The sequence below is a fragment of the Sminthopsis crassicaudata genome, chromosome 3 (assembly GCF_048593235.1).
Source record: "Sminthopsis crassicaudata isolate SCR6 chromosome 3, ASM4859323v1, whole genome shotgun sequence".
Classification (NCBI taxonomy): domain Eukaryota; kingdom Metazoa; phylum Chordata; class Mammalia; order Dasyuromorphia; family Dasyuridae; genus Sminthopsis; species Sminthopsis crassicaudata.
This window is the reverse complement of record NC_133619.1, coordinates 500,543,536-500,831,893: the sequence shown is the minus strand read 5'-3', so window position 1 is coordinate 500,831,893 and position 288,358 is coordinate 500,543,536. Positions and strand designations below refer to the sequence as shown.

The following is a 288,358-nucleotide window of genomic DNA, read 5'->3' as shown; positions in this document are numbered from 1 at the left end:
AAAAAGACAAGGTAAGACAACATTTATTAAGTGATTATTTCGTAACAGACATAGTTTTAAGTGCTGGGGATAAATACAAATTAAAAAAAAATCTTGCCATCAAGGAGTAGAGACAGTGACATTACCTGGCATGGAAGCATGGTGTTGAAGTTTGGAAAGATATAAAGTGCAAGGAGAATGAAGGCTAGCTAAACTGGGACCCTCTCCAAAATTGAGGCCTCAGGAGAATGGGATTGACAAAGTAAAGGGAGGAGGTCTAGGGCATGGAGGGAGATAACAGGATGAGATTTGAGATAAAATGTGATGTTGAAGTCCAGAATTTCAGAAGCCTAGTTGAAAGGGAGCATAGGATTGCTACAAAAATCCCAATATTAAAAGAAAAAAGGCATCCTGATTACATGAAATGAAAAGGCTTTTAGTTGAACAAAACTAATTGACTACCAATTTGGGGAAAACAACTTTGTATTAAGTATTTCTCAGGGTCTGATATTTAAGGCATATAGGAAGTTAAAAATATGCAAAACCAAGAGCCATTCTCCAGTGGATAAGTAGTCAAAAGATATGAATAAGCATTTCTCAATATAAGAATGAGCAACCATTAAGAAATATATTAAAGATATTAAAAGGACTGATTAAATTAAAGATAATTAAGTGATAAATGCAAAACAATTCTGAAATTTAACTTTACAGTCTGAAAATTGGCAAAATTGACAAAAAAAGGGTTTATTCAATAGTGGAGAAAGCTAAAGAAAGATAAAAACACTAATGTATTTATAACAGAGCAGTAGAATCACTGGTCCAATCATCCTTAGAAATAACCTAGAAATGTGTTTTTTAAAAAGTGATTAAAATGCCTTTACTCTTTGACCCAGAGATTCCACAGCTATGCATATGCCCCAAAACATATGCCAGGTAAATGATAGAAAGGTCCTATATGTTTAAAATATATACAGTCACACTTTTTATGGTAACAGTGAACTTGGAAAAAAAAGTATATGCCTATTCTTTGAAAAATGGATAAGCAAATTGTGGTAAATAAATATAATGGAATATTATTGTACCATATGAAATAATATTTATAAAAGGTTTAGAGAAGAATTGACTTATATGAGCTGATGCATAGTGAAGTAAATAGAACCAGGAAAACAATATATACAATAAATACAACAATGTAACAATAACAATTAAATGAAACTGAATGTTATATCATCTTATCAACCAAACTTGTTCCCAAAGAAGAACTGAAAAAAGCTAACTTGTTCTGTGCAGAGATGGTGAACTACGGGTTTAGAATACTTCATATTGTGTTAGATGCAATGAATGTGGTTTGATTTTATTGGATTGCTTTTTTGTTTGTTTGTTTCTTTTAAAAATCTGTTATATGATTCCACATGTATAAACTATATTAGATTGCTTACCATCTCAGAGAGGGGGAGGATGGATAGAATTTGGAACACAAAACTTTTTTTAAAAAGTCTAAAAATTGTTTTAACATGTAATTGAATAAAATATATTATATTTTAATGAGACAAAAATTAAAATATTTCATATAAGGAATGATTTGCTGAGTAGAGGAGAAATAGGAATATATTTAGAAATAAAGATGAAGTAAAAACAAAGAGCCAGTTAAAAATGTTTCAGGAAGAAGATTGGGATTATTATGTAACAATGATAACATAATTATTATTACATGATAAAAATTCCCAGAGGCAATTCAGACCATTTTTCTCTGCTCTTGTTCAATTCTACAGGCAGTTAATAGTCCTCCTGAAGTGCTGCATATGGTATCTTAAATCAGTGGTCTCTAAAATGGAGGCCAGATTCCCCCTGGGAGATATCAATGTCATTCCTAGAGAGACCATGGTCTGACCCCAAAGGGTGTATGATCACCCAATCTAAGGGCAAGAAGACTAGTTGCATCTGACCCTCAGTCTGACAGCCAATTATATGGAACTTATCTTCAACACAACCAAATTTATCCTTATCTTCCATAATTTCCCATTCTATTTCCCTCCCTCTGCTGTTCAAACTCCTAGCCTCTCTTCTTTTATCCTCAGGACAGTTATAAGCTAGGTTAAAATTAGTTTATATAGTTATAGCCATAACTATAAACACATAAGGTACTATTGGGAAAATTCTGTACCACCCACTGACCCTCAGGTCACCTTATTATTACAGCCAGTACCCCTTGCTAAGTGCGCGTTAAGTTAAGGACAATAACTGATGAGATACTGATGAGATAGAGTCCTTCCTCCCCACCTTTCCCCTTTCATTTTAGATGGATTTCAATCATGTCTGACTTCATAACCTCATTGAGGACAAAGATACTGGCAATGGTTTGCTATTTCCTTTCCCAGTTCATTTTACAGATGAGAAGCTAAAGCAAAAAAAAAAAAAAAAAAAAAAGTACATTAAAAAAAAGCATAAATTAAAAAATAGGCTTTCTTCATTGAGTTGTTTTTCTTGTGTAGATAGTAAAGCTGAATTCTTCTGAATAATTATAGATCTCATGGAGGTTATTAATATAGCATAATGTCTATAAATGACCCACCATCTACCCTTCTGTTTCATTTGTATGCTGTTGGACATCTTTAGTGACAGAGGCAAACACCTTTGGTGGACATATGTTTTTAAATCCAACTTAAATGCTACTTCCTAAAAACTTTCCCAGATATCCCTAAGGTTGATAATAACTTCCCTCTCTGCTGAATTTCACGCCTTGTAACGCTCTAATAAGTGTACTGTGTAATAGTTATCTATGGATGTTCCATATCTCTGCACTAGACTGCAAACCCCATATGGTAGAAAATGTGTTTTATCCAGACTTCTTCCCGTACAGTGTTCTACACATAGCCGTTTTCATTTATTTATTTATTTTTGCTGAGGCAATTGGGGTTAAGTGACTTGCCCAGGGTCACACAGCTACACATAGTAGAGGTTGAATCAAACTGGACTGCCCAACAAAGCCTCTGTCTCCACCATTGGTGACTGCTCTTTCTGAAAGTTCCCCAATAGCTTCCGAATTTATATCTCCACTGCTTTCAGCCTGTGGCCTAATAGTGTTTGTGTAGAAGTTGGGAAGACATAATGAGAGGCTCATGTTCCTCCAGCTGGGGTTTGTTTGGGCTCTGGCGGGGAGCTCAGAGGAGGGTGTTGAGGGCAGGCCCCAGGAGGGAGGGAGAAAGATCCAGGGGAATTATCAGAGGCCAGCAGTAACAATTCAGATGACATCTCTCCAAAGTGTGTCTTTGTTCCAAATTTGTAGCACTCAGAGTCGGAAGTTTCCACCACTATAAATGACTCTAGTTTATACACAAATGATTGCATTTCCCTACTACTGTTTGCTACATAGGGAGCCCCAGCATCCTCCCAGATTCACTTACTTGGCGCAAGTGCTGAGATTTAAGCCCCTGTCGGCCAGACTGGAAAAGAAGTGGCAGCAAGAGCTAGAAAGGAGGGAAGCCCAAACTCCTGGTTCTATTGCTTAGCTCTATGTCTCTCTTGCTAGAGCATTCTGGGCCAGGTTTCCCCATAATTCCCATTCTCCTCCCACTCTCAACCAAACCAAACAAACTAAAGAAAAAAAATGGGAGGGGGAATACTAATGAAGTCAGCATGGTTTGGGTCCTTTGCACTTGACAGACATAGGAAATGGTGTTTGCTCTCCTCCAGACCAGTACATCTGAATCTTGAGCCTGTTTTCCCAGCTCCCCTCCTCTACTCTCCCAAGCTCCAGGATGTCCTGGAGAAAGATCTTCTCCTAGTTGCTAAGAGGTGGAATCATGAATATCCAAGATATTCATGGACAAGAGGAAGACAGCTTCTGGCTGGATTTCTAAACAGGAAAGAAGCAGAATCTAGCAAAAGACCACACTGTCCCTATTTTTGCTGTCACGCCAACAATGGTATCCAATCCTGGCACTGTAACTGCTAGAGATTTAGCATCTGGCTGAAAATGGTTCTCAGGAGGAGGGTAAAAAATTGGGGTTCTTGTTGTCCTCTGGAACATGAGAAACATCAGCAACAAGTCCTTGCTCTGGGAGCTGGACATCCCAATAAAAGACTCTGGGGATTGTGACTATTCTTCAATGTCCCCATTTCTAATACATATACATTTTAAGACATGGGGAGCTAGAATAAATAATTTTCTAAGGAATAACTAGAGGACATGCTAAGCAGAGATTCCTAAGGAAGGAAACCCTAGGAAGGGGAAATCATGCTGGGCTGTTAGACTGGCCTAAGTTGGACTGGGCTGGACTTGTCTGGGTTGGGCAAAGCCTGGCCACATGGACTGATCATCTAACACTGTCATCCATTTCAGCTTTGGCTCAGAAATGAGAGAAGACTTCATCCTGGCTCAGTCTGGACTCCCCATGGAGCCTCTTCCATGGGTGGGGAAGAAAGAGATGGAAAGTCTGTAGAAAGCACGTGCAAATCTTAGCCCTGGGGAGGGGTGGGAGAGAAGAGCAATTCATGAGAATGGCATGTTTTGCCTTCCAGGGAGTGGGATATTTATAGCACTTTTCAGGCCCTAATAAATTACAAGCCCACATGCCCATCCCAAGCACCTGGCAGGTGTGCAAAATTACTGCTGGCCTTCCTGGGTAATGGCCTTTTACACACGCACACACACACACACACACACATGCATCAGGCACACAAACATGCTTGACAATAATTTATACAAATGTGCATACATACATATGTTATTATGCTTATACATACACTCAAGTGCACATACCCAGATAAGCACAGGTACACATCAGTACTCACATACCTATACACTCTGTGTTCTTACTAGTGGACTTAGACAGTGAAGTTAGAGCTAGAACAGATTTTTTTCCAATAGATGTAGACTCAGGCCTAGAGATATAAAGGCACTTGCCCTTGTCATAAGCTTCTAATTAGTCAATAAGTATTTATTGCACACCTACAATGTATCAGATAGTCAAGATACAAAGACAAAAATAAAAATGTTGCTGATCTTAAGGAGTTTATATTCTATTAAAGGAAACAAATTATACACAGAAAAATAAATGTTACATATATGCAAATAATAATGGAAGGAAGCCTGGTATGGATGTGAGGAGGGGTAATGGATCAAAAAAGGCTGAGGTTCTCTCTTGTGCTGAATTCTGAGTCACTGTTTTCTAAATAGACATCCCATTAGCATGTCAAAGTCAATCTATCCAAAATGGAACTTAAATTCTTTTCCCTAAAATCCATCCAAGGGCACTACCATCTTTCCTTGGTTTGCAACCCCAAAGTCATCTTCATATTCTTCAATCTTCATCATCCCATATAATCAATCAATTGCCAAGTTCTATCACTTCTAAACAAGATCTCTTGTGTGTCTCCTCTTTTTTTTCCACTCACATGGCCACCATGCTAGTCCAGGTTCTTGTCACCTTTATAAATTATCACAATACCCTCTTCTTAAAAAATTTAATGTTTTATTTGTTACATTCTGAAGTTCTGAACTGTTGCCCTCCTTTCCTCCCCAACCCACATGAGAGAAAGCCACCATTTCACACAAATACACACACACACACACACACACACACACACACACACTATATAAAACCATAATATGCATACTTCTATTTATCAATTTATTCTCATGTAACATTCTCTTTTCAAATTATTTTTAATTTTTGAGGTAATTGGGAGTAAGGGACTTGCCTAGGATTCACACAACTAATAAATATCTGAGGCTGAATTTGAACTTAGAGCCACCTGTCTCTAGAATGGGTATTTTATCCATTGTGTCATCTAGCTGCCTCCATATAGTAGTCTCTTAAGTAGTATCCCTACCAACACTCACCACTCTCTTATCTCATTTTCCACGTGGTTGCTAAAGTGATATTCTTTTTTTTTTTTTTTACAGCATTTGAATTTTATTTAAATTTTCAGTTCCAAATTCTCTTTCCTTTTTCACGCATTATCCAACAAAGAAAGCAAGTACTATGATACTTATCATACAAATGGTCATACAAAACATATTTCTGCATAAGCCATATTCCAGAGGTATGGAAGAGAGGAGACAGAAAATAATTAAAAATAAAGGAAGTCAAAAGTATGCTTTAAAATATGAACTGTGAATCAATCCGTTTTCCATCTGCAGGAGGACAGCATATTTCATCACAAGTCCTTTGGAGTTGTAGTATTCCACTGTATTAATCAGTGACTAAGTCTTTCAGTTATCATTACAATATTGTTTCTACTGAATATGTTATCTTCCTAATGAGTTAATTCATTCATATTCAGTTATGGTTGTTAACTGTGTACTGAACTCATTCTAATTCTATTCCCTTCTATTTCACCTTTTTAAAATTTAACCTGTCACAAAGTGATATTCTTAAAGAATAATTTTGAATGGGTCATTCCCTTGGTCAATAAATTTCACAGGCTCCCTAATGTCTCTTGCTGTTTGGTTTTTAAAGCTCTTTACAAACTGGCCTTTCTAACCTTCCAACTTACTGCTCCCCTTCATGCAAAATATGAGCCAGCCAAACTATCTTTCTTTCTTTTCTCTCACATGGTGTTCAATCTCCAGCTTCAGTGCTTTTGCACTATGTCTGCTAACCCTACAATACACTTCCTACTCACCTAACCTTTTGAAATCTTCATTTTCTTCCAAGTTCAATTTAAGGATCACTTCCTACATACATGAGATCTTTCCTATTCTTCCCAACTGCTAATTTCCCCCCATCCCACATACACATACACAAATCAGAGCTATTTTGTATATAAGTGGAAATGTTATTTTCCCAATTGAATGTAAACTCTTTCTGGACAGGAACAGTTTCATTTTTGTCTTTGGATTTCTGGTATCAAACACAATCCCTAGTACAGAGTAGGAACTTAATATATGCTATTGTTTGATTGAATAATAAATTGGAGGTAGCACCTGAGCAGAGCTTTGAAAAAAACTTGGGATTATAAGAAGGGAAAGAGAAAAAAGAAAGCATTCCAGGCATGAGAGATAAGCAAAAGTGCTGGACAGACATAGCAATGGAATATCCTGATTGAAAAGCAAAAGGTCAAGTTGGCTAGCATGTAGAGTTTATGTAATAAGTCTAGAAAGGTAAACTGGAGATAAATGGTGAAAGGCTTTAGATAACAAACTGTAGTTTATGTGTTAATTTAAAAATAATGAGGATCCATTGTTACAGTTTGAGCAGTGGAAATGACATGGTCAGAATTCTACCTTAGAAAAATTAGCTTGGCCGCTCTGTATAGAATGGATTAGAGAAGGGGAAAAAATGGAATTAGGGAAAACAATTAGAAGGCTTTGCTAATTGTCCAAATGAAAATTGATGAAGACTTGACCCCAGAGAAGGGACAGCTGCAATAATGATAGGTTCTGGATTTGAATGCCAAATTTTTACTGTTTACTAGCTGCATTATCTTGGGCAAATTATTTTCCTCTTTAAACCTCAATTTCCTCATTTGTAAAATGAAGAGTTTGGTCTAGAAAAGTATTGTTTCATCTCTAAATCCTCTAAATCTAGTGGCAGAAAAGGACTAGGTCCCGAATCACCTCACTTAGTTCACACTGCTGCTTTCTAAATACCTGAAAACAAGTACACAGAAACTTGAACAAGTCATCCCTGAATATACTTTGATTTCTAGTTCTTCTGGCAGGTGCTAAGACTGTGGAGACTCAGTGAATCTATTAGAGGACTCATTAGCCAATTATTTCTAACCCTCTTCCTTGGAAACTGATGGACAGATGACAAAGAGAGAGAGAAAGAAGGAGAGGGAGAAAGAAGAGAGAAACAGTGAAAGAGAAGAAAGAAGGAAGAAGGAAGAAGGAAGAAGGAAGAAGGAAGAAGGAAGAAGGAAGAAGGAAGAAGGAAGAAGAAGAAGAAGAAGAAGGGAGGGGAGGGGAAGGGAAAGGAGGGGAGGGGAGGGGAGAGGAGAGGATGGGAGGGGAGGGGAGGGGAGAGGAGAGGAGGGGAGAAGAGAAGGAGGGAGAAAGAGGGAGGGAAGGAGAGAGGGAGAGAGGGAAGGAGAGAGGGAGAGAGGGAAAGAGAGAGAGAGCAAGACCCAATTTGTGCTCTCAGAACACATGGTTCTCCTCTTATCACTCAGCTACCTCTACTTAAGGCCAGGAGCTCTGGATCTTGTTTATGTTACAAATATTCAATTAAATATCCCTGGAGGTTCCAGTAATTGGGTCTTAAAGGGGAAGTTCTCACAGAGAAAGCTTTGCCCCAGAAAGGGAAAGATATAGAGAGACAAAGATAGAGACAGAGACATGGGGAAATCCATAGGAACAGCAAACGTGAACACAGGACAGGAGGAGAAAGAGGAACAGAGATTAAAAGACACATGGGACAGAAGTCAGTTCACATACTCAGAGAAATAGTGAAGTCTCTAATTTACCTGTAACAACCTGGAAATATTTCTCCAGCACCCATGGCCCAGCTAATTCTAACTTCCTTTGAATCCCTCTGAGGGAAAAAGAATTTTCAGGGAGCAGAGTTGCTGTATTTGGCATAAGGCTTCATGCCTACTTGTTTCCCCATCTCAGTATTCACTAACTCTCAGCAGCACAGTTTCCATGAACCTCTAGTATTGTATTCCTTCTTCTTGCCCTGTTGGCAAAATTATGTCCCTAAGAAAAAAACAACAACAAAAAAAACCTCTTTTTTTTTTTTTTTAAACATCTATTGATAAACAGCTATCTTATTTGTCCTAGTAAACAGGACTGTTCTTTCCATTATACACATGGAGAAAATGAGGTCCAGGAAAAGGAAGTGGCTGGCCACAAGTTACAAAAAAAGAATAAGGAAGGCCAAAGCTTTTTTCTGAAGGAAAAGTTTTGTCCTGATTTCTCCTGATTTTACTTCTAAATTCATTTCTAACTTTCTAGTGCAGAAGTAACATGTATTCTATGAATCACATCTCTTGAGTAGAACCACACCAGATTAAAACATAGTTTCTTTCTGATTTTAATGTGTTGATGTATTGATCTTTTTTTTTTTTTTTTGCAAAGCAATTGGGGTTAAGTGATGATGTATTAATAAACAAGGAAGGAAGGAAGGGAGGGAGGGAGGAAAGAAGGAAAGAAGGGAAGAGGAAGAAAGGAAGAGAGAAAAAATAAAAAAAAGAAAGAGAAAGAGAAAAAAAAAGAAAAAAAGAAAGAAGAGAGGGAGGGAGGGAGGGAAGAAGGAAGAATATACACGTGTGATTTTCTATGTCATTGTGCTACTCCTGGGATCCTTATGTACCTTGAAGTCTTTACTACTATTGAGTTTGATATTACTGTATTAGTGTACTATAACATAGGCCTGAGAGACTCCAGGATTGTATTCTCAGAAGAATCAGAACTAAATCAACCCACAGTATGGTGCATACACATGATTTCTATCACATCTGTGCTAATTTTCCATTCAATCATAAAACTGTAGAATTTAAAATTGAAAAAGACTTTAGAATTCTCTCCCCCAACCCTGACCTCTCATTTTATAGCTGAGGAAATTGAACCCCCAGAAGGCTCAGAAGACTTGCCAAGCTCCTACAGGTAAGAAAGAGAAGAAGCAGGCTTCAAACCCCATTCCTCTGAGGCTCTTTCCACAATGCTGGGTTGCTATTGTTACAGTGTAGGCTCGTGTCCTGGGATAGGGGTGGAGGGGTCCACGGGAAGCAGTTTTCAAACCTGGGGCTTTCTGGGGCTAACTATCTATACAACATGATGTCACCCCTTTTCTCAAGGGCCTCATATTGCCTTCCACCATGGCCTGAGGAAAGAGAAGGGGGTATCTAGGACCTTGGAGAAATGAGCTCCTTGTTGCTAAGGGACAAACAACTCTGAGTCCCCTTCAAGGTCCTAGAGAGAGCTGAGACATCTCTTTAATCTGCTCCACCTTCAGAAGGCCAGATGGAGTGGGAGCTGAGCAGAGCAGGGGAGGCCTTGAGGGAGCTCCCAGCTGGCTCTCCTAATTGCAAATTCTAAACCCTCTTGACAGACTGTCCTCTCTCCTTCCAGTCCAGTGCTAACTACATCAGACACCTCCGGACTCATGACCTCCACACAAATGAGGACAGAGTTGACTGGAAAAGGAAATGAGGATAAGGAAACAGGGGCATCACCATGAGACTTTGAAGAAAACTGAACAGAAATTCTTGAAACTAGTGAGGAAGTCATCAGCCTGAGATGGCCCTAAAGAGACCCCCTGTGTTGCTCACAAACATAGATGGACCCCAGCTGCTAGGACCCCATAATGCTTGGTGGGAGAAAACCTTAGTCAGGTTTCAGTTGAATTTCCCAAGAGGTTTCCTCCTTGGCCATAGCCTGTTGGCACGGACCCATGGTCATCCAGCCTCCCATTCATTAATCACCAGGTTTCTCCTAAATAAGGATGGACTGTGAGTTCTTTTGTCTGTGCTAAATTTAGAATCAATAACAGTTTTCAGAACCCGTGGGAGAAGCCAGGGATGCCATCCAGGTTGAGTACAGAAGAGATATTCATCCCAAGCAGGTCCAGAGTCTTGGGGTACACAAGGCACAAGCTGCCCCACCAGAGCCAGAAAACAATGTGTGAAGTACGTCTGTGATGAAAAGAGACAGACTGGGAGACGGTCCCTGTGGCAGATAGCCCAGACGGCCAGTTCTGGGCCAGAAGCTTCCAAGAGTGTCTGGCCTCTGGATTTATGAGGCTCTTCTTCCCATAAGAGCCTCTAAGGCTGAAGTACTCTGATGAAGATGAGTATAGAGAGCCAAAACACTCAACTGTTTCTTAAGAGCCACTATTCTTTTCCATCTCAGAGCAGGGCTCCCAGCTTCTTTAGTGACAGACCAGGAGGAGGGATATAGGAGAGTTAGGAAAGGGAAATATTTTCTAGTTCTTATTCTCCAGAACCCTTGACTGGTTAGATTAAGAGTGAACACAGGTAGCCCTGTATTTTGTTAGGTCGATGGCAGCTAGCTAAATGATACCGTGTGCTGAATCTAAAGCCAGGATGACTAGAGTTCAAATGTGACCTCAGACACAAAAGGTATAACCCTATGGAAGTCACATGACTGCTGTCTGCCTCAGTTTCCTTATCTATAAAATGGGGATATTGATAGCTATTATTTTCTATGGTTGTTCTGAAGACAAGATGAGATCACATTTGTAAAGTACTTTATAAATGCTAGCTATGTTATTTTTATTTACAGACTAGCTATATAGTTAGACAATTATTATTGTCACAGCATCCAACTCAGAGCAAGAAAAATCACTACTAGAGACCTCAAAGTCTCACACTATGAATCCTCCTCTCCTCATCTATAAAATGAGGAGTTTGGATTAAACCTCTAAAGTCCCTTCCAGCTCCATCTGTGATCCAACAATTCCTACATTTCTTCCATTCTCAGCAAACAAGTGCTGGGAATTCCCCTCCCCCCAATATCTCTCTTCACTTCCCCCAGCCAAGAAATTCATTGTTCCTTTGGCTTAATATGCAAATTTAAATATTAACCAAGATCTTTGAGGGAATAGAGGTTAGGTCTCCCCTCCTCTGTCTGACTATTCCTTCTCAGGATAATTGTCCTAGTACTAGGTCTCTGGACTCAATTGGCTTATTGAAAATAGAATACACTTTAACCCCAGTTTTCATTTTGAACCTTCCATTTTATACAGTAAGATGGTCTGGCAGAAAAGCACTGGACTAAATGTGAGAAGTTCAGATCCTTGTCTGAAGTGTGTCACATTGTGATCACGGACAAGTCAGCTCATCTTTTAGGGCTTCTCTGTCCTCATCTATAAAATCAGAGGGCTAGATGATTTCAAGGGTCTCTTCTGTTCCAAAATTCTAGGATATCTCTGGATCTCTCTGTCTCTCTCCTTCTTTCCATTGCCACCCCCTCACCTCTGACTCTCTCTCTGTTCTTCTCTGTCTCTTCCCTTGCCTCCCTCTGTTCCTTCTCTCTTTCTTCCTCTTCCTCTATAGGAATTATATATGGACATAGATAAAGATTTTCTATATTTATCCCACTCCCACCCCCACCACACATACTTATAAGTTATATAGAGAAGTAGTATTGCTAGAGACAGGAAACTGCATAGAATGTGAGACTCAAAAGATTAATGACCTTTGAGATCATTGATTCTAACTCCTCACTTTGCAGATGAAGAAACTGGGACCTAGAGAAGTAGATGAGTTGTCCAATGACTATTACCAGTTAATGGCAATGCTGTGATTAGAACTCTGTATTTTTTTCTGCCTCATCATCAGCCCATAACAATGCTTCTCCATGACCAGGTCCTTCATCTTGGTGAACAAAACATCCCTCTATTTAACCCTGACTTCAAGAAACTCACAATCCTTGATATTACTTTGCTGCCCTTGGCTGTTATTTAGCACAGAATGTGACGTCTTTTTATCAGAACTCATGAGAGAATCCTAGACTCTAAAAACTCTTCAGAGGTCATCTAGTCCACTTTCCTGCCTCCAATCATTATCATGTTTAAGACATCTTAAATACAATAACAAAGCTAGCAGAAACAAAGGATATGCACGGAATGGTGGGAGGATGGGGATAGGGAGCTGAGAGGTGAGGATGTATATGTGATGTCTTGTGCATTAATATGCAAGTGGCTATCTAGCCGCTGTGAGCTAGGATTTATTTCATGTTGAATTTTCACTATGGCTTTATTGGGACAAAGAAAAAAAGGAACAATAAAAAACCAAAGCTGTCTTGAGGTATAAATTCTTCTACTCCTGCCTTCCAACACATGTTCCCTCTCTTTTCACTCATAAATATATATACAGCACACACACACACACACACACACACACACACACACACACACACACACACACACACACCAGGGATTCTGCTCCAACTGGACCCAAAGTATATTAGCTCTATTCCCTCCACATCTTCCAGAAGCAGCCAAACCCAATAGCAATATGAAGATGGAAAACTGGGATGGGAGGGAAGAAGGGATGGTACTGAAAGTTGCTTCTATTCCAGTCAAGACTCCAACACTTTTAATTCTGCTAATGATACCCAGCTGGGAGCAATCAGGAAATGGCTAAAATTAGCTGGTTTAATTTGAATGAGGGAAGGGGAATAGTTTTGGATTGGGGCATGGCCACTGACAGCCCAGCATGGAGAAAATGTCATCCTGAGTATCCTCAGCACAGCTAGAGAAACAGCTGGCATTTCTAGCATGAGTGAGAACTTCCAGGACAAACTGGAGATCTGTGGGACTCAAAAGAATTAGTCACAAATGAGAGCATGTAATGGTCATTAATCCAAATAGCAGCTAGGTTTCTAGTCAGAGACCATGGGATGTCATACAAAAACCAATACCCAGAGCCTGGCTGTAGGAAATTGGATTATTGGGTTCTCTTTCTACTATTCTGGTAACTTCTGTTTTTGTTTCTTTGTTCCTCAGTTTCTGACTAGTTTTCATTATCTCTGTGAAACTCTCCATGAATATTCCAGCCCACACTGATCTCTTGCTCCTCTAAACTGCTATATTATCCATATTTAACATTCACCTTTCTCTTCTCTTGATATTTGATGATGTTTCTCCTGGCCACTTGAAAAATGTATTTATCATTGCAATTCTTAAACTTAACCAGTATATGTATTAGATGATGAAGCATGGGGGTAATTTGTGGATTCTATCAATCAATGTTATATTGTCTATCTGTAAAAGTTCTGGATAGTTTTCTTGTATTATTTCCTAATGATATTTAAGTTTTTTAATTTCTCGTGTTCTTCTGGTAATGCTATGGTCCTTAAATTATATCTGTGCATCATATATTTGAGGACAATTGCTTTTACTTTAATGTGTTGTCTTTTGCTTTTCTTCTGTCACAGTTACCTCCTCTTAAGAATTTTTGTGTTCCAAACTTGTTTCTTTCTCTTGTTTAGATTCTCCGTCATGGATTCAATCTTTTTTAGTCTTCTAATTCTGTTTTTAAATTTTCATTGAGAGCTTTAATTTCTAACATCATAATTATTCTTTTTTTTTCTTTTATAAATTTTATTTTCCTTTTGAGCTATTCTGGAGTTTCTTTTTCTGTTCCATACTTTCTGGGAATCTTTCATCAAGCACTATTGGAAAACTTTCCTTCAAGTGATATTTTCTAAGAGGGCTTTGCATTCGGTTAGGATTTTGCATTTTCTTTTAGTTTTTATTCATTTTTCCTTTCTTTGAAGTATCTTTTTATTGATTTATATGCTTGTGCAATGGGATTTTGTTGAGATTATTTTTCTCTTGACATCTTTGGTGATGCAGCCTTTTTCTGACCTCCTTTCCTTTGATGGTAAGCAGATCCCCAGGGCTGGACTGCAAGGATGCCTCAGCCTCTTTTGGACAGGGAAATAGAATTCACCAGCTTGAATTCCTGCTCTCAGTAACCTAGGAGGCGGTCCAAAGCTAGTTTTAGCTGAATTTTAGTCCCTTTTCCTTTAGGTTTGATATAGTCATTTCTGCTGGCACCAGAGACCCTTCTTTGCCCTTTCCCTTCACAGAGTTGGACATGATCAGCATCTGTGGTTTTTTGGAAGGTGGAAGGGGATGATGTGTTTGGGTAATGTCATTGCACTATCCAGGGTCCGTACATAGAGACAGGGATCTAAACATGAGGAGCCTTCAAGTTTTCTTGCTGGTTTGTGAAGGCTGGTGGGGAAAGAATTTTGAGAGAAACCTCTAACTAAATTCTCTGGTGTCAATTCATACCCTGTGGGTGATTCTATGTACTCTATCTATGGATTTAGCTATAATGATTCTACAGCTGGTAAATAATTTCTTTTGGGAGGTATTGAAGGTTTCAAGAGATTTGTAGAAAGTAACTAATCTTACAATTTGTTGAGGTAATCCTTGGCACCTAATTTTCTATAACAATAGTTGCAACAATCCACATTTCAATGCAGATAATGAAACTAAGATATAGTGAGATGGAGTGATTTTTTTAAAAGTCACAAGGTCACATGATTAGTAAGCATTTGAACCATGAATCTCTATATTTATGTCCTAGCTCCCCAACTAGACTGTAACTCCTTGAAGGCAGGGAATATGGCTTATGCCTCTTTATATCTTTGCTAGAATCATGGATTTTGCTCATGTCTCTCCTACCCTCTGTTGACTACCCCCTTCCTCTTGCTTGCAATAGATTTTCAAAGTATTTATTGATGACTTGTTGATTGCTTTAAATGCTGCATAAAAATAAAAATCTCTTAGTGGATGGTAATTTTGTTTCCTATCTCCATAAGAATGTGAGAAAAGAGTGAAATTATAACAAAAAAAGTTTAGTTTCCAGGAGAGGAACTTCTTTAAGTTTTTGGAGGTCTAAGTATTCTTTTTTTGTGTTCTGAGATCCTCTAGTAAAAAGTGAGAGGGAGGATGACCCTAGAAGTGGTGAGGAACAAGGGAGATAGGAATTCCCTAGAGATGATTACTTAATGTTTTAGACATAAATATTTCCATCCCTGTTCCAGAGGGCCCCTCCAAGCCTGGGGCTGGAGTGCCTGTTGGCCAGAGCTCTAATTTTTCCATCAGAACTTTCTGAGCCTGGAATACTGAATCCATCTCAAGCTTTTTCCAAAGCCAAGCAGTTTACTGCTAGCAAAAAACGTGACTTCCTCTTTCTTCCCATAAAGATGCAGAAGGCGTGTTAGACATCAAAAGCCTCTTAAAAAACAACATTTTGATGACTTAAGAGTAAATGAATGAAAACCATACGGCTTAGATTTCCTTTATGATACACAAGGGCTCTTTCTGGACTCACTCTCCATCACTGCCAAGCTAATGATGAGAATGGAAATTGCCCAATTCTCACATCATCCACAGATGGTCCCTCAAATTTGGAAATTTCTCATGTGGGAGAGAAATAAACCTGCCAACCAGAGCAAGGAAATGGAGGTTAACAAGGTAGATAGGAACCTGAGCATAGGAGTGAGAGACACTTTTTAACATTACCTTTTGTCAACCGTGTATATTTTTGATGCCAGGAAATTCTACTCTCCATGGCAAAGTACTCTTTATTTTGTGATTATTTAAGCTGTATGTCTAACAGTGAAAGCTCAAAACTTTCTTGTCTGGTGGGCATATAGTAGATAGAGGTTCACAATTACCTTATCCTAATTTAGTTGACTGCCAGATTGTTAGATCTTTTCCTTATTCCTGGGGCTCACCCTTCTTGATGATAGGAAACACTTGTCCTGGTGATATAGTGCAAAGAGCTCTGAAGGCCCCTATTCTTTTTTTAATTGATTAATTAATGTAACACACATTGCTTTATGAATCATGTTGGGAGAGAAAAATCAGAGCAAAAGGAAAAACCATGGGAGAGATTAAAAAAAAGTAGTGAGCATAGCACGCGTTGATTTACATTCAGTCTCCTTAGATCTTTTTCTGGATGCAGATGGCATTTTCTGTCCAAAGACTATTGGGATTGCTTTGAATCACTGAACCATTGAGAAGGACCAAGTCTTTCATAGTTGATCATCTCATATTCTTGCTGTTATTGTGTACAGTGTATTCCTGGTTCTGTTTGTTTCACTCAGCATCAGTTCATGTAAATCTTTCCAGACTTTTAAGAAAAGAAAAGGAAAGGAAAAAATCAGCTTGTTCATCATTTTTATAGAACAATATATTCCATTACCTTCATATTCCATAATTTAGTTCCCAATTGATGGGTATCCACTCATTTTCCTACTCTTTGCTATTACAAAAAGAGATGCTACAAACATTTTTGCACATGTGGGTCCTTTTCCCTCATTTATGATTTATTTGGGATATAGAATCAATAATGGCACTGCTAGGTCAATGCACAATTTTGTAGCCCTGTGGGCACAGTTCCAGAGTACTCTCCAGAATGGTTGGATCAATTCACAACTCCAACAGTGCATTAGTGTCCCAGTCTTCCCATATCCCCTTCAATATTTATCATTATCTTTTCCTGTCACCTTAGCCAATCAGAGAGGTGTGAGGTGGTATCTTAGAGTTGTTTTAATTTGCATTTCTCTAATCAATAGTGATTTAGAGCATTTTTTCATTTGGCTTTATGAAATATATGGCTTTATATGGCTTTAATTTCATCATCTGAAAATTGTTCATATCCTTTGACCATTTATCAATTGGGGAATGACTTGTATTCTTATAAATTTGACAGTTTTTATATATTTTAGAGATGAAACCTTTATCAAAAATACTAGCTATAAACATTTTTTCCCAACTTTGTACTTTCCTTTTAATCTTCTGTTGGTTTTGTTTGTACAAAAACTTTTTAATGTAATCAAAGTTGTCCATTTTACCTTTCATAATGTTCTCTTGTTCTTCTTTGGTCATAAATTCCTCCCTTCGAAAGAGACTTGTATGTGCCAAAATGTTTGTGGCAGCTCTTTTTGTAGTGGCTAGAAACTGGAAAATGAATGGATGCCCATCAACTGGAGAATGGTTGGGTAAATTATGGTACATGAATGTTATGGAATATTATTGTTCTGTAAGAAATGACCAGCAGGACGAATACAGAGAAGTTTGAAGAGACTTACATGAACTGATGCTGAGTGAAATGAACAGAACCAGGAGACCACTATACACTTCAACAACGATACTGTATGAAGATATATATTCAGATTGAAGTGAATATCTTCAACATAAAGAAGATCTAATTCACTTCCAGTTGATCAATGATGGACAGAAACAGCTACACCCAGAGAAGGAACACTGGGAATTGAGTGTAAAATGTTTGCACTATTGTCTTTCTATTCAGGTTATTTATACCTTCAGAATCCAATTCTTACCGTGCAACAAGAAATTTGGTTTTACACACATATATTGTATCTAGGTTATACTGTAACACATGTCATCTAGGGGAGGGAGTAGAGGGAGGGAGGGGAAAATTTGGAAAAATGAATACAAGGGATAATGTAAAAAAAAATTACCCATTCATGTGTACTGTCAAAAAATATATAATTATAAAATTAATAAAATAAAATAAAATAAAATTTAAAAAAATAAATAAATTCCTCTCTTCTCCAAAGATCTGATAGGTAAATTATCCCTTGCTCTCCATTTTATCATCCTTTATGCTCAAATCTTGTATCCATTTTGACCTTATTTTGATGTGGGGTGTGAGATGTAGATCTATGCCAAATTTCTGACATAATATTTTCCAGTTTTCACAACAATTTTTGTCAAATACTGAATTCTTACTCCAGAAGCTGGAGTTTGGGGGTTTATCAAATATTAAATTGCTATAGGCCTTGATTATTGTGCCATGTGTATCTAATCTATTCCACTATCTACCACTCAATTTCTTAGGCAGTATGAAATATTTTTTATGATTGCTGCTTTATAATATAGTTTTAGGTTTGCTACTGCTAAGCTACCATCCTTTGTATTTTTTCATCAATTCCCTTGATATTCTTGACCTTGTGTTCTTCCAGATAAATTTTGTTATTATTCTTTCTAGTTTTATAAAACAATTTTTTGGCAGTTTAATTGGTATGGCACTGAACAAGTAGCCCAATTTAGACAGAACTTTCATTTTTATCATATTAGCTCAGCCTAGCCATGAACCATTGATATTTTTTCCAATTGTTTAGATCTGGCTTTATTTGTATAAGAAGTGTTTTATAATTGTGTTCATATAGTTCTTGGGTTTGTTTTAGCTGGCAGACTACAGAGGATTTTATTTTGTCTACAGTAATTTTAAATGCAATTTCTCTTTCTATTTCTTGCTGATGCGCTTTGTCAGTAATATATAGAAATGCTAATGATGTTGTATAGGTTTATTTTATATCCTGCAACTTTGCTAAATTTGGATTATTTTCTAGGATTCTCTAAGTATATATATATCATCGTATCATCTGCAAAGAGCAATAGTTTTATTTCCTCATTGCCTATTCTAATTCCTTTAATTTCTCTTTCTTTTCTTATTGTTAAGGCCAGCATTTCTGGTACAATGTTGAATAATAGTGGTGACAATGGGCATCCTTGTTTCACTCCTGATCTTATTGGGTGAAGACCCCTATTCTTGACTCTGATAGTTATTGTCTATGAAATCATAGGTAAGTCATTTCTCCATTCTCAGACTCATCTTTTTCTCATTATTTTTAATAATTCACAATTATTAAATAAGTGAGTTGGACTAAAGAATATCTAAGGTTCCTTCCAGCTCAAAATTTCTATGATCATATAATCTTCCATCTAACCATTTCCTATATATTGTACCTATTTTTTCTGCTAGGAAACTGATACATAAAGGGGTCAAACTTTCAATAAGCTAGAAAAAGAATCCAGACACTATATCCTGACCCCTTGTCCTTTCAGGAATAAGGGTCTATAGATGAAGAAAGCTTGTAGTGGTCTCCTAACTGATATCCCTACCTCAAGGCATTCCTCCTCCAATCCATCTTTCACCTAAAATGCATAGATTATGAATAGGTCAATTCCTTACTCAATAAACTTCAGGACTTCAACTCATCATTACTTCTAGAATGAAATATAAACACTTGTTTGGCTTTTAGAGCTTTTCACAATCTGGTTACCATTTTCCTTTCCAGTTTCCATATTCATTACTCCTATTCCTGTACTTTGTGGTATAGCCAAATTGGCTTTCTTGCTGACTCTCACATAGGGAACTCTTTCTATCTCCATTTGTTTTCAGTGGCATCCTCTACACTTGAAATGCTCTCTCTTTAACCCATAAAATCTTACTCCCTTCTTTTGAGACTGAACTCAAACACTATCTTGTATGTGAAGTCTTAACTGATCCCACCTCTTCTTTAATTCCCTCCCTAAACTGTCATATTTATTTTATATTTATTCTGTACGTTCTTCTTTGTGCAATTGTGGAATTGATTCAATAAATCAGTAAGTATCTCCCTAAAGTAAATGATAAATGATTGCCTTGACACCTTAATGAAATGACCTGAGTTCAAATTTGACTTCAGACACTTAACACTAGCTGTGTGACCCTGGGCAAGTCACTTAATCCCAATTGCCTCAGGGGAAAAAATTAAGCCAAGAGGCTAGTATTGTATTCTAGAGGCAAATTGCATTCTAGAGGCAATAGGTAATGACTGAAGATTCTTAAATATGAGAAATAGATTCATATGATCTTACAGTCTGCTAACACTCTCAAGTCATAGGGAAGAGTATGCCCCTAGGTTGGGAGAATGTGTTCTTGCTATATCTTCTCAGCAAATATCCTTTTGTAAGATATAGTTAATGTTTTTTTAATTAAAGCTTTTATTTTCAAAACACATGCATATATAATTTTCAATATTCACCCTTGAAAGACCTTGTATTTCAAATTTTCTCTCCATTACCCCATCCCTTCCCTTAAATGTCAAGTAATCCAATATATGTTAAACATGTGCAATTCTTCTAAACATATTTTCATAATTATCATGCTATACAAGAAAAATCAGAGCAGAAAGAAAAAATGAGAAAGAAAACATAATGCAAGCAAACCACAACAAAAAGAGTGAAAATCATGTGCAAAAATGTTTGTGTTGGCCTTTTTTGTAGTGGCTAGAAACTGGAAACTAAGTGGATGCTCATTAATTGGAGAGTGGCTGAGTCAATTGTGGTATATGAATGTTATGGAATATTATTATTCTGTAAGAAATGACCAACAGGATGATTTCAGAGAGACCTTGAGAGACTTAAATGAACTGATGCTAAGTGAAATAAGCAGAACCAGGACATCATTATACATGGCAATAACAAGATTATACAATGATCAATTCTTATGGATGTGGCTCTCTTCAATAATGAGATGATTCAAACCAGTTCCAATTGTTCAGTATGAAGAGAATCAGCTACACCCAGCGAAAGAACTCTGGGAAATGAGTGTGGACCACAACATAGTATTTTCACTCCTTCTGTTATTGTTTGCATTGTTTTACTTCTCAGTTTTTTCTTTCCTTCTTGATCTGATTTTTCTTGTGCAGCAAGACAACTGTATAAATTGTATACATATATTGGATTTAACATATACTTTAACATATTTAACATGTATTGGAATCTCTGCCATCTAGGGGAGGGGATAGAGGGAAGGAAGGGAAAAGTTGGAACAGAAGGTTTTGCAAGGGTTAATGTTGAAAAATTACCCATTCATCTATCTTGTAAATAAAAAGCTATAATAATAATAATTTAAAAACAAATAAAAGGAGTGAAAATACTATGTTGTGATCCACACTCAGTCTCCACAGTCCTCTCTCTGGGTGCAGATGGCTCTCTCCATTACAAGACCATTGGAATTGGCCTGAATCACCTTGCTGTCTAAAAGAGCCATGTCTATTAGAATTGCATCATATAATCTTGCTGTTGCTGTACACATGTTCTTCTGGTTCTACTCACTTCTCTGAAACCATCCTAGTGAAGATCTAGTTAATGTTAATTGTGTGTTAATGACATTGAGAAGATATCAATTGGTCAAAAGAATGCTGGACCTTAGTCATTGGTTGGATGATATCAAAGAAATAAATGGTTGATTGATATTGAGAAAAACACACTGGAATGGGATTTTGAATTTGTGGGATTAGAAGAACAATGATGCTCCTCAGGGGTATTGTTAGAAACCAGAGGGGGAGCTATAATGAGATAAGCCCTGGGGATATTACTTGATAGTGTATGTTTGGTTGGGAGAGTAAGTTCAAAACTTAGTGTGAAGTTTTTGTTCTGTTTTTTTAAGTCATTATCCATTTCTTCTTTCTGGATTGAAGTCTGTAGTATACTTTATCACTAAACTACTTCTATTCCTTTCTTCGTTAATTCTAACCCAAATGTTTTCAATGTTTATTCCTATATAATGCTGTTATTTATTTTATTTTTAATTATATTTATATATAATATAAACATATTATATTTATTTATAATATAAACATATTATATTTATTTATTTAAAAAAATAAAATATATTCATTTAGAATAAATATACCTTTCTATGCCTAAACATTCCAGGCATGAGTCATGTCCAATCAGTTCCCAGGGATACTTATTAAGTTAAATCTACTGCTTGCATTAGGATCTTTAGTACATCTCATTTATCACCCATACTTTCTTCACCTGAGTATATATACATTCTGGAGGAATGAGGTTGGTTTCATGCTGACTTGAAAATTATTAATATTATACTTCTATTAAACCTATTGCTTTCTTTAATTAGCAGATATATATGTAAGCAGTCTTTTCCCCTTTTCCTCCATTTTTAGTTTGAAGTTTTCTCAATCAGAGTTACAAACAAATATATGTTTACTAATTCTTATTATATATATTCTATTTCTGTCCAAAAGCCCTTCATTTCAAAATTGTTTTTTAAGTACTGGCCTATTAACTGTTCCATATACTCAATGTTTCATTTACCTTTCATGCCTATAAATACTCTCTCCTCACCTCTGTGCCTTAGAATCCTTGGTTTTCTTCCAGACTCAGCTCAAATATTCTTTCTTTACACCATTCCAAGAACTTAACTGGCAGTAAATGAATCCAAATCCCTTTCTTAAACACTATTATCTAATCAGCTTCACAAATATAATCTCTTACGAATCCCCCATCTTCAGTAAGCCGCAAAGATCCACATTTATATATGTGAATATACAAGTATGTATTGCATAATTCCGCCCATTATTCTGTGGGTAGTACCCTGAAAGACAGCCCTGTTAGCATGCTGCACTATTGCTAACTAACATCATCACTGTTACTTGAGTCTTCATTGGCTGAGTGATAGCTGAGTGCTGTATACATATATAACTCAGAGGAGACATCAGACGGTTGAAGAGGAAAACACAAATTTGGGGGCTACCAGGGCCCCCAGAATAACATAAATGGGGGGAGCTGGCCCCTAATGTGTCTCGACTTTTAGAGCTAGTAAAATACAGACTACTAAAGCAAACTCCTTTTGGTGAGATCATTTTCTCTCTTTGGCGGAGCTAAGATTTTATCTCATTCCCTTTGGAAGAGTTTCTTCACTTTTATGTTTGTTTGTTTTTTGGCTTATTCTAATCTGTGTTACTTTCCAGACTTCAATTACTGTTTATTTTGATAAAGAAGCTTATGAGATATTCATGATGATCTTTTGTTTAACTTCCGTGGGAGTAAACTAAATCGGTGATAGGAAACCTAGTATTATCCAACCCTAGAGAGTAATCAGGAAAAAGGGTATTGTTCCTTTCAAAGAGTATAGTGCCTCAGCCCTTTTTTGTAGTGACAAGAAACTGGAAACTGAGTGAATGTCCATCAGTTGGGGAATAGCTGAATAAGTTATGGTATGTGTATAGAGTTTTATCGTTCTATAAGAAATGACCAGTAGGATGATTTCAGAGAGGTCTGAAGAGACCTACATGAATTGATGCTGAATAAAATGAGCAGAACCAGGAGATCGTTGTACACAGCAACAGCAGGATTATACAATGATCAATTCTGATGGACGGGCTTTTCTCAACCATGAGATGATTCAAACCAGTTCCAATTGTTCAGTAATGAAAAGAGCCAGCTACACCCAGTAAGAACTAAGTATGGATCACAACATAGCATTTTTCCCCCTTTTTGATTTGATTTTTCTTGTTCAGCAAGATAATTGTATATATGTGTGCATATATTGGATTTAACATATATATATATATATAGATATATAATTTTTTTTTTACCATTTAAAACATATTGTATTACTTGCCAACTAGAGGAGGGGATGGGAGGAAGAGGGGGAAATTGGAACACAAAATTTTGTAAGGGTTAATGTTGAAAAATTATTCAAGCACATGTTTTGAAAATTAAAAAGCTATAATTAAGAAAAGTATAATGTCTCTAAGAGTATAGCCCCCTACTAATGTTTGAGATATAGTGGGGGAGATTCTAATCCAATATCCCTTTTGGAGATAGGACAGGAAAGAAATAAGTGTTTTTGCTCCCACAAAGGCAGAAATTATGGTCTCCTTTGGAGATAGATAGGCCAGATCTAAGAATAGATACCATGTCCTTGCCATTCATGAGCTAAGCCATCTTAATATGAACCAGCAATCTCATATATCCTCTATATGTATACTTGTGTGTGTTATATGTGTATTATGTAGGCAGGCATTATTTGTGTAACACATATATCTGGCTCAACATTCCTCAGTATTTGGCAGAACTGGCAGAATGGTGGAGTTGCCTATCACCACAATTTCTCACTAATAATGAAAGGCCTTTCTCCTAGTGAGATATATTGTTAGTTCCAGCCTTTCCTCTCCCACCATCACTCAGTAAATTTTTTATTGAAGTTCTATTCAGTCCAGATTTATCAACAAGTCAAGATTCTGGTATCTGTTTTTCTACTGATATCAAGATATATTCTTTGCTTCTTTAATGAGTTCAGTGTTGGCTCACAGTATTTCTCTCCAACTCAACTCTTGTCTTCATAGTAGGGGACTTTTAATATACTTATTGATACTCTATCAAGTGTTCTAATTTACTAATTCTTCAATCTACTCAAATCTCCTGACCAACTCCTTCAATACATCTTAATTACACACAGAGATAATCATATCCTTGGTCTTGCTATTGCTCACTTCTGTATTCATAAACTACAAAAATTATTTGTTCACAATCTTTTCTCATTCCAGCATTCCCTTTGACTTATGATTCCTAAATCTGCTCTCCGTCTTCTCCATGACCTTTAGTCTCTCCATCTCTCAGTTCTGTGCCATGTCATCACACCTACATTGCTATAATCTCTTTCCCTACCTATCTTGACCTTTTAGTGAATTAGTTCAACTCTATGTTATCCTCTCTCAAATCCCCTCCCCTTGTCCTATCACTGATCTTACCTTGCCAAACTCCAGTCTTAGATTGCTCCCACATCTGCTGCCTCCATTCTTGTTCACGTGTTTCTGATTGGAGTTTGAGAAAATCATAAACTGAACTGACTTTGTCTATTATAAATTTATATTATCTAATTTCAAGTGGACCTCAACTTCAGCAAGATGATGCTTTTATGCCTCCCTAACTGATTTGTTCTCTGACTCACCATAAGGTCTATTCTTAACCTTAGTCTCCCTCCTCTAGCTTTCCATAGCACCCCCTCCATCTACCCTCTCATCTAAGGATCTTACTTATATTTAACTAAAATAATGAGAGCCTTTCGACAAGAGCTCCCATTTCTCTTCCCCTCTTCATCTCACCTCATACCAATGTCATTTTCCAAGCTCTCCTTCACCTGTCTCAGATGAAGAAGTGGCCCTTCTTCTTGCCAAATGATCCCATTCCATCCCATATTCTCCAGTTTTATCATCGCTACTATCTCACTAATCTTCCTATTACTTGACTGTTTCCCTGCTACCTACAGAAATCCCCAGGGCTCCCCATCCATAAAACCTCTCACTTGATCTAACTGTCCCCTCTAGCTATGATAGCAGATCTGTCCTCCCCATGTACACCAGATACCTTTATGTTCTTTCTTCTTACTTCATTTCAAATCCTCTGCAATATAGCTTCTAACTTTATCATTCAACTATTCAACTGAAACTCTTCTCTACAAACCCACCAATGATCTCTTAATTTCCAAATTAATTGGCCTTTTCTCAATCCTCATCATTCTTAAATTCTATGTAGCCTTTGACATTGTCAGTCATCTCCTTGATGGTTTCTCTTCTTTAACTCCTATGATACTGCTCTCTTGTAATCCACCTACCTGCCTAACTATTCCTGCCTGGTCTCTTGACTTTTCCACCTCACCTCCATACAAGCAACTTATCTTTTGAGGTGCCTCCATACCTGTAGCCCTCCTACCAACTGGTGAGTTCCTGTTCAGGACCATCATTTCATAAACTTACTTCTTTTCCAATTCCACCCTTTCTCTCTGGATATTTCTACTTTGTCCCTTCAGGGTACTCTTCTCCCTCTCTTTTCCAGGGGTCCTATTATTCTCCCCCCATATCCCATTAGGATGTAAGATCCTTGAATCAGTCAGTCAGTAAATATTTTATATATTAATAATAAGCTATGATATTTTAGTGAGTTCAAATCTGGTCTCAGGCTGTGTGACCCTGGACAAGTTATTTAGTGCTGTTTGCCTCAGTTTGCTCATCTGTAAAATCTTTGCCCAGAAAACCTCCAATGGGTTTAGTCAGCCACAAATGAAAACGACTGAACAACAGTAACAACTATATTTCAAGCACTTATGCTAAGTGCTGGGGATACAAAGAAAGACAAAATACAGCTCTTGTTCTAAATGAGCTCACAATCTGATGAAACATGAAAATTGCCATGTACAAATTGCTATATTTAGGATAAGTGGAAAATAATCTCAGAGGAAAGGCACTAAAACTAAGAAGGAAAAATAGAAGTATAAAAGATAAAGGCTTAGATGAAGATCCAGTTGAGGAGACTGAGAAGCATTATTTTTTCCTATCTTCTATGCCAATCTGAGAGGTGTGAAGTGGTACCTCAGAGATGTCTTAAAATGCATTTCTATAATCAAGAGTAATTTAGAGAAGTTTTTTTCATGACTAGAAATGGCTTTAATTTCTTTGTCTGAAAATTGCCTATTCAGATCCCTTAACTATTTACCAGTTGGAGAATGGCTTGTATTCTTATAAATTTGAGACAATTACCCATATATTTTAGAAATGAGACCTTTATCAGAAACCTTGAATATAAAAATTTTCCCCATTTTCTATTTCCCTTCTAATCTTGTCTGCATTGGTTTTGTTTGCTTATTTTTATCAGGGCAATAGGTGTTAAATGACTTGACTAGGGTCACAGAACTAGTGAATGTTAAGTGTCTAAGGCCAGGTTTGAACTCAGGACCTCCTGACATCAAAGCTGGCTCTCTATCCACTATACCATTTAGTTCCCCTATTGGTTTTGTTTGTACAAAACTTTTAAAATTTAATATAATTAAAATTAGGCATTTTGTATTTCTTAATATTTTCTAATTCTTTTTAATTAATACATTCCTTCCTCATCCAGAGATCTGAGAGACAGACTATCCCTTGTACTCCTAATTTGCTTATAATATCATTCTTTATGTCTAAATCATGAACCCATTTCAACTTTATCTTGGTATAGAGTGTTAGGTATTGGTCAATGTCTAGTTTCTGCCATACATTTTCTAATTTTTCCAGAAAGAATGAGTTCTTATCCCAGAAGCTAGAGTCTTTGGGCTTATCAAACACTAGATTACTATAGTTATTGACTATTGTGTCTTATGAACCTAACCTAATCCACTAATCCACTGTTCTATTTCTCAGCCAGTACCACATGGTTTTGATGACCGCTGCTTTATAATATAGTTTTAGATCTATATGCCAAGTATTATGCTAAGCATTTTACAAATATTTTATTTGATCTTAGTGACAGCTTTGTGACATAGGTGCTATTCTTATTCCAGTTTTGCAGTTAAGTAAACTGAGGCAGAATTTATGTGACTTGCCCAAGGTCACACCTGTAATAAGTATCTAAGGCTAGATTTGAAATCAGATATTCCTGAGTCCACACCTATCACTCTATTCACTAAACCACTGGCTTATTTATTTATTTATTGTGAAGTATGTGGCAAGGCCCTCAGCTCTGCAAGTTGTGGTGGGAAGGGAAGCCATCAGAAGTTTGGGGGAGGATGAAAAGATTTGGAAAAAGTGCTGCAGAGAATGGGATAGCCAATTAAAGAGGTATAAAATGATTGCCTTGCCACAGTGAGAGCCCAGCTGAGATCATATAACATAAATCTGTAGTAGACTTAGTCATCATGATATCCTCAATTTTTCCATCTGCTTTTAGCAGCATGTTAATAAGAGTGGAGGTGGTAGATAATGGGAATAGTGCAAGGCTGAGGCTTGGACAAAACATGTCTTTGTTAGAATAAAGGGGCAAAGAACTCAAGAGAAGTTGTGTAGAGTGGAATGGTTCACCAAGGAGTTAAGATGAGGGAGTGGGGAGGGGAGGCTGGCCTGGGAAATAACTGAAGGGTGGAGGGACTGAAACCCATCACTAATATGAGAATAGGCTTTGGGGTTGCAAGGCAGAGATAGAGATGCAATGACAACATGTTGTGATCAGAGAAAGACATTTCAGAGGTCATGAATATGAGAGTGGTGCATTTGTGGGCAGAGACACGAACCATGATTGTCTTTGTATGTAATTGTGGTAGAATGAAGGAGTAAATTATGGGAAATGAGTGAGTTGAGGAACTGGGAGATGAGGGTGTTTTAGGGAATATCAAGATATATATTGAAGTCTCCTAGGGTAAAGGAGAGAAGTTCTATGAGGCAGCTGCTCCATGTAACTATATTTATTTTTATGATAAGACTTCTAAATGTATGTCTTGATTGCTCAATTCACTAATAGCTAAAGGTTTTTCAAAGTAAGAAAATATGTTTTTATAACAAAAAGTATAATAGTGTCCAAAAAAGTGGAGGAATATAGAGCTAGGAAGTCAGTCTTATCCTGAGAATTGTTCACATCCAGTTACTACTGAAAAATACCACATACCACATCACCTCCTTAGTCATTTATGGTCCCCACCCCACTCCTATATATATATATATATATATATATATACTTCTTCTCTGAGTCACTCTAGCTACTAGGTTCCCTGGAAGTATACAGGGAGTTCCCCAAATCATAGGGTCAGGTTGACCCACTTTAACATTTCCTAGAGATGGCTTTTCCTGAGATCTTTACACAATAGTGTACCATTACACCATGAAGCTCTGAGCTATGTGACACAGGAAAACTTTCCTCCCTCTTGTCTTTTCTCCACCAGCACCTTTTATTCCTCCATGTTATGGAGAGGTCTTGGATTAGTGGTCTAGTGCTCTCAGTTAGAGATTCCTGAGACATAAGATGCTTTGACTAAACAGAATCTGAATGTCCTCAGTATAAATGGATCAAAAACATGCAAATCAAATCTCTCAAAAAATATGTTGCAGACAACATATGTTGAGGTAAGTTGTGAGGAAAGTGCTCTGGGAACAAATACATATCAACTGAGAACACTGGAAATGTTGGAGAAATAGCATGCTTATATGGAACTTTATAATTACAAAGTACTTTTATATTCATATTATTTTATCTTCCCATCAGTCTTATGAGATGATATAAATATTATTCCTATTATACCAATAAGGCAACTGAGATTCAGAGATTTTATGTGATTTTAACAAGATTATAAAACTAAATCAAAAGTCAAGACACAATCCAAATCTTCTGGCTACATATTCAGTGTTACTTCAATGATACAACCTGCTTCTTCAACTAAAACTGAATCTCAGTAAGATTTACTCCTCCTACCTTTTCTCTTTTGTACTTTCTTCTGTTCTCAGTTCTCCTCAAACCCCATCTCTATTTGGCCACTGGCACCTGTACCCAGGCTCTATTCCCAGCCCACACTTGGCCCACTCAATTATGATTATCTTTGCCAATATATGTTCCTTACTTTCCAATTGAAAAATCACCTCTTCCATCAAGCCTTGTACTCAGCTCTGGTAACTCCATTAAAGACCATTTCCAAAACTTGTGAATGCCTTATTCATTTGCAAGTCTAATTGGAAATCCCAAGACATTTTCTCATAAAAATAGTTTCTTACATGACAGCATCAGAAAATTTAGAACTGAAAGAAACTTAGAGGCCATCTAATATAATACTCTCAATTTATAACCCAATAATCACTAAGTGCCTACTAGTACCAGGAATTTAATAAGCTCTTCTTTACAGATCAGGAAACTGAGGCCCAGAAGTGTTTGGTGTCTTGCCTAAGGGTATACAGAAACAGGAGTGGTAGAATCAGAATCTGAAATGAGGTGTTAAAATTCTGAAGGGTGGTTGTACTGCCCCGTCAGCCCATGACAATCTGTTTAACCCATAGCTTAGTTGGAAAGCTGTTGTTACCTGAGAAGGGGCTCCCCACTATATGGCCACAGGGGCTATTTGTGAATATGGAAGGCTTCTATACCCAGTATTTATTTTGTACATAGGCTAACCTTATAAGTCAAGCTCTTGAATGGACTGCCAGCACACCATCTTTCCTTAGCACTCCATAGATGGTCACAGCAGATTAATTTGACTGTCTTTAGGTTTCTTCTGCAAATAATTCTAGGTCACCTTTGTGTGTAGAACACAAAGACAAATACTCTGTCTCACCTAGTAAATTTGGAGCTCCTTGAAGGCAGGAACCAAATCTCTAGTTTCCCTTAAATCTTTCCCTGATGTCTAGAATGGTCTATACTATTATTCCTTTCTTTATCATCATTAGCAGCAGAAGTAAAAGTAATAATAATAATAGCTTATGTTTTACAGTTGCAAAGCCCTTTTGAATTTCATTTTTACATCCCAGTAAAATGGTATTTTAGTCATTTAGTCATGTCTGACTCTTTGTGATCCCATCTGGGGTTTTCCTGGCAAAGATGATGGAATGGTTTAGCATTTCCTGCTCATGTTACAGATAAGGAAACTGAGGCAAACAGAATAACATAACAGACAGCACTTAAATAGTGCTTTAAGATTTTCAAAATTCTTTCCATAGGTTAGCTCATTTGATTCTCAGAACCACCCTGGGAGGTAAGATGCTATTATTATTCACATTTTACTAATAAGGAAACTGAGGTAAATGGAAATTAAGTGATTTGCCCAGAATCACACAGTTCAGAAGTGACTGAGCAGGATGCTTATCTGGGAACAATATAAAAAGTGCCAGTAATAAGAATTAGATTTGGGATTTTATTGGTAGAAGGAACTTCCAAGTGAAAAAGCTTTTACAAAAGCTGTTTGGTCTCTTCTTTGCAACTTTATAGTCTGGGAAGGTTGCACCGATCACACAGTCAGTATGTAGCAGAGACAGAGGAATATACAATGTAGTTACAAGAAGGAGAAGAGCGTTAACAACTATGGAGAATCTCAGGAAAGGTTTCACCTGAACTTTGCCAGGAGAGAAATGAGGGATTCTCAGAAGCAGAGGTGAGGAAGAAAAGTAGAGATAGGAAATAAAATATGGGGATGTCATATATAGGCAACCACAAGAAGGTCACTTTGATTTAACAATAATAAGACATATGAATAATTATATCCTAATTAATTGTACATATATTAGGCTTCTCTCCTCATCTAGATTGTTCAATTTTCTGAGCTTTCATAAGCTAGTTTTGGCCTAAATTGTTTTATTTCATTTCTTCACAACATTCCCTAGACATCTCCAGTCCTGCCATGGTGCATGTACCCTCCCTGCCTCTCCAGTTCTCCAATATATAATTTCTCCCATTTAGAATATAAGCTCCTTAAGGACAATCATTGTCTTGCTTTTATTTGTATCTACAGGACTTAGTACAGTATCTGGAGCATAGTATCTGTTGAAGACTTTAGCTTAAAAAGGTCAAGCTTTTCATCCAGGCTATTTCCAGTCATCCTGATTTATATATGGCCATTGGACCCAGATGGCTCTGGAGGAGAAAGTAAGGCAGGTGACATTGCATAACCCTCTCTCATTTAAATTCAATTCACTTGCATGTCATGGCATCCCCTCCCTGATGTCATGGCCCTCTCCAAGAACTCTGTCTCTCTCTCTGTCTCTCTCTTTCTTTTTTCTCCTACCTACCTGTAATCTTTGGCCCAAAGGTACATTTGCATAAGACAATTCTCACTAGTGGAGATTGATTAATCAGTGCTCCAAAGTACATGAGAGTTAAATTTGGTGAACGTTGGAGAGAAGAAACAAACTGGACTTCTAGCTTTCAACTTTGAGAGAAGAAATGTAGTTCCAACCACCATTCAACCTGAAGGGAGAGAAGTAAGCTGGGAATAGAGACGTGATGAAAATGCCAGTTCCTTTACATGCTTGCAGCATTTTCTTAGTCTTTCTTTTGAGGTACTTGAAGAGAGTCTGGAAGAGCATGATTTCTCTCTCTTTCTAAGATGGAAACTGAAAGACCCAAATTTCTCTTCTTTCAAGTTTTTACCAACTTTGCCTTTCTTGAGGGTGTGGAGGATTGGATAATCCATCTCCACCAGTGAAAAGAGAAAGTGATTCCTACCGTGTTTCCCCGATAATAAGACCTATCCTGAAAATAAGACACCCACATACTCTTTAATATTCCGCTAAAATAAGCCCTCCCCCGAAAATAAGCCCTATCGAACTTACTATGAAAACGGTCATCATGGTGATCCCCTGCGCTATATGCTGCATAGCGGTACCTTCAGTAAGCAGCGCTGCCCTCCCCTCCCGGGTGAAACGCATGTCGCGCTCCGAGCTGCATCCAATCAGAGCTGCAGCAGTGAGCGCGTCATCCTCTTCTTCCCTGGTGATTTGCTTGCTGGCGCAAGACATCCAGGCTGGAATTCAGGGTATGGATACTTATGAAGATGTTGTTGAAGAAGATGACATGATCATTATTGAATAAAGGTAAAAAAATTTTTGTTCACATTTACCTGTTTATTAAAATTGCTGTCAATGTTCATTAAAATAAGCCCTCCCCTGAAAATAAGCCCTCTGGTGTTTTTTAGTCCCAAAAAAATAATAAGACAGTGTCTTATTATCGGGGAAACACGGTATATCTATGGGCTTTGAGACTCAGTCCTGTGCTGGGCTAATAATCTTTGTAGTTCCCTGCAAAGATCAGCTCAGGCAAGCTGAATCCTGGTTGTTACATAGTTTAAACAAAAACATCACTACTTTAATACAAGGTATCCCAGATAGCTCAAGTATCCCAAGTATCCTCATGGTATCTTTTAAATTAAAGTAAAACTAATGGGAATTAATAGTATATGCAGCAGACATGGAATGATACATCACCTAAGAGGATACTACAATGACTCTTCTCTTTAGGTTAAAGGGAGGGTGACATTACATGTTTTCTGTCTCAAAGTTGGTAGCCAGAAAACTAGAAAATCTCTTTTCTCTTTAGTCCTGGTCAATTTAATCTCTCATGTAAGCTTAAAATATTGGTTAATCAATCTTCACTAATGAAGATAGTCCCATACAATTAACCCTTTGAGCTAAGGGTTGCATATATATATATATATATATATATATATATATATATATATATATATATATATATATGTTAGGCTGGGGAGAGGGAGAGAAATCAATGCAATTAAATAGTATTGTGTTATAAGAAATTATAAATAAAAAGAATACAAGGAAATGTTTGCATATTCCTCTCTGATTGGTTTCAAATTCCATGGAACAAGATGCCCCTCCAGTTCATCATTCTAATGTCATCACCATGCTATTAACTCAAGGCTTAGATAACAGCTCCCTTAGCTTCCTCTCCCTTCTAATTGGAGCTTTGGAGAATGAACTGCCTTCCCTAATAGAGGGCAGAACTTGGATTTCCCCTCTACTCCACTTTGTATCTGCAGCTCTGTCTGGTTTTCTCCCCACCCAACAAGATGCCTACCCTCATTTCTAGCTTCTTTGAGGGTATAAATTAGCTTTCTTTTTCATATATATATATATATATATATATATATATATATATATATATATATATATATATATATATATATATATATATACATGTATATTTCTTATGTATAGCTCTTAGCAGAGTTCCTGGCACTTAGTAGACATTAATTAATGTTTGCTGAATTGAATTATTGAATATGAAGTGATACCTGGTGAAGAAAGTAGAATAGATATAAATGAATGAAAAAAAAACAATATGCACTTATTATCTGTCAAATTCTGTGCTAAGCACTCAGGACTGAAACTCAAAAGCAAATAATTTCTAGCCTAAAAAAAGCTTACATTCTAATTGAAAGAGAAGACACAGAAAAAAAAATGGTAGACAAGGAAAGATGATTTGGTCTGGTTAATCATCAAGGTAAGCACTAAAACAATTACAGTTTTAGGAGGAAGGGATGGGAAAATGGAGGGGATTATGGGTCCCTTCAACAAGACAAAGGAGGAATGGACTAGAAGGAAGAAGACATGGGATGGTCCAGTGAGTAGGATAGTTTTTTCCTGCTATGGTCTTTGGAGGTGGAGGGTGGAGAAGTGAGGACCAAGTATAATATACACTGATAATATACACTGATCTTGTAGCTGTTCAGTTGTGTCCAATCCCAATTGGGGCTTTCTTGGTAAAGATATTAGAGTGGTGGACTATTTCCTTCTCCAGGTCATTTTACAGATGAGGAAACTGAGGCAAATAGGCTAAACGACTTGCCTAGGATCACACAACTCGTAACTATTTGAGACACATAAAGATAAGTCACTCTATCCACTATGACGACTTTTGTTGTTATTGTTGGAGCAGGGGGGGGGGTGCAAGATATACAACTTCCCTGTCAAGCAGTGACTACAACTATATAAATAACAAGGTCAACAACAAAGGAATAACAAAATACACACAGAAAAGAGATCAGACAGGGATAGAGAAGCAATTAAGATGTCCGTGCTATTATTTAGTTAAATTAATATACATAAAAAAAGGAAACCAAATAGTTTGGAGTTTTTGTACACAGTCTCATTTTTATTGTTTACTCTTTTGGATATTTATTTTTGTGGATGATTACTAAGTTTATGACTGTTAAGATTACTACTAAAATGAAGCAAAATAAAAATGAGGATTTAGACTAACATCTTTAAGGTCTCACATTCTAGGTCCAGGTAAGGTTGTCATTCTCATTTGTTAGAGGCAAATTTTCTGGAAGAACTAGTTGCTTCTGGCTCAGGCGAGAGCTGGGGCTGGGCTCATCAGGATGACTGAAAAAAAAAAAAAAGCCTTTTCTGTGCCCAGTATGCAGGAAACAAAATCTTATACTGAGGATTTGCTGGAGCAGGATCACACAAGAAACCATGTTCCCCACAAATCAGTGCCTGAGTAAGGCGCCTCTGTCTGCAGTACAAGCCAGGCTTTACTCCCATCTCAGCCTCTTCATGCATCAGAAGAATCAGACTCCTGGATGGGGCTACCTGGACAGGGGCTTCAGAGTGCACTTGGAACAGAACCCTATTTCTTCTGAATGGCAGACGTTTTCATGTCTGTTCTGGATCCCTGGCCGTACCATGAAGCCAAGGACAAGTGACGGGAATGTGGCTCCACTTATCACAATGGGGGTGAATTCGGGTTTTACAGTTTCTCCCAACTCATCTACCCCCCCAAGTGAGTTTGAGCTCAGAGATTAAAACATCATTCCCTCACAGGAAATGAAGAGTTGTTGCCAAGACCTCCGGCTGAGAAAATATGAACAAGATGCCTCGTGATAGTTCTTGGGGCCTCAAGGGAGGGAGGGAGAGAGCAAAGACAGGCCTCTGTCCCTGGCACTCCTGTATTTGTGCCTCTCACCTAGCTGTACCCTGACACAGATGGAAACAAGAAATGCCCTATTCAAGGGTGGCAAGGTGGCATGGTGGGGTGGAAAGGCAAGTCTATTCCATGTATCCCACTTTAGGAGCCTCAGTTTCCTTATCTATAAAAACGAGAGGGTGGTGCTGGGTGTTCACTAAGCTTTCTCTTCGCTAAGTCTAGGATTTTAAGTCTTGGAGAAGCTAGCAGAAATCATAAGAGAACTGGAGTGTGTCCAGCCTAATGGTCTTTACAAGGAGAATACAAGAACTCCATCCCTGGCATATAATACGTGCTTAATAAATGTTTATTTTTATTTATTAAACAAATACCCCTCTTCAATCATCCCTTTCTAGGGCATCAATATCATTATGATTGTAGTTTCAGATGCAGATCCTAGTCACTGCCCTCTTAGAATCCAGGAAGATGGGGTCATAAATTTAGCACTGGAAAGGTCCTTAGAGGTCTCTCATTTTTCATATGAGTTCACTGGTAGAACTGAGGTTACTGACTTCCCATGTGTCCTAGCAAAGCATGAATATGTTACTGCAACACTATGAGGCAATGTGATATCATGGCCTTATACTGGAGGAGAATAAGTTGTATTGCCCTTGGGGCAGTAGAGAGCATGCCCAAAAGGAGACAATTTTAGTCCCTCTTAGCACCAAGCCTCTGTATTCTGAGCTTCAGTGTGCCAGTGGTATCCAGAATTGGACAGGCCATGTTTCCTTTTTTTTTTTTTTAATTTGACAGGTATTTATTTTTGTATATTTACAGTATACAAGGTACTGTGCTAAGAAGTGGGAAATATAAAGAGGCAAAAACAAGCAGTTCCTGTCTTCAAGGAGCTTATATTATAATAGAGGAGATGATATGCAAATAAATAGGTGCAAAATTCTCTATAGATAGAAAGGCTCTTCAAAAACTCCTTTTCACAGGTAATATATTAATTTCATCAAGCCTTAGTATGCAACAAGGTTTCTTCAAAAAGTACAATCAAAATAAAGTGGAGGAACAGATGGTTCAGATTATAATGTTAGGCCAAAGACAGTGAGCTGAATACCTGTAGCATGGACAAGGTTCTGCTTGTGCCTCATTTCCCATTTTCCTGGGATAAGCCTCCAGGATGGTTGTAAAGGAATGTTCAGTTCAGGCCCCAGGGATTATTTCTCCAAATTATTTTTCCTTCATGACTAGAGTATGAGAACTATAAGAGATAGCGGACCTCTGTGCAATGGAGACAATGAGGGCCTCACTAGTCCTAAAACCCGAAGGGCAGATGGCCCTTATCCACTGGTCATTCTCCATACCATGTTGGGCAAATTCCCAGCTCCTGTTTCCATTATTCCCATGATTCAGGCAGTCCATTGAGATGAAAACCTGCTCTTTGTCTTGCTTCTTCTTCATACTTTGATTCCTATCTAACTCTGTCTGAACCTTCCTTATTTCATTTCTTTCTTTGCACTCTCATTCTTCTGTTGACTCTGAATGAAAAATTCATTCAAATGCTAAGAAATTCTCCTTTATTCAAGATCTCATCTTTTTTACATTATTTTCATTTTGTACTAACAGAGACTTGGCTCTTCCTGGAAGATCCTACATCTCTGGCCACAATTTCCAAGATTTTCTTGCTAAAACTTTCTTCTATTCCCTCTGAGGCTTAGGCCACAAGAAGAAGGAGGAGAAGCAAATTCTTTTCTCTTTATTCAGACTTCCAGACTTCTCCTTTGCCACCATAACTCAGCAAACTTTCCTCCTGCAAGATTTATGCCAGCCATCTTTATCACCAGATCAAAAGTCTTAACATTATCTACAGGATACTTACTTCTTTCTGTTTCATTGATCTACGTTTGTATTTAGCATCTAGTGACAAATAGTTTTGATTATTACTGCTTTATAATATAGTTCAAAATCAGAAAGTATCATTTCCTTTCCTTTTCTACTTTTTTTTTCATGATTTAGCTTACTTTACATATTTCCAAATCTTTTCTGTTGTCATTTTGCCTATCTTTATAAAATAATTCCTTGGGAGTTTAACTGATATGGCCCTATAGTTATGAATTATTTTTCATATTATTGCCATTTTATCATATTGGCATGGCCCCATTGAAAGCAATAAATATCCTTCCATAAATATTCTCTATTTTTACAAAGTGTATTTTGTAATTTTTTTCTAAAAGTCTTGAATGTCATGGTAGATTAATTCCCAAATACTTTAAGCATTTTGTAGTTATTTTGAATAGAATTTCCCTTTCAATTATTTCCTCCTGGTTTCCATTAAAGGATTCAGATCGTAAGATCTTAGGATTTTGAATGAGAAGAAATCTTAAAAATAACCTAGCTTACCATTCTAATTCTGTAGCTCAGGAAACTCAGGCCCAGACAATTAACTTGACTTGTCTAATGAATAGGATTGATTGGATGAAATATTTCTCAGTATTGTCACATGATCCCTGTTCCCAGAACTTTGGGACCTTGAGAGGTCATTTGTTCTCTGGGGGAATGGACTTTGAACCTGGAGATGCAGAAAGTTTCAGGAAGTGACATGACCTGCGGGAGGCAGCCAGCATTAGTGACCATTGGTCAAGGATGGTTACGTCCCATTAATCTATCTAATGGGAAGGCTCGAGTCTTTTGCTTTTAAACCCTGGACAAGTCAGAAGTAGGTCAGGTTCTAGGTGCACATGGTGGGAGTTGGGACAGCTCCCAGGTGTGTCTGGGCCTTTCCCTGCAGGGATTAAAGAAATGCTTTCTCTTTGTACCTGATAATGCCTCTGATTAGTTCATTGGATTGGGAAGGGGGTCTTGCACCTGACCTGTCCCACACACTAAGGTCACACAAGTAGTAAGTGGTCAGATCAGACCACTTTGAACTTGTCTTCTGTGACTTCAATTTCAGCCCTCTTTCCACATATATCACATTGTTATTATTATTTATAGAAATGCTGATTATTTTTGTGGACTTATTTTCTACATCACTATATTCATTAGGCTATCAATTTTGTCAACTAGATTGTTAGTTCTCTAGTGCTTTTTACACATACCATAATATCTTCTGTATTTAGGATAACTTGCCTCTGATTTTTTTCTGAAGGAGATGATGAAGAGATGTGGACTAGATTAGAATACAGCTAAGTTGATTTGTGTTTTGAAGAATAGTTGATAGTCCAAAGCTAATCTGACAGAAGGTCTCTAATGGAACACTCGTGCTTAGCCAGGTGCTATTTAATATGTTTATCAATGAGTTTTTTTAAAAGCATAGATCATATGCAATCAAATCAGATGGCACATAGTTCAAAGGGATGGCTAATATGGTGGATGACAGAGTCAGGATTCAAAAAGATCATGGCAGGCTAGAGCATTAGATTCAATCTAATAAGATTAGTAATAATAAGGGATAATTATAAAGTCTCAGATTTGGAAAAAAAATCAGTTTCACTTTAGTTATCTGGAAGGTAACCTAACATGATAAACTCAGGACTTAGGTGAATATACCTACAAAATACTCTTTATAGATGTAAAGAAACATAATCAGAGAGATATCCATTGTTCATAGTTGGGTCACATAAAAATATTAGGAGTTATGATACTCTCTAAATTAGTTTACATATATAGTACCATAACAATAAAGGTATCAAATCTTCATAAAAAATATTTCTGGTATCCAGAATATATGACACTGATACAAAGAACAAGAATCATTGGTCTTCACATATAAATGGGCAAACATTAGGAACAAGAACTTTATTTTTTGTTTGTGTTTTCTTTATGAAATATTTTGCATTCTTATTTTGTTTTTACACCGTCTTTATTTCTAAGACTATCATTCCTTTTCCTCTCCAAACCCAAGGAAACTAATCCCCGTAACAAAGAAGAAAAAAAGAGCATAAAATAGTTCTGCAAAACTAACCAACAAATCAACTGTCTGGGCAGCATATGCCGTGTTCCACACCCATAGTCCCCCACCTCCACAAATAAAAGAGGGAAGAGCAGAGCCTCCTTTCTTTTGTGATGCCAAGTTTGGTCATCAGAATAATAAATTGTTTTGTTTTGTTTTGTTTTTGTTCTTTCCACTAGCATTGTTGTTGTCATTGTGTATAGAATTTTCCTGGTTCTATTTATTTCACTTTTCTTCAGCTTCTCCAAATAATAAAGAAAAAATTGCTATTTCTTTCTTCACAGTAATATTTCATGACATTTATTTGCCACAGTTTGTTTAGCTATTCTTTGTTTGATAGCCGCCTTTGTTATTCTATGCTTTGTTTCCTGTTCTTTGCTACCATAAAGTGTTTTTAGGGAAATTTTGGCGCATATGGGACTTGACTTCACTAATGGAAATGCCTAGCATTAACTCCTAATTGCTTTACAAAACAGACTTGTTCTCAGTTCCACCAACAGGGTATTAGTGGTCAGGCTGCAAAAGAAGAAAAAAAATGATTGACAACTATATGAAAAAATATTCCAAATAAAAGAAATACAAATTAAAACTGATGCTTAATCTCAAATTCATCAGCTTAGAAACATTTTTAAAATTATTAAAATCACAAATGCTGAAGGGTAAAGGGAGACAGATACATAAATACATTATTGGTAGAATTGTGAACTGGTTAAATTATTCTGGAATGAAACTATAAAAGGCACTATTGTACCTACCTTAGCCCCAATGGTGCTGCTGCTGCTACTACTACTACTACTACACACATGATATAATATAGTTTCTAGGGGAAACAGCAATAATTTTAAGATTCCCTGACCTTAGATTCCCTTCTATTCTTTTTTTTATTTTTTTATTCATTTTTCCAAATTATCCCCTCCCTCCCTCCACTCCCTCCCCCCGATGACAGGTAATCCCATACATTTTACATGTGTTACAGTATAACCTAGATACAATATATGTGTGTGAATACCATTTTCTTGTTGCACATTAATTATTAGCTTCCGAAGGTATAAGTAACCTGGGTAGATAGACAGTAGTGCTAACAATTTACATTCACTTCCCAGTGTTCCTTCTCTGGGTGTAGTTATTTCTGTCCATCATTGATCAACTGGAAGTGAGTTGGATCTTCTTTATGTTGAAGATTTCCACTTCCATCAGAATACATCCTCATACAGTATTGTTGTTGAAGTGTATAGTGATCTTCTGGTTCTGCTCATTTCACTCAGCATCAGTTGATGTAAGTCTCTCCAAGCCTCTCTGTATTCCTCCTGCTGGTCATTTCTTACAGAGCAATAATATTCCATAACCTTCATATACCATAATTTATCCAACCATTCTCCAATTGATGGACATCCATTCATCTTCCAGTTTCTAGCCACTACAAAAAGAGCTGCCACAAACATTTTGGCACATACAGGTCCCTTTCCGCTCTTTAGTATTTCTTTGGATTCCCTTCTATTCTAACAATCTGTCAGTGATTCTAAATCTTCTGGCTTTGGAGTCTGTGATCCTGAGGCCTTCTGATCTAAGAGCTATTGTGATTCTGATACTATTGCTCTAACAATCTGTCAATGATTTCAAGTCTTCTGGCCTTAGAATAATCCTACAGACATTACTGTCTGTTGGTCAGTGATAACCAAATTTTTGAGACCACTCCTTGGTTCTACGCCTAGGCCATAAAATATGTATATCTATAACATGAAGAATTAGGTAAAATGTGTTTCCTTGCTTCAGGTTCCTTGCTAAATTCTCTTGGAATTTAAACCTCTACAACTGGTATTACAATTACAATAAACTTTGTCTGCAAATTCTTTTGAGACACCTCTGGGGACTGGTCTGTGACCCCAACCTTTTGGGATCCCTTCCCAACCTCAACACACACACACACACACACACATACACACACACACTGGAGATATATCCAACAGAAAGAAATGTCTCAAATATACACATATTTATAGCAGAAACAACTAGAAACAAAATTCCAACAATTGGTTAATGGTCAGCTGTGAAATATAAACATAATCTAATATTATTGCATCATAAGAAATAACTATATGAAGAATTTAGAAAAACTTGGAAAGTCCTATATAAACTGATACAGAGCAAAGTAAACAGAACCAAAAGCAAAATTTGCATAATGGCTACAACAGTATTAAAGGAAAACATTTAAATTCATTAGAACTGTGATCAATGCTGTGACCAATCTTGACTTCAGAGGAAAGTGAAACTTACTTCTTTTTCTTGCTAGAGAGGTGGTAGAATAGAGATGATGTATAAGGCATACCTTGTTAGAAATAGTAAATATGTTGTTTTCTTTAATTCTGATATTTTGTTATGAGGGAATATTCTGTAGGAAAGTGACACTGATTTTTTATTCTTAAGACTGAAGGAAGGAAAGGAGGGAGGCAGGGAAGGAAGGAGGGAAAGAGAGAAAAGAATGGAAGGAAGGAAGGAAGGAAGGAAGGAAGGAAGGAAGGAAGGAAGGAAGGAAGGAAGGAAGGAAGGAAGGAAGGAAGGAAGGAAGGAAGGAAGGAAGGAAGGAAGGAAGGAAGGAAGGAAGGAAGGAAGGAAGAAAGAAAAGAAAAAGGGCAAGAAGTGAGGAAAGAGGAAAGGAAGGAGGGAGAGAGAGAAAGAAGGGAAAGAAGGAAGGAAGGGAGAGATGAAGGGAGGGTAGGAGGAAGAGAGGGAGGGAGGAAGAAAGGGAGGGAAGGAGGGAGGGAAAAAGGAAGGGAGGGAGGGAGGGAGGGAGTAAAGAAGGAAAAAGGAAAGAAAAAAAAAGACAAAACTTAGGAGGGAGCCTAGCAAAACAAAGAGCAAAGGCTTAGAAATCCTGGCATTTGGCAGTCCCAGAAACTATTCTCTCTGAAATCTCAGGGAATTGTTTCTTTCCAGAAGAGAGTAAGAGAGGCAATCAGAGTCTGAAATGACCTTGAAGGTCATCTAATTCAACCTATACTTAAACAGGAATTCCCTGGACAACATCTCTGACAAGCGGTCATTCAGATTCCATTTGAAGATATCCAGGGATGGAGACTCCCACTGCCTCCTGACACAATATTTGTCTAGGGAAGAACACATCCATGCTCCCTGAGGCATTGAGGGTGAGTTACTTAAGAAGGCTTTACAGAAGCATGTGACCCTCTAAGACTGAAACAAGGTCTCCCGGAAAATCTCACTTAAAAAAAAGAAAGAAAGAAAGAAAGAAAGAAATGCTGCTCTTCCTGCTCTATTCTGGGCTGAAGTAAGGGAGGGCTTCCACCCACCCTGTTGTGGGCTGGAATCCATCTCCAGTTCTGTTTATTTAATATTCACTCAGCTGTACAGAGTTAGGTTAGCCACAGCTTACACAAAGCAGCCACCGTGACCACGGCGTGAAGCCCCATGGGGGCTCTAAGCAGCTTTCCTTACTCCTGGACCCCCTACTCATCTTCTTCCTTCCTCCCAATATGCATCCTTCCGAATTGGTCAGCGTTGGGCTGCTGAGCAGAGGTGATTACCTGCATTAGTCCCAAACAATGACATAGAATAAGAATTTGACGATCTCTGTTCTGTTCAGTTTGCTTTCCCTGTGCCTTTGTGTTTCCATAACTACAGTCTGATGGGGTGATCAATAAAAAGATCATCTCTCTGTAAATGGGCAGATTTAACTCAAGCCATACTAAATAGATAGGAATTCTGAACTGTCCTATTCTGAAACCTCCCTCAAATGTCTGAGTCTTCACAGTCACAAAATACTTCTAATTTAATCACACATTCTTCCTTTCCTGCTTTGCTTTTGTCCAACTTTCACACTGTGTTCTCAGTGGGAATAGGGAATTTATATCTTTCCTTTGAGGTTTACAAAGCTTTCCTTTAATTAATTCATTTGACCCTCATAACAATCCTGAGAGGAAGATTGTGTGGCTATTCTCACTCCCATTTTACAGATGAGAAAAACAAGGCCCAGAAAGGTTAAATTATTTGTCCACAGTCACACAGCTGATCAATTTTGTGGGCTGGTTTTGATCCTTTTTTTCCTTCTTCCTTTTTTTCTTCTCTCTATCCCTTCTCTGCCCCCTCTACAAATTCTCCCCATCTCCTTTAGCTGTGATGCCAAACTTGGCAGGCTGAAGGAGGGCCAAGAAGGAAGGCAAAATTACTGAGGATGACTTGAATGAAATTTAGGAAATGTTTAGTAAAATAAGTAAAAAACCAATACAACATAATGTGCATTTGTGGGTTTCTAAGTCAATATGAAGCCCACAGAAATCCATTTCTATTTGCGTCTGACACTGCTGATGTACAATAATGACCTCAGGACTGGTTAGAATGGCCTGGAATGGGAAATTTATTTTCTTTTTTTGGCTCCTATGTATTATATGTTTGTAATTAATGCCGACCACTACATATGATTTATAAAATGTTTCTAGATCTGGGAAAAGTCAGGTCAGCATTTAGCAGATAATCTTTTCAATTGCCAAGGCCTTGTGTCCTTAGAATCCCAAACATCCTAAATCTTTGCACTATGTAAATTTAGTTACTCCTCTCTAATACATGCATACACATTTCCCTTCATCCCTTGCCCTTGGTCCTGGGTCCTCCTCCCTCTTTTTTCCTCTAGCTAAGGAAGAAACCTGGGTCCCTCTGTCTCCCAGGCCATGGAAATCCAGCCTTCCTGGATGCTCCTCTTCCTCTTCTCAGCGGAATACATCCCAATGTCAGTTCCACTCTCTTGTGGCTGTGGTAGGTCTTTCCTGAAAGAACTGGCTGCCAGTAAAGCTCCCCGATGAAAGGCAAGATGGACAGGAGGGGTCAGGGTTCACACAGGCTGCTCCGCCTTCTGTTTCATTTACAAGTGACAGTCACCTCATTAAACTCAGTTTCTCCCTCTCCAGTCAGCACACCCCACACATCTCTGCTACCCTTCCTCCTCCTCTCTGCAGCCTTGAACCCCAACTTCACCCAAGATACTTGGTGAACTGATGTTTGGAAGAGGCTGCAGAAACCTCACCTACTTTGCTAATGGTCCTTCCTCAGAGCCAAGGGGAAGAGCCTGCTTCTTATATGAACATCTTTAGATGTTATAGATGTTTAGACCCTTCCAAAGGGTCACCTTGGAGACTAGACCTTTGTTCCCTTAATGTCATCACTGCTCAGAACATTTCTGGAGTGCCTCTTCTACAGATGTCTTCCCAAGCAACTCAGGATAGGAAAAGCAGTCATTTTACATTCATTTAAAATGACATTTTAGGGGCAACTAAATGGCACAATGGATAGAGCACCAGCCCTGAAGTCAGGAGGACCTAAGTTCAAATCTGACCTCAGACACTTAACACTTCCTAGCTGTGTGACCCTGGGCAAGTCACTTAACCCCAATTGCCTCAGCAAAAAATAAAATAAAATGACATTTTAGTAGTCTTTAAAGGGATATAGGTAGCTAAGTAGCTCAGTGGATAGATCACTGGACTCAGGATCAGGAAGAACAGAATTCAAATAGGACTTCAGAGACTAGCTGGGTGACCCTGGGCAACTCACTTAATCCTGAGTGTCTCAGTTTCAATTAGCTAGAGAAGAAAATGGAAAACCATATTTTGCCAAGTATTTCTGCCAAGAAAACCCCAAAATGATCATGAAGGGTTGGGCCTGACTGAAAAATGACTGAACAATAACAATAGGGATATGGTTCAGACTTAAGCTTGTCACTTGTATATGAGACTTCTAAATGAGGTAACTCCCCCTCCCAGTACAGCTTAGCATCTTCTGTGCCTTAGAGTTGCCTAGCAAGCCCTGGGAAGTGACTGGTCTTGTACCCAATCAGTAAGTGTCAAAGGTGGGAACTGAACTCAGTTCTTTCTAGCTCTAAGGTCAACTTCCTATTCACTAGGCCACACTGTCTCTTAGACTCTTCATTAGAAGAGGTCATAGTCATTTGAGAATTCTGTTTTCTTCTAGGCCCCATTAAGAGCCACCACTTAGGAAAAGCCTTTTCTGATTCAATGAATTGTTAGTATTCTCTCCTTCCACACATGGACTTAAATTTATTTCTGTGTATATGTTGCATACCCAACTAGAATGCTAGGAATACACACACACACACACACACACACACACACACACACACACACACACACACACACACATCCTTGCATTCCTATTACCCAGCATAGTATTCCACACATGGTGTTTAAGGAATATTTGTTGCACTGAACTGAGTTATAACTCAGTTTTGACATGTTCTCTCAGTGTATTCTCCAGCTTGGTCACCAATATTAATCAACAGAAAGTGATTCCAATGCCCCAAAGGTGAAGATTTGTTGCTACAGAGGATATGCAAGATTTTCAAAAGAATGAGCAATAATCTCTGAGGATAATTTCAGGAGAGGAGCATAAAATATGTTTTGTACAATAGCAATAGTCTGGTTGTAATCACTTCCTAAGGGGAGTGTGTGAAGGGAATAATAGTCACTTGGATATTTAAATTCTGGTGTAGTTTTTTAAAAATAGATACTTGGGGAAGCTAGGTGGTGCAATGGGTAGAACACTAGCCCTGGAGTCAGAAGGAACCTGAATTCAAATCTGGTCTCAGACACTTAACACTTCCTAGATGTGTGACCCTGAGCAAGTCACTTAACCCCAATTGCCTCAGGGGAAAAAAGATAACATTCTACTGTCCCTCTTATTAATAAATGACCCTTGGGGAAGGAATGTAACAGTGAATGGTGTAAATCAAAATATTTATAGTATTTTAGAGTTCTAAGCAATTTCAGATCATTCAATCCAATCATATTATTTTACAGATTTGGAAACTGAGATGCAGAGAGAATCTGACTGTGTTCATCATCAAGTTTTTTTTTTATTCTAAATCCAATTCCCTTTCCCCTATATTATACTTCCTTTCCTCAAAATTAGCCCACTACTCCCATAGACATTTAAACAGAATTCATTCTTCTCCCATGCTAGAGACCTTCTTGTTATCCTTGACTTCTCAACTGCACTTAATTTTCCTCCTATTCTTATGCTTCTGGACTTCAAAACCATGATTCCTCTTGTCCTGTCTTACTTTAGAACTTCCTTCAGTTCTTGGGGCTTTCTCAACCTGAAATTGCCTTCCATCTCCACGTTCACTCACTTCAGCTTGATTCCTCTTCTCCCATTAGCAACCTCATGTTGTAGGGAGGACAAGAATAGTCTGCTTCCATTCCCCTTCTGACTCTATTCCTGACTTTCTCTAGACTTCAAAACCAGACCCTGCCTTTGTTCATTCCCTCTCCTGGCCTTCTTGCCAGACTATCACAATATTCTTTTGGTTGATCTCTCTTGCCCACAAGACTCTCTCCACTTCACTCCATTCTCCACTCAGCTGGCAAAGCAACTTTCCTAAAAACAGATCTGTGTAGGTCATCCCTCTACTCGATAAATTTCAGTAGCTCTCTATTACCTCCAGGATCAAAAATGGCTTTTAAAGCCCTTCATCCTTGGCCCCTTTGTACATTTCCAGTCTTCTTACACTTTACCTTCCTCTAAATGCTATATGATCTAATGACACTTATCTACTTGTTCTTTGAACAGAACACTCTATCTCCCATCTCTTATCTTCATTGGCTGTCTCCAGTCCTTAGAAGCTCTACCTCATTCCTGCCACATTCTGTCTTAATCTAAACTTGCCATCTTCCCTTACTTCCTTCAAGACCTAACTGGAATTGCACCTTTAGCAAGAGGCCTTTACTAGGCCCTCCACTTAAGTGCCTTCTCTCTAAGATTGTGATTGGCTCAGAGTGAATGTAAATAGCAATTGTTTCTGTTTTGGACAGAAATCCTGAAGGTCTTCCTCTATTAAAATGTGAATTCCTTTAAGGGAGGGATCATGTTTTTGTCTTTCTTTGTGTCGCTAAGGCTTAGCTCGGTACTTGGCCGTAATAAGCACTTAGTAAATGCTTCCTGATGGTGATGGAGATATAGACAATGGACAGATCTGATCCATTCACAAAGGTTTCAGGTATTTCTACTGAGACCAGGTGTCTTGTTGTTCTCCATGGCTTTCCATTATTGCCCTCTATTGCCATTATTGCCTCCCTTATCTGGGAAGAATCTAGAGATTTCCCAGGTTAGGACTAGCCCATGTTGCCTTACTTCTTCACAACTCTATCTGGGCCTACTAGGAAAGAATTGAGGTTAGCATGGTGTAGTAGAGAGTACAAATTTGCAGTCAGAGGCCCTGCGTTCAAATCCAGATTTTACTATTCACTGACAATGTGGCTTGGATAAGTAATATAAGTGTACCTCAGTTTTCTCAATTAGAAATTGTAAAATAAAGTTAAGTAGATAGTATTTGAAGTGCCTTTCAGTTTTAAATTCTATGATCCTTAAAAATGAAAAAGGACTCACATGCGTGAAAATGTTTGTAGCAGCCCTTTTTACAATAGCAAGTTACTGGAAACTGAGTGGATGTCATCCGTTAGGGAATGGCTAAATGAGTTATAGTATATGAATATAATGGAATCTTATTGTTCTATAAAATATGAACAACAGGCTGATTTCAGAAAGGCCTGGAGAGACTTACATGAACTGATGTTAAGTGAAGTAAATAGAACCAAGAGAACACTGTACACAGCAACAACAAGATTACATTATGAGATGATTAATTGGGATTAACAATTCCAATAGACCTGGAGAGAACCATCTGAAACCAGAGAGAGGACTTGGGGACTGAATGTAGAGCACAACATAGTATTTTCATTTGTTGTTGTTTGCATGCTTTTTTTTTCTTTTTCATTTTTCTCCCTTTTGATCTGATTTTTCTTGTGCAGTATGATAAATGTGGAAATATGTTTAGAAGAATTGCAAATGTATAACCTATATTAGATTACTTTCTGTCTAGGAGACAGGAAAAGGTAGGGAGAAAAATTTGGAACACAAGGTTTTGCCAGAGTGAATGTTGAAAACTATCTTTGCATGTATTTTCAAAAATAAAAAGCTGTTATAAAAATTATATGATTCTATGAAAGGTAGTGAGCTGGTGACTCTTTTTCCCTGGATATATTAAGGTATAGTAGGTTTAGGAGAAATACTGCTCTGACCCTCATACTGGAGTTTCCTCAGAATCTCTTGGATTTGTATTGGGTATTGCTGCTAAGGTTTCACTCACTTAGAATGAGTTTTTCCTGGCTCCAGGAGGGAAGACCAAGATCATGATGAAGGAGCTGCCACCCAGAGGAAAGATAGGGGATCACCACAGAGTGAAGAGAAAGAATGAAGGACACCCAGAGACACAGCTATAAAACCAGATATATACAAAGGGAAAAAGAGAGGGGAAAAAAAGAGAGACACACATACAAGAGGGGGGTGGTGGAATAAATCTCTAGTCTTCATCCCAGGATGAGGTATAGAAAGTATTAAAGAATGAAGGATGTGATGATTATAATCACATACTGGTCAGAGTAGACGTGATACCTTAGATGATAATAAATTAGTATTTTCATAATTTAATTCAACATCCATTAATTTTACAACCATTTATGCTTACTATGAGCAAGAAATGCTAACCACTGATGATACAAAGACAAAAACAAGACTCCATATGCTCAAGGAGCTTATATTTATTTAACTTGAGGTTGCAGGAGAGTAGAGATACATAAAGATAATTAAATAAAAATTCATACAAAATAATTCTAGGAGATAAGATGAACATTAGATAGGGCATTCTAGGTGTGAAGGATAGCCTGAACAAGACACAAGGGCTGAAAATACACTGCCAAGAATGGGAATAACTTATTCCAGGCCAATCTGGCTAGAACACAGAACATATGAAGGAGAGTAATATATAATAAGCTTTAGCTGCTATTAGGTACCAACCGTATGTACAATATCAAGAGAGGTGGCAAATTTAGATAAGTCAAAGTTCCTATATTCATTGAGTTCTCAGTCTATTAGGTGATAAAAATCCTGACAGAAATAACTTAATAACATTCACAATCTATGGAAACATGGAACACAGTTTGCATGCATTTTCTCCCCACCTTCTATTTTCAGACAGAGAAAAGTTCATTGGACATTTGTTGAGGCAATTATAGATTTTTCCTGTTAGTAGCTGAGGTTTTCACCCTGTCCTCTGTCAAGTGATCAGAGAGAGTTTTTTTGTTTGTTTTGTTTTGTTTTTGTTTTTCCAATATGAGCTAGAAAAAGTAACAAATATAAAGTATGATGATGTGTCAAGAACTTGAATAAAGATAATGTAGTCAGGAGCCAGATGAGTTTCAGACTAGGAGTACATAGATTAGCAAGGGAAGTAGATAATCCTCTAGACATAGTACCTAACAGTACTTTCCAGCTGTAGAAAAAAAGAGCCTGCTGAATTCTGATTTTGGAAGAACACAAGCCCCAAACTACTCTTGAGAGCTGGTGGATAAGCAGAAAGCCATTCTACTTATCTGGAAATCTTACTGATTCTGTTTTAGTTGTCTTAGTATTAATTACTAGCTCAATTTAACATTTACTGTTTCAATGCTATCCTTTGTGATAATAGGTAATCCTTTGCATTGTGAGTTACAGAAAAATAGCCCTAGTTAAGGTTAAAAATCCCCAGGTTTCTGACTAGGTGGGACAAATGCAACAATGATAAATTACCAATAAAAATTCCCCATGATTCAAAACCTAGTCTGTGCATGTCCAGAGAGGCAGAAGCTACAGACAATTCACTCATTAGAGAATTATAAACTAAATATTATGTGAGATCCAAGGGTAAAAAGTTGTTTAGTGATAAAAGCCCAATGGTGAAGGTAACATTTGAGTTGGTCTTAAAGATTGGATGGAAATTCAATAGGCAGAATACAGTCCGGGCACAAGCATAATGTGACCAAACACATAAGAAAGTATAAGCCATGTTTTTTAGTATGGTTTGGCAAAAGAATAGTATGTGTGTGGAGGAGAGTAATATGAGATTAAGGCAGGTAAGGTAAGATGGAATCAGCTGACTAAAGGCTGTAAATTCTACACAGAAAAAGTCTGAAGTGTACTTCTAGGTAAGATGGGATTCATAGGTAATTGGAAATCAGTAAAGATTTTTGAGAGGGGAGTGGTATAATTAGATCTTTGCATAAGAAAGATTATCCTGTTAGTGATATGAATTGGGAAGAGATGGTAGAGGGAAGACTCATTAGTAAGTCCCTATAATAATCTAGGACAATTGGTAATCAGATGGAAGCAGTGGGAATTAAGAAGAGGGTACAAATTTAGGAGTTATTGCATAGATGGAATAGATAGAACATGGCAATGTTTAAATGATGAGGAAAAAGAAAGAATCAAAAATAATCCCAAGGTTCCAATCATTAAAAGTCTTTAAGAGAAGACCAGGTGGTCAGCCTTAGGGATGTTGCAGAGATGATTCTCCTTCAGGTATAGGTTGCACCAAATGACCTCTGAGATCCTTTCTAATGGTAAGATCCTATAGTTATATAAGTGGAAAGAGTAAGAGAAGGGAAGAGGTGCAGAGAGAGATAGCTGCATTCTTTTGTTGCTTCATTTAGTTTTCTGATGTCAAAAGTAATGAATAGGAATAAAGCCAAAGAAGAAAAATATTAGTATATATACTACATATTATATATATGGAAGAGATATTTGCATCAAAGCCTGATATGCAAAGTATAGATTGTCCCATAATTTTTAGTGAAGATGTAAGTTATTCACTAAAACTTTTGGAACAATTTGTGTATTGAAAATTGGTACAAATATTTAATACCATGAGCCAATCTCCAATAGATAAAGAGTCAAAGAATATGAAGAGTTTTTAAAAGAATTTGAAACTATAAATGGCAACATAAAAATCTGCTCCAAACCAATATGTCAAACTCCAAGAGAAATAGGGGCTACTAAACTGTATACAAGTATCCCTGTGGTAATATATTGATGTACAACACCCCCCCACACACACATATATATTAACATTATCAATATTTTGTTAAAGATTTCCCATTTTAATCTGGCTCTGGTAGGATTTGAGATTATAATGGGCAGTATGTTTCATATCTTTGCTCCAAACCACTAAGAATATAAGAAATACAAATTAAAACACCTCTGAAGTTTTCTTTATCTTATGCAAATGGATAAATGGAATGATAAAACATTAAAAATAAACATTAGATGAACTATCAGAGGAGAGAAACACTGATATTGGTGGAAATGTGTAATGTTCCAGCTATTTGAGTAGTATAGAATTTTAATTTTGAAAGGGTAGAAATGGCAGAATAGGAGCAGTAACTTACCTGAACTCTCTTTTCAATTCCCCTCCAAACAACTTTAAAATAATGCCTCAAATTGAATTCTGGACCAACAGAGCCAACAAAAGATCAGAATAAGACAATTTTCCAGCTCAAGACAACTTAGGGTTAGGAGCCTGGCAGGAGATATCTGTGAAAATCCAGAGCACAGTGTAGGCTTTGTTCCAGGATTGCCAGCAGTAAAATCTTGGAGTCAGTTCAATGGTGGGAGCAGCAGCTTTGGGAGGTCTCAGCCCATAGTCACACAAATGATCAGAAATTAGATTACAGAGCATCCTTTGCTGGCACTGAGTGCAAAACCCTTCTGCATTGCTTGTACACTGGCATTTACAACTGCAAGAGTATGGGAACCTTGGCTTCCTTTAAGTCCTAAGTGAAATCCTACTTTCTACTAGAAGCCTCACCTAATCACTTTTAATTTTAGCACCATCTCTCTGTTAATTATTTCTTATTTATCTTATATATAGCTTGCTTTGTATATGTTTGTTTGTACATTGTCTCACTCAGTAGACTGTAAGCTCCTAGAGGGCAGGGAACGTTTTTTGCCTTTATCTATAGCCCTACTTCTTAGCTTAGTGCCAGGATTATGGTAGGGACTTAATAAATGTCTCCTGATTGAACACTATTGAGTTTTATCTTATTCTCTTTCACTTAATTACCTAGGCTATCAGTACCTTTCAAAATATATGTTATCATTCTCCATATTTGTATCATTGACAAATTTGATAAGAATGCTATTTATGCCTTTCTCCAAACAACACAGGGTCTCACTGCTAAACATGTTACCCAAGTAACATGTTTCTCTGTTCAAAGATAGAAACAGAAGTCCAGTATACCAAAATTGTCATACACCCCATTTTGTGGTAACAGATAACTCAAAAGCAAGGGGGAACCCACTAATTAATTAACAGCTGAAAAGTATAGTATACAAATGCAATGAAATACAGTAAAGGGAAAATGTGGAATTCTGAAAAACAGTAATATATGCATGAATGGATGCAGAGGAATATAAACAGATCCAAGAGAACATATATACACTAACTAAAACAATATAAATGGGGAGAAAATCACTGAAAAGAAGTTAAATCTTGAGATGATTTGACTGGGATGAAAAATCAATAAAGAACATTGAAAAGAAAAATGGAGGTATCTCTTTCCTTTTATATCAAAGAGGCAGAGGACTATCAGGGCAGATGGGATAACTACTGGATATTTTTTGTTTGTTTTATTTTGTCACAAAGAATGATTCAGTAAAAGAAAGTTTGGAATTAATGTTATATAAATAAAAAATTTAATAAAACATTTTTTATTAAAGCTTTTTATTTTTCAAAATATATGTGTGGACAATTCTTCAACATTAGCCCTTGAAAAACCTTTTGTTCCAATTTCCCCTCCTTTCCCCCACACCCTCCCCTAGATGGAAATTATTCCAATACATGCTAAACATGATAGAAATATATATTAAATCAAATATACAGATACATATTTATTTATTTATTTTTATTTTATTTTTTTAAAAATTAATTTTATAATTATAAAAATTTTTGTTGACAGTACATATGCATGAGTAATTTTTTTGTAACATTATCCCTTGTATTCATTTTTCCAAATTTTCCCCTCCCTCTCTCTACTCCTTCCCCTAGATGACAGGCAACAATTACATGTGTTACAGTATAACCTAGACACAATTTATGTGTGTAAATCCAATTTTCTTGTTGCACATTAAGAATTGGATTCCAAAGGTATAAGTAACCTGGGTAGATAGACAGTAGTGCTAACAATTTACATTCACTTCCCAGTGTTCCTTCTCTGGGTGTAGTTGTTTCTGTCCATCATTAATCAACTGGAAGTAAGTTGGATCTTCTCTATGTTGAAGATATTTACTTCCATCAGAATACATCCTCATACAGTATCATTGTTGAAGTGTATAATGATCTCCTGGTTCTGCTCGTTTCACTCAGCATCAGTTGATGTAAGTCTCTCCAAACCTCTCTGTATTCATCCTGTTGGTCATTTCTTACAGAGCAATAATATTCCATAACCTTTATATACCGTAATTTACCTAACCATTCTCCAATTGATGGACATCCATTCATCTTCCAGTTTCTAGCCACTATGAAAAGAGCTGCCACAAACATTTTGGCACATACAGGTCCCTTTCCCCTCTTTAGTATTTCTTTGGGATATAAGCCCAGTAGTAGCAATGCTGGATCAAAGGGTATGCACAGTTTGATAATTTTTTGGGCATAATTCCAGATTGCTCTCCAGAATGATCAGATTCTTTCACAACTCCCACCAACAATGCATCAGTGTCCCAGTTTTCCTACATCCCCTCCAACATCCATCATTATTTGTTCCTGTCATCTTAGCCAATCTGACAGGTGTGTAGTGGTATCTCAGAGTTGTCTTAATTTGCATTTCTCTGATCAATAGTGATTTGGAATACTCTTTCATATGAGTGGATATAGTTTCAATTTCATCATCTGAGAATTGTCTGTTCATATCCTTTGACCATTTATCAATTGGAGAATGATTTTATTTCTTATAAATCAGGGTCAGTTCTCTATATATTTTGGAAATGAGGCCTTTATCAGAACCTTTAACTGTAAAAATATTTTCCCAATTTGTTACTTCACTTCTAATCTTGTTTGCATTAGTTTTGTCTGTACAGAAACTTTTTAGTTTGATGTAATCAAAATCTTCTATTTTGTGATCAATAATGGTCTCTAGTTCTCCTCTGGCCATAAATTCCTTCTTCCTCCACAGGTCTAAGAGGTAGACTAACGGACACATATTTATGCAATTATCATGCCGCACAAGAAAAATCAAATCAAACCAGTAAAGAGAGAGACAGAAGCAAAACAAAATGCAAGCAGAACAAAAAGAGTGAGAATGGTATGTTGTGTTCCACACTCTGTTCCCATGGTTTTTTCTCTGGATGTAGATGGCTCTCTTCATCACTGAACTGGAACTGGTTTGAATCATTTCATTGTTGAAGAGAGCCACGTCCATCAGAATTGATCATTTGCATCTTGTTGCTGTGTATAATAGTCTCCTAGTTTTTCTCATTTCACTTCGCATCACTTCATGTAAGTCTCTCCAGGCCTTTCTGAAATCATCCTCCTGATTTTTTCTTACAGAACAATAATATTCCATAACATTCATATACCACAATTTACTCAGCCATTCTCCAATTGATGGGCATCCACTCAGTTTCCAGTTTCTGGCCACTACAAAAAGGGCTGCCACAAACATTTTTGCACATACAGGTCCCTTTTCTTCCTTTAAAATCTCTTTGGGATATAAGCTCAATAGAAACACTACTGGATCAAAGGGTATGCACAGTTTGGTACATTTTTGAGCATAGTTCCAAATTGCTCTACAGAATGGTTGAATCTGTCCACAATTCCACCAACAATGCATCAGTGTCCCAGTTTTCCCACATCCCCTCCAACATTCGTCATTATCTTTTCCTGTCATTTTATCCAATCTGACAGGTGTGTAGTGGTATCTCAGAGTTGTTTAATTTGCATTTCTCTGATCAATAATGATTTGGAGCACCTTTTCATATGATATGACTAGAAATAGTTTCAATTTCTTCATCTGAAAATTATTTGCTCATATCCTTTGACCATTTATCAATTGGAGAAGGGCTTGAATTCTTATAAATTTGAGTCAATTCTCTATATATTTTAGAAATGAGGCCTTTATCAGAACCTTGAATGTAAGAATGTTTTCCCAGTCAATAAAACATTTTTTAAAATAAAGAAATGAGCAGACAACTTCAAATCCCAAAAGAAATCATTAGAGACTTTAAAAAATATACTACTAATCACATGTTGATATTGTTCATAAATTGATGTTCTTTCCACAACACTGAAAAGGTGATTTGACCTTGCAAAGTGGGGGCTATCTCTTCTTGGTTAATAATCTCTTGGAAGGTACTCAACTGAGATTTCTGCACAGCTGTTCCAGGACATCAGTTTGTTTGCTTCTAGACATTCAAACATTTGTGGATAAACTGAGATTTAAAACCAAGTATCACTCAGGCTGGTGAATTACTTTGGGTAAATGGCTGCCTGGGGCCATTATGGAACAAAATTAATATATTCTTCCTGGAGATTTTTACCTCTGTTAATATATCACACTTTTGAAATATTTTTAATAAGAGTAGCTTCATTGGTTAATTAGGTAAACTTTCTATAATTGGCCTGGTTAGACAATGTGGAAGATAACATTTGAAGGTTATAGTTGAATATAATATTTGAAGATTATAAGCATAGCTGCACTAAGTATGTGTGATAAACAATAGATAATAATACATCCATTGAATTTATCTATTCAAGAACCAGAAGATCGCTGTACACTTCAATGTTGTATGAAGATGTATTCTGATGGAAGTGGATTTCTTCAACATAAAGAAGATCCAACTCACTTCCAGTTGATCAATGATGGACAAAAACAACTAGACCCAGAGAAGGAACACTGGGAAGTGAATGTAAATTGTTAGCACTACTGTCTATCTACCCAGGTTACTTATACCTTCGGAATCCAATACTTAACGTGCAACAAGAAAATTGGATTTACACACATATATTGTATCTAGGTTATATTGTAACACATGTAAAATGTATGGGATTGCCTGTCATCTAGGGGAGGGAGTAGAGGGAGGGAGGGGATAATTTGGAAAAATGAATACAAGGGATAATGTTTAAAAAAAATTACTCATGCATATATACTGTCAAAAAATTATAAATAAATAAAATTTTTTTAAAAGTATCTATTCAATATGAGGCAGATTGAGAAAAGTTTGAGTTTTCAAAACTCAACAGAATATAAAGTGTTTTCTGGAGAGTAGGGACAATGACTCATTCATCTTTTTATTTCTCATAGAACTTAGCACAATAGGTTTGTTCATAGAAAGCTCTTAGTGAAAGATTGTTGGAAAAAATGCATTAATTTTTTTTTACACGTAAACTATTTGACACATCATATCCCAGCCCAGTCACCTTAATTTAAATCTGGCCTCAGACATTTACTAGATATGTGACACCTGAGTGATTTAACCCTTGGTTTCCTCATCTGTAAAATAAGCTGGAGAAATATTTGGCACTCCAGTATCTTTGCCAAGAAAATCTGAAATAAGGTTACAAAGAGTCACAAGATTGAAAAATGAATAAACAACAAAAATACGTTAACTGACCCTTAATTAAATTTACAGTATAATTCCAATTTGGCTATTATATTTTTGGATATAATGTACAGTTGTAATTGCTTTTGCCATTATTTAACTTAACATTTTTTTCAACAATTTTCACTAGTGATTTGGTCTATAGTTCTTTCTCTGCTTCATCTATTCCTTGTCTATAAAGCCAATGTGATCACTCTCATTTCTTGCTATTTTTTCACAATCTTTTGTGATTTGAACAGGTAGTTTTTGATGTGGGAATTATTTCCTCTTGGCTGCTATCAAGTTTACAATTTTGACACTGAAGCTGTATAATTTGGCAACTAAATTTCTAGACTCAAATTCAGGATTCTCTATCAGATTCAGCAAATTTTATCAAATTACATTCTTTATGTTTTTAATATTTGTTGGCAATTCTCTTGTATGATTTCCTGGAAGAAGGCATTCAACATCTGTAACTAGAGAGAGGACAGTGGGAACTGAATGTGGACCACAACATAGTATTTTGACTCTTTTTGTTGTTATTTGCTTGCATTTTTTTTTCTTTCTCATTTTTTCCTTTTGATCTGATTTTTCTTGTACAGCATGATATTTGTAGAAATATGTACAGAGGAATTCTACATATTTAACATATATTGGATCACTTGCCTTCTAGAGGAGGGGATAGGGGAAGGAAGGGAAAAAATTAGAACACAAGATTTTGTAAGAGTGAATGTAAAAAATTATCCATGTATATATTTTGAAAATAAAAAGCTTTAATTATAAAAAAAAGAACATTGTCCACTGGAAAACAGAAAATTCCTAATGCATGTGCCAAGTGCTGCACAGGATTCAACCAGGAGTTGGGAGGCTGGGGGCAAATCCAATCTGATATGAGAGGGCAAAAATTGAGAGACTATTTAGGTGCAAGGTATAGAAAATTGCCAAATTTCTGGGTATTTGGTATCAGATAAAGAGCAAGCCTGCCCCACACATGCAGCTATGTGTAAATATGCAGATTAATGTTTTTGATTAAATATGGATGTGGTGCATTTGTGGGTGATGACAAGCTCAAGGGTATAACCATCTCTGTGTGTGGTAGGTGGGGGTGAAAGAATAGAATAGATCATGGGAAATGAGTAGATTGAGGGAATGGGTGGTTAAGGTGTTTGAGGGAGAGTCAATAAAGTATGCTGAATTATATTCTAGTGTTAGGGCAGGAGTTGGGAGAGGAGAAAAATTTTGATCATGTATCAAACTCATAGAGTCATGTTGGTAGACAACAGATCAAATTTTGATTAGTTAACAGATTTGAATAGCAGAAACCCTTAAGGAGGAAGGATTTTTGAGTGAGGAAGGTAAAGGAAGAACCTGGAAGTGGTGATGAGGAGCAAAGAGCATTCTAACTCTCTTCCCTTGACTGGTGAGCCAAGGGGAATGAGTAATATGATCGGATGCAAGAATCTTCCTCTGACCTCATGCCTTGTGACTTCCATTTTTTTGCTGGTACAGTATGTCCCTTGAAGGAAGGTAGCAAGGGAGTTTTTATTTACCATAAAACAACTTCCATCTATGCCAGCAAAAGTTAACCTATTCTTTCTGCTGCCAATTTGACCTCTCAACTAGGATGCAGAGTATCTCTGTACAAAGGGGAGCGACCTTCCCTTTAATCTCAAGCCTTCCATCTCCTGTTCCCTTGAGGGAAGAGGGAAAGTTAATGTTAAATAGGACTTCTTTCTTTTGCCTTGCAGTTCTGATTTCTATCCCCTGCAGAGCCCTTTCCTGCCTAATCGCTACCCTTCTGAGGGAAGAGGAATATTAAAATGGGAGCTCCCATTTGACTGTGTGCCTCCCTTCTCATACCACAATTGCCTGCAGCCCAGTGATCTCCTTTTGGAAAGAGGAGTTACGTCTTCCACTCACTACAGTGACTTCAAAGGCCATTTAATTAAACCCTAATATGACCAAAATTCCCTCTAGAGTATCCCCAAAATAGTGGGGATATTGTTCAATCTCTCTATTCAACTGCCTGCAATAAGTGAGAGCCTGAGACTACCTTAAGGAGATTATTCCATTTTTGTACAGCTCTACTTGTTAGGAAGTTTTTCCTGATATCAAGTCTAAATTTGCCTCTCTTAAATGTCCACTTAATAGTTACTGATTGGTTGAGTGTCCTTGAGAAGAGTTTGCACTACACCCAATGTAGGGAAAACCTGTTTGTTGCTTCCTAAGGTCCAGAAGGCTACTGGAGCCAAAACAAAAATAAAAACAAAAACAAACAAATAAACAAACAAACAAAAAAAAACCCCAAAACATTTCAGAGCTTTGAATCCCTATTGAGGAATTATAATTCCAGAAAAATAAAGCCTTTCTTCTCCACTTGGGTCAAGTGTCTGAAGCCACTATCGGGGCTGAGGGTTCCAGGCTGCCTTCTAGAGAGTCCTTAGGGGCTCCAGGGAAAGGGGGTGAGAGGGGGCTGCTCTTTGGGAAAATAATGAGGCAATTAAAGGAGTCAAAGAACAGTTCCAGATGTGCCGTTTTACTGCTGAGATAATGCCCATATAATGCTAATAAATATGCACTTTGGGGAGAGAGGTGGAACACAGCTGCTGCAGCTGTCAGGCTTCTGCTATTACCCGGCTTCTGCTATTACCCAGCTTCATGGTTTTGAAGTCAGCTGGGTTGGACTCAATGAAGTCAGTTCAATGGCCCAGCCTTGGGTTCACCGCCTTTGTCAGGCAACATCCTGGAGCAGAGATCTTTGATGGAGAAAGTCTCCATGATATCTTAAGGCAGCAGTGAGGAATGAGGAAATGCTTTCAGGGTTTGGACTTTCTGGGACCTTCCCCACCAACACTGTCCAGAGAGGGTAGGCTCCCCCTGCAAGTTCCCTAGTGAAAGCCACCTGGTTCACCCCATCCATGGGAATGGCTCCTGCCAGCTGGACTGAATTCCTTTGTGGTCCCTGGCATATTAGACTGAGAAACTGACCTCCTGGCACACAGTGCCTGAGCTGGCATTATACCAGAGGGGGCTTTCAGATGAACGGGCAAGGACAGAGAGGCACTGGGCCAGAACCCCTGGCACTTACTTCCATCTATTTAGTTCCAAGGGTCCTCAAAGCACCATCTTGCCCTACCCCGTCCTGTTGTCAGGGAAGAGACACAAATGACCATAGTCAATCAATAGCAAGAAGAGAACTCAGGCGTCCTGCTTCTCATGAGGAGCCTCCCCATCAAGACTAATCTCCCTGTCCTGGCTCTCTCACTCTAAGCTGCTCTTCTTTCATTCTCCCAAGGAGCCCCCAGCTCCCCTCTTATCTGGCATCTCTCCCAGGTGTCCTGAGCTGCTAGGTCTCTCCAAGATTGCTAGGCCTGATAGCAGCACTGACAGCTCTTGTCACAGGCCCTGGGGGCCTTATTAGTGCTGGGAGAGGCGAGGACAACTTAATTCAGCTCTCCAGACACCGAGCTGCCTGCAGCTGCTGGTGGGGGAGGGGGGAGAGGAGGGGGACAGAGCAGGGCCAAAGCAGAAAGCTGGCCTGAAGCTCTGACCGGGCAGGGCAGAGAGGTGGTCTGAGGAGTCCCCACCTGCCTCCTCCCCCACTCTCTTTCAGCCTGCCCTTCAGAGACAAAGACGGCAGTGTTTCTCGCTCCCACTCTCCCACAATCCCAATCCCCTCTCTCAACTGTTCTTCCAACGCTGACCTCTCCATTCCCCCTCAACTCCCCTTCCCCTAAGCCAGAAAACAGGCCTGATGGCAGCTAAATTGCCCTGGGATGAGTGATGCCAGGCAGTGATGGGACTTACTTGGAAGGAGGAGGAGGAAGAAAGGGAACTCCTGATGAGATCTCCCTAATACCTCCTTGGGACAGGGATAGGAACACAGGACCAGCGGTTCTCCTTTAGCCCCATGATCCCGTCCTGCGGGCAGCAGACCTAACATTTCTCCCAGACAGATACTCTCAAACTAGGAAAATAAGTCCAGCAACTCCCCTTCCCCATTTACCCCCATGAAGTTGTAGGATGAAGAGAGTAGCAAGATTGTAAGTATTGGATTTAGAAAGAGAAAGGAAGGAAACAACCAATTATGAAGCACCTACTATGTGCCAGATATTATACTAAGCATTTTGCATTTAATTTGATCCTCATAATAACCCAGGGGGTTATCTTTACAGCTGGAAACTTGAGGCAGAGATTGTGACTTGCTCAGGGTCTCCTGTCTGAAGCCATATTTGAACTCAGATACTTCTGACTGTACTCCTGGCTGCCCAGAGATCCTAGGTTTGAATCCTAGCTCTGAATTTGGAGCTATACCCAAGCGCTATCAAATTGTGCATAACCTTTGACCCAGCAGTATCTCTACTGGACCTGTATCCCCAAAAGGTCATAAAAAAGGGGAAAAAACCCACATTGGAAAAATGTTCATAGTACCCCTTTTTGTAGTGGCAAAGAACTGAAAACTAAGTGGATGGCCATCAATTGGAGAATGGCTGAATAAATTGTGGTACATGAGTGTTATGGAATACTATTGTTCTGTAAGAGATGACCAGCAGGAGGATTTCAGAGAGATCTGGAAAGACTTATATGAACTGATGCTGAGTAAAGTGAGTAGGACCAAGAGATCATTGCACACAGCAACAAGATTGTGTGATGATCAACTCTGATGGGCATGGCTCTCTTCAACAATGAGGTAATTCCAACAGACTTGAAATGGAAAATGCCAGTCATATCCTGAGAGAGAACTGTGGAGACTGAGTGTAGATTGAAAAATAGTATTTTCACCTTTTTGTTTGTTTGCTTTCTCTTTCTCATGTTTTTTTTTCCTTTTTGGTCTGATGTACATGACAAATATGGAAGCATGATTAAAAGAACTGTTCATGTTTAACCTATATCAGATTGCTTGTTATCTTGAAGAAAAGGGAGGGAAGGGAAGAAGGGAGAAAAATTTGGAACATTAAGTTTTATAGAAATGTATGTTGAAAACTATCTTTATATGTATTTAAAAATAAAATACTATTGGGGAAAAGTTCACTTAAAAAAGTAATATGCAAACTCTAAAAAAAAAAAAGAGAGAGAGAGAAATGCTCTGTCATTTATTTATTACTTGTGTAACATTTGCCAAGTCCTGTCTCTTTAAACCTCAGTTTTCCCATTTGTAAAATAAGAAGTGTTATTTCCTGCTTTCTAGAGCCCCCAGGTTGGGGTGGTAAAATATACCATTGCTTTCTAGTGTCCCCATGCCGGGGTGATTAAAAAAATATATATATAATAATACATATTATTATATTAATAATAACTATTAATTTATTGATATTAAGTTATAATAGAATAAATATAACATATAATATATAATTTATATAATTTTCATATGTGGTATATATAATATGTAAATTATATATAAATAATAAATATAATTTATAAATATTTTAAATATATTATATATATAATACATAAAAATATAGTGGAGAAGTGATGAGGCATGGTAGAAATATGGAGTTCATTTATTCCTAGTTCTTTCCTCTTTTCATACCCTCATACCCTTCTATAACAAAAATAACACTGGGCATGCGCCCATACTGAACACGTGGGCCCACATAAACAACTTGCTATCGCATGTAGTTTGCCACTTGGTATCACTCTTGCACCTGGCATCACTCTGTTTCAATCACAACACAGGTTGTCACCGCCCCCTGACTTCTCAGGAAGGCCCAGAGCCCATAGGGGAGATGGGGAGCTGAACCAGACACTGTCAGCAGGTTCCCTCTGGGCTGAAGGGCCTTATACTCACCCAGAGTTCCCACCGTTTGTGACCCTCTACAGAGAGGCTGTATTAAATGGCTTCTAAAGTCCCTTCTAAGTCTAAATCTTAGACTGTTAGAACAGTAACCAACCCATTAATTCCTATCTTTTTTCTTTTCCTTCCCTGAAATCTTGATCAAAATTTAGCTCCCCTAAAAAAGACTGCACAAAGGAGATATTTTGAAGGGAGGTTTGCATTGTCTCCTGAATCCTTACTACCACCAGCTGAAAAACCACTGTAGCTGAATGACAGAACTCTCCACCCTACTCCCAGAGGAACTCTGTGGGCAAGAAAAATGAGAGATTACCTATATTAGCTCCTCAACCTCAACCTTCTGGCCCCTTCAGAGATCTTTTAAGTTGAAGCTGAGACCTTGATCTCAGGTTGCCTATCTGTGAAATGAAGAGAATTTTTCACTCCTTTCTCTTCCTCTACCTTTCCCAACCATAGTGTCTTGTCCCAGGAGCATCACTCAAGACAGAACTTCCACCCAGCACTGGATCCAAAGAAGGGAACAAAGGTTCAGGGAAAATTATTCTGGCTCCTTTTCTGAGCTACAGGATACCTGGAACAAAAGGCATCTGAGCTATGTACCAGAAGCTCTCTCCCCCCTTCTCTTTTCCAAGGTAGGACTTTAGGGCCCTAACCAGCTCTCTGACACTCTGTCCTTCTTTGTACTTTTGCTTAACATCTCAGAGTAAGGAGGGTGAAGGGGAGGGGGGAAGAGAAACACATGGGAAGAAGAGAGGGAAGGTAGGCACATGCAGGGCAAACCTGGTTTATAACTCCAGAAGAAAACTAAGAAAACTCTTCTGGAAAATTCTGTAATTCTAGACAGGAAAAAGGCCAGACTCGGGCTAGGCTGAGCTGAGCTGGCAGGAGTTCAGGCCCTGGATGCAGAGAGGCCCCGGTGTATGAAGGGGAAGAATGCAGAATACTCGGGATGCCAGCAGAGAAGGCATCTCACAGGGGCTCCCTCCAGCAAGGGGTTCTCAGGCTGACTTTCCCTTATTCTCAATCCTTCTTTCTTCTCCCTTGGTCTCAGTTTTCTCCCACTACACTGAATCTCTGTGTAGGGTGTTAAATAAGTGCATAATCATTAGAAAAAATCAACTGAAAAATAAGGAAAAATTATCTTTGAGCCTCTTTTCATCACTCCACCCCAACCCCCCCACCTCTATTGGTCACCAGTTTCTCTGCTCCCCAAACCTCCCCTCCCTTTCCCACGCCAGTTCTAACTGTTGTCAAAACTAAGTTCAGGGCAGTGATCGCTGGAAAGAAAAGGTGATAGGGGGAAAAATGTCTGGAAATAGGTTGGAGCTACTAGTCAAAGAGTAAGGCTGGTGTGTTTGGAGAGGCCCAGAGGCTGGGGCTAAGGGAAAAACTGGCCAGAGAAGACAGGAAGATAAAAGGGGTGAGGAAGACAAAGTGGCGTCTCCCCCATCAGAGGCCTGAGATGGAAGAGGAGATTGTCTCCAGAACCCGCTCCCTTTGGCCCCAGTATCCTGCTCCTTTCCTGACCCCTGCTGTTCAGATCAAAGTGGGGACCCTTCCCCTTGCTCCACCCCTTAAATTGAAAAAGGGTTACCACTCCTAGGGCCTCAGTGACTGCTGATGGACAGATGGTAATAGCTTCCTGACTGCTGAAAGGTGGTTCGGGCACTGGTTCAATATAACCTCCTTTCCTACAATCCCCAGCACTTTAACTCCATTCCCACTAAGTTCCAGGGCAGGAATATCAATATCTACTATAGACTGCCTTGTTCTTGTATTCTCATGGATTTTCTAAAAAAGGAGTTCTTAACTGGGGCGGGAATCCATGGAATAGATCACTGAATTCAAAAGGGAAAAAAAGTGACTTTGTTTTCACTAACCTCTAAATGAAATTAACCATTTACTTTAACTATAAATGTAGATAATAAAACTTTATTCTAAGAAGGGGTGCACAGACTTTACCACATTACCTAACAAGGTCCATGACTTGGAAAAGGTCAAAAAGCTCTGCTTTGGGGAGAGTTCTGACAGGTTAGGGTTTGGGAAACCATGAGGAATGGTCCCATAGGACCATATTGTTTCTTTTCTTTAGGCTACTTTCCTTAATATCTACACATGCTTTTTTCCCTCTTCCCTTGGGCAGAGCCATCCTCTCAAACTTCAAAGTTTAGCTTCTTCATCTGTAAAACAGTTAACATTTGTACTTACTACCTACTCAACAAAGTTATTGTGAGGAGAAAGTGATTTGTAAACCTTAAATAGTTATATAAACATGACTTTTTATTGTTTTTCTGGGCCTGATTATGGAGTTTAAATTAATGGGAAAGAGAGGCAAATGGAGGAAGAAGGAAAATAGTTTAAGCATTTCCTCCCTCAGTCTCAGAAATGGAATGACGGAATCAAATCAACAGCACTGATGGGATATCCATGTGTAAGGAATGGTCTAAATATTGCAGGAAGAAAAATAAGCATGTAGTATTCTCTTGTCTTCAATAAATAACAGACCAACTAAAGGACTCAGAGGTTAGAACTAGGGTAGGGAAAAGGGAAGAAAGAAGAAAATATAGTCACTACTATTACAAAAAATTATAGTATTTGAGAGTTGGAAGGGACTTTTCTACCTTAAACATGAATCTCCTATACATCATCACCAACAAGTGATCAAGCTTCTGTTTGAATAACTCCAGTAAGGAGATACATGGCTCTAATTGTTGGGAATTTTTCTTCTGTGTTAAGTCAAAATCTATCTCCCTAAAACTTTTATCAAATAGTTCTAATTTTGCCCTTTGTGCACTCATAGAACAAATCTAATCTTTTTCTGATAATTAAATACAGTAAGCAAATGTCTGTTAAGATCTCTCTCTTTCCTTTTAAATTTCATGCCTCTTCTCTTCCCTAAACACATTTAGTTGCTTCTAAGATGGCATGAACTGTAGCTGTTTTACTATCTTGGTTGCACTTTCAGTGATACCATATAGTAGGTGGATATCAATGTTTTTCCTGAAATATGGAACCCAGATGAACATAACATTCCAGATGTGGTCTGGAAGGCACACATATAAATTCATTTTCACAACATGTAACCATAGAAACAACTACCATGCAGAATTCTTTTTCTCTCTTTCAATCCATGTGTATAAAAAACTTTCTCTATATATGTATACATCCACATGTAAGAATCCAACATTTTATGAAATAGAAATGTTTTTGAAAAGTCATGTAAATTGAAGTTTTAAAGACTGAATCATATTTTAAATGTATTTTTGGATAGTCTCTTCTAAAATGTAAATTGTTATCCTTTAATTATATGACTTTGGATTTTCTGATTCAGGGTTTTCTAAAACAGAACACATATGCACACATAAATACTAAGCAAGTGAATTGCTGAAGAAAAGGGTGCCATGCATTATAAAGAAAAAGAGACTGTGCAAGAAGGAAGCTAGGAGAACAGGAAAAATTGGAGTACAGTACAGTGAAGTCAGTAAAGACCATAGAATCATAAGGGAATAAAGAAGCAATTAGCATTTATTTATTTTTAATGCTTCAGTCTTTTTTAAAAATTAATTTATTTTTGACACACATTGCTTTATGAATCATGTTGGGAGAGAACAGACAGAGCAAAATGGAAAAACCATGGGAGAGAAGAAAAAAAAAAAAACAGAAAAAAGAAGTGAACATAACATGTGTTGATTAACATTCACTCTCTTTTGTTCTTTTTCTGGATATAGATGCAATTTTCTTTCCATAATCTATTGGCATTGCTTTAAATCACTGAACTACTGAGAACAGTCTTTCATAGTTGATCATTGCACATTTTTGCTATTATTGTGTACAATGTATTTCTGCTTGTTTCACAATAACTATTTATTAAGCACCTATTATGTACCAGTTAATGTACATAACTCTTTTATAAATCTTAATTGATCCTCACAACAATTCTGTGAGAATTATCATCCCCATTTTACAGTTGAAGAAATTGAGGCAAACAGAAGTTAAGTATTAGCCTAGAGTCACAAACGTACTAAGTATCTGAAGCCAGACTTTAACTCAGGTCTTCACTCCAGACCTAAAACTCTATCCACTAAAACACAGCTGGTAATCAAAATATCACAGACTTAATGGTGGAAGGGACCTTTAGGACCCAACTGACTAATCTTAAACATGAGAACACCTTAGGTTAACTGACTTGATCAGGGACACACAGTTAATAAGACTTCAAAAGTAACTTTTGAATTGCGTTTAAAGGAGACAGGCTCTAAAAAGGAGAGGGAAAGCTGTTCCAAGATAGTCATGTATGGAAGAAAGTGGGTAAGTTGGAGGGATAGGAAGCAAATAGTGAGCAAAATTTACCTGGTTAAACCAAACTGAATGGAACTGGACCATATGGGGAGAAAAGACCTGAGAGCTGGAAGATTCTTTTTTTTCCACTCTTTTAAATACTAAACAAAAGCAATGGGAAGCCTTGACTGAAACTTGATCTGAATCTTGCCTCAGACCCAGTAGCATCTATAATTATCCCATTTCTAGATCATTCTCCTATATTCTGGAGTTGTCTGTGATGGTCTGAGGCTGTAGGCCTAGAGATACTCCCAAAATATCAGACATAACAAGGGTGAAGACCAGAGTGGTCCTCAAACCTATGACTTCAGCCTTCCTCTTTCTGCAGAGAACGTAAAAACCTCCTTAGCCCTGCCCCCAACAGTTAAGGCAACTGAGACTGTGAGGCTGGAAATGCTGGGATGTCTGGTGATTAAGAATAGCAGAGCCAAGACCCTGGTCTGGGATACAAGATGCTTGCCACCTCTTAATTAGCTCAGCAAGCAAAAGGAGACAGCATGGAGTACTACTGCCCTCTGGTGACTACCTCAAAGCTTACATCTGGCTTCACACAGTCCACCAACCACATTCACTGTACAAATATATGTGCTTGATGGACTCCTTAATATAGGATTAACAAAGTAGGCACCATTCATGCTTAAATACCAAGAGCACCAATATTGGGGAAAGAATGATGGAGAAAGGGTGTACTAATTATCTGTACTATTCCTTTGCAACTTGTCATTCACCTTATGATGTTTATTCTCATGTTATTATTGAACTCTTATACCAAAGACATGAAGTATCTGAGATGTAAAAGACAGTGGAAGCTATAATTCACTTAGGGGTAGGAAAGGGCAGGCAGAAGGTCCAGCATAAATATGAAATTATACATGTGTAGGGCATGAATAGTTACTGCTGTGCAGGCATATAGAGGCATGTGTGTAATGACCTTATGGATGACACTGTATAAATATATGTATGACACTATATATATATATATATATATATATATATATATATATATATATGACACTGTATAAATATATATGTGTGTGCATGACACATGTCTGACATTAAATCATGGAATGTTAGAGCTGAAGAGGACCTAAAAAATCATCTTATTCTATGCATTTAACTTAGAAATGAAGAAACTTGAGGTCAGAAAGATTAAAAATCTTGCAATTGAACGACAGAGGTAGGACTAGAAAATGCTATCTGTTGAGTCTCCTTCCATTGTTCTCTTCTCACAACACATGCAAACAATAAAGGGTAGACAAATCACACTTCATCTTCCAGGTAATTGAAGTCCTCACCTAAAAGTTTTCATCATTCTTCAAGTTCTAACCAAAGCCACCAAGGTGTCCATCATACAAAAGATCTCAAACCAAATGGGGGCATGACCTCAAACCCAATTTACTAGAACTCACTAATTTTTTGTTTGTTTGTTTGTTTGGTTTTTTTCCCTAGTAAATTTATTTTTAATGCACATTGCTTTATGAATCGTGTTGGGAGAGAAAAATCAAAGCAAAAGGGAAAAACCATGGGAGAGAAAAAAAATCCCAGAAAACATAAGGGAACACAGCAAGTGTTAACATTCAGTCTTCTTAGTTCTTTTTCTGGATACAGATGGCATTTTCTGTCCAAAGTCTTTTGGGGTTGCCTTGAATCACTGAACCACTGAAAAGAATCGAGCTTTTCATAGCTGATATTCTTGCTCTTATTGTGTACAATTCATCCTGTTCTGCTTGTTTCACTCAGCATCAATTCATGTAAATCTTTTCAAAATCAGCTTGTTCATCATTTTTTATTCACTAATTTATTTCTGCATAATTTGGGAGCTGGGTTGACACAGTGAGTCCCTTTGTTGGTAGGCCTCTATTTTCTTAGGTCAGTACCCTCGCTAGAAAATCTCATGTTCTCTAAGGCTACTCTTTTATCTTTGATGAGGGTTTTTTTTTTTTTTTCCTGCTCCTAACCTAAAGGATTATAGGATCAAGAGAAGATTTGAGAGATGATTTGGTTCAACCCCTCATTTTACAGATAAAGATACTGAAACCCAACCAGGTGCATCAACTTGAGCATCTATGACAAAGTAAAGAGTGGGGGGAGAGAAGAGAGGGAGTCAGGGATGACCTGTAAATGAAGGCAATTTCAAAATAGAAATTCCATCTAAATAAATAATAAAGCTCCCATATAGACCATTGTGAAGAACACTATTCATCTGGACTTCTAAGTTTGGGTTATGTTGACATCATTATATAATTCTATATTGAAAACCTTTAATTTTTTTAAGGATGAGACTGTATTAGCATGAGTACTCCATTTACTGATACAGAATTCAACTCCACCAAAGTTTTAGTAGTCAGTTTTTGTGAATTGCTGGAGCTAAAACAAACAAACAAACAAAAAAAAAAACCTGGTGGAAAATGTCCTATAATTAGCTTCTCTACATTTAGTATTTGAGTTCTCAGAGGAATGGCCTAGAGCCCACCACAGGGACTATACCTGAAACCATTCCCCTAGGGAAGACTTGTCAGATCTTGATCAAGAATCAGTGACCTCCATACTACACTGGGACACCAAGGTAAGTCCATTCTTTTCAAATAGCCAAATTTAGAAGTTAAGAGCATCAGGTCTGATACTTACTTAGTGACCAAGTGGATAAAAAGTGGCCTTAAGAGTCAGGAACTCCTAAAATAAAATCCTGCCTCAGATACTAAAATGTGTGACACTAGAAAAGTCATTTCCCTTCATCTTAGTTTCAGTTTCCTCATCTGTAAAATGGGAATAAAAATAGCACCTGCCTCACAGGCTGATTGTAAGGATCAAAGAGGTACATGTATAAAGTACTTGAAAGATTTAAAGTGCTATCTAGCTTTTATTATTTAATCTCTTGAACCTCAATTTCCTCACCTGTAAAATGAGATTAATATCTCAATATAGTAACTCTATAGTTGTGAGAATCAAATGAGATCACGTACATAAAACATTCTGCAAACTCTAAAGTTTTATGTAAACATTATTGTTATGTTATGACTACCAGTTTCCCAAGTGCTTCAATCACATATCTCCCTGATTTAGGATTTTTCTTCCCTCATTTCCCTATTATATTAGATCAATCTAACTCCATTTCATTTACTGTTTTTAATAATGCTTTTTCCTTTTCTCAAAGGATGTCTATTTTTGTATCTCCAGCTCTCACAATGCAGTACTTTTATTCAGAAGAATGCAGATTTTATTTAAGATACCCCAAATATGGTCGGGAATTAAGCAAATGTGAAAGCTTATTCATAAAACTAAAGCCATTTTCCATACAGGAGACGAACAACTCTGAACAATTATATACTATGGTAATGGACACCATAGAAACCGTGAAGAAGAGGGCTCAGAAAGATGTTTGTGTTAGCGGCACACAGGGAGCATGTAACAGCTGCACTGGGGGGGTCCTTTCCTCCCATTAAGCTACCACTTCTTTAGCCCTTGATTCAGTCAAAAGTAATTTGAGGTATATCTGGCTACAAGAAATAAGCTGACTCTAGCTAGGACTGAATGAACAAAAAAACCAACAGAATCTGCATTCCTGAAGGAGCACAAGATGGCTGTTTTCTTTCTTCAGACATAAAGGGGGAATCTGGCTTCAAATCAGATCCAATCAAGAAAAAAAAAAAAGAAATAGAAATACCTACATAACTACAGATTTGCAAAGGCACAGTGAAGATTGGGCACAAACAGCAATACTACTTTAGCACTGAATAGTTAAGTTCTTTTATATCTATTAACTCATTTGAAACATTCTACCACTGCTTCTTGAATTCCTTTTCCCTTTCCCCTTTCCCCTTGCTTCATTTTTCCTTAACAAAATATCCGATATTGCCCCTTTTCCTGAGTCCTGTAGCTCATAATTGCTATTGAAATAGTTCTCTGTCTCTAGCCCTCTTTCACCCTCATTAAGAATTCCTTTATTTTTCAGTGTGTATGGAAAGCCCAAAGTAGCAGACTGTTTGAAGAATGTTAAAGAGAAGTTTACAAGAAGAGGAGAGTGACTAATCCCTTGAAGAAGATCCCTAATAGTTCATGCAATCAAACAATCCCTATAGGATGAGTGAGCAATCTCAGCTCGGCTGCAAATTTTGAGAAGCATTATAGAAGCCATTCCTGCATTTCCTTTCACTTCCTCTTTATGGAAGGAATTCAAAATAGTACAGCAAATACCAAAAACAAACAGTAGGGCTTTAAGAAGATAGGCTTTGAATTGGAACAGTCCAGATGATCAGAGAGGGAAGGACATAGAACTCAAAGCCTGAAAAACAGCAAGGATGAGGGTGCCAGAAGAAAAGACCATGATGCTCATATTTAAAGCCTTAAATGGCATACCCTCATAGACATCAAGGTAACCTGGAAATCTGGTAAGGATGAGTTCCTTACTGTAGAAATAGAGAAGTCTAATACTCCTAAGAGGTCCTGGTACATAAGGGAAACAATTGAGAAGCCATATGAATACTGTTTGCCCAGCACAGCAGACACAGGCTACGCCATGATGGGCATTCAAGCATAAGAACTTACCTGATTAGAAGCACATAGTTTAAATAAGAATTTTATTATAGGGAGAATATAGCTCTTGTTCTTGTTTCTGTCTTTGGGGATTACCTGCATTTAATTCTTCCCACTTACACCTGTCTTCAGAGCTTGGCTGGGTTCTTCCATTCCAATAAAATGAGAGGGTAATGCAGACCCTCAAAACAAGCATCTCCACATTGTCCTGACCTTAAGCTTTGTTTTACATAAGAGAATCTGAAACAACTGAGATTCTTCAACCCATATATAATGTCTCTTGTACATTCAGATGCTGAATTCTATTCCACAGAGAGCCAACTTAGCAAGCTCCTCAAACTTCAAAGTCAAAGTACCTAGAAAATGATGAAGACTTCTTTCAGAGTCATCTTTTGAACCCTCTTGCTTTGAAGAATACTGACTCCAAGGGAACAAAGCCAATGGGGCCAATGAAAAAATGGTCCAGTTTTTCTATACTGGAATCTCTTTAGTACCTTAATTTAATTTCAGTCTTTCTCTGGGATTTCCAGTCCTAGACGTGATAAAGAACGCACAAAGAAGTGGGGCAGCTTGCAAACCAAGTTAAGTTCCTGCTTCTCAGACCCCAGAGGAGGTAGGATCAGCTGCTGGGCATGCAGATGGAGAGGAAGGTAACGGGTCTTTTCCTTTTCCAAACCCAGTTTCTTCAGGATGCCAGAAGATAGCTTCTGTAAAAGGGAAAGAGAGTACTTTTAAAAGGGTGGAGAAGGGGCAGCTAGGTGGCACAGTAGATAGAGCACCAGCCCTGAAGTCAGGAAGATCTAAGTTCAAATCTGGCCTCAGACACTTATTGTGGAATGCACAACCCATGAAAATGCCAGAAAGCAGACCAGCTGTTCTTACATGCTCAGAGACCATGAAAAGTGACAGAAAGAAAGACAAACAGATACCGGTATTCTTACAAACTGAAGTTCTCTCCAGAGGAGAATGGAGAGAGACTTGAGTGATTTATTATCATTAATAGTACCCTTAAATGCTTTCTAACCACAATATTGCTAAGGAAACACAAATGAAAACAAAAAGTAGATAAATCAGTCAGTGTATGAAAAGACTGTGAGAAAGTTGTGTTCAAGAAGGAACTTTAGCATTCTCAGATAAAATGTCTTTCCTCCTTTCTATGCAGGTGCCTTAATTCTGCTCTCATGAGAACTCAGTATTCCTGAAGCTTCCCGGCCTCTGCCAGCCAATGAGCAGTCTGGAATTAGGGTTTGTGCCAGGTCAGAATAACACGAATTACTGCAAAGTGAGTGCAGATTGAGCAGGCCAGAAAGCCTGGAAAAGTACAGCTTAAAAATAGCAAGCTATACACAGACTTGGTGATTACATCACCAAGGCAGGTGTGATTACCTGGGAGGTCACAACTTAACACTTTCTGACTGTGTGACCCTGGTCAAGTCACTTAACCCAAACTGACTCAGGGAGAAAAAAAGGGTGGAAGAAACACATCCTCAAGTAGCTGGAAGGGCCTGAGAATCTCTGCTTTGAAGACATCACTCCTAAAAATCTTCATAGGAGACAGAGCAGTTGTTTAGACCTCTTTCTTCCAAACACCTGGGATGTGATTAGATACCATTTTGAGATCCTTATATCCAGAAGTCATAACTCTGGGTGAACTCATTTGCTACCAGGTTGGCTATGAAACTTTCAGAAAGTATGGGTTTTATTAGGCCTACTGAAGCCCTTGATTCTTTGCCAGTAGTGAAAAAGGTTACTGTTAACTTTAAGAAACCCGAAATTAAAGCTGAGAATGAATGAAACAGAAAGGCTTTCCTGATTAAACCTATGCAAGCTCTTCCTTGTCCTGACCCACTTTGTCCTGCCTATGGATTTTTATCACACAGACAATACACTTCTGCTATCTGAACATCTAATTCTTCTGGGTTTAAGGTACTTAAAAGCTGTGATTGCCTGATGTACATTCCCCAAATGTCCAGTCCAATATTAAATACCAAAAAGGAATGTGATAACTCTTTGCTAACTAACTTGTTCTGGGGGTTTTGATATCCAAAGAAGAATCTCTTTCCCTTTCTGTGATGCATTAGGGACCTCTTACCTGGGGTGCCAACTTGTTCCAGTCAGAGTATTTGTGATCCCCAAGAACTGGACACCCCAATCCAAAGGCTAGGTGGACTCGAAGTTGATGCTTCACCCCTGAATAATTGTGGAAAAAGAAAACCAGCAGATTAAAAAAAAAAATCCATCTCATTCAAAACACTGGTGTATGTATTCTACCTTCTTACTAAAAATTGAAAACCTCTGGGGATAGTGTCTCAATTACCTTGCATCTCCCCCAAAGTCTAGGACTATGCACTGCAATTAGAAGTACTTATTAAATGTTTATTGAATCACATTGAATCACTCTGGATCACAAAGAAATGACACAGACTATTCAGAATACTTTCAAAGTCATGCCTATTAAGACTATCACAATGAATGTCCTATAAAGGGCCTAAAAAGCTTTGATCAGTTACAACTGCATCAAGACGTTTTGAAAAATTCTATTCTAGCAAATATGCTAACTCATTCCAGGGCAATTCCTCACCTGTGATGGGCTGTAGCTCTAAGAAGGCACAGGACAAAGTACTGCTTAGCACCTGGTACTGGGTCACAGCAACATGAGCATGCCGGTTTGGACGGATCTTTACGGTTTTCCCATTCTCTGTGCGGTAGCTGGGGGCCAATGTCATCTGAAGCCAGAGGAAATCAAGAGTTATCTTCAAAGAAATAAGCTGAAAAGAATACTGTGCACAGAAAAATCCTACCTACCTTATGGTGTTGCTGCTGGCCTTGTACCTCCTTCTCAATGAGAGGGATATCTATCACCCCTGCTGAATGCATGGGGACCCCCACACAGATGGCCCTGAGGGGATAGGACACAAGTATTACACAACCCTAGCAGAAATGGGGGGAGAGAGAAGAGTAGCCTACAGTGTAGGTATATATAGTTATATAACATAATTGTAAGTTTACCCGCTGTATCTGTATTTTCTTTAGGGTGCCTAGCACAAAGCCAATCTCAATTGGCTATTTAATATCCTTTTTTTTTTTAAATGAGGAAGATAACAACAGAAAGATAAGAGGGACTAATTCCACATTCCTTATCAGAAATAAAACAAAAAAAAGACTGTTTCCACATAGTACCCTCTCCTAACTATAAGGGAATAAAGTTTCCCTCTCATCAGCTTGCCCTTCTTTGTTAAGTTTAGGCTTCCTTCCAAAAAAAGAGTATTCTATCAGCTAGGTGTTCCTCAGAACAAAGGATTCAGAGAATAGCATGTGGTTTTTCACTCCCACTGTCCCATTCCAAGGAATCCATTGCTTAATATGGATGGCAGGCAGACCAAGAACCACCATCTTTTTTATCTGTGTTTTCCAAAGGGGAGGTTCCTCTAGGAAAGAGCTTCTTAAGAGAGGGTCCACAGATAGGTTTCAGAAGATTCTGTGAATTTGGATGGGAAAAAAATATATATCTTCATTCTCACTAATTTCTTTAGAAGTTCCTTCAATTACTTAAAAGGATAATTCTACAAAGTCGTACCATAGGCATCAGCAGACTGCCAAAGACATACAAAAAGGTCAAGACCCTCTGCTCAAGGGCAGTGACTAAGAACTTCTATCTAGCTGTATGGACTGCTGCAAAACACAGTCTTGACAAACTTCTTAAAACCCTGTTTGGTAAAGGGAAGGAATTCATTCACTTCAAACTATTACCAGCTGAGGCAGCTAGATGGCGCAGTGGAGAGAGCACCAGCCCTGGTTTCAGGGGGACTGGAGTTTAAATCCAGCCTCAGACATTTAACATTTACTACCTGTGTGATACTGCACAAGTCACTTAACCACAACTGCCTCACCAAAAACAAAAACAAACTATTCAGTTGCATTTTTCATGATAGCAAAAAACTGAAGAAAAACTGGGGGCCCACTATTTGGAAAATGTATGAACTGTGATTATATATAAATGTGATGGAATATTGTTGCAGGATAAAAAATTATTTGAATTGAATATGAAGAATTCAGGGAAATTTGGGGAAAGATATTCAATATTATATATTTTACTATATGTAACTTCAAACCAGTTTTCCCAAAATGAAGTGATATATAATTAAGTATATAATCATGAAGCATAATAATCACAATAATGTAAAAGAAAACACTAAAAGACACAAAAAGAGAGACCAATGCTTAAGTCAACTTTAACCCCAAAATACAGTTCCCTCCTGTTGTTAACGAAGTAGTACTATATTATAGTTATAAAAGGAAGTTAGAAGTCATATGCTATCAGAATCAGAAGAGTTCTTAGGGGAAACAGGGAAAAAGAAAGCAGACTATTGGGAATTGATGGTGATGGACATATATAAGCTCCTTGAGGGGAGAAGAACATGATATATCTTTTTGTCCTGAAATGTCTTGCATATATTAGGTACTCAATAAACATTTGTTGAGTAAATGGACAAAAACTCCTCCATCTAAGTTTACTGTCCTAATGTTGCTCCTACCAGTACTTCTTTGCCACCTGCCGAGTTTTAAACAACTCTTGGACTTGGTGAGCCATTTCCTTATCCCGAGCCAATACCATCACCCCTGTTGTCTCCTTGTCCAAGCGATGGCAGAGGTGCAATGGCTCTGCTTTGTTGCCATATAACATCTTGGCCAAAATAGGCAGGATGTCGGTGATACAGCTCTTGACTCCTGGGCCACCTATGAAGAGGGCAGAACAAAAAGGACTGAATAACCAAAAAGAAATATTCTACTAGAAGATAACACCATTTCTTGGAAGGAAAAAAAAGAACTTTTTCCCATAGTTGTCAAGGAACTCTAGTAGGAACAAGTAAAATTCTCTTCACTCTGAAAAGTTACCTGTGGGCTCTTATGTCAGGGTTTTTAATTGGGGGTTGAGTGGGCAAAGAGGAGAAAAAGAGGGTGTCCATGTTCAAGGAGCCTGAAGATCTGAAAATTCTGCTTGAAAAATGAAAAATCATTTTGCTCTCTGTTCGAGGCTGGCCTACTATTTTCTAGCTTTAAGCTTTCATGTATGCTATTGCCATAGTTCATCCAAACTTTAAAGGTACTCCTCAGTTTTTAAAATTGTACTCAAGACAGCCTCTTAAGTCCTAGATAATCTCAACCTAGTTACTCAATTTAGTCTCATGTGTTCAACTATCAGTTCTAAGCAGACAACTCCCAGCCTCAGTCTCTTTTTCCAGAATATTAGCACCTCATCTGGAAGTACAACAGGCACCTCAAATTCAACAGGCCCCAAACAGAAATGATTTGTTCCCCACTCTCTCTCCAATTCTACTTCTCTTCTAAATTCTCAATATTAAGGTTCTAACATTCTTCCAAACACTCAATTATGCAACATCAAAATGATCTTTAGTTTTTCCCTCTTCCTTATATCCATTAAGCTACTGTAGCTTATCAAATCTAATTCTACAATATATCAGTCAGTAAACAAGTTCTATGTATCAAGCATCATTCTTAAGCACTAAAAAGAGGCCAAAAATCCCTGCCCTCAAGGAATTCACAAATTGATAGGAAAAACTAGAAACAAACAAATATGAAAAAATAAGTGCATGTAGGATAAATAGGAAATTATTAACACAGGAAAAGCATTAGAATTAAAAGGTATTTTCCTAGAGAAGATGTGATTTAAATTGGAACTTGAAGTAAGCTAGGAGGCAGAGATGAGAAGGGAGAATCTTACTGACATGGATGACAACCAGAGAAAATGCAAGGACCTGAGAGGGAGAGGACCTTGTTGTGTAACAGTTAGGCCTGAGTCAATGGAAGAGTAAGGTATGAGAAAAATGAAAATAGAGGAATTAGGTTGTAAAGGTTTCTGAATGTCAAAGGACTTTGCAATTGATCCTGGAGGTGATAGGGAGCCTCTAGAGTTTATTGAGTAGTTTATTGAGTAGTTTATTAAGTATTGCTTAATCTGTACTTCACTTCCATGACTGAATGGAAGACTCTCGAAGCAGGCAGAAACAACTGCACCAGTTCAGCCATGATGTGATGAGGGCCTGCGCCATGGTCTTAGCAGTGTCAGAGGAGAGAAGTGGGACATATTTGAGAGATGTTGCAAAGGTGAAATCGAGAGTGGATTTGGGGAGGAGGAGGGGGAATGAGAGATAGTAAGAAGCTCAGAATGACAACTAGGCTTTGAGCCTGGGGAAGGGAGGATGGTGTTGCCCTCACTTAATAGGGAAATTTGGAAGGGGAGAGTATTTAGGAGGAAAGATAATGAGTTAAATTATGGACATGTTGAACTTAAAATGTCTACTGGACATCCAGTTCAAGATATTTGAAAGGGAGTTGGAGATGTAAGACCTCTAGAGATCAGCAGAAGCTTAAAGCAGGATAGACAGATTTGACAATCATTAGTATAGAGAATCATTAAATCCATAGGAGCTGAGGAGATCACTACAAAAAGTAAAAAAGAGGGATTCCTATCCCTCTGTCCAGGACAGAGCTCTGCATGACTTGGTTAGAGCGTGTGAAATGGATAAGCATCCAGCAAAAGAGAATGAGAAGGCAAGTTCTGAGAGGGAGGAGAACCAATAGAGAGTTGTGTCTCAAAAATGTAGAAAGAAGATCAAGAGAAGAGGATGATCCATATATCAACCACAAAAAGGTCAGAAAGCATGAGAATAGAGAAGAGGTTGTGGGTTGGCCAGTTATCAGATGGTTCTTATGTTTATAAATTTGGTTGCGTTCCCTATATATTTAAGAAATAAGAAAACTTGCAGTAAAAAAATGTTTTTCTTTAGATTTTTGCTGCATTAGTTTTGTTTATGCAAAAGTTTTTAAATTACTGTTACCAAAATTATCCATTTAATTCCCATGATCCTTCCTATGTCTTGTTTGTTCATTAAACAATTCCCTTCTCCAGAGATTTGACAGGTACAATTTCCCATGCTCCTCTAATTTGCTTATGATATCACCCTTCATGTCTAAATCATGGACAATTATCCCTTCCACATCACATATATCAAGGATCGGCAAAAGAAATTAAATGAGAATTTGGGGGATTTTTGTGTAAGTCATATGCAAAGGCTAACAGATGACACAAAAGACAATGAAAAATTCCAAATTTTACAATAAGTTATTGTAAACACCCTATAAAAGAAAAGAAAATTCAGATTTCTTCTCTGGTAGGGCCAAAAAATTTTACATGGATTTTTCAGATCTCTCAGATCTCAGGGGCACTGTGCCCTTAACTCCTCTGACTTGAAAAGGCTAACTATCCATTTTGACCTTATTTTGTTATACAGTGTGAGATGTTGTTCCAGTCTCTGTCAAACTGCTTTCCAGATTTCCCAGCAAATTTTCTCAAAAAGTGAGTTCTTATCCCAAAAACTAGGGTCTTTGGATTTATCAAACACTAAATTACCATTTGGTAATTTACCAGAGTGCCTTATGTATCTAATCTATTCCATTGACCCACCATTCTATTTCTTAGCCAGTACCAGATTGTTTTGATGATTACTGCTTTGTAGGCCACCTTCCTTCATAAGGACAGGGACACTATCTCAAGTTTAAGGCTTTTTCACACTTGATGTTTTTGGAGCAAGTTTTGGGGATTTGGAAGATTTTAGTGCATCCAAGGCAGTGTCATCTGGGAAAAAGTGTGATCACTGTTTTCTTGTTCCTTGCCCAGGAAGGGCTCTTGATCCCTTGAGATTGCAATCAATATTGCTCCTCAGAATCCCTGATCCTTTGGGCTCAGAGGTGATTCTGTGTGTTAGTCTTTGATCCATTCTGACCAACATTGACACCTTTCCTCAAGGCTCCTCCTCCCTCTTGATTGAAAGTGTTCCTCTCCACCTTTGAACTATGACTAGAAGTGGGTACAGCCCAAACAATACCTTTGTCTAGTGTTAGCATGGAGTCTCCTGTAATCTCTTGTTGACTAGTTGTTAGGTACCCTAATTATCTCTGATTTGAGAATTCCTTAAGTTCTATCACTACCACTAGTCCCATCACTAGCATTCATCCACATCTCCTTTAGGCCACCTTCATCCCCATGTCACAGATATCTCTTTCTGACTTCCTAAGTTGTCTTGAGTTGGAAAAATATTTTACTTTCATTGGTACAGCCACTCTAGAATTCAACTTGAGGAGTTACTTTAAAATTGTTTCAACAGGGATGTTGGAAAAGGTCAACTGTGTGCTCCCTCTATTCTGCCACCTAGGCTTTATCCCTTTTTATTGTTTCTAAATTCCTTTCCACCTATAAAAATTATAGACATCTCTTCCATAATGCCTTTTCTGTTCCTTCTATCTGAATGTGTCAGTATTCTCTCACTCAAATTTTGTCAAAAAAACATGTTATGTGTAGTATTTCCTAGCCCAGCAGAATATAATCTTATCAAGCCATTTTCCAATTGATAAGTGGTCAAAGGATATGAACAATTTTCAGATGAAGAAATTGAAACTATTTCTAATCATATGAAAAGATATTCCAAACCATTATTGATCATAGAAATGCAAATTAAGACAACTCTGAGATCCCATTACACACCTCTCAGACTGGCTAAGATGACAGGAAAAGATAACGACAAATGTTGGAGAGAGTGTGGGAAAACTGGGACACTGATACATTGTTGGTAGAATTGTGAATGCATCCAACCATTTTGGAGAGCAATTTGGAACTATGTTCAAAAAGTTATCAAAGTGGGCATACTTTTTGATCCAGCAGTGTTACTATGGGCCAAAGAGATATTAAAGAAGGGAAAGGGACCCCCACATGCAAGAATGTTTGTGGCAGCCCTCTTTGTAGTGGCCAGAAAGTGGAAACTGAGTGAATGCCCACCAATTGGAGAATGGCTGAATAAATTGAGGTATATGAATGTTATGGAATATTATTGTTCTGTAAGAAACAACCAGCAGGATGATTTCAGAAAGGCCTGGAGAGACTTACATGAACTGATGCTAAGTGAAATGAGCAGAACCAGGAGATCCATTATACACAGCAACAAGACTATATGATGATCAATTCTGATGGATGTGGCTCTCTTCAACAATGAGATGATTTAAACCGGTTCCAACTGTTTAGTGATTAAGAGAGCCATCTACATCCATAGAGAGGACTGTGGGAACTGAGTATGGACCACAACATAGCATGACCCCAACATAGCATTCTCACTCTCTCGGTTGTTATTTGCTTTCATTTTGTTTTCTTTCTCAGATTTTTTTTTTCCTTCTTGATCCAATTTTTCTTGTGCAGCAAGATAACTGTATAAATATGAATATGTACATATTGTATTTAACATATATTTTAACATATTTAACATGTATTGGACTACCTGCCATCTAGGGGAAAGAGTTGGGGAAGGAGGGAAGAATTTGGAATAGAAGGTTTTACAAGGGTCAATGTTGGAAAATTACTCATGAATACGTTTTGTAAATATAAAGCTTTAATAATAAAAAAAGAATATAATCTTCTTGTGTGTATATACTGTGTCATTTTTCTATTTTTGTACCCTCAACACCTAACACAGAGCCTTGTATATAGCTGGTCCATCAACAATTCAATTCAATTCATCTTTTCTTTCTCTTATCCTTACCATGCACAGGGAGACCATATGGCTTGTTAATGACAACAATGTTCTTGTCTTCATGTAGGATCCCTCTCTTCAGTGCCTTAGATAACACATTGGGATGGACATTCTGCAACTGCCTAGTGTACCGTTTCAACTCTTGTACTCTCCTCTGAATAGGGTCTTTAGGCACCTGTAAGAGAAAAAAGGTATGAATCATAATGGCCTTAACAGTCTATACCATGACTTTGGGAACTGGGAATGGGATATATATCCAATAATTAGAAAATGGCTAAATAAATTAAATATTTAGATATTAGGTAGGTAAATAAAAGTAAATGGATATAATTGTACCATGAGAAATGATAAATACTAAAAAATACAACTAAATATAGAAAGATACTAACAAATAACAATTTGTTAGTATCTTTCTATATTTAGTTGTATGATGTATGAAAGAAGGAAATTGCATCTAAGTGAAAGGTTGGTTCATAGGGTTTTCTTGAAGAAGCAAATAAAAGAGTGAGTCATGGTGTTTTATCACATACCTCAGGGTAACAAGAAACATTTCATGAGGCATTTGGTCACCTTGTACTGCAGTACATATAAGTATCTGCAAGAAGACAATCATGAGAATAACTGTGTAATCTATGACTTAACATCAATTGAGGACAATGACATACAAAAATTCTCAAAAGAATGAAAAAGCATATTAAGCACTTAATATATATAAAGCATATAAACTACAAAGACAGTCCCTGTTCTCAAAGAGTTCACATTCTAATATATGGAGTAATAAAATATATATAAATGCTTTTAGCTGCAAGTCAGATAGAAAGGCTTGGTGGTCTTTAAGGTACAATAAAAAAGCAAATGATAATGTATCTTCTTTTATATTAGTTGCATTGATTAAACCATTTTTCCTTCTAATGTTGAAACATTTGACAGTTGCAAGGACTCTTTTCTTCACTTTTATGTCTAGGGATTGTTCCCTGATATAATGGCTGTAGAAGCTAAGCAGAAAACAGAGCTGGCAATACTGGAGGCATTGCTATTCCAAGAGCTTCAGGTTTACCTGCCTGTTGATAGGAATTTGCAGGTAGCTGGTATTGGGACATCTCTTTTCTTCCTTCTGTAATGGCTGTGAAGGCCAGGCCAGAAAAAGGACCAGTATTCTGAAGTACACTGCTATTCCTGAGCCTCTCAGGCTCAGAGTTCTGGGCTTTCTCTCCCAGAGTCAAGGAGAAAAGGTACCTGAGATCATGATAGTAATCTGCCATGTCTAAAACATGCCATCTCTTATCTCTAAGATTTCCTTGCTGCTAGGTTGGATTCTCTGTCCTGTCAGTGGCAGAAGGTCTTGGTATTAGTGAGGATGACAAATCTCTTCTCCATAAGGTATATCCGGGGCATGGTGGCTCTTGAATTTAACTACCTGCCTATGACAATGAATGATGGAGGAAATAGCAGGCCCCTTCTCCATAAAGGCTACACACATCTGTAAGTAAATATAAAGCAAGAAATAAAGACTCTTTCTCTCCATACATACATACACATATACATAAATGGGGGCAGAGAGGGAATCAGAGTAGGCATCACACAGGAAGTAACATTTAAGCTTTAAAAAGCCCACAAATTAAATCAGTCAGCCAGCCAAAAAGCATTTACTCGGTCCTTACTGAGAGCCACACACTGTGTTAAAAACTAGGGAGACAAGAAAAGACATGGCCCCTGTCTCAATTAGTTCACATACTAATGAGTGAGATAAAATGTAAATAATTATGTGCATAGAAGATATATACAGTATAAATAGAAGGTAATCTCACAGAGAGGGCACTAGCAATGGGGGATTGGGAAAAGCCTTTCGCAGAAGACAGAATTTGAACTAAGTTCAAGAGGACTAAGAAAGCTAGGAGGTAAAAGGGAAAGTATACCCAGCATGGGGACTATCAGAGAAAAGTCATGGAGATAGAAGAAGGGTAGCAAGAGGACCAGTGTAGCTAGATTATAGACTACATGGAAAGAAGTGAGATGTAAGAAGGCTGGAAAGTGGATAGAGCCAGTATGAAGAGCTTTAAAAGCCCAACAACACAATTTACATTTGACCCTGAAAGTAAACATGGAGCTACCAGAACTTAGCTAAATAAGGAGCTGACACGTCAGACTTGTGTTTTAGAAAATTTACTTTGTTAACTGAGTGGAGGATGGATTAGAGTGTAGGAAGAAACTTGAGGCAGGGAGAACAACTCATAGGCTACTGGAATAGTTTAGGTTTAAGGGGATGAAGGCCTGTATAAGGTGAAGTTATGGGAGTGGAAAGATTGGCATATATACAAGAGATATGAAAGTAGAAATGACAAGATTTAGCAACAAATTGCTGGGATAAATATGAATGAGGAATTGATGAACAGATTATGAGTTTGGGTGACTGGGAGAACAATGGTTTCCCCAACTGTAATGAGAAAGTAGAAAATGGAGAGAATGTTTTGAATATATTTTGGATATGCTGAGTTTGAGACACTTATAGGACATCCTGTTTAAGATGTCCAAAGGAAGCTAGTGAGATGGGACTAGAGCTCAGAAGAGAGACTAAGGCTAAATACATAAATCTGAGAATTATCCATATAAAAAGGATAACTGAACCCAGGGAAACTCATGAGTACCAAATGGAAATAATAAAGAGGAAGAAGAGAAAAGAGTCTTTGCAGAATTCCAGTAGGCATAATCTGGAAAAAGAACCACCAAAGAAGATTAAGAAAGAGCAATCAGATGATACCAAAAGAAGAGAATACTGTCAAATAAAAACCCAGAGAGGGAAGAATATTCAGGGGAAGAGGGTTATCAACAGTGTTAAAGACTCAGAAAACTCAAAATGTAGAAGAATTGAGAAAAGGACCATTAAAGTTGGCAATTGAGATATTATTGGTATGGGAGTGTGGTGGCACATGGGAGGCTGAGGCTGGTCAATTATTTGAGTTCGAGTTCTGAACTTTAGAAAAACAAAAGCTGACTGTATATCTACACTGAGTCCTGTACCATTATAGTAAGTTCCTAAATACAAGGAGCCAAAGACTTCTGAAGAGGCAAACTGGCTCAGAATGAAAATAGTGGGTCAAAGCTGTGCTGATCAGCAGTGAGATCAGGTCCTTGAGTGGCCAGCCATGACACTTGCAATGGAGGCAAGATAGGGAGACCTAGTCAAACATTTAAAAAGATAAGTATGAAACGCAATTGAATACAGTCAAAAGCCAAAACAGAGGAAGAAAAGAAGTAGAAGCATCTATGATAGACAACTTTAAATTTAGCCAAGAAGGGACTAGATATGAATGGTCAGATGAAATGAAGATTTTTTTTTTAAAGACACAGGAAACTTGAGTGTGTTGTAGGCAGAGGAGAAGGTGCCCATAGATTAGGGGAAAAAATGGAAGATTAAAGAAAAAGAGGATCTGGAAAAGGTGGGCAATTTACTGGAGAAAATTGGAGTGGTTGGGATCAAGGGTCTATGTGGAGAGATTTGCCTTGGCAATGTCCACCTGAATCAGGAGTGAAAGAGAAGGAATAGGAGATGTTTGAAATGCATAAGAGAAGCAGAGAGAGAATTGTTAATGAACGGCCTCACTTTGGGGAAGGTAAATTATAACTCTAACAGAGGAGGGATATTCATGTTGGGCTTGAAAAAGGATGAAAAGGTTTTCATACGAATGGGAACAACCATTGTTGGTTGAATGGAACAATAAATTGGTTAGAGAGGTTTAAGAGTATTGCCTTGCTGCAGCGAAGAGTCAGGTGAGTTTATGAAATTTAATTTTAGGGGGCCCAGACCTCATAGCTTCATTACTCTTCTCTAGCCCCATTCAGCAGCATGTGAACAGGAGCAAAGGTGGATGATGGCAGTAACCTATGGTTGAAGTTTTATCAGTTTATTTCTGGCAACAGAAAAGCTAGCTAACGGGTTACTGTCGGGAAACTTTGAAGAACGCTCTTAAGCATCTTGAGTTGTTCTGCTGTGAAGGATTTAGAGGAAGAAATGGGGGCCATCATCTTGGGTCTATGAAAGATGGCCAAATGATCATCCTTTTATTAATAACCTGCTGGTCTTATTAATAAGATGATCAAATTACAAAGAAACTACATCTCTCAAGCTTTTTAAACGTCACAGTTACGGTGACCAGGAAGAGACTTTTAGAGAAAAAGAGACAGGTTGGACATAATGTCTGTCAGGAAATATACTATTCTTATTCAAAAGCTCATGGTGAAATTTCTTCATTTAGAGAAAGGCTCTTCCCTGAGGAACTCTTAAGTTGAGATTTTGGCTTTCCTCAAGCTAAAACTTTTAATTCTAATCTTCAGGGGGAAAAAAAAATAAGTTCCTTGTAAAATAAAAAGAAACGAAGGAGCCACAGGTGTCACGGCACTAGTCTACGCCAAGGCGAGACCAAGCCCCAAGTACAGAAAGCGGGAACTGCCGCCAGCGCCCACTTCCCGGACCCCAAGGGTCACGGTCCCCCCCCTCCCGCCCCCGTCAGGGCCGCGCACTGCCTCCTGGGAGTGGTAGTCTTGGCGCCCTCACCTCCCTCTCCTTCGATTTCAGTTCTTCCTTCTTGGCTCTCAGCTTCTCCGCCAGCTGCTGAGCACTCAAAGGCCGAGCTGCGGCACTAGTAGAACACAAGCACTGGGTCACGAGGGCGAAATGCCGCCCAGAAATGCGGCCGGTATTCCGGGCCGAGAAGCTCATCACACTCCTCGCGGGCGCCGCCATTTTGCCTGTCATGGGGGAGGGAGAGAAGCCTACCGTAGGCGGGGTGAGGACGGTACGAAGGTGTGAAGGGGAGGCTCCATAGGATCACGTGGAAAAGAGTAAGGGGGGGGTGGAGCCGATCGAGTGGCCGGTCTGTCACGTGGGGCCGCCCGGCGCTCAGTGCGGCTGCGCGGGCCGGTAGCAGCAGCTGGAGAACGGTGGCGGCGGTAGACTGACTGGCGGACTGAGGCGACTGGGTGAGTAGGTTTTGGGACTGGCACGGGAAGTGCGCCGGAGGCCGCCTCAGGCATCGCTCGCGGTCCTCGGCCCCGGGGTCCACATCCCCTCTGAGACTTCCTCGCCATTACTTGTCGAGGGACCGTCCCACCTAAAGCCATCTCCCCACCCCCGCTCCCTCCCTGGCGACCCTTGCCAACGTTCCTCGGGGACCCCTTGTCCTGCGAGGGCGGCAGCCCACGGACCCAAGGGGAACTGAACCTCCCGGAGTCGAACCCCACCCCCACCCTCGAGCTCTGGGATGCTCCCAAACTCCCCGTGTCTTTGTCTGTAACTGGGGCTGCCGGGGGATGCCCTCCAGCACACCTGAGGGCCCTTTGGCCAGCCCTGCCTTCCTTCCCAGGTCCTCCTAGGAGCTCGTTACTTGGACTTTTTCTCCTTCTCCACCCCACAGTCAAACAGGGTAAACATCAACTGGTTCTGTCCTCTATGTTAGTTACCTCCAGATTCTCAGCCCCCTCCACAAGAAAGTAGAGTACTCCTGGTAGTCGCGCAAAGTATCGTCACCTAAATAAAATCATACCGGGCGTAGATCCCGGGATGGATGGTCTAGTCCAACTCCCCTCTTCCCCTCCCCCCTCAGTTAAGCTGAGACCCTGAAAAGGTGAGTAACTGGTTATAGATGTAGGTCTGTTGGAAAAGTTCTTTTTCCACGACCAAATATTATCAAAATCAGTTCAGTTTGTTCCATTTCCTTTTGGAAAAAGGCAGATTGAAAAGTTTAGGAAGCTAAAGAGTTTTTTTTTTTTTTTCTTTCTTTCTTGTTTCTTGCCTTCAATAAAAGGAAGACTTAATTCCCCTGGGAGATGTCCATACATGTTGACAGAAACTGAGTAGGTAGGTTGGAAGCCATGGCTAAGCCCCCCTGAGAATGTTTACCACAGTTCGTAGCGCAGAAAAGGGACTTAGTACATGTTTATTGGTTGATTGACATTAGATTTCTTTTCATGTGTTGATTAGTTTTGTAGAACATTTTTTTCTTAAAAAAATATTTACAAGGGATGAATGGAGAGGAAGACTACTGTGGGAAAGGTAGATTACGTAGAAACAAAAGATAACAAAACTTTAACTTAAAGTAAAAGGTACCGCCTCATTAATGGAGAAACAACTTGGTGTAATAGAAATAAAGCACCAATCTCTGATCAAGATTTAGATTAGTCTTAATCCAGTTACTTCGCATAGTTATTGTGTACTAGTTATGTAATCTCTCCAAACCTCAGTTTCCTTATTTGTAAAATAGGATAATAAAACAGATGAAGTGGTTTGAGAATCCACCAGACCTTGTAGTCAAAAGACTTGGGTTCAAGTCAGCCAAGGTGATCCTGGGCCAGTCATTTTAATCCCTCACTGTTATATGCACCTCTTAAGTCAAGTTGCAAAACTCTTGCTAATCTGCTTTGGTAGTGAGAATTTCCTCCCAGTAGTTCCCCATACCAATGACATCACAATTCCAGTGCAAATAAAAATAAAAATCATTTCCTTTACCTGCCTTGTAAGATTTAAAGAGCAATGTTCAACAATAAAGTGCTTGATAAATGGAACTATTTCTGAGGCTTCTAGATTGAAGGGAAAAAATGGGAGTTAGTACTTTGACAAAAGTTGAAAACAAGAACTTCTTTGGGAAGGAAAAATGAAAATTTGGGACATAGAATCATAGAATTTATAATTGAAAGGAACCTTAAAGATCAACCGTTCCAACCCTTTGATTTTACTCTTGAAGAAAATGACGCCTGGAGATATTTTCTAAGACCACTAAGATAATTATAGAACTGGAATTACAATCTCCTGACTCTGGTCAAATATGTTGTTAGGTTGGGATTAAGTGAGGAGCTTTCAAGTGTAAATATTTAGACAGTTGGATTTATGGAACTAGAATGCAGATTGTTTCTTATTGAAGATGGAGATTTGGGAATAGTTAGCCTGGAATTGACAGATAAAATAATATGAATGGATGAGTTCTGTTAGATAAGAGGTCCTTGGCCAAGGATAGATCCTGAATTTAAATAGATCATTGGAAGAGGAATTGGGGAGGAAAAGCTAGGGTCTTTTTTTTTTTTTTTTTTTTTTTTTTTTTTTTTTTTTTTTTTGCCTTAAAAGTAATGGGATATATTACTTTGATATATCAAGAACAAGTAGGCTTTTGCCCATGTATGACCTCTTGGAAGAGATAGATAAAGTGGGAGGTGAAAGTATACTACAGGAGAACATGGTAAGTAAGAAAGAACAATGAGAAAAAGATGTGGAATACCAGAGATAGATAGGTCTTGATCTAGTCAGAGAAATAAAATTTAAATATTGTCTTTCTCTTCTTTCCTCTCATTAACTCATTTATCTAACCCTTTCTAGTAGGCCAAATAAATACTATATATCAAAATGTTTCAGATGTCAATAGATGATAGATTTAAAACTGAAAAGTCCTCCTTCCCCCTTATTTTATAAATGAGGAAATCAGAATTTAGAATGACTTGCCCCTAATCACATAGAAAGTAATAAAAGGAAGAACTTAAATTCATACAAAGTCCCAATATTCAAAAGATGTTGTTCTTTTTAGTATACACCATTATTTCCCTGAGATCCGACTAACATTTTCCTTGGGAATGTTTACTTTAAAAAAAAAAAAGTTCTGACATCTTAGATTTCTTGAGTACTTCTTGACTGGGTGGAAAAAGTAGTAAATAATGGGAAGAAGAAAAGACATAGATATAATCTATAAGATAGTAGTTGTTAATATACACAGATAGTTTGACTTTTGGGGAAAGGAAAAAGGAAATGAGGAGAGACAAATACCAGTTTCCTCCCCTTTTTTTGTTCCAGCAAATTCTGAAATTGTGAAAAAGTTGGGAAATGTGGTTAACTAAGAAATTATTCCATTTACTGACATTGTCCAGTCTTGGATTCCAGAATAGCAATGTATGATCTCTTATTTGAGAAAGACAAAACTCAATTGCCTATAATTTGCTTTCTGGGCAGTGGTGGAGGTGGGGGTTGATAAGTTTTGGAACTATAGCAGCATTAGCAACTGGAGCTTTGGAATTGAAATTTATAATATTAGATTGGTATTTCAAAATTATTTTCATTGTGAAGTGATGGTTTTCCTTATTAAGTCCCTTTTCATCTTAATTCATCTCTGTGCCAGACTTGAAATGTCTGGCAGATACTGACCTTTTTAAGCCAGAAATATAAAAGTTCAATTTATATTTCATTTTTAGGTCTCAGAGAATTTGTGCTTAAGCTTCAGGCTGGGGTGTCCCAGAAGGAACAAGACTCAATTCATTCTGGAGTAAGAACTCTTAGGTCCTTTTGATTTTAAATTTTGCAATTTAAAGTGCCTTACTAGTAAATTTGTTAGCAGCATATTAGTTCTGCCCCTTTACTTGAAGACAAATGGTTTGGGGTATGTACTTGAGTTCAATAGTAAAGAATTAATATAAGAGGGCAGCTAGTTGGTGTGAATAAAGTACCAGCCCTGAAGTCAGGAGGACCTGAGTTCAAATTTGACCTCAAGACACTGCCTAGCAGTGTGATCCTAAGCAAGTCACTTAACCCCAATTGCCTCAGCAAAATAATTATATAATTCATGCCAAAAAATTGGTAGTGTTTTTTTTTTACTTATTTCTGAGCTTTCTCTTTTAAACATTGTTGTTATTTTTCCTTTTCTCCATTATTTGCCTTTTAACTGTTGGACTTTATTATTTTCTACCTTTTTTGCCTAATACATAAAAAAAGGCTACTAACTTTTTAGGCACTTTTTTTTCTAATCAGCTTTCTCACATAAAACCAATAAGTCATTAGTAAAACCAAACTCTCATAATAATGGCATATTAGTACCATAAGTGGTATAGATAATACATTACTGTTGTAGCATGACTTATTACACAGATAGACATATCATGTTAAATATGACCTTCAGAATATAACTACAAAAATAAAAGTTTAATAGTTTATAACAGTATTTTCCAGTTCATGCCAGAATGAAGTGGTCTCCTTAGTGTGTCACAAACATCTGGTCCAATCCAACAAGCATTTATTAAATTCCTACTTTATACCAGATAATATATGTTTTGGTTATCTGGGTAGTGGTTAGACTAAAACTGTTGTGAAGGGACTATGCCTGGCTCAGAAGAGGGGAATAGGAATTGTTAGGGGATTGTAGAGTAGGTAGATTTAATTATATGGGAAACAAGGCCCACATTTGGTTATCATGGCAAAACCAGGATGTCACCTATTTTACCATCTTTGGGAGGTGAAGTTGAGGCTCCTACTTTGAGAGCCACTTTTCTAAGAGGGGGAGATAAAGAATATATTCTCTATGTCAGGGATTGCCTTACAGAGATATGGAGATCTGTAGAGAAAGTGTGTCAAGTTCAAGAAACGGCAGCAAATAGGACAGTTTGGCAGGAAAGTGGCATATATGAGAGAGCAGTGTTCCAAAAGCCTGAAAAGGTAAGTTTGAGTTAAGACGAAAGGATTTTAAATGCTAACCTGAAGAGTTTGTATTTTATCCTGGAAACAGTAAGAAGCCTCTGGAGATTTTGGAGCTGAGGAGAGACTTTTAGTCAAGACTTGTGTTTTAGAAGGATTATTTTGGCATTTTGTGGAGGATGGATTTGAAAATGGAGAGACTGGAAACTGGAAAGTCCAGTTAGAAAATTGTTGTGTATCAGTCCATGTAGGAACTGATGAGGATTGATTTAAAGCATTGATGCTTATGTCAATATGTGTTTGAAGATTAATTTGCTTGTTTATCCAAGCAAAGATTTCTGTACCTTCTTATCTTATGCTATTTCCAAATATAAAAGACCTTCAACATTCCTTGAAACAGGGGCTATAGTATTTATCTTTTATTTATATAAAGCAGCTTCAAGGGACCTTTTTTTTTTTTTTTTTTTTTTTTTTAAACATTCAACTCTTTTCCTCTATCCTTAGCATACTTACTAACTCATTAGAGAATCCTAGATGATTAGCTAGTTACACAGGATCTAGAGTTCTAGGAAAAGAGTAGTATGATTGTAAACTGTTAAAGTACTCCCCAAATAAAATAGCACAACTATCTCTGAATCTAATCACATGCTGGCAAAGCTTGATAACTTCCCTCTATATATAATATTTGTTTAATTAAATAATGTCTGAGTAGTTTTAAAATTATAATTTGGGACACTGATACCATGGAAAAATTAGTGCATCCGACTAGGGGAATCCCAGCTCTGATGTTTGCTACCTCTTTGACTTAGGGCAAATCATTAATATTTTTAGACCTCAGTTTTCTCCTCTGTAAAATGAGAGATTAGAATAGATGGCTTCTGAGGTCCCTTCTAGTTTTGCCCTGTCATTCTGTGATCTGTATATTTTTAGTTATAATTATGAGAGGAGGCATACCTGCAATTTCCTTGAGATTCAGGGCAGCTATGAATGTAGAAGCATCCTCTAGCAGATCTGCAACTTCAGTCTAAGAGGGAGAGAGGGCAGACGCAAGAAAAGTGAAAGGGGGGTGGTTAAGTGGGTGTGGAATTAAGTGACTTGTCCCAAGTCATACAGCTAGTAAGAAAAAGTCAGAATCTGGCGCTCAAACCGACATCTGTTACTCTACCCTGTCATTCACTTTTCAGTTAAAATAATATTAAATAGCTTCTTACTGAAATATTTTTTACTTTTGTTTGCTTATGTAATCTTAGGCTATTTTTGCTAATGTTTTAATTTGTGGATTATTTAAACTCAACATCCCCTTTTTCCTCCTTAATCTTCAAGAGCAGAAATTCCTAACTTGGGGTCCTTGGACTTTAAAAATATTTTGATAATTGTGTTTTTAATACAGTTGGTTTCTGTAATGTCCAGGCTAGCTTTCTGGAGGTCTTCCAGGAAGGTCTTGGTCTCAGCTGGATAGACACCATGAGAATGGTCAAGAATAAAGTCTAGATTCTTTATTCTGGCCCAATCTTCAGCTTAGTGCAGGAGGCATGAGAGTTACCACCAGGCTTGTCAAAGATAGAATGTCTATCTTCCAGTCCTTCTTAGCCCTTATAATAGATACCTTATTGTAATTACATCATTACAGCATACTGATTATGTATGAACTTAGAGAACCATCACATCACCACACTAAGTACTAAATATATATGTAAACTAGAAAACCATTGTCTCATCAATTCCACTGAGGTAACATCTTGTTTCAAGTATACTTCTCCAAGAGTTCTGGCTCTCTCTACAGGTTACCTTTGTTAACATTCTAGGTGTAGTTGATAAATTGATGGCTGTGGAGTCAGAAAGACAGGAGTTCAAATCCTGCTTCAGATAATTACTGGCCCAATCTTCAGCTTAGTGCAGGAGGCATGAGAGTTACCACCAGGCTTGTCAAAGATAGAATGTCTATCTTCCAGTCCTTCTTAGCCCTTATAATAGATACCTTATTGTAATTACATCATTACAGCATACTGATTATGTATGAACTTAGAGAACCATCACATCACCACACTAAGTACTAAATATATATGTAAACTAGAAAACCATTGTCTCATCAATTCCACTGAGGTAACATCTTGTTTCAAGTATACTTCTCCAAGAGTTCTGGCTCTCTCTACAGGTTACCTTTGTTAACATTCTAGGTGTAGTTGATAAATTGATGGCTGTGGAGTCAGAAAGACAGGAGTTCAAATCCTGCTTCAGATAATTACTGTGTGACCAATTATCTAATTATTCCATTGCCTTTGCTCTCTGGTCTGCCTTTTTTTTTCCTACTGTAGGACATAGTTATCAGTTAAACTATAAATTTTTTTCTGCCCTCTTAAAGCTTTGTCATGTTTTTTTCACTACTCATGCCTTGCCAAACTCCAAGCCTGGATTACTTCTACCATATACTTTTCCTACTTCTGTTCAAGTGCTGCTGAATACCTCTGAAGGAAATCACACAACTGGGCTGACAATAATGATGACAAAAGAAGGAAATTAAAGGCATACAGATAGATAAAAGCTGAGACAAAACTTTCTGTTTCCTAATGACATAATGATCTACTTAGTAAATCCTAGGGAATCAGGAAACTGATTGACATAATTAATAGCTTCAGCAGAAATTTAGTCTATAAAGTAAATCCACAGAAACAACAGCATTTTTACATAATAATTAGTCCTTGAACCAAAAATAGAAGTGGAAGTCTCATTCAAAATAACTACAAAAAGCATAATATATTTGAGACTTTACTTAAGCTCACTTAATATGTGTATATATATTGGGTTACAAAATGCTATCTAAATTTTAAAAATAACTTAGCCAGAACAGTCAGTGCTCATACCTAGGTTGTCTCAATATAATTAAAATAACAATTCCACCAAAATTAACTTATAGATTTAATTTTATACTAATTAAAAAATCAGGTTATCTAATTCAAACTGCCCCTTTCTGTTGCATGGCAGGCCTCTTATTCTCTCAACTAATTGGTTTTATCCCATCCCACATAGCAGCTGTTCCAATCTTTCTCCTCTTCAAAACTCCCATACCACCTCCTCCCTCTTTGTAGAAAACTTGAATTTTCTCAATATGGGTTATCTCTTATGAGCTCTTTTTTCTCCTCTGTTCCCTAATTTAGTCTTACCTTGCTTCCTCTACATGGTGCTAAAGTCTCTGTTGAAGTAGTAGTTCTTGTTGCCAAGACTAGTCTTTCTACTTCTGCCTTTCACTCCCAGTAATCCCTTCCATCTTTTCCAGGAATTGGCCCATTCAAATAGCCTCCCATTTCTGTCATCTCTTTTTCATATTCACTGACTCCTTCCCTGCTTCCTACAAACATACTCAGGAGTCCCAAGTCATGACCCCTGCTAAAAAATAATTTCACTTGAATGAGAATGAGTAATTAAATAGCGATAGGTGAATGTAACAATATTGCTGTGCCATGAGAAACCATGGATATGAGGAATTCAGAGAATTTGGGAGTCCTTATGTAAACAGAACCAAAAAACATGATATATACAGTGACTACAGCAGCATCATAAATGGAAAGAACAATGTGATGGTGTCGATTGAAATAACACTGATAGGGGGGCAGCTAGGTGGCACAGTGGTGGATAGAGCACCAGCCTTGAATTCAGGAGGACCCGATTTCAAATCTGGTCTCAGACACTTAACACTTCCTAGCTGTGGGACCCTGGGCAAGTCACTTTACCCCAGCCTCAGGGAAAAAAGAAAAAAAAAAAAAAAAAAAGACCAAACTTGGTCATGGAGAAAAGATGAGAAAATGCACTATGTCTTGTCATTAGCAAGGTAGACTATGTGTGTGGAGTTCTACAATCTGCTGCCAAACACAGTCCTTGTATTGGTTGATTTTGTTCAACTGTTTTGTTTTTGTTGCTTTTTGTTTGTTTTAAGATGGACTTCCAGGCTAGCTAGGAAAGGGGAAAAGAAATGTATTGGAAGATGCTACAAAAGCAATCGACAATCAATAACATTATTATGAAGGAGAAAATTTCACATGACCCTTATGCCCTGTTAAGCTGCTCCGTGTTAACATCTCTTTTTTCACTGCCAGTGTTCTAGAAAAAGCTCTCTACATTTTATAAGGTGCTTCTTCTAGGAGGCAACTAAATGGTATAGGTGGATAAAATGCTGGGTCTGGAATCAGTAAGACACAATCCAATTCTGCCTCAAATACTTGCTACCTGTGTGAATTTAATAAGTCTCTTGACCACTCAAAGTTTCAAGTTCCTCATCTATAAAATGGAAATGGAAATAATATCTACTTCACAGGTGTGTTGTAAGGATCAAATGAGGTAATATTGATGAAACCATTAGCAAAACTTAAAATATTATATAAATGCTAGATGCTGTTATCATTATTATTATTCATTGTTTTCTCTTCTTTACATCTTTCTAACTTAGCAATCAATCCTTTGCCATCTGTTTTCTGATATTGAAACCTTTCTCTAAGGTTACCACTAATTTCTAAATCAGGGACTTCTTGACCTCTCTTTAGTTTTTAACATTATTGGCCACTGCTTCTTTCTACATACTTTTTTCTCCTTTGACTTTTATGATATTGTCTTGGGTTTATTGGAGTTTTTCCCCAACCTTTTGATTTTTTTCTATTGTCTTTTATTGGATCATTATCCATCTCTTGTTCCCTCACCATAGGTGTTCTCCATTGCTTTATTTTGGGTCCTCTTCTCTTTGCTCTTGATACCTTCTCTGGTCTCATCATCTCCCATGGATTATCATCTCTATGCAGATGATCCCTAAATCTATTTATCTATGTATCTATATCTACTCACAAGCACAGGCACATCCTAATCTGTATCACCCACACCCATTGCTTTGCCTTCTTACTGGTGGATATTTGTACTGGATGCCCCATCAGTTCTATATCTACATCATCTTCTTTTCCTCTCAATTTGTCCCTCTTCTAAATTTATTTGTTGCTGTTGAAGACACCACTAGTTTTCCAATCACTGTAGTGTTAGCCTTGTTTTTTTCTTTTACCTGCGTTCATTAAATTGTCAAAATTCGTGATATTATGGAGAAAATATCCCTCCCTTCTCTTCATTCACACCACCCCTACCCTAAGCCATGTCCTAATCATCCCTTGACTGAAATAATAACAATAATTATTTTTATAGCAGCTAGCATTTATATAGCATCTTTAAGATTTGCAAAGAACTATATGAATATCTTATTTTACTCTCACAACAATCCTATTACACCTACTTTACAAATGAAATTGAGGCTCAGGGAGGTTAAGAGACTTGCCAGGGCTCTTCTATACAATTTTATTTTGATAAATCTTATACTAATTTTTGCTAATAGTTTTTAGTGATATGCCCACCATATTTCTCTTTATCGCCCTTTCAGTATGGGACTTAGGATTCTTCAGAGATTATAAAATTCCATCATTCATAACCATATGGAATTACTAAAAGAATATTGGTATTTAAAAATGACTTTTTATTTCACTGAGAAGCTGGAACCATTGCAATTACTGTGCAATTTCCCAGATGCAATCCAACCTATTATTTCTCCTATTCACTTATAAGCCCAGTTCACCATTTGTCTATAGCATTTCTCCAAGATATATGTATTGATGAACTAGTTTTATCAAGAAACAGCATAACACAGTCATTAGCTAGACTTTCAGCCAAATTTTCACTTGGAGTTTACTTCATATATTTCCTAGTTATGTTTCCATGGACAGGTCACTTAACTTCTGAGTCTTTTTTTCCTTGCTTTGCTTTTCAGGGTTAGCTTTGTATACCTTAAAGCACTATATAATGTGTTATTAATTCCATATTGTATTATGACATAGGCAGTTTTTATCTAATTGGTTTTTCCTATATAAGTAATTAGAATAGACTCTTGATTATAGTACTTATATTCTTAGACACTATAGTGTTCCAAGGTTTGATGTAAGCAAATTTATTTTTGACTTTTTTTTTTTTATTATGCTTTGTTGAGCCAGAGAATCAAAGGACAAAGTTCTCTTGTTTCATGTATCAAGTAATCTTTTATGATCTTGACTTAAACTTGCGAAACACCTTAAACAGCAAACCTTTAAGGCTGTATGTTGCTCTGCCAAATATTTTTTTAATAGCCAGTAAAAAAAAAAAAAAAAGCATAATGCAATTTTTATATTCTTTGTGCTTCTTAAGTATACAGTATAAAGATAAAATCTATTGTAAAATTTCATTTGCAAAACCCTTTCTATTCCCTTGTCATATTTTTATCAGGCTTACTCTCTATATGTCAGTTATTCTTGTGAATAATTGGCAGCTAGATAGAGTAGTGGATAGAGAATTGTATCTAGAGTCAGAAAGACTTGTGTTCAGATCCTGAGCTTGAGATACTGATATCCTAAACCTGAGATACTGATGTCCTGGGGCAGTCCCTTAACCACTGTCTGCCTCAATTTTCTTCATCTATAAAATAATAACATCTATCTTCCAAGGCTGTTGTGAAGATAAAATGAGATAATGTCTATAAAGTGCTTAGCACTGGTTAAATAAGATATAAATGTTAACTCTTATCTCCATCATTATCATGAAGATTTCACATAAAAGAAAAAAGCATAGGAATCTGTGATTTATTGAAATTCCTGATTGACTTTTTTTAAAAAGCAATATGAATTGGGTGTTTTTTCCCCCTAGTGGTTTCATATCTTTTTTTCTTTTTCAGTTAATCTTAAGAGTCACTACTTCAATCTCTTTAAAATTGTTACTTCCTATTGTATATTCTAATCTAGGCCATCTTCTGCTATAATCCTGTTCTCTTTATTGGTGTCTACTTCTTCACGCAGCATACCACTGTCATCGATAAATAAAAATTTGTAGAAATATGATCAAACTTTTCCATTTTTTAAAAAGTGTGTGTGTGTGTGAAAAAGACAGAGAGAGAGAGAGAGAGAGAGAGAGAGAGAGAGAGAGAGAGAGTGAGTGTGTGTGTGTGTGTGTGTGTGTGTGTGTGTGTGTGTGTGTGTGTGTGTGTTGCGTGTTTCCTTAAATATCCTCAGGATTATATAGCTAACTTGTTTTTACCTCTATCACTTTTTGATATTTTATAAGAGGGTGCTGTTCACTTTCCTTCATCCTGAAAAAGATTTTGCAAATATGTTTTTAGTTTAAACTATTGTTAATTTAGTTAAAACTTCTTTAAGAAATGGTAAAAAGTTTAGTTAATGTTTTTTTTTTCTTTATCCATTTTATATTTTTTTGTATCAATAGCTTGTTTAAAAAAGTCAGAATACATTTTCATGGCTTGTGCTTCTCATTTATTCTAATTTGATACTGATGTTTATTATTCAAACAAGTTGATTATCTGACAGTTAACAACTGATCAGTAATCAGTATACGCATCAATAATCAGTTTCCTGTCTTAAGATAGTCATCTTTATTTTTTTGTGATACCATTTGGTATTTCCCAAGTCTTGAAGAAAGTATTAATGATGTATAGATTTTTGCCTTCTTTGTATTTTTATATAGCTTTAACCTCTTCTGTCTTTTAATATTTTCCTGGTCTGGGACGTATTTTCCAACTTTTTTTTTGCTCCTCTCCCTATGCTTAATATTTGTATTAAAGTCAAGTATTAAAATATATGTTAGGAAACTTAAAAGTTTTTGTACAGAAAAAAGTGCACCAAGATAAATTAAAAAGTGATTGATTGGGATGGGAGGATTTGTGGAATTTTTCATTGACTTCCTGATAAAGATCTGATATCCAATATGTATAGGGAATTAATACAAATATAAAAGTTTAAGAACTGTTTCCCAGGAATTAAGTACTCAAAGTCTGTGAATAGAAAATTCTCAGATTTGCCAACTACTAATAGTTACATGAAATACTGCCCCTAAATCATTGATAATAAAAAAAGTCAGGCCTCAGAGTTATTTTGGCTTACCTCATATCTAGCAAATTGGCACAGATGACAAGAGGTGGAAACAATACCTTTAGGGGATACATTGTTGGAAGAACTGTGAATTGTTCTAACCACCATTGGAAAGGATTTGGAGTCATGCTAAAGATATGATTAAAATGCCCATATACTTTGACCCAGATATGCCACAGCTTGGAGTATACCTCCAAGGAGGCCAGAAGTAATAATAAAAGACCCACATACACCAAAATATTCAGAGCAGTATTTTTTTGTGATGGCAAAACAATTAGTAAAAGAAAGTATCCATTATTGGAGAAGAGCTAAATAAATTACGGTATTGGGTTCTATTGTGCTGTAAGAAATGACAAAGACATCGGGGGGATGGAGGGGGGGTAATTTGGAAAAATGAATACAAAAATTAAAAAAAAAAAAAAAAAAGAAATGACAAAGAATTTAGAAAATTTATATAACTATGTAGACTTGTAAAAAAAATGCATAATTATTACAACTATGTAAGAAGAAAGAACAACCGCAAAAATAATCCCTAAAACTGAATGCTAAAAATAATTATGACTAAGTTGTCCCTTGAGAAAAGATGAAAAAATGCATATTCCTCCTTTCTTCTCAAGAGTTGTTAATACAATGTGGAAAATTGCATATACTTTCAGATTCAGTTGTATTGGCTAATGCCACTGAATTCCTCTCCCCCTTCCCCATCCTTTTAAAAAAAATTTTTCTTATAAGGAATAAGTCACAGAGTTTAGGAGAGGCTCTATTTGAAAGTGAGGTGCTGGAAAAACAAGCAGTTGAAATTTAAAATTTATTTTTAAAGTATATGTTATTGGATCACTTGCCATCAAGGGGAGGGGGAAGAGAGGAGAAAAAAATTAGAACACAAGGTTTTTGTAAGGGTGAATGTTGAAAATTATCCGTGTGTGTGTGTATGTGTGTGAAATAAAAAGCTTTAATTGAAAAAAATTAAAACTATATGTTAATTTAATTTGGATTATTTTACCTAGGTTTTCATGCAGCAGATGTAGGAGCATATTGCTACTGTTCTTTATATAATCATCTTTTTGTTTATACTCATCATGAAAATGTGTTGTTTTGTTTTTGGTTATTGAACTATGTTATATCTATTCTGCTGGCATTGCTAATTTAATTAAATCCCCTCTATAAAACTATTAGGAATTTCAAAAAAAACCATATCTATTTCCTTTCTATGTGACTGATCCTTATGAATTGAAGAACTATTATTTAGAGTAATAAATAAGCAATGCTTTTCCAATCAATCTTTTTATTAATAAACAAAAATAATGTCTTATATCCTTACTGTACTAAGCATACTCATTGAACAAAAACATTCCATTGATGTGTGTGTGTGTGTGTTTTTTAATGGGCAGAATCGAGAAAGAGCTATCAATTTGTCAATCCTTTCCGTGTCCGGGCCGGGTGAGGTTTCCCATGTTGACTGTATGACTTTAGGACTTTTTTCCTTCTTCTCTGCCACTATCACTGCTAAATCAAAAAGGGCCACAAAGGACCAAGGAAAATTTATTTTTCTTTCTTTCTTGGATTGCCATGTTCAAAAGAATTCATCACCATATGGCCAATTTTACTGGTACTGTACTTCTATGATGATTAGTTATATTGAGCCTCAGGAAACAGACTAGGTCTAATAGTCAAAAACTTAAGTTCTTCTGACACAGCTTACAAAGATCCAGAGTAACCTCCATATCATTATTGGAGGAAGACTTTGTGGAGAATTTTTATTATTACAAATTATAATACATGATAGATATTTATAACAAGAACACTACGGAAATAATTTCAGTTTAGTCACCAGCACTGGTTTTTGAGAGTGAATTGGTAGAGAAATTTTTGAAGAAACACATACACCAAAATATTAAGAGCAATATTTTTTTGTGGTGGCAAAAAAGTAGTAAAAGAAAGTATCCATTATTGAAAAACAACTAAATAAATTATGGTTTGGGGTTCTATTCTGATAATGACCTTTTTTTTTTTTTTTTGGGGGGGGGCTGAGGCAATTGGGGTTAAGTGACTTGCCTAGGGTCACACAGCTAGGCAGTGTTAAGCGTCTGAGGCCAGATTTGATGAGTTTTTTTTTTAAATTGTATTTTTATTTTTTCCAATTACATGTAGAAATAGTGTTCAACATTTATTGTTTATAAGATTTTGAGTTCCAAAGTTTTCTCCTTCCCATCCCCTACCTCCAACATGGCAAAGCAATCTAATACAAGTTATATATGTGCTATCGTGTTAAACGTAATTCCATATTTAATCATATTGTGAAAGAAGAAATAGAACAAAAGAGGAAAACTGATGGGGTGGGGACCAAAATAGCAAGAAAAGTGAAAAGAATATGCTTTGATCTGCATTCAGACTTCATATCATTCTCACTTTGGATTTGGATAACATGATTTCCATTGTGATTTTGGAATTACCTTGAAATTGTATTGCTTAGAAGAATCAAGTCAGTCATAATTGATCATCATACAATTGCTGTACAATGTTCTCCTGATTCTACTCACTTCACTTAGCATCAGTTATGTAACTCTTTCCAAGCTTTTCTGAAATCTATCTGCACATAATTTCTAATTGCACAATAGTATTCCATTACATTCATATACCATAGCTTGTTCACCCATTCCCCAATTGATGGGCATTCCTTTAATTTCCAGTTCTTTGCCACCACAAAAAAGCTGCTATCTGAATAAGCCAATCTGAAAAGTGTGAAATATGGTACCTCAGAGTTTGTCTTAATTTACATTTTTCTAATCAATAGTGATTTAGAGCATTTTTTCAAAAAATATGACTAGAAATGGCTTTAATTGCTTCATTTGAAAATTGTTCATATCCTTTCATCATTTATCAATCGGGGAATGGCATGTATTATAAATTTGAGTTAATTCTCTACATATTTTAGAAATAAGGCCTTTATCAGAAACAATGACTAAAAATTTCCCCCCAACTTTTTGTTTCCCTTCTAATCTTAGCTACGATAGGTTTCGTTTGTGCAAAAAGTTTTTAATGTAATACAATCAAAATTATCCGTTTTGCATTTTATAATGTTCTCTAGTTCTTTGGCCATAAATTCCTCCCTTTTCCACAAATCTGAGAGGTAGACTATCCCTTGTTCTAATTTGTTTATAGTGTCATCCTTTATGTCTAAATCATGAACCCATTATAATCTTATTTTGGGGATAGGCTGTTTAGATGTTGGTTAATTTCTGCCATACTGTTTTCCAGTTTTCCCAGAAATTTTTGTCAAATAATGAGTTCTTATGCCAGAAGCTGGGAGTCTTTGGCTTTATAAAATACAAGATTACTATAGTCAATGACTATTGTGTCTTATGAATATAACCTATTCCACTGATCCAGTACTCCATTTCTTAGCTAGTACCAAATGGTTTTAATGACCACTGCTTTATAATATAGTTTTAGATCTGGTATAACTAGGCCACCTTCCTTTGCATTTTTTTTTTTCATTAATTCCCTTGAAATTCTTGACCTTTTGTATTTTCAGATACATTTTGTTTTTATTTTTTTCTACTCTGTAAAGTAATTTTTATACCCAGTTGAATATGTAAAGTGGCATGGCACTGAATGAATAGACTAATTTTGATAGAATTGCCATTTTTATTATATTAGCTCGCCCTCTCCATAAGCAATTGGTATTCTTCCAATTGTTTAGATCTGAGCTTATTTGTGTGAAAAGTGTTTTGTAATTGTGTTCATATAGTTCCTGACTTGTCTTAGCAGGTAGACTCCCAGATATTTTATTTACAGTTATTTTAAATGGAATTTCTCTTGCTGCTGGGCTTTGTTAACATGGAAATATCAATGATTTATGTAGGTTTATTTTATGTCCTACAACTTTGCTAAAACTGTTAATTGTTTCTAGTAGTTTTTAGATTGTTTCTCTAGGATTCTCTAGATATGCCATCTATTATCTGCAAAGAATATTAATTTTGTTTCCTTATTACCTATTCTTATTCCTTCGATTTTGTTTTTCTTATTGCTAAAGCTAACATTTCTAGTACAGTATTAACTAATAGTGGTGATAATAGGCAATCTTGTTTTACCCTGATCTTACTGGGAATGCTTTTGGCTTATCCCCATTCCATATATGGTTTTAGATAGATGTTACTTATCATTTTAAGAAAAACTTCATTTATTCCTATGATCATCAATATAAATTTTCTTCACAAAAACCTCCCAAGATATCTTGGGAGTTTATGGGTTAGATTTTTTTTTTCTCTCCCCTACTTTTTTATTCTAGCGTTTAAAAAAATTCAGGGCAATTGACTCTTTTATCCTGTGTAGTTTCATTTATGATTTCTTGAAATATAGCACTGGAAAGAATTGGGTTCTGATAAAGCCCATTAGGATTCAAATAGAGCTGCTTGAACATGCCTTAAACCCAAATCATTCTGGCTCACTGGCCCAGAGTATGTCCCAGTTCATGCCTCACCTGGTCCTTGTTTGAGTTTTAAATAACTCAGAATGAAAGTAAATGATAATTGTTTTTGTGTTGGTCAGAAATCTTGAGGGTCTTCCCTCCCCAATTTTTTTTTTTTAAACTAAGTAAAAGAGGCCATTTTTTTGTCTCATTTCTTACCTAGCATTAATCACTACTTGGATATGGTCTCTGTCACATTGAGACCTGTTAAAGATCTTAGCTTAAAAAGGCGAAGGTCTCCCACTGCAAACAATACTACTTCCATCAACCAGATCTGTTTCTTGCCACTGGATTGCAGATGGCTATAGAGGTGAAAGCAAAGTTAGTGACTTTTCATAGGACTCCCTCATTAAATCCAGTTCACTTGCAAATCAAAACATCACCTTTGTGATGTCTGTAATTTGTCCTCTTTGAGAATGAAGGACAAACAACAAAGTAACTATATTTCCCTTCATTCTGTTTTTTTCCCTTTTATACTTTTTTTTTTCTATCTCCTTTAACTCTTGTCATTCCTCACCAGTGTTTTGCTTCCACCTCCCTCAGTCTGTCTGTTTTCTTGAAGCACTCCTCTTCCTTTCCATATTTATTTCCCTTCCCTTCCTACTTTTATGTAGGGTAAGATAGATTTCTATACCCAACTGAATGTGTATCATTTAGTCCCTTTTTGAACCAAATCCAATGAGAGTAAAGTTCAAAACAATGCTTACCCTCTCCCTTCATTCCCTATACTGTAATGGGTCTTTCATTTACCTCATTCTGCTTGCCTCCCTTCCTCTTCTCCCAATATGATTTCTTTTTTTTCACTCCTTAATTTTCTTTACATATCATCACATTAATGTCAGCTCACACCTTCAATCTATATATAGTACTCCTGGCTGCCCCAATATACTTACGCTGGATTGTGCTTCCCTTTTATCCAGTTGAGACAGACCTTTCTTAAAGTACTTCTAAGTTATCTAGTGTTATGATTCTTACAAGGTACTAAGGCCATGGAATTGATAGAGACAATAATTATCTAATTTAACAGTTCAATATGATTGATCTGATCCTACAAGATGTTATGGGCCAGAACTTGAAACAAGGTACTAAGTGGAATGGAGGAGACAATGGTTAAATCTAATTTAGCATTGATTTAATTCTACAACAAATAATAGTTTCCTGATGATGTAATGATTGGAGTATACTCAGTGCACAGCATATAAGCAAGAAGCTCTCAGGTCCAGATACAGAAACCCACAAGCCCATTCTCTCGGAGGCAGAGTCAGATTCATTCCATTTTCCACCTTTGTGCTGGCTTGAAGGGTTTGGATTCAGAGGGAGCTAGAGGCAGAAGCTGGAAGAGACAAAGGACTAACAGCAAGAGCTCTGGGGACCAAGGAGAGAGATAAGCCTCTAAGAAAGCTAACCTAGCTATTTTGAAGAAGACAATAAAGGATCTGGACTTTAACTCTTGGCTGCATTCAGGGTGATTATTCTGAACTGAAAAGAAAGTTGCCTCCAGAAATCTGCTCCTAGAGAACAGTATATTTTAAAGAAGAATATCACAATCTAGGGCTGGAAAATTGTTTCATTCCTATCTTTTTTGTGGGTTCTGTGGCTCCAGAATTCCTTTAGAGGTTTGATTTAACACTCTTCTAAGAAAAATTTACGTGTTCTAAGAAAAAACTGCTTTAAGTGCAACAATGTTTGTAGCAGCTGTTTTTGTGGTGGCAAAGAATTGGAAAATTAGTGGATGCTTATCAATTGAGGAGTGACTGAATAAGTTATATTATATGAAAATAAAGGAATATTATTGTTCTATAAGAAATGATGAACAGGCTGATTTTAGAAAAGTCTGGAAAGATTTATATGAACTGATGCTAAGTGAGGAAAGCGAACCAGGAAAACATTGTACACAGCAGCAAGATTATGTGATGATCAACTATGATAGACTTGGTTCTTTTCAGCAATCTGTGATCTAAGCCAGTTCCAATAAACTTTGAATGGAAAATGTTATCTGCATCCAGAAAGAGAACTATGGAGCCTGAATGTAGGTAAAGCATACAATTTTCACCATTTTTTCCTTCTATTTTTTTTTCCTCATGGTTTTTCTCTTTTCTGATTTTCTTCTCCTAACATGATTCATATGGAAATATATTTAAAAATGATTGTACCTATATAACATAAAAATTTTAACAAAAATAAAGAGAAAATTTTTTAAAAAGAAATCTGCTTTGATCACTTTTCCTTATGTTCCTTGGAAGTGAGACCCTAATAATAAAACTTGCTGTTTTTTCCCCCAGTTACATGTTAATCTTCTAAACTATCATCCATTTCAAAAAGCCTGCTAAAAACATTTTTGCATATGTATTTGTAGCAGCCTTTTTTGTAATGACAAGGAACTAGAAATTGGGTGGATACTCATTAGTTTGTGAATATCTGAATAAGTTATGGTATATTAATGGAATGGAATGTTATTATTGTTCTATGACAAAATACGAATAGGCTGATTTCACAAAAATCTGAAAAGATTTACGTTAAATGATACTAAATGAAGTGAGCAGAACCAAGAGAACATTGTACACAGTAATAAGATTATGAGATGATCAATTGTGATGGGCTTGACTCTTTTCAACATTGAGGTGATTCTAAATAGTTTCAATAGACTTGTGATGAAAAGAGTCATCGGCATCCAGAGAGAACTATGGATCAAAGCATAGTATTTTTACCTTTCTGTTGTTGTTGTTTGCTTGCTTTTTTCTTTCTCATGTTTTTTCCCCTTTTGATCTGATTTTTCTTGCACAGCATGACAAATATAGAAATATGTTAAGAAGACTTGCACATGGTTAGCCTATATCAGATTGCTTGCCATCTAGGGGAGAAGGAGGGGGAGAGGGGGAAAAACTTGGAACACAAGGCTTTGAAAAAGTAAATGTTTAATTAAAAAATAAATAAGCAACCTTCCACATCTCTAATGTTGATCTTTAGTTCTTCAGAGTGGTGTCCTTTCATTGTCATTCAGCAGTATTGATAAAATGTTAGTATTGAAAACATTAGCCTTTGCTTTTAGGGAAAGTTTGGGCTTAATAAAAGCTTTCTCTTCCTTCTGTTCAGTTTTGGGCCTAGCTTATTCTCCATCATACTGTCTTTCAAAAATGTATTTTTTTTTCCCCCTAACATTATAGCAGCACTACCAGGGAACATTTTGGGCGTCACTTAAATGAAAAATCAAAATGTTATAGTTCAGAGATCGGGTTAACAGTGATATTCTCAGACAGATTGAGAATACAGTATTATGAAATTGAAACTATATCCACTCATATGAAAGAGTGTTCCAAATCACTACTGATCAGAGAAATGCAGATTAAGACAACTCTGAGAAACCACTAAAGACCTGTTAGATTGGCTAAGCTGACAGGAAAAGATAATGATGAATGTTGGAGGAGATGTGGGAAAACTGGGACACTGATGCATTGTTGGTGGAGTTGTGAAAGAATCCAACCATTCTGGAGAGCAATTTGGAACTATGCCCAAAAAGTTATCAAATTTTGCATATCCTTTGATCCAACAGTGCTGCTACTGGGCTTATATCCCAAAGCAATACTAAAGGTGGGAAAGGGACCTGTATGTGCCAAAATGTTTGTGGCAACTCTTTTTGTAGTGGCTAGAAACTGGAAAATGAATGGATGTCCATAAATTGGAGAATGGTTGGGTAAATTATGGTATATGAATGTTATGGAATATTATTGCTCTGTAAGAAATGACCACCAGGAGGAATACAGAGAGGTTTGGAGAGACTTACATCAACTGATGCTGAGTGAAATGAACAGAACCAGGAGATCACTATACACTTCAACAACGATACTGTATGAAGATATATATTCAGATTGAAGTGGATATCTTCAACATAAAGAAGATCTAATTCACTTCTAGTTGATCAATGATGGACAGAAACAGCTATACCTAGAGAAGGAACACTGGGAATTGAATGTAATCTGTTTGCACTACTTGTCTTTCTACCCAGGTTATTTATACCTTCCGAATCCAATTCTGACTGTGCAATAAGAAAATTGGATTTGCACATATATATTGTATCTAAGTTATTCTGTAACACATTTAATATGTATGGGATTGACTGTCATCTAGGGGAGAGAGTAGAGGGAGGGAGGGGAAAATTTGGAAAAATGAATAGAAGGGATAATGATGTAAAAAAACAAAATTACTCATGCATATGTACTGTCAAAAAATATATAATTATAAAATTAATTTAAAAAAAAAGAGAGAATACAGTATTATATGGATGTCATACCTACAATCCAGACTTCTGGAACATCTCCTAGCAACCTTTTCAATCTAAAAGATTATATCAGCTTTGGAATTCCTGCTCTTACAGGTCCCATAGCCCTTCAAATTGATTAGATGGCTTTTAGAACCTCCCTTTAAGGAGAGTATTCAGGATTACTATCTCCTTATCCTACCAGACTATATCTGGACTTCTTTATCATACCCCTGGTGAAAAATATTTCTCTTTATCCATACTTCTCTTATTCTCCACATACTACTTTTTATCCTTCAACCTACCTCCCCTCCATGTGTAGCTTCTTCAGTTAGAATGTAAGTTCATTGAAAATAGGACACACAGAAAAAATCCAACCATTCTGGAGAGCAATCTGAAATTATGCCCAAAAAGTTATCAAAATGTGCATACCCTTTGACCCAGCAGTGGTACTACTGGACTTACATCCCAAGGAAATACTAAAGAAGGGAAAGGGACCTGTATGTGCCAAAATGTTTGTGGCAGCCCCTTTTTGTAGTGGCTAGAAACTGGAAAATGAATGGAAGTCCATGAATTGGAGAATGGTTGGGTAAATTATGGTATATGAATGTTATGGAATATTATTGTTCTGTAAGAAATGACCAGCAGGAGGAATACAGAGAGGCTTGGAGAGACTTGCATCAACTGATGTTGAGTGAAACGAGCAGAACTAGGAGATCATTATACACTTCAACAATGATACTGTATGAGGATGTATTCTGATGGAAGTGTGTAGCGAGCTGTCGTCTCCAGAAGCTGCCGGATCGCTCTCTGGGAAGAGATCTGCTGTGTCAACTCAAATCTCTCGGACAGATTCTTCTTCCTGTAGAGAACCGTTGTCTTCAGGCAGTTGCCGTTAACTCTTGTCCAGAGAAGTGACTTCCCTTCCTGCAGAGAGCCCCGTCAAGCCTGATGTAGTGCAGAGACTTTTCCTATCTCTGGAGTGATGTCCTCTTTTATCCTCCCAGAGAATGGGCGTGGGATAATGCAAGGGCTTCTGGGAAGAACCACTTCAACCAATGAGCTTGCTCCTCCCAAGCACGCAAGCTCTTCCTTAGAAATTCATAAGTCAAACTACCAGGAAAGGCCGGAACTAGAGAATTGTTAAGTACCGACTTAGCACTTAGTAAGAACCTAATATCTCATTATCTCATTAGCACTTAGTAAGAACCTAATAGAAGTGGATATCTTCAACATAGAGAAGAGCTAATCCAATTCTGATGGACAGAATCAGCTACATCCAGAAAAGGAACACTGGGAAATGAGTGTAAACTCTGAGCTTTTTTTTTGTTTTGTTTTTCTTCCCAGATTATTTTTACCTTCTGAATACAATTCTTCCTTTGCAACAACAACAACAAAATTCGGTTCTGCACATATATGTTGTAACTAGGATATACTATAAGATATTTAATATGTATGGGAATGCCTGCCATCTAGGGGAGGGAGTGGAGGGAAGGAGGGGAAAAATTCAGAACAGAAGGGAGTACAAGGGATAATGTTGTTAAAAAAAAAAAAAAAAAAAAAATTACCTATGCATATGTACTGTCAAAAAAATCTTATAATTTTAAAAATTAATTTAAAAATAGCTAAAAAAAATAAAGAAAAAAAGAAAGAAAATAGGACACACAAAAGACAAACAACCTCTTTGAGTATAGCTGCCCCACTGGAGATCCAATTGGAACTAACCAGTTGGGCAACACAGCTTCTTTTCTTCTCTCTTTCCTTCCATCCTTTTTTCTTCTTTCCTTTCTCCCTTTTTTCCTCCTCCTCCTTCCTCTCCCCCTCTCTTCCTTTTTTTTCCTTTCCCTTATCTCTGTCCACATTGAGTATCATATTCTCACCTGCAGGTAGCTTGATGAAAGGAATATAAATTAGTTTTTTTTGAATCACCACGAAATCACCCAAGATATCTTGGGGTTTACTAGCTGGATTTGTTTCTTGAGGACCATGCCTTAAACCCAGTTATTCTTGTCTCATAATTATTGACCAAGGAGAGATCCCAGGCCAAGCTTCAGTTTGGTCATTGTTTGGGCCCTGATTGACTAAGTGAATATAAATAGCAATTATTTCTGTGTTGGCCTTAAACCCTGAAAGAGAAACACTCCGAGATTGATTTATTTTTTTTTTTAACTAGGTAAAAAAGGTCATTTTTTGCCTCTGTTTTTACCCTGCATGGGTTGCCTCAGTCAGATTGACACCTGTTACTGACACCTTGCTTAAAAAGGCCAAGTTCTGCCACTGTATCTAGATGGCTCTTGAGGAGAAGATGGGTCTTCTGGATTCAGAGGATTTTAGTTGGACTTTGAAGGAAGTATTAGAAGGCAGTAGGCTTGATGAGGAAAGTGATCACGCCTTCTCTGACTTCTCAGGAAGGGAGGTGAAAAACACCAAAGGGAAGTGGGGAATAAATCAGATATTGTTAATGGGTTTCTGGGCTGAAGGGTCTTACTAGAAACAGGTATACACAAATCCATCAGTATGGGAGGTATTACACAAGCACATAGCAATAACGCACTGGCTACTAGTGATGACACTTTCCACAGCCGGTGCAGGCTCAATGTGGTGTAACAACAAACAATATAAATCAACATGGTGGTGTAAAAGACTTCCAGAAGTTATAGAAGGAGGATGTGTAAATAACAATCACACATATACCTCCTTCAGCAGCTAAGACATAGTCCAAAACCAATCTATTGTCCATTACTTAATGTGTGAGGGAATCCAATGATTCCTGAGGGTTTTGAAGTCCTGCATCAGTCTCATTAACAATTTTTGATGCCCATGAGTCAATTGCCATAACTGCCATACTCTTTCAGTGATGGACACAGTCAGTGACAGAACCACCCAATGTTTCTTGGATCTTCTCCTTCGTTTCAAGGGTCTGCTCCATCTCTCTCAGATGAACATCAAGCGATTATAGCTCATTGGCACCCATCTGATTCCTTCTTCATCTGTGGAGATACAAGCAAACCCTCTCCTCCAAGCAGTTAACCTATCTGGTCCCTTCCATTCACCACCTTCTGGATCTCTCCACATTATCTAAAGATAGTGGGGCTGCTTGTACTGGATACTGCCCTTCCAGTGGGTTATAAAACCTGTCTGCTGGAGCCAGTGCATCTTTTATCAAAAATCAAGAAGTAATTGTATAAAGAGCTAAATTTAAAAATTCTCTAGGGTTACCGCTGGCTCCCCCTTTCTTTTGTTTTTGGAGGAGTGTCTTGATGTCTCTGTTTCTCCTCTCTACTATTGCCTATCCTTGGGGGGTTAAAGGGTGCCAGTGGTGTGGAAAACCTTATACTGTGCACAAAAGTGTGCAAAATGTTTAGAAGTATATGCAGGTCCATTATCTGTTTTTATTGCTTGTGGCACACCTGTGGCAACCTTGTTAGCACCTTGAGTACCTTAGAATCAGCCAGAGTCAGGATAAGCAAAAGTATTTATTCTTGGTCTTTAGCAGTAGAAATGAAGAGAGTGGATGTGGAGGATCTCTGCAACCTTACCTCATGATCTCTCTCGCAGAAGTGACCCTAGCTAGTCTCCCTGCACCTCCTAGTCCCTCCCACAATTCTTTGTATACACCAAACGATTGGGCCAGCACAGGATAGTGGGAAGGCCATTTTCTAAGCATATTCTTACAGAGTATTGTCCAATCAGCAATTAGCCTCAAGTGCTCGATTGTCCAACCCCGTGCATTGACTCAAGAATTTCAGCCCTTCACATCTCCCGCTTTCTTTTGTTTTAGAACACAGGTGGTCACACCATCCCTGACTTCTCAGGGAGGTGAGAACCTCAAAAAGGAGGTGATCGCGTCCTCCCTGACATCTCAGGAAAGGAGGTGAAAGCACTAAAAAGGAGATTATCACACCCTCCCTGACATCTCAGGAAGGGAGATGAAAAGCACCAAAGGGTTTCTGGGCTGAAGGGTCTTATTAGAAACAGATATGCACAAACCCATCAGCATGGGAGGTATTACACAAGCACATAGCAATAACGTACAGGCTATTAGTGATGACTCTCCCCATAGCCAGGACAGGCTCAATGTGGTGTAACAAACATGAATTGTACATGCAAGTAGTGATATAACAAACAATATAAATCAACGTGGTCTTGTAAAAGATTTCCAGAAGTCCTAGAAGGAGGGTATGTAAACAACAGTCACACATAAGCCTTCTTCAGCAGCCAAGAGATACTCTAAAACCAATCTATTGTCCATTGCTTCATGTGTCAGAGAATCCAATGATCCCCGCAAGTTTTTGAAGTCCTGCAACAGTGCTTTTATGTATTAGGGAATCCAATGATTCCTGCAGATTTTGAAGTCCTGCAACAGTTTTATTATTTCTCAGAAAATGCAATGATTCCTGAGGGTTTTCAAGTCCTACAGCAGTCTTATCATGTCTCAGAGAATGCAGTGATTCCTGAGGGTTTAGAAGTCCTACAACAGTCTTATCATGTCTCAGAGAATCCAATGACTCCTGAGGGCTTTGAAGTTCTACAACAATCTTTTCATGTCTCAGGGATTCCAATGATTCCTGAGGGTTTTGAAGTCCAACAATTTTTGGTGTCCCTAAATCAAACACCATAATTGCCATACTCTTTCAGTGATGGGCACACAACGGAACCACCCGATGTTTCTTGGGTCTTCTCCTTTGTTTCAAGGGTCTTCTCCATCTGTAGAGATACAAACAAACCTTTTCCCCCAAGCAGTTAACCTATCTGGTCCCTTCCATTCACCACTTTCTGGGTCTCCACATCACCTGGCAATTATCTAAAGACAATGGAGCTGCTTGCACTGGACACTGCCTTTCTGGTGCGTTATAAAACCTGTCTGCTGGAGCCAGTGCATCTTTGTCAAAAATCCAGAAGTTAATAGTATAAAGAGCTAGATTTAGAAGTTCTCTAGGGTTCTCTGTGGCTCCCCCTTTCTTTTGTTTTTGGAGGAGCATCTTAATGTCTCTTTCTCCTCTTTACTGTCCTTGAGGATTAAAAGGTATGCCAGTGGTGTGTAAAATCTTATACTATGAACAAAAGTGTGCAAAATGTTTAGAAGTATATGCAGGTCCATTTTCTGTTTTTATTGCTTGTGGCACACCCATAATGGCAAATGCTTGTATAAGGAATTCAGTGACCACTCTGGTAGTCTCTTTTGCTGCTAGTATTGCAAAAGTGAATCCTGAAAAAGTGTCTACCACAACGTGAATAAAAGACAGACCAAAAGTTTTATAATGGGTCATATCCATTTGCCAAATTTCATTAGGTCTCAAACCACGAGGGTTCTTCCCTGGAGAGAGTGTAGGAGCGTGGAAAGGAAGGCAAGCTGTACAGGCTTTTACTGTGCTCTTAGCTTCTTCTCTTGTTATTCCAAATTGTAAACGTAAAGCTCGAGCAGCCTGATGATATTTAAAATGAGATTCTTGGGCTTCTTGAAATAAAGGAGTATTGGCCAACATGGTTTGAAGGCTATCTGCCTTTGAATTACCATCAAAAATAGAATCTGGAAGTCCACTATGTTGAGTGGACATACAAGATATAAATCTTACCTGTATGCTTTCTCACCTGCTTTTGAAGTTCCTTAAAGAGCTGATATATATTAGAGGCTACAAATTTTATTTGGGCTGTGGCACTTCTTTATACCACACCTACTGAATAGGCCGAATCAGATATATATTTATATCTCCTGGATAATAAGTAAGAGTTAGAATGATTGCATACAATTCATTCTGCTGAGTGAACTGAAAAGGAGTTTGGACTACAATTAAGTCACGAGAGTATACAGTGCAAATATTATGTCTGATTGCATTTGTAAAGATAGTTGGTCATTGTAAGAGAAACTTTAGAAATCTTCAAGAATCCATCGCCAATTATGTAATAGTCTGGTTATTTTTAATGAAGACTCGTGTGTAAAATTTGGAGCTGTGGCTAATAAAATTTACCACTCTGGGATGGTTTCACAGCATACACTAATTTGTGCATTGGTATAAAGGTGTATATCTTGTTAGGTCTTATCCCAAATAATTGTACTACTCGTTTAATGTCTTTTAATAAAATTCTAGCCACAAGCACTGGGTAAGGATAAAGGCTTTGTTCTGGTTGTGCTGAGGAGTTTACCCACTCTATCACACTATCTTCTTGATGAAGGACTGCTGTGGGTGCCTCTTTTGTAGCAAAAATTGATATTTCCAAGGGTTATTCAACCACATTGGATAAAACCAGTTTGACTTTTCTCAAAGCCTCTTGAGCTTCTTTTGTAAGCTGATGTGGTGAGTTTAAAGCACTCTCTCCCCTTAAAAATGTCATATAATGGTTGCAATTGATAGGTAGTCAAGCCTAACACTGGACGCATCCATTGGATATCTCCTTTCAATTTCTGAAAGTAATTTAAGGTGTTTAGCTTCTCTGTTCTTAAGGAAAGTTTTTGTACTGTAAGTACCATAGGGTATACTTCATATTCTAAATATTGAAAAGGAGCATGTCTTTGAAAATTTTCTGGAGCTATATGCAATTTGTAGTTCCTTAGTGTTTCTATGGTCATTTGTAGACATGCTTCTAATATTTGCTCCTCAGGTGCACATCCCAAAATATCATCCATGTAATGTAATAACATAACATTTGGAAATGTTTTTCTTACTGGAGTAAGAGCAGCAGCAACATACATTTGATACATAGTAGGGCTGTTTTTCATTCCCTGTGGCAAAACTGTCCATTCATATCTTTTATAAGGCTCAGCTAAGTTAACGCTGGGCACTGAAAAGGCAAATCTTTTCATATCCTCCTTATCTAAAGGGATAGAACAGAAACAATTCTTAATATCTATAATCCAAAGAGGCCATTCTCTCAGCAATTGAGTAGGAGATGGCAGTCCAGGTTGAAGAGTTCCCATAGTTTTCATCTGTTCATTGACTTTTCTTAAATCAGTCAACATTCTCCACTTTCAAATCTGGGTAGTAGACATTCATCATCCTCTTAATTTTATGGAATTAAACAAGTCAAACTCCTTTGAGTGAATACAGATCTTTTCTAGGAAGCTCTGCAGCATTTTAGACTTTGATATAATCGAGGTAATATCCAGGAACACATTCCTGCCTTATCCATGTCCAAAAAACTGTCTCACTGTGCATCCTGAGTCCTGATACTTCTCTTTCAGAAGGAGGATAACGTTTGATCATGAGTTCTCTGGAATTGTGGTTGAACATTGATTGCAGTTAATCATAGCTTAAGTTTTTCAAAGTTGTTTATCTTTACAATATTGTTATAAGGTATCCTTTAATAAATTGCTTGCTAATTTTATATCATGAGTAGAATTCTTTCTAGAGAGAGAATAAATTAAATCTTTTTTTAGAGGAAGAAGGAAAATAATTGTTTAATATTAAGAAGAGTTAGGGAACAATTATAAAACCCTAAAAAGAAAACTCAGTACCAAAGAACTAAATTTAGCTTTATTTTCTGGAAACCTAATATCTCTGTGAGATATATAATATATAAAACTTGAATGGGGTTTAGCTAAGCTACCTTCATTTTAGTGCATTGGACTTTAAAGTATCAGAGCTACATAAAAACCTGACATTTGATTTAGTTGATATCTCATCTTTTAGAAGAGAAAAACTAAGGCCAGAGGACAAAGTAATCAATTAAAATTAAAGTAGTAGTAGAGCTAGGACAAGAATCTATCCATTATGGATGTTTTATACGTGTGTGTGTGTGTGTGTGTGTGTGTGTGTGTGTGTGTGTGTGTGTGAATTAAGTGTAATTCTTGGTCATAATTGTGTTTCTGTTATCCTGTGATTCAATGGGACTTATTTTCCATGATGTCACTTTAAAGGTCAGGGATGTGAAGGAACATCATCTTAAATAAACCACTTCTAAGAGTGGTTTGGAAAGAAGGTAAACCTTTTTTGTATCATTAAATGCTGAGGTGCATTGTCTAATTAAATGCTGAAGTTCACCATAGTTTTTGTGCTTTTTGAAGGGTCAATGAAATTTCTCTTGATGAAGTAATATATTTTCTTAGTAAAATATTCCTAGATTTTGTATATAGAAATTCTATAAGTCTTTTGATTGGTCATTTCTTTCTTGGGATCATAGCATAGGTCTGAAATTAAAAGTGCTCTACTTCAGCCTCCTTTTACATAAGAGGAAACTGAAGCCTAAATGATTTAAGTGACCTGTCCAAGGATGCATAAAATGCCCATTAGGATTGAACCCACATCTCTTGGCTTAAGTCAGCTGTTTCTCCTGTATCTCTCATATAGGTTTATCTGGGCAAAGTAACAGTGGGTATAATAGTTGACATTTTAAGAAGAATATGATAGAATGCTTAGTATTCCTTCTTTAGTATCAGTTCTTATTACTTCTGCCAATGTAGACATTTATGGTAGAAGTATCACTTCAAGAATAAGGACTACTTGTTCTGTAGCTCATTAATATTAATCTTAGGAAGAAGATTGAAAAATAGATGTTTATACTTAACTGTTTGTTTTTTGCTTTAGTTGAAAAAGAGGAAATTTAAGAGAGCAAAGAAAAGACGCCTCTTCAAGAAAAAGTAAGAGAATTGGTTATTGGGAGGATTTAAATATAATTTGGATAAAAAAATATTACCTATGTTAATACCAGGACCCTTTTTTATATGACTGCAGAGAGGATACAACTATCATCTGATAATTTATCCATTCTTATTATATCATTTAAAAGTCAAAATTAAAGATTGAGAAATCCTTCTGCATGTGCTCTTCAAATAAGCTTAGAGAGTTGTACAAGAAGTACCTGTACTGGAAAAAATATTTTGTTGGGTTTTGGCATATATGTAGACAAGGTTAGGTATTGGACTTCTAAAAAAACTTCCTCTCCTAATGCAATTTGGCACCTTCTTTACTACTGCAGAGTTCCCCAGATCACTGAGAGCTTAAATTATTTGCCTAGGGTTACATAGCTAGTATGTGGTAGAGATGGTTCACCAACTCAGGTCTTCCCAACTCCAAGGCTGGCTTTTTACACTAATGTATTCACAGATATATCTGATTATATCTTTATCTAGTTCTCATTCTCCCCCAGTCTTCTGGAAATTTTTTTGTTTTAAACAATAAGTAAAAGTTATCGGTAAAATTTTATTCTCAAGATTGATGTTCTTTGTCTTTTTGAAAAATTTGATTTAATTTTTTGGTCACTTTTTAAGATTTGAGTTCTTTCTCCACCCTACACTAGAGAGAGGCACCATATATATATATATAAAATCATACTGTGTGTAATTATATTTATCACTTTGTTCTTTCGACCATAGGCAATTTGTAGATTTGAGTATTTATAATACTCTGTATAACTTAGTTGTTACTATATACAACATTATTTTGGTTCTGCTCATTTCATTCTTCATTATTTCATACAAGTCTTTCCGTGTTTTTCTAAATATTCTTATCGTTCTTAACAGCACAGTAGTAGTCTGTCACAATCATGTAGCACAATTTCTTTACCCATTCCCCTCAATTTCTGATTCTTTAGTATCACAAAGACAGTTGCTATAAATATTTTAGAACATATAAATTCTTTTTTTCTCCCCTCTCTATTGCCTTAGGTAACTGACATAATGGTGGTATTGCTGGATCAAAGAATACAAAATAATTTTATAACTCTTAGGACATATTTCCAGATTGCTCTCCAAAAGATTTTAATCAGTTCATAATTCTACCCTCCATGTATTAGAGACCCTATTTTTCCACATCACTCCTTAAAATTAGGTACTTTCCCCTTCTGTCATTTTAGCAAATCAGATAGGCATGAGATGATATCTGAAAGTTGTTTTAATTTGCATTTCTCTAATTGATAATGATTTACAACATTTTTTCATATGGCTATATTTTGCATTGGCTTCATCAAAAACTGCTGTTTATATCCTTTGATCATTTGACAAAGTGGCCTATTTGAGATATAAGACTTTCATCTAAGAAATTGTCTATGTATCTTTTCCCTCAATTTTCACCTATGAACAATTTTTCTCCCATTATTTAAGTCTGAATTTATTTATTTAAAAAGTGTTTTATAATTATATTCATATAGTTTCTGTGTTTGTCTTGACAGGCTTGTCTCCAAATATATTATGCTGTCTGTGATTATTTTAAATGGGGTATCTCTTACTCTGACTTCTTACAGCAATATATAGAAATGTTGATGATTCATATAGGTTTATTTTATATCCTGTTATTTTGCTAAAAAATTATTACTTGTTTCAACTAGCTTTTCAGTGGAATCTCCAAGATTTCCCAAGCATATCATCCTATCATCCTCCAAAAAGAGATGATTTTATTACCTCATTGCCCATTCTGATTTTTTTCAATTTCTTTTTCTTATTATTGGAGCATTTCTAATACAATATTGTATAATATTGATGTTGATAGGCATCCCTGTTTTACTTTCTTCTTCTTTTTTTTTTTTGATCTTTTTTTATTATAGCTTTTTATTTACAAGATATATGCATGGGTAATTTTTCAGCATTGACAATTACAAAACTGGAGATTCTTTAAAAAAAAAAAATCACCAGCTGTTTCTGAAGCTCATCTGGTTCAAGGATCTCCAACTAGTCAAAAAATGCCTTCTATTATTTGTATTGCTTTAGATATGTAAAACTCTGCCCCTTTTTTATACATATGGTACCTGAAGGAGACAGGTAATTTGCCAGGGACTTCATATGGAAAATCAGAGTGAACAAAAGTATCTGTTGGTTATAGTTTCATCAAGGATTGCTGTTTACTCCTGACCAAAATTATATATTTTTTTGCAATACCTGCTCAGCCAGATAGTAGCCTGAATCTGACCAGGTGAATCCCCACCACCACCACACTTTTTTTTTTTTTTTTTGCTGAGACAATTGGGGCTAAGTGACTTGCCCAGGGTCACACAGCTAAGAAGTTTTAAGTATTTAATGGTAGATTTGAACTTAGGTCCTCCTGACTTCAGGACTGATGCTCTATTTTTTTTTTTTTAATAACATTATCCCTTGTATTCATTTTTCCAAATTTTCCCCTTCCTCCCTCTATTCCCTCCCCTAGATGACAGGTAATCCCATACATTTTACATGTGTTACACTATAACTTGGATACAATATATGTGTGTAAATCCAATTTTCCGAAGGTATAAGTAACCTGGATAGAAAGACAGTATTGCTAATGGTTTACATTCAATTCCCAGTGTTCTGGGTGTAGTTGTTTCTGTCCATCATTGATGGACTGGAAGTGAGTTGGATCTTCTTTATGTTGAAGATATCCACTTCCATCAGAATATATCTTCATACAGTATTGTTGTTGAAGTGTATGGTGGTCTTCTGGTTCTGCTCATTTTACTCAGCATCAGTTCATGTAAGTCTCTCCAAACCTCTCTGTATTCATCCTGCTGGTCATTTCTTACAGAGCAATAATATTCCATAACCTTTATATACCATAATTTACCCAACCATTCTCCAATTGATGGACATCCATTCGTTTTCCAGTTTCTAGCCACTACGAAAAGAGCTGCCACAAACATTTTGGCACATACAGGTCCCTTTCCCCTCTTTAGTATTTCTTTGGGATATAAGCCCAGTAGTATCAATGCTGGATCAAAGGGTATGCACATTTGATAACTTTTTGGGCATAGTTTCAAATTGCTCTCCGGAACGGCCGGATTCTTTCACAACTCCACCAACAATGCATCAGTGTCCCAGTTTTCCCATATCTCCTCCAACATCCATCATTATTTGTTCCTGTCATCTTAGCCAATCTGACAGGTGTGTGGTGGTATCTCAAAATTGTCTTAATTTGCATTTCTCTGATCAGTATGAGTGGATATAGTTTCAATTTCATTATCTGAGAATTGTCTGCTCATATCCTTTGACCATTTATCAATTGGAGAATGGTTTGATTTCTTATAAATTAGGGTCAGTTCTCTATATAATTTGGAAATGAGGCCTTTATCAGAACCTTTAACTGTAAAAATATTTTCCCAATTTGTTACTTCCCTTCTAATCTTGTTTGCATTAGTTTTGTTTGTACAGAAACTTTTTAGTTTGATGTAATCAAAAATCTTCTATTTTATGATCAATAATGATCTCTGGTTCTCTTCTGGTCATAAATTCCTTCCTCCTCCACAGGTCTGAGAGGTAGATTATCCTCTGTTCCTCTAATCTATTTATGGTCTCATTCTTTATGCCTAAATCATGGACCCATTTTGATCTGATCTTGGTATATGGTGTTAAGTGTGGATCCATATATAATTTCTGCCATACTAATTTCCAGTTTTCCCAACAGTTTTTTTCAAATAATGAATTTTTATTCCAAATGTTGGTATCTTTGACTTTGTCAAACACTAGATTGCTATGGTTGTACCCTTTTTTGTCCTTTGTATCTAATCTATTCCACTGATCAACTGGTCTATTTCTTAGCCAATACCAAATGGTTTTGGTGACTGCTGCTATATAATATAGCTTTAAATCAGGTGTACCTAGACCACCTTCATCTGACTTTTTTTTTCATTAATTCCCTTGAAATCCTCGACCTTTTATTCTTCCATATGAATTTTGTTGTTATTTTTTCTAGGTCATTAAAATAGTTTCTTGGGAGTCTGATTGGTATAGCACTAAATAGATAGATTAGTTTGGGGAGTATTGTCATTATTATATTCGCTCAGCTTATCCACGAGCACTGAATGTCTTTCCAATTATTTAAATCTGACTTTATTTTTGTGGCAAGTGTTTTGTAATTTTGCTCATATAATTCCTGACTTTTCTTTGGTAGATGGATTCCCACATATTTTATACTCTTGACATTTGTTTTGAATGGAATTTCTCTTTGTATCTCTTGCTGTTGGATTTTGTTGGTGATGTATAAAAATGCTGAGGACTTATGTGGATTTATTTTGTATCCTGCGACTTTGCTAAAATTCTGAATTATTTCTAATAGCTTTTTAGCAGAGTCTTTGGGGTTCTCTAAGTATACCATCATGTCATCTGCGAAAAGTGACAATTTGATTTCCTCATTACCTACTCTTATTCCTATAATCTCTTTCTCGACTCTTATTGCCAAGGCTAGCATTTCTAATACAATATTGAATAGTAATGGTGATAGTGGGCAACCTTGTTTCACTCCTGATCTTACTGGGAAAAGTTCCAATTTATCTCCATTACATATGATGCTTATTGATGGTCTTAAATATATGCTCCTGACTATTTTAAGCAATAGTCCATTTATTCCTATACTCTCGAGTGTTTTTAGTAGGAATAGATGTTGGATTTTATCAAATGCTTTTTCTGCATCTATTGAGATGATCATATGATTTTTATTAATTTGATTATTAATATGGTCAATTATATTCATAGTTTTCCTAATATTAAACCAGCCCTGCATTCCTGATGTAAATCCTACTTGATCATAGTGTATTATCCTGGGAATGATTTTCTGAAGTCTTTTTGCTAATCTCTTATTTAAGATTTTAGCATCAATATTCATTAAGGAAATTGGTCTATAGTTTTCTTTCTCAGTTTTCAATCTACCTGGTTTAGGTATCAGTACCATGTCTGTGTCATAAAAGGAGTTTGGCAGGACTCCTTCATCCTATTTTTCAAATAGTTTATATAACATTGGGGCTAGTTATTCTTTAAATGTTTGGTAGAATTCACATGTAAATCCATCTGGTCCTGGGGGTTTTTTCCTGGGGAGTTGATTAATAGCTTGTTCTATTTCTTTTTCTGAAATGAGACTAAGCAATTTTTCTCCTCCTCTGTTAATCTGGGAAGCCTATATTTTTGGAGGTAGTCATCCATTTCACTTAAGTTATCAAATTTATTGGCATAAAGTTGGGCAAAGTTAACTCATTATTTCTCTAATTTCTTCTTAATTGGTGAAAAGATTCCCCTTTTCATTTGTAAGACTAACAATTTGAGTTTCCTCTTTCCTTTTTCTGATCAGATTTACTAAAGGTTTATCTATTTTATTGTCTTTTTCATAAAACCAACTCTTGGTTTTATATATTGATTCAATAGTTTTTTTACTTTCAATATTATTGATTTCTCTTTTTAATTTTATTATTTCAAGTTTAGTTTTTGGTTGGGGGTTTTTAATTTGGTCTTTTTCTAGCTTTTTAAGTTGCAGGCCCAATACATTAATTTTCTCTTTCTCTATTTTGTTTAAATAAGCCTCTAAAGATATAAAATTTCCCCTTATTACCGCTTTAGCTGCATCCCACAAATTTTGGTATGATGTCTCATCATTGTCATTATCTTGGGTGAAATTATTGTTTCTATAATTTGCTGTTTCACCCAGTCATTCTTTAAGATGAGATTATTCAGTTTCCAATTATTTTTTGGTCTGTTTACCTCTAACTTCTTATTGAATGTAGTTTACTATTTCTGCCTTCCTGCATTTAATTTTGAGATCTTTATGTCCTAATATATGATCAATTTTTGTATAGGTTCCATGAACTGCTGAGAAGAAAGTATACTCCTTTCTATCACCATTCAGTTTTCTCCAAAGGTCTATCATACCTAGTTTTTCTAATGTTCTATTTACTTTTTAAATTTCTTTCTTATTTGTTTTGTGGTTTGATTTATCTATTTCTGAGAGTGCAAGCTTGAGATCTCCTACTATTATAGTTTTGCTGTGTATTTCTTCTTGCAACTTTCTTAACTTTTCCTTTAGCAAGTTAGATGCTATACCACTTGATGCATATATGTTTAGTATTGATATGGCTTCATTGTCTATGCTACCTTTTATAGTTTCCTTCCTCATCTCTTTTAATTAGATCAATTTTTGCTTTTGCTTCATCTGAGATAAGGATGGCAACCCCTGCTTTTTTGGCATAATAGATTCTGCTCCAACCTTTTACCTTTACTCTGTATGTATCTCCCTGCTTTGTGTGTTTCCTGTAAACAACATATTGTAGGGTTCTGACTTTTGATCCAGTCTGCTATCCGCCTCCCTTTAATGGGAGAGTTCATCCCATTCACATTTACAGTTAAAATTACTAATTCTGTATTTCCTGCCATCATATTATCCCCTGATTATGCTTTTTTTAATCCCTTGACCCCCCTGAACCCTTTCCCCAATATTTAATTTATAGACCCCACTTGTGATGTGCAGCCCTCCCTTTTTAGTATCCCTCCCCCCTCCTTTTAAGTCTCTTCCCCTTTCTTGTACCCTTCCCTTATTCCCCTTTTCCTTTTCCCATTTCCTCTCTCCCCTTTTAATGAGGTGAGAGAATTCTCTGAAAAACAAATATGTCAATTATTTACTCTTTGAGCCTATTCTGATGAGAGTAAGATTCACACAATATTTCTCCCCCTCTCTAAATTCCCTCAGATGTGGTAGATTTTCTATGCCTCTTCCTGGGATGTAGTTTCCCTCTTTTTATCTCTCCTTCCCCTTTTTCTTTCCTACTTCCCTTTTTTTTATATTATATCAGTAAAATCAAATTATCCATGCGGACTGTCTGTATTTCCACAACAGAAATACAGTTCTCAAGAGTTCTTTTCATCTTTTTCTGCTTCTCTTCAGTCTTGTGGATGTAGATCAAATTTTTTGTTTGTCTGTTTTTTTTCTTAGAAACAAATGGAATTCCTCTGTTCTTTAAATGACCATCTTCTTCCATGGAAGAAAATGTTAAACTTAGCTGGGTAGTTTATTCTTGGTTGCAAGAATATCAGGTTCCAGGCCCTTCGATCCTTTAATGTGGAGGCAGCCAGATCTTGCGTGACCCTTATTGTGGCACCTTGATATTTGAATTGTTTTTTTCCTAACTGTTTGTAGTATTTTTTCCTTAGTTTGGTCGTTCTGCAGCTTAGCCACAATGTCCCGTGGAGTTCTTTTTTTTTAGCGTCTTTTTCAGAAGGTGTTTCATGAATTCTTTCAATGCCTATTTTCCCTTCTGTTTCTATTATCTCTGGACAGTTCTCTTTGATTATTTCCTGTAAAATAGAATCTAGGCTCTTTTTTTGATCATAGTTTTCAGGAAGTCCAATGATCCTCAGATTATCTCTCCTAGATCTATTTTCCAGGTCTATAGATTTTCCCAGTAAGTATTTGACATTATTCTCCAGCTTTTCATTTTATTTTTTTGTTTGTTTGTTTTGTCTGACTGATTCTTGGTTTCTCAATGAATCATTCATTTCTATTTATTCAATCCTGATTTTTAACGAGTTATTTTCTAAACATTTTTTAGGGGTTTTTTTGTATGTGCCCAATTGAGTTTTTAAATGAATTATTTTGCTGTTGGATTTTTTTCCATTTCACTAATTTTTTTTTTTTTTTTTAGTGAGTTATTTTCTTTTTCCAATTCAGAAATCCTACTTTCCTGTGATTTTTTTTAACCTTTTCTAATTCACAAATTTTGTTTCCCTGCACCTCCTATGAATTCTTTATTTTTTCCAACTCAAATTTCAAGACATTGTTATTCTCTATCATAGCTTCTCTTTCCTTTCCCCATTTTTCTTAAAACTCTCTTAACTTTTTAATAGTCTCTTCTAGGAGAGAGTTATGTGATGGAGGGCAGGTATCATTCCCCTTTAGGATGTTATCTGGTGACTATCTGCTGTTAGCTTCCTCGGGATTGGATACCCTCTCTTTCTCTGTGTAGAAGGTGTCAATCGTTTTCTTCAGCTTCTTACTCATTGTTAAAAATCTGTTGGGGTTTCCCCTTGGGGTAAGAAGTTTATTTATTTACCAGCTTCCTTCCAGACCGGATGGATGCAGTGAGTACTGTGCCTGAGCTAAGAGAGAGCTCTGGGAGAGAGTTCCCCTCCCCCTTTCCCGGAAATGACTCAGAGGTGGTTAGCACCGCTGCAGCTTCTAGGAGTGCCCAATGAAGGACCCCTCTGTGTGGCCTAGTGACTGAGGTTTAAGGCTGAACAGTGTAAAAGCGTCACCAACCCCAGTCAATGCCTCCCTTGGGGCCGTGGATATTAGCAGCTGACGTGAAAAGCCGCTGTGCTCAAACCGGAAGTGTCTGCCTGGAAACCTCGGTCCCTACTTCAAAGGTTCCGCTTCTCTGGGAGTTCTGCTTCCCTGGGAATTATGCTGCTGCTAGGATTCCACTGCCTCAGGCTGAGCCCCACACTATGTGGATTAGAGGCTGCCTCTGGCTGTGTCCCCGCTGTTCAGGCTCTCAACTACTCCAAGGAGTAGCCCCAGGCTTCAGCAGAAGGTGGCTGTACTGAGATCTGTTGGTCATTTCTGGATTGGGGTAGATTTAGGATCTGGCTTTATATTTTAAAGTGGCTTGATTTCTCTTCTGAACTGCTGTTTTATAAGCAGAGAAGAGCTAACAGCCTATCCCAGATTCCTCTATCTCAGTGGCTTCTCTGATCCCAGATTTCTCCCCAGCCCGATCGTCTTTTTTTTTCCTCCCCTCGGAACCTGCCTTTTCTGTTGAAATTCCAGATTCTTTTCAACTGGTAAGTTGTGCTTCTAATCCTTGTGGTTTTTATCAGTCTAGCGTTATTTTTGAGGCTGATTTAACTAATTGGTATTGAGGGAAGAAGGGAGCTTACAAATTCGAGTGTATCTTCTCCACCATCTTGGCTCCGCCCCCCCCCTTATACTTTCAAGCTTATTGGGAAGGCTCCTGATTACAAATACTGCTTGCCAACAGTTTTCGGTAGATGCTTCTTATCATTTTAATGAAACATTCATTTATACCTGTCCTTTCAAGTGTTTTTAATAGAAATGAATGTTGTCTTTTGTCAAAAGCTTTTTCTGCATCCACTGACATGATATTTTTGTTATTTTTATTATTGACATAATTAATTACATTGATAATTTTCCTCATGTAAAACTATCCATGCATTCCTGGCATAAATACCAATTGGTAACAATTATAATCTTTGCAGCATATTGTTATACTAGTAAGTATTTTCTTTAGGATTTTTGCATCCATATTCATTAGCAAAATTAGTCTATAATTTTCAGTTTTTGGTCTTCTTGGTTTAAGTAATGGCATCATATTTATTTCATAAAAAGAGTTTGGTAGGACTTTTTCTTTGCCCATTATTGTAAATAATTTAATATTGGAATTTGTTGATCTTTAAAAGTTTAGTAAAATTTACTTTTAACTCTATCTGGTTAACTCCATCTAGAAAGCTCATTGATGGCCTAAACACTTTTCTCCCCTAAAATAGGTTTATTTAGATATTCTATTTCCTCTTCTGTTCATCTAGGCAGTTTATTTTTTTCTAAGTATTCTTCCATTTCACTTTAAATGGTTAAATTTATTGTCATATAATTGAGCAAAATAATTCCTAATAATTGCTTTGATTTCATCTTCATTATTCACATTATTCACACTTTTCAGGGGTTTTTTTGTTTATTTTATACTAAGGATTTGGCTTTCTTTAAAAAAATAAATCATATTAACCAGTAATTTATCAATTTAATGGGTTTTCCCCCATAAAACTATTTCCTACTTTTTATTTAGTAACTTAATGACTTTCTTATGTACAGTTTTATAAATTTCACCTTTAATTTTTTAGGATTTCCAATTTGGTGTTAAATTGGGTATTTTTAATTTGATCTTTTTCTAATTTTTTAAAATTGCATGCCCATTTCATTGGTCTGTTTTTTCTTGATGTAAGCATTTAAAGATATACATTTTCTTCTGACTACTGCTTTTGCATTGCATAGGTTTTGGTATGTTGTCTCATTTTTGCCATTCTCTCTTTTTAAAAAATTTTGGTAGTATTTTATTTTTCCAAATACATGCAAAGATAGGGGGCAGCTAGTTGGTATAGTGGATCTAGCATCAGCTCTGAAGTAAAGAGGACCTGAGTTCAAATATGGCCTCAAACACTTTCGCTTATTGGCTGTGTTACCTTAGGCAAGTAAGTCACTTAACCCCCATTGCCTCAGGAAAAACAAAAATAAAAAATACTTACAGTTTTCAGCATTCACCTTTGCAAAGCCTCCTGCTCCAAATTTTTCTCCTCCTCTCCCCACTCTCCCTCCTCCCCAAGATAGCAAGCAATCTGATATAGGTTATATATCTTCTCTTTAATAAAATTATTTGTTATTTCTGTGATTTGTTCTTTAACCCATTCATTGTTTTAAGATTAAGTTGTTTAGTCCTGCTAATTATTAATTTGTGCTTCTATGATCCTTTATTAAATATAATTTTATGCATTAAAATCTGAGCAAGATGCATTTAATATCTCTGCTTTCCTATATTTAACTACAAATTTTTTATGCCTTAACATATTTTTGAGTGAAGATACTAATGCCACTGAATAAAGGTATAGTCTTTTTTATTCTCATTCAGTTTTCTCAAGATGTCTTATCATATCTAACTTAAGTAAAATTCTGTTCATCTCCTTTTTTGATTGTTTTTATTAGATTTATCTATTTCTGAGAAAGAGAGGTTGAAGTTTCCCTCTGTCAAAATTTTGCTGTTTTTCAGAGCAAAACTGTCACCACAAGAAGTCCAAAAACTGCAAGAAAATTATAGACCAATTTTGCTAATTCATTTAGCTTTTCTTTTAAAAGTTTGGATGCCATGGTATTTGGTGCGTATGATTTTAGCACTGATATCAATTCATTGATTCTGGTATCTTTTATCATAATGTAGTTTTCCTGTTTATATTTTTTAATTAAATCTATTTTAGCTTTACTTTTGAGATCATGATTACTACCCCTGCCTTTTTTTTTTTTTTTGCATCAGATGAAACATGATAAATTCTTTTCCAGCCCTTTATTTTTTCTGTGTATGTTTCTTGTTTTTAAATGTGTTTTATGTAAACCATGTATTGTCAGATTGTTTTTTCATCCATTCTGCTATCCATTTGCATTGAAAATTATAATTGCCAAGTTATGTGTTTCCCTCCATCCTATTTTTCCTCATTTTCATCCTCTCTTTTTTTTGCCCTATCCTTCCTCAGATGTGCATCCCTCTCTTAACCTTTCTCCTTGCCTTCTATTCCTTAATCTGTCCATTCTTATAAGATTTCCTGTTATCCTCTCCCCTTATCCTTCTATTTGTACACTCTTCTAAGAGTATCTTACTTATCCTATCCCCTCATCTTCCTATTTCTCCATTAAGTTGAGAAGATTTTTATACCCTTCTTTAAAATGTATGTTATTTCCTTTTTCTTATTTCCTTCCAGTTCTGATAAAAATAAAGTTTCTCTGCTGCCTATCTTCCACCCACTTATGCCCTCCACTGTTAATAATTCTTCCATTCATGCCTCATTGAATGATATAATTGCTCCATTTTACTTGTCCTTATACATTTTTAATTTTTAGGATCATCCCATTATGCTCAACTCAACCCCAAGCCTTCTATTTATATATGCTTTTTCATCAAACTACCCTAGTAATAGCATTCTTAAGTTACAGATAACGGTTTTTCCCACATACCAAATGAAGAGTTTGACCTTATTAAATCCCTTATAATTGGTCTTCCATATTTTTCTTTTATGTTTCTCCTGATCCATGTAGGTTAAATGTTCCATTCAATTTTGGCTTTTCTTCACCAATACCTCAAAGTCCTTTGATTCTTTATTTTTTTTTTAATGTATTAGTTGCTAAATCTTATATTATCCTGATTGTAGTTTCATAGTATTTCTGTCTAGTTGCTTCTGATATTTTCTTCTTGATCTGGAAGTTATAGTTATAAGTAAAGTTATAAGTTAGTTATAAATAAAGGGAAAAAAAAACTTAGCTATAACTTCCCATAAGTTTTCATCTTGGGATCTCTTTCAGTTGGTGATTGATGGATTTTTCTATATTACTGTTTTATTTTCTTGTTCTAAAACCTCAGGGCAATTTTCCTTAATAATTTTTTGAAGTATAGTATCATGACTTTTTAAAAAATCATAGCTTTTAGGTAATCCAACAAATTCTTATATTGTTTTTTCTCAATCTTCTTTCCAAGCCAGTTGTTTTTCTAATGTTTCATGTTCTCTTTTATTTTTTCATTCTTTTGGTTTTATTTTATTTATTATTTCTTGGTGTTTTATGAAGGCATTAGCTTTTCCTTACCCAATTCTAATTTTTAAGGAATTATTTTCTTCCATAAGTTTTTGGATTTCATTTTCCAGTTGAGTGATTTTTTTTTCATAAATTTCTTGTATTAATCTTAATTTTTCCTCAACCTCTCTTATTTGATTTTTAAAGTTTTTTAAGCTCTTCCAAAAATTCTTTTTGGCCTTGTGACCATTTTACAATTTTGTTTGAAGATGAATTAGCTATTTAAGCTTCATTGTCATTTTCTGAGTTTGAACCCAGATTTTCTCTATCACCATAGTAATTGTCTATGATTGGGTTCTTTCCCTTTTGCTTGTTTTTAGTGGCTAGGTTTTTGGCTCCTTAGTGTTAGGTTCTAGCTCTAGTCTCAAAGTATAGGGAATAATGTCTCAAGCTTCAAGGTTTTTTGCTTTTGCTTTCTGAGATCTATCTGGGAATTTGACCCTATTAGGTAATCAAGGCCCCCAGCAGCATCGACCCAACCATGGTTCCCAGCAACACTTGTCACCACAAATGCTCCTTATGCAGTTCTTCCTTCAGCTACAAGCTTTAGCTCACCCTTCTGCCCTAAATAATTGTGCTGTCCCGCCAGTAACCACTGCCAGCAGGACTTGAACAAACACAATCATCAGAGTACTCCTACAAGGCCACAGCCTAGAACTGTGTCTGGTCATACTTCTAGGCCCCCAGTTCAACACCAACAGAGGACCCTGCAATGTTCCCCATCTGGCCCCCACAATATTCGTGGGGTGGAAAGTTCCTGAAAGTAAGGATGTTTCCCAACACAGGTGATCTCAGGATTTATTATTTGTTGCTTTGGTAGTATCTGTCCTAAGTATCTGCACTTCAGTCATACTAGACTACCATCCCACAAGTCTTCTTAATGGCCTTCTAAGTTGTCTTAGATTGGAGAGCTGCTTTGCCCCAACTCTTTATTTCTGCCTCTCAAGTTCAATTTGAAGCATTACTTTAAATTATTTGTGAGACATGTAAAATGTATGGGATTACCTGTCATCAGGGGGAGGGAGTGGAGGGAGGGAGGGGATAATTTGGAAAAATGAATTAAAAAAAAAAAAAGAAATTATTTGTGAGAGAATTTGGAAGAGCCAAGTAGTTCTTCTATCCCTGAATCTTTTCTTGATATTCCTTGATACAAAGAAGTCCTCTACTTTTTGATTCCCTCACATTTTGACCATTGACTTTCTTTCATCTTATATCTTTTCTCAGAATTAATATATCTTCATAAAAATAACACTGGCTATTCTTCATGTCTGCAGTGCTCTCCTTCCCAGTTTCTGGCTTCTGGTTTCCTTCAAGTCCCAATTAAGATACTATCTTTTATAGGAAGCTTTTTCCAATCCCTCTTTATTCTAGTACTTTTCCTGTTATTTATTTGCTGTTTATCCTTTATGTTACTTGTTTGTATATATTTATTTGCTTGTTATCTTCCCCTTCAGATTGTGAACTTCTTGAGGATAAGGACTTTGCTTTTCTTTGTATCCCTACTGCTTAGCATAGCACTTGTTATATAAAAAGTTCTTAATAAATGTTTATTAACTGATTGGATGAAATTTGAATTGTGAAAGCAGAATTTGTTAAATGCACAGCATTTAGAATAGAATAGAAAAACCTGAATCCACAGTGGCAAATTTCACACCTCCTTCCCCCCCCCCCAAAAAAAAATTAGCTGTTTGAGAATGCAAATACACAGAAGTGATGGGCAGTCTGGAAGAAGAAAAGTAAAAAAACAAAACAAACAAAAAAAAAACACTAACTTTAAAATAAAACACAGACGTCATGCAAGCAAAACATTTTCTTTCTCAGACAGGTTGGATAAAGACAACTTAAGTATTATTGTCTTTCAGAGGATTGCAAGTCAAAAAATGTCAGAAACAGAAATGAAGATGAAATGACAAGAAATACTGTAAAGAAGGCAGGCACCAATAAGATAGATTACAGGGGGAAATGAAGGAAACAAGAAGATAACACTAAAATATTAATAAGACATTTGTTTCTAAAAGTATACAAGGAGACAAGGGTAAAAGCAGACATCAAATAGAATTGATGATAGAAGAGATGAATGAAAAATCACAGACTAAACTTCAAGATACCCTTTTCACAGGTGAATCAGTGTTTTTTAGGATTAAACTACAGAATGAAAGTACACATAAAAGGTGGGAAGGATAAAATTAGAGGTAAATATGTGATGTACCCTAATCAAGACAATAGATAACAGTGAAAGAAAAATAACTTGTGTTTTTCAGGAAGAAAAAGTAGGGATTGAAGTTGCAATATCTCAGTTCATTGGTAGAAGGTGTGTGTGTGGAGGTGGGGGGGGGGTAATCCCACTGAAGAATGTTTCCACAAAGGAAAAAAAATATCCTATAATGGGAGATGAGTACCTCATAATGTATAAAATCCTTAGGGATTTGATGCTTAGAGACATTTCTGTGTATTAGAAAATGTCATGTTCCATGAATGACATCCTATCTCTGGAGAAAGAATGTCTAAGGTCAGCTAATATCCAAAAGGGTAAGAAATTCCAGAGAGAATTTTTTCATGGTAGATGGAGCAAGAAAATTATAGGGAAGACCAAGGATTGTAATTATCTACACAGACATAAGAAAATTTCTACCATGATGGAAATATTTTTGTGTCCTTGTCCTGTAAGGATGAGGCACAGTAGCAAAAAAGGGACCAGAGACAAGATCTACAAGTCAGTAACATAGATCCTTTAGAAGAGAAATCTCAAAATAGGTATCATAGAAGCTTAAAGTCTTAAGAAATTCAGAGGATAGAGAAGGAATTTTTAAAAAGCATAAGGGCCATGAATCAAAGGATAAAAATCTAGAATAGGTAGAAGGGAAAGAGAAATGATGAAAACAAAGAGGAAAATAAATTTTTTAAAGTAAAAAAAAGCAAAAATTGAAATGCAAAGCTAATAAAAACAAGTTGGAAGGGAGGAAATAAAGGGGGTTTTACTTGACTGCTTAACTTCATCTTTCAAATTTAAAAAAAAACATGAAAAAAATAAAGTAAAAAATAGTATGATTTGATCTACATTTGCACTCTACCAATTCTTTGGCAATAGCTACTAGCATTTTTCTTCATGAGTACTTTGAAATTATTTTGCATCATTGAACTGCTGAGAATAGCTAAGTTACTAACAATTGATCATTATACAATGTTGCTGTTTCTATGGTCCAGTGTTTTCCACCTTCTGCTCACTTTACTTTGATCAGCCTGTTAATCATAATATTTCACTACAACCCTATGCCACAACTTGTTCAGCCATTTCCTAATTGATGGCATTCCATTAATTTTCAAATCTTTGCCACTACAGAGCTGCTAAAATATTTTTGTACAAATAGATCCTCCTTCCCCTAACTTGTTTTAAATCTCTTTAGGATATAGACCTAGTAGTGGGGCATTAGTGAATCAATATGTGTGTGTGTGTGTGTGTGTGTGTGTGTGTGTGTGTGTGTGTGTGTGTGTGTGTATAATAGTATAAAATATACATCGTCAGGTATAATTATAAATTAAAAATTTTTGCTTATTTTTCTTTTTCACAAGGAAAAGTTCAAACTGACCCAAGGTTGAGAAATGATTTATATAAAGGCAAACGATATCAATTAAAGGTTTTTTGTTAAAAGTCTGCTTCCTTAGCAACATATTTTATTTTTAGGAAATACCCTCTCAGAAGAAATGTAGGAGGGAAAGCATTGACAAAGAGGGAAGTGATCACTTTTTCTCAAAATAAAATCACCAACTCCTATCCCAAGTCATATTTGAATTTGGGTACTTGATACTTTTTTTTAGAAACAAGCAATGCCTGTGGGCATGGTTTTTTAGTTTATCTTTTTAATTTGTAATTCACATTTACAAACTATTTGCTCTCTGACAGAAGGCAGATACAGTATTTTTACACCAATGAAAGAAGGACTAATGACTATAGTGTTTTATTTATATAAAAATTTTATATAAAAATCCTAAAGATTTGGTTGAGCAAGGGTCATACTCCTAAGCTTTTGGTTCCTTACAATAGTTTGTAAGGACAGAAAATCCTTTTTTCTTTAGATCATTTTTTTTCCTCATTTTGATCAGATTTTTCCAATCTTTGCTGAAGCAGTACCAGAAACGAGTAGAATCCTTCCCTGGCCTTTGCTTTTTTAGAGACTATTTTGAAACATCATTTTAGGAAACTAGAGTATGACACAGAATCGAACATGAATGAGGACCCTGATAAGAATAGAAAAGTTGAAGATGATTAGAAATAGGTGGGGATTATTCCAAGGCAAAAAAAAAAAAAAAAAAAAAAAAAAAAAAGAAGAAGAAGAAGAAGAAGAAGTTAAAATATTTGTGTCTTTTTATTTAGAAATACTTCTTAATGTGGTTGGGTTGGGAGATGAGGCATGGAAAAGTGAAACAGACTATTTTAACACAGGTACCTATTGTGAAAAATCAAATTCTTTAGTCACTAGAATAGAATGTTCCCTACAATTGACTAGTTATAAAAAAATTTGCTGAGTCCTGAGAGTATGTAGCACTTTATTCTAGTTGTCCTCTCATAGTTAAAGTCAAATGGCTGAAATAAGTCCAAAAGCCTCAATTAAACAGGAGCATGATAGCATTTTAATCTCATTCTAAATCAGAAGGTAGCCATTTTTTTTAACTTGATGCTTAATTCCTATCACAGTATTTATCCAGATCAAACAACTTCTAATTTATTATTTTTAGTATACCCTTTTTTGGAAATGTGCCCTTTGTTCATATATTTCCTAAAGCAGGAAAAATGTCACCATTGTGCATTTCTTTCCCTATTTGAATTATTCTGCTCTCAAAAAAAACCCAATAACAAACTTATCTTGTGTTTTATATAAAAAAGGAATTAAACCTTTTAAATATAATAACTACTTGTTTAGTTGAAAATATAAATATAGCATAAATAGGTTAAATAGGTAAAATTAAAGACTTAATTTTTAGAAAAGTAGGCTAATTGTAGTACTTGCCAGATTCTGTTATTCTTGAATTGAGCCCATTGTTAAAGCCATTTTACACGTGTGATCTATATCAGTAGTGTCAAACTCAAATAGGAATGGATGTTTTCAGGCAAACATATTGATTTAGACAGTGTCAAATTAATGTTATCTTTACTGTACCATATTTTTATTTAGTTAAACATTTCCCAATTACATTTTAACGTGATTTAGGTTATGCCTGGAGTTTGACACCTCTGATCTTTGTATATGTACATAATCACAGTTTAGATAAGCTGCTATCAAAACACAATTTGGGATTGTAAAACTAAGAACTGCCACAGAACCACAAGTTTTTAAATCTGTATTATCCCCAGCTTGCAGGTGAAATGTAATTTCATCTGCACACATAACTTAACCTTTCCTTTCTTATCTCATTTCTGAATTTATTAATATGTTTTTCCTGGAAGACTCTCCTTAATTTCTTTCTTTTTCTCAGCTCTCAGATATTTGAGTTTCATTTCCTACTAAGCAGATGAATTTCAAAATACCAAAACACAAACTTGTGTAACAACTGAGATCTTTAAAAAGAAAATTAAAATATGTAAATGAGGTTGCTATTCTTTTTCTCAAGGTTCACCAAATGTCTGACTTATTTATGATCTTGTATTGTCCTTTGAATGATTTCTCAGTGATTTAGCAGTAATTGGAAATACAGCTATAGATAAATAGTTTTTTTTTTTAAGTTTTTATTTGTATTTTCTGTTTCTTACCTCATTATAGCATCCCATGTACTTTTTCCCACTGTCCTGATCCCAAACAGCCGTCCATGTGAGAAATAGATCCATAACTGTTCGATACATTAAAAACTTAAAAAACACGTGTAATATGTAACTTCTGTGGACCTCTCACGACTCCCTTCGAGTTCCACTTGAGCTTTGTAATTTTGTTACATTGTTTAATTTACATTGTTTTAGTTATTGTGTATATTGTTTTCTTGGCTGTACTTAATTTATTCTACATCAGTTCATGTGGATCTTTCCACATTTCTCTATATTCATCACACATCATTTCTCATAGCCCAGTAATATTCCGTTATATTCATGTATAACAATTTGTTTTGCATGTGCATCTGTTTTGTTTCTAATTTTAATCACCAAATTTCTGTCTATCACAAAAGTGATGCTGTACATATTTTGGAGTATATGAGGATTGTTTTTTCTTACTTTCCTTGAAGTACAAACCCAGTAGTAGAATCTCAGGTTCAAAGAGAATAGACATTTTAGTCATTTTATTTGTATACTTCCAAATTGCTTTGCAAAATGATGGTGCCATTTTATATCTCACCAACAATGTATTAAAGTTCCTGTCTTCCCACAAATTCTCTAACAATGGCTATTTTTTCTTTATCATTTTTGCCAGTTTGTAAGGTATGCAGTGAAACCTCAGCATTGGTCTTGATTTGGATTTCTCTTTATTAGTAGTAATATGGAGCATTTTTCATTTTGCAGTTTATCTTTTGAGAACTATTTTTAATATGCCTATATCTATTGGAAATGGCTATTAATCTAGCTAGCTAGCTATTGTTTATATATATTAGATACCAAACCCTTATCAGAGAAATCTGACATAAAGATTTTTTTTCCTCTCATTCAACAACTTCCCTTTTTTTCCTACATGCATAAATGAAGCTCTCCAGTTTCAAGTAGTCAAAGTTATCTGTTTCATCTATCTCTTGTTTGTTTCAGAATATCTCTTAAGAGATGTGGGAAAACTGGGACACTTATACATTGTTGGTGGAGTTGTGAACTGATCCAACTATTCTGGAGAGCAATTTGGAACTATGCCCAAGGGTTTAATAACCCTTTCTTTTTTTTTTTTTTCCCCCCCTGAGGCTGGGGTTAAGTGACTTGCCCAAGATCACATAGTTAGGAAGTGTTAAGTGTATGAGACCAGATTTGAACTCAGGTCCTCCTGAATTCAAGGTTGGTGCTCTATCCACTGCGCCACTGGAGCTGCCCCCAATAACCCTTTGATATTCTTTGATTCAGCAGTGTCTCTACTGGCTCTATATCTTAAAGAGATCTTTAAAAAAGTGAAAAGGAGGAGCCGGGGGCGGAGCCAAGATGGCGGAGAAGAACACACGACTCAGTGAACGTCCTCACTCCCTCACAACCAATTAGATAAATTAAGTCTCAGAATTAGCTCAGGACTGATAGATACCACAAGGACTGGAAGCACGACTTACCAGCTGAAGAGAAAAAAAGTGAAAAGGACTCACATGTGCAAAAATGTTTGTAGCAGTTCTTTTGTAGTGGCAAGGAACTGGAAATTAAGTGAATGCCTCTCAATTGGGGAATGGTTGAATAAGTTATGGTATATAAATGTAAAGGGCTAGAACTGAGCAAATGCGCTTGGATAATGGAGCACGTGAGACTAATTGCCAATTGGACAATTCTCTATTAACATGTTTGAAGGTTGACCCTCCCCAATTATTCTGTGCTGGCTTGATTGGTGGGACAAAGAAGAGGAAGTGGCTTGTGTGGGTGGAGTAGGAGGAGGAAATTGAGGCATTCTTTTGGCGGTGGAGAGAGAGGAAGGTGGTGTGGAGATTACGAGATCTAATCCCCTGACAGTGACCTCAAAAGACCAAGAATAAAGACTTTTGATTAGCCTGACTCTGGCTGATTTCTGGGAAGACAGAGTTCCAGCATATAAATTTATGGTATATAATATGGTATATGGTTATGGTATATATATATTATTGTTCTATAAGAAATGATGAGCATGCTGATTTCAGAAAAGTCTGGAAAGACATGAACTGATGCTGAGTAAAATGAGTATAACTAAGAGAACATTGTACACAGCATCAAGAAAATTAGTTTATGAGATGATTAACTATGATGGACTTGGCTTTTTTCAACAATGGAGTGATTCAAGGCAATTCCAATAGACTTGTGATGGACAGAGCCATCCGCATCCAGAGAGAAAATTATGTAAACTGAATGTACATGAAAGCCAGATTATTTTTACCTTTTTTGTTGTTTTGTTTTGTTTTTTCTTTTTCATGGTTTCTTTTTTCCCTTTTGATTTAAAGGGATAATATGCAAGAATCTTGCATATTATGACAAATAAAGAAGTATGTTTAGAAGACATAATAGCCTAATTTCTGCCAGACTGCCATGCAGTTTTCCCAGTAGTTTTTTGTTTTTTTTTTATCAGATAAGGACTTTTTTTTTTTCCCCCTAGGTAATTTGTTTTCCACTCTCTATCAAAAAATAGGTTGTTGAGTTCTTGGTTTTTTCTTAAATCTTTGGTCTGTTTTCAATAGTCTGTCTACACTCTTATCAATATCAGATGATTTTGATGACTGCCTCTTCATAACATAGTTTGAAGTTATAGAAGTGCTATTCTCCCTGCCTTACTTTTCACCATTTCCCATAATACTGTAGATCTTCTGTTTTTTTTCCAAATGAATGTTGTTATTTTCTTATCAAACTCTGTGAAGTTTTTTCTTGGTAATTTGATTGATTATGGCATTAAAAGTATATATGAATTTTGGAAGCAATGTCATTTTCATTTCATCAGCATAGCTTAACCATAAGCACTGAGTATTCCTTTAGCTTAAGTTATCCTTTTTTTTCCCCTTTAATTCTTTAAATAGCACTTCATAATTGAATCTGTGATAGTGTTTTGTGTATTTTGGGAGACTAATTTATTTGGATGGGATTTCATTTTCTATTTATTTTTGTGTTTTGTTATTATATAGAAATGATATCCAATTACAAAAACAAAGTCTCTCAAAGGCAAAATCAAATATAGCACTAGGAATGCTGATAATTATTCCCAGTGAAATCCTAAACATAATTTTCTTGATCTACTTTTAAGTTTTTCAGGAATAATTGCAATATTGTTTAAGGTAAACCCTTTATTTTTAAAAAAATATTTTCCCCCATTTATATTTAAAACAACTTTTTTTGCATTTGTTTAAAAAACTTTGAGTTTAGATTCTCTCCCTTATTCCCACCCTAGCCTCATTAAGAAAGCATATGTGAAGTTAGGCAAAGCATTTTTATATAAAAGTCATATTGTGAAAGAAAACAGATTTCCCACACACACACCACCAAAACAAATCCCTCAAAAAAAATGAAGTTTTAAAAGTATGCTTCAATTTGTATTCAGACACAATCAGTTCTTTCTAAGGATACGGATAGGATTTTTTCATCAAAAGTCCTATCAATTTTCAGATAAGCTGTGAATTGTATTGCTGAAAAAAGCAGTCATTCACAGCTGATTATCCCAGAATATTGTTATTATTTGTATATGGTACATTTGTACATTTTGCTTGAATTCATGGCAGACTTTCCAGGTTTTTCTGAGAGCATCCTGCTCATTATTTCCCTTACTACAATAATATTCCATCATAATGTCATGCTACAATTTATTCAGCCATTCCCCAATTGAAGGACATCCCCTTAGTTTCCTTTTTTTTTTTTTTTTTTTCTTCTTTTTTGCCCGGAGAAGATAACCATACATACAGGTCCTTTTTCTTTAAAAAAAAAAAAAAAAAAAAAAAAAAATCTCTTAGGATTTATGCCTAATAATGGTCTTGTTAAGTCAAAGGATATACATGATTTTGTAGCCCTTTGGATATAGATCTTATTTTTTATAAATTTGACTCAGTTCCCTGTGTATTTGAGAAATGAGGCTTTATTAAAGGAACTTGCTTCAAAATTCTTTTTACAATTACTAACTATCCCCGCCCCCCCCCATTTATCTCTTTTCTCTCTCCTTTTATCCTGCCTGCTCTTAAAAAATGTTTTGCTACTTTCTACTCTCTCCCCCATTGTGTCCTCTCTTCAGTCATCCTTTCCCCTTTCCCTTAGCCCCTTCTACTTTCCTGCAGGGTAAGATAGATTTCTATACCCATATTAAGTTTATGTAATTTCTTCTTTGAGCCAATTCTAATGAGAATAAGTTTCACTCTCTCTGTTCTCTCCCTCTTTGCCTCTTCCCCTCCACTGTAAAAGCTTTTTCTTGCCTCTTTTGTGGCAGATAACACACATTACTTTATTTCCTTTCTGAAAATAGAAACACAAAGAAATAAAATATGATTTAATCTTAGGTGCCACTAAAGAATAAATTTCAGATTTATTCAGTAAGCTAAAGGAAAGATGTTCTGTCTGAACATCTGGGATAGAGTTGGTGTGTGTGTGTGTGTGTGTGTGTGTGTGTGTGTGTGTGTGTGTGTGTGTGTGTGTGTGTGTGTGTAGAAACTAAGGAGATACCCATCAAGTGGTGACCAAACACACATTTTGCTAAAAGTATGTAATGGAACTCTTTTGTTCCCTAAGGAAAAGAATAGTTTCAGAAAAACCTGAGATAATTTGTACGCCGTGATGGAGAGTGAAATAAGCAGAATCAGGAAAATAACATTATAAATAAAGACAGATTTGAAAGATGAAAGAATGCTGGTGAATGTAATGAATATACATGATTCCAGAAGACTGCAGATGAAGTGCTATGCCCCTCCTAATGGAAAGATGATAGGATATAAGATAAATAATGACATGCTTTATTGAGACTACCAATGTAGGAATTTGTTTTACAAATTTGTTACCTGTGGTTTTTTTTTTTTCTTTCCCCCTCCTCCCTAGAGGTCAGGGATGAGAGAGGCCAAGTGTGCTAGTACATACCAGTACATCTTGCTTCTAAGGAAGCTGAAACTGGTGGTTCACTTGAGTTTGGTACTTTTGAACTGCAATAGATTAAATAACTACACAAAATCCAGTACTAATATAGTCAGTTTTCCAGTGGTGAAGGAGTAGGAGGACACTAGGCTACCTAAGGAAAGGCAAACCTACTGACATTGGAAATGAAACAGATCAAAACTTCTGTCCTAATCAGCAGTAGTATCGAGCCCTATGAGTGGTTGCTGTGTTTCCAATCTTGGCAAAAGAAACATAATCAAAACAAACAAACAAAAAAAAAACTTCAAAAATACACACACATACACACACACACACACACACACAGTGGGCAGAGTGGAGGTGGGAAGAAGAGAAGATAGATACAGTGATGATTAAAGGAATATGGCAGGGATAAATGCAAGTGATTATCATCAAGAGGAAAAAAATAATTCATCCAGCCTTTCTAAGTGATTGACCACCATAATAAAATGTTCTTAACATTGAATTTTGTATGACATAAGTAGAAAGCATTGTGTAGAATTAATCCAAAAACATCAGCCCTGACATTCACATCTAGATATGCATAAAAGAACCAAAATAATAATAATAGTGTGTCATTTTTCAAGATTCTAAGTTTTTTAAAAATAACTTGGGAACCAACAACATACTTTAAAATAGCAAAATGCTAGTATCTGTTTAAAAGAATTGAGGTCAATGACTGCCAAGCCTTTTTAAAGTAATATGTGGACAGCAAACTCAATCTGGTTTCAGGTGAAACTAATAAAACATTTTTACAGTGTTTTAAAGGGAGAAAAAAATTTAAATTTACAAATCTTCATGACTTAAATGAGGAGGTGGAGAATCCCAAGCATGAGGAACTGCCAGTAAAGATGCCCATAGTTAGGAGATGGAGTATCATGTAGCAGCAAGGAAGCCTATAGAGACTATGGAGAAGACTGGGAAGCAGCCAGGTTATGAATTTCTTTTCTTTTTTTTAAAGCTTTTTTATTTTTGAAACATATGCACAGATAGTTTTTTAACATTGATCTTTGTATAGCCTATGAATTTCAGATTTTCCCTCCTTTGCCCTACCCCCTCCCCTAGATGGCAAGCAATGTTAAATCCAATATGTATAAAATATATTTATATGATTCTCTTGTTGCACAAGAAAAATCAGATCAAAAAGAAAAGAAAATGTGTAAGAAAACAAAATGCAAGCAAACATCAAAAAGAATAAAATGTTATGTTGTAACCCACATTCACTTCCCACAGTCCTCTCTCTGGGTCTCCATGTCTCTCTTCATCACAAGATCATTGGAACTGGCATTAGTCATCTCATTGTTAGAAAAAGTCACCTTCATCAGAATTGATTGTCATATAATATTGATGTTGCCATGTACAGTGATCTCCTGGTTCTGCTCATTTCATTTATGAAGGTCTTTAAAAGCCAAAGAGATATTTGATCCTGAATGTAATAGGGAATCACTGAACTTAATTGAACAGGGAAAGGATAGCATGATCATCTCTTGGACTTTAGGAACATCAGTTTGACACTTGATGGCAGAGGCTATTTTTATGTCCTCAGTACTGATCATGATATCTTGTACTTAGTAGTTACATAGTAAATATTGATTGAATGTAGTTGTGACCAATACAAAAATTGATCATCTTAGATAATCTTCCACAGATGTCCCTTTTTGTATATAAGCAGAGTGGTCTTCAAATGATCTTCTGTCACCAGACCCTCTCTCTATCTCCTGATTCTTTTTTGAATACCTTCAAATATGCCTAAGTCTTCCCCAGTAGAGAACACTTGAAACAAGGTGTTAACTCAATGGAATTGATGAGATTATGGTTCTCTAGTTTACATATACTTAGTACTTAGTATGGTGATGTAATGATTCTCTAGTTCATACATATTCAGTATGCTGTAATGATGTAATTGTACTAAGGTATATAAGGGCTGAGAAGGACTGGAAATGAGGCATTCCATTTTTGACCAGCCTCCTGGTGGCTGTCCTGCCTTTATCATTTTTCTACTAAGATCAAAGACTGAGGCTGAATCCGAGGTCCTCCAGAAAGTTAGCCCAAACATTACATTCCCTCCTCAAAAAAACTTCACTGTACCTTCTCATTCATTCAAGCTACCATTAAGCTTTCTGTCTTTATTCTTGTCTTTTCATCTCCCTGAATTGAAACTATTCTTTCCAAAGTTACCAGTGATATCCTTATTGCTAGATATGAAGATCTTTTTCCCAGGCCTCAACCTTCTTGACCTTTCTGCTGCAATTGACATTGCTGACCAACCTCTCCTGACTACTCTTTTCTATTATTTTTATCATCTTACTCTATTCTGTTCTTGTCTCTTCTATCTGATTAATTTTCAAACTGGCTCATCATCCATTTAATACATCTTAGTTGTAGGTATACCTCCCAGGTTTAACCCATGCCTTCTCTTCGCCTGCTTTCTTTCTTAGGGACTTCCTCAGTTTCCATGGTTTAATTATCATCTCTATGCAGGTGACTCTCAAAGAGAGGACATAGGTAGCTAGATCAATATCTGGCCCTGGACTCTCTCCTGAGCTTCAGTCCCTATCACCTACTGTGTGTAGCACATTTTAAATTGAGTGTCCTAGAGACATTACAAATCCAACATGTCCAAAATGAACTCATTTTTCCCTGCAAAAATTCTTTCCTTTCCAGATTTGTTTGTGAGGGTGCTATAAATCATTCTCAGGTCTCAGTTCATGACCTATGCCGGTTGCCCTATTTTACTGTTTTCTATCTCCCTATCTCTCACAACTAATCTTTCCACTCATGTAGATACTACCCTAATTCAGACAATTATTACTTTTCACCTAGATTATTGCAACAGCATCTTTTAATTGTTCTTTCTTGCCTTAATTCTCTCTTGCTGCACAAGAAAAATCAGATCAAAAAGGAAAGTAAATGAGTAAGAAAACAAAATGTAAAGGAACAACAAAAAGAGTGAGAATGTTATGTTGTGATCCACATTCAGTTTCTACAGTCCTCTCTCTGGGTGTAGATGTCTTCCTCACAAGATCTTTGGAACTGGTATCAGTCATCTTGTTGGAAAGAGTCAGGTTTGTCAGAATTGATCATTGTATGATATTGATAATGCTGTGTACAATGATCTGGTTCTGCTCATTTCACTTAGCATCAGTTCATGTAAGTCTCTCTGAAATCATCTTCCTGATCATTTCTTATAGAAAAATAATATTCCATAACATTCATATACCACAATTTATTCAACCATTTTCCAATTGATGGGCATCCACTCAGTTTCCAGTTTCTTGCTACTATAAAAAGGGCTGCCACATTTTTGCACATGTGGGTCCCTTTCCTTCCTTTAAGATCTTTTTGGGATATAGGTTGCCTTACTTTTCTCAACACACTAGTCTCTTATATCTATAGCCAAAGTAATTTTCCGAAACATAAATTTCATCTTGTGATTCCCCTACCTATTTAATGGCTTCCTGTTGATTCTAGGTGAAAAGTAATGAGAGGCTAAATTAGGGTAATACCTATATGAATTTAACTTTTCAAGCCATTTGCAATCTGGTCACAACCTCTTTTCCAAGCTCATTGGACATAATCCTCCTATATTCAGAAGTCAGATCATATTGGCCTTTTCTTTGCTTATGACACTTCGCCTCATATCACTTTGACTTTGCACTGACTGTTTCTCATACATGGAATACATGCCTACCTTTCCTCTACTTCATAATCTCTCTACTTTTAAAATACAATTGAAGCTGCAGTAGTGATACACTAGAAATCCTTTTTACACCAGAAAATACTTTGTCATTGCATGTGTTTGGCCTGCTTGGGTTGCTTGTTGTCTGGAATAAGGGATGAAGTGTAGGTGAAGAGAAGGGACAAAGGTTTGGGATGCAAGGTTTTGCAGAAATGGGTGTTGGAGTCTATTTTTACATATATTTTGGAAATAGGGGGCTATTAAAAATGAATAAATAAGTACTTTTTCTCAGCTCCTGGCATTTTTTTCCCTCTCCTCCCCCCATGTATAGAATTCTCTCCTTCCTCTACTCTTAATTACTGACCTTCTAGGTTTATTTTAACTTCTAATTAAAAACCCTAACTGCTCTTAATTCCAGTATCCTTCCATCTGTTGATTATTTCCTATTTATCCTATATATACCTAGCATGTATATATTTGCATCATCTTCCCCATTAGACTGTAAGCTGCTTGAGGGCAGGAACTATCTTTGTCTTTTTGTTTCCCCAGCTCTACACATTGCCTGGCACAAAGTAAGCATTTAATGCTTTTTGAATTGGTGCAAAATTAAGTAAGTTGAGCCAAGGATGTGTGTGTGTGTGTGTGTGTGTGTGTGTGTGTGTGTGTGTGTGTGTGTGTGTGTGTGTGTGACTTCTTTGTCCTTCCCTAAAAAACTATAGTTTATCATATGAAATGGTTTTTAGAGAAGGGGAGGAATATATGGAATAATAATCTAAGAAACTGAAAACATCAGTAAAAAAGGTGGTTGGTTTTTTTATTTTTTAAATATACAGCTGAAGCATAGCTTTTTCATGAAGCCTTTCCTTATCCCCACCAACTCCTAGTGAGTACTTTCCTTCCCAAACTACTTTATACTCAACTAATTTGTTAATCACTTTTTATCTGTACAATATATAGTTTTTATATGCATTGTTGTCTACTTGCAAATATGAGTGGTCTCATTCTTTGTACTTGTATCCCTAGGATCTAGCACAGTGCTTGGCATATAATAGTAGGTGGTAGTAGATGGTTAATAAAAGTATTGATTGTTCATTGGACCTATTAATTTGTACTTCACTACTTTCAAAAACACATAAGCATAAAATAATGTTTTTTCAAAGATTAACAATAATATAATGTTCTCAAAAATAGGAAAAGGGATAGATTATCTATATTTTTTATATTTCAGCTAAAATACTGTTCCCACTGTGTAGTTTTCAATCCCTAAAATATTAGCAACTTGTCCAAGTTGTTATTTTAACCAAGTTTAACCAAGTTAAAATATCTTAATATATCTAAATTTTTCTTCTTTGCTAATGTTCATATATTTTTTTTTCTACTTGATTAGGAATTTGTTTCTGAAATCTGTCCTTAACAACATCTGTATAGTATATTGTAGAGGAAGAGAGAAAGCACACGAAACTGACTCAATGTTCAGTCTTTTTTTTTTTTTTCCCTTAAAGGAAATTTATTCCAAGGTCTATATAAGGTCAGGTGACTGTTCATCAACTGGGTAATTGCTTAGAAGTAACTAATTTGTATATTGTGCCTACATTAACCATTCTATTCCTTATCTACTAGTTTCTTTTATTGTCAGATGACCTGATTGGGGTCTTTACAACTATAACCCCAACCTCCCAGGAAAACTGGGTTTAAGAACTTAAAATGACCCAGAAATCCCAAAACCCCTTTTGCATTCTTTAAAAGACCCTTGTCTCCTTCCCTCCTGCATAATATTAGGAGCAGAAATCTTTTGCAATACTTCTGTCTCCTTGCCCCCTGTTTTTGTTATATCTCCTTAAAAACACATTTTGCAAATGTGTCAGAAAAGGAAGCAGATTAATGTTTTTTGCTGCTTTCTTTAGATCCTATAAAAGGCCCTTGGTCTTTTTGTTAGGGGCCACATGCTTTGGTTGTAAATCCCTTGTGGCCAAAGTCAATTTTAATAAATTGTCCAATTAAAAATTAATATTTCAGGGGCAGCTAGGTGGCTCAGTGATAGAGCACCAGCCCTGAAGTCAGGAGGATCTGAGTTCAAACGTGGACTCAGACACTTAACACTTCCTAGCTGTGTGACCTTGGGTAAATCACTTAACCCCAATTGCCTCCACACACAAAAGATTAATATTTCTCAATTCATCTCTATATCTTGGTGCACAATATTAGCATATTCAGAAAATCTTAATCTTGATAAAATGTTGAATGTTTGTGGATCTGACCATTTATTTGTCAGAATTTAGGTAGACTCTCAAGTAACAAAGACAAATTGTCATCAGACTCAAAAATTTTATAGTTTCAAGGAAGTCTATTATTTTCAATAAATTTGTGGTATAATTTATGAATTTTTTCATTTGACGCAATTTGGTTCAGAAAAGATCTGACCTAATCTATTTTGGTCCCATAAAAGGAAGAAATAAAGAGTACAAAGAGGAGAAACAAGCAGGAAGAAAAGGAAAAAAAGCTGAGAAATTACCATCCAGAGAAGTTTTAGCATAAAAAACCTTCAAAACAGTAAAACTTATGGAATCTGATGTATGTTTGTCCCTGGATTTCTCAGTGGTATACTTTTGGGTTAATCTGATCCTTAATGTCTTAGTTTCTATGTTTAATCTATTTTAGAAACTGGATGGCTTCTACAGGGAGCCAACCCTCTGATATAGACGATATTTTTGGATTCTTCAGTGATGGAGCACCCCCCACCAAAAAACCAAGGTAAGGAAGAGAATAGAATCTCATGAATAGAGGTAATAATTATTGTTGTCTGATGCAGAGGAACAGCCTGTTCCATGTTCCATCTATTTGGCATATTGGGTTTTTCATAGAGCTTGTTTTGTCAAAAACTATCAAAGCAAAAATGATTCCTCAAAACTTGAGTTTTGTTTTGTTTTGTTTTGTTTTAAGGTCTATGTTTTGCATAAGCAGGTAAAGAGAGAAGGGAGATATTGGCAGTAATAGTTGATTTTTTACCCCAGTACTACACTTCTCAAGACTAAAAGCAATATGCTTTCTTTCTTGATATTTCACTAAATCAAGGAGATGGCAATAGAGGCAGGGAGAGTAAAGAAAGCTCATTTTTGTCCTCCAAATAATAAGTGATGGTATCCTCAAAACAAGGCTGTTGAGGGGTGAAATGCCCTACCAGCATTGAGGTCCGGCCCGTATGGCAGGTTTTACAGATTCCGCAGTCCCAGTCTCCACGTAAGGTTTTGGCAAAAATGGGTTTAATTTTCACTGAGCAGTTCTCAATGGATTCCTTATTAGATGGTAGCAGTTATTTGGGATACAGAGTTCAATTTTATTTAGTTTTCTGTGACCCAGGACTAGGGATGATTTCCAGATAAATTGAAGGAATAATTTCCAGGTCAATAATGGGTGGTGATCTCCAAATGAGTTGAAGATGGGGATTATTTTAGGAGTTTCCCGGAGGCCAAATAAAAGAATGAGGAGGAGCCTTCTGGAGATTCAGAGTTTTTTGACCCAGGCTCCCCCACAAAGATCAGGGGACCACAGAGTCTTTATTACATTAAAGTGATGAAGGGGGACCCCAAAACTCTCTATCTGAAACTCCTTCAAGGAGAAAGTTCAATGCTAGCCTGTTATACTTTTGGATCTGATTCTGTCATCCACTATCTTAGCTGTCCTATCCATGTTTTCGTCATCTGCAGATTTGATGAGCATACCTTCTATGCCTTTATTCAACTCATTATCATTAGTAAAATGTTAAAACAATCACAGATTTCTGTGATGTTCTACTAGAGATCTTTTGTCATATTTAAATCCATCTGATTGTACTATTATATTATTATTATTATATTGTACTATTATACTAATCCAGGGGTGGGAAGCCATTTTTCTTTTTCTTTTTTTTTTTTAATTTAATTTTTTTTTTTATTCATTTTTCCAAATTATCCCCTCCCTCCCTCCACTCCTTCCCCCTGATGACAGGTAATCCCATACATTTTACATGTGTTACAATATAACCTAGATGCAATATATGTGTGTAAATACCATTTTCTTGTTGCACATTAATTATTAGCTTCCGAAGGTATAAGTAACCTGGGTAGATAGACAGTAATGCTAACAATTTACATTCACTTGCCAGTGTTCCTTCTCTGGGTGTAGTTATTTCTGTCCATCATTGATCAACTGGAGGTGAGTTGGATCTTCTTTATGTTGAAGATTTCCACTTCCATCAGAATACATCCTCATACAGTATTGTTGTTGAAGTGTATAGTGATCTTCTGGTTCTGCTCTTTTCACTCAGCATCAGTTGATGTAAGTCTCTCCAAACCTCTCTGTATTCCTCCTGGTGGTCATTTCTTACAGAGCAATAATATTCCATAACCTTCATATACCATAATTTACCCAACCATTCTCCAATTGATGGACATCCATTCAACTTCCAGTTTCTAGCTACAACAAAAAGAGCTGCCACAAACATTTTGGCACATACAGGTCCCTTTCCACTCTTTAGTATTTCTTTGGGATATAATCCTAATAACAGCAATGCTGGGTCAAAGGGTATGCACAGTTTGATAACTTTTGGGGCATAGTTCCAAATTGCTCTCCAGAATGGAAGCCATTTTTCTTTAAGAGCCATTTGGATATTTATAATATTCACAACTATATACATTGTCAATTTATAGAACTCAAGTTGGTGGGAGCTTACTCTACCTAGCTTTTAGTTCATTATTGCCTGTGCCTGCTTTAACAAATAATTTTGTGGGCCTTATCAGCCCTGCAGTATGCATGTTCCCCACCCTTGGTCTAATCCATATCTCTCTATCTTCTTCACAAGAATATTTCAACATAGTTTTTATAAATAATTTAAAATTTAGGTAAACTATATAGTTTAATAATTCTATCAAAAAGGAAATGAAGTTAGTCTGGCATGACTTGGTCTTGATAAAACCATAGTGGTCCTTTATCATTATCACTTCCCTTCCAAGTTTTTACCAACCATTTCAGTGACTTTCCAGGAATTGAAGTCAAGTTCAGTGAGTGACCTTTAGTTGGTAGATTATTTTTTTTCTTCCTTTTTTTGAAAATTAAGCCAATGTTTGCCCTTCTCTAATTATGTTGTGCCTCTCCTGATTTTTGTGATCTTTCATTTATCACTCACAATGGCTCAGTAATCATCTCTGCCAGTTCTTTTAAGACTAGAGGATGTAACTACATAGAATTCCCAATACCTCTATTTTTGTCCACCTGCATTTTTTATTTCCTTCACAGATTAATTGTGCGTTATTTCAAAGACCGATTCTTTTTATACAGCAAAATAATTGTTTGGACATGTATACATATATTGTATTTAATTTATACTTTAACATATGTAACATGTATTGGTCAACCTGCCATCTGGGGGAGGGGGTGGGGGGAAGAAGGGGAAAAATTGGAACAAAAGGCTTGGCATTTGTCAATGCTGTAAAATTACCCATGCATATATCTTGTAAATAAAAAGCTATAATAATTTTTAAAAAAAAACCCAGAGGATGTAGTTCATCCACGACAAGTGACTTTGCACTCATCAGAGCAGCTAGTAAAGTATGTCTTTGTTTTTAGGTATCACCTCCCTAATAGAAATGTTTTATTTTGTCATTTCCAATGCAAAAATCATCTTAGAAGAGATATACTCAGTAGATTTGCAATCTCATCAGTTCAGGAGTACCTTCTGGTATTGATGGGGAGGATCCCTGATACTGTCTCTCTTTGATTTGTAAAGGGGGGGGGGGGAGAGTGGCACATGAGGTAGAAACTTCTTGAAGGAGAGATTTTCCTTGAATCCTTCCCTCTGCAAAAGGAAATCAAAGACAAGTAGTTTCATTCTGTTATCCCGGAAGTTCACCCTCCATTGATAATACTCACTACTGATCACATTCTTTATTGATTTGGGAGATTAGTCCAGGAACACTCATTAAAATTTCTGTTAAATTCGGGAAGCTCTCTCTCTGATTTCAACTCAAACTGCCCCCAGTCTCTAGCCAACTAGGCTTAACTCCTTGCAGAGAAGCCAAAGCAGGAATCATGCCAGGCCAAAGGACATCCCTTGACATAGCTGCCTTTGAGGACCCTCTGCCCACTGAAAAGACATTCTCTTTTCAGCATTAATCCCTCTTTATCTCTCTCACCTATTTCCCTAATAGCACCACACCCCTCTTTACTTCTCTGTTGGGATTTCTCTGCTAGGAACTTTCTCTCTGCCAAGATTCCTCTGCTAAACCTTTTCTTCTCTGTCGGGACTTTGCATTAAGGAAGTCAGCTTCCTAGCAAAAGCTAACTTCCCAGTGTCAATAAGCTTCTTTTGCCAATCTAACTTTTCAAGTTGGAAAATTCTTTTATAAAGGATTTGCGGGCCAACCAGAGTGGGTTCCCACAACTCTGCCCTGCACCAAACCTCATCAGTATCAGGTTCCCTGTTAGAAATTTTGTTTATCATTTCCAGCATAAAAGATCCTTCTTCTATGAAAAGAAAAAAGAATAAAAGTTGAGCAGTTCTACCTATCAATTATCATTACCTTATCTACCCCCAGCAAAGGTTCTGTCTCTTCTTTGATCCTCCTTTCTCTCCCAGTAGAGCTTAAGCTTTTATTATAAGTCTAAACTTACTCCAGTTGGGTTGTTATTTATTTATGCTATTTATCTTCTGTTAGCAGGCATTAAACATTTTTTATAAGATTTTGAGTTACAAATTTTTTCTCTTCTCCCATTACCCCATGGCAAATAATCTGATATGGAATATACATGTATAATTATGTAAACATATTTCTATATTAGTTATGTTGTGAAAGAAAGAACAGAACAAAAAGGGAAAGCAAGGGGAGAAAAAGAAAACAAAACAAAACAAAATAGTATGCTTCAATCTACATTCAGACTCTATACTTTTCTTGCTCTTATTTTCTATCATGACTCTTGGAACTATCTTGGATCATTGTATTGCTGGGAAGAGTTAAGTCTATTATAGTTGATCATCATACAGTGTTGCTGTTTTCCTGGTTCTGCTTACTTCATTCAGCATCAATTCATGTAAGTGTTTCCAGGCTTTTTTGAAATCATCATTTCTTATTCCATCACATTCATATATCACAACTTGCTCAAACATTCCCGAAATTGATGAATGTTCTCTCAATTTCCAGTTCTTTGCTACCAGAAAAAGACTTGTTAAAAATATTTTATGCATGTTGGTTCTTTGTGATCTCTGGCATACAGACATAGTAGTGTTATTGCTGGATGAAAGGATTTTCACAGCATGATTGCCCTTTGGACATAGCTCCAAATTGCTCTCAGAATGATTGCATCAGTTCACAACTCTACCAACAGTGAATTAGTGTCCCAATTTTCCCCATTTACATTTCTTTAATCAATAGTGCTGTAGAGCATTTTTTCATATGACTATAGATGGCTTTAATTTCTTCTGAAAATTGCCTATTCGTATCCTTTGTCATTTATCAATTGGGGAATGTCTTGTATTTTTAGAAATTTTACTCAGTTCTCTATTCAAGAAATTAGACCTTTGTCATAAATAATCCCATCTTTATGCTTTCCTCCTAATCTTGGCTGTAAAAACTTTTTAATTAATTAATATAAAAAATTATCCATTCCATCCTTTGGTCATAAATTCTATCTTTCTCCATGGATCTGGCAAGTAAGCTCTCCTACTTTGCTTATGGTACCACTCTTCATGTTTAAATCATGTACCATTTTGATCTTTTCTGTGCCTCGTTGCTGCTGTACTGTTTTCCATTTTCCCCAGCACTTTTTGTCAAGTGTAGTGAGTTCTTATCCCTGAAGCTGAAATCTTTGGGTTTAACAAATAATAGATTACTACTGTACTCATTTACTGCTATATCTTATAGACCAAGTCTATTCCACTGATCCACCACTCTGTTTCTTGGTCAGTACCAAATGGTTTTGATGATTGCTATTTTATAATATAGTTTTAGATCTGGTATAGCTAGGCCACCTTCCTTCCCCCCCCCCCCCACATTAATTCCCTTGATATTCTTCACCTTTTATTCTTCCAGATGAATTCTGTTATTTTTTTTTCTAGCTCTATAAAATAATCCTTTGGTTTCTTTAAAAATCCAAGTTGGTTAGTGAATTTTCTTCTTGTTCGAATTAATATCCCTAGATAAATCCCCTGTTTCCTCTACGTTAGAATTGTTTCTCTTTGTCTTCAGAATTTAATTTTCAAGCATCCCCCTACTCTCCTATGCTGACTTCCTTTAAATCATTTCAGTCCATGGGAACCTACCTTCCTTCCTTTGAATCTCAATAAAATTTGCTTTCCCAATATATGGAGTACATGTCAGACTATGTCTGGCTTTCCTCTCCTCTGTCACAAAATTGAGAAAAAATGATCTCTTCCCATGCCCCAGGATTCTCATCCTTTCAACCCCAGAATCATACTTTGGTGAGAATAAGATCCAAAATAGAATTTCCTTTTATTACTTCCTCCAACTTCTGAAAGGCAACATAACTACTAAGGTAAGTCAAGGAGTTATTAGTAGCTTTGCTTTTGGCAGAGAGAAAGCAACAGCAGATATCTGGATGTAATTGAAGTTCCTCATCACTACTTTGTTATACCTTTGTGCCAGAATTGTGATGTTTCCAAATCATTTCATCTAATTTAGATATTCTGTGATGTACAGGATATACAGGACAATTTTGTCATTCATGTGACAAAGTTATTTTTTGTTTATTATTCTTTTAACCACCTCAAAATTTCTGCATCTTATTTCCTGTTCTGTGTTCCTGGATTTCCTCATGTGAGTATACTTTGTTAATATACCCTAACCCACCTCTGTTTTGATTTATCTTCTTTTGAATAAGGTATATCCATGAAGAGGCATAGACTATATCATCATGCTTTATATTCCTTCAACTGTAACTCTGAAATCAAATATACCCCTTTGCATTAGGAACTCAGTTTCTCCTATTTGTTGCTTTATCTTTAGATATTTATAGACATATACTTGAGACCATGGGTTTAATTGATTCCCTTCTTGGATCATATTTTCTCTGAACCTTTAGATTTCTTATTTATTATTCTTATTTTGTAGCTATTCTTTATAATATCTAACCTAGAGAATATACATAAGCAATCTTCTCCTTCCCTGCCTTTTTTTTTTTTTTTTTTTAAGTTTAAAGCCATTTTCACTAGATTTGTATGATACTTAGAAAATACATTATTCCCAACTTTTGTTAGGTTTATTTCTTCTCTGATCAGGAATCTCTGCAAGCCCTATATTGTAAGCTGTGATTCAGAAACCTAAATCCCAAAACCAGAAATCCTAAATATCACCTTAGAATTGCCAGCTATTTACTTTCTGACTTTAATTTTTGTCTCCTGCATACTTGTATCTTCAATGGAGCAGTAATGATACACAACTTGTGCTACGTGGTCTTGTTTCTTTCCCAAAATTTTATAATCATTGGCAGTACATTTATTCTGAAAGTATCATTTGTGACAACATGAATCACCAAAAGTTGAGATTTAGATCGATGCTTTGAGAGTTTTTTTGTTATATCTTGGATACATGCCCCAAAAAGACCACAAACATTTTTATTGTTATCAAGATAACAAATATTTGTTCCAGGACCCCTGATTAGAAGCTTGTCAAGTACTATTACTTTTTTCCTCTGATTCTTTCTGAATCATCTCTCATCTGATAGCTTCTCTGGCTCTTTTATATCATTTTTGGTAATACAAGCAATTTCTTTCTCTTCAGAACATCCAGCTCCTTCTTCTGAAAGACAATCTCAAATCTCTTTTTAAGCTTTAATTGTACTGTCCTTTTCATTCCCTTTCTCCTCTGTGTAACCATTTCTATTTTCTCATTTTGATAGAAGTCAAGTCTTCCTTCTTCTACCTCAAATCTGTTCTTTCCCACTGAAGTTTTACTTCCGTTTCCTTTACTCTCCCTCACAATTTGCAATATAGAGAGGTATTCAAGTCCATTTACCTTCTCTTACAGAAAGATCAATCAACATTTGGAACACATAACAGTTATTTAACAGAGATACAAACACTTATAATTGCACAAGTCCTTTTACTCTCTATAATGGTTGAGATTTCTATTTGTTTTGAATCTTCTCGAAGGTATTTACTCCCTCAATCTTAAACATGTAATTAAAACATTTACATTCATTTATCACTTCTTAATAACTTGACAATCAGTCAGATTCCTTATATCAACAATTTTCTTTTGTTGTTGTTAATTATTATTATTACTTTATTTTATTTATTTGTTTCACTGAGGCAGTTGGGGTTAAGTTACTTGTCCAGTGTCACACAGCTAGGAAGTGTTAAGTGTCTGAGACCAGATTTGAATTCAGGCCCTCCTGACTTCAGGGCTAGTGCTCTATCTACTGTGCCACCTCGCTGCCCCCCATATCAACAATTTTCAAGGCCATATCCACCTCCCTTCAGCCTTCTACTAATCTCTGATTGGTTTCAGCAGTTTGCCCCACCTCATCCACCAATCCAAGAATGGGACAAGACTGACTTCACAACAGAAATATCAAAAGTCACTAATCTACTTTATCAATTAATTAGCTTAATCCTTTGATCCACTACCTTGTCTTCTCTATTGTTGTCATTCAGTCCTGTCTGACTCTTCATGACCCCATTTGGGCTTTTCTTGGCAAAGATACTAGCATGGTTTGCTTTTTCTTTCTCTAACTCATTTTACAGTTGTAGAAACTGAGGCAAACAGGGTTAAGTGACTTGTCCAGAGTCACAAAGCTAGTAAGAACTGAGGCCAAATTTTAATTCATGTCTTCCTTACTCTAGGCCTACCCTTTCATTGACTGCATTATCTAGCTGCTTTGTCTTTGCCAAATACTTTATCCTCATCATTCTTGAGCCTGCCTCTTCAGGTTCTACTCTGTAATCTTCCTTGCTTTTTCTTAATTGTCTTTAAATATAGTTCTGTTATAATCTAGAATCTCTATTCATGAGCTTGGATATTGTTCTTCCGATTTTCCTTAATTTCTCCAAATATTCTCATTCTCAAATTCAACCATTGACCTGCTTTACATCTCTCTACATCATCTACAAATTTTTCTTATAATTATTCAACTTACATCCTTTATCCTTAACTCTAAAATTAAATTATCAGTCTATATCACACTATTCTTCCATCACTCTTTGTCTAGTGTGGGATAGTAGATAGAACTAAACTAGGAGTCAAAAAATCCTTTTTCTGATACTTATTAGCTCTTTGACTATAGGCAAAATACTTAAACTTACTATATTTTCTCATCTGTAAGAGAGGATTGTTGAGATGATTCAGTCCAGTTCCAATGATTTTATGATGATGAGAGCCACCATCTACTCCCAGAGAGAGGACTGTGGGAATTGAGGATGGACCACAACATAGCATTTTCACTCTTTGTTGTGGTTTGCTTGAATTTTATTTTTTTTCTCATTTTCTTTCCTTTTTGATCTGACTTTTTTTTTCTAAGGCATTTGGGGTTAAGTGTCTTGCCCAGGGTCACACATATAAAAAATGTTAAGTGTTTGGGGCCAGATTTGAACTCAGGTGCTCCTGACTTCAGGGTTGTTGCTCTCTCCACTTCGCCACCTAGCCACCCTAGATCTGATTTTTCTTATGCAGCAAAATAATTCTATAAATATGTATGCCTATATTGGATTTAACATATATATTTTTGCCATGTTTAACATATGTTGGATTACTTGGCATCTAGGAGAGGGGAGTAGGGAGAAAGGGGGGAAAATTGGAACATAAGGTTTTTCAAGGGTCACTGTTGAAAAATTATCCTTGCGTATGTTTTGAAAATAAAAGACCAATTTTAAAAAAAGAAAAAAAGTATTGTTGTATAGCACATATTCTTTGAGATGATGTGTGGGTCCTCAATTCTTTCAGAAACTTAGTAACTCCCACTTCTTCCCAGCCCCCATTTCAGATTCCATAAACACACTGAAGGCAAATTTATTCACATCTTTATCCTAAAATTAGTTTTTTTTTCTTCAAGATTCATGTAACATATGTGGGTTAAAATCCCCATGACTTTATCATCCTGATTTCTAAATTTAAAAAAAAAAAAAAAAAAAAAAAAAAGGTCACAAGTTTGGATTTTTTCTCGAGTTACTTTTTTTTGTTTGTTAAATCATATCTACCTATACCATCCTACAAGAACTAAAATTTTGGGATCTTTCCTGTCCCTTTTGTTTTGTCTGAAGAATGAATGATTATAAAAGAAAGAAAGAGTCATCTTCAAGATCACTTTTGATTCCTAAAGCTGGTTCTTTTCTTGCTTTGTTTTTTAGCATAGACTTTCCTGATAGGAAAGTCTCATGTACTTTGGAGGGAAATGTTTTAAAAATGCTTAGTGTCTGTATTTGTGTCATCTTTAGTTGTATGAAAGTTGTACTCTCAGTATATTATTTTTTCTGTCTGACCAAGATCCTTCCAATCTAACAAAAATGTATTAGGTAATTAACATAAAGGTACTGGTAGTGCTCTGTGACCAGAAACAAATCATTTACTCTCACTGAACCATCATCAACTGTAAAATGAGAATAATACAGCTTGTAGTGTTTCTATCTTGACTTTCAGGAGGATCAAATAAGATAAAATACATAGAGTGCTTTGTAACCCTAAAGAAGTATAAGCCCAATATGGGTATGCAGCATGTACAGTAATACTAGAATGCGAGGTAGAATGTAATAAGGACAAAAGAGAGAGTCAGACAAAATTCCTTAAGAAAATTTGAGGAGAGGGAGATCACTTTCACTTTGAGGATAGATGGGGGTTAGGAGAGACCTCAGAGAGATATGACTTGAGATTAAAAGCTAAGAATTTCATCATGCAGAGATATTAAAGGTTTTGAGTGAACTGTTATAACATCCTGATTATTAAGTAGAATATTCTGAAAGCAGATAAAACTAAAGATAATTTTACTAGTACTCCAGTTTGGCATGAAGGGAAATCATGTACGTTCAACTAAAATAAGTAAATTGGAGCCAGAGTGAGGATGACTTGAAGTGCCTAAAGATTTTGTATTTTATTCTTTGCTCAAAAACTCTTGAGAGTTTTTGCATAGAGGAGTAACACTCTCAGGCCAGTGCTTTAGGAAAATAAATTCTCAAATATTCTTCTTTCTGCAGGAAACTGCTTCCAAGTTTAAAATCCAAGAAGCCTCGGGAACTTGTGCTTGTGATTGGAACAGGCATCAGTGCTGCTGTTGCACCTCAGGTTCCAGCTCTGAAATCATGGAAGGGATTAATTCAGGCCCTGCTAGATGCTGCTATTGATTTTGATCTTCTTGAAGATGAAGAGAGCAAAAAGTTTCAGAAATGTCTCCATGAAGACAAGAACCTCGTCCATGTTGCCCATGACCTTATACAGAAACTGTCTCCTGTGAGTGTCCCTGTTTGGGCATTCTGCATTTCTCAAAACCCTTAGTGGTACTCTTACTATAGAGCAAAGAGACAAAAAGCTTAATCACATCTGTAGCCATTTGATTCTTAAAGATAACAAGAAGCTAAAATATTCAGGCGAATCTAATTAGATGAACTTAACAGGAATATTGCATTTGAATAATAATTAACTTTAGAAGTACAATGTGTAGGAGATACGATAATTTGTGTGAAAATTATCTGGTGGTTTTAAGTAAATTATGAGCTCAGTATGAGTTTGTAATAACCCAGCCAAATTAACTCATGGAATCTTAGGTTTCATTAATAACCATAATGTAAAATTAGAGAGTTCTGATGTAATCTGCTTTTTTTCCAGAACATTTCTGGGCCCCAAATTTTAGGAAAGTGTTTGATGAATTGGAGGTTGTGCAAAAGGAAATATGACTGAAATGGTCAAGAAAATCAAGAAAAGAATTGGAGATGTTTAGCTTCAGGAGATATTGGATTCTATTCACTGGAGGTCTTCAAGCAAAGAATGGATTGACTATTTTTTGTAGAGGGGATTCTTGCTGAAGTATTATTTGGATTAGATGGCTTTTAGGGGCCTTTCTAACTGAGGTTCTGAGACTATTTTATAAAGTTACGATATAATGAAATTTCTTTGATATAGTTTATTTTGATTCCATTTTGGTTTGTTTAATCTCTTTTCTTTTTTTCCCTTTTTTTTTTTTTTTTATGTTCAAGAATTTTTTATTTCACCTCAGCATTAGATTCTTTTTCTAAAAGTCCATATCTTCTGGCAAGCCAGGCCAGGGGCTTGGCCTTCTCAGTTATGATCTTTGCTTAGGATGAAATTTTTCCTTAATGTTAGTTAGCTTCACTCAGTAAACCCAAGATATCTCTGAATATCTCAGACATACAAAGTTGCTTCCTAACTTAGACATGTTCATTTTGAAGTTGATGTTCAGTCACACTTCTGATGTGACAGAATTAGTGATATATGAGTAATATCACTCTGCTCATACTGGGAGCATACTCTTAGAGATCCCAGGGTAATAGCTGTATAGATGATCTCTGTTGACACATTGCTTTACTGACCTTATGGCATTGGCTGTGTTACTCTGCTCATCCCTTAGATTTATCTGAATGTTGATCTGCTATTTGCTGGGTAATAGTTGCTCCCTGGTTCTTGATTTATTTCTTCAAGTCCACAAACACTCTTCAGTTTCAGTCAGGTAGGACATAGTAATTAAAATCTTTTCCTGATAAAGGCAGGTTATAATTTTTTAGGTATTCTCAACATACCCAGTTAACATAAGTTTGGCAGAATGACCCTGAACGCTTTCTAGGTTTTTCTGGCTGGAGATTCAAATCATCTGCTGGTTTGCTTAGTCTTGAGAATGTGTGGTCTTTTTTTATACAAAAATCATTCTATTCATATCAATATAGTGAATGCTTTGGCTTTTTTCAGTAGTAGTGATGATTTGTATTGATTTTTCCACACTCTTAATACAAGTTGTATACCTGTTTCACCCAAACCAAAATCTTTTTAGGAAGTTGTAATATAAATAGAGAGATTCTCACCAGATGGGGAAGAACCATATTTTCTCACAAATTTAGAGATAATATGATTTGCCTTTTTTTGTATTATTTTGGCTATTGCTAAGTTGACTAACTCCAGAAATGAGTCAGGGATTCCCCTTATCCAATTTTGCTAAAAATCAGGATTCATGTGGAAGTAGGGAATATCTGGTAGAAGCAAAAGATATTTTTTTTCCACTTTGTCAAATGCATTTATAAATCAGAAAATACAGTCTCTTCTCTTTGAAAAATTAATTGCCAGTGAAAACTTTTTTAAAAAATCCTCTTATAGAAAGGTTTTATTAATTTTTTAAGTTTAACCTAAAAGAGGGATACTTTTGGACCTTTTAAACTTATATATTTTATTCATCTTTTTAAAAAATGAAGATAGCCCTTCTGGGGAGGGAAGGGAGAAACATTTGGAGTTAAGTGAATTGCCCACACATACACAACTAGTAAAAAAAATGTTAAGTTTCTGAGTCCAAATATGAATTCAGGTCTTCCTGATAACTTTAGCCAGTGCACTCTCCACTCCCCCTTCTAACTTCCCCAAAATAAGGATAGTCTTTACTAGCATTGATGATATAAAGACTAAGGTTTATAAAGAATCCATCAGCTAGAATTTATTTAATGCTTTACTCTGTGCGAAGCACTGTTCTAAATTCAGGTTACAAAGAAAAAAAAAAGGTAGTTCCTGCTATCAGGGAGCATGCATCTAATAAGGAAACAATCTCAAGCAACTGTATGTGCAAGATATGTGCAGGATAAAGATAACTTGCAGTGGGAAAGTGCAAGCATTAAAGGAGATTGAAAAAAGTTTTGTGGAGAAGGTAGGACTTTATCTAAGACTTGAAGGAAATCAGAAGCAGAGCTAAAGAATGAGGAACTTCTAGGCATGTGGGACAAACACTAAAAACTATTAGAGTGATGGAATGTCATCTTCAAGTAAACAACTAAGACACTAATGTCCCTGAATCACCAAGTACATGGGGTAGTGCATGATTTAAGAAGGCTGGAAAGATAGAAAAGGGGATATATTATGAAGAATTTTATAAGCCAAACAGAGAATTGTATATTTTATCCTGGAGGCTCTAGTGAGCTATTGAAATTGATTGAATGAGGGAGTGAGGGGCACTTTTAAAAGATCATTTTGGCACATGATAGACTGAAATGAAGAAACCTGAGGCATTAAGACCAACCTGTAGAGTACTACAGTAGTCCTGGTGTGAGATTATGAGGGCTCACATGGTGGTGTAACAGAAATAAGTATTAAAAAAAAAAAAAAAAAAAAAGAAGGGGATAATAGAAAAGATGTTAAACATGATAGGATTTGGCAACTATTTGGGTATGGTGAGTGAAAGCTTTTAGAGCAATATACTATTAATTTAAAATGTAACTGGTTGGATCAGGGAAGGCATACTTTAGGTTAAGATTCACAGTTCATTTTTATCACAATATTGTCTTAGCTATAATACTCCCATTAATATCATAGAATATGAATTGAAAGAGACCACAAAAGTCATGTAGACCAATTTATTCCTGAACAGAAATCTCTATGATATCCAAGACAACTGGTCATCCAACTTTTGCTTGACGGCCTACTATTTGTGGGAAAACCCACTGTTTCCCAGGGTAGTACATTATACTTTCAGATAGCTCTCCCTGGTGGATTAGGTTGCTTGGAGATATAGTGCTCTGACTCTTGTAATCATTTTAAGCTTATTAAAGTGCCTTTTTGGCAACATTAAACTATGACTGGATGGGCACATTGAGTTTGTTCTGCTTGAATAAAGAGAGAAACTTATTTCTAAAAATCAATATCAGGATATTCAGTCCACATTTCTGAGAAAATATGTCCAATTAAAGCCAATAACCCCTTGCACAGAGTGAATAAGGACTTCTGGATTGCCTTTATATAAATCTTATATAAATTGTTAGCCTAGATAGAAAGGGGGAGATTTTGGGGCAGTTTTTGTTTTGAACAGTGACTAGTAGACTATAAATGAGAGAATACAAGTTTAAAAGAAATGTAAAATTGAGTTTAGTGTGACATATTAAATGAATGAGAAAAAAATTTTTTTAAGAAAGTTGTGTGGGAGTTTGGTATTTCCGTTTCTTTGACCATTTAAACATCTGTGTTTGTGTTCCTAAATCCTCTCTTATAAATGCCATTGGTGGAAAATTAAATCGGTTCCAGTGTCACCAGCTTTAAGGGAGAAAAACATTTGTTTGATTCTAAGAAATCATTCCAGCTTATGAAAAAAAGTCACTCTGCTTTCCATATGTATTCATACTCACAGAAATCAAAGAAAATTTGGACTATAATAATTAGTTGTGAATGAATGAATTAAATATAATTCATTTCCAGTTTTTAGCTTTTACCTTCTTTTTCTTAGAATCAAGAATAGTTCTACCGCCTCTGATGTCTTACTTGATTACTCCTAGGGTACTATCACCTTTTAAAAGGGTAATAAAACAAGATAGCATAAAGTGAATCAGCAGTGTCTATATGAGTCCAAATAAGACTCTGTCTGTAAAATTTAACAAGGAAGTATTTGTTTTAGAACAAAAATGTTTTGTATGTTTTTAAGGGTCATTTACATGCTTGTCTGATAAAGTTAGATGATAGCCTTTCTAAATACTTTTTGTCTGCTGTTGTTGAGATTGTTCTTTCTGATTAGAGAATATGAAAAGACATTGTTTCCTCTTAGCTATCTGTGTGTCCAACTTCAGGGTCACAAAAATATCTGTATTTTGTTACTATATGCAATGAACAAGAATTTAAAATTTGATATACATAACTAGCAGTGGAAGAATATATTAACTGGAGCTTCATTTAGCTCTGGGAAGTCTTGACCATATAGTAAAGACTGATGGCAAAATGGGATAGTAAATAAGGAAATTTCATAGCTGCATGTTACCAGCTGAACATGTGATCTTTGACAATATTTCACTTCTTTGCTATAGCTTATCTACAAGTCACTATTCCTTTTCATAGAGAATAATGATTTGGTTTGGATTTTTAATTGTGAAGATCCAGTTAGGCAAATTAGGCAAATAAAAATTTCCTTTTGAATCTACTGAGTGTGTAACACCATTAAAACTGATCTCATTTTGAGAATTTCGGTATCAAGAAAACATGAAGAAGTCTTGAAATTTTTCTGAGGAAAGACTGAAGAAGCTAAATGTTAATCACCCATCTACCTAGTTCAGAGACATGAAGTTTTAAGCAGAAAAGTTTGAGATCATTAGGAAATAATTCTTGGCTCTCAACATATTAAATAATAAAATGCTACTGGAATGGGATGTACAAATGATTCATTTGTTTTAGGGTATCATCTCCCCCCCACATACACACACATACATTCTGATAGTTCCATTTTCCTTGCCTTCTCCATTTAGTAAATAATTAAGTTCCTCCAAAAGTGTACAAATTATTGCAATGCATTGGGAAAGGTTGAAAGACACAATTTCTGCCATAAGGGGTTTATAGTGGGAGTGATTATAAATATGTACCCAGAAAATTAGAATTGGAGGGAAATAGACTATTAATACATGACAGGTACAGCAATATGAAAGTAACTTTTTAAAACAATGTTTGCAATAACATTTCTCTGGTTAATCATGATCATCATATATTTATTCCAGATGGATTAGATAAAGTTACTGTTTTGCTAAACATTATTTTCATACTTAGGGAAGTACATAACTATTTAGAATTAAGAATTAGTGATATTATTATTTAAATTATAGGCTGGTAGCCAGATGCTTTATTTACCAAGAATTTATATAATTTTAGCTACATTTTAGTGTTTCAAAACCCTGTCTTAAAGCATGAGTTTATATATTGTTGCCCTTTTACAAGATTGTAAGTTTCTTGAGGGAGGAACTCTCATGTTCATTGTTATATTTCTCATAGCCTCTAATACAGTTATGTTATATGTACTACTTACAGATATTTATCAAATAACAAATTCAGTTCAGACACTTATCAGGTACAGATTGTGCTATACACTATGCTAAGCACTAACAGATAAAAAAAGTTTAAATAAGATATGGTTTTTATGGATTTTCAAGTTTAGGGTGCTCTAGTTAACAGTACAAGTATAAAAAATGCTTTGGGCAGTATAAGTAAGGGAAGATAGCATTATTGACTGAGGAGATCAGAAGTACAAAAAAGTGGCAGTGGAGTTCTCAGGGCTGTAAAAGGTAAGAATTAAGTTGGAGAGTGGACAGGTATCTAGGCATCAAGAGCAATGACAAGGAAGTTAAGAAAATACAAGAAATATATTGGGAGATAGTAAGTAGTATGATTTGGCTAGAATCTAGTTTATGAATGGCTATAGTATTGTGTCATATTATTTGAAAATTAGAAGGGACTTGAGCAAATATCTAGTCAAACTCTTTTTAAATGAAAAAAAAAAAAAAAAAAAAAAGAAACCATTCTTAACTATCCAATATTTGGTTATCTACCTCTTCTTAAAGATGTTCAAGGAAGGGAAACCCACCACCTTGGAAGTTTGAAAAACTATGATGCCACCAGATTGTGAAAGGTCTTGAATGTTGAAGTTAGGTCAAATTAATTCCCACTTAATGAGAACATATTTAAGAGTTTTTGAGCAAAGCAGTAAAATGACTAAATAAATCTGTGTAAAACAGAATCTCATATTTAGAGCTAGGAAGGATCTTAGATGTCATCTAAGTCTAGTTTTTTCTTTTACATTTGAGGAAATGGAGGCCCGTAAAGATTATCTAATTTGCTCAAGTTATGAATAGTAGAGCAAGGAACCAAAACAGAGTCCTGACTGCTACTCTTCAAGTCCAGCACCTGCTATGTCCTGGATAGTATACTAAGCACTGGGGTTACAAAGAAAAGTTAGGCTTCCTGCTCTCAAAGAGAACACAATCTAATAGGGAGACCGCATTCAAATTACTATTTAAAGACAAGCTCTGTACAGAATAAATTGGAAATAATTGCCAGATGGGGAGTCACTGGAATTAAGCAGGATTGGAAAAGCCTTACTATAGAAAGTAAGATTTTAGTTGAAATTTTAAAGGAAGGCAAAGATTAGAAGGAAAAGCATTCTGTGCATAGAGGACAGCCAGTGAAAATGCCCAGAATTGGAAGATGGGGGGTGATCTTGCCCAAGAAACAGCAAGAATGCCAGTATCACTGAATTAAAGAGAACATAACAAGATGTGAAGTATAAGCAGAACGTAGGGAAGTCTTGGTATGACAAGGTGGTTTCTCAGGAAAAACTAGATTCACTAGACCATGCAGACTCTGTGACCCTGGCAAGTTATTTTACCTCAGTGTCCCAGGTACCTCTCTCAGATAGTAAGCTATAGAACAAGTGCTAATTTGCATTGGTAGAAGTTCTTCCCTGGCTTCAGGAGTTCCTGCATCAAATAACTTGATAAAGGAATTTTCATAGGGAAAAACCAGTGTTTCAAATTGAGGAGACTGGGTGACTGACATTGCCACTGACAAGATAGCAAAGTATAAAAAAGACCACTAGATTTGGGGAAAAGAGAATAAATTTAGTTTTGGACATTGTGAGTTTGGGGATCAACTATTCTTGCAAAGATTTAGATTTAATGTAAAGAAAAAACTTCATTACAAGGCTCTCCAAAAGTAAAATGACTTGCCTTTACAGATAATTGATCCCTTCCTTATTAAAAGTTTTCAGGCAAAGGATGGATGGCCAGCTGTCATTATAATAATAATATTGTAGGTGGACTTTCTGTTGGAGATAAAGATAAAGACTTGCCTTCAAGGCTCTTCCAGTTCCAATTACGTGAGATGCTATTGAGACAATGTCCTTTAAACATTTGAAGTTGTGGTTCTGGAGCAGTGGAGAGAACTGGAGATGTTGCTGTGAGAATCATCTGTATATGTGGCTCTTTAGATAGAGTGCCAGGTCTGGAGATAGGAAGATTCATCTTCATAAGTTCAAATCCAGCCTTACATACCTATTAGCTGAGTGACCTTGGGCAACTGTTTGCCTCAGTTTTCTTATATTTAAAATGAACAAGAGAGGGAAATGGCAAACCACTAGTATCTTTGTCAACAAAATTCCAAATAGGTCACAAAGAGTCAGACATGACTGAAAGAACTGAACAATAAAATTGTTGAAGCAGTAGTGTTGAAGAAACATACTAAGATTGGAAGTAGGAAGAAAAAGAACCAAAGATAAAGCGAAATATATAAAAGTTAGAAAGTACTATAACTAAGCAGCAAAAAAGAGAATAGGGATGTCAAGAGGCCAAGATGAAGAGGAAAATCATTACAGGCATGGGAGCCAGCCAAAACATACAAAGCACAGAGAACAGAATTGAAGTATCTTTGGCAAAGAACAACCAAGTAGGTGAGTTTCACTGTACCATGCATGGAGTACGGGAGGGCAGTTGGAAAAGGCCAGATTGTGAAGAGCCTTAAGGGCCAGGAAGTTTTGTTTTTTATCTTAGAGGTTATGAGGAGCTTTGGACCTAAAGCCAGGGGGTAACATCATCAGACCTACCTTTTAGGGTTCTTTACTTTGGCAGTTGAGTAAAAAATGGACTGGAGTATATAGAGATTAGAGAAAAGGAAACTAAAGATACAGCCACAGTCCAAGTGAGAGATAGGGGCCTGATTTTATGTGCCATGTAAGTGGAGAGAAGGAACTGTACAGAAGAGATATTGTAAAGAGAAATAATGAGATTTGGCAACTAAATGGGTATGTGGAGTGAAAATAAGGAATCAAGAGGGAAGCTGGACTTCCCAACGCCGCAGGTTGGGAGTTCAAAAGAGCATCTAGGTAGTGTAGTAGATTACCAGATTGGGAGTTGTGAAGATCTAAATTCACATCCAGAACAGACACTTTATAATTGTGTGACCTTAGCAAATCACTTAACTTCGCACATAATATTACCTATCAACAAGGTTGTTAGAATAAAATAATAGCATATGTAAAACAGTTTGTTAAACCTTAAAGTACTATATAAATGCTAATTTTCATTATCATTATTGTTATTACTATAAGAATATGAGAAAGAAGGATAACCAAGTTTTGGAAATGTTGAGATACCTATGGGATAATTATAGTAGTTCATGTAGTTGGTAATAAATGACTGGAGTTTAGCAAAGAAGACATTAGGTAAGACCGGATATATTGATCTAGGAAACATCAGTGGTTTAAAAATGATTATTGAACCCACAGGATCTGATGAGATCGCCAGTAGAGATCGTAAAAAGAGAAAAGGGCCCAGGACAAAGCCTTGGGGGCTATCCACACTTAGGGAATGAGAGAAGGGAACAAGCAATTATTAAGAACTTACCAGACATTGTGCTAAGTACTTTTCAAATTTTATCTCATTTCCCTGGGGTCATACAGCTAGTGTCTGGGGCCACATTTGACCCAGACTCCAGACCTGGCACTCTATCCATTGCACTACCTATCAGCCACAGGAAATCTTGGTGTGGTTGCTGAGATCTCAGATTCTTCATTTGTAAAGATTGTAAAGATGATTTGAGGAAACAAATGGGTTAATATGTAAAGTACTTTGTCAATACTTTATAACATTAGTTGTTGTTGTTGTTAAAAGCTTAGGAGTTTTTAATTGAGGATAAGAAAAGGATCAAAGAAGTAGGGCTGCTGCTGGTATGGAAGAATGATAACAACTGAACTAAGAGAAAGCAGAATTGTTTAAAATTGTTTAAATTTTATTTTGCTTCTTTGCTCTGCCAAGCAAAATTATCCCTGGACTGGAAAAATACAAAACAAATATAGTTAATGTGGAGCATCCTTCTGGTATTAAAATACATGGCAAACATGATTACTAAACCACCATTGGTGAGGTTTGGAAGATGATAAAAAATAGGAAAGGTACAGCAGAATTGATAAAGGGCAAATAATTGTGTGCCAATTTTTCAAAAAACGAGAATAATAAAGTCCACAAACAATTTGTTTTTATTTAGTCATTTTCTATCATGTCCAGCTATTCATTGCCCTATTTTGGGTTTTCTTGGCAAAGATATTGGAGTGTTTTGCCATTTTCTTCTATGGCTCATTTTATAAATCAAGAAACTGAGTCAAACAGGGTTAAGTGACTTGTCTAAGATCATAGAACTTGTAAGTGTCTGAGGCCAGATTTGAACTGAGTCTCCAGGGGCCAGGTACTCTATCCATTGCACCATTTAGTTGCCTCAAAACTCCACATATATTAAAGGGATCATTAATAGCTCTCTAGAAAAGGAAGTAGCAAATACAGCTTCATTAAGAACAAATTGGGGCAGCTAGATGGAGCAATGGATACAGCACACCAACCCTGAAGTGAGGAGGATCTGAGTTCAAATCCAGCCTCAGATACTTAATACTTACTATGGGACCCTGGGCAAGTCACTTAACCCCAATTACCTTAAGGTGGGAGGAAGAAAAGATTAATCTTTTAAAAAAAAATTTTTAAGAAGGATTACTAAACTAATAGATAAGGGGAATACTATAAATATAGTTTACTATGTAATACTACTACAAAGTATTTTCTTGATGTATCTCATGCTATTTCTCAAAGAAGGGTGGAGAAATATAAACTAGAAAAAAAGTATAGTGAAGTAGATATAGACTTGGTTGAATGGCTAGTTACAAGCAGTAATTATTAATACTTAGATTTTAGTTTCAAAGGAGGTTTCCAGTAAAAGATCCCATGAATGTTTACTTTGCCTTATGCTTAACATATTTTATCAATGTTTTGGACCAAAAGATAGATGTAAAAATAATAAAATTTTCAAATCATGCCAACTTAATATAGATAATGCACTGGATGAGAAAATCCAGGTTTGAAAATTATCTTGATAGGTTAAAATATTGAGTGAATCCAATAAGATGAAATTCTAATAGGATTAAATGCAGATTTTTTTTTTTTAAATTTCTGGCTCAAAAAATCAGCTTAATTTGTAGGGGGACAAACGGCTAGAAAGCATTTTGTCCAAAAAGATCTAGGGATCTTGGTCTCCAGTTACAAGCTCACTATGGTAACAGTCTGTTCTGGCAGCCAAGATAACAAATGGAATCTGGCTCTACATTCAGAAAAACATGGAATCTGGGAATAAAGGTCCTATTATCTTCTGAGCACTCCATTTTAGAAAGGACTTTAATAAGCTGAAAAGCATTCACAAGAGGACAAATAAGACAATGAAGAACCTTGACTTGATGTCACATGAGGTGACAAAGCAAAGTTTGATTAAGAACTTGCCAGTTACATTATAGAGTGTGTCTTTTTTTAGGTATGCCTTAGACTAGATAGTCTCTTAAAACCTTTCCAACTCTGAAATTCTTTGATCATTTAGATAATTAAAGTGAAAAGTCTTATATACAAATAACAAAAATTCTTTAGATAAATATTGCAATGGTAACAGGTGATTTGGCAACATAGATTTGATCTGTTATCCATTATTTCTTAAATCCTTCTCCAGCGTACCAGCAATGTCCGTTCTACATTTTTCAAAGACTGTTTATATGAAGTATTTGATGACTTGGAGTCAAAAATGGAAGATTCAGGAAAACAACTGCTGCAGTCAGTCCTCCACCTGATGGAGAATGGAGCCTTGGTATTAACCACAAACTTTGATAATCTCCTAGAACTCTATGCTGCAGACCAAGGAAAACAACTTGAATCTCTTGACCTTACTGATGAGAAAAAGGTAAAGAATAAAAAATAAAGTACTATTACATGGGGCAAATGATTATTTCTTTTTAAAAAAAAAAATTAGTATTTTATTTTCTCCAGTTACATGTAAAAACAATTTTTAGCATTTGGTTTTTAAAACTCTTGAGTTCCAAATTTTCCTTCTTCCTTCTCATCCCAATACATTCCAATAATTGTCATGTTGTAAAAGAAAATATAGATCAAAAAAAATCCTCAAAAGAAAAATGATATTTTAATATTCTTTATAAGTTTGTGCTATGATTCACTATGATAACTTGGTTTTTCTCAGTAGTTCAATGATCCAAGGCAGCCCCAATAAACTTGGGATGAAAAACATCCTCTGCATTCAGAGAGAGAATTATGGAGATTTGATGTAAGTCAGTACATGCTGTGTTCACTTTTTTTTCTTTCCTGTTTTTTTTTCTCTTGTGAATTTTCCTTTTTGTTCTGATTTTTCTCTCCCAACATGACTCATAAATAAGAAATAAAATGAAAGTACATATATGACACACATATACACACACAATGCTAATTTTTTTTTACATGTAACTGGGAAAAAATTTCTTTTTTTTTTTTTTAAATCATGCTTCAATCCATATTCATACACCATCAGTTCTTTCTCTGGATATGGACAGTACTCTCCACCATAAATCCTTCAGAACTGTCTTGGACCATTGCATTGCTGAAATTAGCCTAGTCATTCACACACATTCATCTTACGGTATTGCTGTTACTTTGTACATAGACATTTCACTTTGCTTTAGCTCATGTAAGTCTTTCCATTTTTTTTGAGAGCATTCTTCTCATCATTTCTTATAGCATGATAGTATTCCATCATAATCACATATCATAATTTGTTCAACTATTTTCCAGTTGGTGGGCATCCCCTCAACTTTCACTTTGCAGTAGATTATTTCTTGATAACTGACTAGTACTACTATTTTCTCAATAATGTATTCAATTAGCGCTTCTGCAGAGATGAAGAGATAGCATCTGGACATCCCATTCTGAATATTACAATAAGTTCTTTTTAATTGAAATAGGATGTTTAATCATTCAGTATTTAAAATGTTAGGTGAGCATGACATCATATTAAAATTAGCTCCAAGTATTTAACTCCAGAAAAATACTTATCAAGTACCTATCTGTTTAGTTTACTATACTAGGATCTGCAGGTACAAAGAAATATATGAAAACTACCTTATTATTCCTCAAGACATATTATTTAATATTTATAATCATTTAACCCTCCACAAAGATGTCATATCCCATTGTGACTTATATGGAACCCTGGCTTTTCAAAGACTATGGCAATGGAGTATAATTTCTTATAAGTCCTACAAAGTAAAAAGGCTTTGAGTTTTGATCCAGCAGTCCAATGTGTTGAGCTTCAGCCCCACCAAATTTTGAAGAGGAATAACCTTTCACTAATTTGGCTGTAGAGTGAATTTTTTTTATGTCATAACTTACAAAGATAATTCACTGAATAGTTGCCTCCCCTCAGGGGAGGAAATGTTCATATTGACAAGATGGTAAATCTTTGAAAATTAAAAAAATTGAATAACAGTAAGTCAGAAAAATATAAGCATATAAAGTTGTATAAATATGCATAAATAGAAAGACAACTAAAAGAGTGACATTATAGAATCTTAGAGTTGAAAGGGACTTTGAAGTCTTAATACATACTTAGTTAGAAATGCTTTCTATAACATATCCAACAGGGGGTCATCTAGCCTTTAAATTATCACGTGAATCACATGTCATAAGGTAGAATTCATAATAATATTCTGGGTAACACCCAAAAAGCTTTCTAAATATAATCTCCTACCTTCTGGTAGGATAACACCTAAATTAGCCTCTAGAATTTAATTACTAAGACAGGGTATGGAACCATGGTTTTTTTATGAAGTTTTGAAAATAAGAGTATTATCATAGATATTTTTGTGAACTCAGAAAGCTTAATTGGATGAGTTTCTGAGAACCTATTCATCCCACTATGCACTTTTATTACTTTACTTCCTTATTTTGCTTTCCTAAGGAACCTGTCAGTAACCATTTATTAAATGCTTATTATGTACCCTATATTTTGTTAAGTGATAGCAATACAAATCTAATTTAGTAATTACACTAATATGTCAAAATTAGGGAGGGGATTGAAAAGTCTCTTCAATGACCTTGCTCCATCAGTTATTTCCTTTTTCTGTTATCTTATGTTATCAAAAATAAAATTTTATACCTTCAAATATAAACAAAACGAAGCCCCAAAGCCATCATTTCCTTGACTCATATATGTATATCTCAGTACCTCTTTTTATTAGATGAAACTGAAAAAGGAAAAGGTTTAGAAAGAGAATAGAACAGCTATTGATTTAATTGTCCCTAATCCTCACCCCAACCCCAACTCCACCCAAAAAACAATTTCAGTCTTCCCCTGTCAACTGGTATCTTCTCATTTGTCTGCAGACTATTGATATAATCACTGGAGGGCTTTTATGGCAGCTAAAAACAAAGAAGACAAATTAAGAATGGCTTTTGCTGATTATATACTATAGTTGTAACTATAGATATAACATCATTTTGTAGTTCATTGATGTAGTCAATGAATTTTTTAAAAAAGAAAAGCTACGTTGAAGAAGTACTGATGCCAGAGATCTTGAAAAGTGAGATGGATTGAGATTCTAAAGAGGCAAAGAGAGTTCGTGGATTGGGGTTGAGGGGAGAGAATCCCAATACAAAAGAACAATGGCAAGACATAGCATATTTAGTTTTGGGAATAGCTAATATTCCAGTTTGGAAAATAAATTATGTTAAAGGGATTAATTTATAATAAAGATAAAAGAGTGAATTAGACATTTTAAACAGCTTTAAATTACAGACTGAAGAGTTTGTACTTTTATCAAAAGGTACTAGGGAGACACTGAATAATATTTAGCAAGCAAGTGACATGAGGTGTCAGTCAGGCCTTAAGGAGATTATTTTGCCAGCCGTATGGAAGGTAGATTAGAGAGCAGAGAGACTAAAAATAGAGAGACAAATTAGGAACCTATTAGAATAGTTGTAGCGAGAATCATTAAGGGCTCAAGATGGGTTAGCAGCAGCTAGGTGACAAGAATGGGACAGAGTAGAAGAGAGATCGTGGAAGCAGAACTGACAAGACTTAACATCTGATTGGATATGGAGAACAAAAGAAGATAAATCAAAGATGATGCCAAGGTCACACACTTGGGTGACTAGGAAGCATTATATTGGTGTGTTTAATAGATAACATGAAGTTTAGAGGAAAAGATGATTAATCACATTTGGACATGATGAGTTTGAAATGCTTACCAAATCTCCCAAGTAGAGATAAGCCAGCAGATAGGAACGTGAGACTGGTTTAAAAGAGAAAAATTAATATTGAATGAGCAGAGAGATAGATTTGGGAGTTTAGACATATATCATTGAATCCATTTGAATTAATAAGAACAAGGAAAAGAGTGTAAGAGAATACACATGGGGGCAACCATATTTAAAGAGAATAATTATTACTATTAAGTATTAAAGAGAATAAATTGATAATCCAGTCAAAGAAATTTAGGAAAAGAATCAGAAAAGGAAATTACTGGAATCCAAGGAAAGAGGAGATGGAAAACAGTGTCAGAAGTTACAAAGTAGTCAAGGATAATGAGGACTGAAGGGAAGCCATTAGATTTATCATCCAAGAGACGAGAGAGCAGATTCCTGTGTTGTGTGAAAAATATTAAAGGTACTCAGAAAGTAGAGACATAATTAAAAGTGTCTTGCTAGAAATTTGGCAATAGAAAAATAGTGAAATCACTGGAGGGGACTTCAGAGTCAAGTGAAAATTTTTTGCATTTAGGGAACACATCAATAGATGTGGATAGGGTAAGATTTGTTATTTGTATGGGGGTTGAGGGAAAGAAAAATGAAGACTAGCTGTCAGAGGAAACAAGAAGTGTTAGCTTTGGCAAGAAGAATCACCTTTTCTTCAAAGATGAGTAAAAGAGGAAAATACATGAGTAAAAGAGAATATTACTTCATTATAGAGGGCCTCAGTTTTTCTCTAAGAAGCAAGATAATTTTAGCCATCATTGCTATATCAATTGGTTTTATTTAACTGTTTTTATTTTTTATTTTTTTTACAAAAGAGAATTTTGTTTGAGAGAGACATATTTTGGAGTAGCAAATGTGTAATAAAATATATATGTGTGTGTATATATATATATTTTTTTTAATTTTTAATAAAATAGGAGGCATTGCCATCTGCTAATTAACAGGGATTCAAGGTGGCTTTAGGAGTTCAAGAAGAGAGGAGACATTTACTGCAACTAACATAATAGAGAATCAAACAAAAAAGAATAAAAACATTTCTATGAACTTGTGAGGACCCTATTGAAATTAGCTAATGTGAATTTGTAGTTGATCCTTAGTTCAATACTGTTAAATATAATTTCTTTCAGTATCATTCAGCAACAAAAGAGTAGGAAAAATTTGGATAGTGAGGAAGCAGAGAAGCAGGGATTGAGGTAGTGAAGGCTAATAGAGAACTTGACCTTTTTTTGGGGGGGGGGGAATGTTGAAAAGATTTTAACACTAATTTTATCTTAGGTCTTGGGCAAATCACTTAAATCCCATATTAACTCTTTGCTTAATTGCATAATAAACACATGTGAAAATATTTTAAGGTCTGAAAGAAAAGAACCCTGAAGGCATGAGATCATAGACCTAGAAAGGAAAGGGACTTAGGAAATTATTTTGTTCAGCTCCTTTATTTTACAGATATTGAAACTTTGTCCCAAAGGTTGTGACTTGCCCCAAATAACTATGCAGTAAATGTTAGGACTGGAATTTGGATACAGATTTTATGACTCCACTGCTGCACTGTCAGTGACCATTGCTATTAATGCAAATTTTTTCTTCTAGCCCAATTATGCGATTTATCTATAGTAGTCCTCAAAAGAAATCACACAATCTCTATCTAAATATTTCCATTTAAAAGGAACTCAGTATCTTAGTACTTTAATACCCGTTCTTCCATTCCATTTTTGGATGACTTTAATTGTTCTTATATTGGCTGAAATTTATCTTCTTATAAATTCCATATAATACTTTTTGACCCAGATAATAATAAGTCTAATCCTTTTTCCATATGACTATCCCCCAAATATTTGGAGATATTTCGTCTCCTTTAACCTTCTCTTGTGTGAGTTAAATATGCAGTTCTTTCAACTTACCTTTATATGATATTTTGTGTACTCACTCCCCCAAACTCTGCCACCCTGGTAACCCTCCTCTAGATATGTTCTTTTTATGTCTCTGCTAAGACAGGCTACACATAATTGGACCCACTGTGCCTCTTATGGTCCAGACAGATTAGGCAATTGTAATCACTACCTTCATCCTGGCCCCTATTCGAAGAATGAGGTTATTCTTTTGATTATTGGCACATTATGTTACTAACTCATCTTGAGCTTTTAGTCAGCTAGATTCACTAAGTCTTTTTCCACATTAACTGCTTTCTGTCCATATTTCCTATATATTTTACTAATGCAATTGATTTCTTAAAAACTTAGGTAAGCATTTTAAATATAAATATAAATGGTTCCTATATTTGCTTGTGACATCTGCAATATTCCTGAAAACAATGCTGTAAAAGTTCAGTTTGTTTTGAATTAGTTTAGATAAGTACTTATTTGAAATTAAAACCTTGAAAGGTGTAACTTATTCTTAGGGCTAAGATCATAAGAATTTTTTTTAGATCCATAGATAACCTTCAAGATTATCTTGTCCAGAGATGTCAAACATGCAGGCCATATGCAGCCCACAACACTCCACAGTGCAGCCCAAACAAGATGAAAATATAGTTCCTATCTGATTTTAATGTGTTAAGGTATTTATATGTACATATATTCATATGTGGTTTTCTACATCAATATGTGGCCCATAGGAACCCATATGTATCTTTATGAATCCCCATTTCCATTTCATTTTGACACCAGTATTTTGATCCAACCTTATCATTTTACAGATTGGTAAGCTGAGACTCAAGGGAGTGAAATGACTTGACCAATCATACACTTAGTAAGTGGCAAAACCCAGATTTAAACCTAGGTCTCTTGTCTCCACATTCATTATTCCATATATCAGATTTATTGGAATATAGACAAACAGGGAGATGTAAAACAGAAATTTCAGGGACCTACATTGTTGTCTTTAGAGATCTGGGAGAATGCCAATATGTGGAAGCTGAGCCTTAAAAAACAATCTCTCACCCATTTATGACCTCTCTACAAATGCTGGGCTTTACCCATACCTGCTAAGCTCTATTTATGTTGAATAGGTCCTGGAATGGGCTCAGGAGAAGAGAAAGCTGAGTGTGTTACACATCCATGGAGTTTATACCAACCCTAGTGGAATTGTACTTCATCCAGCTGGCTATCAGAATGTACTACGTAATACTGAAGTCATGGTGAGTGCTTAGGGTCCTGCTTAGCATGTTGGGAACTGTTTTCTGAGAAACGTCTCTGAATATGAGTCACAGGTTTTAGAAGAGGGAGTGTTATTTCCTTTGGAAATAGGAGAATGTTGGAAGGTCAAACATTCCTCTTCTGTTCTTAACAGCTGGTGGTGTCAGCCTTGTCCTGGGAAACTTAAAGCTTCTCCTGGGATACCAAATTATAAGGCTTTTCCCAGCTTCATTTTGGAGACAAATAATTTAAGATCCAAGTAGACTTTTGTACTTGATTGCCATCTACTGGTCATTTATCTGTACAAAATATATTATTAAATATTATCATCAATAGGAGCATATTCTTTGAGGAATTTTTTGGTTAATAATGATGGGATTTTATGGGGCCATCAACACATTTTTACTGTACTCTTATGGAGATTATTGGAAGACTTTTTACCCCACATTTGGGAAATGACTTAACAGAAATAGGGAGTGTACTCTCTAGATTTAGTTTTTCTTCCACCTGAAACTAACCTTTTCTGATATAAGACTTATAAACTTGACCCCATTAGCCATTTTCTGGATTCATGATCAGCTCTATTCTCTAACTTAAGTCATGGACATTAGATACATAAGAAATAATAGTGTGTATTCTCCAACCTTAAGACTGGAATTAAGTGACTCTAGGATTGGAAAGATTTAAAATTATAACATGTTTGTTTTTCTTGTATTTATTAAAATCAAATTTTCCAAAAGGTAGTATTTGTATGCTCTTCCTAGATAAGTCTTTAATTCTGTTACTGGTTCTGTCATAATTTGTGGAGAATGACTAGTGGGAAATTAGAGTTATTTCTCCTTTTCCGTATCTCATTTTCTTTTTATGTATATTGACTGAGGATTTTTTTTTATTATTTATTTAGTAGCTTTGGGAAGGAGTGGGGTAAGATTTTCTTTTAGCCAATTAGGAGCAAGTAAGCCTAATGACATAATTTTTTAATTATCATTTCAGAATGAATGGGGAGTTTGTAAGTCAAAAAAAGGTTAGAAATCATCAAGAAAATTTGAATTGGAATGCAGACTTCTTAAAAAGACTAACAAGTTCAGAGTTTCATATGTATTTCTGTATATATCTGAATGTATGTCAGATAAATTCGTAAGAAAAATAACAACTTATCACATCTGCTCGTGATTTCTCTTCTCTAGACTAAATATCTCCAGTTTATCAGTGTTCTTCTCATAATATAACATCAAAAACTGAACACAAGATGTAAGGTATAATTTAAAGCAGAAGAAAACAGGGCTTTTAACTCCTAGCATACCATTCTATTAATGTAGCTCAGGTTACAATAGGTTTTTGAGTTGACATATCATATTGTTGATTTCATTGAACATATGGTCCACTGAAATTTTTGAGATCTTTTTTTTTTTTTTTTAAATATAGCAACTGGTGTCTATAATTTTCCCATCTTACCAGCATCAAATGAGATAACTTCTATGAAGCACTTTGCACATTTCAAGGCATAATATAGTTATTTTTAAAATTCACTGATATTCGTAGAGTGGTCACATCTATGATGGTCTGGAGACTTGAATTTTTCAAAAATAGGTAATACTTTCTTACTTTCCCTTAACTCAGCTCCAATACTGTTTCCCATCAATACTAATTGTATTCTGTATTTTCCTGACCAAAGATTTTTAGCAGAGAAAACAGATGCAAAAAATAGTTGATTAGCCCCTCCTTTGTTATCGTTCAGTATCATTCCATGTGTCATGATCAGCAATCATATCCTCCCATTCAACTTTCAAAAACAAATTGTTGTCTTTAGTTGTCCTTACTAGTCTCAGTTTATTATGCAATTCAGCATTCCTGAAACTATTTTTTCAGCTTAATGCCATACTTTACCATTTGTCCTCTATTATCTGCCCTTGATTCCATCTTTTATACATTTTTTTAAAATTATAAATTATTTGAGAAGTTCCTAGCACTTTTTTATTATTGTCTTTGTATACAACTCCTTTCTTTCTTATTAAAATTGTTTTTTTGTCTTCAGAATTTCATTTCTGAACTGATTTCCCCTTTAGAATTCCATGAGCCTATCCTGTCTCTGAACGTTCAGAATCTATTTTCCTAAAATCCAGAATACATGTCAAACTCTGTATGTCCACTTCTCTTCTATTACAAAGGCTGGACAGATAGTCACTTCCTTCCAAATTCCCTTCTGTCACATTCATACTAACAACCAGCTTATTTCTTCAGTGTAGGTGAGGGTCAATTACAAAATAGATTTTATTTCTTTTGAATCATGTAATCAAAATCTGAAAATTTTAAAGTAAATCAAGATATTATTAGCTGCTTTGAAGGATTTGGCAGGTATTTAGTTAATTGTGAAGTGTTCATGACTACTATTGCATGCCGTCCATGACAGTGATCTCTTTTCTAAATTACTTATCTGTACCCTTTTTCCTCCCAAGTAGTTCTGGATCTAATTTGATCCCACTGACCTTCTCCTAAATGTTCTTTGCCCATGTTCTCTTCCTTCTGATTCCTGGATTTTCCTCACATGAGAAAGTTTTCTTAATTTACATTGCTACTCAATCCCCACTCCCTTTTACCTATTCTATTCATTTTGAATAAGATATGCACTTCCAGGACTACAATCTAGATTTGGTTCTTATTCTACCAAATCTGAATCTCCTATTTGAGTCAAATTTTTCATCTTTGAATTAGCTCTCTAGTTCCCCCTGCTAGACATCCCTATTTTATATATTTGTATATAGTACTTTTCACACCACAATTATATTACTGGCTCCTTTCTTAGGTATTTTTTGCCTATATTTAGTGCTATTCATCTTCTTATAGCTTCTCTGTGATTCAGCTTGTTATTTATAAGTAACCCATTTTCTTCTCTTTTCTATTCCAGTTTATAGCCATTTTGAATCAGGTTCACTATACTCATGGCAAATACATTCTTACCAGTACTTGTTAGGTGTATTCTGACCCTGACCAGGAGTACAGTATTTGAAAAATCCTTATCTTATTCTCAGATACTATCTTCTTAACCAGCTGTTTAGTTTCCCAAAATATCTAATTTACCTTTTTAATGCATTTATTATTTGAGGATCTCTGTGTTCACAGCCCTAGAATATAAAGTAAAAGAAACCTAGTGCTAGACAAACCCTAGAAAGATAGGGGAAAGTCAGTTGGGAAAAAAGCCTTATACTAACAAAAAAAAAAAAAAAAAAAAAATCTGAATAACCAGGAGGTAAAGATCTTTTCACAGAAAACCAATCATTCTCTTTAGTTTTATGAGGTTTTATGTCTGGTCTTATTTAATAAACTATGTTTTTTCATCAGTCTGAATACATGGGTCACAGGTTGTTTTTAGTATGAGATGTTTTCTCAGCTATCATCAGACACTCATTGATATATCTGTCTTTCTTCTAGAGAGAAATTCAGAAACTCTATGAAAACAAGTCATTCCTTTTCTTGGGTTGTGGCTGGACTGTAGATGACACCACCTTCCAGGCCCTTTTCTTAGAGGCTGTCAAGCACAAATCTGACCTAGAACATTTCATGCTGGTTCGGAGGGGAGATGTAGATGAGTTCAAAAAACTTCGGGAAAACATGCTAGACAAAGGGATCAAGGTGATCTCCTATGGAAATGAATATGCTGATCTTCCTGAATATTTCAAGCGTTTAACCTGTGAGATCTCAACCAGGGGCAGAACAGGTAAGAAGCATTTAAGACTGAGGACTCAGACAGTGGAACTGGACAGGATCCCACAAGCTTTTAAATTAGGATTACTGCAGTATGTAGAGACTGTGGTAATATAGCCAAACTTCCAGGTTGTTGGAGCTACCCTCAATATGAGATTAAAATGTCCCTTTGGATATATTGTTATTTTGAAAGAATCAATAATGGCTAATATGTATGGTTTTTGTTGTCATGAGACATTTTTAATCCAAGGTCCAGAATCCAGAGAATAGAAACTTTGGAATGTTTTAAAATTGAGTTAGGGATAAGATGTTCACATACAGATGCAACTCATTTGAGAGGTTTGAAAAATGCAAGAGGATCTTGATTTTTACAATAAGCATGCGTCTAAAAAGCTGTGTATAAATTGAGTGCTTGTAAATCAAATCATTTAAAATGTCCTGGTGTAATTGGCAAGAGTTTTTAGTAGTAAGAATTTTTTTGACTAATCTTTATGAAAAATCTAGATTTTTACAAATCAGATTATTTAAAGTACAGGGTAATCTTACACTGAGAAAGGATGATCCATGAATTTTGTTATCATAACTGTGCTTTGGTATAAAGTGATGAAGTACAACACTTTTCAAGAAATACACCTATAACTGACTTATAAAGTTATTGGTGTAGTGGCTAGAGTAGTAGGCCTGGAGTCAGAAAAACCTAAATTCAAATATAACTTCAAACAATTACTAGTTATTGGACAAGTCACTTAATCTTTCTCATTTGTAAAGTGGGAATGATAAAAGCACTTGCTTCTCAGAGTTGTGAGGATCAAATGAAATAATATTGTAAAATATTTAATACAGTCCCTTGCATGTAGTAGATGCTTTAAAAAGCTTGTTTCCTTCTTTGTACCTATAAGATATTACAAAAAACTTACCGACACATTGAAGGACTAGATCTAGTGAGACAGGCTGTTATAGTGGAATGAGCTCTGGATTGGGAATCAGGAGACCTGATGTATTGACTAGAAAAGCCTGTGAAAATAGGCAAAGTCACTTCATTTTTCTAGGGCTCACATTTCTTTATCTTTAAAAAGAGAAAACTAAAGTAGATAGTCTCTCAGGTGCTTTGAATTCTGTATGGTTTTAGCTTAAATAAAATCAAGCTTTTAATTTTACATTACGCACTGTTGCTTCTCAAATTTTTCCCATAGTTTAAACTATCTTAACCAAAAAGTGGTTGGAGTTGGAAGGAATGTAAGGGATTATGTAGTCCAACTTGTACCAAAGTAGAAACTCATCTGCAAAATCTCCACAGATAGCCATCCAAGACTTCCATTGATAAGAGTATTCAGTATCACTATTTCCCAAATTACAGCCTATACTTCTTTGAGGTAGCATGCATTATTAGGAAATACTATACAGAACCAAAATCTGCCCCTTTGAAACTTCCACATATTAATTGCTTCTTTCTAACCATGTACTCTACCAAAGCAAAACTTTTCCTCTTGATCCCTCTTTCTAATAACAGGCTTTCACATATTTGAATGCAGTATCATGGCACCCTAGGTTTTTTCTTCTCTAGGCTTAACATTCCCCAATTCCTTTAGCAGATTGTCCTCCTGGATATGTTGCAGTTGATCAAAATTCTCCCTAAAATGTGACACTTAGATACAGGAGGAAATCTAAGCAATATACAAACAAAAGGTATCAATTAAAATCTATTTTTAAGTAATTAGATATAATTACAAATTTAGGAAAGGTTTTTTTAATGTGATAAACTGAAACCACTATTTTTTTTTAATTATTTTACTTTTTTTTCTAGTTTATTTCTTTTTTTTTTAATTTTATAATTATAACTTTTTTTTGACAGTACATATGCATAGGTAATTTTTTTTACAACATTATCCCTTGTATTCCCTTCTGTTCCAAATTTTTCCCCTCCTTCCCTCCATCCCCTCCCCTAGATGGCAGGCATTCCCATAACATATTAAATATCTTATAGTATATCCTAGGTACAATATATATGTGCAGAACCAAATGTTGTTGTTGTTGTTGTTGTTATTGCAAAGGAAGAATTATATTCGGAAGGTAAAAATAATCTGGGAAGAAAAACAAACAAAAAAAAATGCTCACAGTTTATACTCATTTCCCAGTGTTCCTTTTCTGGGTGTAGCTGACTCTGTCCATCATTGATCAATTGAAATTGGATTAGCTCTTCTCTATGTTGAAGATATCCACTTCCGTCAGAATACATCCTCATACAGTATCATTGTTGAAGTGTATAATGATCTCCTGGTTCTGCTCGTTTCACTGAGCATCAGTTGATGTAAGTCTCTCCAAGCCTCTCTGTATTCATCCTGTTGGTCATTTCTTACAGAACAATAATATTCCATAACATTCATATACCATAACTTATCAACCATTCTCCAATTGATGGACATCCATTCATTTTCCAGTTTCTAGCCACCACAAAAAGGGCTACCACAAACATTTTGGCACATACAGGTTCCTTTCCCTTCTTTAGTATTTCCTTGGAATATAAGCCCAGTAGTAGCACTGCTGGGTCAAAAGGTATGCACAGTTTGATAACTTTTTGGGCATAATTCCAGATTGCTCTCCAGAATGGTTGGATTCTTTCACAACTCCACCAACAATGTATCAGTGTCCCAGTTTGTCCACATCCCCTCCAACATTCATTATTATTTGTTCCTCTCATCTTAGCCAATCTGACAGTATGTAGTGGTATCTCAGAGTTGTCTTAATTTGCATTTCTCTGATCAGTAGTGATTTGGAACATTCTTTCATATAAGTGGAAATAGTTTTAATTTCATCATCTGAAAATTGTTCATATCCTTTGACCATTTATCAATTGGAGAATGGCTTGATGAAACCACTATTTCTAATGTGTGGTTTGACAAGGACAAAGTATATTCATCTCTTTCATTTTTGACTTTGCTTCTATTAAGCAAATTCATTTCATTTCCATTTATTTCATTGATTTATTTCAATTGAACAAGCATTTTTTTTAATGCATCAACTTGCTTACCACTAAAGTCACTAATACACTTAATAAAACAGTCCCTATCAACAGAGAGCTTATAGTTTACTGAGGTTCATATACATAAATAAGAAAATACAAGATAATAGGTGGAAAGAGAACACAAAGACCTGAGGGTATTTTTCTGGGTATCTTAGTTAAATGTTGAATGTAAAGACTTGAGAGAATTCTTAAATGATATGGACACAAAATAAAGCTAAAAAGGTAGCTAACAGCCAGCTAGACCATCCATGTCTGAGAAATCTGGTGAATGATATGGTCAGACCTATGCCTTAAGAAAATTATGTTATCATCCAAATGAAGGCTGGATTAGAGAAAGGAGAACCTGGAAGAGCAACAATTTAAGAGGCTATTACAATATCCCAGATAAGAGGTAATATTCTCTTTGAGAATGTATGATGATCTAGCAAAGAAGACAAAGTCATAGAAGAAAGAGAAGAGTACCAGAAGCCAGTAGTCACTGACTTTCAGGGAGAATAGTTTCAATTGCATAATAGGATTGGAAACCATATTTTAAGTAAATGAGAAATTAATTGAATGAGAGAAAGAAGCATCAAGATGACTTGCTAGGAGTTTAGTTGTGAAAGTGAGAAGATATGTAGAATGATAGCCTTATCATCCTCAAATTAAATGAAGGTAGGTTTCTCTGTCTTTGGTTTTTTTTGTTGTTGCTTTTTTTAAGGATGAGGAAGACATATTTGTAGGCCTGGAAAAGAAGCAGTAGATGAGATAAGATTGAAAATGAGAGAGAAGACACTGAGGTACTGTGGAAAGAATATTGATTTTTAAGTCAATGGACCCTGGTCATTCAGTCACACAGGCCTAAACCCCTACTACATGCTTAATTATTGTGCTGAGTGCTGGAAATTTTTAAAAAATAGTTCATATTCTCAAGGAACTTAGTCTAATGTTGAAAATAACTTCATAAATAATTATGTACAGATATAGGGGATGGCCAGCAATGGAGAGTCTTGTGCAAAGAATGAAAGGAGGGGCAGTATCATTGGATTATAGAGTGAGTGGAATTTCAGTTATAAATTTGGAAGTAGAAAGTAAATAGTAAATTAAATATGAAAAAAAATTTAATGGGGTACAGTGGAAAGAACTATGGATTTGGAGTTAGTAGAACTAGGTTCACTTTTGTCATTAGTGTGACCTTGAGCAAAACATAACCTCTCTGGGATTTAATTTCCTTATCTCTAAAATTATGAGAGGTGGACCATGTAAGGTTCCAAGGTTTCTTCCAACTCTAAACCTGCAATTATGTAAACAAAGGGACTAATTCCTCAAAAAGATAGGATCATATGTACAAAATAGGGGATGACATTGGCAAATGTCACCTGTTCCTTGGTAACTACAGCAAAGGAAAGAATGAGGGTCCAGAGAGGGAAAGTTTTCAGGTATAGATTTAGGAGAAGCCTATATTTTTCATAATGATTAAGTTAAGCATGATTTGTGCTGAGAGGAAAATAGATAGGGATGATAGAAATGAAGATCAAAGAAGATTTGGAATAGCTGCTGCAAGAAATGTTAGTTTTCTTTTTTCTTTTTTTTGGGGGGGGAGTGGGGGCTGCTTTACCCATGTTGAGCTTGTAGTCATCTAAAATTCTTAAGTGCTTTTCACAGGAACTTCATTCTAACTAATATCTCTTATTCTATATTTGTAAAGTTGATGGGTTTTTTTAACTACTAGGCTCTGTACTAGGTGCTAGGAATACAGAGACAAAATGAAACATACTCACAAGGAGCTTATATTTCATAGGAAACAAATATTGTATATATGAAAAAATACAGAAAGGTAGAGTCAAGATGGCACAGTAGCAAGAAAAAATATAGCAAGCTCCCCCAAAATGACTTCATACATTTACAAGATACACTAGACTGAATGAAATTGGGAAATTAAAGAAAAAAATAACAGCCAGTTTTCCAACACAGGTTGGAATGAGGAGATAGACCTAGAAGTCTATTAACACTGGGGAAAGGGTTTGGACAGGAACAGAGCATTCTAGTGCCTAGAGACTGTACCCAAACACAGCAACTCATGCAAGGAGGGGGAACTGTTCCTATTTGACAACTGCCAGTCATTATTACCCAGTTCTTGCTCATAGATGCAGGGTACAGACTGAGGAAGAGATCTGCACCCAAGAGTGCATTTCCAGGATTAGGAGTAACTGAATTTTTTTTTTTTTTTTAAATCACCAGCACTTAGCACAATAATTAAGCATGTAGTAGAGGCTTAATAAATGCCTGTATGACTGAATGACCAGGGTCCACTGACTTTAAAGCCAATATTCTTTCTATAGTACCTCAGTGTCTTCTCTCTCATTTTCAATCTTTCCTCATCTACTGTTTCTTTTCCAGGCCTCTAAATATGGCTTCCTCATTCTTGAAAAAAACAACAAAAACCAAAGACAGAGAAACCCACCTTTATTTAATTTGAGGATGATAAGGCTATCATTCTATGATATCTTCTCACTTTCACAGCTAAACTCCTAGCACAAACCCTGAAAAAGAGAATGACTTCAAAACATCTGCATGCCTTAAGAGAAAAACATTATTTGTGCACCAATTCAAATAGAATTCCTGGAAGAGAAAAAGTATTTTCAAAATTAAAAAAAATAATAAAAAACTTATTTTATAAATGAAATTAGCTAGAGGAAGAAAATTAAAAAAGGAATTCTTTATTGAGTAGACAGTTGGGAAGAATGAAGTTTGGCATAAGAGGTACAAATCTCTGAAAATTGGAATGAACCAAATAAAGATAATGACTTCTTGTGGCAATAAGAAATATTAAAACTAAATCGAAAGACTGAAAAGTAGGAAAAAATATTAGAAATTTCATAGAAAAAAATATTGATCTGGAAAACAGATAAAACAGAAAATAATTTCAAGAATTGTTAGATTGCCTGAAAGCCATGACCCCCCCCAAAAAAAAAAAGAGCTTAAACATCCTTTTTAAAAGGATCATAAGATAAAACTTTTCAAGTCTCTTGCAATCAGAGGTCAGTGTGTAGGTATAAGTTGACATAAAAGTCAATCTTTTAAAAAAAAATGAGGGGTGAAGAAAAGGATTCTATTGGGAGAATAGTAAAGGGAAGGCAGCATAGTATAAATCATATTACATGAAGAGGCATGAAAGAAAGAAAGGAGAGCAGGGTTTGCATTGCTTGAATCTTATTCTCATCAGATTTGGCTCAAAGGGAACATACACACTTAGTTGGGTATAGGAAATTATCTTACCCTATAGGGAAGTAGAAGGGATAAAGGAAAAGAAAAAGGTTAGAAGCTGATAGAAGGAATGGCAGAAGTAGGAGGGAAAGGAGTAAAAAAGGGTGATTGATAATTGAGGAAGGTGGGGGATCAGAAGACTATATTTTGATTTAGCAACAATGGGCAGGAGATATCACCATGTTTGGTACAAAAAGACCTACCCAAATTGACTACTCAGAGATCACTCATAGAAAGCAGAATTATTTATTAGAATCTCGAGAAGCAGACCCCATCCTAGTCTGTGAGCCAAATTCACAGCAGAAGAGAGCCACTCCCTTGAAAATGTTCACAGCTTTATATATTTCAAAGAACCTCCAAAATTCCACCCTCTATATGTTGTTGATTGGTCATATGAGTCTGTATTGCCCTATTTGGTCAGTGGAATGCAGCTGACAAGGTGATATACAGCCTCTTCAGTCAGGTATATGTTTTTAATCCCTTCTTTGGAAAATAGAATGTAGCCTAAGCCTTCTCTAAATCACGTGACTGGAGCCTATAGGCCTGATCTACTTTAGCTAACAGTCTTTGATCAATATGTGCTTAATCTGTAAGTTTTTCACCTTTCCACACAGCCATGTTTTAGTTTGGTTTTTATAAGGTTTCCAGATTTGTTGCCTATATGTTTCCATTCAATATTTATGCTTTGAGGTAGAGAAACAGTCATGGAGTGGATATGTGGGATCTGGACTCAAGTCTAGACTCTGATAACTATGTGATCAAAGGTGAGTCACTAAACCTCTTTCAGCCGCAAGTTTTCTCCTCTACAAAATGGACATTATCAATACATGCATATTTCCCATACATGTCTTTTGTAAAATTAAGACTTCATAAACCTAAAGCCTTATATTAATGCCCAGGCAATTCTCTAAGACAGTAGATTCAGTCTGGATTGGTAAAAGTACTATACCAGGAGTGACCAATAAAAAAGTACCCATCTCAGGAGGCTTTTGTGAGGCTCAAAGTGATGTGGGTTAAGATTCTAATTCCCAGCCTCATGAATCCCAATGGGAGATATCCAGGCTTTCCCAGCCCCTACCGGATCTGAGCTAACTTGGGCTGTCCCAGTCCCCACTCTAATGATCTGCTCAGGTTTCCCCAACCCCCACCCCCAGCACAAACAGTTCCTTATCTAAAAAAACCCACTGAATTCTATTCAAATTTTAACCCTGGCTGAAACCAGCCAAGAGCCTATCTGGGACTCCACGCACGGGCCCCTTTCAAGATTACCAAAAGCCTCCCATTATAAAAAGAGGGAAACTGGAGCCCACTCTTAGCAGGAACCCCAAACATGGCATCCTTATGCCGGCCATGTCAAGGGTTCCTGTCCGCCCAGTGCCAGCCCTGGCCCTAGTGTCTTTCTACCTTTTACCTTATTTCCAAACCCTAAAATAAACTTATTTTGTTAATCTAGGTTTTTGGGTCTGTAAATTCCTTTACAGAGAACTTCTGTGCCACTACTAGACCTCATTTAACTCTGTATCCCTGCACTGAATCCAAAGGGGTTGCAGGAGAGCTCTATTTGACTCCCTGTACCCCGAACCTGCCACTAGACCTTAACCCTAATTTCATTCAGGTACCCCTTACCTAATTCTCATCAAAAAGAACATTTCTAATTTTAATGTGCTATATGAAATCAGGTTTATGGATAGGTTTTTCTTTTAAAAATTTGGGCCACAGCTTTTCTCTGCAAGAGTACCCATATCTATTCAACAGACATACTAATCAGCAGTCAGAGAGGAGGGCCCTTGAAAAATTCCTATATTCCTTACTCTTTAGCACATTAATAAAGATCAAATTAGCTAATTATGGAAGGCAGGCTGAGCCTAGTTATAGGAGAGGAGGCTTATGAAACAAGAAGACATTGTAAGAGAAAGGCTTAGCAGCTTGAAAATGGTAGAGGTGTGAGGATTGCCACATGCAAAGTAGAAAAATACTGTCTTCCTTTTTGGTCATCAACTCTTTAATTTCTATGTATTCTTTAATACTAAATACTAATACATTTCCTCCAGAAAGCCTTTATTGATCTTCCTATTAGTAACACCACTTTCCCAACAAACCTTTTATACCCTTGTTTTGTAAATTTCAATCTGTCAACCTTTAAGTGCCTATTTTGTCCCAGACACTCTGCTAGGCACTAGAAATTTAATATAAAGAATGAAACATTCAAAAGAATTTACATTATGATAAAGGAAACAAGTACATATGTAAATTATGCAGTCTTTTGGTCATGTCAGACTCTGTAGCCCCATTTGAGGTTTTCTTCGCAAAGATACTGAGGTGATTTGCCATTTACTTTTCCAGATCATTTTACAGATGAGGAAATGATGAAAATGGTTGATTGGTTGGTTGGTTGTTCTTCATTATCAAAGAGGACCAAAATGACATCACTATATTTAGAGTTCAATTAGTGTGACTGTGACCGATCAGATGAATACAAGTTTTGCCACAGGTCAGACACAAAATAATCCATATGAACATTTGGGATAGCTTCTAATTTTGTGCATCTCATGTTTCTTTGGGTCTAATTCAGTTGTTTTGCTCATAGAGCACAGCACCTTCTCTGATAAGGGCATATCATGCTGGATGGTCCTGTGCCAGTGTCTCATGTCATATAGTTGATTCTAAAGATTTTTTAAGAGATACCTTGAGAATGTCCTTGTATCACTTTTTCTGACCACCTTGTGAGTGCTTGCCCTGTGTGTGAATACTCCATAAAATAATTTTTTTTTTTTTTTTTTTTTTTTGTAATCCTACATTTGGAATTCAAACAATGTGACCAGAGATGGGCTCAATACTTCCATAGTGTTCTCAACAGACTATCATAGATCAGTGCTGAAGATGCTGATCATTTACCTCAAGTTAAAATCAATCACTCCCTAGCCAAAGTTCCAATCTAAGAATAGGTTTTGAATGCCATTAGGCTACTTTTGTGTGATAAGGCACTGGGTGCTAATTCCATTCCAGCCGACATTTACAAAATGGGAGGTCCATTGCTCATACAAAAGCTGACTGAAATTTTCCAGGTGCAAATAGTAACTTGCCAAGGGTTAATAGCTAGTAAATGTGAGGCCAGATTTGAACTCAGGAAGATGAATCTACTGCATCACCTAGCTGCCCAAACATATTAATTCTAATAAGAAAAGCATGAATATAATAAATACAAGATTGTTGAGCAGGTAGAAAGCATACCATGTGTGGGATCAGGAAAGACTTTATCTAAAAGATGTTGAAAGTGAAGAAGGAATCTATTCCAGGCTTGACTGCAGTGTACAAAAATGGTAATATCAAATAAAACTGGGATTAAGGGTTGGGCCTAGGTTATAAAGAGTTTTAAAGGATAAACAGAGTTTCTGTTTTATCCTTCAGGCAGTTGTTATAGAAGAGAAACATGGTCAGAGCTCCATTTAAGGAAAAGTATTTTGGCAGCAACACACTGTGAATTGAAGAGGAAAGAGACTTGAGGCAGGTTTAGGAGACCATTGCAATAACTTACATCTGAACTGAGGTAGTGGCCATGTGAATAGAGGGAAAGAATAAAATGCAAAAATAATGTTGGATGTTAAAACTAATTTGTTATGCGTGGTAAGGTCAAAGGCAAGGAGAGTGCCTAGGTTGCAAACCTAAGAGACTGGAATAATGGTGATGGCTTTGACAGAAATAGGGAAGATTGGAATTAATACACTTAACCAATATTGTGTACTGAAGCTTATCTCTAGTAGACTATAAACTCCATAAGGGCAAGGCAAGTTTTTTTTATAAACTGCCAGTTTCTTTCCCTCATTAATATTCTTCATGAGTCACTGTAGGTAGAAATCAGAGGACAAGCCTCTAGGAAACAGGCCAAAACTACCTTTTCTGAATCTGGAACATGTCTGGTGGTACGAAGCGTCTTGCTCTGTAAGGGCTTGCTGACTGATGGGTTGTGTCTGTGAGCAAAATTTTATTCAATTAGTTGCAATAAATAAAAATTGCTTTCTCCATTCCTTCCCCTCAAAGAAATATCAAGTCTCGAAATTAACCATCTATGTTTTACTGTGATGCTGTTAAGTGTCTGAATACACTTGGGCCATGTTCTCTTGTGAAAAATGGCCAATTACTTGAGGTTTGATTTTTTTTTTTTTTTTTTTCCTCATTTCAGAGTCCTTTAGAAATTGACTGATATGTTGAAAATTTCACAACTACTAATTTACCCTAATCTAACTATTCCAGAAAGCTGTTGCAGGGGTACAAAGTAATGTGCTGAAAAGATTGAAATTTGTTCTGAGAAAGGAATGTAAAAACAGCAAGCTATATGCCAGATTCCGATTCAGATGCTGTGCTTATTGCATTCCTTCTTAATTCAACACAAGTTAGGAAGGCTTTCCTAGGCACAGCCTTTTTGGTAGTGGAAGCAAAGGCTAGTCAAAGAATAATTTGCCATTTAGGCTAACTACATTGTTTACTACAAGTTTACTAGAGATCAATATAAATTCTTACACTTGACTTTGAAAAATTCACTTCACAAGTTCAAGATGGAGTAGTCATGACTAGACAAAATCTGGCAACATTTGGCAGATTTTAGAATATAAGGTCATTGAGTCAGTCAATGTAATGTGGCATCCATAAAGTTAATGCTATCTTAGACTTAATTAAGAGGAACATAACATCAACCAGTACTCTACATTAGCTCTACCCCACTTAGATTGTTATATTCAGCTTTGGACATCCCATTTTAGAAAGGAGATTGATCAGCCACTGAATGACTAAGAGGATAACTAGATTATTTGAATAGATGTGAGTTTATGTAATATGAGGATCAATTGATGATATTTAGCACAGAAAAGAAAAATCCAGGACATGAAAGCTGCCCTTGGAGGTATTTGACTGCATGATCCCAGAGGACAGAACTAGGAACAATAAGTAGACACTGCAAATAAAAATTTAGGCCTCCTTGATAGAAGGAAAAAACTTTCTTACTATTGGAACTATCCATTTTTCAGATATGGGTTGGACTTGATAGCTCTGTGATCCATTCCAATTCCAGAATTTTGTGATTTCTATCTAGAAGTTTCATGCACAGTATATACATAGCAAGCAAGTTTAGAGAAGAGCTACTTCAACTTTTTCCACCTATAACTCCCTTTTGTCCTAATAAATTTTTACATGACCCCAAATATATAGATATACAAGGTATATAAAATATATATAAAAATCAAACATTTTCTAATCATAAGTCATAATTTTGCAATTTCCACATTCTGGTGGAACCCAGTGGGTCAAATCCACATTTGTAGGGGCTTGATTTTTTTAGGTAGAGGTAAAGTTGGGGTAATCCGACAGTAATGAGAATTATAAATGTAGCTAAGACAGTTAATTAAGAGTGTTAGGATAAGGTTAATTATTTTTCTCTGGTTTTACCTAGAACTTAATGATTAGAAATCAGTAGTACTAATTATACTATTTTTCCTAATTTGTAACATATATGTATTTTTCTGAGGTTTCAAAAGAGAAACAGATTTAATGGGGGGGGAGACACCCAAATAGATATTTTCTTAAGTTGCTGACCCCCATGTTATAAAATCACTTTATAATCCATTGTACCTCATAAAGTCCCTTGCTTGGGTTCCATTCCAATCCCTGGTTAAATTTGCTTGCCTGAATTTTGCAAACCTGGGCACAGAAACCTGTGGGAAGAACACTAACCTTTCAGCTGCAGTGCTAGTTCTCATTTGTGGATTTGTGCTACCTTGCAAACAAATTTTATGTTTAAAAACTGGGCAGTTTGAACCTTCTTATCTTTCAAAGATAACAGATCTTTATAACAGAGATTTTATAACAAATGGAAGATAGCCATTTGCCTATTCTCCTAGATAGTATTTCTAACCTTGTGTCAATGGACTCTCTTGATGATATGTTGAAATTCTTTCTCAGAATAATTTTTTAAAATAATTTTATCCATAGACCTCTGGGAGGGTTCCTGGGTTTAAGAACCCAGGGATATAGTTGATACTTTTACTCTAGGACCCCACTATTGATTTGGGACTCCTTAATTGCTTACCACATTCTCAAATCCACTGGATGTTAATCTACATATATTACAAATTTGTTTTTCTAAAATCTTAACCGTGGCTACAACTATTAACCTGATTCCTTTGTTTGACAGGGATGGCAAGAGAAGGTCAGCTAAATGGTTCATCTGCAGCACACAATGAAATAAGAGGTACAAATTATTTTCTCTTCTGCATAGATTCTGAAGTTAGCAGACTAACACTGTGCTTCCACCTGTAAGAGGAAGTATTTTTGGGGCTTAGTAAATACTTCAAAAGGGTGACAACGCATTAAGGATCTGCCTGCTTTATTAAATTAAAATAAATTTAAAATTAAAGATCTTCATGCAGGTCACAAAGATATCTCAAAACAAACTGATAATTTTATGTCTATGTTAAAATGTTATGATTCCTCTGATATAATTTAGTTAGCTAAAATTCAAAATCTCTCCAGCTATAATGGTATACCTATCTTTTTTCAGAAGCAACATTTTAGCATTATTTACCTTCTTCTCTCTCCCCCCACAGGATGTAGTACATGAGGGGCTAAAAAAAAAAAAAAAAAAAACAACCAACACAATTAGAGCAAAAGCCACAGCTCTCAGGCCCCATCACAGACAGTGTTTAACAAGCAATCTTACAAGAATCCAACAGCTCCCAGAAAATAACAAAACGCAGAAGAGATTGAAGGTTCAGGGGAAAAACTGAAAAGGAGCCTACCTTGTTCCTTTTGTGTTTGGTTCCTGCTGGCCTTGGTTATCCTGCTGCCTGTTCCATTTCCAAGAATACCTTGAGTGACCACTGGGCCCTTCATGGGTTGGACATGCTTGTGTCCACTGAACAGATCAATGTGATACCTCTCCTGGTTGTGGTAGCATCTCTGCATGAAGGACTTTGGGATCTAGATGCCATGGAGCTACCATGGTCCCTGCTGCAGTTTTGTACTCTGTACTTTGGTTTTTTCAATTAAGCTTAATTGCTTTTTTTAAACATGACTTGAAGCTCTAGTTTTCTAGACCTTTTACAATGTACAGTATTTTGCATATCTGAGCTGTAATAAAAAGCCTGTTCATTTACTTTCTCAGATCCTAGCTTTAATTATAGGGTCACCTTACACACTTCAAGTGGAGCATCTTACCCTAAGTCATCAATAATAGGATTTACAGTCATTTCCCACAAAGACCTCCCCCACAAACAGCACCTGGTTTCTTTCAGTAGAAGGGGTTTATAATTTTTAAGCAATCAGCAATCCAATACTTTCCGGAGTAGAAAATGGTTATTATGAGGACTTGACAATCAAATTTGCCTTTCAAATATAGGTTTGGGAGTTGTTTTCGATCTACAGCATTTGACAACATAAAAAGCATTCCTTCCCAAGGTTAATGGCATTACTGTGTCACAGCTGCTTACTTTCACCATATATCTAGAGAAGCTTCAAAAGCTTCCATTCTTATCAGTATCGAGTGGAAAATCAGGTGATACTGTTTCTTTTTCAAAAGACCAATATTACTAACATTCCAATGTCAAGATTTATAGCTAATGTAAAACCCAAAATTTGACGCTCATACACTACCATTGCAAACAGGAAAAGCAGCATTATTTATGAAATTTATTTTCTTTATATAAATTACGTATTTCTCTGGGCAGACAGCCTTTACCTTATTGCACTAACAGCACATCTGCAATACCGAGCTACAAGACAAATCTTAACGAGAATTTGTATTCTTCAACGTAGCACTTTGTATACCAGGCACTCTGGAGAGGATAGGGGTAAGGAAGCTGCCAGCCTCCCTTAACAGGATCTGCTAGGAAGGGTAAAGAATGGAAAGAGGGGGAACAGGTCTGCCTTTCCAGTAGGACTTCCAGGAAGGGCAACATGCAAAGCTCACAAATGAACTCTAGGGAAGGGCTGGGAGGGTGTGTTAGAAGGCCAACAAGCCTAATGCACAATGCAGCTTCACCCCCTTTGGGAAGTTTAGCTCTGAAGGAAGCAGGGATTTATCTCTGCCTCTTCACTTGTAACAGGTCACCTTGGCCTAGTTGGATGAGCTACAGTTGTCAGAATTAGCAGCAATTAAGAGTATGTCATACACTGACTGAGGTGGATTCTATCTTGTGCCACAAGCACATAAAGAGGGAACGAAAGCCATGTATGTCTCAGTGATTAGTGCCAAATCAAGACCCAGAGCTGCTTTGGTAGAAGTCCCAAATCAAACTTGAATCTGAAGCTGCTTGTAGGCACAGAGGACCCTCAGACCACACTCACAGTGTGGACAAATAGAAAGCTCTGGTGTCAGGGTCTTCCGGCCATTGGTCAAAGCTGTAATGAGACAGTACAATATAGGCAGAGTGAAGGGGACCCCTGAGTTGGGTGGGGAAGGATCACAGGGCTGCACTGAGGGTCAGTGGGCAGTGATTGAAACATGATTGGGCCCTCCTTGCAGATGGAGAATCTAGGATGGGTGGGGAGGCTGGCCGGGACAAGGTTCTGGGAAAATTGCAAGCCCCTGGAGCTCCCTTTATTCTGTGTTTGCAATACATTCATGACAAGCAGATCTCATACTCCAAAGAACATTCTGGACACAGGGGTGGAAAGGGTAGAGGAAAAGCAGTGATTTGGTATGGAGTGCTGCACCAAGTTAGGCTTTCATGAGAGCAGCCACCACAGCCTTGGCATTGAGGCTACGCAGGTCACTGTAGGTCTGGCCAGTTCCAACAAAGACAATGGGTTTGCTTGTGATGTATGTCATAGAAATGGCAGCACCCACCTGCAACAGGAAAAGGAAACCGTTTCTCCAGTCAGTTCCAGCCTATTTCTTCTCATGCACTAACAAGATGTGGAGTTCAAGACTACAAAAGTTTACTGGCCTTATGGCCTCCAATTTCTTTATATATTGCAAAGGATTCCTGATCTAAAGATTTATTTTGTTCTATGTTCACCACCCTTTAGCCTTTTTTACCTTGTCATCAATGGTATCAAATTTGGTGAGAACAATGCCATCAATGAGCCGGGGTGTTTGAGCCATAGAGTGATCAGCCAGAGCTTTGTTGAATTTTACCTACAAGAGAGAAAAGATAATATTAAGAGCCATACCATGAAAATTATAGGAAAGAAATAACAAAAAGGCCCTTACCAGCTGGTCTACAGCTTCATTTCCCACCAAGGCCTCCCCAACAAACAGCACCAGGTCAGGTGTGTTGACAGCAATGAGTTTGGCCAGAGCAGTCATCAAGGGTGCATTGTCTTGCATTCGCCCAGCTGTATCCACCAAGACTACATCAAAAGCCTGATTCCTAGCTGCAGAGAGAGAGAACACTTGTCATGTCAAATGGATATAGGGATAGGGAAAGGTGACTGCAAGGTTTGGATATCCTCACTTTTCAACTTTGGCCTTTTGTCAATTGTATCAGGTTTTTTTTTTTTTTAAAGCTTGTCCATTTTCTTTCTCAAGTCCCAAGTTCTAATTACAAATATAAGAGAAAACAGGCAAAGGAATTTTGTCTCAGGTTAGGCTACCATCCGCCTTGGAAAAACAAAACCTGGTGTGAAACTAGGAAAAGAGCCAGAGAAAAGCCCTCAGTTCCATCCTACCCTCCTGCCCCTAATAACTGTACCAAAAGAAATGGCCTCCATGGCAATGCCAGCAGCATCTTTGCCATATCCCTTCTCAAACAGATGCACCATGGTTCGGCCACCATGGTTCTCTGGAGGGTGCAGAGCACTAAGACGCCGTGTGTGGGTGCGCAGCTGCTCCACCGCCCCTGCCCGAAATGTGTCACAGGCAGCAATGAGGACACTGAAGTTATTCTCCAATAACCAGAAGGAGATCTGAAGGAGAAAAGAAGATCTTGTGGGCCTAGGTTGGGAGCATATAAGACAGGTATAGGAAATACAGATAATGGAAGCTTAAAATAGGACAGGAAAGCCAAGGGCAAACAGCAGCTGAGGAACATCCCTTACCTTGGCAAGATTTGTGGATTTGCCCACTCCATTGACCCCACAGAAAGTAACAACATAAGGACGTTGACGGCGCTGAGCATCCATGATATCTCGGAGCATGTCCACACGCCTCTGTGGCTGCAAGATCTGTACCAATGACTCCTGTAGTGCTTGCTTTACTGTCGAAGTCACAGCTGGAAGCAGGAGAAGGAAAAGAGGTAGGAACGAAGACATGGCACTCAAGTACGAGAACCCTGCAATACTGATGTCACCAGCCCTTGTCAGTACTTGGGCAAACACAATCTTGTATTGCTGTTACCTCTCCCATTTTCTCCTGACCCCAAGCTAAGTATCTTCCAATTCCACCTCAACATATCTTCTATGACAAATGCTAAAGAATGAGAACACTAAACAGAAGACTGACAGACAATGTTTAAGATAGGATGATACTTACTGCTAAATGTGCCCATCACCTTCCCCTCCAACTTGTTGGCGACAGACTCACAGAGCTGGAGAGCGATGTCTGCAGCCACATTTTTAGCTGAGGGCACAGAGAGCAGGGCAGGTATACATAAGAACAATATCAGCAGTATTTGTTATGGCTCTCAACAGTGAAGTGGCCAGGGAGGTCTCCGTCCCTTAAGCTTATAGGATACTATGGCAGAAGTTAATGGACCCAGCTCCCCAAGAATCGCCACTCTCACAAATACAGCCCTTCCCTAGCTCCTTGAGTCTCACCAATTAGGTGGTCACGCATCTTGTCCAGCACAGATTCCATGTCTTCACGACTTAAGCTCTTAGAGCCAACCAAGCCTTTCAGCATCCCAAACATGCCGCCCAGGGCTCCCTTTGTAGCACTGGAGAGAGAAGAAACTATTAAGTACCCCACTAATCCAAAACATGAGCTCCCAACATCTGACACTATTTCTATTCATGATCTTCTAACCTTCTCCATGGCATATTTGGCTCCTACCATAAATCACCCTCTACCTGGGTTTGGCTGAGTTCTGAGTGACTCCCTCATCATCTGAGCTGCTGCAGTCTAGGTCTTGTAACTGTCCCCCTGCCTGAGTTCCTCGGATCTGTAGATTGTAAAGGAAAGATAAAAAGGAAAGGGCATAATTAGTGACAGCAAGATTGAGACATTGACCCAAGATTCCTTAAACCAAGAACCAGGATTATTAATGACCTTAGTTCTAGGGTTCTAGATCAATAGTTTTCAATATGTAGTCTGGGATCCCTAAGCCTTTTCACGGTGTCCACAAGGTCAAAATTATTTTAATACTAATTTCTTTTATGGTAAATATCAACAGATAAATCACATGAGCAAAAAAGACCTCAAGAAAAAGTTTGAAAGGCATAGAATAGTTTCTATACATTCCTTTATTTTAAAGGTTTACAAAAACCTACTACATTCTTACAATCATCTAAAAGAGGACCTTGAAGCCTTTGTCGTCATTCAGTCATTTGAGTGGTGTCCAATTTTTTCTGACCCTATTTGGAGTTTTCTTGACAAAGTTATCAGAGTGCCATTTTGTTCTCCAACACATTTTAAAGATGGAGAAACTGAGATAAACAGTGACATGATCAAGGTCCCACAGTAAGTATTTGAATATGGAGAAGATCAGTCTGTCTGACTCCAGGTCTGGTATTCTATGCACTATGCCACCCAGCTGCCCTTGAAATTGTACAGCATAGTCCCATTCCTATTCCTACTTTAATCTGCTGGCAATGAAATCCTGTCTTCCTACTCCCTCCTCTTCCTATACCTACAACCACCATCTTCCTCTTACCAGGTTGATGTCTTCTTGCAATGTGGTTTCAGGGGTTCCATTGGTGGTAGGGGGGCTATAGTCCAAGACTTCATTGGCACGGCCACTCAGTCCCCATACCCGAGGTGCCTTTTTGCCTTTCTCCTTTGGTGCATCCGACTTTGAGGACTTGCTAACAAGGGGTTGGTGTTGGCAGGAAAAATAAATAGGTGAAAAAAGGATTAATTCTGCCTACACATTCAGAAAATAGTTCCAAGTCTTTTCTCCCAACAAAGTATAGCTAAATCATGACCACTGGGTGGGGTATGAAAGTAAGGAGGAAAAGGTGAGTTACCTAGATTTATCAGCACCTCTTCCATGCTTCTGCATAAATTCCTCCCGCTTCTTTCGCATCAGTTCTTCTTTGGACAGTTCCACCCCATCCCCAGAGCTAACTGGGACATCAGGCTTTCCTGTAGGGGCCCCTTTGCTGGCAGGTGAGGCGGCTTCAGGACCTGGAGAGAGAGAGAGACTGCTGACCTTGGGAGTCAGAAAGACTTGAGGTCACATCCTACCTCTGAAACTAGCTGTATGACCATAAGCAACTCAACCTCTCTGAGCCTCAGTTCCCTCCTCTATAGGGATCGAATGTTATGAAATTCAATGACTATGTAAAGCACTTTACCTTCAAAACAAAACAAAAAACTCTTAAGTACTATTAATTGCTATATAAAACTTAAAGCCCCAGCCAAGCTTAATTTGGGGGAAAAGACTTATTCCCACAGGAACAAGACACTTAGAAAAGTAAAAGGAGTGGGAATGACTTGAGTCCCTGGGGCTGCGGAGCAGGAATGAGAGGTAATGATGAGAGCCATCAGGTAACTGCTAAGGAGGTGTCCAAGAACTTGAACAAGCATTTGAACATACCAGTCCCTAAATTGGTTCTTTCTCAAAAGCTCAATACTTCCAACCACTTGTGAATCCCAACCTCACCCTCTTTCTTAGCCCCTTTATTTTTCTTGTTGCTTTTAGCTTTCTCCTTAGGCTTCTCCCCCCCGCGGAACTCAATCATGGACTTCACAGTTTTCTTGGCCTTTTCAGAATCTTCAAATTTTTTCATGGCAGTGGGAGCACGGATCTTACTGCTCTCCTCTGCTTCCCTGCAGGTTGAAAAAGGATAATGGTTATTTTTTTCTAGCCACACAAAAAGGCATAAAGGAAATCCATGGGCAAGACTGAATAATTCAGAATTTCCAGGATGCAGAGATGTGTGATTGTCACACAGACTGAAATCTTCCTGCATAGTCGGTCTTCAAGGGTGGTTGCAGTAAAAATGTGCTCCTCTTGTTATCCCCCACACTGCCCATAATTCTGCCCCTGTGGTGTTCCATTCAGTTGTGCCAGGGGTGGCAAGGTGCCCCCTTACCGGAGGAGCCGCATGAAGTCACTGTGGAAGTCAAAGGTGCCATTTAGTAGACTCAGGGCATTGTGCTGTTGGATTTCCGTGCGGTACTTGTCTCGGAACAGCCGGTGCACATCATCTATCAATTTGTCCACGTACGTTAGCGTTAAGATCTTCTGAAAACCAACCTGTCTCAGGGGAGGGAGAGGAGAGAGAGCACAAAGATGTATTTATAGTCCCAATTGCCAAGGAGGAAACCAAGTGAATAATGGATGGCCCCGGAGCTTCCCCTGACACTGGGCAGATTTACCCGGCTGGGCCAGAGGAGCTTCCTTCTCCATCCCTCTCATCCCCTCCCAATCAATTCACTCCCCCACGCGTCCTAGGCCCGCTTACCACAAACACCAGCTCAAACTGGTTGTCCAGCTTATATTTGAGTGTGAGCGCTTCATGGTTAAAGGAGTTGTTGCCTCCCCGCTCCTGGAGAGAGAGGACCCAGAGGTGAGGTTAGCCGGACGCAAGCCCGACGGAAGGCCTTCGGGCTGGAGGGAGGAGAAAGCCTGCAGCCCGCTTCAGGAGCTCGGGAAGCGCTCGGTGCCGCCCTCCCGGCAGCGGCAGCTGGCGGCAGGGGGGATGGAAGGGAAGGGAAGAGCAGGCCTCGGAGGGATAGGTGAGACACGTACACACGGCTGAAGAAAGGGGCAGCACACACACACAACGCGGGCGGACGGAGCCGGAGGGAATCGGGACAGGCCCGGGGGGGGGGGGGGGGGGGCGGGGAAGGAGGAGAGCTGGGACGCTTGGCGTTTCCCGAGGAGGACGCTCAGGGCAGTGTCCCCGGGGGCTATGCTCCGGGAAAAGAAGAAGGGGCCGGGGCGCGCTGGGGCCGGCACCTGCAGCAGCACGGAGCGGATCAGCGCGTTGACGGGCCCGGTGCACGAGTCGCTCACGCCCTGGAAGCACCAGAGCACAAGCCCGCCTTTGGAAAAGATGGTGAAGAAGTCGAGCATGGCGACGGCGGGATGGGGAGGGGAGGGGAGCGGGCCGCAGCCGGGGGAACTCGGGCCGCGATCGCCGCCGCTTCCTGCTGCGCCAGGCGCGGGACACGTCACACCAGAAGCCCCGGAAGCCTGACAGCCGCACTTCCGCTTCAGATCTCCAGGGTTTTTTCTTCTCCCCTCCCCCCACCCCGTCTCGTATGGCTGACGCACACTGAGGCTGTCCAATGAGTACTGCTGAGGGAGGAGCCAGAGTTGGTTGGAGGTTGAGTGGCGGTTCTAGCCAATTACATAGAGAGAGCAGTGTCCTGCAGAAAGCCAATGAGGATTGACCGCGGGCGGCACGGAGCGATGACGCCGAGGTGTCAGTGAGCGGAGCCACGTCCTGCGCATCGGGGTGCAATGCTCCGCCGGGCGCTGCAAGTGGGGTTCTCCCGTGGACTGCTGACCCGCAGTCTGCGCACGCGCAGTGGAGGCCCCTTTCACGGTAAAGTAGGGAGAAGTGGGGTCCCGAGGTGTGAGCCCCGCCCAGTCCGGGAGTTGTAAAGCTAGGAACGCTGAGGGCCTCGACCGGCCCCCCCGCTCCTCTCCAGGCAGAGCCCCTCTCCCCGGAGGGGGCAAAGGGTGCCCATTCTCGGAGACCGAATCTGAAGGGGTGGAGGGAACCTGCCCCTGCCCACGTGCGCCTAGCACTCAGTTTACCCATCTGAGTGAGGGAACATTCCTCAAGAATTAGGGGAAACCTGAGAGGGAGACGATGAGCTCTGGAACCTCTTCTCCAGATTCTCTGATGAAGCGCCCCTGCGCCTAGAACGCTGCACTTACTGTGTGCCGGCACTGCTAAGCCAGTCCTCACAATCCTGGCAGGTGGGGACTGTTATCCCCATTTTACAGCTGGGGATACTGAGGCAGGTGGCGCTTAAAGGACACGCCCAGGGTAATTAACACAGCTAGTAAGCGCCCTGACTGACTTTGAAAACGGGCGTCCTGACCAGGGCTCGCCACTCTATCACTGCGAGTCAGCTGAGAGATTGTTGGGACCCGGAGAGTAGGCAGAGAAAAGGAGGAGCAAGGCAGGCCCTGGATGGAGTTAGCGCTCCTGCAGCTTGCCGCTCCCGTGACACCGGCGCAGGGCTGCGGTCACACGGCCGGCTCCCAACCTACTGCGGGGTCCGAGAGAGACCCTCCTCAGAAGGATGGTTCTTACGGAAGTGTGAGAACTGCATGATTTCAGTTCGATTTCAGTAAAACTAAAGACTTTTTCTGTTCAAGTTCGCAGACGCCTTTGAACTCTCTGGGCCCTAGATTAAGGAACCGCCTCCCCCCCCACCCCACCCCCCGAAGAGAGCACATAGCAGTGCAAGATACAAATGTTTTTTATGTAATTGTAAGAACTGCGTGATTTCAGTAAAACTAAAGACTTTTTTCTGTTCAACTTCGCAGACACCTTTGAACTCTCGGTGGAACTCTGGGCCCTAGATTAAGAACCCCCCTCCCCCCCAAGAAGAGAGCACATAGCAGAGCATGATTCACATCAGCTCTGAGGCCCGTCCTGAGGTCCGCTGGGTCGCACAGCCAGGTTGAGGAGATCCTTTAATCCAAATTGATTAGCTTGGACTTTATTCTTTAGACCTTGGATTCTTTGATTGCTCAAGTAGGCCAGTGAAAGGATAACAGGTTTAGAATCATAGAATGTCATCAAGAAAGGGACTTTGTCTTCTGCTCTAACTCCCCTTTCACATTTCCCCCTCTGATTTATGAAGAAACTGACCCAGAGCAGTTTAATAACTTGCCAAATTCCCCAAATCACAATAAAGCAGGAAGAGAAGAGGTGGAATTGAGGGGGAAAGCCAGTCTGGTCTAAGTCAGCTGTCACTGCCAGGGTGAGAAAAGAGAATACCGCCAGTATTTCTCGGTGACCACAGTCTCTCCCTACAGACAGAGATGGGAAATGGGCAGAGTTTAAGAAGAAACTTCAGGTGGTCTGGCCTGGCGGGTCCTGGGAACCATTTACTGACACGAGCCACCTGCCCCCAGAACGTGCAGATGTGGTGATTGTAGGGGGTGGTGTGATCGGTTGGTCTGTGGCCTATTGGCTGAAGCGGCTGGAGGGACGAAAAAATGCTCTCAGGGTCCTAGTGGTGGAACAAGACCCTACGGTGAGGACTGGATGGGCAAAAAGGGTACAGGGCGGCTGAATTGTGCACCACCTGGGAGGGAGTTGTAGAAAGAGGGGAAAATGTTCCTCATGCTAACTAGGTCAAAAATGCATGGAATTGTTGTTTGTACCCAGCTGCCTTGGAACTAGTTATCCTGGGCCTCCTACCCAGGGAGGCAGCTAACAGTAATTCAAGTGCTTTATGAAGATGGCTGTCCCACATCCCATTTCCAAAAATGAGTTTTCTCAGCTCTGGCCCTCAATTCAAGTTGTGGCTAAGGCAACCTCTTGTTTTCTGGAATATTCCAGCATCTCCTCCCTTCCCTTAGACAAATCTTTTCATGCCAATTTGGACATGTCTTTCCCTTTGCCTAGTCTCTTCAGTAACTCCCATTACTCAATGCATTAAATATCTTTGTTTAAATCATGTATTTTTAACTTAATATGAAATTAATATCATTAATATAATTTTCTTTGTAACCATTTGCATTTTTAAAATGAAATATAGTACCTATAATGTACCAACCTTTCCATATTCCCTTTAAACTTCTCAAGTATTTTATGAAAATTCATCCCACTTCAGTTTTCCTCTTATTAGATAACTCTTCTAGTTGTATTTTTTTATTATTCCTTAAAGGTTTTTCAAGATTTCTCATCTTTGTCAATATATATATTTCATCATGGCATTACATATGGCATATATATTACATGTTACAATTTGATCATTTCCCTTTTGAATATTTAAGTTGCTTCCAGTTTTCTGCAATTTAAAATAATGTTACTTTTAAAATCTGAACAAATACTTTTTTTTTTCTTTTTTGAAAACAGTAAAGGTAAATTCCCAACAACAAAATTGAGTAAAGGGGTGTGATTATTTTAAAACCTTTGCTTTGTTCTACCATTGCTTTCCAAAAAAGACTACCAGTTGGCAATTCCACCAGAAAAGCATTAGACTTCAAACTTTCACCTTGAACTCCTCACTACTCTCAACCCTCTTTACTCAAACTGACCTTCCTTTTTCTGTACACTGGCTGATTTGAATTGATTTGTGCATTGATATATAAGATTCCTTTATTGATTTGCTTTCACATTTATCCATTTTGAGGGCATGACTCTCCTACTCAAACTGATAACTTTCAAGTACAGCTTTCTACTTGTGATATTTATCCCGCTGTTAATTCCACTGGTTGATTAAACTCTACCCTGTCTTGTGTCTTGCAGTACTCAAGGGCCTCCACTGGGCTTTCCATAGGAGGCATTCGGCAGCAGTTCTCGCTTCCTCAGAACATCCAGCTCTCGCTCTTCTCCATTGAATTTCTCCGTAACATCAATGTATATGAGGGCTTGGGGGAAAAGTGGGGAAGTAATTGGACCATTAGCCAAGGAGGAGAAGGGGCCTAGCCACCTAATGAAAGCAAAATTTATATTTAGAGTCGGGAGTGTTAGGATTACTAAGTGATTACTAAGTGAGCTTCTGGAGACGACAGCTCGTTACACGGGAGATTTGATTTCTTTCTTCCCAGTAATGGTGACTGGGAGGCTTCTAGGTTTAGAACTTGCCAAGGTCACTGATGGGAAACCAGAGGACCCCCGTCTAATCCTTCTAACAACCTCCCTGTCATTGTAATTACCTATCTACTATGGAGCATAATGGCTGTCATCCCACCCATATTATTTATATCCCACAGGAATACCTTGCTGTTCCTGATGAGCCTTCCCTAGATCTCCAGTTTAATCCTTCAGGTTATCTTTTACTGGCTTCAGAAGAAAAGGCTCCAGTGATGGAGCACAATGTGAAAATACAGAGGTGGGTACCTTGCTGGGACGTACGTGATCAGTTCCTTCCAGAGATCTCTCCATGCCCTATACCCAACCTCTTCTAAGTCATTTAGTTTAGCCATTTCTGAGACTTCCCCAATCCCACACGTAGAGACTGCTTCCTATTAAGAGTGTCACAAAAGTAGAGCCAATCCTATCTCATGCAAAGAAAACAGATGGATCCTCCATATAAATATTTACTTTTTTCTTAAATTTTCCTCCTTCCATTTTTCTCAGGCAAGAAGGAGCCAAAGTTTGTCTGCTGTCCCCCAAACAACTCAAAAACAAATTTCCCTGGATCAACACAGAAGGCATAGCCTTGGCATCTTATGGTGAGACTTCACAAAGGAAAAAAGAAGGGGCTATACTTACCTAAAGAACAGGATTTGAGTGAGAACTCTCAGGTGTAACTCTCAGGTGTTAGTCTCTATCCATATATATAATCAATCTGCATTTCATCTGTCTTTTACTTTTGTCCACTTGGATAGGTTAAGGCATTCCCTTCTCACTGTCTTCCCTATCCAGGTCTGGAGAATGAGGGCTGGTTTGATCCATGGTGCCTGCTTCAGGGACTACGCCGAAAGGCTCTGTCGATGGGGGTATATCATAGCCATGGGAAGGTCATAGGTAAGTTTCATACCTTGCCCTTGTACTTTTCACCAACCAAAATCTGAATGGAGGTTTTCATTTTTATCTCTAGGCTAAGCACGGTAGGCAATAATCCTAGGTACCCTCCCTCTTGCTCTAGCCAATGGTCAGACTCTTCTATAGCCTAGCTTCTCTTTGAGGATCTTAGTTCTCTTCAAGTTGTATTTAGTCCCGTTCTTCCTAATTGCATGATCTCAGATTTCCCCAATAGCTGTAACAAGCCCTGGCTTTCATCCTACTTCTGGACTGTCTCTTCTTATGGGGCTGGCCTAGATTCCTCTTCAGCTTCCTTCCCTGGGACACAAAAGGTCATTTTCTCTCTCTTCTCCAGATTTAGTTTCTTCCGTAAGGTCTATGGTGACTTCCAGTGGAGAACAAGTTGACCTTAAAAGGATTTATGAGGTCCATGTAAGTAAGTACTAGTAGCTATGAACAGTCATTATCCTTAATTTAACCTTCCTTTCTCACAACCATCTCATATCTTTGCCTACTTCTATGGAAATTAGCCTTTTACCTATTGGCCATGATGCAAAAGTCAAGGATTCAGAAAGGAATGAAACTTTCATGGTTCCTGGTGCTAGGCAAAAACTGCCTCCTCCCCTATTAAGATCATCCCTCATCCCCCTGATACCTATAGGTGAAGGTGGACAACAGCCTGGAGTACCAACCTGTGGAGTGTGCTATAGTGATCAATGCTGCTGGGGCCTGGTCTGGGCAAGTAGCAGAGCTAGCTGGTATTGGCATTGGATGTCCAGGCACTTTGCAAGGCACCAGACTTCCTGTGGAACCAAGAAAAAGGTGACAGGGTTCTGGGTAGTTGTGGGAGGAAGAGAGCCAAAGATTGCAAATTGGAGAAGGGGTCCCATGCTCCCCTGACTCTGTTCTCTCTGCAATATGACAGATATGTGTATGTTTGGCATTGCCCACAGGGGCCTGGCTTGGAGGCCCCATTACTTACAGATATCACTGGAAGCTATTTCAGACGAGAAGGATTAGGTGGCTACTACTTAGGTGGCTGTAGCCCCATGGAGGTAAGCTGGGGGTTCCAAATGAAATCTTTGGTGGGGCAAGAGGAAGAAATTGCATAATAAATTTTTGTGGCTATCAGTTAGCCAATTATTCAGAGATTTTCTGTGGTGTGCCCAGCACAGTTGTGTTTCTTTGAAGTTTAAAATTGAGAAAAAGAGAGCTGGCTATCTCCAAAAAGGGAATCAGTTTCACCTACTAAGCCTAAAGTGTGATCTGTGGGGCAGAAGACATCCTGTTTCCTTTCTTAACACCCCAAAGCCTATACCCTGGTTTCACCTTAGGAAGAAGAACCAGATACTCAAGATCTAGAAGTAGATCATGACTTCTTTCAGGAAAAGGTATGGCCCTGTCTGGCCCAGAGGATTCCAGCTTTCAATTCCCTGAAGGTAATTGATATCCAGAATTCTTTGTTAAGGGAGAAAGGAAATAGCTTTGGTACCTATAGGGGCTTTCTAAACCTACTTCTGTCACCAGTAAGATAATCTTAAGAGTACTCCTGGTCGTTTATTCCATGAGAGAACTGGGGCTGAGAGATGGGTAATGTCTGCCCATTATAAATGTGCATTATATAGTACATACATTATATAGGACATTAAGTACAGGGGGTCAGAATATTAAAATATTTTCTTTAACTCCATGCAGGTCCGGAGCTCCTGGGCTGGCTTCTATGATTATAACACATTTGACCAGAATGGCATAGTAGGCCCCCATCCACTGGTCTCCAACATGTACTTTGCCACAGGCTTCAGTGGCCATGGGCTACAACATGCCCCTGGTGTGGGACGGGCTGTGGCAGAAATACTGCTGAACGGAAATTTCGACACTATCGATCTGAACCTATTTTCCTTCAACCGATTCTATCAGGGTGAAAAGGTCTTGGAGGACAATATCATTTAAGCTTGTAAGTATCACTTTGCTAATTAGGCCCCACTCCTCACCCATATCTGCAGTCCTTTCCTGTGTCCACAGCCTTCTTCCTGTATTATGCCATTATGGCCATGCCAGAGGCTTCTTTGCCCAGGTAGGAATAAGGTTGTTTTTGGCCAGATCTGACCTAAGTGTTATATGTCCCCTGTTTGTTATCTTCCTTTAGGTCTGTCTACCTCTTTGTCCAAGGGGAAGAAGCTACTGATAGAAATATGCTCAGAAAGTCAAAGCCAGCATGCAAGTCTTATAATACCCAAGCCTTCTGCCTTGCTGCCTCTGAGCTGTGCTATCCAAGCACTGGGAGGAAACAGGCAACTGAGGCTGGTTCTCGGGACTTCTTCCGGATCATAGTTGGAGCTCACTCCTAACAGAAAATCAACTGGTCACAGTACATCAAAAGTGCTGAAAGGTCTGGTGTCAGGTCTTTACTTGGTACCTGTCCAAAGAGGTTCTCAACGACACAGCAGTCAAGGTCTGGGCATTTTGGGCTAGTCTCTACCCAAACCTGTTGCCATTACTTTATCCTATTCGTCAGTCAATTAACTCCTACCCCACCAACACACTGTATCCTCTTCTTTAAAGCCAAGTTTAGATCCTTTGATAACTACCAGCTGTACCTGACTTTTCAGGGCATGGAAAACGGAGCTTTTCCTCAAGACTATTCTTGTGTCATAGTTCCTGACTCCTGATCCAGTCATCATTGCTATGGTTGCTAACTAGGAACCCATAGTCCTTAGAAAATGGTGTGAGGAAAGCAAGCAGGGAGCAATTGGAGAGCAAGAATGAGTTAAATTTCCCACCCATTGACCATAGCTCAATATTTAGATATGAATTACTTTTCGGGGGAAAACCCTAATTGTAAAGTCCAATTTTTAATCTAGTGAATATGTGCCAAGTTTTTGTCTAGTAAAAATTGTTGTATGGTAAATTCTGTGCATTTCTTTTAAAAATGCTTAAATTAGGAGGTGATTTGATTTATGGGAGGCTCTACTGATTCACCTCATTCACTCTTCCTCTCAGAGAAGCTACTCATTTGGTATATAGAAAAGGAACTGAATCTAAAATCAGAAGACCTGGATTCAAAGCTCTACTTTTCAATAATTGTGTTCCCCTCAGACAAGTCATTTAATCTTTAGAAGTTTGTTTTCTCATCTGAAAGGCAGTGGATAGTGGAAAGAACACTGGACTTGGAGCTAGCAAGGATCTGACTCTGACATGAATTATGTGCTATTAGGAAGGAATAAGAAAGGAATAAAGCATTTATATAGTATGTATCTTGTGCACTGTACTACTGAGCACTTTATACATATCTCATTTGATCATCACAACAACCTTGTCAAGTAGATGTTATAATCTCCAGCTCACAATTGAGGAAACTGAGGCAGACAAATTAAAAGTATCTTGCCCAGAGTCACAACACTAGTGATCTTTAGGGCTGCAAGCTCAACACTACATTAACTGTGCCACCATCTGCCTTTGGGCAAATTATATAACTTCTCTGAGCCTCAGCTGCTTCATCTATAAAATGAACATAATACTTGTAATACCTACTGTAGTACTGTAAAGAAAATTCTTTACAAACAAACCTTAAAAGTCAGGACCAGAAAAGCCATAACTCACTCAAGTATTTAATTAAGTTCTTATTACTTACTGGAAGGCAGCAAGATGATGCAATGGATAGAGTATGGGATCTAAAATCAGGAAGGTGTCCAGGAGTTTAAAACTGGCCCCAGTCTGAGCAAGTCACTTCACACTATCTCAGTTTCCTCATCTATAAAATGAGCTGGAGAAAAAAAATGGCAAACCATTATTGTATTTTTGCCAAGAAAATCCCAAATGGGGTCATAGTTTAAAAGGACTGAATGATAAATTATATACCAAGCATTGAGCCCATGCTAGGTTCTGGGTTTGGGGTTTTTTGGGGTGATAGACGACACATATTAAAAATTTAAATGCAAACTCTATACCATGGGACTTCTGGGATTGTGGAGAATGATTCCCAGAACTGGTTATGGGGATATCAACTGAACTTTGAAGGAAGTTATAGATTCTATGAGAAAAGTGAGGGAGGAGAGCATTTCAGGCATGGGGGGGTAAGCAGGAAAAGGCACAGCGATAAAAAAAGACCAAATATCATACATGAGAAACAGCAAACAGGATATTTTGAATGGGCTCTTTATAGCATGTGAAGAAAAATAATAATTGCATGCCGAGTAAGGTAGACTGGAACAATTCCAAAAGGCTTTAGCAATCCATCAGTATTCTTATGTGTTTTATGTTAGAGCTTCCGCAGCAAGGTAATAATGTCCTGCCTCTACTTTAGAAATCTTAATTTAGCAGTTATGTGGAGAGTATATTAGGTGCTAGGAAGAATGGGAGACCTTTACAATAGTCTAGGCTAGAGGTGATTAGAGCCTGAACTAGGTTGTATGCATGAATCATGATCAGATTTAAGGGACATTAATACATTGTTAGAGTGGTAAACTGATCCAACCATTCTGAGAGCAATTATGCCTAAATGGCTATCAAATTGTGCATACCCTTTGATCCAGCAGGGTCACTACTGAGTCCATATGCCAAAGAGATCATAAAAGAGGGAAAAGGACCCACATGTGCAAAAATGTTGTGGCAGCCCTTTTTGTAGTGGCTAGAAACTGGAAACAGTGGATACCCATTAGTTGGAGAATGGCTGAATAAGTTATCATATATGAATGTTATGGAATATTGTTCTGTAAGAAATGACCAGCAGGATGATTTTATAGATGCCGGGAGAGATATATGAACTGATGCTAAGTGAAATGAGCAGAACCAGGAGATCATTGTACACAGCGACAAAATTATATGATGATCAATTTTAATGATGTGGCTCTCTAACAATAAAACAATTCAGGCCAATTCCAATAGACTTATGATGGAAAGAACCATCCAAAGAGAGGGCTGTGTGTGGGGACTAAGTGTGGATCATAACATAGTATTCACCTTATTTGTTGGTTGCTTGCCTTTTTTTTTTTTTTTTTTTTTTTGCTGAGGCATTTAGGGTTAAGTGACTTGCCCAGGGTCACACATCCAAGAAGTGTTAAGTGTCTGAGACCAAATTTGAACTCAAGTCCTCCTGACTTCTGGGCTAGTCCTCTATCCACTGCACCACCTACCTGCCCCCTTTTTTTCCTTTTTGGTCTGATTTTTCTTTTGCTTTATGATAAATGTGGAAAAATGTTTAGAAGAATTGCATATGTTTAAGTCATATTGGATTACTTGCTGTCTAGGGGAGAAGGTGGGGAAAGGAAGGGAGAAAAATTTGGAACACAAAGTTTTACAAGGGGTGTATCTGCATGTATTTTGAAAATAAAAAGTTATTTTTTAAAAAACCAGATTTAAGATTTATTGTGGAATTAAAATCAACACAATTACTTAATTAGCTGAATATAAGGGAAAAGAAAGAATCAGAATGATTCTTACAGTTTCCAATTCAGATTGTTGAGCATAGTGGGTGTCCTCAAAGAAATTGGGAAGTTACAATAGAAAAAGGGAGTGTTTAAGGAGAAAGTAAATGATTTGTGGGAGCTGCGTGAATAGGGTAGGAGTGGAGATGGAGCACAATATTAATACAGACATAGATTTGATGGTTATCTGCCTAGAGGTGATAGTTGAGCTTGATCCGGTAAAGTTACATAAAAGAGAACCCAGTAGAAGAGGGACATATCAACAACAACAAAAATAAATTTGGGACTATAACAGGGATGATAATCTCTTGTTCAGTTCTGCATTGAAAATCACCTCTTCTCTCCTTTTCTTTACTCTCAGAGGAAGAGGTGACTCTTCCATAAAGAGACTGAAAAGACACTCTCAGGAAGGAGAACCAGGAAGAAACAATGTCACTCAAAACAATCCTTGGAAGAAAAAGTGTGTAGGTAAAGGTGGTAGTTTTCAATGCCAAATGTTGCAGAAATGCAGGGTTACATAAACAGAACAAGGAGAACAAGTTATACTGTAACAATAATATAAAGACAAATTATATTGAAATACTTAAGAAATTTGATCAACATAATAACCAACCACAAGCCTAGAATAGTTGTGATGAAACATGAGATGGGTGCTGATTGAGGCATAAATTTTTAGAATGTGGCCAATACAAAAATTCGTTTTTCCTTGACTATGTATATTTTGAAATTTTTTTCAGGTTACACATGTACATCTATTTGTGATATTTTTCCATATGAATCATGTTGGAAGAGAAAAATTAGAACAAAAGAGAAAAATAATGAGGAAAAAATAAAACAAGAAAAAAAAAGTGAAAATAATATGGTTTGATATGCATTCAATTTCCACAGTTCTTTCTTTGAATGTGAATGGTATTTCCATCCAACGTTTATTGGAATTGTCTTGGATCATTGAATTGCTGAGAAGAATCAAGTATATAATAGTTGATCAATACACAATCTTGCTTTTGCTGTGTACTGCGTTTTCCTGGTTCTGCTTGTTTTACTCAGCATCAGTTCATGTAAATCTTTCCAGGCTTTTCGAAAATTAGCCTGTTGATCATTTCTTATAGAACAATAATATTCCATTACTTTCACATACCATAACTTATTCAGCCATTCCCCAATTGAGAGTATATTTATTACTAGGTGTTTTTTTTTTTTCTTTCTCAGAAGTGGGAGACAGAGAAGAAACAGAAGGTAGGTTTTCATTAACTGAAAAAAAATTAATCTTTTGTTAGTTTTAATTGCTTTTTTTAAACATGTGCAATCCTATCTATATTTACACAATAATGCTGCACAAGAAAAATCAAAAGGGAAAAATGAGAAAACAAAATGCAAACAAACAATTTTAAAAAGTGAAAAACCATGATGCAATCCACACTCAGTCCCCATAGTTCTCTCTGGCTGCAGATATCTCTTTTCATCTCAAGACCATTGGAACTGGCTTGAATCACTTCTCTATTGAAAAGAGCCACATCCTGGGAAAATTGGGACACTAATGCATTGTTGGTAGAGTTGTGAAATGATCCAACCATTCTGGAGAGAAATCTGGAACTATGCCCAAAGGGTTATAAAACTGTTCATACCCTTTGAGCCAAAAGTGCCATTACTGGGTCTGTTATCCGAAGGAAATCATAAAGGAGAGAAAAGGATGCACATGTGCAAAAATGTTTGTAGCAGCTCTTTTGTGTAGGGAAGAATTGGAAAATGAGTAGATGCCTACCAATTGGAGAATGGCTGAATAAGTTGTGGTATATGAAGAATATTATATTTCTCTAAAAAATGATGAACAAGCTGATTTTAGAAAGGCCTGGAAATATTTACATGAACTGATGCTGAGCAAAACAAGCAGAACCAGGAATACATTGTTCATAGTAACAACAAGATTGTGGGATAATCAACTATGAAAGACTTGGTTCTTCTCAGTAATTTGGTGATCTAAAGCAATCTCAATAGATTTTGGACATAAAATGCCATCTACATCCAGAAAAAGAACTAAGGAGACTGAATGTAAATCAACACATGCTATGTTCACTTCTTTTTCCTGTTTTTTTTTCTCTCTCTCAAAGTTTTTCTGTTTTGTTCTGATTTTTCTCTCCCAATATAATTCATAAAGCAATGTGTGTTAAAAATAAAATGAATGAATGAATAAAAAATAAAAATAAAATACATATGCAAAAAAAAGAAAGTAAAGAGTCATATCCATTAGAATTGATTATTGTATAAAATTGCTATTACTATATATAATGTTCCCTGGTTCTACTCATTTCACTTAGCAATAGTCTATGTAAGTTTCTCCAGGTCTCTCTGAAATCAGCATGCTCATCATTTCTTAGAGAACATTAATATTCCATAACATTCATATAATTTATGCCATAACTTATTCAGCGATTCTCTAACTGATGAGCATCCACTCAATTTCCACTGTCTTGCCACTACAAAAAGAGCTGCCACATTTTGGCACAGGTGGGTCCCTTTTCCTCCTTTAAGATCTCTTTGGGATATAGGCCCAGTAGAAACACTGCTGAATCAAAGGGTATGCACAGTTTGATAACTTTTTGAGCATAGTTCCATATTGCTCCCCAGAATGGTTGGATCAGTTCACAACTCCAACAACAATGTAGTAGTGTCCCAGTTTTCCCACATCCCCTCCAACATTTATCATTATCAAAAAAATTAATTTTTAAAAATGCCACAGAAAGGTAAAGAATAAGAATTAAGAAAACAATAGATCATTATAATCTTGGAGAGTAATTTCAATCAAATGAAGAGAAGCCAGATTGTAAAGGATTAAGGAATGAAGTGAGTTGTAAGAAAGTGAAGCAAAAAGCATAACTTATTTTCTAGGAGTTTAACAATGAAATAGAGGATGGCAAAATTAAACAAAATCTTTTTTTAAAAAAATTTTTTAATTAAAGCTTTTTATTTACAAAATATATGCATGGTTAATTTTTCAATATTGACCCTTGCAAAATCTTGTGGTCCATATTTTCCCCTTCTTCCCCCCCATCCCTTTCCCTAGATGGCAGGTAGTCCAATACATGTTAAATATGTTAAATCCAATATATGTATACATATTTATACAGTTACCTTGCTGCACAAGAAAAATCTGATCAGGAAAAGACAAAAACTGAGAAAGAAAACAAAATGCAAGCAAACAACAACAAAAAGAGTGAAAATGCTATGTTGTGATCCACACTCAGTTTCCATAATCCTCTCTCTGGGTGTAGATGGCTTTCTTCATCATAATGAGATTATTGAAACTGAGCTGAATCATCTCATTGTTTTAGAGAGCTAGTCTATCAGAATTGATCATTGTATAATCTTGTTGCTGTGTTTAATGATCTCCTGGTTCTGCTCATTTCACTCAGCATCAGTTCATGTAATTCTCTCCAAGCCTCTCTGTATTCATCCTGCTGGTCATTTCTTACAGAACAAAAATATTCCATAACATTCATATACCTCAACTTATTCAGCCATTCTCCAATTGATGGGCATCCAATCAGTTTCCAGTTTCTTGCCACTACAACAAGGGCTGCTACATGTTGACACATGTGGGTCCCTTTCCTTCCTTTAAGATCTCTTTGGGATAGTGAAAGTTTTTTTTAAGGATGAGAGCTCTCTACATTTATGAGCAACAGAAAATGAGCCAAAAAAGAGAAATAGAAAATTAGATGAGAATCTGATGAGAAGACTCCAAAAGGGGATTGAATCACAGGTGCATTGGTAAAGAGAAGAGCCACATCTTCTCCTTAGAATGGAACAAAGGAGGAAAGAGTCTGGGATAATGTTGAAGTGATTTACTTTGAGAAGAGGTCTTAGTTTTTTCAGTGAAGTATTGGGTGAAGTTCTCTGCTAAGAGGCAAGAAGTGGAGAGATGAACTAGTGAAGAAGTTTGGAAGAAACAGAATGGGATAGAGAATCGAAGAAGAGAGGGAAATTAGGTAATGCAATGTATAGAGCACCTGCCCTGGAGCCAGGAGCACCTGAGTTCAAATACAGCCTATGGCACTTGACATTTACTAGCTGTGTAACCCAGAACAAGTCACTTAACCCTGACCTCCTGGTAAAAAGAGACAGAGAGAGACAGTCCAAGATGTGTCTGTGGCATGAATATTCAAAAACTGCAAAGAACTTCTGATGTGCCCAACTTAAGAAATATTCAGTTTATCTCCTGCTTGCCTGTTTCTGAATCTCAAGTCAGTCTGGCTTCTTCTGGATAATAAAGGAGTTTGAGTAGATCAATGTAGTTAATAAAGTCATTAACTACTATTCCATTGAAATAGGTTGGCATCAGATTGTGAAAGGCTTTGAATAATAAACTAAAGATTCTGGACTTTATTCAGGAAGCAATGAGGATCCAATAAGGTTTGTGAACAGTGATGGATCTGAATCCGCCAGCAAGTGTATAGCACAAATTGGAAGAGGAAAGATACTTGATAGAGGAGGGCTAACTAGCTGGATGTTGAAGAAGTTCAGTCCACAATAAAATAAGTGCCTGAATTTGAATGATAATGGCAGAAATGGTAAGAAGGGGATTGGTAGCAGAGATTGTAAAACTTGATTACCGGCTATATGGGAGGAAAGGGATCCAGGAAGGATCAAAGTTGGTTTTATAGTTAGAATGACTGACTAGAGAAAGAGAGGTCAAGAAAATGGATAGATTTAGGGGAGAAATAAGTTCAGTTTTAGATGGTATAAGTTACTTTCAGGTGGAAAGATCCAGTAAACTTTTGGAAATGCTAGTCTGGATTTCAGGTAAAAGATGAAAGTTAGAGATGTATCTGCAAAGAGGTGATATTTGAAACTGGAATAGAAAAGATTCCCAAAGAAGAGACAAGAAAAGAGAAAGGAGAAAAACCTGACAGTGTCTAAAGGTTTAAAACTGAAAAGATCCTTAAAGGTCATCTTTTCCACCTGTCCTTTTACAAAGTTGGAAAATGAAATCTTAAGGGATTGAATGAACTTGTTTAAAATCACTTAGCTTAGTAGCAAAGCCAAAATTTGCACCCCTCTTTTAACTCCAAATCCAGTGTTCTTTCCAGTACTGCAAGCGAAAGAAAAAAGAGGAGACACAAAGGGAGCAGTTAGGGAGATAAGTGGAGAACTGAGACAGTAGTGTCTTCACAAAGACAAAGAAATAAAAATTTAACATTGACAATGCTGTAGAGGGTAAAGAAAATGAAGACTGAGAAAATGCCATTGGGTTTAACAATTAAGAGACTGTGGATGTCAAACCTAACTGATAAAAACATGACTAAGCTCCCCTTTTCTGGTCAACTTTGCCTAGGAAGGATCAGACTTTGTCTCTCCCAGCCTCTGATTATTTTGTTAATCTCTCAAGCCCTTGGCTTTTTCCATGGATTTTTACTTGTTATGCAAAACAATTTAAAATGGAAACCTTGAGACGCCCTAATCTCTCTCTAGTGGACCAGGGTCAGTGCATCAATCTAGCTCCTCCCACCTGAAGTTTAGTCACTCCTTCTGTTTTAGTACTTACATAAACTCTGCTCCTATTCCCTTCCTTGCATAACCCAGTACTTGTGATGTGGCACCTCCACTTGAAACTCACTTTCTCTGATTAAAGACTTCTATTTTGCTATGTTAGCTATTTTTTTCTTGAATTCAGGTTCACCTTAGAGGGATGTTTCAATCGAATGACAAAGGAATGAGGGAGGAGTGGTTTAGAAATAAAGACAGCCAGTGGGTTTCTCATGCTAGAAATGTTGTGATGAAAAAAGTGAAAAAGATGAGACTTGCTTGAGGAGAGAAATAGAATAAAGGGGAGGGATTTTGTTTGTGGCACCTTTGAATGACATCAGCCTTCCATTTCAGTAACTAAAGTTCATTTGCACAGCTGGGGCTAAAAAGCAATGAGACTGATTTTCATTAATTCTAATTCTAATAATGCTAGGGAAGAGCTGCATGGCCATCAGCAGAGGAGTATAGAATAGGAAAGACTGGAAATTTAAAATAAAAGGAATGATTAATAGAATAAAGTACTGGACGATGAAGAAATGAAAGTAATGATTTGCTTTAACAGGAAAAATGAGAGAGGAGGGAAGACATTGTAAATAGATTATATTACAGATTTTTAAAGTGGAGAAGGGTATTGAGGAATTTCATATTAAATAACCTCATTCTCTTCTGTAAAGTATGAAGCATAGTCATTGACTGAAAATTTGGAGTGTGGATGCAAGATTTGGTGGATTGAAAGAGAGAGATTTGGAACAGTCTCTGTGGAGAATGAGGGAGGTAATTTTAAAAAGCAACACTACTGCATAAAGGATCCAGCTGAATTTATGAAGTCTAAATTTATAATGGATGAAAAATAGGCTATACTACTTTCTCCATCAAGACCCTACACCTCCTGAGTGGAAATGGTTAAAGCAGAGAGTAGGACTTACTAATGAGATGAACAAGATAGAGGTGATAGGTCAAAGTATCCTAAGATGGTGGGAAAAGCAACCCTAAAAAGCCTGACCACAGGATGGATGCAGGCTGAGTTAGAGTGGTCATAGATTTCACAGCAGGGATAGTGGACTGATAAAATAAGTAGGAATTGAGGCAGTATTTTGTGACAGCTGATGGAAACTAGTCTTGGAATTCTAATTCTACCTCTGACACTTACAAGGTATAGTAATAGGCACTGATGATAATCATTATGGGGTGTCTATATTTGGGAGGTGGCTGAAATCCTGTGATGGAGGTGATTGGAGGAATTTGAGGAACCATGTACAGTCCTGCACAATAGAAGAAGTTGGAAATAGAAAAAGAAAATTGTGAGATAGATATTGAAATAGCTGAAGAAGGATTTCCTGGAGGTTGGTAGGTGACTATAATTAGGATTGGGAAAGGGTGGTTTAACTTAATGATATGCATTTCAAAGAATGAGAGGTTGTTGAATAATGGTTGTAAAAAGTCTAGAAGTAGGAGGAAGATAGGTGAAGGGACATCCTGAAAACTGGAGAGGAAAAGATTCAGCCTCTTTAGGAGGGAATTGCCTAAGACTTTGTATTCTCAATAAACAGCCAGATTCCAATTAGTACTAAAAGGTATTAGAAGCAACTGAGGAAAAAGCCAAGAATTTGAGGGAGTTTGCAATAAAAGGAGGCCACTAGGACATATTTGAGGCTTAAGAGGTTGTGGACCTTTCTGAAGAGCAATTTTGAACTATGCCTAAAAGACTATAAAACTGTGCATGCCCTTTGATGCAGCAGTATCATTTCTAGGTCTGTATCTCAAAGACATCCAAAAAAGGGGGAAAGGACCTATTTGTACAAAAATATTTATAGCAACTCTATTTGTGGTCACTAAGAACTAGAAAGCAAAGGGATGTCCATCAACTGGGAATGGCTAAACAAGCTCTGGTATATGATTCTAATGGAATATTTTTGTGCTATAAGAAATGATGAGCATTAGAAGGGAAGTAACAAATTGGGAAAACATTTTTACAGTTAAAGGTTCTGCTAAAGGCCTCATCTCCAAAATATACAGAGAATTGACTTTAATTTATAAGAAATCAAGCCATTCTCCAATTGATAAATGGTCAAAGGATATGAACAGACAATTTTCAGATGATGAAATTGAAACTATTTCTACCCATATGAAAGTGTTCCAAATCACTATTGATCAGAGAAATGCAAATTAAAACAACTCTGAGATACCACTACACACCTGTCAGATTGGCTAAGATGACAGGAACAAATAATGATGAATGTTGGAGGGGCTGTGGGAAAACTGGGACACTGATGCATTGTTAGTGGAGTTGTGAAAGAATCCAACCATTCTGGAGAGCAATCTGGAACTATGCCCAAAAAGTTATCAAAATGTGCCATACCCTTTGACCCAGCCGTACTACTACTGGGCTTATATCCCAAGGAAATACTAAAGAAGGGAAAGGGACCTGTATGTGCCAAAATGTTTGTGGCAGCCCTTTTCATAGTGGCTAGAAACTGGAAAATGAATGGATGCCCATCAATTGGAGAATGGTTGGGTAAATTGTGGTATATGAAGGTTATGGAATATTATTGTTCTGCAAGAAATGACCAACAGGAGGAATACAGAGAGGCTTGGAGAGACTTACATCAACTGATGCTGAGTGAAATGAATAGAACCAGGAGATCATTATACACTTCAACAATGATACTGTATGAGGATGTATTCTGATGGAGGTGGATATCTTCAACATAGAGAAGAGCTAATCCAATTCCAATTGATCAATGATGGACAGAATCAGCTACATCCAGAAAAGGAACACTGGGAAATGAGTGTAAACTGTGAGCATTTTTTTTTTGTTTGTTTTTCTTCCCAGATTATTTTTACCTTCCAAATACAATTCTTCCTTTGCAACAACAACAACAAAATTTGGTTCTGCACATATATATTGTACCTAGGATATATATACTATAAGATGTTTAATATATATGGGAATGCCTGCCATCTTGGGGAGGGGTGGAGGGAAGGAGGGGATAAATTTGGAACAGAAGGGAGTACAAGGGGTAATGTTGTAAAAAAAAAAAAATTACCTATGAATATGTACTGTCAAAGAAAATGTTATAATTATAAAAATTAAAAAAGAAAAGATGAGCCGCCTGATTTCAGAAAAGCCTGAAAAGAGCTGATGCAAAGTGAAGTTTAAAAAAACAAACAAACAAAAACAGGAGAACATTGTACATAGTAACAGCAATATTGTTCCATGAAGAATTGTGAATGACTTAGCTATTATCACCAAGATAAGGATCCCAAAACAATCCCAAAGAATGCTCAAGATGAATACTATCCGTCTCCAGAAAAAGACCTGATATTGATTGAAAATAGACTGAAGCATATTATTTTTCATTTTCTTTATTTCATTTTTAAAATTCATTTTTCTTTCGTTCTTCTTGTACAAAATGACTGATATGAAAATGTTTTACACAATTGCACATGTGTAACCTGTACCTGACTGCTTACCATTTCAGAGAGGAAGGGGAAGGAAGGAGGGAATTTGAGACTTCAAAACGTTTTTTAAAGAATAGTAAAATAAATAACTGGAGGAAGTTCTGAATTTCAGTTAGAAATTTTGAGAGACAGACAGAGACACCGATACAGAGATAGAGAGCGAGAGGTATTGAAGGTTTAATTCTTTCAGGGAAGGACTAGAGTCCAAGGGCTTCTTAACTTCCGTCTGGAGCTACTTCTGCCTGAAACCACCCTCCTCTGACCACTCACTTCCTTCAGAGCCAAGGGCGGAGCCAGCGAAACGACCACAACTTTGGCTCAGTCTGAGTGGGTGCCTTCCTGCCCCTTCCCCTCCTTGGTGAGTTCTTGGGTTGAGGGAAGAGAAGTAGGGGGTGGGGGGAGCGGAGAGGGAGGGGATACCATACTGTCCCCTAAGGACTTAGGGGGTTGCACCTAAACAGCCTCCCGATTTCTAAGATGGGCAAGCGGGGAAAGATACTTAGAAAGAAAGCCATTCAGACTCTCCAGGTTAAGGCAGAACAGGACTAGAGGCGTTCCCTAACCGATACCCGACGGTAGCCCTGAATGAGAAACAGGAAAGAAGCCTTGAACTCCAGCTATGCTTTTGTCCAGAAAGGACCCCTTCTGTTCCTCTCTGCTTTGATGTCCTGGCCCACTTCTGGCAGGATTCTTTCCTCCATTCCACCTTCTTCCTCTTCCCCTCTCCTTTCAACCACTCTCTGGCACCTTAAAAATAAATAAATAAATAATGAATAAATAAAGCAATCTGATTTCCGTCTTGAGAAAGATGTCATTACCATGGTAAAAAAAAAAAAAAAAAAAAAAAAAAAAAAAAAAAAAAGCTCTAGCAGCCACATTGTTCTTTCTGGTGTGTCACTGTATGTCTGCCTCACTTGTCTCCCCTCTAGGCACTCTACCTGTCTCGCATGAGCCCCCCTGCATGTGCCTGTCCACACAGGAAAAGCCACATGGCTGAAGGTAAGAAGCCCCTATCTGTTCTCTGCTTCTTGAAAGGACTTTGCATTATGTTGTAGATATTTTGTACTTACTGGCTTGAACATGTTATATGCTATCAGTGGTATACACGCTCCTTGAGAGCATTAAACCCAGTGCTTTATACTTATTAAGTATTTAATAAATATTTGTTGAAATGAATCTTTCAAGCTTTATATATAGATATATCTATATTCAGAAAGAGAGAGGGAGAGATATGGGAACTTCCTTTTTAGAATCCTTAAATTCCTTTAAGAATATCACCTTTTTTTTTTAAGTGCTATATAAATGTTTATTATTATTTTTGATTTTGTTATTGTTTTTTTATTTAGAATTTTTTTCCACAGTACATATGCATGAGTAATTTTTTTTTATAACATTATCCCTTGTATTCATTTTTCCAAATTATCCCCTTCCTCCCTCTACTCCCTCCCCCCATGACAGGCAATTCCATACATTTTACATGTGTTATAATATAACCCAGATACAACATATGTGTGTAAATACCATTTTCTTGTTGCATGTTAAGTATTAGCTTCCGAAGGTATAAGTAACCTGGGTAGAAAGACAGTAGTGGTAACAATTTACATTCACTTCCCAGTGTTCCTTCTCTGGGTGTAGTTAGAATATCACCTTCTACATGAGATCTTTGCTGCTCATCTCCCCTAACTAGTACTGCCTCTGAAAACACATAGTATTTATTTTGCACGCGTATAGATATCTATATATATGTTGTCTCACCCAAAAGAATGAAAGCTTTTTGGAGACAAGAGCAGACCACTGCTGGATTAAAGGGTATTCACAGTTTGAAAGCATAGCTTTCGGGCATAGTTCCTAATTGTTCTCCAAAATGGTTGGATCATTTCACAACTCCACCAACAATGCATCAGTGTCCCAATTTTCCCACAGCCCTTCTAACATTTATCATTATCTTTTCCTGTCTTCTTAGCCAGTTTGAGAAGTATGTAGTAGTATCTCAAAGTTGTCTTAATTTTCATATCTCTGATCAATAGTGACTTAGCGTATTTTTATCATATGACCAAAAGTGATTTTATTCTTCGCCTGAAAATTGTCTGTTCACATCCTTTGATCATTTATCAATTGGAGAATGTCTTGTATTCTTATAAATTTGAGTCAATTTTCTCTATATTTTAGAAATGAGGTCTTTCTGAGAATCCTTGGATGTAAAAATGTTTCCCCAGTTTCTGCTTCCCTCGAAATCTTGTCTGCATTGGTTTTGTTTGTACAAAATCTTTTTAATTTAATATGATCAAAATTATCCATTTTTCATTTCATAATGTACTCTAGCCACAAATTTGTTCCTTCTCCACAGATTTGAAAGGTAGACCATCTTTTGTTCTTCTGATATGCTTATAGTATCACTCTTTATGTCTAAATCATGAATCCATTTTGATCTTATCTTAGTATAGGGTGTTAAATATGGATCAGTGCCTAGTTTCTGCCAATTTTCCCATCAATTTTGTTAAATAGTGTATTCTTATTCCAGAAGCTGGGGTCTTTGGGTTTATCAAATGCTACATTACTATAGTTATTGACTATTTTGTCCTGTGAACCTAACCTATTTCACTGATCAACAACTCTAATTCTTAGCCAGTACCAAATGGTTTTGATGACCATTTCTTTATAATATAGTTTTAGGTCTGGTAAAGCTAGGCCACCTTCCTTTTGCATTTTTTCTCATTAATTTCCTTGAAATTCTTGACCTTTTGTTCTTCCAGACGAACATTTGTTATTATTTTTTCTAACTCTGTCACCTAGTTCTATTTCTGCATCCATGCTTAGTAGACTTTAAACAGTCCAGGTTTGCTCACTTCAGTGGTTCTAGGACTAGTGACCATCATGACCAACAAGGGAATGTTGAGTTTGTCCCTGAATCTTGGAAAATCACAGACTTTACTACTGTGATCAAGACTTAGTGAAAAAGGAATTCTGGTAACTGTGGGTGAGTCCCAGGGGAAAATCAAGAGACAGACTTCATATGGACCATTAGGATAGAAAGGGGATATTTAGGAGCCTGCTCATCCTCTGAAGCCAAGGATTGTCCTAATTTAGCAAGACAATATCTGTGACTATCCTTCACAGGATGATTCTTCCATGACTCTTGATCTGGACTGAGGCTTCCCCTCTCTCACCAGTGGTCTGCCTCCCCCAGATCAGTTACAGGCCCAAGTCAAGGGACATCCATCTTACCTCCATTTCCTTGTCCTGAATTGGGAGGCCTGCATAGGATGGCTGGTGAGTAGAACTAGACTGCTTTAGGATTCAGCTCCTCTATTGGTAAGAGCTGAATATAGGCTAATTTACTTATTATTCAAATATAGTTCTTATATCTGGGGGGTGGGGGGAGAGGCCCCTGGGCAGAAATCCCAGGCAAACTAGGATGTGAGAGGCCAATAACCCAGCTTGGCCTAAAGAAGTCAGAAAGATCTACATTCTATTTTTGACTTGTGCCTTTTTGGCCTTGTTTCCCCATTTGTAAAATAAGGAGTTTGGATTAAATGATCTCTTGCCTTATAACTACCTCCTCTAAATTTAAAGTTTGTAATAAAGTCTTTACAGCTCCTATGGGGAAAAAAAGCTTGCTCAGGTATTGTCCAACCAGTTTTTTCTCTAGGATTTTTTCCTGGTTCTAAAAGGTCTTCAAGATCTAGAGGTCCTTGAGTTGCATGCTTCAGGCACAGAGATCTGTCCTCTCCCATTTTGATGCTTGTCCAGCAGAATCCAGCTTAGGGAAACACCAACTTTCAACACTTCCAAATCTTTCTGGCCCTAGAAAGAGCCCTGCTGGTTTTTTGGGGGAAAAAATCCAAGTAGGCTCTGTCTATTTAAACCTCAGAAGCCTTGCTGTTGCCTTCTCTCATTCTTGCTTATTCCTTTCTCTGTGAAGGCACAGGCTTTATTGGGACCATATCTATGACAGCTGTCTCCTTCCCTTCGTTCTGTTTTTGCAGTGCAAGTTCTCCTCTCTTACTGTCAAGATTATCCCCATTCTCTGTTATTCTGCTCTTTTACTCTCTCAGGTTGGTTCCGACAGATCCTGCGTAAGCCCAAAAAACGCCATGTGCGGCCGGACACCAACACGAAGGATGACCCAGAGCCAGCCTCCCAAATCAGTTCTCTACCTGAGACTCAGGAATCTCCCTGTGTTCCCACCTCAAGCCCGGCAGACACAGAGAGCAGGAGCAGTGACTCTCGTTGGAGCAAAACGTACGATGTATGTGTGTGCCATAGTGAGCAAGACCTGATGCCTGTACAGGAGCTGGTCTCTTATCTGGAGGGTGAGCCCAATGGACTGCGATGCTTCCTGCATCTTCGGGACGCAGCCCCAGGCGGTGCCATTGTGTCAGAACTGTGCCAGGCAATGGGCAACAGCCACTGCTGTGTACTGTTTATCACCCCCCATTTCCTTCAGGACCCCTGGTGCAAGTATCAAATGTTACAAGCACTAAGTGAGGCCCCGGGATCCGAGGGCCACACCATACCCCTGCTGGCTGGCCTGGCTCGAAGCGATTACCCCCCTGAGCTCCGATTCATGTTCTACGTGGATGGCAATTGCGTTGACAATGGATTTGGAAAGGTCAAGAAGACAGTCTGGCGTTGTAAGCAGCATGGCAGTGGGGGAGGTGGGATGCAAAAGGCTTTGGATACATCTGAAAGTTACTTTGGTTTCTTTTAGATAGGGATGGAGTGGAGATCCCTTTGGGAAGGGGCCAGGGAGGGACTTCAAGGGTGAAGGACATTGGTCTGCATGAGAGAAAAGGTACAGAAGGGGAGGGGAGGAATGTGATATTGGGAATAGTGTAAGAAAATGGCAGTGAATAGTTTGGAGAAGGGCACCTTATTTGCAAGGAAATCGAGTCCCATGACTCTGCTCAATTTTTTTCCAGATCTGCAAAAATTTAGCTGAGATGTATATCCCATCTCTTCAACACGGAGCCCAGGTTGTCGGAGCAAGACTGAACTTGGAGCTAGAGGGGACACTGAGAGTCTCCTGAAAGCCCTGGTGAAGAGCCAGGCGGGTGTTATAAGGATTCGTTACCTCAACAACATTTCTATTCTGTCTCCGAGATAGTCTGTATAGCTGACTTCTCCAATACTTGGGGTTTCCCTTCCCAAGAATTCAGCTCTAGCCGTGGGAAATTCAAATTGCTGCTAATGTTAGTCCCTTGGGGTATTTCTTAGGCAGAATGAATATGTTATTTCTGCCCGAAGGGGAGTCTTGCCTCCAGTTTCACATGAAGCCAATCACATACCTGTATGTTCCTCCCCTCATGTATGAACATATTTGTGTAACTATCTCTGCCCAAGAAGAGAGCTACTGATCTGTTCCATCAGACAGAATACAAAACACTCTAAAGGCCTTCAGATAGACTAATGAATTCTGGCTCAATTGGAGAAAATGTAATTGGTACCAACTTTTCCTTACAAGTAGCTCTCCAATTTTTCCCTGCCTTCTCCAATCCCTATTCATAAAGCTCTTTAAATAAGAATCCTATACAACATTTTTTTTGGAGGGGGATGTATGTCAGGACCTTGGAATTATAAATCAAAAAGCATCTATTAAGCACTAGGGATATGTTAAAAAAAAAAAAAGGGGGGGGGAACAGAAGCTCTCAAAGAGCTTACAATCTCATGGGAAGAAATCACATAGAAATTATATAAAGAAATTAAAGGCCTGAATAGAAAAATCATTTTGAGTGGAAAAAGGAAGGGACAGAATTGTAAGGAGAGGGATGGAGAAGTGGGATATGTAGAGAGAAATTTCTAGAACAATCAATTTGATCATCCATCCTTAAGACACCTAGGTAATTTTGATACAGTACCAGCAAATTCTACAGTAATTAGTGACTTCCAACTTGGGAGATGCAATTTATTATAAGGACTTTGTCATTTAAAAAATTTTATTTACCTCTAATAAAAAAATGCTAGGCATTTTTTAAAATATAAAAACCATCTCTTATATTTAAAAAGATGAGGAGTCTCTGGCTTAGAGAGAAAAGAATTTCACTTTTAGGGTGTGCAGTCTTTGAATATGGAGTCGAAAGAATTATATAACTTTTCACAACATTTAATCTACTTTTCACTACAACTATCATTCTAGCTCCTTCCCATCTTTGCCTTGTTTCTTCCTTTTATGCCCTGCCACTATTCCAGATTGTTCTTTATACTAAAAGAATTTGAGTGAAATAAGTTTATAGACAGTTTGTGATCTCTGAAGAGTAGGAAATTTCCACACCAAAAGTTTCCAATCCTTATGAAATCCTAGGTTTGGACCCCCTAAAAATGCCCTAGCTCTTGTTGAAGGATTAATAAATACTTGTTGAGTTGATCTGAATTACTCTCAAAATTTCTACAGGTACAATAACAAAATGTTCTTTAAAGAAATAATGAATTAAATAGTTGGAGAGATATTTATTGTTCTTGAATGAGCCACACCTATGTAATAAAAACGATGATTCTACCTAAATTAACTAAGTGTTATCCCAATTAAACTACAAAGGGAATACTTTCTAGAAATGTTCAAAATGGTAGCAAAATTCATTCGTAAGAACAAAAGGGCTAGAATTTCAAGGGATATAATGAAAAAAAAGGAAACAGCTTATACATGTTTGAATAGTATTACAAAACTCAAAAATTATGGTACAAATTTAAAAAATAGAAAAAGTGGATTATGGAATAGATGAGCCAGAAACAAATGAACTTAACAGTCCAGTGTTTGATAAGCTTGAGAGCATAAATTACTCGGCAAAGAACTTCTTATTTGATAAGAACCTCTGGGAAACTGGAAAATAGCTTATCAGACATTGGGTTTTCACTACCATCTCATGCTGTTTGGCACAATAAACTCAGAATGGCTAATAATTATATCATCTTAACATTAAAGATTTCATCTTTTTTCATACTCAAAAGAAAACCAAATCAGAAAGATACTTTTCAAAGGTTTGGCTGAGTGAAGAATTCTTACCTAAACAAGGAGCAAAAGGTTGCTCTAGAAAAGAAAACAGATTGTTTTGATTACGTGAAATTGAAAAACTTTTATGTGAATCATCTGAGTTGAAGAAATGAGGATGAAAAGTAGGCATTGTCCAGGTGCTAAAGATCCTACCTGTGCTACAGGCACACTTTTTTGTTGAGCCCATTACTAAAGTAATTTTATCTGTAGCTGATGGAAAAGAAAGATACTTTTCTAAGAAGGGCCTACTACCTGAATACACATACAACCCTTCCTTTCTCTCTGGGAATTTCTTACTTAAAAGATGTTGGAACTTCTAGTTAAAAATAACCTTAGACATGCTCTAGCATAAGCTCTGGAGATATAGAGAGTCACCTTGCTTTAAAGGTATTAATCTAATTGAAGGAAAGGCATACATACAAATAATTGTTACACCAGGAAGATTAGTATAAAGGAAAAGCCCTAGCTAAGTGATAATACTGGGAAGGGAAAAAAATATCTGACTTGAGAGAGAAATCAAGGCAGTGTTATTAGAGGGTATGGTGCTTCAATTGGTCCTTGAAGGAAGGAAGGGACTATGACAGATGGAAATGAAGGAGGATCACACCCCATTCTAGACACAGAAAGGAAAAGGTAGGATGGGAATAGAAATAAAGATTAGTCCAGTTTGCCTGAAAAGAAAAATAACTGGAAAATGTAATGCTAAACTGCATGGAAGCTTTTACATGTTCCTTTTTCTCCTTAGAAATCCCTCTCTTAGGCAGCCTAATGGTACCCTGCTCTTGGGGGAATCACTATATTGGTGCCAGATTTAACATGGACAATCAATTGACTTTATTCCAACTGTTAGCAGGGACAACTAGTTGATTTTATCCTTACTATAGCTCAAAACTCCTGAGCTCAGGTGATCTACTAACCTCAGGCTCTCTAGCATCAGGAACCACGGATGTGAGTCATCACATCTGCCAAGGACAGAAAAAATGATGATTATTATGAAATAAGGCTAGAAAAGTAGATTAATGCCAGAATGTAAAACATTTTGAAGGTCAGGATCAGTCATTTATTATACTTTATTCAGAAGGCAAAGAAAAATAATTGAAAATTTTTGATTAGAAGAGTAACATGATTAGATTGGTACATTAAAAAGATTGCTTGGGGAAAATATATAAAAAAGAATAGAAAGCAGAGAAAATAGACTGGAAAACCAATTAGGCAGACTGGGCAAAAAGAAACAAAAGCCAGAACTTAGAAGATTGCAATGGGGATTAAAAGGAAAAGATGAACTTGGAAAGTCGAATTTATTACATATAAGGAAAAAAAACCAAAATAATCTGAGGAACTAGAGAAACCTAACAACTTAGTGAGACTAGGAAACATCTCAAGTAGTGATGACCAATTTGAACCTGGGAAGAAACTGAGGCTTCTACTTGCCCAAGGTGAAGAAGGAACTCATTCCAGGCATGGGGAATATCTACTATTAAGGTCCAAAAGCAGGAGAAGGAATTCTGAGTTTGGAATACAATGAATAGATCTATTTGGCTGGAATATAAGGTATGTGAAGGGGAGTAATATAAAATTAACTCTGGAAGGATAAGCTTGAGTCAAATTGTAACGGGCACATGTTGAGCTTAGAAATTGCTAATTTTTTTGCTAATAACAGTAAAATCAATCCCATTTCCTCTAAATTCAAATGAAACATCAATATTTTATGGAAGACGATTGCTTTTTTTTAAATAGCATTTTAATTTTTCAAATACATGGAAAGATAGTTTTCAACATTCACCTTTGCAAAATCTTGTGTTTCAAATTTTTCTCCTCTCTCCCTCTTCCCCTTTCCCACCAAGAGAGCAAACAATTCAATGTAGGTTAAACATGTACAATTCTTCTAAATATATTTCCATATTCATTATACTGCACAAGAAAAACAGATCAAGAAAAAAAACAGATAACAACAACAAAGATGAAAATACTATGCTTTGATCCACATTCAGTCTCTGTTCTCTTTCTGGATGCAGAGGCTCTTTACAACACAAGTCTATTGGGATTGTCTTGAATCACCTTATTGGGGAAATGGATCAAATCCATCATAGTTGATCTCTTATAATCTTGTTATTAATATGTGATCTCCTGGTTCTGCTCACTTCACTCAACATCATTTCATGTAAGTCTTTCCAGTATTTTCTGAAATCATGCTGCTAATCATTTCTTACAGAATAATAATATTCCATAACATTCATTACCATAACTTCTTCTGCCATTCTCCAACTGATGGGCATCCATTCGATTACCAGTTCCTTGCCACTACAAAAAAGGGCTGCCACAAATATTTTTGCATGTGATTCCTTTTTGGAGGACAAGTTCCTAAAAAACAAAGTGTTACATTCTTCCTGCCAAAATGGCTGCATAAACAGGAGGAAGACTGCCTTGTTCCCACACACCTATTCAGCAAATCCCTGAAATTCATATCAGATAGAGTAATGATCAAGAAATCCAAAAAGAAACCATAGAAAGTGATTTCTTACACTCCAGAACTATACAAAGAAAGTCAGTCAGAGGTCCTCACTGGGAAATGAGTGTAAACTGTTTGCATTTTTGTTTTTCTTCTCAGGTTATTTTTACCTTCTGAATCCAATTCTTCCTGTGCAACAAGAAATTTGGTTCTGCACACATATATTGTATCTAGGATATACTATAACATATTTAACATATATGGGACTTTTTGCCATCTAGGGGAGGGAAAATTCGGAATAGAAGTGAGTGCAAGGGATAATATTGTAAAAAATTACCCATGCATATGTACTGTCAAAAAAAAAAGTTGTAATTATAAAATTAATAATAAAAAAGATTAAATAAAAAAAAAAAGATAATCTGTCCTCATTTTCACTTTGTCAGGAATAAAACAATTGCCATATGCTTGTAAATATGTAGAAAATATTTAATATTTCCCCATATTAAAATCTTTATATAGCCTTACTTATCATGACTTCTCATTTCCTATGTGTCTTCACATAGCCTATCCTATGTTTTTTAAATTAATTTAATTAAAAAAAATTTTTTTATAATTTCTAAATTCAATTTTGTTTTATTTTTAGTTGTGATATTTTTTCTGTCTCCCCTGTTTCTCTACTATTGAGAAGTCAAGCAAAACCAATTCTTACTACAGCTAGATCTACCCTTCCTACACCACCACCATCCCTCTCCAAAAAAAGAAAAGAAAGATAATATGCTTCACACTCTTGAGTCTATACTAGGCCATCTACCAGTCATCTTAACTTATATCTTGCCACTAGAATCTGATGACTTTAGAGGAGAGAGTGGAGCTGATGATTTTCACTTAACTCTAATTCACTTGCAAGACATCACCATCCTGATGTCATTGATTCTCTTTGAGAACAAAGAATGAACAACAATCTTGAGTCCATAACTCTCTAACTTGAAAGAACACGTTTCAACATGAGTCCTTTAGAATTATTCACCTAGCTTATTCTGTGTACCAGGTTATAAGTAATGGTGGTGATGAGTAATTATTTTTACAGTATTTGTTAAGGACCTAATTGTGCCAGGCATTACACTAAACACCACAGATAATTAGACAGATTTCCACTTAGGAGCTATAGTGAAGGATAGATTCGACTGACTATTCCCTAGGAAACTGACCAATAAATGCCTCATCAGTTGGGGAAAAGTCTCATCTTGTCCAAATTACTTAAGGAGGAGGGCTGTGGATTAGAACAAGATACATCCCATAGGATGCCTGTGGAATAGTGGAAGAAAAATTAGACTTAGAGTCTTAACTGTGTGATTGTAGACAGCCTCGGCTATTTCATGATTCAATTGCCCCTCTATAAAATGAAAAAGCTGTGCTAACATCTCTCAAGCCCCAGCTGTCAAATTTTCTGATTCCTGGAATAGATGGGAATATATATAAGCAAAATTCCTTTTAAGGCTACAGTTTGTGCATTCTAGCATCACAGCTCAATCGTTTATTTAAATATGGGCAGAATAATGCACTATACAAAGATAAATGACAGGCCCCAACCCTCGCAGTGATTTCAATCTACAAGGAAGAGAGAATGTACAAAAAATAACTATAATACAACAATACAAGTATAAGCTACTAGTGATCACAAAAAGGAAACATCATTTATTCTGACAGATGAGGGAGAGCTTCATGGAGGAAGTGACAATTAAGCTAGTTTTTGACAGATGAGTAAAAATTCAAAAGACAAAGATTAAAGTTGGAAAAGGAACTTCCAGACTCGGAATATTGCTGGGATGACTAGAAGATCCAATGGATTGAGCTGGGCTTGGAGTCAGCAAGTCCTGAGTTCAGATCTGGCCTCAGACACTTCTTTATTTAAATTAGACAAATTATTTAACCTATTTGCCTCAGTTTTCTCATCTGTAAAATGAGATAATAACAACACTTGCCTCACATGATTGTTGCAAAAATCAAATGAGGTATTTGTGAAAGAGTTTTAATGCCTCATATATAGTAAGTTTTATTTAATTGTTAATTATAATATTATTATTATTATTATTATTAGGAAAAGGCACTAAGACCCAGAAGCAAGGAATGTGAATAGGGCAAAATGAGAAATTCAGTTTGTGAATGCCTTTGACTTAGTGAGGTGAAGCAACATAATATAAAATAAAAAGTTGCTTGTAAACCTTACTGCTCTGGAGATATGGAGTTTTTACCATTATAACAGGTAGAATGAACTGGATGGGTGTCCCCAACACTGCAGAAGAAACAACAACCCACACCTGTCTTCTTTCCTCAATTTCCGCAATCTATAAATGCAGTAGCATCTAGGGAGTAAAAAATATAATTGTTCAAGTACCTCCAGCCTTCAAAAGGCTTTGTCAGAGAGTGTGAACTGGTGGACATGCTGAATTTCAGGATCCCCACTGTCCACCAGAGGGCCCTGAGGCTCCACACTCTGATCTGGAGGAACCCAGCCAGATTCAAAAGTGGAGGGTGGGGCCGGACATCACACTGAAATGTGAGGGCTACAGAAATCTGATCTTCTCAGCCCCTAACCACTCGCACCCCCAAGATGAATGATTGCTTGACTTTTTAGTGACCAGATGATTAAAATGAACTAAAATAACCCTAAAGGAGTTTTATGCAAGTAAATTGTAAAGAAGTAGCTACACCTAGTGATCTCTCCCCACTCCAAACCTCTTCCTAGCTGGGACATAGGACAAAAGGGCGTGGGGGTGGGGGCAGGACGGAAAGAAGTTCTTTCATGCATCAGCTCTGCCTATGGTAGAAGAGAAGAGGAGAGAAGACTTAGAAAGTGAGAGCTATCCCTTCACCCAATCTCCCCAGCCCCTAACAATGCTACAATGGGATTTCATCCTGGTGCTAGGAAAATAAATTACACTGTAAAGGAGTCTGAATATTGGGACACGGTTTTAAAATTTTATTCCACAGGCAACTGAGCCATCAATGGAATGAAATAGAAGATTAGCTATTAATATTAATATTAATTAATACTTTAATATTAAGATTAAAGTACTGAAGATACAAATAGAAACATAAATTTCTGCTGTCAATAAATTCACATTCTAGTTAGAAGAGACAATAAATAAATAAAGTTTGGGTTCAGGACCAGTAGAAAGGACTAAAAGTATCTAGGTATGGCAGGCAAACTGCTGGGCAGATGGTCAGGTCCAGTGGACCTGGAGTAGCCAGAGCAGCTCCAATGGTCCCCAACCAATGACTTGGGAAAAGAATGGTGGACCCGGAGGAAGTTGTATTGTGATACCTCCAGCAGAGCTGAGGATGGACAGGAGCCCGAAGGTAAATATGCCAAATGTAAGTGAGTTGATTTCTAGAAGACAAGAGGTACTGTGTCTGTAGCCAACCAGGTGAAGCTTACCCCTCAAAATGCAAAGAAGTCCAAGCTGGAGTGAAAGAAGAAAAGTTTTATTAGGAGGAAAAGTAAATGCCGGCACCAAAGTTCCCCCCCACACACCTCATCCCCTATAAGGCACAAAGGAGCCCAGAGACCAAGAGAGGTGAGGGAGATTTATACTGGAAACAAAGGTTAAAGGAGAGGTTGGGAAAAGAATGGACAATTTTCCCCAGGAACAGGTTAACACAGAAGCAGGTTGTTACAGGAACAACAGACCACAAGGCAGGTTTGGGCCAGTGTGGCGGGCATAGTTCAGCCAGGTCACCCAGAAAACACCAGCAAAGGCTGGGAATGAGCAAGATTTTGGCTTACTGCAGGTTCTTGATTGGCTACTTTCACAGCAAACAAACTCACTCTGGATTCAGTCCATCTGATTGCTAAGGTAATTTAGAAGACAGACTTTTTTTTAAAATTTGTTTTTAATACACATTGTTTTATGAATTATGTTGGGATAGAAAAATCAGAGCAAAAGGGAAAAAAAAACCCATGGGAGAGATTAAAAAAAAAAAAAAAAGTAAACATAGCATGTGTTGATTTACATTCAGTCTCCTTAGTTTTTTTTCTGGATGCAGATGGCATTTTCTGTCCAAAGTCTATTGGGATTTCTTTGGATCACTAAACCACTGAGAAGAACCAAACTTTTCATAGTTGATCATAGCACAATCTTGCTGTTCCTATGTACAATGTAGTCCTGGTTCTGTTCATGATCAGCTTGTTTGCTTGTTCATCTTCCATTTACTTTCATGTACCATAACTTGTTCAGCCATCCCCCAGTTAATGGGCGTCCACTCCTTTTCCAATTCATTACTACCAAAAAAAGGAAAAAAAAAAAAAGCTGCTACAAACATTTTTGCACATGTGGGTCCATTTCCCTTTTTTTTTTTTTTTATAATTTCTGTGATATACAGTCCCAGTATTAGCACTACTGAGTCAAAGGGTATGCACAGTTTTATAGCCCTTTGGGTACAGTTCCAAATTGCTCTCCAGAATGGTTGGATCATTTCACAACTCCACCAACAATGTATCAGTGTCCCAGTTTTCCCACATCCCTTCCAATATTTATTATCATCTTTTCCTGTCATCTTAGCCAATCTAAGAGGTTTGGGATGTAGTACCTAAGAGTTGTTTTAATTTGCATTTCTCTATCAATAGTGATTTAGAGCATTTCTTCATATAACTATAAATGGCTTTAATTTCATTATCTGAAAATTGTCCGTTCATATCCTTTGACCATTTATCAATTGGGGAATGGCATATTCTTATAAATTTGCCACAGTTCTTTATATATTTTAGAAAATTGACCTTTATCAGAAATACTGGCTGTAAATATTTTTTTCCAGCTTCATAAAAAGACAAACATATTAAGTTCAGGGACACTTCCACACTGCTAATCTTTAAATCTTTACATTAAAAATTTATTATGAATTGTAATGTTTCATATCACTCACCATATGGACCAGATAGTTCTGTTCCAAGGCAGGCCTTCAGATGAGGGAAGTCTGGGATTTCTGGTCTTCATTTTCTTCCATATTTGGTTCCTCCTTCAGGGTGCTGTTACATTCCTTGTTTTGTTTTTGTTTGTTTGTTTGTTTTTTGGGGGAGGGGGAGTTGTTGTTGCTTTCTTTCTGATCTTGTTTTTCTTTTACATACACTGAGCTCTTCCAATGCTACCATCCAGGGCTTTTCTTATCCTAAGATTAGAGTTGTCAAGTCATGGCCCTAAAGTCATTTAAGTGGCAAAAGGTCTTCTAAAGGACCTTTAAGAATTTTGCCACCAAGGACTAAAGTGTGAGAAGAGCAATATCTTAAAGCACTATTCTCCAGTTAATTAGTTTTTCCTTAAAATTGGTTCAAGAGACTAAAGGCTTGAAACAGTGACTAGTACATCCTAGAAAGTATCAGAGGCTCTTTCTTCAGGCTTGACACATATTCTGATCTGAGTTCCAGCTTGGCCAATCTAGCGGTAAATGGATACGGATTCTTACTGAATGTCCTATTCTTTCTATGGCTAAGTAGACTTCCTTCTGTTAACTATCAGAAGGTCTATGTGATTCATAAAACAATGTGTATTAAAAATAAATAAGCTTACTATAATTTTTTTTAAAAAGATGGTCTATGAGTGTCTCATTTCATTCCACTCACAAATATGAGCCATCAGATCATCTGCTGAGGTGCTTATGAAGATGAATATGAATAAGATGAGATGGAGATACAATATGAATAAAAGAGATGAATGCAAGGAAGAGTTTTTAGATGGTGGTTCTCTGGTAGTTCTGACTGTTGCTCCTAAAAGATCTACTAATTCTTTTTTTTCTTATAATAATAGCTTTTTATTTTTCAAAATACATGAAAAGATAATTTTCAACACTCATCTTTGCAAGATCCTGTGTTCCAAATTCCCCTCCCCCTTTCCTTTCTCCTCCCTCCCCTAGACAGTAAGTAATCCAATATACATTAAACATGTACAATTCTTCTAAATATATTTCCACTTAATCCTCCTCTTTACACCCCTTCTTTTTCCTTCTGTGGCACTTCAGGGCCACCTTCCAAATACATTAAGAGTCAGAGGGTTACACATGTACAAAAATGTCAATACTGGTAATTGAGTAAATGCCCATCAGTTGGAGAATGACTGACGAAGTTATGGTATATGAATGTAATGGAATATTGTTGTTTTATAAGAAATGATGAGCAGACTGTTTTTAGAAAAGCATGGAAAGACTTATATGAACTGATGCTGATTAAATGTTCTGAGCTAGTCTCGTACAAAGAGAACATTGTAGATAGTAACAAGATTATGTGATGATCACCTATGGTTGATTTGGATCATTTCATAATCATGAGATGATTAAAGACACTTCCAATAGATTTGTGATGGAAAGTGCCATTTGCATCCAGAGAGAGAACTATGGAGACTGAATGTTGATCAAAGCATAGTATTTTCACTTTTTTCATTGTTATTGTTTGCTTGGTTTTTTTCTCTCTTTCGTTTTTTCCCTTTTGATTTTATTTATCTTGCACAGCATGATGAATATGAAAATATGTTTAGAAGAATTACACATGTTTAACCTATATTGGGTTGCTTGCTGTCTTGGGGAGGGAGGAGAGAGAGGGAGAAAATTTTGTAATACAAGATTTTGCAAAGGTAAATGTCAAAAACTGTCTTTGCATTTATTTGGAAAAATAATATTTAATTTTTTTTGTAAATTAAACATGTTTATTTTTTTGTATTTTTTGATCTGTTTTTCTTTGTAATGTAACTAAAAGGAAATATGTTTTACATGACTGCGCATGTATAATCTATTTCAAATTGCTTGGTTTCTCAATGTGGGGGGGATGAATAAAAGGGAAGAAAAGATTTTGGAAATCTAAATTTTAAAATAAAGTTATAATTGGTCTTTTATATGTAATAGAGAAAAATAAAATATTAAATTAAAAAATATAATTTTAAAGAGATGAATGTTCTGAGCTAACCTAGTGCCTAGAGGCAACACACACAATCATTGTTGTCAAAAAAATAAAACTATAGTAACATTATTATTTGTCCTCGGTAATTTTGTATATATTTTATCTGAATAGCTTTTTGAGATAAGAGCAAATGACAATAGAAAATGGAGAAAGTAGAAACAAAATTAAAAGAAAAAGAAAAAAAGACCACAGATAGTCCAGGAAAATAGGGATTTCCTTGACCCATGATTCTGGCCACCTTTCCAGCTCTGGAATGAGGTTTCTAAGGAGGGTAAAAGGGAGATAGCATAAAGATCCTGCCTTTCTGAGGTATTTGGAAACTGTCATTTCACTCCAAGTTTTGCCCTTACAGTTTTGTCCCAATTATAATGTCATCTTCTTCTGGAAGCTCTGTCCCACCCCTCTTGATTCTATCACTTTTCTTCTCTTGTTTATTTTCTATTTTTTTTTTTTATAAAGCTTGTTTGTACATATTTGCTTGTTGTTTCCCCCATTATATTAGCAGCTCCTTGAGAGCAGGGACCATCGTTTGCCTCTTTCTGTATCCCCAGCAATTAGTACAGTATCTGGAATAGATGTTGAATAAACATTTGTTGAGTGCTCCTGAACACTAATACTACAGGATCCCAATTTCTTTTTCCTTAATATCTTCACTTTGCTTACAGTTGGCTATTATGCTTTTCCAATGCTAAGATGTGGTCTCCATTTCTAAGTTCTGGCTCAGCTGAGATGTAGTATAATGCTAGGACCAGACTGGAATTAATATCCTACAATCAGCAGTAATCTCCAGTTTCCTGAGCAACAAAATTCTGACTCTAGCTTTCTCCTCTCCATGATTTGGCCCCTTTGCAGTTGTTACTGTTCAGTCATGGCACAACAATACTAGCCAGGGGTTTTCTTGGCAAAGATACTAAAATGATTTGCCATTTCCTTCTTCAGTAGAAAAAAGCAAGTAGGTTAAGTGTTCTGCCCAGAGTTACACAGTTAATAAGTATCTGAGGCCAGATTTGAACTCATTTTCCTTACTCCAGCTCTATCCCGAGCCAAATTGCCTCTAACACTATTGCTGTTGTTGTTTGGTCATTCAGTAATGTCTGACTCTTCATGATGCATGAACTATAGCATACTAGGCCCTTCTAGGCTCCACTATCTCCCAAAGTTTGTCCAGGTTCATGTTTTTACTTCCATGACATTACCCATCTCATCTTCTGTCATCCCCTTTTCTTTTTGCCTTCAATCTTTCTCAACATCAGGAGCTTTTCTAATGAGTCCTAACTTCTCATTTTGTGGACAAAGTATTTAAGCTTCAATTTCAGTATTTAAACTTCCATTGAATTGCCTGAATTAATTTCTTTAAATATTGACTGATTTGATTTCCTTGCTGTCCAAGGGATTTTTAAAAGTAGTCTCCAGAACCACAATTCAAAAACTTTAGTGTTCTTTGATTCTCCTGTTTTTCCATACCAGTGAGTGGGAGGAGAGGCAATTTGCCAATTGCTCCTCTTTTTCTTGACTTTTTCTTAACATTCAGATTGCCCTCTGAAGAAACTACGACAAGCAGTTCAAACTCCAGTCCTGTGACCATATTTCCTACAATCATATTTTGCCTTGCTGCTTCTCTTCTTCCTTTGCTAACCTGCTCTGAGAACTACAATAAAATCAACATCACTACTGTTCTATTGCTCTTCTCATCATCCCTGTAACTTCCCAAGCCAAAATATCCTTTCCTTCCCAGCACTCTACCATATGTGCTGTCACCCCAGTAGAATATAAGCTTCTTGAGGGCAGAAGCTGACATTTTTTAATACCTTTATTCTTAGTGATTATTGACACAATATCAGTTGGGAAGAAAGGACCTAATAAGTGTATTTCATTTACATGCAAATGGACCATTCAAAAGACTAATAGCCTTATTGATGAGGTCCAACAGGTCATATGATGAGGTTCAAGTTAAGAAAGTAGGAGATCATCCAGAATGAATTCACAGGTTCAAACCATCTCCAGGTCAATGGGGAAAGCTTTATTATAACGGTTAACAAGCAGGCAAAATCTTAATGAACTCTCAATTAGTATGGGGGAAGTCAGACTTTTTATAGGAAAGGACCCTAAATGAGGTATGCTAATTATGCTAATTGTGTGTGTCAGTAAATCAAGTGGTGATGTTTGATTCTACAAGATAGCCTTGGGAGTTGACATCTATAATTTAGCCTTCAGATTGTATAAGATAACTGCAGGCATCAGTACAGGATAGCTCTCTCTGTATAAGATAACTCAACAATGCTTTCTGGGGCCCAATCAGATACTGGATTGCTGCCAAGAACATGATCTTTTGCTGGAATCCATTCATCCTATCAGTCTAATGATCTTATTTATTTGTTTGTTTTGCTGAGGCAATTGAAGTTAAGTTGCCCAGGGTCACACCGGAGTGAAAGTGTCTGAGGGCAGATTTGAACTCAGGTCCTCCTGACTTCAGGGCTGGTGTCCTATCCACTGCGCCACCTAGCAGCCCCAATCTAATAACCTTATAAAGCATGAAGTTGTGCACAAAGTTTGAATACTTTGAATATCAGGAGCCTTTCCAGTACCTTCCATTATATCATCCTAGGTGCCTCCCCCCATTAGGTGATCCCCAGCCAGGTACTTCCCCCATTATGTCTTTGTTCTTGTTACCCTATAAAAGAATCTTGTATCTGACATTCACTGCTGGATTCTTGGAGACTACAGTCTCATTCAACCCTGAGACCAAACCATGGATCCATTTGGTCCCAGTAAATCTCTCCATTTAATAAATTATTAAATTGTTCTCTAATCCCTATCCTGCCTCTCCCGGCATTACACTCACTTCTGTTTGCATATGTTTATACGAGCCTTTCCATGTTTTTCTAAATTCCTCATATTTGTCATTTGTTACTGCACAATAGCATTTTATTACATTAATATGTCACAGTTTTTCACCCTTACCCAGCTGATGGTCACCCCCTATGCTTCTAGTTTGCTTTGCAGAGTAAAGTATGCTTCAGTGAGTATTTTGGCATATTTCTTTTTGTTTCTTTGTTGACCTTTATTTCTTCTTTGACTTTTTTGGGATACATTCCCATTAGTAGCATCTATCAATATGTCAAAGGATATGGACAGTTCAGTCATTTTGACAAGGGGGAACCTGAAACTGTCCTCTCTGACTTTGGGGGGTAGCCATGGGGTGAACTCTTGAGAAATTCTCCTCTGGGAGAGGCCCACCTCAGGGGATCATGATAAAGTAGCTTCATTCTGTTATCTTAGTGGGACTAGCTGTACCTTCTATTGAGTTTAAAATTAGTCCAGGGCCACTTCTACTTAGCTTGAATTTAAGCAGTCTCATTCAACTGGAAATCTAGGCCTGGGGGCAATAACAACATTGAAGGAATCTCATTCAATAGATCTCTTATAAAAAAGGCAATTTTAAACTCATAACTTGCAGAGGTCTGAAGCAGGACTATGTCTTGTCAAGGAACCTCTCTCTCCTTGGCATAGCTGCCTGCCAGGACTCCTGCCCACTATGAAGACATTCTCTTCTCAGCAATAACCCCTCTTTATTTCTCTGCCAGGATTTCTCTGCTAGGACCATTATTTTTCTGCCAGGACCTTGTCACTGGGAAGTCAGTCTTCCTAGCAAAAACTGACTTATGCACTGCCAACAATAAGACTTCCTTTTTGCCACTAATATTTCGTGAATTCTTTCACGTTGAACCTGTGCCGACCAGAAGGGGTCTCACACCTCAGACTCTTTGCCACTAACCTCATCAATTTTTATTGCATAATTACAAATTGAAATACAGCGGAGTTGGGCACCATCAACAGCATTAATGTGTCTATCTTTTCCTGTGCCACGACAATGATTATTTCCATCTTTTGTCATCATTACCAATTTCCATGGTACAAGGTGAAATATTAGAATTATTTTAATTTGCATTTCTCTTCCTATCAAAGATTTGGAACAGGCTCTCATATGATCATTTATAATTTTCAGTTCTTTTGAGAGCTGTTTATCTCCATTATTGGAGTATATGCATTGTGGAACGGAGAAATGGTGCAGTCATTCTAAAAAGAAATTTGTAGCTTTGCCCCTTGGCCCAATGATATCACTACTAATCATATTGCTCTAAGAGATTGAAGAAAGAGGAAAAGAATCTATATATACAAAAAGATTTATAGGGGCAGCTAGATGGAGCAGTGGATAGAGCACCAGCCCTGAATTCAGGAGGACACGAGTTCAAATCTGGTCTCAGACACTTAACACTTTCTAGCTGTGTGACCCTGGGCAAGTCACTTAACCCCAGCCTCCAAAAAAAAAAAAAAAAAAAGTAAAATAAAAAAAAATTTTAAAAATGAAATAAAAAAGATTTATAGCAGCTATTTTTGTGGTGGCAAACAATCAGAAACTAAGTTTCTCATCAGGAACCAATTAGAGCATATAAATGCAATGGGATATCATTGTACTTTAAACATGATGACAATTTGAGAGGAACCTGGAGGGACATGTATAAACTGTTACAGAGTGAATTGAGTAGGACCAGCAGAATAATTTATACAGTAGTGTGTGGGACAGTAATGACCTCAAAAACAATCACAGATTCTCAGAGTAAGAAAAGCAAAAAGAGGTTTATTACAATCTCAAGAGAAAGGGCAACTCCCATATGACAAGGCATTTGTCAGTAAAGAAGTACAAAACTGCAAAACACAAGATTGAATAGAACAGAAGCCCCATTGACCTCTTCCCTCCTAATGACCTTTTCTCCCATTGTATGGGGGAGTCCTGGCTTATACTCTAATCATGGAAATCTATCCCAGAAAAGAAAGAATAAATTGCCTTTAAAAGAAATATTTAATGCTAATTAAGAGGTGATGGGAAACTGAAGGGGAATGTTCATTCAAAACAATTGAACACCTGTAACTTTTTAACTATAGCTTAACTTGGTATTGCAAAATCTGTTTCAAGTTATAATTAGGGCATAAGTTGGAAGCCATATCCTTATGAAAGAGTCTTCCTTCACTCAATTTATCCCATATCCCAGCAATAACATTGTAAATATAGATAATTTTGGAAGGACTTAAGAACTCTGACTAATGCAGCAACTCAGCCTAATTCCAGAGAAACCCTCCTTCTTTTACTTACCTGGTAGCAAGGACAGACTCAAGGTGCAGAATGAGACATTCCCTTTTTTGGACATGGCCAATGTGGGAATTTGTTTTGCCTGATTATGGAGAACAAAATGTGAAAACTGTGGCTGAAATAGCTCTGGCCTGAGATTCAGGAGTGCTAGGTTTTAGGTCCTGTGACATTTAAAAAGTTCAAGAGGCAAACTTTCTGGGTAATTAATCATTTTATTAATAATGCTAGCATATTACCAAGAAAATGGGTCAGTGATATTCTCAATTGCCAAAGATGAATCATGGCAATTGGCTCAGATTTATATGCCCTTGGAAGAGTGGGTGTTCCAGAAGATGGCAATCAATTCTGATTGAATTCAAAATGAGCATTACAATGAGAGATGGACCTATTCTAATGAGTGGTTAGGGAAATATAACATTGATTATGTCATTTCCTTCTAAATTGCACAGCTTGGGCAATCTAATCTAAAAATTTATCCCCACCCATACCAGTATAAAATTAATAGACTTTCCCACCTGGGTGGTATCTGAAATAGACTGAGGACAAAGATAATTCAATCACATTATCAGCAATGTCCTTCAGAGACTGAGTCTTAAAATGAGGACTTTAGAAAAAAGGAAGAACTCTAGATCTCACCAAATCATTCATTATTAATAATTATTTCTCTTAGTCCTGTTCTCACACTTACTCTGGGTCTCTGATTTCTCTTATAAGATGAAGATAATCAAGGTGCTCTCTAAGGTCTCTCTTCCATTTCTGATTGTTCAAGTGTCTATGAGATCTGGGATTCATTTTACTCCACTCTAGATTAGGTTTAGCCTAGTGTTGAATGGCTATGATTTTCTATGCTCTCCCCTACCGGCTTCACCTTTTATGCAAAATGAGAAGTCTGACAAGATGATGCCTAATGTTCCACCTAGCTCTTGGGGGAGTAGTTTGCATCAAGCCTTCCTGTCCTCAAATACCTGTTTTCCTAAAAATGTTACCACTGAACTTTCACCTTGTTGTCCAGTCATTTTCATGTGCTCTTCATGACCCCACTGGGACTTTCTCCGCAAAGGTAGTGGAGTGGTATGCCATGTCCTTCTCCAGTTAATTGTATAAATGAGAAAACTAAGGAAACCAGTCCCACAGCCAGTAAGCATTTGAGGTCAGATTTAAACTCAAGATGATGTCCCAGCACCCTATCCACTATACCTCCAGTGGTAGCTATGTAGCTTGAGTTCTCTCTTCTGCTTCTCTGTAAGAAACAAACATCTTATCAAGAGCTCTACCGACCTGCTGATAAAGCCAGGAAAGGATTCTTATTCATAATCTTACAGACTGGTTTCTGGAAAATGGAATGCTTTAAATCAATAAAACATGCCTTTTTTACATTCTGCCCCCAAAACACAAGTCCCTCTCCTGATTCTCCATTGACTAGGTACATAGAGGCTACAACCTGTTCAGAGTGCCTAATCCCCCAATATGAGTGTGAGTCCCCAACCCTGGTTGTATTTCCCTTTGGTTTGGCCATGGTTCATGCCTTGGATTCCCTATTGGCTGGGTCCTACAGAAATTACAGCCTACATGGAATGCCTAATTTCTCTGCCGCCTCTACTGCCCAGTATGGGTCTCCATACCTGATTACATCTCATAGCATGTTTCTTATTCTAACTTATGGCTTCCCTCTATATGTTATATAATAGCCTTTTGATGATCTCATCAGCTTCCATAGGTTCAAATATCTCTAATCAGTCAATCAAGAAACATTTGTTATGAAACTACTATGTGTTAGGTATGAGGAACAGAGAAAATGCCCAGAGCTAAGACATAGAGTCAAATATACCCATTAATATACCCAGAAAGAAAGTCAGTGTGTCTGGGTCAAAGAATACATAGAGGGGGTCAGCTAGGTGGTGCAGTGGATAGAGCACCAGCCCTGAATTCAGAAGGACCCGAGTTCAAATCTGGTCTCAGACACTTAACACTTCCTAGCTGTGTGACCCTGGGCAAGTCACTTAACCCCACGGGAAGAAGAATATATAGAAGGCCAGAAGAGTGGGCAATAAGATATAAGAAGACTAGAAAGATAGGAGTGGGCTACATCATGAAAGTCTTCAAAAACCAAAGTATTTTGTATTTCATCTTGTAGATGAAAAGGGAGACATCAGAAGTTGTTTATTCCAGGGGATGCATGTGACATGATCAGACCAGTGCTTTAGGAAAATTACTTTGGTGCTTAATGGAGGATGAATTGGAGTGGAGAGGCCACCAGCAGGCCATTACAACAGTACAGGTATGAGGGAATGAAAGCAAGCAAGCAAGCACCAGAATGGTGGCAGGGTCAGAAGAGGGAAGGGATGTTTTTTAAGAGAGGCTGCAAAGATGAAATTAACAGACTTGGACACAGATTGAATATGGGAGGTAAGAGTGATGAGTTGAGGATAACAGGAGATGAATTCCAAATTAATATGCCCTGACTTAGTTTCTCTGCTGAACTCCAGCCTTCAAAATTTAACATTTCATCTCTCTCTTCAGCCCTTCCCCTAACTTCCCTCCCTCCCCAGTGCAGTAATCATCCTGAGGCACAGATCAAAAATCTTCAGTGGTTCCCTGTTGCCTCTAGGAAAAAAATACCAATATCTTACCTTGATATTCAAAATATTCCAAAATCACAATCCAACTTATCTTTCCATATCTATTTCATATTATTTACCTTTATACATACGCAGAATATTCCAGCCAAGAAGCTATTTCCCTAAATTCATCATTCTATTTCTAGGCAGTATTCCCTTTATGGTTAATATATAATTTTTTACTGGAAATTGAGAGAATGCCCATCAGTTGAGCAATAACTAAATAAGTTATAATATATGAATATAATAGAATATCATTGTTCTATAAGAGATGATGCACAAGCTGATTTCAGAAAAGCTTGGAAAGACTAACATGAACTGATGCTGAGTGAAATGAGAGCAGAACCGGAGAACATTGTACATAGTATCAGATGTGATGATCAACTGTAATGGACTTGGCTCTTCTCAGCAATGCAATGATTCAAGATAATTCCAATAGATTTGGGATGGAAAAGGCCATCTTCTTCCAGAGAGAGAACTATGGAGACTGTACGTGGATTGAAGCATAGTATTTCACCTTTTTTTGTTTATTTATTTTCTTTTTCTTTTTCATGGTTTTTCCCTTTTTGTTTGATTTTTCTTGTACAACATGACAAATATGGAAATATGTTTAAAAGGATTGCATATGTTTAACATATCTGATTGCTTGCTGTCTTGGGGAAGGGGCAATTGAGGGAGGGAGAAAAATCTGGAACAAAGTCTTACAAAAATGAATGTTGAAAACTTCTTTACATGAATTGGAAAAATAAAATACTATTGAGAATATATATGTGTGTGTGTGTGTGTGTGTGTGTGTGTGTGTGTGTATATAAATAATTCTTTAAAGTTTGCAAAGCACTTTGGCACAAACTAGATATAGCCCAACATCTTACAACATATACAACATAAGGCCAAAATGAGTACATGATTTATCCATAAAGGGTGATGCCATAAGCCAATTAGGAAAGCATGCCAAATCTCTGAATAAGGGAAGAATTTATGACCAAAACAAGAGAGAGAAAGTATTGTGAAATGTAAAATGGGTAATTTTGATTATATTAAATTCAAAAGGTTTTGCACAAACGAAATCAAAGCAGCCAAGATTAGAAGGAAAGCAGAAAGCTAGGAAAAAATTTTTAAAAATTTTTATCTTCAATAAAAGCTTCATTTCTCAAAATTTAGAAAGGTGAGTCAAATTTATAAGAATAAAAGTTAATCCCCAATTGATAAATGGTCAAAGTAATATGGTTAGAAGTTGACACAGAATTCTGAGATTTTCTCAGCCATCAGCTTTATTTACATAAAAATATAGTGACTAGTCCTGAAGAAATGTGTTGGTGTGTGGGTATAGCAGAGCCTAGCAGAGGTCTAGCAAGGGAGTCTAACAGGTCTGGGGGAGGAGAGAGAAAAGCATAGGGGCAGCTTATATAAGAAAATTTTGGCACTTTCCCAGAGCTTTTGATGCATAGGAACAGGAATGTAGATGATACAGATACAGGGCAAGGATGGGGAAAGAATGTGGTTCTCTGTGACCTCCAAGACAGCCATGGTAGATAGTCATGGCTTTATCTGGGAAAGAAGTGTTCCTTTGGCTGATGATAATGGCTGAGAACACATTTCTGGGGCAAAATTCAGGGGTTTTGTTCAGGGGCCTGTCTCATCAAAAGGAATGGAACAGGAAATTTTCATATGAAGAAATGAAAAGCTGTGGATAGTCAAATGAAAATATGCTCTAAATCACTACTGAAATGCAAATTAAAACAACTCTGAGATACTACCCTATACCTCTTAGGTTAGCTAATATGACAGAAAAGAAAATGATAAATGTTGCAAAACTGGGACACTTAGGCCCTGTTGGTAGGACTGTGAACTGATACAACCATTCTGGAGAACAATTTAGAACTACACCCAAAGGGCTACAAAATTATACATACTTTTTGATCCAATTATAATATTTCTAGATCTGTATCTTAAAGAGATGAAAAAGCAAATAAAAGGGGAAAAGACCTACTTGTACAAAATATTTGTAGCAGATCTTTTTGTAGCAGCGAAGAATTGGAAACTGATGGATAAATCAGTAGGGGAATGGTTAGACAAAATAATGGAATCAGGGTAATGAGCAAAATCAGAATATTGTACACAGCAAGAGCAACCTTGTATGATGATCCGTTGTGAACAACTTACTTATTTTCAGCAATACTATGATCCAAGAAAATTTCAAAGGATTCATGATGAAAAATAATATACACCTCCATGAAAGAACCAATGGAGTCTGAATACAGATCAAAGCACACTCTTTTTCACCATTTTTTTTGGTGTTTTTTTTTTGTTTGTTTGTTTTTGCGGGGGTGGAGGGAGGTCTGTATGTAATGATAGATTTAGAAATGTTATTTGCAGGAATTGCACATGTATCACCTAGATTAAATTGCTTATTTTCTCAGGGAAGTGAAAGAATTTGGTACTCAAAATTTTTAAAAATTAACGTTAACATTTTGCAAGGGGGCAGCTAGGTGGCGCAATGGATAGAGCACCAGCCCTAAAGTCAGAAGGACGGGAGTTCAAATGTGATCTCAAACACTTAACACTTCCTATCTGTGTGACCCTGGGCAAGTCACTTAACCCCAATTGCCTCAGTTAAAAAAAAAAAAAAAAAAAAAAAAAGATTTTGCAAGGGTGAATGTTGAAGACTATCTTTGCATGTATTTTGAAAATAAAAAAAAATTATCAAAATAAAACCAAAACAATAAATGTTAAAATTTGTTTTTACACACAATTGTGGGAAAAAAGGATTTTCTGAGTGTAACGGGAGCAACGATTGAACATCAATTCCTAAATTCAACCCCCAGCCCTTAATGCACGGCACATTGGTAGATCACGTTTATGGGTACTGCCGGACTCGGAGATAGAGGATTTAGAACCCGCGGAATGCTGGGAATTGTAGTCCAAGAGCCGTTTCAGGAACTCCACATGAAACCGCGAAGAGGCTAAAGGCGCCATTTCTTGCAGCGCATGCGCACACCACAAAAGGAGGCAGCATGGAGGATCCATCTGTTCAACCCGGCAAGAGAAAACGCGAGGAGGAAGAAAAGAAGGAGGAATCCGACCTGGTTCCTGGACCAGGAGGAGATAAAGAGGCCGTTGGAAACGGAACCACTGCCTCCACCCGTTTTCCTTTCTCCGGCTTCCGAGTGCAGAAAGTGCTCAAAGAGTCCTCGCGGGATAAAATCATTTTCCTCCATGGGAAGGTACCATTCATCCCGCTGTTCGGGGGAGTGAGGCGGAAGGGCCTGCACCAAGTTGTCCACGCTTAGGTTGCGGGGAATGTACCATCATTGAATAAGGGAGACAGAATGTACCAAGTATTGGAAAAGGGAGACAGCATGTACCAAGTATTGAAAAAGGGAGACAAGATGTACCAACTGGGACTGGAAGAGGGCAAGTTATTGCATTTACTCAGCTTTAGACAGAGAACCCTGAGCAAGATGTATTCTTTCATTCGGTTGGTCACTCAGATTTAGTCCCCGGGAGATGTTCCTGGCGGACGCTGCTCTTGACTCTTTAATTTCTTCTACAACGCAAAGCAATTATAATAAATAATACTAATAGTAAGCGATAACAGTTGGCGTTTATAGTGCCTGCTGTGTGCCTAGCTCTTTATAATCCTTATCGCATTTGATCGTCACAAAACCCTAGAAGGGGCTCTCTTACCCCATTTTATAAATGGGTATACTGAGTCCAGCAGGCTCACCGCGCTCCAGCAGTTTTCTCACAAGCTTCTTGCGGGCAGGGACTGTCATTTTCTTCCTTTCGTGTTCCCCAGAGTTTAATAAATATTTATCGAATTAACCTGCAAAATAGGGATGATCCTTGTGCTACCTCCCTTGCAGAGTTGCTTTGAGAGTTGACTTTAAGGTATTTTAATAATAGTTAATAATAATTATTATTATCACTAAGGAAATCCTAATTGTGTGGGAAACGTGCCCCCCGGGAGCATCTCCTACCTTTTTAATATGGGAGGCAGAACAAATGTTTTTAATAATAATAATAGCCTCCATGTTATTTAGCTGTTTGAGGTTTGCGGAAGTGCTCCTTTGAGTCCCACTGTAACAGTGGGAGGTAGCTGCTGTTAATGTCCCCTTCTAGATGAGGAAACAGGTTCAGAGAGGTTAGCTGATTGGCTTGCCAAGGTCATGCTCCTAATAAGTGTCTGAGGCAAGATTTAAGCTTGTCTCCCTGCCTCCAGATCCAGCCGCTGTCACTGTCACCTCGCTGACTTTTATTGTTAATAAAATTATAACTAGTAATTGTATTAATAAATATAAGAGGACCTCACACAAAAGGGAGCTGAGAAGTCACTGGACACAATGTTTCAGATGCTAAAAGATCTAAGGTAAAAAATTGAAACAGTTTCTAATTTTAAGGAGCTCAGCAGGGAGACAGTGCTTGAGAAATTATAATCATTAGTCATTTTAGTTGGTAATTGTTAGTAATAGCAAAGAAGGTGCCTTAGTCCGAATGTCACGGCTCTGCGGCCTTGTAGTACCGGCTGCTCTCCATGGCAAGCCTTGCAGTCAGTACGCTTGGGCTTCTGTGGCTTTGGCGTATCTCAGGTCTTCAGTCTGAAATCCCTACTGAGGAGAGTCACCAAAGAGCCCTTTAATCCAGGGGCCAGCTCACTGTCCCTCAGACTGCTGGGAGGCCGGACTCTAGTAAAAACAAAAACACACGCTGTCTCCCCCCCTCAGCCCATTTGCCATAACCCAGCAGGCTGCATAAACGTCCTCAGGGCCCCCCCCTCCCCCCCCCCCCCCCCCCCCCCCCCCGGCCCCTAGTTTGAGAACCCCTGGTTTAATCTAATTGTGGGGACACTTAAATTCTAAATCTAGTTTCAGTACTCACTGATGTGGGAGATTGAACAAGTTTCTAAGTGACGGGAGAGTTCACAGAGGCCAGAAGGATCCTGTGAAGTCAGAAGGTGCTGGTTATCCCAGCTTTAATGAGTGCTCTGAGCTTCTCTGATTCTTCCTTTCACAGGTAAATGAGACTTCTGGGGATGGAGAAGGGGAGGATGCAGTGGTCATTCTGGAGAAGACTCCCTTCCAAGTGGACCAGGTGGCTCAGCTCCTGCTGGGGAGTCCTGAACTCCAGTTGCAGTTCTCCAATGACATCTACAGCACCTATAATCTGTTCCCACCAAGGCTGCTGAGCGGTGAGTGTGGGGGTAGAAAGGGCAGGAAGAATAACACTGGGAGGCTACATCGGCTAATTTGCAGGTTTCTAGTTTTCCAGGAGTATGCTAACTGGGGGAGTAGTCATAGGCTATGGAACACAATTGCCTGTGACACAATGAGGGGCAGGAATTGGCAGAATTTGAGATTTTCCCTATAGCATATTTTTCATTTCAAAGAATAATCATCCATCCATCTCTGCATTATTGTTGTGAGGTAAAAGCTTAACAATTTTCCTTTAACAGTTATATTCTAATTTCTTTTTAAATCACATGTGTAAATGCAATACATTCTTTGCAAGGCATTCTGTGGTTTTATTTCTTGCTTTTGGCTTGACTTTTGCTTACAGTTAGGCATAAAACACTGATTTACATTTATGAATCTTGCAACTGTCTTTTTGATTGATTCAGTCTTGGCCTCTTGATCAAAAAAGGTTTTTTTCTGCTTCTTTGAAAATGTCTTCAAATCCTTGATGTGCAACAAATACATTTGCAATAGAGAACACAAACACTTAGGTCCTTTATTTGAATAAATCTCAATTTATCTGTCTAAAAAATCTGAAATAATTGGCCATTGTGGATTTGCTTGTTTTGAAGTTGTCATTTTGTTAAATGTACCCCGTCAATTTACAAGGGTGGGATATAATCATAGCAAAAGGCACTGTGATGAGCTGTGAACCATCATACTTTCCAAACAAAAAGGCTCTTTTGGTCATGTTCTTACTCCTGTTTGGATTCTGCTACCATATACATTCCACGCACAAAATTATGGAATCCTCCTTTAAAGACTATTCCCATTTCATTTTTATATTCACCCCTATCCCTACAATTGTTTCTTTTTGATATTTTTTGGCAAACATATCAATTTTCCTGTTTTTAATTCATTTTTAGGGTGAATTACGTTAGTTTTTATAGTCTCTACTAGATGATTCTGGACTCTCCTCATCTCTTCTGAATAATTTCTGCTTTGTGCAGAACACTTATGTCATGCTGAAAGAAAGAACTTGTTTAGACTAAGCCAAAACCTCTGCCCTTATTAAGCTTAAAATCTGATGAGGAAATGGATATATCGGAAGAGAGGAGAAGACAATGAAAGTAGTAAGATTTGCTAGAAAGCTATTGGAGTAGTGGCAAGTGGCAAAAAAGGCCTTATACTAGGATGTTAGCATTGAGATTAGTTGAACACAGGATGAAAGCTGTAATATTCTTCTCTAAAATGTAATATTCTCTGTTGAGGTTTTCTTGGGGGTCTCTGGAGGCAGTCTTCCTTTCAGTTTAGTAATCACCACAAGTACAGACAAGGATTAAGGTCCAAATCCTTTATTGTCTCTTTCTAAGTCTTGCCTCCTTTCTTGGGGCCCAATTAGCTTTCTTATAGTTTAGATCCTTTATTATCTCCTTCCTGGGTCTGGGCAGCTTTCTGGAAAGCCTTTCAGTCTGGCCTTGGTTCCAAGAGTTTGAGCTCCGGTCTGTCTTCTCTGGCTTCTGAATCTCCCCAACTTCTAAGAGTTTGTGCTTCAATCTCCAGTCACAACAAAGGTGGAAGATGGAATGAATCTGTCTTACCTTGTCCTTTCTGTCCCTGAGAGCTTCTTGCTTATATGCTGTACACTGAGTACACACCAATCATTATATCACTGGGAAACTAGATTTAACCACTGTCTCCTCAATTCCACTTAGTATCTTGTTTCAAGTTTTGATTAAATCAATCATATTGAACCATGCTGAATTAGATAACTATAGTCTCTATCAATTCCACTAACTTAGTACCTTGTAAGAATCCTTTGTTTCAAGTTTAGAGTTCTGGACCATAACAGAAAGCTGTTGGAAAGGTAGATTCAACAGAGTTTGATAACTGATTAGATATAATAGGTGAGGGAAAAGAAAGAATCAAACATAAAAATATTTGTTGAATTGAATGACAGATGCCAAGACTTCCAGCATAGAAGACTGGTGAGTGGTGGTGCATTGACAGAAATTTTGATATAAACTTGGTTCTGTATTTATGAGTTTGAGATGGCAAAGGGATACCCAACTAAAAACTGTCTAAGTAGGTAGATGCTGGAACTCTGTCTTCCAGAAATCAGCTGAAGTCAGGATCACTAAACGTCTTTATTCTCACGTGCAATTGGCAATTAGTCTCACGTGCTTCATTATCCAAGTGCATTGCTCAGTTCTAGCCCTTTACAGGTAGAAATTTGGGTCTAGAGTTTAGAAAAAAGATCTGATATGAAGATACTAATTCAGGAGTTATCCACATAGGAGAGGTGGTATTTGAAATTGTGAAAGAGAATAATATTACCAAAGAATAGAGTATAAAAAGGCTATATTACTAGAGCATAACCTTGAGGAAAGAGGATATAGTGATATTACAGAGAAAGTTTAAAAGGATTAACCTAAAAGAGAAGGAAGGATAGTTCATCTTCTACCACCTGAGAGAATAGAATGAGTGATGATGCTGAGAATTTAGTGAATAGAAGAGAGGAGCTGAGATAACTAAGTTTAGATGTCTCATTCTTCTGAGGGAGATAGAAGCAAAATATTTTGCTTTAAATATTTTGAATAACCCTTTGACCCAGCATTGCTGCTATTGGGATTATATCCCAAAGAAATACTAAAGAGCGGAAAGGGACCTGTATGTGCCAAAATGTTTGTGGCAGCTCTTTTTGTAGTGGCCAGAAACTGGAAGTTGAATGGATGTCCATCAATTGGAGAATGGTTGGGTAAATTATGGTATATGAAGGTTATGGAATATTATTGCTCTGTAAGAAATGACCAGCAGGAGCAATACAGAGAGGCCTGGAGAGACTTAAATCAACTGATGCTGAGTGAAAAGAACAGAACCAGAAGATCACTGTACACTTTAACAACAATACTGTATGAGGATGTATTCTGATGGAGGTGGAAATCTTCAACATAAAGAAAAACCAACTCACTTCCAGTTGATCAATGATGGACAGAAATAACTACACCCAGAGAAGGAACACTGGGAAGTGAATGTAAATTGTTAGCACTAATATCTGTCTGCCCAGGTTGCATGTACCTTCAGAAGCTAATACTTAATGTGCAACAAGAAAATGGTATTTACACACATATATTGTATCTAGGTTATATTGTAACACATGTAAAATGTATGGGATTACCTGTCATCGGGGGGAGGGAGTGGAGGGAGGGAGAGGATAATTTGGAAAAATGAATTTAAAAAAAAAATATTTTGAATAAGTCTATCTACCCAGGTTACTTATACCTTCAGAATCCAATTCTTAACGTGCAACAAGAAAATTGGATTTACACACATATATTATATCTAGGTTATACTGTAACACATGTAAAATGTATGGGATTGCCTGTCATCTAGGGGAGGGAGTAGAGGTAGGGAGGGGAAAATTTGGAAAAATGAATACAAGGGATAATGTTATAAAAAAAATTTACTCATGCATATATGCTGTCAAAAATTTTATAATTATAAAATTAATTAAAAAAAAAAAAAGAAAAAAATATTTTGAGTAAGAGTACTATTGAAGGCCAAAGGAATTTGGAGAAGCTTTGGAATAGCTTCTTCCCTTCCCCTTCCCCCTTTCCCATTCAGCCCAAGTGATAGTTTACTTATTCTAAGCCTTATTGCCTTATACTCAATCGCTAAAATGTCTATATTCTCCACAAAAATCATAGAATATTAAGTGAAAGATAATTTGAAGGCTATCTATTCCAACTCATATTTTAATGGCAGTCCCCTTACTTCATCACCAACCAGTGGTTATCTAAGCTTTACTTCAAGCCTTTGGTGAGGGAAAACTCACAACTTCCCAGGGTACTTCATGCTACTTTTGTGTAACTCAAATTGTTTTGTTTTGTTCAGGAATGTAAAAATGTTTTTGTGGGTTTTTTATTCACTCACAATTCAGAATAAATTATCTTCAAGCTTGGTTAAAGATAACCTTAGCAAACCATGATGTATTTTATCACCTGAACCCAGTAATTGATGATTTTATATGATTTTCTTAAACATCAACCTTTATTTAACTCACTTTCTCCAACTGACTTCTCTGAAGTTAGAGACAAATACTGTTTTTTACTTGCATCATAGTTTCTAATAGTGGAAGACTATTCCAGAAAATTAGAACATGTTACCTCCCATGCTTCCACCCATCCCCCCTGTCAGGTTCCTTCTCATCTTGAGGAATTTCAATGAATTCAACTTCAACTTAACAGAGAGGCTGTACAAATCTTGCAGCTTACTCCTTTTTCAACCATATTCACATAATTTCCAAGCATGGCATCATAAGTGATCTCTGACGACCTTTTTTTTTTTTTTTGAGATTAGATCTTCCTATTTCTCCCAGTTCATACCCTACTGTTAATTAGCAGGAACTTTGACATGTCCCATTTCTGGGTTCACCCTTCCTTAGGGAGTTTAGTGATCTCCCTAACCCCAGGACTTACTATATTGGTTCCAGATTTAATGTAGTCACTCAGGCAGCTTTAACCCTATTGTAGCTCAACCTCTCCAACTTCCCCAAACTCATACATTTCATCAGGCTTCCCCTCTCACTAGCAAGAACTACAGAGTGTGTGCCACCATGTCTGACACTGAGGAGCTTTACCAGCTGAGTAATGAGAACAGCAGTCATTTTTAGTATTTTGTAAGTTATTTCAATGTCAGTTTTTTGTTGTTTTGTTTTGTTCTGAGGGGTGTTTTATGAGTTAATGATTCTCAGGCTGGAATGTACTGAAACCAGGTACTGCCAACTCTTAGAGCTCTGTCTTCAGTACTACCCTGTATGGCATTTAGTTCATCAGTAATTCAATCTTTCTTTTTCTTTCTTTCTTTCTTTCTTTCTTTCTTTCTTTCTTTCTTCCTTCCTTCCTTCCTTCCTTCCTTCCTTCCTTCCTTCCTTCCTTCCTTCCTTCCTTCCTTCCTTCCTTCCTTCCTTCCTTCCTTTCTTTCTTTTATTAATTTTATAATTATGACATTTTTTGACAGTACATATGCATAGGTAATTTTTTACAACTTTATCCCTTGTACTCCTTACTGTTCCGAATTTTCCCCTCCTTCCCTCCAACTCCTCCCCTAGATGGCAGGCATTCTCATACATATTAAATATCTTATAGTATATCCTAGGTACAATATATATGTGCAGAACCGAATTTTGTTGTTGTTGCAAAGAAAGAATTGGATTCGGAAGGTAAAAATAACCTTGGGAGAAAAACAAAAAATGCAAACAGTTTACACTCATTTCCCAGTGTTTTCTTCTCTGGGTGTAGATAATTCTGTCCATCATTCATCATTTGGAATTGGATTGGCTCTTCTCTATGTTGATTGGCTCTTCCATCAGAATACATCCTCATACAGTATCATTGTTGAAGTGTATAATGATCTCCTAGTTCTGCTCATTTCACTCAGCATCAGTTGATTTAAGTCTCTCCAAGCCTCTCTGTATTCATCCTGCTGGTCATTTCTTACAGAGCAATAATATTCCATCAAATTCATATACCATAGTTTACCCAACTATTCTCCAATTGATGGACATCCATTCATTTTCCAGTTTCTAGCCACTACAAAAAGAGCTGCCACAAACATTTTGGCACATACAGGTCCCTTTCCCTTCCTTAGTATTTCCTTGGGATATAAGTCCAGTAGTAGCACTGCTGGGTCAAAGGGTATGCACATTTTGATAACTTTTGGGGCATAATTCCAAGTTGCTCTCCATAATGGTTGGATTCTTTCACAACTCCACCAACAATGCATCAATGTCCCAGTTTTCCCACATCCCCTCCAACATTTATCATTATTTGTTCCTGTCATCTTAGCCAATCTGACAGGTGTGTAGTGGTATCTCAGAGTTGTCTTAATTTTCATTTCTCTGATCAGTAGTGATTTGGAACACTCTTTCATATGAGTGGATATAGTTTCAATTTCATCATCTGAAAATTATCTGTTCATATCCTTTGACAATCTTTCTTTTCATTAACTGATACATCATTTGTTTTATTTACCTTTATTACATCTGTTTTATCAGAAAGTTTATCAGCTGTTCATTTAACTTTTCTTTTTTATAGTCACTACTTGTAATCTCTAACAATTATTTCTTAAATCTACTTTTCACTTTAGGATTCTTTTATTTTTGCATTTCAAAAACATGACATCACCCTTTATCATAAAAATTTCTCCATCTTTTCTAGAATAATGACTGTCTTCAAGGTTCAGGGTCAGTCTTTCTTTTCCAAAAACCACACAGCCAACAGCTGTAGCAATGGTCAACGTCTTAAGCTGGGTTTTTTTCTTTTGTGATCAACAAGACCTTTTACCACAAGAAGTAGTGATCCAAATTTTAGCCTGTTCAAAACCAATGTACCAAGTGCTTCTCCTATAAGATATTCAGCAATTACTGACCAAGGGTTTATGGCAACATATGCAATTTCAAGATCAGGTACAGGAGATTGGATGTTAGAAACTTTTTTTTTTTAAAGAACCAAGGAACAATTTATACAATAAGAACAACATTATAAAGATAAACAGCTTTGAAAGAGTTAAGAATTTTGATCAATGTAATGTTTAAGCATGTCTCCAGGATATTTAAGGATGAAGCATGTTACTCTCTCTTCTCCATCACAAGTTTATTGGAATTTCCTTGAATCACCTCATTGCTGAAAAGAGCCATGTCCATCACTGTTGATCTTCACAAAACCTTGTTGCTGTGTATAATGTTCTGCTCATTTCACTCAGCATCAGTTCATGTAAGTCTCTTTAGGCTTTTCTGAAATGCCTGCTGACCATTTTTTATAGAACAATAATATTCCATTGCATTCATACACCATAACTTATTCAACTATTCCCCAATTGATAGGCATCCATTCAATTTTCAGTTCCTTCCACTACAAAAAAGGGCTGTTGAAACCCCTTTTAATAGGTATCTTGGAGCTCACATTTCCAATCTCTGGCTATATTAATAAAATATGGAAAGAGAGGATCTCTGTCTCTGTTAAACTTTATGACTTTCATTGTTTCTATCCTTTAATGTAATATTCTCCTTCATGCAACTTTTTTCATTTTACCATATATTATGTTGCCACTTTATTAGTGTCCATTTGCAGAAATCATAGCCTTCTGAATGATTTCTTCAGGGATTGTGATAGTAGATTGCTCCTTCAGCTCAGCAGTGATAGCATCAGTCCCAGTCTCACTCCTCTTCCAATTTCCCCCAGATTTGCCTCTTTGCTAATTTTGTAAGCCTTCCTTAGCAATGTCTGGGCAGGGGTAGGGTTTGCTCCCAGGCTCTTCATCGATTTCAACAGTGACATCCTGAAGTCATATTTTGGTATTGTTCTTCAGGTCTTTCACTTTTCCTACAGTCTCTCCATTTTTTGTTATTTTGAATCTCCCCCAACCCTGTTCAGTGAATCGCAGTTGACTCCTTTGGCCTCATAGTAACAGAAACAGCATCTACTAAGATTGACACCTTAGAACATTAGGACTCCAAATTTGACATCTTTAACATAAACACAAGTCAGATGGAGGAACAGTGATTGTCCTGGACCCTGGTTCTAGCTGATGAAAAAATGGGAACAGCTAAAGCATTTTTGCAGGAGGTAGAGATTGTGGATAGGGAGGGGGCCAAGCAGGTGCTCAAAGCATGTCATGAGTAACGAGAGAGGGGCTGACAACTCTAATTGTTAAGCCTGTCTTTTCTCATATATAACCAAACTCTTCCTCTTTGCTACATCTACCTTTTGGTTCTAATTCTGCTTTCCTGGACTGCAGTACAAGTCTATTCCCTTTTCTTTATGCCAGCCTTTGATGACCACAATCATGTCTTCCCTAAGCCTTCTCTTCCTAGGCTAAATGCTAAATTTTCTCCCATCAGTCCTTATGTAGTATGGCCCAAGTTAGATTTGGAGATTCCCAGACTGCACAGTGGGGGTGGAAGTTTTTACTAAAGGGATACACAACATCTAATATATGATGTAATACTGATGGTAAGTACAATATGATAGAATCTTATGACTGGAAGCAGGATTTAAAATAGATAATGAACAGAATAATAAACAAAATGTTATTTAGATTATTTTATATATACATATCATTTTAGTGTACCATATTTTTCCAGAAAAACTTTTTAAAATTTATGATAAATTTGACTAACATGAACTTTTCTTTTTTTTTAATTAAATTTTTTTATTATAGCTTTTTATTTACAAAACACATGCATGGGTGATTTTTTTAGCACCGACCCTTGCAAGATCTTCTGTTCCAACTTTTCTCCTCCTTCCTCCCATCCCCTCCCCTAGGTGGCAGGTAGTCCCATACATGTTAAATAGTAACATGAACTTTTCATATACAAATACAAATAGAAAAAAATTGTATATGAAACCATAAATCTCTTACAATTTTTAAAAAATAATACATGACATATAACACATTGGTATCAATTCTGCCCCTTCTGAATCTCCTAATGCCCGCTTAATTAGATGAGCATTGTGAGTACCACTCAGTACAATTTCAGTTGCTTTCTTTGGCGTGAGTTCCCCTGAGGATGACTCCGTGGGTTCCTTTTTTCCTTGTGAGGTGTCTTTTTGAGATGACCTGCCACAAAGAGGAAATTGTTTGTCCCTCAGGTGTTCACACACACAGCACCCAGCTAGGGCTGGTGTTAGGCTCAGGACCTTTAAGAACTTGGAAAGGACTGCAGAATTTGTCTCCAATTCCCTGTGATGAGGGGAGGTGACACGACCCATTTTTAAGATCCTTTCGGGCTTGTATATCTCCCCTTGTGTGGCCTTCTACAATGAATTGCGCAGAAAAAGTATTTGGTAAAAATGCTGAATGAAGAATCCCTGATCCTCAAACCCTGATTTAGTTCTGGACAAGTCAAAGAACAGCCACGAGGTGGCGGTGTCACCTCGCCACTCAGGCCAGGCCCGGCCAGAGCTGGGATAGGCAAATCCCTTCTTGGAGCAGGATGGGAGGCCACAATCCCTTTCCTTTGAGTCACCCTCTATGGCTTTCCACAGGATCTCCTCATATCTCTCTCCTTGTTCCTGCCCCTTAAAAACTGTTTTAAAAACTATATTTCAGTCTAAAATTAGTTTCTTTTGTCACCCCATGTGTTTTGTTTTATGCATTTAAAAACATTCTGAGAAAGGGTCTGTAAGCTTCATTTCTGGATATATAACTTACGGATTCCTTTCATAACTAACTGCCTTTTCTTTTTATCACTTAATTAACAGGTGTTTATTAAGCATCTACTCTGTGCCCTGGCATTGTGCTGGATGGTAGGTAGGGACACAAAACCACTGTGTCTGTTAGGGAACTCATCTGCCCTCAAGAGTTCTCTCTCACCTCCAGAGATCGCTTCCATTACCATGTTTCTCCTTGTCTCAGGGCACTCCCAGCTCCTTGGCCTGCTGCTGCATTTTTCCCTCAACTATTCTCGGATGCCCTTTGTTAGGGAACTAAACTGTTGCAGCTCAGAGATTCTTAAAGGTCATCTAATTCAACCTTTTTCTTTTGCAGATCTTCCAGTTAAATAACTTGTTCAAGGATGCATAAGAAATTAGTGGTAGAGTGAGCCTAAGTCTTAGGCTTCCTGACTCACAGTCTAGTGCCTTCTCTGCATTGTTATTCTTGAGGCGAGATTGTGGTAGAAACCTTTGTGGTTTGATAGCTGATGGCTCATCTTGGTGTTCTCTCCAACTAACCAGAATAGGTCAGATATTCTAATATCAGATATTAGAATATTTCCCTTAGGCCGCCCCCCCTTATCTAATTGCATTACTCAGATACTCTTGAATCTCCCATTAGCTGAGCCTAATTTGTGAAATTTTAATGACCCCTTACCTGGGGAGGAGATATTTCTGAGAAAGGAAGGGGAGGGAGTTAACTTAGGAACCAGGATTGCTTTCTGGAAAGGTCAATTGTTTCCCTGGTTATAAAACAGGGGAATGGAATCTCTAGTTCAGTAGGAGGTAGGAATTTATGATTGAAGAGAATGGGGGAGAGCTATCCAAGGTAGGGAGGAGAGAGGGGAACCAGGTTTTGGGAACTATATCCTAATAGGCTTCCAAGAAACTTTGGGACTTTAGCCTCAGGCCAGTATTGTCCTCCCTAATTTTATAATGGAGAAACTCATTCTTCTAAGAATGGAGGAATGCCCAGAAAGAATCAACAGAGTAGCTACTGAGGGCTTATATGGAAGCCTTGTTTGAAATTACTCTTAGTGAGAGTTTTCAGTTCAGGTTTTTTCTTTGGGGGTTTTGAGTTTTACTTCACTTCTGTTTATGTTGAGCATGCCTTCCTCTGTGTGTTTTGAACAGTTATCTTCATTAGAACTTTTTTTTTTCCTCTCTCTCTCTGGGGAAATTGTAATTGAGAACATTAAGGAGGAAGATTGGTGCAGCTGTGGTGGCTACACAAAACTGTCATGCCAGGGTGACTTTGGCCCTGGTCGCAATTGTACAATGTAACTGAGTTCTCCAGCAGCTGGAGAGGAGGACTGGGTACCAGGCACCCCAGGCTCACTCCATCACAGGCCAGCACAGGGCTTTGGCAATGTCCCATCGTATCCTGGGTCTCCTCTTTAGCTCTTTTCTGCAGCTGAGCAGAGGACAGTAGTCATTAGAGTGAGGACAGTAGTTAAAGTTACTAATGAGCAGAAATAGTCTTGGCTAGATCTCTTCTAAAGAGAAGTCACTTCCTGCCTCTAGATCTTAGCTGCTTCTTCTATATGAGTATATAACTAACTTCTCTATAACAATACACTAGATCATCTCTGAGTCCCTTCCTAACAGTTTAAGAATCTAGGGCTGTGTAGTCAGCAGTGTGGCTTTACTCATTCTAAATCAGTAGAGAGGAATGTAGCTTTGAGCAAGCTTCGATTGAGCAAAACCCCACTGTGGCCTGGGTTAGATCAGAGTAGAATGTTGCTGAGACTTGAAAGGAAGATTTCTGTTCCATGCTGTGCTTCTTTCTGTATCTCTAGTACTTAATATAGTATCTGGCAAATAGTAGCTACTTAGTAAATACTTATCAACCAACTTACTGAATGACCATCCTTTGGCTTTGAAACTGGTGTAGTAACAAAAAAAAAAAAAAAAAAAAAGTAGTGGCCTGGACCCTGTGTTTGATTTGGTCTCTGCTACTCATGGGATTGTGAGCAAGTTACCTACTCTCTGCAGGCGTATTTCCTTGTTTGTATAATGAGAAGGTATGATTGGTTGATTTCTAAGGTGCTTGCCAGTTCTAGAGCCTTAAATTTTCTTTTATTGAAGCCATAGAGTATTCCTCTTTAGAGAGAGATCAGTTGACATTTAAAAGAGAGTTGAGGGCTTTCCAGATGTGTTCTCTCTATAGCACTGTCAGTAGAAGGCCAGATTGATCAGCTCTTGCATGCCAGACCCAGCTAGAAAGTTTTGTGTTCTGAGCAGCCAGAGTTTTTGTGGCATGAAAACCCGAAGCCTTGCTTTCTGCAAAGATGACCTACATTTCTTGGGATATTTCAGGATCTCCTCAAACTTCCCTATTAAATGCATGCGTGTGACTAGCAGTCATGTGGAGCACATTAGTCAGGAAACAAAAAGTTATTGAATATTTTCTGTGTATAAGTACTAAATCACACTGTTATAGCCCTCAAGAAACTTACTTAGGTGCTAAGTGGAGGAAGAAGACATACACATATGAAAAGTTAAATGATCTAAGGTAGTATATCACTTATTCTATCTGTAGGCATTTATGTGTTTATTTACAGACACCTTCTATGTGCTTAGCACTGTGCTAGACACTTGGGATACAAATACAAAGAATGAAAGGATCCCAACTTAAATTCTCTGGAGAGAGATAACACGTACAAATATATATACAGAATAAAGGTAGAATCAGTGCATAGTAGTTTAGGAGAACGGGGCACTAACCATTGGAGACATGAGGAAAAGTTTCAAGTACTCTCGGAAGTAAGAAACATGAGCTTGGATAGACTTTGGGAGATAATGGAGGATAGAAGGGACTGGTGCTATGGTCCCTGGGGTTACACAGAGTTGTCTATGACTGAAGAACAACAAATGAAGAGCTGAATTGTAATAAATGTAAGGGATTCCACAAGGCAGAGGTGACAAAAGAATGTATCCCAGGCATGAGGGACTGTCAGGGCAAAGCCATAGAGACCAAAGTGGGGGTGTAGATGATAGCAAAGAGGCTGGTTTGGCTAGCCTGTAGAATGTAGAAAAAAGGGAATGATGTATAATGAAGCAGGAAAGGTAAGTTGTGACCAGACTGTGAAGGACTTTATGTTTGACTCTAAAGTTGGTAGGGAAACATTAGACTTTATTGAAATGACATGGTCTGACCTGCTAAGACAAATCACTTTGGCAGGTATAAAGAGTGAATTGGAATAAGAAAAGACTTGAGGCAAGAAGAGCAGTTAGGAGCTGTTAAATTGTTGGTCTTAGCAAGAAGTAAGAGAACCTGAACTAAGTTGATAACTATGTGAATAAAGCAAAGGAGATAGATACATGGAATGTTGGAGACAACAATGGCAAGTTTTGGCAATGGGGTGGATCTATATGAAGTGAGGGAGAGTAAGTAAAGGGGTTGTGGACCCAGGACCTTGGGAGCATAATGATGGTCTGGACAGAAATAAGAAATTTCAGAAAACAAGGGGATCTGAAGGGAATGAGTTCTACATTAGACATATGCTTGAGATGTCTATGGGATAATTATGATATAGGAATGGAATTCAGGAAAGAGAGGCTGGATATATAAATCTATCAGTTATTTTTCCTCTTGGATACTGGATTAGCTGTCCTTGAGCTCAGTTACAAGAGTAGCACTCTTAGAGACTCAAGAGAGCTGATGTGCTCATGAAATGAGAAAGTAAAGGGAGATGGTGGATAAAGAACCAACCAAGGAATCTGAGAAGGAATGGTCAAACAGGTAGGAAGACAACCTCTATGATGTTATTGTGCATATTCCTTCCAATAATTCTGATCCCAATCCGTCAGTTTCTTCCCAACTGTTCAGACTCTTGTCTCTCCCTTCCCATAAGCTCTCTGCAGGAGTCCACTTGACATGTCAGGGTCTTTTTCCTTGCTCTTTTCCAGCATTAAGAGTCTACCAGTAAAGTGCACAACCTGTCCATCAAATGTTATCTCTTGCTGTTGCCATCTGATCAGCCCATCTTTTTTTTCCACTCATACACTTCTTTGATGACACCTTTTGTTCTTGTCCTCCTTTATCTGACTATTTTGATGTGCTGAGCCTGCTCACAAAGGCCTTCTCTGAGAGCCCCATTGTGGTGTGGAGCTGGCACCAGGTTCTTGCAGGCAAAGCACATGTCCAGGTGGGTTCTATACCCTGCAGGAAAGCTCAATCCCAGCGGTGGACCAAGTTTGCTTTCTGAGCCAACCTAGCTAACTTCAGAGAAACTCACCAGTTGGCTAGGCGCAAGTATAGATTCTTTGGCCACAGCAACCCGTAGAACAAAGGAAACTTGTTATCACATGTCAGATGAATAGTGTGGATAATGAGGGCTGCAGGAGATCAAAGGGAGCTGGGGAGCCCTGGGAGCCACAGCAGGAGGTGGAATGTAAAGCAGGGCTTGGGGGGAAGATTTGGATGAAGGAGCTTTCTGGGAAAAGGGACATGAACACATTTCCCATGGCCCACTGAGTAGAGTTAGGTTTGTTTTCTGTGTGGACAGAAGTTTGGTGTCCACTCAGGATTTTAAGTGGGGCTCCCGGAGATGGCACAGGAGGAGGGAGGAATAAGAGGAAGGGCAGATGTTCTGGCATCTCTTTATGCCTTTTCCCCTCCCAATGCTCTTAAAGGCATCAGGCTCCTTTCTTTCCCCTTTTGTGTACTTCAAACCTCTTGATGCCAAAGTATTAACATTTTTTGGAGGATTTGGAAGGAGGCCAAGGCAGCATGAGTTAGAGCAGATTGAGTTTCAGGTAAACTTGAAGGGCTACTCCCCACCACAAGCCACTGTGGGACCTTTGCTATGTCCTATCTCCCTTGGGCTTCCTTAGAGCAGAGTCCAAGAATGGTTAATCAGAAAGATAACCTTCTTTTGATCCCAATCTATGAAATGTAGCTAGGATACTTATAGTACTTACCTCACACGGTGATTGATGGCATAGAGAATGTTAAACACTCCAGACCTAAACAGGTTATATTTACCTTAGCTCTCATCATTGTTGGATAGTCCTCTTTTTCTTTCATTTAAATTTTTATTTTTTGTTATTCTGAAGCTCATAAACCTCAAAAAACATGAGCATTCATATATATGCAAAACAGAAAATGATTCTCCATGATACATAATTTGCACTTTGAAAAAGAATATAATAAATTTCATTAGTTTCTTTAAAAAGATGATCATGTGTAGTGGCCAGAAACTGGAAAATGAATGGATGCCCATCATTTGGAAAATGGCTAAATAAATTATGGTATATGAATGTTATGTTCTATAAGAAATGACCAGCAGGATGATTTCAGAAAGGCCTGGAGAGAGTTACATGAACTGATGCTGAGTGAAATGAGCAGGACCAGGGATCATTATATACTTCAACAACAATACTGTATGATGATCAATTCTGATGGACGTGGCCCTCTGCAGCAATGAGAGAAACCAAATCAGTTCCAATAGAGCAGTAATGAACTGAACCAGCTACACCCAGAGAGAGAACTATGGGAACTGAGTATGAACCACAATATAGCATTCTCACTCTTTGTTATTGTTTGCTTGCATTTTGTTTTCCTTCTCTCTCTTTTTTTTTTTCTTTCTAGATTCGATTTTTCTTGTGCAGCAAGATAACTGTATAAATGTGTGTGTGTGTGTGTGTGTGTGTGTGTGTGTGTGTGTATATGCATGTGTATTGGATTTAACATATACTTGAACATATATTGGACTACCTGCAAGCGGGGAGTGGGGGTTGGGGAGGGAGGGAGGAAGAAAAGTTGGAACAGAAAGTTTTGCAGGGGTCAGTGTTGAAAATTTACCCATGCATATGTTTTGTAAATAAAAAGATATTTTTAAAAAATGATGACCATGTCTTTGCCCAGGACCTCAGAGAGAAGATACCTCAAGAGCTATACTGACTGTTTCACGTTCTTTTTTGTTTTCCCTCCCTCTCCTGCCTGGACCTACTTACTCTCCCCACTTTAGGACTTGTAACAGTCTCTTAGTGTACTTCTATGGAGCTCAAGATCCTCTTTCCATTCTCTTTTGAAAGCCTTATCATCTGTGGAGGCCAGGCTTCCTAGATTCTACTGAAAAAGCAGCAATGCTTCAGGCTACTGTATGCTCCCTCAACCAGCAAAACCAGCGAGCTCGCCTTCTGAGGTAGAAGCCCTTAGTGGGGCCAAGACCCAAGTCTTGGTGGGCAGCGCCAGGGCCCTTGTCAGCAGAAAAGTTCCGCTTACTCAGAGGACCTGAGAGCTAGGCTTGGGCTGGAACCAGATTGCCCACAGTGGTAGCTTATTCCATTTCTTCATTTGGCTCTGTCTGTAAATTCCAGCCTGTGGTAGCCTGCTCCCTTTGCTTCCTCCCAGATTAGTGGTTAGCTTCCTGAAAGCCTTCTTGTGGTGCTACTTTAAGTTTTAGTTGATGCTGAATTCCTTCCCCCCCTTTTATTTTTAAATGAAGTGACTTGTTTAGGGTAACACAGCTACTAAGTGTCTGAGACCATATTTGAATTCAGGTCCTCCTGACTCCAGGACCAGTGCTATATCCACTGCACCACTTAGCTGCCTCTGAATCCCTTTTTGAGAGTAATATCCTGTGTCTTTTCTCAGTCTCCCCTTTCTCCCTATTGACCCAGCCCACTCCTAGACATACAGGAAACTTTTTCATTGTTTTTCATTGAGACTTGGTGTCTATGTTCTTAATTAACATGAAATAAAGAAATGATGAGAGAAATCCTTAAGGGGAGAGGCTACTTTTTTTTTTTTTTTTTTTTTTTTTTTTTTAATAACTAGGAAGTATCAAATGTCATGCTTCATGTTCAGGTAGGGCATTTACTCTCTCTTAGAATAAACTTTTTCTTTGTTTAAAATTATGAATCAGAATTCAGTAGTGTGTGTGTTTCTATACTTTGATAAGAGTCAGCTATCCTGATTCTCACATTTTGCTGAGTGATACAGATGCTGTAGTTATCCTACAATATAACTTTTCCCATCCTCAAAGTCTGTTTCCTTCCCTCCCCCTCTCCCCCATTCCTCTCAAACTATCATTGAGAGTATAGATTGAAGCCACTTTCCTCGGCCTCTTCTGGTTAGGGCTGGGTTGTGAGGGCTGTGCTTAGGATAGCAGAATTTGATTTTTGAACCAGGAGATCCATTTAACTCCCTAACATTTTGTCAATTAGCCAACTGTGGCTGGTGACTAAGGAGGGGAAGAGTCTGAATTGGCCCTCTTTACCATAGTCTTCAGAAAGACTGGAAGAAGTAGAGGAACTGGGGTCCTAATAAAGGAATCTGGGCAGACCCAAGACCTTGCTAAAACCAGGCCTCTGCCTCAGAGAGCAGCCTTAATCTCTAGTGGTACCAGGTAATTAGTGGTTTGGGGATATGCTTTTGAGACTTCCAGCAACTGAACCACACCCTTTGGCCCAATTGATCCTCTCTTTGGAGGTATGTCTGCATTTTCCCTGAGAGGGTGGAGGAATAATTTTGTAATTCTTGGGCTCCTGCCCCCCAGTTATTAACCCATCTAGAGACTGCTACTCTGTTCCTAACTTCTAGACCTATCTCTTACTCTTTACCTTAAGTTGAGGATGATGGAGAGTGTTGACTAGCAAGAGAAAAGCTCCAGAATACAAATTCTTAACCTGGAGTCTGTGAATTTGGTTTTCAAAAAGATATATTTTTTTAATTGCTCATTTGTAATTGTATTTGTAAACTTGTGTAGTTTAGTTTAGACATTCTGAAAGCATTATGTTGAGAAGGGGTCCACTAAAGGGGAATCCAACTCAAAGAAAGTTAAGAACTTCTGGCCTAGGAAGTGAACACGTCTCTCTCACCTGCTTCTGCTCTGTTGGCTCTTAATGTACAAGGCATCTCTGACTGTGGGCCTGAATTCATGGCCAACCAAGCCTATTTATGTGTCTCTTTACAGATCTATCTTTCTTTGTTTTGAGAAAAAGTCTTCATTCCCAGATTATGCATTTCTATTGTTTCTCCCTTCTCTTCTGGGCCTAGCACATCTGGGTCAGATAAATGGAAACTGGCTTATTGTAATGAAGGGAGAGCAAAAACCGCAGCCTGAGCCATTGAAATGACCTCATGCAGTAAAAGTCGTTAGGGACCACTGGAAAACAGTCTTGTTTGAACATGTGTATGGGAAGGAGAGCAGACTGTCTGTGGTTTGCATTTTCGTGTTTCATTTGCAGTGGCGTTTTCCTGGGGATTTGGGTAATCTTGGTTTGGCAAGGAGAAGGAGAAGCATCTGCTCTTCTCTTTCCTCTAGTCAGCTCCCACCTGCAGCTCTGTCCCTTGCCTTCTGCCTCTGAAAACAGCTAGTCCTGGGTGCCATAACTGCAAAAAGAGGAAGGACAAAGGGTTGATGGACAGCCATTCTTGGTGGAGCCAAAAGGCAGGCAGCATTGACACGAGTTGTCAAAAGGAACATGTGTATGTCAGAGAAAGGGTGTGTTTCAGGCCAACAGCAAGACTTCTTGTACTTTACTTGTCCTAGGCTAGTCTGAATTTTTTGGGTATCCAGTTGGTCTCATTCATTGTTCAGGGCTGGATGTAATCCTAGTATTTAGCATCATGATTTTTTTAAGGTCTCTTTTTTTTCTTGTGGTTTTCCCCTTTTGACTAATAAAATGATTGTACAAGTATAACATTTTGCTGTTTTGAGTGGGGAGGTAAGGAAAGGAGGGAGAAAAAATTTGGAATTTAAAATCTTGCAAAAATGAATGTTGAAAATTATCTTTACACATAATTGGAAAAATAAAAATACTATTGAGGGGGGAAAATCTTATTCTCCTAAATCTTAGAAGTTAGAGATATCTCTCTAGCAATTTTGTCTTGCAATTGAAGATAATTCTTTAGAGTTGTTTCTAAATCAGTTGTTGAAATCCTTCAAGTGTAAGAATGTGACCCTTGGGCTACCATTTTGTATATAAATGTTGCCTTTGATATGTAGATATGAACATTTTATCTGATTGTTTTAGTGGAATTTGGATTGGACTCTACACTTTAGGCTAGAAAAAGAATGGTCTTAAATTAGCAAATGGAACCCAGAGTTGATTTCTTTATTGCCGGGAGCATTTCTCTGCTCTGAGATAAGAACTGCTATCTGGGGCAGCTAGGAGTCACAGTAGATCGAGCACTAGCTCTGAAGTCGGGAGGACCTGAGTTCAGCTACTTAACACTTCCTAGCTGTGTGACTCACTTAGCCCCAATTGCCAAAGAACTGCTTGGGGGGGGGGGGGTGGTTTGGGACTTAATACCTTGCCAGACTTAGACTGCTACTCTTAGAGAAACTAAAGGTTCCAAATCTGAGCCAACCTTTAGCAAGGAGAATTCATAGAATTGTAAAGCTGTAAGGGATCCTAGAAGCTATCCTGTCTAACTCTCATTTTACAGATAATTAAACTGAGGTACAGGTAGTTAAGTGATTTGCCCCATATCACACAAGTAGAGAGAGCCGGAGACAAGGCTTAAACTCAGGTTTTCTCAGAGTCTGGCATGGTATCTTAATGGAGAGTCTTCTGTATTTAAGAAACATTTATCTGGCATCTGTGTAGTACTTTTTACTAAGCTCATCACTTATTGGTCTGGTAATATCGAATCTGGATCCTCTTGAAACTTAGTGGGAACTTGGATCTTAAGTGAGTTCCCAGTTCCCCTTACAAGTTGGCTGTCATTGGATGACTCCAAATAGTCTGGATATAGTCAAGTGATTGGTTCTCAGCTTTTTCGAGTAAGTGATTATTATTTCTAGTTTTGTTTCTCCTTCACTTTTATGACCTCAATGTGGATGTTGACAAGAGTCTCCTAATAGTTTCTGATTATTATTTCTGCCATAATGTTTCCTGCCTTGGTTTAGAAAGGGCCTTCCCACCTCTCCTGGGTTATTGGAAGAACCTTGCAAATAGTCTCTCAGTCTCAAGTCTTTCCTCATTCCAATCTATCCTTTCTACAAACTGCTTTTCCTTAAACCTGAGTCAGACATGTCAACCCCCTCTTCCCTTCTTGCTGGAGTACATCAAAAATATTAGGGTACTGGAGAGTGGGTCATGGTATTGTCTCAAAGAACTCAGGCCCTAACCGTCTCAAGCAAGGGTGTTTATTTGGGCATTTACTTGGAGTAAGGGGTGGCAGACCCTGTGAGCCTCCCTAAGAGAGAAGGGCTATTCCAGCAGGGTGAGGCTAGGGATTATGTGAAGAAGGATAAGAAAGAAAGAACTGGAGAATTGGGCAATCTCAGATGTTTAACCAACTTCTGATAAGGGAGGGAGTGGGGGAATGGGTATTCCTGTGATTAGATATATCTCAGATAGAATATGCATGGAAAAAAAAGTCCTTTTGTTCTAGAGAGAAAGAGAGCCTGGGTGTTGTAACTGAATATGCAAGGTAAAAGTCCCATTGCTAGTTAGGATATTAGAGCTAGGGCAGCAAATTAGATTTCATCACTCATAATCAGTAAAACCCCAGGGTTTTAAGGATTACATTTTCTGGTTCCTTCCTGTCTTTACATATTTCTAACCTCCCCCCCCTCCCCATGGACTTAGTTATCTGGGATGGAACTCTCTATCTCATCTTATCTCTACCTTTGTTCTGGAGGTCCTTTATACCTATAATTCTCTCCCTTCTCTTGGCTTCCTGGCCTTCATCAAGACTCAGCACATGAACTTTCCTGGTCCTTTTCCCAATTCTTCTGCCTTAACTCTCAAATTAGCCTTTATTTATTTGTAGGATGAAACTAGGTAGGGGAAGGAGGACATCTGTTTAGATAAATTCCCTTGTCTTTAGTAACATGAATATAATTAGTTTAATTTTCAAGGAAGAGGGTACCTTTCAAATCACCTAATCCAATTCTTAACTTGTAAAGATATTTAAGCTAAGGCCTAGAGAGTTGAAGTGGCTCACCTGGAGTCTTCACTGTCTTAGAAGCCACTCTCTCCTCAATTCCTGGCATCCATCTCGAAGCTGATGAAGGACCTCCTTCTTGGGGTTTGTCCTTTGTTCTTGAAGAAGACATCACATCTCAAGAAGGATGACTGAACTTTCAGGTGAATTGGGAAAAAGTGAGGCAGAGTTATGCTAAGTCATCAGCCTCACTCTTCTCCAGAGTCATTGTAGTCTGATAGCTCAGGAGCGACTTCCTCATCACTTGTTTTTTTAATCTTTCTTGATATCTATACACATTTGTTACTGTTGACTACTCTGTCCTTCTGAATGTTTTCTATTTTCTTGGTTTTAGAAACATATTTTTCCTAGTTTTTTTACTTTTCCAATTATTATTTCTCTGCCTCCTTTGTTCATGTCCATTTCTTGGTGCTTTTTCTTTACAACCAATCTCATTTAATTCCAGGGCTTTAACCATTATCTCTGTGCTGATGCTTCTATATCTGTATCTCCAACCCTGATTTCCATATAACTGTCTTTCTCTAGCACATCTCTACCTGGATGTCCCACTAATACTGTAAAATCAATGTGCCCAAAACTAAGCTTATTATTCCTCTAACTTTTTATTTCTGTCCAGTATTGTCACTATTTACTTAATCTCTTCTGTTGGAAACCTTGATGTTCCCTTGAACCCTTCCCTATATCTTATCTCTCACATCTAAGGTACCTTAGATTCCTGTACCTAATTCCCTCCCTTCCTTCCTCCCTTCCTTCCTTCCTTCCTTCCTTCCTTCCTTCCTTCCTTCCTTCCTGCCTGCCTGCCTTCTTGCCTTCCTTTCTTCCTTCCTTCCTTCCTTCCTTCCTTCCTTCCTTCCTTCCTTCCTTCTTCCTTCCTTCCTTCCTTCTTTCCTTCCTTCCTTCCTTCCTTCCTTCCTTCCTTCCTTCCTTCCTTCCTTCCTTCCTTCCTTCCTGCCTGCCTGCCTTCTTGCCTTCCTTTCTTCCTTCCTTCCTTCCTTCCTTCCTTCCTTCCTTCCTTCCTTCCTTCCTTCCTTCCTTCCTTCCTTCCTTCCTTCCTTCCTTCCTTCCTTCCTTCCTTCCTTCCTTCCTTCCTTCCTTCCTTCCTTCCTTCCTTCCTTCCTTCTTTCTTTCCTTCCATTTTTAAAATCTCTTCTTTCAGGAACCTCATCTTCTAATTAGGAAGACCACACATAATAAAGGACTCAGCTTCAGGGCAACTGGAAACATCCATTTGACTTTATTTTTTTCTTTTCTTTTCTTTTCTTTCTTTTTTTCTTTTTTTTTTTTTTTTTTTTTTTGGGCTGAGGCAATTGGGGTTAAGTGACTTGCCCAGGGTCACACAGCTAGGAAATGTTAAGTGCCTGAGGCTGAATTTGAACTGAGGTCCTCCTGACTTCAGGGCTGGTGCTCTATCCACTGCACCACCTAGCTGCCCCAACTTTATTATTTTTTTAATGTATTTATTTAAAACTTAAATACAAAATAAAAAAAGAAAAAAAAAAACCATTGTCATGTAGTTAGCAGAACATGAGAGGATTAAAAATATGAAATAATAAATTTCCATATTAAGAAATTATATATAATAAATACAATGTACATTGTATTCAGGACTCTTCATACTTTCTTTAATTCTTTGTAGGTTTTCTTTAGTTCTCTGCTCTGTTCTTTTTACTTTATCTTTTCCCCCCTTTCTTCCACTATCTCCCCCAAGAAGACTACAGATAAGCATATATATTTGTGTGTGTGTGTGTGTGTGTGTATATATATATATGTGTGTGTGTGTGTATATGTGTGTGCACATGTATGTATATATATGCATACATAAATATATACATATATAAAATATATGCGTATATATACACACATGCATATAAAATACATATAGATATACATAGTTATCTGTATTCACATACATATATACATTCATGTATATCTGTGTAAGGTTATACTATGCATGTTTACCCTCAGTTTTTCTACAGGTTTCTTTATAGTTTCCCACATGTGCAAAATTTTTTGTGGCAGCCCGTTGTATAGTGGCAAGAAACTGGAAACTGAGTGGATGCCCATCAGTTAGAGAATGGCTAAATAAATTATGGTATATGAATGTTATGGGATATTCTCTACATCACCTTCCTAAGCCCAAGTCTTTTCATAATGTTCTGAATCTACCAACTCATAATTTGCTGCTGCACAGCAATATTCCAACATTATGCTATCTAGTTATTTTAAATAGTCTAAAACAGCATTGATCAGGAAGGCTGACATACAGTGTAGTTTCCCTGTTTTTGTCTTTTGATTAAATCTATTTTAACTTTGTCTGAGATCAGTGATTATTTGCTTTTTTTCCCTAATAAATTTTATTCCTGATTATTATTATATTTGTGTGTATCTATTAATTTCCTATCCTTGCTGACTCTTCTACTTCTATCTGCTGTCTTGCCTTGCTATTACTTAACCTACCCACCTCCAAAGATTGCTTGCTTATCTTCTCTTTACCCCTTTATCCCATTCCCACTAATCTTCACACCCTTCTATACCTCATTTTATTTTATTCTCTCCCTCAATTTATTTCTTCACAAATTTAGAAAACTTTAATACTTTTTCATATGACCTGATTACTCTTTTTACCTTTTTTCTTTCCTACATAATTTTGCTTTTTAGAATCACATCTTACTCAGTTCTACCCCAATCTTCCTTTCAAATTATCCAATTACTAATTTCCACATTTAAAGTATAAACAGTTTGTCATTACTGAGTCCTTTGAAATTAATCTTTGATGTTTATCTAGTATTTCTCTTGTATCTTATATGTCAGCTTTTTCATTAAGTTCAGATCTTTCTGCAACAAAATCCTGGAATTTCTGACAATTTATTGAATGTACATTTTTTTTTAAATTCAGAATTATGTTTAACTTTGCTGGGTATCCCACTTGACGTTAGGGAGCAGTGACAAAGCAAGTAGTTCTTGACAAGTGACTTTTGGTCTTTGAAAGTTGAAGTACACATTTCTAGTCATATGAAAAAGGTGCTCTAAATCACTATTGATCAGAGAAATGCAAATTAAGACAACTCTGAGATACCATTACACACCTGTCAGATTGGCTAAGATGACAGGAAACGATAATGACAAATGTTGGAGGGGCTGTGGGAAAATTGGAACATTGATACATTGTTGGTGGAGTTGTGAAAGAATCCAACCATTCTGGAGAGCAATTTGGAACTGTGCTCAAAAAGTTATCAAACTGTGCATACTTTTTGATCCTGCAGTGTTTCCACAGGGTTTGTATTCCAAAGAGATTATAAAGAAGGGAAAGGGACCTGTGTGTGCCAAAATGTTTGTGGCAGCCCTCTTTGTGGTGGCCAGAAACTGGAAACTAAGTGGATGCCCATCAATTGGAGAATGGCTGAATAAATTGTGGTATATGAATATTATGGAATATTATTGTTCTGTAAGATATGACCAGCAGGATGGATACAGAGAGGCTTGGAGAGACTTACATGAACTGATGCTGAGTGAAATGAGCAGAACCAGGAGATCATTGTACATAGCAACAAGAAGACTATAAGATGATCAACTCTGATGCACGTGGCTCTTTCCAACAATGAGATGATTCAGGTGATAAAGAGAGTCATCTGCACCCAGAGTGAGGGCTGTGGGAAGTAAATACATCCAATTCTTTATATGACATCTCTCCAGATATTTGGTCTTTCTCTCCCAAGTCTCATTTTCAAGCCAATACCCCCAGTTTCTTTGGTAGATTCTCATTTCTTATCCCCTCACCAACATGTTTATCTTCCTCTGGACATGTTTTGGTATGACAATGGCCTTCCAAGAATATGGCGGCTAAAACAAGACACTGTCCTAGATGTGGTCTGACCAGGGAAGAGGATAATAGATTCTGGACAAAATTCTGGACATTTTGTTTTTAAGTAAATGATTAAAAACTCTAGAACCAGGAATTAAAAAAAAAAAATTCCCTTTCCTGAAACTGAAAGCCCTACAGAATGGTGATGGGAAATCAACAGGAAGCTGAGATGTAGTCATCAGGAGTTAGTTAAAGAGTTTGCTTTCCCTGGAGCCATTATCCAGTTCAATTTCCCACTCAGGAAGGGCCAAAGTTGCCAAACTCTGGGAGGAGAATGAAGGTACCAGTCATAAAAGTGCCTTTATTTGCAGAAGCCAAGGCAGCTAAGCTAGCTGTGACTGATGCAACCTTGTAATCTTCTTCCCTCCTGCACTATCAGGGTCTGTTTCACCCCTGACTTCTCACACATATACTTGCAATTCCATTACCAAAGACATACATCCAGAGGCTTTATTGAGAGTCATGGTTCCTCCTTATTTCTCCCCCATTTCCAGGCTCCTCGTGGGGTGGAATTTGTCAATCTTTATTCTAATAAACTACAGGGCCTCCCTCTTTTCTTGTTTCCCCAGTCTCTGTGCCTGGTCTCCCTAGCACCTCATTATGTCACCAGCTGTTTATGTTTCTCCCAAAGTAGTTAGAGCTGTTTATGTTCCTTCTCTAGGGCTGTTTGTGGGAAGAAAGATATGGGGAAGGGGTTGCTGCCTGAAGTTAAGGAAATTTGGATGTTCCCTTCAAGAATGTACTAGTAAAGGAGGAATGGATATTTGAGGCTGTTCATCCTAAGAAAAGCAATGTAAAACTGGAATTGGGCTAATCTGCCCTTAGGGTAGAGTTAGGAGCTAAAGAGTCACCAGATATCACCCTTTCAGAACAGAAATCTTGCCAGCTCGTTCATCCTAAAGCAGACTATGCCCAGGATTAGAATCCATGTATCCAAGCCTCATCAGCTGACTTAAGTGCCGGGACAGAGCTGCCAAGAGTCAAGTTTTCAGTGGGCACTGGTTACAGACCCACTGTCCTGCCTGGAGTTTGGGGTAATGTGCTTCTGGCACCCAGACGAATACCCCAAGTGCAGTTTGGGCGCCAGAGAGAGGTTTGTTGATTTATCAGTCTCTGACACATAGGACCAAAAAAAAAAAAAAAAAATGTTGCTTTCCAGAGATCAAAATCCTGGTCTTCTGTGCAGTCCTGCTTCCCAGACTGGACTTAACTAGCTCTGGGACAGTCTCTCCTACTCAACTGGCTAAAACCTTAAACTGAGGAGCCAAGTCCCTGCTACCCCGGTGCCCTGGGCAAGAGCCATCTCTCCCCTGGGATGGCCTGGGGAAGGTGCCTGAGGAGGGCAGAGCCAGCAAAGCCGAGGGGGAGCAGCTAGGAGCTGGGATGGAAGGATGTCGGATCTCAGAGGCCAGATGGGCCTGGGGAGGAAGATGAATGAGGGAACTGACAAAACCCTGGTTCAGTGCTTGGGCCTACAGGTGTGCAGGGCAGGGGAAGAGGAGCCAATGGGGTTGCTCATTCTCCCCGCTTTTGTGGGTGGCTTGGTAATTCCACGTTGGGGCAGACTTCTTGACAAGCCCCATCAGACAGAGACATGTTCTGGGCCCTGGTGGCTTTCTACTCTTTAGAGGCCAAGAAACTAGGCTGCAGTGGGCCTATAGCTTCGGGCTATGTCTGGGTGCCAGGTAGGAAGAGCCAAACAGGCCGAGGCCCACCCGTGCTTCCATTTGCCCTATTGCATGCAAAGGGGGTCTGAACAAAACCATTTTTACTCCCACTTTTCCTAGAATAGAAAGTAGAAGTAGAAATCATAGAATTCAAAATGCAGAGACTTCAGAAAGGATTTAGTTCAACCTGCTCATGTTTGAACCATAATCCTCTTTGTTCCCTATCTAACAGCCTATCCCCAGCCTTTGATGACATTTCCTCATGAAGATCTCATTATTTCCTGAGGTGGCTCATTTCCCTGCTAGGTTCTTAGAAAAGAAAAAAATGAAGGGATTCTTCTAGAATTCCTATAACAAGGCCAATTGTGGGGAAAACAGAAAAGGCCTGGTGCGTCAGAGGGGAAGCCATTTTTGCTTTAACCATTTTTGGCCTAATTACTTTTTCTCCTAGAACCAATATAATTTTTAATTGTTCTTTTTGTTCTTTAGCCTCAGAGTTCAGTACCATTCACTTCTCATTAGCAGGGAATTGTACAGTGATTAATAATTAAAATAAGTTCTCCACATTGCCTCTGATAAGTCAAAGCACTTTATAATTCTCCATCTAGGAAGTGATTGACCTCTTACCCAACAAAATAATGTTGACTTGAGCCTGGACTGTAAAAGAGGAAGGTTGCCACCTTTCATTGATGCCTGGTACATTTTAAAGATGCAGGATGGGTCTTTTCTTTTCTTTTCTTTTCTTTTCTTTTCTTTTCTTTTCTTTTCTTTTCTTTTCTTTTCCTTTCCTTTCCTTTCTTTCTTTTCTTTTCTTTTCTTTTCTTTTCTTTTCTTTTCTTTTCTTTTCTTTTCTTTTCTTTTCTTTTCTTTTCTTTTCTTTTCTTTTCTTTTCTTTTCTTTTCTTTTCTTTTCTTTTCTTTTCTTTTCTTTTCTTTTCTTTTCTTTTCTTTTCTTTTCTTTTCTTTTTCAAGAATAGATCAAGCTCAGGGTTTCCCAGAAATTTTATCTTAGACCACCTGTAATAATTGCTCAAGGTCAACACCTTCTCATATGTCTTATTTTATACCACCTTGATGAATTTCTAGAAGAGAAGGCATATAGGGGACGCTAATTGAAGTTAAGGAAGGATGAAGTTAAGGAAGTTAGAATGATGATGAATAAAGTTTGACCAAGGTCAGGAGATCTTTATAACTTTTTTTTTTTTTTTTTGGCTTCAGAGTTCTTTCATTTTTCTTTTTCTTCTTTTTTTTTAATTTAAAACTTTTTATTTTCAAAACATGCATGGATAACTCTCAACATTCATCCTTGCAAAACCTTGTGTTTCAAATTTTTTCCCTCTCTTCCCCCAAACCCTTCCCCTAGATGGTAAGTAATCCAGTATATTTAAACATGTGCAATTCTTCTATATATATTTGCACAATTATCATGCTGATCAAAATCAGATCAAAAAGGGAAAAAATGAGAAAGAAAACAAGATGCAAACAAACAACAAAAATACTGTGTTGTGATCCACACTCCACAATCGTCTCTCTGGGTGCAGATGGCTTTCTTCATCACAAGATCACTGCAACTGGCCTGAATCATCTCATTGTTGAAAAGAGCCACTCCCTTCACAATTGATCATCATCTAACCTTGCTGTTGTGCTGTACAATAGATCTTTAACTTTTCTCCTGGGCCTAAACTATATTTAAGAAAACTATAGGAGCTTCTTCTAATTTGTAGTTCATTCAAAAGACAGGAAGCACGACCCATTTCTCAAGTCTCCGTGACCTTCTCCTTCCTGGGTTCCTCCTGTCCCTCTCTCTCTCCCTCCTCCCTTCAGCTCAAGCTTTTTTTAGGTGTGACTGGGAAACTTGTATTAACTGGACATTTGATTTGGTTGCAGATATAAAGACAACGGTGGTTTACCCTGCCACAGAGAAGCACTTGAAAAAGTACTTACGTCAAGACCTCCATCTGGTCCGGGAGACTGGGGATGATTACAAGAACATCACTCTACCCTATCTGGATTCACAGAGCCTCAGCATCCAGGTGATTAAAGAGACAGACATAGGAATAAATATCCTAAGGTCCTATTTATTCTGGACTAACTCTGGGAGTTGAGGAAAGAGGGAGAGCAAGAGTGTAGTGAGTAGAGCACTGAGATCAAGATGACTTGAGTTTTAATCCTGTCAGGCCCCAATTTCCTCATCTGTAAAATGAGGAAGACCTCTAATGTCCTTTTCAGTTCTTAACCTATGACTCTATAAGGAAGGTCATCATGAGATTCCAGGTTGGCTGTTAGGATTCCAGACTAAACTGGACTTTTTGTCCATTTTAGGAGCTTAGATATCTGACTTGACTCCTTATTTGACTGAGTCTCTATTGCAAATTTGTCATGGTTGGACCTCCTGTAACCAAACCTAGCTTTATTCAGACCTTTTCCCTTGGGTATAGCTAAAGCAAATCATCTTCTAGGGGTTGAAGCTTAAGGTGAAAGACTATTTACCACTTTTTTTTCCTTTCTTTATCATCCCACATTCAACTCAATAAATACTTAGTGCCTACTATAGACAGAGCTCTTTGCTAGGAACACTGTTACATCTTAATTTAGAGAATGTCTTTACCCAGTACCTAAATTTTTAGTTTGACCCAATCCTTTAAATATCCTTTCAGCCTCTAGACTTGGCCCTAAGCTATCCAAGAGAGGCCATTGGAATCACCGCTCAGAATTTGGCTGTATTTGAAGTTAAACCTAATTGACATCATCACTTATCATCATCAATATTTTCATGTTTCACATGCTCCTCATTTTTGGATCTTTCTAAATATTATATTTACAAAATAGAAGCAACTCTATTGGGAAAGTGATTTATCCCAATTTGACCCTTTGCTCACTAAAATGATTTTTTAAAAGATTCCCCTATCCCCCAGTGTTGCTCATTAGAAGGGGCAAGGACTAAGCTGGGCTTCCCATCTTTGATTAAAAGTATAGGATAAAAGTAGAGAGAAGGTAGGAAGTAGCATTGAGCCTTCCTTGATGAAAAGAGCAATCTCTACTCCGATGGATTCTTTATTTCTCAGACCAAGAGTTTTCTCAGGCGTTGATCTTTTTTTTTTGTAGGGAAGCTAACTCTGAACCAGCTCAGAGACCAACCCCTCCTTGGAAGTAGAACCAGTCTCCTCCCCTAAAGTGTCCTTTCTTTGTGGTGAGCAGAGGCCCAAAGAATGCATCACCCTTGCTTCGTGGTCCCTAACACTTTCTGTCCCTGAATATCAAGAGCATGAGACACAGGCCTTTGTAAAAGCACCATCTATGCAGAGGCTGTATTAAAATGTGGAAATGTCTCTGAATAGCTTCAGTTGCATCTTCCTGGTCTCACTCTGATTTTGATCTGGCTCTCTACCTCTTCTGTTGGTGACATTTCCGGTCTTTGGTGAGGAGAGAACTGTTAGAGAGGAGTATGTGGTTTTCCTCATATGCCTGCTTAGTTTAGCAGCTCTAAATCCCGCCAGCTGCTTCCCCTCCCCTTCCACTGATCCTTGGAAATCATTCACTGCTTAGTGGCGGGAGCAGATTGCAATGTGATCTCAGTTACTCTCTGCTTTCCCAGCTCCCTCCCTGGGGATAGCATCGAGCTAGGAGAGGGAGTTCTGAAGTTGGGCCAGGGGATGTAAAAGGCATTATCTAGCATGTAGAAGCAGGGAAAGGGAAAGGAGGAGTATTTGAGCAAGGCATGTTGTCCAGGCTCCCATACCAATTTGGAAAAGGGTTTGCTTGAGATCCTGAGATGGGATTGATAGTTTTTGCTGACTCTGCTGTTATCAGCCACAGGAGCTTGAAGGTTCAGTTCTTACCATCATGTCCAGCTCTGCTGCCCCCTCCAGCTGGGTTGCTCATGTTCTAAGAGATTCTACTGTGTGACCTTAGGCACTGTGCCTTATTAGAGCCCTCAAACCACAACTGACCAGTATGGCCATTGAGGCAGATAGAGTAACCAAATCTGGATAGTCCTGCTATGCTAACTAGCTAAGTAGATGCAGCAATGAAAGCAAAAGCCCAAGTAGAAACCAAAGTAGACACGGATGTCCCAACTCAGTGCAGACCCAAAGGCTCCATCCCAGCTTTCCTTCCCTGTCTTCTCCTCTTCCGCCAGCACACTCTTCTGCAAGAGCCACGTATGCTGATTAAGCTCCAAGGTTACTTCAGTGTACTTTGTAGCCAGCTGGTCTCCTTTTGGCATCCAGCTTCCCTTTATCTCAGTTTCTTCAAGCCTTCTTTCTCTTCCCTTTTTCACTAAACCTGAAACCCAGATTAGCGCTCTGGATCCCTAGAGGGCTACCACATTCTCGACTAAGCAGGTGTTGGGGAGAGAATGAAAGGACACTCTTCCCAGCTTCCCTGAGGTACCAGGTGCTTCACCAGACTATATGTCTCTAGGACCTGAGCCCCTTATTGCCATGTCGGCCTTTGTCACCCAAGCCCTTTAGTCATCTGCACTCTTCAACACTCTTCTCACCGAGATTTTCTTTCCTTTGTTTAAAATGGGTGCATTTCAGCTGCAGCTGTGGAAGAAATCTGGGAGTTTCATATTCATAAGGAGTCAAAAGAGATGAGTAAATAGAACTAGAGAAGCATGGTTTGCCCATCCTGGGCCCTGAGTCCAACTGTCTTCCTTTTCCCCTTATACTCCCAATTCTTCAGAGACTCTCAGACCTTTAATGTGGAGTGATCCTGCTTTAAGGGCCCATTCAGTCACTGAAGGATCAAAGCTGGGATTAGTCTGGCTCCTGAGAGGCACTTAGCTGAAGGGTCTGAACAAGGGAGAGAAGGTCGTGGTTTGGCGGAGGCCTCCTGATAGAACACCCATTATTGTAGCCTTCTGCTTTGGGTTCTCAGGTAGGTGTTGGGAAAGCCTGCTTGTCTGTTGGAGCCCTAGGCAGGAGAGTGCCCCAGGAGAGGCAGGATTTAGCCGTCAGAGGGCCCAGCGCTTTCTCTCTGCACACTCTCCATAAGGACGCTACTGTAGACTCCTGCTTTCCCTTTTTCTCCTTTGCTTGATGGCCCCTGAAGATGAAGAGCTGGGGATTTCAAAGGCTTCTATTCAACCAACCTTGCCTCCCATCCCTTTCAGGACCTTGGAAGGCTGAGTTCCAATTTTTTTCTTCCTTCCTCACTCTCCCCTTTCTTCTCCAAAACAGCAAGCAATCTGATATAGGTTATGCATATATAATCATGTTAAATATAATATGTTAATCATGTTATGAAAGAATCAAAACAAAAGGGGAAAACTATGAGAAAGAAAAAACAAAAACAAAGTAAAAATGCTACACTTCGAAACACATTCAGACTCCATAGGTCTTTCTCTAGATGTGACTAGCATTTAGAAGTTTGTTTCTTGATGGGCTGGAGGGAAGAGGGAGAAAGAGAAGCAGATTTTTTTTTTTTTTTTAAATACAAAAAATTAATTTAAAATTTGGCTGAGGTGAAGAAACATGGCTCCAGGGAGCTTTTTTTTTTTTTTAAACAAATTCATATGCAAGTTGTTGTTATTAATAATGTGAAAATTCATTTTTTAAAAACTCATGTAGTTTTTTTTTCCTCTATCCTCCTCCTAGTGGGTATATAATATTCTGGAGAAGAAGGCTGAAGCTGACAGGATTGTATTTGAGAACCCAGATCTTTCAGATGGCTTTGTTCTCATTCCTGACCTCAAGTGGAATCAAAAGCAAGTAAGACTTTTTTTTTTTTTTCCTGGGGCTTCCTCATGTCTTTCAGTCTTTTGTTGCTTGACTTCAAGCTTCTGGCAATCCTTAGCCCTTGAATCCTGTCTTTGACTCCTTCAAACAAGTTAAAATCACCAAAATGGATCACTAAGCTCTTAAAGCCAGGAAGAAAAGTTGGCAGAGCACATACCTGTCATACTCAAACATGTGAGTGAGAAGAATTGGCCAAATGCCAGTTCTGCCTCTCCTCTCACCTAGTGAGCCAGTGTTTAATGATCACATCCCTTAAAGAGACAGCCATGGGGAGTATTCCTTAACATCCCTGCAGTTCCCACCAAATTTCTATCCTCACTTGCAGGAGGGCTTCTATCTACAACCTGCTGCAGTGAAGTTTTGTTTGCACTGATAGCTATTCCCTCAAACATTAACCCCCATTGTTAAAGTGATTGCATTTCATTTGGCTTCCAGTGAATAGAGATGAGTTGCAGTTCATTCTCTTAGGGATCAGGTACCCCAAGGAAAGCCTCACTCAACAAAAAGTATCCATCAGCCTCAGTCAGCAGTCTAATCTTTCTTTCTTCCATGTGGGAAGTCCATTTTTGCCTATTGACTATCTCTTACCTGACCTCCAATTAGTTGTCAGTGCTTCTACCTCTTAAATGCTGAATTTAAGTGTTACTTCAGCTATTCTCTGTTCATACATAAAATATTTGTCATATCCTGAAGAATGTCTCTGTCAGTCCAGGATATTATTACATTTATATTTCCCATTTATCTCTTTCTGTAAGTCCCTCAGATCCCTGGTGATGTAAAAATGCACAGTGAATTATTGTGTCCAGGAGCAGACTGAGATCTATATGGGATCAACAGGAGGAGTGGTGAAATAGTAGTTAACAGGAGGATGGATCATTTAGCAAACTGAGGAATGGGGAAACACCAGGTCAAAAGTTGAAAAGAGGGATTCTTTCCCTCCCTTTCCCTCTGAATCCTTTTTTATAGTTCTCTGTTGGATTGGGCCTGTTTGTTTTTGTCCTGGGTCTGGATTGGGCTTTGTCCTGTTTCTTCCATGTAAATTCCTTCCCTTTTACTTTTTTACCTTCTGTATACTTTCTGATTTCTTTCTGATTCTAAACTGAGCTGACCTGTGGAATATTTCAGACATATATTCATTCTCTATGTTATCTCTTATCACCTCAAGAGTATAGTAAATGACCATAGTAATCTAGTGTATGATAAGTACCTAAATCCAAGCTTTTAGAATAAAAACTACTGGGAAAACTGGAAAATAATATGGCAGAAATGGTCATAGACCAACATCTCACACTGTATTCCAAGATAAGGTCAAGATGGGTACATGATTTACACATAAAAGGTGATACCACAAGCAGATTAGGAGAGAAAAGAATAGTTTATTTGTCAGGTCTGTGGATAAGGGAAGAATTTAGGACCAAAGAAAATTTAGAGAGATTAAAAAATACAAACTTGATAACTTTGTATAAAATTAAAAAGGTTTTACACAAACAAAATCAGTGCAGCCAAGATTAGAAGGAAAGCAGAAAGTTGAGAAGCAATTCTTACAGCCAGTATTTCTGACAAAGGCCTCATTTCTTTTTTTGTGGGGGAGGGGTTTATTAAAGCTTTTTTATTTTCAAAACATATGCATGGATAATTTTTTCAACATTGATCCTTACAAAATCTCATGTTCCAAATTTTCTCCTCGTCTCCCCATCCCCTCCCCTAGATGGCAAGCTATCCAGTATATGTTATACATATTAAAATGTTAAATCCAATATATGTAAACATATTTATACAATTATTATTATTATTATTATTATTATTATTATTTTTTTTTTTTTTGCTGAGGCAGTTGGGGTTAAGTGACTTGCCCAGGGTCACACAGATAGGAAGTGTTAAGTGTCTGAGACCAGATTTGAACTCAGGTCTTCCTGACTTCAGGGCTGGTGCTCTTTCCACTGTGCCACCTAGCTGGTCCCTTATACAGTTCTCCTCCTGTGCAAGAAAAATCAGATCAAAAAGAAAAGAAAATGAATAAGAAAACAAAATTCAAGCAAACAACAACAGAAAGAGTGAGAATGTCATGTTGTGGTCCACACTCAGTTCCCACAGTCCTCTCTCTCTGGGTATAAATGGCTCTCTTCATCACAAGATCCCTGGAACTGGCATCAATCATCTATCTCATTGTTGGAAAAAGTCACATCCATCAGAATTGATCATTCATATAGTCTTGTTGTTGCCATGTACAATGATCTCCTGGTTCTGCTGATTTCACTCAGCATCAGTTCATTTAAGTTTCTCCAGGTCTCTCTGAAATCATTCTGCTGGTCATTTCTTACAGAACAATAATATTCCATAACATTCAGATACCATAACTTATTTAGACACTCTTCAGCTGATGGGCATCCACTCAGTTTCCAGTTTCTAGCCACTATAAAAAGGGCTGCCACAAACATTTTTTGCACATGTGGGTCCCTTTAAAGGCCTCATTTCTTCTTTTTTTCCCCTCAATACTATTTTATTTTTCCCAATACACATAGTTTCCAAAATTCATTTTTGTAAAATTTTGCATTCCAAATTTTTCTCCCTTTGTCCCTCTATCTCACTTCCCCAAGTCAGTAAACAATCTTTTGTTGTTGTTGTTGTTGTTGTTGTGTTTTTTAATAGCTTTTTATTTACAGGATATATGCATGGGTAATTTTTCAGCATTAACCCTTGCAAAACTTTCTGTTCCAAATTTTTCCCTCATTCCCCCCACTTCCTCCTCCAGGTGGCAGGTAGTCCCCTACATGTTAAATATGTTAGAAATATATGTTAAATACAATATATGTATACATATCTATACAGTTATTTTTCAGCAAACAAATCTCATATAAGTTAAACATATTTCCATATTTATCATATTGACAAGAAAAATCAGACCAAAAGTGAAAAAAAACATGAGAAAGAGAAAGCAAACAAACAGAAAAAGGTGAATATACTATGCTTCGAATCACTTTCAGTCTTCCTAATCCTCTTTCTGGATGTGGATGGCATTTTGCATCCCAAATCTGTTGGATTGTCTTGAATCACCAGTTGCTAAGAAGAACCAAGTCTGTCACAAATGATCATCACATGATGTTGCTGTTATCCTGGTTCTGCTTGAGTTCATGTTTTTCCCAGCTTTTCTGAAATCAGCTTGTTCATCATTTCTTATGGAAAAGAATATACATTATATTCATATATCATAACTTATTCAGCCATTCCCCAACTAATGGGCAACCATTTAATTTCCAATTCCTTGTAAAAGACCTCATTTTGAAAATAGAGAACTGAGTCAAATGTATAAGAAGACAAGTCATTCCCCAATTGGTAAATGGTCAAAAGATATGAACAGGCAATTTTCAGATGAAAAAATTAAAGCCATCTATAGTCAACGTGAAAAAAAATGCTCTAAATTACTATTGAGTAGAAAAATGTAAATTAAAAGAACTCTGAGATACCACCTCACACCTATCAGATTAGCTAAGATGACAGGAAAAAAATCATGATAAGTGTTGGGGGAGGGGAAGTAGAAAAAATGTAGGACATGTGAATTGTTGGTAGAGTTGTGAATTGATCTAGCCGTTCTGGAGAGCAATTGGGTACCATGTCCAAAAGGTTATTAAATTGTTCATACTCTTTGATCCAGCATTGCTGCTACTGGTTTTGTATCCCAAAAAGATCAGAAAAGAGTGAAAAAGACCCACATGTGCAAAACTGTTTGTGGAAGCCCTCCTTGTAGTGGCAAGGAACTGGAAACTGCCCATCAGTTGGGGAATGGCTGAATAAGTTGGAATGCTATATCAATTCTATAAGAATTATAGAATTATAGGCTGATTTCAGAAAAGCCTAGGAAGACTTACATGAGCAAATGCTGAGTAAAGTAAGCAGAACAGGAGAACATTGTACACATTAATAGCAAGATCAACATAACAGACTTAACTCTTCAGCAGTGCACTTGTTCCAAAAAAGTCCAGAAGACATGGCATGGAAAATGCCATCTATATCCAGAAAAAGAACTATGGAGACTGAATGCAAATTGAAGCATACTATTTTCACCTTTTTTTTTTCTTTCTTGAGATTTTTCCATTTTGTTTTGATTTTTATTTCACAAGATGACTAATATGAAAATATGTTTAAAAGGACTATACATATATAACCTATATCAAATTGTTTACTACCCTGGGGAAGGGGAAGGGAAAGGAGGAAGGGAGAAAAAAATTTGGAACTCAGAATCTTACAGAAGTGAATGTTGAAAACTGTCTTTACATGTAGTTGGAAAAAATAAAATACTATTAAGTGAATGGGAAAAAACAAAAAGTCTAATGCAACCACAGTTAAAAAGGAAGCAGAAAAGTGGGGAGAAAATTTTGGAAACAAGTTTCTCTCTCTTTTTTTTTCCCCCTGAGGCTGGGGTTAAGTGACTTGCCCAGGGTCACACAGCTAGGAAGTGTTAAGTGTCTGAGACCAGATTTGAACTCAGGTCCTTCTGAATTCAAGGCTGGTGCTCTATCCACTGCTGCCCCAAGTTTCTCTAATAAAAGTCTCATTTCTCAACTACAAAGCAAATTGAGTCAAATTATTAAAATCTAAGTTTTTCTCCAACTGATAAATCAGAGGATATGAATAGGCAATTTTCAGAAGAAGAAATCAAAAATATTTATAGTCATTTGAAAAAATGCTCCAAATCACTATTGATTAGAGAAATGACAGTTAAAACAACTCAGAGGTACCAACTACCTTACATCCATCAGATTGGCTAAAAAAAGGAAAATGATAAATGTTGGAAGAGACGTGGAAAAATTGGAATATTATTGCATTAGTGGTAGAGTTGTGAACTGATCTTACCATTCTGGAGAGCAATTTGGAACTGTGCCCAAAGGACTATAAAATTGCATAGCTTTTGATCTAGCAATATCAGTTAGGCTATATCCCAAGATATCCAGAAAAAAGGGAAAGGATCTATTTATACAAAAATATTTATAGGTATTATATTTATTTGGGGGTAGCTAAGAATTGAAAATTGAAAGGATGCTTATCAGTTGGGGAATGGCTAAACCACCTGTGGTATATAATTTTAATAGGACATTCTTATGCTAGAAGAAATGACAAGCAGGTAATTTCAGAAAAACTTGGAAAGACTCACATGAACTGATGCAAATGAAGTGAGCAGAATCAGGAGGATATTGTACCTAGGAACAGCAATATTGTATAATGAAGACCTGTGAATAACTTATCTAATTTCAGACTAATTTCAATAATATACTTATTTAAGACAATCCCAAAGTACACATGAATGAAGTGTGCTACCCACCTCTGATAGTTTTTGAATAAAGACTGGAACATACTATTTTTTCATTTTTTTTCTCTTTACTTCTTTCCTTTTTTCTTTCCTTCTTCCTTTCTTCTTCTCCTTCCTCTTTCTTTTTCTTTCCTTCCTTCTTTCTCTTTCTTTTTCTTTCTTCCTTCTTCCTTTTCTTGATTTTTCTTTCTTTCCTTCCTTCCTTCTCCCTCTCTCTTTCTTTCTTTCTTAATTTTCTTTCTTCCTTCCTTCCTTTCTTTCTTTCCTTTCTTCTTTCCTTTTTGACTCTTCCTGTTCAAAATGACTAATATGGAAATGTTTTATCTTCCTTTCTCTCTCTCTCTCTCTCTCTCTCTCTCTCTCTCTCTCTCTCTCTCTCTCTCTTTCTTTCCTTCCTTCCTTCCTTCCTTTCTTTCTTTCTTTCTTCATTTTCTTTTTTCCTTCCTTTCTTTCTTCATTTTCTTTCTTTCCTTTCTTCCTTCCTTTTTGATTCTTCCTGTTCAAAATGACTGATACGGAAATGTTTTACATGATTGCACATGTATAACCTATATTGGATTATTCACCATTTCGGGGAAGGAGGGAGTTGACAAAGAGATAGAATTTTGAATTCAAGACTTTAAAAAAGAACACAAATGTTAAAAAGTTGTTTTAACTTGAAATTGAGAAAAAATTATTATATATGTAAAAAATATAGTCAAGGACAAGAGACCGGGGTTCTTAGGACTCAAGAATCAGAGTCAAGGACATAGTAGTCCCTTTGTTTCTGATAAAGGTTGCAAGGACTCTTCTTAGAAGGGGGATCATGCAGCCCTTAGGCAATTGTGGTTGGGAAGTATGTATGGGGGGGAGTTGAAGGGGGTTTCCAGAAACTGAAATCTTGAGTAATTTATTAGAATCAGGTAAGATCAAAGAAAATAACCCCATCTCATTGGAGAGATGATGAAAACATCTGCCTGCCCTCTATGGTTAGAATTTTTTCCTTGCCTTGTAGGAGTTAATTGGGATAATAGGGAAGAAAGAACTGCTGGCAGACCAGCCTGAGTTGGCTCTGGAACTATTTGGGGAAGGGCTGGGTGATGAAGCTGCTGAGCCATGAACACCTGTGCCAGCAATGGGAAATGCCCCCAGGGCCAACTCAGCTTAGCTCAAGAGTTAACTTCTACAAAACTCCTGTATTCACCATGTTGCCAAGTACTGGGAGGCTTGGGATTCAAGGCTGACTGGTGAGGTGATGAATGGAGGTGGGAGAGATTTCAGCATCACAACACCCTTGAAACTTCAGAGTTTGTAATAGATACAGTGCTGGGGCACATCATCTTGAGTTCAAATCTGGGTTTAGCCATGAGTTGTGTGATCCTTGACAAGTTAACTTATGTTGTTTGACTGAGTTTCCTCATCTGCAAAATGAACTGGAGAAGGAAATGGTGAACCACTCCAATATCTTTGCCAAGAAAATCCTAAATAGGGTCTCAAAGAGAGGGTCATGAAGAGTTGAAAATAACTGGGACAACTAAACAACAACAACAACAAAAACCATAAAATTCCTATCTCCTACAATGATTTTGAACCTGAGGGTCCCTAAAATTTATTCCTCATTTCAATACTAATGCTACTCAGCATCTTGTCTTCCCATTTAGGAGGAATAATTCTTGTCCTTCTGGACAGTCTCCTATGTAGCACTCAGTCACAGAGAACTTTTTGGAATTTCATCTTTGCCATCAACATCCTCCCACCAATGAGACCAGAAGCAATATTTTAGTTTAAGATTAGAAGAACTGGCTTAAGTGAAATACTGTTACTGAAATACAATGATACTGGTCGTGTCCGTCATGATTTTAGATCAGTACTGTTGTCTCTTTGTCTCCATAGTAGCTACCTATGGTTTAGTTCTTTCTTCTTTGCTTATTCCATTTTTATTTTGTTTTGTTTTTAGCAGCTATTATTATCAAGTTCGAGTCACAAGGTATGGGAAATGATGCCCCAAGCCTCAAGTCCTTCTTCATATATATATGTGTGTATACATAATGTATAAAGCTTTTTTTTTTTTTTTTTTTTTTTTTTTTTTTTTTTTTTGCTAATACAATTGGGATTAAGTGACTTGACCGGGGTCACACAACTAGGAAGTGTGATTTGAACTCAGGTCCTTCTGACTTCAGGGCTAGTGCTCTATTCACTTCACCACCTAGCTGCCCCAAAGCTTTTTATTTTCAAAACGCATGCATAAGATAGTTTTTAACATTCACCCTTTCAAAATCTTGTATTCCAAATTTTTCAAATTTCCCTTCTCTCCACTCCCTTATCTAGAGGGCAGATAATCCAATATATGTTAAATATGTGCACTTTTTCTATACATATTTCCACAGTTATCATGCTGAACAAGAAAAACCAGACCAAAAAGGAAAAAAAAGGGAGAAAGAAAACAAAATGACGCAAACAACAACAAAAAAGTTAAAATACTATGTTGTGATTCACATTCAGTCCCTCCCCATAGACCTCTCTCCAGATCTTTATGGCTCTTTGCATCACAAGTCTTTTGGAATTGGCCTAAATCACCTCATTGTTGAACAGAGTCAGGTCCATCAAAAATTGATCATCATATAATCTTGATGTTGCTATGTACAATATTCTCATTGTTCTACTCACTTCACTTAGCAGTTCATGTAAGTCTCTCTAGGTCTCTCTGAAACCATCCTGCTGATTGTTTCTTACAGAACAATAATATTCCAGAACATTCATATATTATCACTTCTTCAGCCGTTCTTCAACTAATGGGCGTCCACTCAATTTCCAGTTTCTGGCTACCACAAAGAGGGCGGCCACAAACATTTTTGCATATACAGGTCCTTTTCCCTCCTTTAAGATCTCTTTTGGATTTAGCCCCACTGCTGGATCAAAGGGTATGTGCAATTTGATAGCTCAGGTCCTTCTTAATGTTATTTTCTTAGTTCTGTGGCAGGACCCAATTTTGGGCACTCCTCTCCACCCCTAACCATGCCAGGGGCCCTGACCACTATGACCCACAAATGCTGTTGCTCTCTGTGGTCCCTACAGTGGCTAAATACAGTTGTCTGTCTTGTAATTGGCTTGTATTCACTCTGTAAATCTACAGCATCTTGGCTTTTACCTGAGTAGACCAAGGGGCTATGGAGGAGTGACTCTCAATTTTGCCATGAGGGTGGCCTTCCCAAGAATGGATTTTCCATTGTCCCAAAAGGAGTATGTTCACATTTTTTTTAGGTACAAAAAGGCACTTCCTTTGAGGGGAGCCAGATGATCTGGAGAAGCAAACATGGATAAGTGGTTTTTGTGTACTCTTTCTGTTTGGACTTAAAAGTGAACATTTTCATTAAGTTCCTGCTTCGAGAAAGCTCCTATGCTAGACAGTGGTAGTACAAAAATGAAAAGCAATATACTCCCTTCCTTAGAACTTATTATGTACAGGGTGAAAAGAATAGGGTTCTTAGGATCTAAGAATTAGAAGCAGGGCAGCACCAGAGACGTGATCTCTTTCTTTGCTTCTGATAGAGGTGTATCATGGACCTCCTAGATGAGGCTTAGGGGCTTAGGAACATGGTCAAGGAAAGGATAAAAGAGGAGGGGGCTATCAAAATATGTATTACAGAAGGCTAAAGGAGAGGTCCAAATGGTATGAGAAATTTGAGATAACTTACATTTTTATAGTGCTTTAAGTTTTGCTGAGTATTTCCTCATAACACTGTGGAGTAGGTAACAATGATTTTTGTCCTCACTTTACAGATGAGGAAACTGAGGCAGACAGAGGGACTTGCTCAAGGTCACACAGCTACTACATGTCAGCCAGGAATTGAATACAGTTTTGACTTGAAATCCTCTTTACTACAAGTAGCCAGAAGGATGGAGAGGAGTTTCAATGAAGAATTATTATCTGCACTTGTCTTTGAAAAGTAGGGAAAGATTTAATTGCTGGAAATGTGGTGGGAAAATATTGTAGCCATGGGGGAATGACTATTGTCATGGTCTAATGTGAAGAGGTTCGGTGGGGACACTATGAGGTCTGGGAAAAACTAGGAGTTGTAATTGGTTAGAATGTATATCAAGTGGAACTTGTGTATGATGAGCAGGTGAGATCCCTTTGCCACTTGACTTCTTTGGGGTCTATCACTGCATTGTCAAAATGAGGAGCATTCGTAGCCCTTGCTCACGTGGGGGAGTCGCACTCTGACCACATAGTCTCTGCTAAGCTTCCTCTGCCCCACAAAAAGGTTGCTCGAGCTGGCTTCCCTCTGACACTCTGCCGGCATCTAAGTTGTCATGTGCTAACTCCTGACAACTTCCTGAGCTCCCTGGAGACCTGTAGGGGCTATCCATTAGGTTGGCACACCAGGTTTCCATAGAATCAGTCTTTATCAACTGCACTCCTGATTTAACCTCCATGCTGACAAGTAACATCAGAATCCATGCCCCATTCTAGGCCAGTGGAACCTAGAGCTGTAATTTGATGTGTCATATTTAGCATTTGTCAGAAGCATTTGTCTAAAATAGATGCTATTATTATTTGGGAGCACTGTGGTAATTGATAAATAGAAGAGCTAAAAAAAATCAACACACCCACACAAATCAAGAATATCCAGTTCCTCCCAAGTTTGAAACTTAATTTTCGTTTCTAGCTTCCTCCATCCCTTAATTGGACAAAGTAGTCAAATTGGTTCTGTGATCATGTCCTGGGAAGGCTGAGGCTGGGGATAAGCCTACTTAACACAACAGTGTGTATTCATTCAGCAGTTCCATGCTGAATGCACAGTGGGTAGGGTCAGTACTTTCACATCTGAGTAAAGGGTCAAATCATTTAGCCCTCTGTGGTACTAGCAGAAAGAAAGGAAGCATGACAGAGGCTAATGCTCACTTGTACCTCAGGCAATCGGGGAAAACCTCATTTTATCTCTTTGCATCTGAGAACCAAAGGCATTCAGTTGAGTGATTCTTTACTACCTGGATTATTGCAGTTAGAAATTGAAATTAGTCAGGGTCATTTGGTACTTTCCCCCAGGGATAGAAACATTGGAAGCTAGGAATCCTGTAGGGCCCTTCCAAAGTTGGGCTTCCTTGAACCCTGTGGTTGAGTCCCCACATTCACCATAAATTTATGATATGGGCCAGCCCATAGCTCTGATTTTTGGCAAGTTGGTAAGGAGAGGCTTTTCTTGGCTGGAAGTGCAAAACAATGTGACCATGGCATAGGAATCCGTTGATTTTGGCTCTTTGAATTGGCATGGCCTCAAAAATTTCAGACCTTTTTCATGAATGGAAATCAGACAATCCCGAAATGATAATCCAGGACTTGGTAGGGATAGTAAAGTTACAGTAGTAACTTAATGACATCACTTTGCAAAATGCTTTACAAATATCTCCTTTGTAGGTGTTGTTACTATTCCCTATAGGAAATGGGGTGTGTGGGGGAGAGACAGAGACAGACAGAGAGATAAAGTGATTTGGCCAGGATCACATAAATGTAGTTAAACATATACAGTTATATCCTCCAAAGAAACCCCCAAAAGCCTTTAATCTTCTTCCTTACATGGAAAGATTCAGCAGACTTTTGTTTATTGTTGTACCCTATTCATAGACACTTGTATGTTCGTGGTTAGTAGGATAAAGTCCCTTGGATGGTATCTATCTGTAGCTCAAGGTTAGGTTGTAACCACTGCTGCTGCCGCTGGCTCCGGGGCCAGTGCTCCA

The 288,358-nt window shown here is 37.3% G+C and overlaps 6 protein-coding genes across 17 annotated transcripts in view; 4 read left to right on the top strand and 2 right to left on the bottom strand.

Annotated features, from left to right (window-relative positions):
* Nucleotides 1-71,281: 71,281 nt before the first annotated feature.
* Nucleotides 71,282-85,636, bottom strand: RPUSD4 (RNA pseudouridine synthase D4). 3 transcript variants are annotated; one of them, XM_074303847.1, is made up of 8 exons: nt 85,406-85,445; nt 81,915-82,333; nt 80,863-81,028; nt 75,790-75,991; nt 74,060-74,153; nt 73,836-73,980; nt 73,347-73,444; nt 71,282-71,961 (listed from the first exon to the last, which is right to left on the bottom strand). In XM_074303847.1, the coding sequence occupies exons 2-8, from the start codon at nt 82,113-82,115 to the stop codon at nt 71,761-71,763; spliced, it is 1,107 nt and encodes a 368-aa protein (XP_074159948.1). In that variant the 5' UTR covers nt 82,116-82,333; nt 85,406-85,445; the 3' UTR covers nt 71,282-71,760. The 3 variants fall into 3 exon arrangements, with proteins under 3 accessions (XP_074159948.1, XP_074159947.1, XP_074159949.1); XM_074303848.1 differs by lacking the exon at nt 81,915-82,333 and having other exon boundaries at nt 71,477-71,610; nt 71,749-71,961; nt 85,406-85,636; XM_074303846.1 differs by lacking the exon at nt 81,915-82,333 and having other exon boundaries at nt 85,406-85,635.
* A 60-nt stretch (nt 85,637-85,696) lies between these two features.
* Nucleotides 85,697-190,604, top strand: FAM118B (family with sequence similarity 118 member B). Of its 4 annotated transcripts, none has more exons than XM_074303850.1 (9): nt 85,771-85,830; nt 115,472-115,524; nt 144,991-145,083; nt 155,504-155,756; nt 166,791-167,018; nt 173,364-173,492; nt 176,920-177,205; nt 189,645-189,701; nt 190,057-190,604. In XM_074303850.1, exons 3-9 carry the CDS (start codon nt 144,998-145,000, stop codon nt 190,068-190,070), a joined length of 1,053 nt encoding a protein of 350 aa, XP_074159951.1. In that variant the 5' UTR covers nt 85,771-85,830; nt 115,472-115,524; nt 144,991-144,997; the 3' UTR covers nt 190,071-190,604. The 4 variants fall into 4 exon arrangements, with proteins under 4 accessions (XP_074159950.1, XP_074159951.1, XP_074159952.1 ...); XM_074303851.1 differs by lacking the exon at nt 115,472-115,524 and adding an exon at nt 86,655-86,707 and having other exon boundaries at nt 85,780-85,830; XM_074303852.1 differs by lacking the exon at nt 85,771-85,830 and adding an exon at nt 89,084-89,150.
* Nucleotides 190,605-191,123: 519 nt separating this feature from the next.
* SRPRA (SRP receptor subunit alpha) lies at nt 191,124-197,759 on the bottom strand. Its single transcript, XM_074303842.1, has 14 exons — nt 197,515-197,759; nt 197,018-197,101; nt 196,646-196,809; nt 196,213-196,379; nt 195,575-195,734; nt 195,262-195,412; nt 194,459-194,550; nt 194,207-194,325; nt 193,923-194,009; nt 193,490-193,662; nt 193,144-193,357; nt 192,663-192,826; nt 192,489-192,587; nt 191,124-192,296 (listed from the first exon to the last, which is right to left on the bottom strand). Exons 1-14 carry the CDS (start codon nt 197,629-197,631, stop codon nt 192,168-192,170), a joined length of 1,920 nt encoding a protein of 639 aa, XP_074159943.1. The 5' UTR covers nt 197,632-197,759; the 3' UTR covers nt 191,124-192,167.
* A 111-nt stretch (nt 197,760-197,870) lies between these two features.
* Nucleotides 197,871-208,496, top strand: FOXRED1 (FAD dependent oxidoreductase domain containing 1). Of its 3 annotated transcripts, XR_012488353.1 has the most exons (13): nt 197,871-198,106; nt 199,558-199,778; nt 200,999-201,109; nt 201,466-201,584; nt 201,833-201,927; nt 202,121-202,222; nt 202,575-202,651; nt 202,881-203,041; nt 203,145-203,274; nt 203,554-203,658; nt 203,915-204,173; nt 204,366-204,763; nt 208,380-208,496. XR_012488353.1 is itself a non-coding variant. In XM_074303844.1 (12 exons), the coding sequence occupies exons 1-11, from the start codon at nt 198,022-198,024 to the stop codon at nt 204,167-204,169; spliced, it is 1,461 nt and encodes a 486-aa protein (XP_074159945.1). In that variant the 5' UTR covers nt 197,871-198,021; the 3' UTR covers nt 204,170-204,173; nt 204,366-205,469. The 3 variants fall into 3 exon arrangements, 2 of the variants coding, with proteins under 2 accessions (XP_074159945.1, XP_074159946.1); XM_074303844.1 differs by lacking the exon at nt 208,380-208,496 and having other exon boundaries at nt 204,366-205,469; XM_074303845.1 differs by lacking the exons at nt 199,558-199,778; nt 208,380-208,496 and having other exon boundaries at nt 197,940-198,106; nt 204,366-205,127.
* Nucleotides 208,497-216,853: 8,357 nt separating this feature from the next.
* On the top strand, nt 216,854-223,124 carry TIRAP (TIR domain containing adaptor protein). 4 transcript variants are annotated; one of them, XM_074303853.1, is made up of 5 exons: nt 216,854-216,982; nt 217,554-217,623; nt 220,680-221,258; nt 221,336-221,419; nt 221,547-221,706. In XM_074303853.1, the coding sequence occupies exons 2-5, from the start codon at nt 217,572-217,574 to the stop codon at nt 221,564-221,566; spliced, it is 735 nt and encodes a 244-aa protein (XP_074159954.1). In that variant the 5' UTR covers nt 216,854-216,982; nt 217,554-217,571; the 3' UTR covers nt 221,567-221,706. The 4 variants fall into 4 exon arrangements, with proteins under 4 accessions (XP_074159954.1, XP_074159956.1, XP_074159957.1 ...); XM_074303856.1 differs by lacking the exon at nt 221,336-221,419 and adding an exon at nt 219,742-219,894 and having other exon boundaries at nt 216,908-216,982; nt 221,547-222,609; XM_074303855.1 differs by lacking the exon at nt 221,336-221,419 and having other exon boundaries at nt 221,547-223,124.
* A 20,634-nt stretch (nt 223,125-243,758) lies between these two features.
* DCPS (decapping enzyme, scavenger) overlaps nt 243,759-288,358 on the top strand; it is a 47,439-nt gene continuing 2,839 nt past the window's right edge. Inside the window, exons 1-5 of one of the 2 annotated variants that reach the window (XR_012488352.1) lie at nt 243,765-243,995; nt 245,785-245,959; nt 273,482-273,627; nt 277,195-277,308; nt 286,400-286,566. Coding sequence is in view for 1 of the 2 variants with exons in the window: in XM_074303841.1 (XP_074159942.1) it covers nt 243,786-243,995; nt 245,785-245,959; nt 273,482-273,627; nt 277,195-277,308 (645 nt within the window). In the remaining variant the exon portion in view is untranslated. Of the gene's footprint in view, nt 243,996-245,784; nt 245,960-273,481; nt 273,628-277,194; nt 277,309-286,399; nt 286,567-288,358 lie in introns of both variants that reach the window. The other variant, XM_074303841.1, reaches the window with a different exon arrangement.

Excerpts from the sequence above, each read along its gene's own strand:
- RPUSD4 (XM_074303848.1), bottom strand. The coding sequence starts at position 85,606 with ATGACAGGCAAAATGGCGGCGCCCGCGAGGAGTGTGATGAGCTTCTCG. Across the intron at positions 81,029-85,405 it reads TGAAATCGAAGGAGAGGGAG|GTGCCTAAAGACCCTATTCA; the intron begins GTGAGGGCGCCA and ends TTTCTCTTACAG. Across the intron at positions 73,445-73,835 it reads AGAGCTACAGCCCATCACAG|GGGTGAAGCATCAACTTCGA; the intron begins GTGAGGAATTGC and ends ACAATTATTCAG.
- FAM118B (XM_074303849.1), top strand. The coding sequence starts at position 144,998 with ATGGCTTCTACAGGGAGCCAACCCTCTGATATAGACGATATTTTTGGA. Across the intron at positions 145,084-155,503 it reads CCCCCCACCAAAAAACCAAG|GAAACTGCTTCCAAGTTTAA; the intron begins GTAAGGAAGAGA and ends TTCTTTCTGCAG. Across the intron at positions 173,493-176,919 it reads TACGTAATACTGAAGTCATG|AGAGAAATTCAGAAACTCTA; the intron begins GTGAGTGCTTAG and ends TCTTTCTTCTAG.
- SRPRA (XM_074303842.1), bottom strand. The coding sequence starts at position 197,631 with ATGCTCGACTTCTTCACCATCTTTTCCAAAGGCGGGCTTGTGCTCTGG. Across the intron at positions 197,102-197,514 it reads TCCGCTCCGTGCTGCTGCAG|GAGCGGGGAGGCAACAACTC; the intron begins GTGCCGGCCCCA and ends CTCTCTCTCCAG. Across the intron at positions 195,413-195,574 it reads AGAGGTGCTGATAAATCTAG|CAAGTCCTCAAAGTCGGATG; the intron begins GTAACTCACCTT and ends ACCCCTTGTTAG.
- FOXRED1 (XM_074303844.1), top strand. The coding sequence starts at position 198,022 with ATGCTCCGCCGGGCGCTGCAAGTGGGGTTCTCCCGTGGACTGCTGACC. Across the intron at positions 201,928-202,120 it reads CATAGCCTTGGCATCTTATG|GTCTGGAGAATGAGGGCTGG; the intron begins GTGAGACTTCAC and ends TTCCCTATCCAG. Across the intron at positions 203,275-203,553 it reads GTGGCTGTAGCCCCATGGAG|GAAGAAGAACCAGATACTCA; the intron begins GTAAGCTGGGGG and ends GTTTCACCTTAG.
- TIRAP (XM_074303853.1), top strand. The coding sequence starts at position 217,572 with ATGAGCCCCCCTGCATGTGCCTGTCCACACAGGAAAAGCCACATGGCT. Across the intron at positions 221,259-221,335 it reads CAAGAAGACAGTCTGGCGTT|ATAGGGATGGAGTGGAGATC; the intron begins GTAAGCAGCATG and ends GGTTTCTTTTAG. Across the intron at positions 221,420-221,546 it reads TGGTCTGCATGAGAGAAAAG|ATCTGCAAAAATTTAGCTGA; the intron begins GTACAGAAGGGG and ends ATTTTTTTCCAG.